The sequence below is a fragment of the Triturus cristatus genome, chromosome 12 (assembly GCF_964204655.1).
Source record: "Triturus cristatus chromosome 12, aTriCri1.1, whole genome shotgun sequence".
Classification (NCBI taxonomy): Eukaryota; Metazoa; Chordata; class Amphibia; order Caudata; family Salamandridae; genus Triturus; species Triturus cristatus.
In genome coordinates this window covers 535,606,842-535,877,705 of record NC_140595.1, presented here as the reverse complement: position 1 = coordinate 535,877,705, position 270,864 = coordinate 535,606,842, and the positions used below count along the sequence as shown (strand labels likewise).

The following is a 270,864-nucleotide window of genomic DNA, read 5'->3' as shown; positions in this document are numbered from 1 at the left end:
ATCTGTTGAGATGAACTTGGTTACATCATCCTATATATGATGGTCATTGTGAGATGTCACGGAGAGGTCATAGAACATAGCTAGCCAGGGCCCGCATTGGTGTACTAAATTAGAGTCTTCCGTTGATCAGTGGTTTGTGGCCGATCTCTTCAGATATTCTCTGGCTGTTCAGTTGGTGACGGGTGGTTTATTGCAGTGGATTGGTACAATACCGGGTGATGGACGTGGCCCACAGGGGTCCTGTCTTATGTCAATGTTATAGTATTAAAAAGTATAAGGAAGTCATTATGCAGCCTGTTTAAAGTACAATTGGCTGCCCAACGTCTGATTGTTATGATAGTATTAGTGAGCGCCAGAAGGATTACCTATGAATTGACACTACTATCTACCCAGGCTAGACATGGACATAGAAAGCTTTGTGCTGGTTGTGGCACTTGTGTGTGGGTAATGCGCATGGCATCGAAGGGTGGAGAAAAGGTCGCATTCTTTAGCTATAAACCTTGTTATGCCAAATCTCAGCGTGCCAGAGGGAGATCCCTCAAGATCACCGGCCATGATCCCTTGCTCTGGAGCACTTTGTTGCAAACGTGAGGCTGGTCTGGTATGGCACTGAGCTCATGTTCAGCAAGAGCAAAAAGCCGCAATTGTTTCCAATTTTCAAGTTAGGCAACTTAGTTTAGTCTTCATATGTAAAGAAAGGAGCTCCTGACACCCTGGTTATACAAATGATGCCAGAAGCCTGTCAAGAAATTTCAAAATTAAGTGTTCCAACACTGCCAAAGTCCTGTTTCATTTTTGAATTCCTAAATGTAGGGTCTCAAAGACAAGCACATGGTGAAAGCAAACTGTGAAAAGCACTGGAAATTGCAAGAGTAAAAGTGTGAATATGTCATGTAGGGGCAGAAGGTTGACTCAAGCTCGGATGTGGCAGTGTAACGAGGCCAGTAGAAAACGAGCGGGAAACATTGCAACTGAGCTATAAATGGATGAGGGCGCATGATGTTTACTGTAAAATGATGCCACGAGAGGGTTGTGTCTCCACTCTTGAGAGGAACTGGGGAGCAGCCACTAGTAAAAGGATCAGAATGGAAGGGAGAAGAGACATCATGAAGATGTTAAGTGTGTAATTTTAAAAAGAACAGTTGTTTGATTGATAAGAATTTAAATACATAACAATATCAAAACAGTCCAACACAGTGCCGGCTAGAAATTGACTAGAACTTATTAAGAACCAACCTCCTTTTCCTCTTAAATCAATCACCTTGTGGCAATGTTGTGAATCAAATGCTCCACGCAGTATACTGTATCCAGTACAGCAAAGTATGTGAAGCACCACACAACATCACCTTAATGCCTTTCCACCAAATTTTCTACTGGCGAACTTCTAATAATTCCTGGCTACTGGTTGGGGTCCCCATAATTAGCCGTCAGGTAATGATGGAGCAAGGACTCGTAGAAAAGAGACTTGCTCGGAAGCAAACCTCTCATTTAACTTCTAACCTTGTATTAACTATGTATTATGTAAATAAATACGCACCACATTTGACATAAAAGACAGAAAAGCTTGCCTACGTGTCTTACTAACAAATAACTCGAGCAAAATTCTAAAATGGCCTCTAACGGGAAATCTTTATTGCGCACGTGTCAACTGCATCTATGCAGTATGACGAACTGTCGCTTGGAGGAAATTTCTTGCGCCTGCGCAGACGCTATCAAAATGGCTGCGAGAAAGCTCACATGCTTGGCATCTGCTCAGCTAAAACAAAACCAAGCTGTTTTACTAATGCTAATGCGGGGAAAGCATTTATAAGTAAATGGGGTAGAGTAGAGATAGGTGGTATACAGTGAAACCATTTTATTTTTAAATTAATATTTGTCTTTTTGACTTTCCTAATAGTGTGTATTTGGGCCTTTCGTACGAATTCAGAGTCTATAACCCACCTGATCTCCGCACATGGGTGGTGTGAGTGAGCCGGAAGAAGTGATGTGACTCTTGAACACAGTCCAAGGAAGCAAAAGATACATACCCTGGGAACCAGCACCGAAGTCCCCTGAGATGAATGTGAACACATGAAAATTCTATTTTTGTGTCTAATAAGATGTGAATACGAGTGGGAATAAAGATTTATGAATACAAATTAATGGGTGGGATCTTTGAACAATGGACTGAAAGACTAAATTGAAAAATAAGCATGGTGTGATGATCATCCCCCCTTGCCTGTCCAATCAGAGTTAGTATTTTTGCAATATTGAAACATTAATGGGTGGTACATGAATGTCGAAGAGTATTATAGAGGTAGTCTTAGTTAGTCAGATAGAGATGAAGACGGAGATTTGCTGAATGCGGCAGAGCTCGAGATGCTGTCGGAGTGATGAAGAATTGTATGCAGAACCATTACTCCTATAATTAATTTAGAAGAAGAATCTCGTGGAGGAAGAGTGTGTCAGAGAGGGGTGCTACATAAGCGTCGGTGTTAGAGAGGTCATCTATCCTGTCCTGATTCCTGTCCTGAAGCCTTTGTTGCCTGATCTTTCCCGGAGGACACTTCCCAGCTCCTTGGCCAGGGGGTTGGTTTTCACACCATCCTAAGCAAAAGCCCAGGATTTAGTCCAGGAAGGAAAGCTCAATCCAATTCCTCAATAAGATGCTCTTTAGATGCAGCAGACACCACAGCTAGAGAGATTAACACTAGTGTGTTACTAAGAACAAAGTCATGGTTGAGGATTGCTGGTTTCAAACCATAGGTACAACAGTCTATTTTAAATACTCCTTTTGACAAGAAACATCTCTCCGGGCCTGAAGTAGATAAGTTATTAGAAAAAAAGAAAAAAAACACAGAGATAGCCAAGTCTATGGGAGCTTTGCAGTCTCCCTCTAATCGGTGCTCCTTTTGTTGCTCCTTCTACCGTGGAGGGTCGAAAACCATGTCCTTAGACAATACTGCCACCTCTTACAAAGGCAACAGTCAATCTACCTCTACAAGGGGTTTCTTAAGAGGAGGATATATAGGTAACAACAACAAAGGTCGAGGCAAGGGGTCCGCACCATGTAATTCCCCCTCCCCCAACAAGCAGTGACTTGACTACACTCCCCCGATCATTTAACACCTGTCGGGGACGTCTTCTATAATTCCTCCCCATTTGGCAATCTATCACCATAGACAAATGGTTGTTTGGAATTATCGAACATGGTTTTGCGGTGTGAATCCTTCTCTGGATTCACATGCTGTGCATTATTCTGCAACCTAGTGGTTGTAGTATGCGGAGAGATCCTGGAGGTAGAAGCTGAGTCCTGATCTGGTGCGAGCTCTCGAGAAAAAGTGCCTCCATCTGACGCCGGCCCTAGAAACAAGATGTCGGCCGTCCACCACTGGAGCCTGGTCCCGATCCGTGGAGCCCGCGACTGATCGTGATGCTCCCGCAGCACAATTTACGGGAAGAAAGACTCCCCCCTGAGGAGCGGTGAGGCAGCGGAGCAACCGTCGGCACCTACGGAGCAAGTCGCAATGCCTACCGGAAAGAGCGGAGCCGGACTGGCAGCCGCGAACGGCCTCTATAGCCCAAGGTTTCAGACCCGCACTGGCTGACAGCGCGGCAGCGAGGAGCCATCTTCCCTCCCGAGATCAGCGGGCAAGGGGCACTGGTGATATGGCCTCAACATGGATTCTGGCGCCATTGAGCCCTCACAGACGCCTGACTCCAAAATGGCGGCTGAGTCTAAGAGAGTGGAATGTTGCAGCCCACCACTGGAGCACTCTGATAACCATGAGGAGGTAGGCTGCCATACCCAGAGACGTCCGCTGCCCCCAGAGAGGGGCCGCCGCATCCCTACATGCGCCCAGACGCTGCATCAACTCTGACTATGCCAGGCCTTAAAATGGCGACCTGCGCTGGAAGTCACCCAGAAGCAATCGGTGTGGATAGCACCTGATACAGTGGGGATCGGAGGGGGGGGGAGGCATCGGCCGCCCCCTGTTCATATTTGCGGACTCTGACTCCTGGGGGTGCCCAGCACAACCTACATTGGGCGGGAGCCTACAATGATGAGCAAGCATTAGTAAGATAGGTCAGTGGGTTGAGCTCATGCAACAGAGACTTGGTGCAATCTCAATGTTTGTACTTATTTAATCAATAAGCCCCATGCCGGACTTTATACCGTGGAGGTTGATAAAATTCCCAGAAACAAGAACTTTTAAAGCATGTAAATAAAGCAAGAGCCCCCGAAAAAAAAAAAATTGTGTAAAGAGTTTAAGCCAAATAACAGGCCAAGCAGCAAATTGGATGCAATATAAGCAGTAAGAAGGCGGCTGGAGGCACATTAGTACAAAATGTAAATCATAGGAATGGGTTAAACACTGTTAGTTCTGAGCATCATCCTCTGCACCTGAGAACTTAATATGAAAGCATCTGAATTGTTGATGTGCAGCGTACTATAAACTTCAGTGAATTGTGAAAAATAATTAGAATTACAAACTGTGTGCTTCATGTCCTGGATGGCAAAGCTTCTGGAATGGCCAGTGCTAAGTTTTTACCTTAGAGATGGGGAAAACTCATGGCCACAGAGAGAAAACAGTCTGTCCCCCTAACTGATGCTGTCTGTGCCCATTTAGTACTCTTTCTTTCTTTGTCTACTTCCTTTGCTCCTATCCCCTCTCACCTGAATATCTCCCCTTGCCTGCTACACCGCCTAGCCCCCTGTCCTTTTGTGCCTTTTGACTAAACACTCCTTCTCCCCTTGTTGGGGAAAGATCCAATATTTATACTCTGGAGTCTCAGCGAACCCGCTGAGAGAGTCCACAGAGTCAAGGGAGCCACTCACAGTTGAGGTATGGTATGGCACCCCTTGCCAAAGCACTCCCTCTCCCCTTTATGGGGAAGGATCCAGTATGTAGGCCTTGGAGTCTCAGAGACCCCTCTGAGAGAGTCCACTGCGTATAGGGAGCCCCTCGCTGCAGAGATGGGGAAATGATACCATTTCCCCTGGGATCACAGCTTACTGGACTTTGGACGCAGCTTTGACTGGTCTACCGGTTTGTGTCCCTGTCACCCTCCAGCTCCTCTATCCCTGCTGTATCTCTCACCCTCCCCTCCTCTTTCCCTCTTTCCCTCCTCCACTCTGTCTTCTTCCCCTGCTCCTACCCCCTCCCCTGAATCTTTCCCCTTGCCTGCTTTTTCCCTTACGTATATGCTATTTTTGTTTGTCTCGACCTTACATGTAACTATGTTTGCCAAGCTCTAATACCTGTGTAACCTTTGTAACGATGTAACCTGCAACTATGGTCTGATACTCATGTAAAGCGCTCTGATACCCGCGGGTCTAGCCAGCGCTATATATAACATTTAAAATAAAATAAAATCCTAGGTAAATATATTTTCATGAATGTGCAGATGTGCTTTTCTCTCTGTCCTCTCCTTTCTGAACAACGTCATTGCAGAGTATGATATATTTGTTTAACTGATTGATAATCGAATCTTCCTTCCTGTGAGTGACGGAGACTGTACTGTACTCTGAAAGTGGTTCACATGAAATTAATTTAGATAAAGTCTTTAAAATTCTTCCAGAGTCTGTGGTCATTGCAAAGAGAAATAATTCATGTCATTTCACCATCAACTAGTTCAACTAATGGTCCATTGACCAGAGGAAAGAACTTTTTGATTAGTGAAAGATTAGTTAGGAATGATAGGTAACTAATCTTGAAGTAAGAAACAACACAAACTTTGATTCCAGCGGTTTTACTGGCCTGTGTGTGTGTGTGTTTATGGGCCCAGGTGAGTATATGGTATTGGAGTATCTGTTGCTGGTTCACCGCTGGATCAGTACCACCATCCCTTGTCATACACTTCTTCAGGTTATTTGCCAAACGTGCTCTCTGCCCTTCTTTGCAAATGGCCTTATGCTATCCACTCCATCTTAGTACTTACACCTACCCTTCAACCCACTCCGCTCTCCAACCCACCGACCTACCCTAGTGATGGTCCCTCCTCCTCCTTTTCATTGTTTGTCACCTACGGTCATAGCTAGTATTTCTGCTTTACACCACTCTGGTCTTCCTTCTTTATACCGTTTTCAAAAAGACAGCCAGCAGTGGTGTTTCTGGACGGCACCGGTCAAATATCCCAATCTTACAGTTCTCTTATGCCCACACCTGGGGCCGTATCACACATTATCACTGTTTGCGCCCGGCGCACTTTTCAAAAGGTGCCCCAGGCACAAACAGTTATAATGCGCCCCATTATGGAGTATGCGCTGCCCCCAGGGCAGCCGCAAACTTGCGCTGCCCCCAGGGCAGCGCATTCATGTGAATACAAGGAGCAGCCACTCCGTGTTTTTACTGTGCAGGCGGCACCCGCCTGCACTTTCAAATGGGATTAGAGATCCCTATGTAGGCGTGTGCAATCAGTGAGTGCACCCGCCTGCAAGGGGATGTGTGGGGGTCCATGGGACCCCCTTTACCTCCTGCAGAGGGCTGCTGTCAGGAGGCGCACTGACAGCGCACCACCTTTTAAATGGCGCACTGTCAGTGCGCCTCCTGAGAGCTTCTTTGACTCTGCGCCCACGTCTGTAATATGGCGCAGGTGCAGAGTCAAAGGAATTCCCTCATTTGCATAGGGCACACCCCTATGCAAATGAGGGAACACTCTCGGTTGATAGCGCAGGCGCTTTAAGTGAGCCAGCACTATCGGTATTATAGAAGGGGACGCACAAGCGTCTGCGTCCCCTTCTATAATACCAAAGTGCCCCGGGGGTGCGCAAAGCGGGCACAAACGCCCATTGCACCCCCGGGGCACCATCTGTAATACGGCCCCTGGAGTTCTGACTGCCTACAAAACTCAATCCTTGGTGAATGCTTTCAAAATATTAGGAGGGCAACCTAATTTCCTTGTTCACATTGAACTTTCCAATTCGAATTGCATGTATCTGTAGTCACTCTTTTGTTTTCAATTACTTTCCATATCTAATTTTTCTTTTTTTTTTTTTTTTTTTGAAACCGTTTATTGCAATCTCAAGAATATACAAGTATGGGCCTACAACCTTCCGGCCGGCCGCTAGGATGACAGGAGCATATGACATACATACAAAAACACTGGGCGGTGCAGAGAAGCAGAATCAGGAGGTATCAGCGTCGTGGGCCACATCACTCTGACCCCACAATACGGTTTCATTTTATACACACAACACAAAAACCGCACCCGCAAGGCAACCCGCAATCGAAAGTAACAGCACGTGCTCCCCGAATGGGGGACCCCAGCCATCCACAGGAGTCTAAAGAGGGGAAGGGGAACAGATCGAGGACTGGGGGAACTCCGTGCTCGGGGCTATGGAAAGGAGTCAACTAAGGGGACGGGGCTGGTGAGGCCGCAGGCAGCAATGGTGGCGCGCAGATACCCCCGCGGTAGGCGTTCCAGGGGCCCCATACTTTCACCCATGCCCCAGGCTTACCCCTCGCCACATACACCACCTTTTCTCGGAACATGCACCAATCCATGTGTTCTTTCCAGGCCGACACCGCCGGGGGCCTCTGGGATCCCCACAGTTGAGCGATGTCACGCTTAGCTATCATATATCCCAGAGTCACCCATCGCGTCTGCGGAACCGAGCAGTCAGTTGGTTCCCACACATTCAGCAGGCATCTCCTCGCTTCAGGCAGCAGCGCGACATGCGTAACCACTCGCAGGACCTCATGCACACCACGCCAGAATCGCTCCACCTTCGGGCATTCCCACAAAATATGCAAAAAAGTCGCCAAAGCACCACACCCACGCTTACACAACCCATCCTCAGCATAGCCCATACGCAGAAGCCTTGGCCCCGTCATGTAAACCCGATGGAGTATCTTAAGCTGGACGAAGCGAAGGCGAGCCGGTATGGCCACCTCCTTCGGAGAGGCCACCGCGGAAATCCAGTCTTCGTCGTCCAACTCCAGCCCGTCGGCAACCCAAGCCTCGCGGAGGCCAGTCAGCAAGCCCGAGCGATCATTAATCAATTTTTTGTAAATGAGGGAGATCGTGCTGTCCGGAACGTGGCCATCCAGCACTCTATCCTCCAGGGGGGAAGACTCCGGGATGGAGGCGACGTCTGGGAAGACTGAGCCCAGCGCGTGACGGACCTGCAAGTACCGAAAGTATTCACTGCCCTGCAGCTGAAACTCCGTCTGCAGCGTCTCGAATGTTTTAAATCCCCCCCTCGTCCAGAGGTCCCCCACTTTACTGATGCCGATCGTGTCCCACTTCTCGAAGCCCTTCGAGGTCCACAGGGAGCCCAACCTCTCAGATGCGTACAACGGTGATGCCCGGGTCAAACGGTCCTTCCACCCCATAGCTGCGTTAGCCGTGTGCCATACTCGTACCATGACACGCGTAGGTCCCGTCAGGCGGGGTCCGGGCGCGCCAGAGTAGAGCGCTCGATTATAGTCGCCACCAGGCAGGAGCATCTTGTCCATTTCAAATGCCGGGTTTAAGGCGGGCCCGTAAAGGCCATGATTAATTGCAGCTAGCTGGGAGGCCCAGTAATACCGTCTAATATCCGGGAGGGCAATCCCCCCGTCGTACCATGGGAGCGTCAACTTCGCCAGGGCAATACGCGGCCTCCCGTCCCAGAACAGGCGGCGCTGTAGACTCTCCACCTCACGGAAGTAGCGCGCCGGGACTAAATCCATAGTATTCTGGAGAGCGTACAGGAAGCGTGGCAACGACATCATCTTAAACAATGCCGCCCGGCCGAGCGGCGAAAGCGGCAGGCGCCGCCAGCGCGCGACGTCCTCCTTCAAGCGCTGGAGGGGGGGAAGCAAATTCCGCTCGTAGCGGGCCTCCGGGTCCAGAGTAATGTAAACCCCCAGGTACCGAAACCCCTGCGAGGCAATCTGGATCGGACAGCCCCGCGGGAGGACGGGAGCCTCCCCGGAAAGCACATACACACATGATTTAGCCCAGTTGATGACAAGGCCTGAGTTGCGGCCGAATGAGCGCAAAACATCAACCAGGACAATCAGTGATTTACGCGGGGAGGCTAGATACAAAAGGATATCGTCAGCGTATAGGGACACGCGGTCCTCATACTCGGGGGTCCAACGGAGACCACGGATGGAAGGGTGCCACCGCAGCCACTCCGCCAGGGGTTCCAAGGCCAGCGCGAACAGGAGCGGCGACAAGGGACAGCCCTGTCGCGTGCCCCGTCCCAGCTCGAATGGGACCGATACTCTTCCATTCACCACCACCTGCGCCAATGGGCCCGAATACAACAATTTGACCCAGCTGATGAACCCCGGGCCAAATCCAAACTTCGCCAGCATAGCCCAGATATATGGCCACTCGAGCGTGTCAAACGCCATGGTGGCGTCTAAGGACGCCAATATGGCCGGCTCCCGCACAAACGGGACACGCGCAAGCACCCCGTGCAAGCGCCGCAGATTAAGGGCCGTGTTGCGATGGGGAATAAAGCCGGACTGGTCTTGGTGGACCAAATCGCCCACCACGCCGACCAGCCGGTTGGCTAGCACCTTGGCGAGGATTTTGGGCTCCGCATTCAAGAGCGAGATAGGCCGGTAGGATGTAACCCGGTCTCGAGGTCTCCCTTCCTTGTGGATCACCACGATTGTAGCCAGACGTTGGTCCGGCGGGAGGGAGCCCAGCGAGTGGGCCGCCAGGAACATCGCACGGAGGTGGGGTGCCAGTACATCCGGTCGCAGCTTATACAACTCAATAGGGATGCCGTTCGGGCCCATGGCCTTGCCGGATGCGACCGAGCGTATGGCGAGGGCAATTTCGTCGGAGGTAGGAGCGGCATCTAACGACACCCTGTCCTCCACCGAAAGGGAAGGCAGCGCGATATCCCTAAGCAGGGCATGGGAATCCTCCTCCGAGCAGGGAGAAACCGGGGAATACACCTCGCGGAAATGATCCGCGAAACAAGAGACAATATCTTCTGGCTCGGTGACACGCACACCATCCATCCTCTCAATCAGCGGGACCACACGACTCGCTCTCTCCTTTTTATCCAACCATGCAAGCAGTTTACCAGCCTTATCACCCACATCATACAGTCGCCCCTGCTGCTCTCTATAGAGGCCCCTGGCTGCCTCCGTGACGAGGGCCCTGTAAGCCGCCTGCTTAAGTTGTAGGACATGTAGTGCAGCGTCCGTCACCCCACCCTCTAGATCACCCTCCAAGTCAGCGATTTCGGCCTCCACCCGGGTCACCTCCTCCTGCTCGCGCCTCCGGGCGTGGGAAATAAAGGAGAGGGCCTCCCCTCTAAGAACTGTTTTGAAGGCTTCCCACAGGGAGATAGCCGAAGGGACGGACCCCACATTCTCATCGAAATACCGCTGCAAGGATTTAATCAAATCAGCGCGAATAGTGGGGTCGCGCAGATACCAGGCATTGATTGGAGCTACCCTGCCCTCCCCCCTCGGGAAGACATCAACGTGCAACAGGAGCGGGGAGTGATCTGAAATACCCCGCGCCAAATGGCGCACCTCTCCTACCCTCCCAACATAGGCCGCAGGGACAAGGACATAATCAAGCCGTGAGAGGCTACCATGGGCACCCGAGTGGAAAGTGTACTGCAGCTGCGTGGGATGTTTTAAGCGCCAGCAGTCCACCAATCCCAGTGTATCTAAGAAGCCGGACAGCCACGCCTGCGCCCGGGGGAGGTCCCTAGGGGGGTGACGATCCACGGTCCCAGAAACCACCGCATTGAAGTCCCCCCCAACCACCAGAGGCCCCCCCGGAAGGTCAAGGAGGAGGCGCCCTGAGTCTGCAAAAGTCGTAGACTGTAACCCCGGTGGGACATACACTGATACAAAGACCACTACTTTACCCTCCATTCTCCCCACTAAGACAGTGTAGCGTCCCCTCTCATCATGGCGCACCTCGTCTATTTCCAACGGGAGCGAGTTCTTCACCATGATGCCCACCCCCCGTGAGCCCGACGTGAAGCCCGAGTGGGCCACCAAACGATAGCCACGTCGATTCATGGCACAAAAGGAATTACCAATAAGGTGTGTCTCCTGCAGAAAGACCACATCTGGCGAAAGTCGTTTCAAATACTGCAGGACCACACCTCGCTTAATCCTATCCCCCAGTCCGTTAACGTTCCAGGACAATAAAGTCAGGTCCCTACCCCCCATCACATACAGAAGCCATCATTCGTCCCCCGGAGAGCACCTTAAAAACACCAATACAATAAAGGGTTTGCCTTGCGGTAAAAACGAACAACACCCCACCCCAACCCACCCATCCCAACAGAACTCCCCCCTCCCTGCACCTCCGCATGAGCCCAAACAGCCCCCCCAAAGTGCAGTGTGCCTGTCGCCCCATGAATGATTAAACTAACTAGTCCCCCAGAGGAGGAGGGAGAGCCCCCAAGAGACCCCGTACCACCTCCACAGGAGGGAGACTTAACGAACAGTCAAAAAAGACGACAATGTTGTCCAGAGCGAGGCCTACTATTAATCCCTCAGTCCTGATCCGGCGAGCCCTCCCCTCCAACCGCGCCCCCCCCCCCCACCCCCCCGGCCCCGATCCCCGGGCAAGGAGTCCAACCAGTCCCCGGCCGCCCCGGGACGATCAAAAAAGTGCGTGCGGCCATCCACCTCCACCCGCAACTTGGCTGGAAAAAGCATCGCATACTTGAGGTTCAAGTCCCGTAGACGACGTTTGACTCCGAGAAAGCTCAGTCTCTGCTTCTGGACCGCTGGGGTGAAATCAGGATAGAAGTTTACGTCCATATTGTCAAGTCTGACCGGTCCTTGTTGCCTAGAAGCCTGAAGGATAGCGTCTCTGTCCCGAAAGTTGAAAATCCGGGCAATGAGAGGCCTCGGAGGGGCTCCGGCCTTAGGTCTTCCTCCGGGAACCCTGTGGGCACGTTCCACCGCAAAGAATTTACTCAGCCCCCGGGGCTGGAGATGGGTGAGAATCAGGTCCTCCACAAACAGGTCCGCCGCCGCCTCCTCACGTCCCTCCGGCACCCCGACAATGCGGACATTGTTCCTCCGGGCCCGACCCTCGGAATCCTCCAGTCGACGATCCATCAGGGCGCTCGCCTGGCCAAGCCGGCGCACCTCCTTTTGGAGGGCCGCCACGTCCGCTGTAAGGCCCGAGGTGGTGTGGGCCAAAGAATCGACCCGGTCATTGGTCTTGGATAAATCAGCCCTCACCAGGCCAACATCCACGTGGACCGAGTCAATCTTTTGCGCCTGTGTGTCAAAGCGCTGGTCCACCGAGGCCTTCATCTCGGCGATAGCGCCCATGACATCTCGCAGGGTCAGATCCGCGGGCAGCGCAGGAGCATCAGTCGGGTCCTCAGGGGACCTACGCGGCACCTCGGGAGATCCCTTCTGGAGGGTGTAACGGTCCATGCTGTTGGACTGATGGGCTGCGCCACGGCGGGTCGATTTCACCTTTGCCCGGTCGCCATCTTGCTTTGTGGACATGGTTTCAGTCCCCAAATCGTGCCAATCACCTCGGAAAAGGCCGACAAACCAGTTCACGGGCTCCGGGGGGGGCAACCACAGGTCCGCAGGACGGATCACAGCCGGCGGGCCAGCAGGGCACCCCAACGAGGCCACACCACCGCACACCGCCCCGCAACCCAACCTCGCCTACACAGCAAGGAGGGTGCAAAAGCGAAAGTGAAAGTGCGGGGTACGCGAGTCGCCCAGCCCTGCCCGCCGCTGTTGATCACTTTGTCTCCGGATCGCCCCGTAACTCCAATCCGGGGGGCCGGCGTGGAGAAGGCCGCAAACCTCGATCGGTGCTCCCGCCGGTGTCCGAGGTCCAATTTGGAAGCGGAAAACGGGTGACACCTCAGCTCGGGCTCACCAACACAGTCCCCTCATATAGGACAGGATATTTTCAGGATTTATGTAGGAGGTCACGGAGGTCCTCGGGAGCCTCGCACCTACGCGGCCATCTTGGTTGCGCGCTAGCCATATCTAATTTTTCAATTAATTTACAGACATTGGTGTCTTTTTCCATAAAGTTCTTTTGATTAACTATCCAATTTCATCACATTTAAAACAGACCCAGCCAACGCGTTTCATCCCTTATAGGACTTTATCAGGGCCTTTTGATCAGCCTTTCGGCGTGTGTCCTAGTCCTATCCAATCGATCCTAATATTCTGAAAGCTTCTCTATACCATGTTCTGCCCCTCTTCATGTTCATGACATGCAGCATAATAGATTACATGTTAGCTGTTAGACCTGGCAATCTTGGCATTGTTTCCCCTAACGTTTTGCCTTCGGAGCTCCTGTCTTTGCAGTCTTTATTTTTGCTGGCCTTAGGATTCTGCTCACTTTACCACTGCTACCCAGTGCTAAAATGCTTGTGCCCTTTCCCTAAAACATGGTAATATTGGCTCATATCCAACTGGCATATTAACTTACTTATTTGTCCCTAGTAAAGTGACCTACATGTGTCTAGGGCAAGTAAATTAAATGCTGCCTGTGGTTATTGAACTCTTGTTTCGTAAATAGGTAAGAGTCTTGCCTCGGTCCCCCTGATCGGCTGTCATTATAGCGTCTACTTGGATGAAGGCTAACCAGTAATCTTTGCCGTGTAGAATTCGGAATTGGGAAGAAGGCTGCCAGATCTCAGCAAGCCTTAATTGCATTGGCGATTCTGTGGCAAGTTGGGTGCAGCAAATTATCGTGACTGTGCGTACGTAGGCTGGATTGGCACATTACTGAAGCACGCCTTAAATTGAAATTCATTGATTATCGGGTGAGGTTAGTAAGCCCCTTATTACCTATACAATGATGGTGTATCCATGTAAGATATTCAATTAATTCACATTCTGTACTTAGGAAATCATACCTACTAAGTAAAAGACAGTCTGTTCCTCTGGAGGGTGAGTTCTATTCCCCTTCTCTTCCCCAGGCAATCCTTTGACTCTCACTTCAGCATGCCTTATAATCTTCACCTCGTCTCCATTATAGGTTCACCTTTCTTAGAACCCAAGTATAGAGGGTTGGACCATTGAGATTTACCGGTTAGGTGAATTGACGCCTTTGGCAAATACCGAAGTGCCCTTGGGTAAGCCTTGATCATAACATATAAATTTGTGTAGCCCATACATTCTGATTGTAGACTCACGAACACCTTATCATACTTATAGTCACCAGAATTCCTGTCCTGAAGAGACCGCGATATCCTTATTGGGGTTGAAACATCGGCGGCAATTAATAAAGGATAGTCCGAAGAACACAAGAACATACTCTAGGACCTAATGTTTATTCAGAATTACTTTTAGAAAGTTGGCATTTTCTTGCCTTAGCCTTTTGGTGCCTGCAGCCCATCTCTGGTCACATGACTGGGTGTAGTTGGCAGTTGTGCTTTGTGTATTCCTTCTAGACAGCCACACATAATGGGAGCTTAGATGTGACTGAATGGACCATCACTGACAGGACGGGAGGGAGGAGCTGGACCCAGCCTCACTTTCATCTGAATAGGTTGTGTCCAGTACCCACACAAAGGCCTGCACACTCCCTGTAGTTAGTCTGGAGCCAGGGCTGGCAGGTCATCTGTGCACTTCAGAGGCATGTCTCTAGAAGCCTCTTCCCACTTCTTTGACCCGCGCAATGCTCTGCAACCAGGATTTAAGGTACTTTTCAATAATTCTATGTTACCGTTTCATGAGGAATTACAATAATTACATGATTACACCTGCTTGTGGGATTAAGAGTAATTTAGGGGGAAACCAACCCAACTGCAAGAGCACAATTAGCGACTGCGAGTGGCCACTTGCCTTAGCTGATTGTGTTCTGCTGCCTTTAGCACTACTTCTTAACGCAAAATGCACCCTTGTGTCCATTTTGAATGCAAAGATGCATTTTGTGCTATGAAAATAGCACTAGATGCCAGGAGAAGGTGGCGGGGAAATTCTACTGCAACAGCACATTTCGCGCTATTTCTTAGCACAAAATGCTTTCTTGTGGCCATTTTGGACACAATGGGCATTTTGCGATAAGAAAATAGTGGTAAATGCTGGAGGTAAGTTGAATGATAATTCGACCCCAAGAGTACATTAGTGAGCTTGAGTTGCTGTTCGCACTTGCTATTCATGTTCAGTTGCATTTAGCACTATTTCTTTGGGCAAAATGCATTTGGCGCCAGTTTGGATGTGAGGGGGCATTTTTGCATTAATAGAGCTAAAAGCAGAATTACTCTTCTTGTGTCATTATGAGTAATCTTGTGCCACTTGTAGGTAATTCCGCATGATTACGCTTCACTAAAATACTCGAGTTACGCGTACCCCTACTTGTAACGTGCACAAGGCATAACATACTCCAGGGCAGCCCCGATGGTGCCCTGGACCCAAGCATTGATGGCAGAGCGGGATTCTAGTCCGTCCAAAGCTTGGTGTGTTCATGATGTGATAAGGCTGAATGACAGTGCTACCAGTTACAATGTGGGCCGCAGGATTCACATGTGTACTTCAGCACTTTGCATAGTCCACACCGTTTAATGTTACAACCTGCACATACGATATACCACCCGACATCTTGAAGACATCTGGCCTGCTCTTTCTTTTTTGTAATCCTCACACCCTCTAAAATGTGTGCATAGCATACCTTAGGAAGATAAAATGATAACTCCTCTACCCCTGATGTCTAAACATATTAAAGTACAAATGGAAATGTCGAAAACAAATTTCAGCACAGGGAAAATCACCTTGTTTGTCTTATTTTCACACTGTTTTTGCAAGCTTTCACAGCTCTGGCTTTCAAGCAGATGCAAATACTCGGGAGCTAACCATTGTCCTTTGCAATTCTCCAGCTCGCTGACCTAACAATACTGAGGGACGTGTGTCCGCTATTCCGCAAACACTACCCCTTTGTCTTCACGGGCATGGTATAAAGCTGCAGTGGCCAGCCCTTTGTGTGCTGAACAGAGGTAAATCCGCCCAGTTTGAAAAACAAACTAAACAAATTGTAAAAGCCCTTTCGCAAGGGTCAGAGGCAGGCTTCAGAAGTCAACAAATCTGTATGAGAGATGGACGGACAGTCCCCGGGCTACATAGTACGGTGGTCTCCACACTCTGAAGGGATTCAATATCTACCTTTGCTCATTTATAAACAAAACGGAGAAGGTTCATTTATCACTCCTGTCCACTTCAACCCAGCCTTCGTATACGACGTCCCATCACTTGCTTTGCCTATACCTTCTTTAAAAGTGATGCCCACAGGCGTAGCTTCTCTACAAAAAAAAATGGCCTCATTTCCCGGTCAATGCCTGTTCGGCAGATTCCATGCTCTATCACCCTGTAAGAGTTTACCTCATATTACAAGGGAGCCTGTAATGTGCATATGAGAACCAGACAGACTTTAATTTCCTTATTGCAGTCGAGTTGTGACGTCTCTAGTCATCTGTCATAAAGAAATGAAGTAGCTGCCCAACTGTAATAAGTGATTACAGCTGAGTTCTGCCGTCACAATGCCTGCTGCCAGAGGCAGCAACCAAGGTGAAAGGCAGGTCATGGAGCATCATCACAGCTGCAGTTTAAACAAGGAAAATCACTACTGGTTTTCCTGCTTCTAAGATATCTTTTTATAAAAAAGAAAAAGTGATCAGTAGAAACAAGATATGTATTGCTTTATGTTTATTTCATCCATTTTGTAGATCATTACCAGATAGATAGAATGCCTGCAAGTTTCTACACAATCTGAGTCATAGCATCTTTTCTTCTGATTACCATTCAACTAATTGTAATATCGTTTTATAAACAGTACTAATTGCTTTTTGGTGTGTGTGTGAGAAATTGGGTTGTTGGTTGAAGGGAGGGGACTTCTAAAGCAGGAGCCACAATCCTTGTCAGGGTGACCCATAAAAAGTCACTAACTTAACCTATGTTCAACCCTCTGGGTGCTTGGAACAAAAGCAGTCAGGCTTAATTTGGAGGCAATATGTGAAGTATTTATGCAGAAATTAAACAGTAATAAAGTGAAAACACAGCACAAGAAAAGATTCACACTAATTAAAAAAAATATAGTATGTTTTAATAAATTATTTAACACCAAAGTCCTGACAAATAACCAATCAGTAGGACAAAAGTTATGAATTTTTAAGGTTTGAAGTGAAAAATATTGCATAGGATCAAAGTGTCAACCGAACTAGTCGCGTGATACCGAGACAAAGTCGAAGGTTATGGCCGATTGCAACACAGCGCTGCTCGGACATATGAAGTGGATTGGGCCTGGTCTCATCTTAACTTTGGACTTAGAAGAAATTTTGATGAAAAATGTCTGAGAAAGTAAAGTTCAGTGTGGCAAGGCTGCTGGCGGTGTTCGAGGAGGAGGAGGCATCGTCGCCGGGGAGTCGATGGACGAAGCCACTGTGAAGATCTCGGACTTAAACTCTTTATGGAAGGCGAACATTTCCAGCAGGCCAACGCTGCAGGCTGTAGCCAACGAGAGCTCCAGAAGTCTGGATACCCCTTCTGCGAGGAGCCACTGAACAAGATTTGCTGCTGTGCAGAAGAACAGTAGCAGGAGTTACAGTTAAGTCAGGCCGACTGGCGTTGCACCTAGGGGAGATCGGTGAGCAGGTAGGTCTTGGTCTCCTCTTGGTTCTCAGAGAAGCCTAACGTTTTGGATTTGAGCTATCAGGGCACCATTAGCACCAGTTCCAAAGGTCCAGGACTGGAGGGGCACCACTTGCAGGGTCAGGACTCCTTCAGGCTAAGTTCAAGTGCAGTTCAAGATAGTTGTAGCCTTTATAGTCCATAATGCTCTGATCAGGGGGTCAGCCAACTAGCCCTTGGTGTCACTCTGGAAGTCCTCGGTTAAAGCAGAAAAGCAGGTCTTAAGCAGCAGGGCAGTCCTTTGAGGGCACAGGGCAGGTCACAGGCGGCAGGGCAGTCCTCTGAGGGTCCTTCCACAGGTTCAGAAGTGAACTTAAGAGTGGATCTGGGGGTTCAAATTTTATACCTGATGTCAGCTGTGAAGTGGAAGAAACCTCTGGAGCTTCCGCCAAACAGACGTGTCTGGAATTTCCTGCCTCCCTGCCCTGGTCCCAGGCTCTCTGCAGTCACAATAGGCTAGTTTGAAGTTCTTTGTGTGTGAGCTGAGGTAACTTCTTTAAAGTGCAAATGGGGCTGTGCACAGCTCCACCCCCTCATCCTGCTAGGATGACCAATCCTACCAACAACCACTCCCTCTATTGTGTGACTGTCTGGCAGGAATATACAAAGGTCAATGGCCAACTCACCTAGTAATGTGACACAGGAAACAGACTGCAGGCACCAAATGGTTAGGACAAGTAAATGCCAACTTTCTAAAACTATGCAAAAAGTGATGGATGGAATGCTCGAATTAATCTCAGACCCTGGTAATTATTGGACCGCACCCCAATCCATAGTTATTTTGTACACCATGTCACTTCAGTTTGGACCCAGCTTTATTCAAATCAGGCTTGACCCTGCTCCAATCGGAACAGTCCAGCCCAAGCTGCTAAGCCAGGTTCTCCTTGAACCGTAGCACAAGCAACCCAGGATGGGTTTCGCTGTAGTTATGGGCTAATCAGCAGCGTACAGCTTGGTTCCAGTGGTATAGTGTGCACAGGACCACATCTGGACATACCCGTCCTACTTAGGGTGACACATTAAAGTATACAAAAAAGTGACAGATGGAATGCTGTATTACCCTTCTATATGGTTCTGGAAATCCTCGATGACTTGCAATTTCCTTATAATGTGTTGCAGGGGGGACATAATCCCATATAGCACTGGTAATGCTTATTCCCGGCAATGGAGGCTCCTTAGTCAGACACATTTACAAATTCTGTCCACTATCTAGCAAAAGCATTCCCTATACTTGGCACTGGGGGTCAAGGTAAGGGTTTTTAATTTAGTTCTAGGTATTGTGGGTAACCACCAGAGCTGTTTAAGTATTATTAATGTCAGGACAAATTTTGGTGAGGTGTTTATCAAATGGTCCACCCAGATAAGCTCTGTTTGTAGTTTTGATGGTAATTTTGCTGGAAGGTCGCCAAAACCGTTTTTGCCTCTCTACTGAAAAAGGCTGTTCATCAAAAAAATCATTTATTGCAGCTTGATGCGTATTACATAAAATACCGGTAGACAGCTGCAGCCCGCACAAGTAAGAGCGGTAGGGCAGAGGGGCCGGGTTGGAGATTTCGACAGCTGATGACGAGGGAAAATTATTTTTTTATTTAATTTTCCCTCGTGGTCATCTGTCAAATACCCCCCTAACCTGGCCTCACCACTCTTACCTTCATGGGCCGCGTCTGCAGGTAGAGACAAGAGTTCCATAATATACAAAGCCATAATGAGCATGAATATTTTAATCAAGTGCATTCAATTTATTAAAAAGGTAACAACTGGAAATAAACTAGGGTAAATGCAGAAAAGGGCAGAGTACATCTCTTATTTTATTTATTTATTTTTGAAATGTAAAGCATTTGATGTAGGACACACTTCACCTCAAGGACAACATCAGAACTCTGAAAAGAGAGCAGTTTTTTTTATGTAGGAGGAGCTCCTCAAACATGGGGTACTGCACACAAAATATAATGGCAGGGAGAGTCCGAGAACGAATTACTGAGAGGAGGATGTGAGTGGTGGAAACTTGTAATTCGGACAATTCTATACAATAAACTGTTCGTTTCACAATCACAATTTTCATCAGAGTAAGATGAAAAACAGATTTGAAAAGCGCATGTGAGAAAAGCAGGAAATATACCTTAGTTCTTTTCTAGTATGTTTGGAAGAGATTTTCATTTTTTATTCATTTTATTAACAAAAACTCCAGGAAATACTCCTGAAAATCTACAGCTATCATACATTTCCAATATTACTTTTCCGTTACTTGTTACTGCAGCTTTTCAGCCAGGTGAAAAGTCCACATAAGTAACTGTAGCGAAAATTTGAATTTGCAAATAAAAGCTTTAATTTTCCTGTGGGGCAATCCTTACAGAGTTGACTTTGAAAAACTGCGAGTTTTTTAGGATTTTTTCCACCTGAAGTTAGTTTTAGGTGTGTAAATTGAGCGAAACGCTATATTTTATTATATATAAAAATCTGCAAAATTATGAGGCTGACGATGTTTAAAAGATTCCCTTCCCTTGGCAAGACAGAGTTTCCCACACTTATTCCTAAACATAGAATGGTGGAACATTTTGTCATTCTAAATTTAATTTACAATTGTTGAATCTGGATGACAATTATATTGTTTTGTTCTCATGTATGCTTCTTGTGGAAAATCATGTGGGAATCAGACCCTTTGTGATCTGCCCAGAATCACATGATTTTAACTGTAATGTGCCAAGACCGGGATTTGAACCATGTCTATGTGGTTTTAGAACAGCATTTTATCCACTGTAAGATATTTTCTCAAATGTTTTAGTGTACTAGTTTCTTTTGCTTATCCACGAAACATAAATAAATATATATATATATACACACACACACACACACACACACCGGGATCCCCTACCTTGGCTTCTCAGCAGGAACCGCCCATATGTAGGATGACTACCATTGATCCCTTAACCAGCAGGGAGGTTTCGACACTGCTAGGCTCTATAAAATCTGGTGCTGCCTCCGACCCATGTCCCCCTCATATCATCCATCTGGTGGCGGACAGGATAGTGCCAAGTCTCACGATCCTAATTAATCAGGTTCTAGCAGCAGGTACCTATCCAGTCACCTGGAAGTCCGCATGTGTCAAACCCCTTCTCAAAAAGGCCTCTCTGGACCCCTCTGAACCTAAAAACTATCGTCCTATTTCTGGCCTTCGTTTGATGGCTAAAGTCACTGAGAAGGCCATTAACCAAAGTTTGATGGGGTATCTGGATAAGAACGACCTGCTGGACAGGTCCCAGCACGGCTTCCGGCCCAGGCACTCCACAGAATCTGCCCTTATAACGGCAGCCGAGGGGATTCGGGCGACAGTAGATGAAGGGGGGCGAGCTATCCTCGTCCTCCTGGATCTGTCTGCTGCGTTCGACACCGTGAATCATGCGGTACTGATTCAACGTCTTAGGGAGGTTGGGATTGCGGGCCAAGCCTTGGCATTACTTTCTTCCTTTCTGGACAATAGAAGGCAATGCCTAAATTGGGCCGGGCTACTATCGACAAATTTTGCTTTGCCTTGCGGCGTCCCTCAAGGTTCGGCTCTTTCCCCGACCCTCTTTAACATTTATGTCCGACCTCTGGCTAGCTTGGTCAGGAAACATGGCTTCATGCTGGTTTCCTATGCGGACGACTCACAACTTGTGATATCCGCCGCTGAGCATCCTGATCAAATAGCGGCCAAATTCCACGCCTGTCTTTCCGATGTGATGAAGTGGATGCATTTGAGTTTCTTAAAAATCAATACCGAAAAGACAGAAGTGATGGAGTTTGGGAAAGGTCCCTCAGTCTGGAATTCCCTCTGGTGGCCACCGGCGGCTGGGCAATGTCCCTCCCCGGTCACTAAAGTGAGTAATTTGGGGGTGATCTTTGACCAAAAGCTGAACATGTCAGCTCAGGTCAACAGCCTAACGTCTTCCTGCTTCTTTCTGCTCAAAACTCTGCAGAAGATCTTTCCATACATATCTTCGGCGTTACAAAAGACGGTGATGGCCAGACTGGACTATTGTAACGCCATGTTTCTGGGCATTTACAAGATCCGGGTCAGAAAGCTCCAATCCTTGCAGAATGCCGCGGTTCGGGTAATTCTAAATTTACCTAGGGGTTGCTCCACCTCAGTGGGAAGGAACTCTCTTCACTGGCTACCGGTTCAACAAAGAATTGAGTTCAAAGCACTCTGTCTGGTGCATCGGGCCCGCTTCGGCGGGGGTGCGAATGATGGGACTGACAGGTTCCTACCTTACATCCCGCCTCGTGCCCTGCGGTCTGCCAATCAGGGCCTTATCTGCATCTCCAGATTCAAACTAGCTAGATGGGGCGGCCGCTCCTTTGCCATTTGTGCAGCCAGACTATGGAACCAACTGCCTGTGGAGATGCGACGCCAAGCCAGCTATCCCCTCTTCAGAAAAATGCTCAAACATCGCCTTTTTCAGGTCCAACTATAATTCACGCTCCTGCGAATCACACACACCATAGCGCCAAGACACCTTCTGGTATTCGAGCGCTCTATAAGCCTTTTTTATACTTATACTTATATGAAACCAAGTTTCTACATTTGTCAGCAATCACAATGAGCATAAAGTATGATGGGCATGTACCATTATCAACAAAGCATGGGCAGCATATTTTTACAAATTGTTTCTCACAATTGTGCTCTGTATGATCATCTTCACAGGTAGAGCACTACGGCCTCGATAATGAGTGGTCCAGTTAATTCTGATATGTGCAGTAACACGTCTCACTACACAACTTGGAACTACAAGTTTTGCAGCAAACATCCAATTGCTGCAATTTCCCTGTGGTTAATTTCAGAGGGTCTAACCTGCGGATATTTGTCAGTGGACACATGCTTAGTAAATACAGAACATGAGGTTTTAGTGAGGGAAGAATGAAAATCCATAGGTTATGTCCAATATTTGGGCAAAACTCAGAATAGGCGATAATTATCCCAGCCAATTAGTTCCAAACACCTTGTATTCAGATTCCAAAACTGGGGCACTCCTAATCGAGACCTAACATTCAGTTTAGTCTATATTACAATGAAAACTAATATCACTAGTGTCCACTAAAGAAAAATCAGAATATTTATGCATACATTTGAAAGTAATTAATCCATAATTTAGTGAACATCTCTTCTTTTCCCTCAAACCTGAAAGTGATTTGCTCCAAGGAGGATTAACAAGAGATGCTGTTGAGACAAATTTCTATCTTTAGCTTCTTTTTTGCTTTTCCAGTTTTTTAATTACTCTTTTGGCTATTATGAGACCTTTTGAAATCCACAGATTCTTTTCTGCACCAAACTAAAAGTCACTGCAACCTAAAATGGTGCTAATGTGCCATTCCTTGGCCATATTCTCATCTATAATCATTACCAAGTTCTTAATTTTCTTAACTGGTTCTATATATTATCCACAAATTAAAGGGGGTGTTTTATTTAAGAGTATAATTGAACTTTTTAGGATGTAGAGGGTGGCTTTCCTTTTACCAGCATGTAACTGAAATTTTCGCTCCATCATCCAACTTTTTGATCCATGTGAGCCATCCAGTCACTGAATCAGTATATTAGTTTCACAAACAATGCAAAAGCAAATTTGTGTCATTGGTGTACCACTGAAAGTGCCAGTCTGCTGTCTTGTCAGACATCTTTGTGGGGCCAAGGAAAAAAAACGGTGTGCGCTCCAACACTTCTTCCATTCATGTCATGAGCACTTCATTCAAATTATAAAATAATACCCACATGGGAAGAGACAATGTATTCCTACCAGGGCTTTACGTGGGCCGGGTCTCAACGGGTCTGAGAACCGGCAGTTTTTTTAAGCCTCGAAACGGGTCTCTATCGGGCTCTATTATGTGCCCTGGCACAGGCGGTCCATCTTTTTTCCGGACAGCAGGCACCTCGTTGTGCGCGTGGTGAGCATTGCAGAGGAAGGGAAATCCATTAGAGAGTCATTTTCTCTCTGGATTTCCCTTCTCTTTTTGAAACTAAGGAGCAGCAACATTGTTGTGGTGTCACCAGGGTTTTATGTGGAAGTTTTTCAATATTATAAACAAGCCATAGTTGCTACTTATTTATCTTATGCAACCAACAACTATTGACAAAGCCAATAGCCCTGCCTTGTCGTACGTATGATGTTAATTCTTGTATCATAAATCTGGACGCAATGACAGGAACAGCAAAATACAAGTCTGGCGGCGCACTATGCTAAACAGATTTTTAGCTTACGTGTTTTTAAGCCATGCCCTTAATTACCTTGACCATGCCCATTTGAGAGACCCCCCAGTTCTTTCATTCCCACTTAAAGCCCTGATTCCTACTATTTTACACATCATCCTACGCCATTTAGTGGCATTTCCATGTTAGCTGCCTCATTATTAACTTGGTTACTGTTTTTCTGTGTTTAGCTTCAGCGCCCTAGCTACTTACATTCAAATATAGCATTCTTCCTCCCACCTTCTCTTAATGCCACAGTTGTGTTACTGCTGCCTTTTGCACTGCTGCCTCCACCACCGTGGGTCCCGTCCCCTGCTTGTATTTGTTTATGCAAAAACAACAGTTGATGAACAGAATGCAGAACAATGTCATACATTCACCCCAGTACAGAGATTTGGGCCTAAATCCATCGTTTTTTTGCTCACCATGCCATTCCAGTTTGAACCCAGCCATATGCAAATCAGTCTCGACCCTATGCCTCATGGGAACAGTGCAGCCCGAACTGCCAAGCCAGGTCTTCCCTGGACTGGAAACAAGCATCCTAGGACCGGTTTCGGGGTTTCACCCCTCTTCAGCCAGGATAGCTTGATTCCAGTGGCATGGAGAGCACGGGACCCATGTCTGAGCATACCCGTCCCACTCGGGATGACAAATGCAAAAACAACAGTTGATGGACAGAATGCAGAACAATGTCATACATTCACCCGAGTACAGAGATCTGGGCCTAAATCCATCGTTTTTTTGCTCACCATGCCATTCCAGTTTGAACCCAGCCATATGCAAATCAGTCTTGACCCTGTGCCTCATGGGAACAGTCCAGCCCGAACTGCCAAGCCAGGTCCTCCCTGGACAGGAAACAAGCATCCTAGGACCGGTTTCGGGGTTTCACCCCTCTTCAGCCAGGATAGCTTGATTCCAGTGGCATGGAGAGCACGGGACCCACGTCTGCGCATACCCGTCCTACTCGGGGGGGACAAATGCAAAAACAACAGTTGATGGACAGAATGCAGAACAATGTCATACATTCACCCCAGTACAGAGATTTGGGCCTAAATCCATCGTTTTTTTGCTCACCCTGCCATTCCAGTTTGAACCCAGCCATATGCAAATTAGTCTTGCCCCTGTGCCTCATGGGAACAGTCCAGCCCGAACTGCCCAGCCAGGTCCTCCCTGGGCTGGAAACAAGCATCCTAGGACCTTCAGCCAGGATAGCTTGATTCCAGCGGCATGGAGAGCACGGGACCCACGCCTGGGCATACCCGTCCTGCGGTGGCATGGTGAGCAACAGAATGATGGATTTAACCCAGATCTCTTGACTGGGGGTGGATGTTTTTATTTTGTCTGCATTCTGTCCATCAATTGTGTGTCTTTTGTATTTGTTTATTAGGCATTTTGCACTTTTTGATCTCCACTGTCAGTTTGGACTTTTTCTAGTAGGATATTTGCTTGGTTTGGGCTTCCTTTTAAGGAGATTGCTTTTTAGGTATGGCCTGCAAAGGGTTTACATCCCGGTTCCTCTCTTTCCTGGCTTTTCATTTATTCCTGTGCGGGCCACTTACTTTTCCTCCAGTTTTATTGGCTGTAGCATATTTTCTTGAATTGACCAGTGCTTGTTTTTTTTTTTAATTTACTTTCGCTGTAGGCATCCTACAACGCTTCTGGTGGGGTAGACCACCATATTGGAAGAGGATCTGCTGTATTCACTGCCCCTAAGTCTACATCAGGTACCTGAACGTAAGATTGTTTTTTATCATTTTGTATGGCAATCTCATATGCTGTTTAACTTGACATTCTTACTAAGAAATTGAAAGTAGTCTACTACAATATTCTTGCTTGCATCACTAAAAAATAACACAAACATACTTTTTTTTTTTTTTGTTTTTTTTGTTTTTGAAACCGTTTATTACAAAACTCAAAAAATATACAAAGATGGGCCTACAACCTTCCGGCCGGCCGCTAGTAAACAAAAGGAGCATATGATACACATTGTAGAGCGCGCGTTGCGGCTAAGGAAGATGCACAGGAGTTAGCAGCGTTGATAGCCACACCATCCGGACCCCACTGTACGGTTTCATTTTAAACTGAAATAACAACCAGAAAAAACAAAAACCACAAGGCAATCTACAATCAGAAATAGCAGCATGTGCTCCCCTGAGAGGGGGACCCTACCAATCCATAGGAGTATCAAGAAGGGGAAGAGATCAGGATTAGGGCTGGGTAAAACTCAATGCCCGGAACAGGGAAGATGGGTCGGCTACGGGGATGGGGCAGGCGACGGATCGGGCAATAACGTACAAACATACTTTTTTAATTCATTTCTGCATGGGTCATAGGGTGAAATGTGATTTCTCATACATTTGACATAAAAGTGCTGCACTGCAGTGATTCTTAATTACTATGCTGAATGGTTGGGCGCTGAATAATTCCCAGTGTGAGTGCGTGCTAGTCCCACTTTCTGCCTCCTACGCAACCCAGAAGTACAGCTATCTCCAGGTCTGAGAACTGCTTTACTACTCCGGTAATAAATGAAGAGGCCTAACTATTTCCTCGTGCACTGCAGTCTGGAGCAAAGTGATTCATGGGAAGTGTTTCGGCACTCTCTGCCTCCCACCATGCAGTTGGAAATGGGATCCACCCTAACACAGGACAGTGCTGGACCTCTATCCTGACAGCTGTCCACACCTCCTCTAGCTCACCTAGACCTGCCTCTGTTTTTTAATTCCCATATTCAACTGTTTGTCATCGGATAGCTAGCAGTCTCCTCGTCCATTGCTTTGCAACCCTGGTAACGCTTTTGATGTCCATTGTGGATCCAGCTTTTTGTCAAGAATGTCCTGCACCGATGAATACAAAAATGAAATTCATTTAGTGAGTCCTGCCTTGCTTCCTAGAATGCCGAAGCACCACACAGCTAGTGACTGGAGAAACAAAGCACTCTGCATCTAATGTGCCACGAACATAGGGAGGCACTGCACTCAGATGTACGGATGCTGTTTATTATTTTAATTATCCATTCTTTGGTGATAAGAGTTTTAATCGCTTTCCTATAATATTGATTTAAGAAACAATTGCGAGTCCACTAGCAGATATTCAACAATGGACAACAAAACATTTTATATAGTGCTGGATGAAGTGTGGAAGATAATATCAAAACGTTTGTGTTAAAATGTTGTAGAGAGCTAAAACTAGAGGCTGGTGCATAGCTGCTAAGTCAACCCGGTCCATGCGGTAAAGGTTTCTTCTTAGCATGCTGGGATGTACAGTCCTGATTCTATAGTAGTGGGCTACACAAGAAAAGTCAGAGAATGCAAAAAAAATACCTGCTCTGGAGAAACTAGATACTCATGGACCTGAGAAACTTGGCTAGGCTGGTGGTGGGGAGATAAGGGCAATAGAAATATGATGCAGTGCATGGGTACATATTGTAAATTTCACAAACAAAAAAAACCCTCTACTCATTAGAAGCATCTCGATGTACCAGTTTGATATTCCATTCTTATAAAATTCTTATTTTAATAAACCATATTTCTGCATCTTGTGTACACAATTTAGCTTGTTCTTGTATACTATGAAGACTGTAGGTTTTTTACCTTACTGCATCTGTACATTCATAATTGCCGCCCAAAGCATGACACCTCAAAGATAACTGCTAAGTTTCTTATTATCTGTGTATTCATTTTTTCTTTGTTTAATTACTTTACTTTTTTCCACCAGTCATGTGAATAATGTAATTCTGTTCGCAAATAAGCAATACTCCTACTCCATTTTCTGCCCCTTCCTAGGACTATCAGCAATAATCTAAAAGCTGCGTTTTTATGGCTAAGTTCTCAGGTCTCCATCATACCAATGCTATTAGCTAATGCAACATTATATCCTATTGCCTACTCGATTGCTGTTTTAAATTCTTAAGTAGTAAGTCTTACCTATGACATATGTTTTCTTCCTTTGATTTACCTGTGTTGGAACTGCACTTCTTTTGGCATGTTCCAAATTACAGGACATTGCTCTGAAACCTGTAAGTTTGAGGACGGACTATGAATCAAAACTTGAAAAAAATTCTTTCAAAGCAAATTTGTAGTATTAGAGTATTATGGAGTCTTTGGGAGTGCAGAGAGTAATTTTGTTTAATTGGTATGGTTTGCCAGTTCCGATTAGTAAAACAGGTTTGGGAGTGGCCAGTGTTCTCGCTTTGTTAATGAGAACCACCTGGGGTGTTTGTTTATATTAAGCTAACTTCCTTATTGTTCAGAGTTTGGGCGTTCTGTGTAAACAGTCTTGGATTTCTCATTGACTCGTGGTTATCTGATTGTTTTTCTTCAGTGAAGATTGGTTTGCTCGACATATTGAGTAATAATGCTTTTATGTTGGGTAATGACAAGACTAGGTGTCTGATGCTGACAGAGGTCTTTACAGTATAACATGTTTGGGTGTGTATGAAAAAGTGTTATTGTTTACTTCATTCCACAGGAACAAATGAATGTCTGTTGCCAGTCCAAGGTTGACATTTCTGTTGAGGATCATCATTTGCCAGTTTTTGTCAGATTGGTTATGAATGGTGTGACCCTATGTTGGTCTTAGCCCAGCTCCTATTCTGAAATGCTGTTGTGTAGGGCCCCTGACATCTTCAAGTTTGAAGTTGGCAAGAGGTGCTAAATAAGTTGGTGTGGACTATAGTGGCAGTGGTAAAGGAAGTATTTGCTGATCTGACTCAGTTGAAACAGGACTACATTTATATGCCAACTATTTGGAGACACATGCATAGCAAGCGGCTGCTATTTTTGTTCTGTTACATTTAGCATTATTTCTTAGCACAAAATGCATCCAAAAGAGAGACGAGGGGGCATTTTTGCACCAACAAAATAGTGCTACATGTAGAATTAATCTTCTTTTGTAATTCCTTGTAATCTTGCTGAATTTGTTGGTAGTTATGCTCATCCCCACCTATTACATTAATCAGTCAGTGGATAGGGCATTGTGCATGCAGGTGTGCAAATGCCAATAATCTTTGAATGGAAAAATATGTACAAATTATGAGATATTTAGTGCATTAAGAGATTAATGCTGGCTCACTGAGAATATCAAACATTTCTCCAGACTATTCAGGCATGAACTGCACAAACATGTTTCTTCGAAGACTTGCCAGAGCTGGAGTTAAGCGAGCCTTTATAGAACAGAGTTCCTGCATCCATCAGGCACTAAATAGCTCATAATTTTTACATATTTGTCCATTCAAAGATTAAGGGCATTTGCACATCTGCATGCTCACTGCCCTATCCACTGACTGATTAATGTGATAGGTAGGGATGAGCATAACTACCGACAAATTAAGCAAGATTACATGGAATTACAAAAGAAGATCGATTCTGCATTTAGCGCCATTTGCTTAGTGCAAAAATGCCTCCTCTAGTCCATTTTGGATGCAAGGATGCATTTTCTCCTAATAAATAACACTAAATGAAACAGAAGAATAGTAGCCGCTTGCACTCACAGTAAGATTTCCCCCCAATTTACTCCCGGCATTTAGGGCTAGTTTCTTAGCGCAAAACGCACCCTCACATCCAAAATGAGAACACAAACAGCAGCACGAGCTGCCACTGGTGCTGATTAAATGTTCTCTTGCAGTAGGATGTTTCCTCCAAATTACTCTTATTTACACAAGCATAATCATATTATCAGTAAGTCCATGTCAAAGAATAATGCAGAATTATCAAAATTACTCTGATTACTCCAGCGTTATTAAAAGTACCACCAGGCCTAGTAATAGTCCTCTGTTGAGATTTTTAAAAGGAATCAAAGTTGATTGTGTTTTTGTTCGAGAATGGGTGGCTGAAGCAAATACTTTACTCCAATTTACCTCTGGAATTTTGTGTGGCATGTGGTCCGCCCATAGTAGCCTGTGCAAGGTTTTACTTAACTCATAATTTGCAATATAGAAAACTGCTTTAGTGCCTAGTTTGAATTCCCATCGATTAGCCATAATAAGATTGTGGGTATGTCAGAATGTTTGAATTGCAAAATATTTCTTTCTAATGTGTTATAGATAGTAAACTAAATTGAATGTGGTTGGGCTTTGACCTGTAGGTCAGCAAACGCATTTAGATCTTTATCTTCTGTAGTTAGCTGGCCATCTTCAAGTTGGTGTATGCCTGAACACTGGCAACCTAGCCACTGATTAAGGTTCCAGGTGATGAAATTGTTTTCCAGAACATGTTTTGCTAACATTACTAGATATGTTTATTGTTTGGGGAGCCCTCAACGCTCCCCTGTCCCATTTCTTTATATTTACATACATATGTAACTTATAATTACGTTTTAGCTATATTTTTAATTAAATACTAATGAACCTAACAGTAAGAAATTTGATCATTTTTTAGGGTGGATGAATATCCACCTCAAGGAATAATCGCAACCCTTGTCAGGGTGAACCCTCAATGTCATTAAATTAAGCTGAGCTCAACCCTCTGGTAGCACAGAGCAAACAAGCTTAACTTAGGGCAATGTGTAAAGTATTTATGCAGTACCAAAACAGTAATAAAGTCAACATGCAAAGCAATATGAATCCCAACATCAGTTGAAAAATAGAGTAAAATTTAATTAGCAAAATAACACAAGAATGACAAAAATCCAATAAGAGGAACCAATATGACTGTTTGAAGATATAAGAGAAAAATAGCACCAAAAAATACAAAGCACTGATGGTGAGCAATGATCACTTTAGACCAAGTCCTAGGCATCATTTGAGGCTGGCTGCAAAGGAGCAGGGGTCGGATACACCAACCAGGTTTGTCCTGTTGAAAGATTTTGGAATCTGACTTTAGTCCTTTAAGTCCTAATCCTCTTCAGGAGTACACTTCTAAAGCCCCCCAGGACCGCAGGTGCTGCACTTAGAGACTCACACGCTGTCAGGGAGAGCACAACAGCTGGGTCCAGCCCAGATACCGTTGCTACTGGTCAGCTAGGTATTTCTATGAAAAGTCTTGCAACTTGTTGTCTCCCTGTATCCACGTAGGAGGTTATCTAAATGACCCTTGTTGTCTACTTCTTTCTTCTGGTTACAAGAGATAACAGACCCAGTCCTTCAGGTCTCCCCTCAGGTCACAGACAGCAGGTCCAATCCTCTTCTGATCTTCCACAGGTCCAGAAAGTGTTTCTGAAGTGGGTGCCTGGAGGTGTCACATTTATATCTGCAACCAGCTGGGGATGTGGGGTCACTCCTGGGCATGTACTAATTAATAAGGTAAAGGTTCCTAGAGCAAACCCTACTCACGTTTTCAGTATTTGTTGTTTGGCTTAATGCAAACAGGTGAAAAAGTCATGTGTCAGGGCATTTTCAAAATGGCAAAAGTCTTCAGCTTGGGCTCTGATGTATGTGAGTGTGGTGGGCAGTGTACTATGGTTATCCTAGTTTCCTCCCACATCTAACACTAATCTAGTTGGAGGCAGACGCTGTACTCACAACAAACCCAGAGACAGAGGTCTGGTTGATCAAAAGCAGAATTCTCCAGAAATCCAGATACACAACAATTGTCTTGCCTCCTGTTCTCTCCCTTTCAAATGGGCCTCAGTTGCTACATGTAGCTCAACAGATCAGTCAAGCAGGATTTGACACTGTGCTGTCAGAGGAGGCCCACAGCACCCACCTACATATTCAGTCGAGTTCAGAGAAGCCATCTCTTCCCATTAATATCAGCCTCTTGTTTGCTCTGACCTGGGAGGCATTTCACATCTTTTTCACACCTGTTCAAGGCTGAGCACGGGTTTCAAGTTGGCAGGTGATTATGCTGATTAGCCTTCTGACAGTTGAGGCAGGTAAAAGGCTACTTTCTAAAAGTTACTGTTTCTAAATATTAAATAAAAACCCAACGTCACCATTAAATTAGATATTTAATAACTATTAAAAAGTATTTGATTATTTTCTAGCTGGTCCCTTTCCAGAGTTACACTATTAGAATTTTTTTTCTTTTGTTGAAACATTTTATTGGTAATTTAATACACATTGAGTAGATCAGTTCACAGACATGACCGTATTCAGTTAGTAACCAATATGATGTAACACTCAGTAAGTTTGTACACAATAAAAAGACATATAGATACAGGTGTGCCCACCCCACCTCCATATAATTATATAGCTTTTTTGTCTCACATTGGTATTTTCTCATGGCATATCCATTTTCTGAATATCAGTCACTCATGCCTGAATCGGAGTCCTCGCGAGGGGGTGTACATATGTTTCCCGGAAAGTCGTTCCATTTCCCCCACACTCGTGTCCATTTTCGGGGGCATCCCCTATTAATAAAAACTGCCTTTTTTGCCACCATGGCGCTATCAAGATCTCGACACCACTGCTGGTGGGAAGGTGCAATTTGGGTTCCCCAGTGTTTTGCAATGTTCCTTTTAGCCAAGGTGATGCTGAGTGTGGCCCAGTTCTGCGCCGCATGGTTTAGATCAGTGGGTTCCCACACATTAAGTAAGTACATCCGAGGTTCGAGAGGGACCTCGAATCCACACACCTGGGTGCTCTCCAGTATTGTGTGATGTGGGGGCAGTCCCATATCGTGTGGTGGAAAGAACCAGTGAAACCGCAACCCCTAAAAGGCAAAGTGGCGCGTCAGCCCTCCCTATTTTATGCAGTGCTGACCGCGTATATGTTCTGTGTAATATTTTGAGTAGCACAAGTTTTAATCTGGAAGGGGTCGCCACCTCCCGCGGGGACGCCAGCGCCTCCTGCCACTCCTGTTCGTCCAGTTCCCCCACCTCTGCCTGACATCTCTCTTTTAGTGTCTGTGTGGGATCTTTCTGATTATTTATTAGCTTTCGATATGTGAGAGAGATTGCCTTTTTGGATAGCGCGTCTGTGAGTAAACGGTCTTCAAGTGGGGAGGACTCAGGCAGATCTGTTCCTGGGGGTATGATCTTCGTAAGGGCATGTCTAATTTGAGTATACACTATTAGAATTTAATATTGCTTCCAAGTATTTCTCTGTGGGCCAGCCAGCCTTCCTACAGTGACAATAGATCCTGGGGGCTAGTTAATGTAAGGGTATGCTAACTTCAAATGTTTACATGTCCTACTTTTGAATACCATGCTCCAAGCCATGTGGACTAGAAAGCCTACATGGGGGGGGGGGGCATAATATTTCAGGGAAGCTTTAATCTTCAAAAATGTTTTTTGACAGGTCACACTGCATGTTTTGCACTATTACAGTTAGGATCATGTGGTAGAGCTGAAGCCATGCTTGCAATGCCACTATAATGCGTGGCACAATGGGTGCTGCTATTCACTGGTGATATTTAACTTTCAAGACCTTGAGTATGTTTCATACCATATACTAGGGACTTATAGGCAAGTTAAATATGCCAATTAGGAGTATGCCCATTCAACAATGTTTTAAAGGGGCACACAGACACTGTACTACTGGTTGACAGGTGCAAAGTGCATAGAAGTCTAAAGTCAGCAGCAATAAAGGGTCCATCAAAAGGCAAAAAATCAGGAGTATACCCATTCAACCATGTTTAAAAGGGGCACACAGACACTGTACTACTGGTTAACAGGTGCAAAGTGCATAGAAGTCTAAAGTCAGCAGCAATAAAGGGTCCATCAAAAGGCAAAAAATCAGGAGTATGCCCATTCAACCATGTTTAAAAGGGACACACAGACACTGTACTACTGGTTAACAGGTGCAAAGTGCATAAAAGTCTAAAGTCAGCAGCAATAACGGGTCCATCAAAAGGCAAAAAATCAGGAGTATGCCCATTCAACCATGTTTAAAAGGGGCACAGAGACACTGTACTACTGGTTAACAGGTGCAAAGTGCATAGAAGTCTAAAGTCAGCAGCAATAAAGGGGCCATCAAAAGGCAAAAAATCAGGAGTATGCCCATTCAACCATGTTTAAAGGGGGTGCAAAGGCACTTTACTACTGGTAAATATATATGGTGGTGGCCATTTTGTTTTTTTGATGTGATTCCATGCGAGTCCAGAGGATCGTGGCAAAAAATCCAGTTTTTTTAAAAATTTTGGCCCTAGTGGAGGGTCCCTCTGGGTCCCCCCATGGGGCCTAGGGGGGCAGGGTATACCTATCCTGCCACCATATCTTTTTCTTTTTTTTACTGCAGGACAGGAGACTAAGTCCCTGAGTCCTGTAATGGCTGCCAGCAATATTTTTCTCATGTTGCTTGCAGCCGATCAGAGGGCTCGCTCTCGCGGGATTAAGACTTCAGCTGGAGCGAGAGGGAACAATGGAAACAAAAGCTCCTTGGGCCAAACAGAACACTCTATTTTCAAAGTGGCGCTCCTGAAAGAGCCTTGATGAACTCTACACGGACCCAACCAGCCAAATATACAAATATTTGATCACCTACATTTCACAAAATATACTGAACGGATTTACACAAAATCACAAAAAGCACAATCTAAGAACTAAGATCTAGCTTCCTGACAAATGTGCTGTAATTATATTCTACAGTTTTTGCTGTAGCCCAGCCTATTAACTCTACAGAAAATGCATGGTGATTTTGTGTTTTGTGACCCCCCCTTTTTTCCTTGTCCCCACTTGATGGATCACCCCAAAACTTTCAATGCACAAACTAGACAAAAAAAAGCAAGTTTTTGGAAAGTTGCTTGAAGATTCCGTAAACAGTACTAAAGTTATTAGCAACACAAAAAATGCATTACCTATGGAAAGGCTGACTAACTATAACTACCCTGCGGCGACCGTCACTAGGTAATATGCAGCCTACCACCTACCAGGGCCTTCAAAGCTTTGACTCTTTTTTTATATAAAAATTGTGACTCAAAATGGAACAAATTTACTTACTTCATCAACCAATCTCAGTCCTCAAAAAATTCAAAAGTGATCATGAGTAATCGTGATTTTTTTCAAAATCTCAAATTTAACAATATGTACAAAAGTATTAACTCTTTCAAGCCCACTTGCCACCTTTTTCAAACTCTAATATCTTTAAAGAATACTGAATAGATTTACACCAAACCAGGAAAAGCACTTTCTGGATAAAGATGTACATTCATTGCTAAGTTTGGTCTAAATTAGTCCAATGTAAAATGTTGAAGCTGTGAGCCAAAATTCCTATATGAGCTAAAATTAGCAAACATATATTTTTTTACACCCTCGCCTACCCTTAAACCTTTTTTATCCTGCAAACACCTGTGCACAAATTGGCATGCAGGATTTAGCTGCGTATCCTAAGCTCATTTAAAACTGGTGTTGAGCCATCAATGGGAATCAAAGTTATAGGAAAATTCAAAAATGCCTTTTCTATTGAAAGTGCTGCCCACCATTGTGTAATATAATGTATCCATTCAAACACATATACACATGTTAATTGTAAAAGTGTGTTTCTTTATTTCATTTTATATGGTTTGTTTATTTTGGGGAAATCCCATACGTCTGTGGCCTAAAGACAGTTGGAAGGCATCTCAGCAGCCTCATGTAATCAAATATTTCATAAATAAAAAATATGAATATATACACATACATTAATGGGCTTTAGGTCATCCCTCTTCATTTATTGACCTGCTCAACTGCCACTCACATTTCGCTTCGGCCCACTGCAGCACATAGCATGAGGCCCTCGGCTCGCTTGCAATGTGGGTGATAGAATCTTGCACCTAAAAATGAAGTGCATCTCATTGGCAGGGCTGTTAGGCCAATATTTACTTTGGTAATACATTTGTCTCTTTCCATTCTTCATCACTATTTTTAAGAAATTCTTTGAATTTAAACTATGCCTTCATGCTACATTAATTCAAAGGCAATGGTACCATTTCTTTGTGCCAATAAAAGTCATATTTCCCTAGAATCAGAAATTAAAGATATAAATAAATGTCTTAAGTACAGCTTCCTACTAGAAAGCAGCCATAGTGTTCTATTAAAGAACGAGTTACTTACTTTCGACAACGCCTTAACTGGTAGACCGCATATTTCTTACTTTAGAATATTCTACAGGCATCAGAATGGATCCAGAAAATATTGAGCACTACCGCTGTGCACAGGTAGGTGGTGTGGATTGGCTCTGCGTCATAGCCATCATCCACGCCAGACATGACATGCGCAGTGCCTATATAGGAGCCACCCCAGTATGCTAATACCAGTTTCTTTACATGACTATTTCCGCACCAGGAGCAGGGAGCTATGTCAGAGGGCTATGAATCTAAGGGCCTACAAGAACCGTCTTAGGCAGAAAAAGTCCAGTTTGCAGAACGGGGAGGATGGGAGGGACAGTAAGGAATCTGCGGCTAGATAGAGTCTCTACTAGATAAGGTGTAACCAAGGGCAAGTACCTTGTTCATCTGATAGAGACTTAGAGCTGCAGATTCCTTATCTTAGAATAGATACCAAAGCAATATTTCCCTGAAGTTCAGTCTGCAAACTGGCTCAGACCAAAAAGCCCTTGAGGACTTAACAGGCAAAGTGCCCGTCACAACAGACTTGATTGTCAAGGCAGAAGTGTTTAGTTAAGGTGTGACCTTCTGCAGAAAAGAGGCATGAGTCTGTAGAACCAGTGTGTCAGGGAAGAAGCTGGTGTATGGAGGGTGAACAGAAAGAGCCTGTAGCTCGCCGACTCTCCTGGCCAATGTGATGGCCACCAAGAAGACTATTGTGATAGTCAGACATCTTAGAGGACAGTTATGCATGGGAGTCAAAGGGGGAACACATCAAAACACAACAAAATTAAGATCCTACTGGGGCATAACAAACGGTTTGGGTGGGTGGGGGGAACGTGCTGAAGTCCTTTCAGAAACAATGCCACAACAAGTGGCTTAAACAGGGAGGGATGGTCCGGCACCGGCAAAAAGCAGAGATAGCTGAAATATATCCCTTAACAATGCCCAGAGCAAGACCTTGCTGGGCTAAGGACAAAACAAACAGCAACTCTTCAGACAAGGTTGCAGAAAGAGGGCCAACATGTATTTCAGTGCACTAAGCAACAAACATATCCCAAATGCAGGCATATACAGTTTTAGTGGAGGAAAGCCTGGCTACCAAGATGATCTCACATACTTCAGGAGGAAGACTAAATACTCTCACCTGCTGTGGCACAATCTCCACGCATAAAGCGGAGCGTGCGCAGGTTTGGGTGTAGGACACTGCCATCTTGCTGGACAGGAAGTTCTCCCAAAGGAGCATCTTTATCAAAGGACTGGTGCTCATGCTCAGGAATTTGGAATAACATATTATCCATGCCAATCCAAAGCCACTAGGATGACTTGGGCCCGGTCTGTCCTGATCTTCTTCGGAACTCGGGGCAGAAGTGGTATCATTGGAAAGGAGTACAGGAGTCCCGAATCCCACTCAAGATTAAGTGCATCTCTCAATGAACATCATTGTTGCTGACATTGTGCATCCTCGGCGGTGACGAATAGATCTAACCAAGGTTCTCCCTACTTGTGGAAGAGACCTTGCACTATGCAGTCCCGTGCCCTTCGCGGGCGAGAAATCAAAGATGGCACCCGCGACTAGACCGCCTGAACGAGAAATAGGCGGTCTAGTCTTTCCGGAAGGGGATTCAACAGCGCGGCGGGAGGAGGAACAAATAGCACGAGAAGAGAACGCCTCGGGAGAATGAGGTTCGTTCTATGCCGCTTTTGCAGACTGCTGTGAAGGAGATCGGAACGGAACCTCATCCCAGGAGGAAAACCACGACGAGGAAATGTAGAGCCCCTCGCCCAAATACATGCCTAGTGGGAACACGCACGAGTCCAGCCGGCACCGAGAGGAGGAGGGCGGCAAGACACCGACAGCCTCGATCCAGGAGGGCTGTGGCCCTAGGCAAGTACCGTTTTTAAGCTATTTCACTGCGGGCTGGTGGAGGTCAGGACTGTAAGAAGCCCTCTGGTTAAAACCCCTTTCCTCATCCTCATCACGTGCACAGTCCCTCCCTTCCTAAGCTCAAGGCACATGCGTGATTGTGGGTGACAGTGGCAGTGAAGTAACCGACTCAAACCCTGTGTTGCTGACCTTATTGTTATTTTGTTCTCTTTGAGGATACGGGCCACAAAACCCCCCCTGGCATCCCGGCAGTAAGGAGAAGCCCGCCAGGAACCACAGAAGCCCCTCCCCGACGAGAAGACCACAGAAGCTATCCTCCCCATGACACTCTGACCGGACTGGCACCCAAGGAGCCCCCCCTTTGTTGTTTAAGCCTAACAGCGCTGTCCCCCTTCTTTTTTTGTTTTGGGACCCCTGAGGACCTGTACCCTGTTATACGCCAGCAGGTCAATAAAGTATTTGTCATCCCTCGACCCCGACTCTGCGCCCTCTATACCTGGGGGGAGATCACACACCACCTCTAAATGGAGATGCCATTCATGATCCGCAAGGTATTAACGGCTGAGTTCATCCACCCTGACATTCAGAGAGCCTACCAGGTGCTGTAAGACCAAAAAAGTGTCCTTCCTTTCCGGCCATGTCTGCGTTCCAGCCTTGCTCAGAGGCACAGGGACTCCTGGCCCAGGGTCCATGACCCCACTCCACTCTGTTTATTGCAGTAGCAGTGGTAGTGCGGTGTTGTCCGTGAACACGCGAACCAGCATTCCCTTGATGGATGGGTGGTAGGCTTTCAATGGCAAGCGAACTCCAGCAAATTGGCATGAAGCTGAGACTCCACCAGAGTCCAGAGTTCTCTGATCTCCACCTCTCCCAGATGGCCGCCTCAACCCAGGAGTGACACATCGGTCACCACTGTGAGCTCTGGGTGGAGATGGGGAAGTAGTCTGCCGCTTACCCAATTTCAGTTTGTCAGCCACAACCGCAGATCTTTTACAGTGCCCTCTGATATCTGGACCAGGTCGGAGAGATTTCCTTGGTGCTGCACCCACTGGGATTTCAGAACCCACTACAGAGCCGGCATATGCCATCAAGCATACTTCAACAACAGGCTGCCGGAGGCCAGCAGACTCAGATTTAGTCTCACCGAAATCCAGGATTGTGTTCAGAATGTCTCAGATGAAAGACAGCATCAGCGAGGGAGTGAGGTGTGACTTCAGCATGTTTATAGTGAACCCCAGGGAGTGCAGGAGGTCCATGGTCATCTGGAGATGGGTGACACCTGTTAAAGCAACTTCAACAGCCAGTCATCGAGGTAAGGGAAGAATCGAACCCCTGACCTCCGCAGATGGGCTGCAACCACTGTCATCACTTTCATTAACATCCAAGGGGCACTTTTAAGGCCAAAGGGGAGTATAGTGAACTGAAAGTGCGTGTGGCCCACCATGAACCTCAAGTAAGATTTGTGGGCCAGCAGGATGGGGATTTGTAAATATGCATCCTGCAAGTCCAACATTACCATCCAGTCTCCAGGACAGACAGGACCTGAACCAACGTAAGCATTTTGAATTTCTCTTTTTACAGGAAGCAGTTGAGGGGGTAAAAATCTAGTACAGGACAGAGGCCTCCATTCTTCTTTGGCACCAAGAAGTAGCAGGAATAGCAACCACGACCTACTTCTGATGTTGGTACCTTCTCAATGGCTCCTTTGTCCAAAAGAGTCTGCACTTCGTGACAAAGCAGGGAGCGATGGTCCTCCATCAGCCGATCCGTTGACGTTGCAGGGCTGGAGGACTTACTGTGAATGGTACGGTTTAACCCCACCTAACAATTTGGAGCACCCACTTGTCTGAAGTTATGGCTTACCAGTGGGGCAAGTGGTGCCTGATCTTGCCTCCCATAGGGTGTCCGTGTTGTTGTGACAGCATACTAAAGGGATTTGGAGGCTGCATCTAAAAAAGGATGGGGGGTGGCGGACTAGGCAGATTTCAGGCCTTGGATCCCACGACGCTTGCGGGAACTATGTCTGCTGCCACAAAAGGACAGACGGGCCTGCTGGCCTTGGTAGCTGAGTGGAAGAGGAGGTGGCTGGCATAGGGCCATGGAGCGTCCTAGTCACCAGGTGGTGGCCCTTCCATCCTTAAAGGGTTCACATGCCGAATCAGCCTTGTCAATAAACAGGTGAGTGCTGTCGAAGGGCATGTACATAAGGGATGCCTGGACATCCCTCAAGAAGTCAGTTGATCTCAGCCAGGCGTGGCGACTGAGTGCCACCAATGAAGCAATGGCTCTGCCCAGTGAGTCAGTCGTATCCAGTCCGCATCGTATTGTGAACATTGCTGCATCCCTGCCATCACAATAGTTTGGAACAGGATGGCTCAGGCCTCCTACGAGACCATAGGCATCACTTGCGCAACCGAGTCTCACACTGTATGTCTGTACAGACCCAAGAGGCACACGGTGTTCAATGACTGTAAGGTAAGGCTGATGGAAGACAAAATCTTCTCACCAAAAGTATCCAGCCTCTTCAATTTCCTATCTGGTGGAGTGGTAAGGAATCCTACAGGGTGGACTTTGGATGTTGAGGCCTGCACCGCCAGGCTCTCAGGGGTGGGGTGGGTGCTGGCTGAGGAAAACTGGATCCCCACGAGCTGGGCGGTGGCTACGGGCGATAGTTCTGTGCACCCGAAAGCCTGTGCAGAGTTTGGCTCAGTCCCCAAGCAGGACACCAGGGAGGGCTTCATTGAAGGGGAGGAGGGGTTCCGTGTGTGATACCTCGGGTTGTAGCACCTCCATCAGGACATTAATCTTGAATTCCACTGAGGGCAGCATAAGGTTCAGGACCTCAGCTGCCCTCCGCACCACTAAAACAAATGAAGGTCCTTCCTCCATAGTCACAGTAGGAGGAGCAACCTGGAAAGTGTCTGGTGAAGCGCCTGTTAAGAAAGGAAGGCACTGTCCCCGACTTGAAAGGTCTTGGTCTGGTTGGCACTTGGGTTGATTATGATCCTGCTCCGTATAGGAGTCAAGAATTATGCCAAAGGGCGACAGTGGTGCCTGGAAGGATTCCCCCGGACTGAACCCTGGCTAGGTTGTGGATTTGCGACCAGTGTCTGTCCGGATCCATCAATGGATCCAGATGGCCCAACTAGCGCCGAGGGCGAACCAGCCAGCAGAGGCCCAGTCACACCACTTCCCGAACCAGTGGGGCTCCAAGGCCCTCCAGAGTCATCCAGACGCCCAAATAGGAGTTGCAAAACAGGGGTCACTCCAGCTCTGAAGAGGTCAGGGAGGCATGGCGCAGGTCAATGCACAAGCTCTGTGGGGGAAGTGTGGGAGCAGTGCCAAGACTTGTTGCATTGTTCCACGCCTTGTCCAGAGACTTGGACAGGTGCGGTGAAGTTGAAGAGCGCTTCGGCTTCTTGGACCTTTTTTTGTGAGACTAACTCAATGATGATTTAGACCTTGACGATGACTAGCAGGATAGACTCCAAGATTAGCCCTGGGACCTTCTATATGACCTGGACCTGACAGGGTGCAGAGTCATCTGGTGTCAAGTGGGCAGGAGCTTCATGGCGTACTTCCATATCACCTTGGGGTTCATAGTACGACAGTCGGGGCTGGCCCTGAAGTCGTGATCTGGCTCCAAGCACCACAAACAAACCAGATGGGGGACGGTCACCGACATTTGCCTGTGACAGGCTATACAGGGTTTAAACCCCACAGGTTTTTAGGGAGATCCCTAAATCAGACTGGGAGAAGATAGGTCAAAAATAGCCGACAAAAACTCGTAAAATAGTCAAAAATGACTGATGTAGCGCTTCTGGATCTGCACTGATTGGGCGCAAAGAAAGGAACTGATGTTAGTGCACTGGTTTGGCACCTAGTAGGTAACGGGGATGACGCTAAGCCGATCGGCGCCACCTCCCAGTAAGCGGAGGTACTGCTCGAGATTTTCCAGATCTAGTGTGGCACCCGGGGAATATTATAAGTTAAGGAATCTGTGGCTAGAAGTCCCTATCAGATATAATAATATAATCATAATTAAAATTATAATTACATTTTATATGTGATGGTTATTTTTAAATTGCAAGTATATGGCCACCACACTTTTGCAGCAGCAGGATTTTTATTTTCTTTTTTTCATTTTTGTGGTACATGCTTGCAATAAAGAAATTAAAATTTGCACAAGACGCTCATTTTCTCATCATTAATGAATCTTCAAGCGATATCACTTGTCATAAAAGCCAAATGGTAGTTGTTTGAATCAATTAGGTTAAAAGTATTTATTTCATTACTGAAGCACAGTTTTTCAGCCTTAACATGGGCATTTTGTCATTACAAACACATGTTAAACTCTTGCTTTCAAGGCAGGTTAACAGTGTGTTTTGGAATGTCAATTGGACAGTATACTAAAAGAGCAAATCTTATTTCAAGTTTTTCCCTCTTCCGTCAATGTTAGCATTTGGGTGACCAGTTTTCAGTAACTGCTTTAATCTGGTCTCAATATGACATTTAAGCTTATTTCCCTGGTAATATCAAGGTCACCTTGGAACAGGATGAGCTAGCCTGTATGGGAAGAGAAAAGTGCCCAGACCAACGTGGGACCTGCAGCTGATCGATCTGTGTGCAGAGGCAACCAGCAGAGAGAGGGTTGCAGTGGCCCAGGTCCCTATCCAGATAGAAAGCATCAGCTGGGGTGAGGAAGGGAGACGACTGTAAGAGAAAAGCTGGTTGTGTCCTGAAACTAGGATGCGATGAGCGGATCCAGCCTACAGACGAGAAGTCTACACTGCTCATTTTGTTCCATGGAAGAGGTGGACTTAAGAGTCTGTTTGAACCCAATCGTGGCTGAGGCTGAATGAGCTTACTGTTTCAAACGTAAATTCATTCGACTTCCAGGTAAGTGGCCGCTGTTGTCTGGTGCTGTGACTGAGCCCATCAACGCGCGAATGCCATTAATCTATTGTGACTGGATGTCACAGCGGTTAAGTGCTTGGTAACAGTACCATTGTACACACATTATACAGCATACACCCCGGTAGTGGCACTTTTTTTAAGGCACATTTCTACTGTGATTGGCGCATGTTGTCACCATCAACCAGACAGCAGGAGCCTTACTTATTCTTGTCAGCAGGAGGGACGTTTCTTTAGACAACGATACACTTCATCCCAAGTATAATTGTGTGTTGGCAAACGCCTCATCTTTTGGTGAACCGGACATAGAGGGAGGACTGTTCCATGGACGTCGATTCACCAGAATATCAGGGGTAGCGGACGTGACATCATATACACTTTGACCTTAATCCTGTCACAGGGAATTACATCATATGATCTTTGATCCTGCATCATCCCGACAAGTGATGTCACATAACCTTAATCCTAAAGATATAACAATAATTAACACTGCTGAAGTTACATAATTAATATTATATATTCTTCTAGGGAAGAACAAAGGGTGGGGGGTTCTCTTCCCTGAGAAGTTTGAAAAAATGGGCTTTACTAGTGCATTTTAATGCAATTTTCACATAAATTTGCTAAAAAGTCATCGGCTCTAAAAAGAAACTCTCACTAAATACTCAAGTCACTTCATGGCGTGCCAAGCAACTAAAATCTGACAGTCTCCATGAGTTCACCTAATTACGTTTTTAAAATGTTCTACAAGCGCCCCCTTATGACAATAATTACTTCCATTGCTAGGACCAGCATTTTGCCATGGTGGCCCTTTTTGCCCAAACATTACAAATAATATGCCAGTCGCAGAATTTCCCTAATACTACTTCTCTTGCACTATTGAGGTCCCTTATGTCAAAGGTTATGTCTCATATGTCAAGGACCACATTTTGTCATGGATGGCCCCATGACCTTGCCACAATTGTCTTCTCATTTGCCAAGCATGTTCTCCAATATGCCATCACAAGCAATTTGCCACAGGTGCCAACTATGCCAAGAATTTCCTTCAAGCGGCCAGTGCTGGCATTTTCTCATGGGTGCTCCATGCCAAAATGTACCTACAGAGTGCAAGCAGTAGCATTGTGCTGAGGGCATACCATATGTAAGTATTGCCTCCAGTATTCCAATGCTAACAGTTTGGCAAGGGTGTTTCTATAAGCCAAGAAGCATGCCAGGTCCAACAGTGGATCTGCAAGCATAACACATGATCACTAACATTCACTTATTGACACTCATTCTATCATTAGCACTGACTTGCACTCATTCATTTTCACCTACTCTTGTGCACTCACTCTCACCCTGAATCACTCATTTGCAGTCTCTCACTCACTCTTACTTATGCTTACTCACTCATTTTGACACACACACACATTCACGATCCCATATACAAGCATACATGCTCACACATATACACGCTCTCACCCAAACTCACTCTCACCCACATGCATGCACGGAACATACATTAAAACTTACTATCTTATCTAAGATGTCAGTGAAGGTCCAGATTTTGCTGTTCTACTTTTTATTACAGTAGTAAACTATTATTAGACTACTAAAGTAATACAAATGAGCAGAAAACAAGATTAGAACCTGATTCCGATAATGCAAGACACCCCTGTGTTCTTGGGACTGATATTGCCACCTCAGAGGCCAGGGGTAGGGGTAGGAAGGGGCAAGCTAGGGGTCACATCCATGGACTGTTCTAATCTATACAGATAATTACAGTTAAAGACTCCTTCTGGCCTGGGAATTAATTGGAGGCCAGATTATGATGAGGCCATGTGAACCAAAAGACGCATGGCATAGCCGAAGAGCGAATCCTGAGGCAGTTTTGATCATGCTTTTGGAATTGATTAGCTGGAACAATAAAATGTACTGCAGCAGACACATAACATAAGAATTGGAAGTTCATGTGACTGATTACAGAGGAGTTTGGGTCTTCTGTGGGCACCCTGTCCCAATGATGTTCCTTTATTACCATGGTACAGTATGTATTATGCAACACAAGGTGTTTGTTCCCTAACACTGCTCGAATGCATTACATGATTTCATATTTCAAGCTGTTGTTACTGTATGAATGGGCGTTGCAGATTAGTCTCAATTGCAGAATCAATGTACATACGTGGGTGACTGTGTAAGACACTGTCTACATTCTTTAAACGCTTATTTGCAGTCTATTACACTATAAAAAATGTATTTCACTTAAGAGTACTCCAGCTAGATTTATGTGTAACTGGTATGTGTGTGGCTTGTGTAGTGCACACGCTTATTACAAATGTATAGGTTAGATATGCAATGGCCAAACACACAGCCTGAAGGTCCAAAAGGAGATGGCATGCTGGGCAAAAGAACAAAAGGTTGGAATGATACCCAGAGAGATTGCCAGTGGTTAGACCGATTGCAAGCATTCCTCACATCACCTTTTGTGTGTTTGATGTACCACTGTAAGCGGCAAGGGTATGCCCAAACATAGCTCCATGCTCACTGTGCCACTCGAACTGAGCTACACCTGACTGATTGACTGACCAATCAAGGAGAAACCAATCTTGGGGTTGCTTGTGTTCCGTTTCAGGGAGGACCTGGCCTATTGGAGCAGTGTCAAGACTGATTTGCATATGGCTGGGTCCAAACTTGGGTTACTTGTGTTCAAATTCAGGGATGCCCTGGCCTGGTGGTTCAGGCTGGGGTGTTCCTATTGGAGCAGGGTCAAGAAAGATTTGCATGTGGCTAGGTCCAAACCGATGTGGCACGTGAGTACAAGAACAATGGGTTGGATGGAATGCTACCCGAGCGAATGCCAGTTTTAAGACAAATTGAAGCAGTCCTCCTATCACCTTATGTGTTAGATATGCAATGGTGCCTGGTGTTGTAGGTGAAGAAGGTACTGTGTTGTTCTTACATATTTATTAGGGCCATGGTGGGCTTTGGGGCTACTACACTGCTTCTACAAATTGTGTTGTGGTGTCATGTTAACTGAGAGGTTACTGTGGTGCTCTTATGCCTAGTGTTTAAGACCATGTGAGATCCTGGGGAATACTGTAGTGCCCTACAGGTCAGATACAGTGAATGTGAACCTGGTTTTATTGCAGTGCCTTATATCTGATTTTACAGGTTAATGTTGGAGTCTGAGATTATTGCCCCACCATTATGTCTGGTGCTATGTGGTCATGGTGAACACCAGGAACTGCGTCCATCACAGATGGTGGTGGGATATTTAGCTATTATGCAACTGTTGAAGTTATATTTTATTGCTTTCTTCTCCTGGTTGGGAGTTGTTTTCTGTACATGCAGTCTCATGTTTTCAGTGCTGTGTCAGTGTGTGCTAGTTTGTGTCTTTGAATGGGGGAGATATGTATTGTCATAGGGGCTGTTTGCCTTGTAATGTCAGGCTGAGAAGCACTCGGTTTCCAAGTTTTACACCAATGACAGCTGCCATAGTCCCTGTCGGCATGGAAACTGACCATACTAAATACTAGCTCTTGGTTATCAGTATCCTGTAACCTAGAAGTAAGACATTTGAAGATATCTACAGTATATGTCTCCATCTAGCAACATATCCTTTGATCATTATAAGGCTGATCAAGTGGTGCACTCCTCTATACTTCCTATTATTCTGCAGACTTCCATTTAATATCAAAGCTTAATAAACTTTGACAGAGAAATACATTTGCAGATCTTGGCTAACCAAAGAGACTTTAAGGCCATATTTGGACACAACAGCCTGTTTCAGACTAGCAAAGAAATTGTGTCTGCATTGTACTTGCCTCAAACAGGCCCTTGAGTGAGGACCTGTGCTGGGTGCTACCATCGCTTATGAAAAACACATTTACTACTCTCTTCTTACAAGAACCAATGTGCAGACAGAACACATACGAGTTGACCACCATCTTTGTGGTCAATTTGGTTTACAGTGGCACCTTGGTTGATGGACAGAAACTTATTTGTTGTAATAGTATAGCACACTATAACGTTCTATTTATGACTAATTACAAATTATGAAAAATAAGGCTTCAGCAGGATGTGTAGTATGGGGTCGTACTGATTACTTTATTTGTGAACATGCATGCGATAGGTTAATAAGGGTACTAGGTCATCATGTTTTATAGATACTTCTAAGGGCTAGCTTTCTATCTTTTAATTCTGAGTTATTTAAGGATAGGTAAACATGGGTCAATATTATATGTAGCAGGGTGTTGATTGAAGGTTAATGTGGGGCGGATCTATGTCAGATTTTAATGAAGACTACTGTGCAAAACGAGTTTCATTTTGATTCATTATATGCACATAGATCGTATGTAGACATCCCGAATATCTGGCAAGGATCCAGCCATCGAGGGTCAACATTGGAAACCCCTGACATGGTGTACTTTACTGTACTTGTTTTTTTTTTTTTTTTAAATACACTTCTTTCTATAGCTGTCTATGTAAAAATATTATCTCTGTCACAAATTTTAATACAATTATTTTGGTGTGGTATTTGGATAGCTCTTTCCATTAGGAAGAAAGTCTTCAGCTAAACTTTTTTTACCATACAATTCAACATATACCACATCTTCCCTTCTGCAAGCTTTGCTGCATCGGTGCTTAGACAAAATAATGATTTTTAAATATCGAGAGACAGAAATATTGGAAAAAAATACTGTTATACAAACATATTATGATTAGGGCTCCCGGTTTTATGGTATTCATTTTTCGGACATTTCTGTCTGTATTTCTCCACATTTATTTTTTGCAAATTTTATCTGTATTTCTCCATATTTATTTTGGATTGTGTGGAAAAATAAAGCTGAAATTAGTATATTTCCACATTTATTTAACCAGTAAATATGCACTCATGCTTGAATTCCTATTAGGTTTCAATGATGTAAACACCCGCAGAAGATAAATTAAGGCACTTTTAAGAAAATATGCCAATTTCAGTATCAACCATGTGCATATTTACTGCTGTTAAATCCCCTTTACTAAAATTCCTTTCTTTTTTAGCCCCCTTACCTATCAATCCACACAGCTATTGGCCTGGCTGTCATGGCAGACAGTATTTAGAATTACTCAAAAAGTAACCCAATTTCCATTTTTATCCACATTTAAAAATAAATACAGACAAGAAAATAAATGTTTTCTGTCTGTATTTATCTGTAAAAATCAGTAAAAACAGGAAATAAGGAGCCTTAATTATGATGCAGTAGTATCGTTGTTAAAAATTTCGTTGTTGAGAGTATCATCTGAAGAACATCCTCTGCAAAAAATCTGTGGTGTCCCTGATGTAGGATGACAGGCTCTGAACAAAAGGGCGTAGGAAATGGTCCATATACCATGTCATGTTCTAAAAAAGCCCTTCTTGGGCTGCAATTATGGGTCTACCCGGAGGCTTGTTGGCCTCCTTGTGCCAGAGATTTTCTGCAGTGGTGGGGTGGGAGAAGGGCATTCTCATGATGATGGTAGATTTTACATATTATATACAAGCATACACCACACTGATGGATTGAGAGTGGTAGAGCACTTTCTGAGGGCAAGACATATAAGGTTTTATAAACATATGCAAATGATCCTGAGCTTGACTGAATGGTGTTTGAAGCACAACATATTCTTCATCAAACATGATATTTTCGAGCAACAACAGGGGTCTGCGATAGCCACCTGTTTCGCCCCCAGCTATGTGAACTTACACATGGGCTGGTGGGAGAAGCAGGTGCTCAGAGGTTTCCCTCTTGATAAATGGATACACAGCATTATTATGTGGGTACATTTCATTGATGACATCTTTGTAATCTGTATGGTTGATGTAAGGTCGAGACAGCTGTTTGTCTCAGAAATTAACAATAACAACTTCAACCGGAGATTTACAAGCAAAATCAGTAAAATGAAAGCTGAATTCCTGGATGTGAAATTGTCAGTATGTGAAAACAAACTGATTTCCACACTCTTTAGAAAACCCAGTGCTGGAAACAGCACCTTACATGCGAAAAGCTTCCATCCTGTACATCTGAAGGAAAGTTTACCCTATAGGGAACTTCGCAGAGCTAAAAGTATATGCATTACACCTGATTGGTTCAAAAAAGTTGAAGAGGATATGATAAATAGGTTTGAGAACAGAGGTTACAAGGAAAAAACTTTAGAGATTGCCAAAAATAAGGTGTCGAAAGTGAGAAGGTAAGACATTTTATTTATAAAATATGAAAAACAGTAGGGAGAGAAAAATGAAAGTAGGTTTATCACTACTTATATTAAACATCAAGCCGGCAGAGCAGCCCTCAACAAACATTAGCATTTTATCAGGAGTGACCCGGTAATTGGCATGGAACTTTCTAAGAGACCCCTCATTACTTGCAGAAGAGCCAGGTCTATGCGTGATACCTTAGTCAGGAGTGCTGTGAGGACAAAAAAGCAAACCTGGTTAAAACCGAAAGATGGTTTTGTGAAGTAAGTGCAATGTTTGTAGAAATGGTGAGAATATAACGTAAATTGAAACACAGGGCAGGAACAAGAAGAAAATACGTGGGCACTATACTTGCAAAAGTGATCATGTTGTGTGTATTTTGAAATGCACCTGCAAAAAAATTTGAAACATATTACCCTGTAGCAAGGCACATTAATCAAGTACATAAAGGTGAGCAGAGTGAGCTAAGGTATAGTATTCCTGTGTTTATATAATAATAAATATTATTGGAATTTAATTTACATTATTACATTTATATATTACAATATTTAAAATGTACTACTTTAAACTCTATTTATAATTTTTTATTTTTGCATATTTTTGGGCAATATTAGTGTAAACAATATTTTCGACACCATTTTTTTGTCAACCATATTGTTTACCATGATATTGTGTCAGTGATCCGCTGCCTTGAATCAGACCAGAAGCAGAATTGAATTGTACAGTATTCAGTTCTTTAGAAAATGTGATGCTCATAGCTTCCCTCAGTTCACTTGTCATTTGTACTAGTTCACAACTGTGAAACTGATTGGAAGTAGGAGAGCATACCAAAAAGTTTACAAGAATAAAGGTACTTTCAGATGATTCAAGTGTTTTTTCTGGGAGGAGATATACAGGCTGTTTAATCTTAAGGACTGTTCACCCTAGTACAGTTGTATTACCATGCACCAAAAGTTTTAAATTCCAATGTAAAGGTAGAAAGGATCCTCTTTCAAGCGTGAGGGTAATGCATTAACACGTGATGCTTGCTGGTCAAGTGGCACAGTCTGCTTTCCTGCTCAGTGCAATAGTGTAGATTTCCAGGGGTGAGGTTCCTTAACAACCTTTAAAGTATATCGTTTAAGCCTGGGACAATTCTCCATAAAAGCCTGCACCACCTCCTGAGGCACAACACAATAACAGTGGATCTCTTCCAGAAACTTACACTTTGTGGACAAATCTACCAATGCTGAGTTCAGATCAGCTGAAGGGGTGGTGTGCAACATCAGCTTAGTTAAAGTTCTACTATAATTGTTTGTGGCAAATCGCAAGTACTTCACCAGATAACTAAATGTGTTCAATTCCAAAGTGGAAACGGGGATATTGTTTTTCAGAATCATTGGAATCTTCCAAGCTGGTATTGTGTGGTCCAACTCAAGGTTAACAAAAAGGGTAGGGTGTCTTTTGCACAGGGCTTCCCAAAGTTTTCCCGAAATGACAGGAGTGTATTTGTCCAAGCGCTCACAGAAAAGGTCTAAACGAGTGAGGGGTGCTCTATTCGGGTTGAGGAACTCCTTGAAAACATCATCAGATAGGCTAGCATAGTAAAGGCCAAACACAGATAATTTGGGGCAGGAATTCAAAAGTGCTTTGATGGCATCTGGCGTTACATTGCAAACCAGCGTGCGGTTGTTGATGAACAAGCTACGCAGGTTTGGATTGCCTGCAGCAATCAGTCTCACAAGTCCATCATCCAGAGTGATTGGCATCTTTCGAAAATCAATATGCTGAAGGTTGATTTCATTGTCTCGTCTGCAGACATTTTTTATGCTGTCCAAGATATCTTGACCAGAGTAGAATATAGGATTCTCTCCCTGGCACATTATACAGAGATTCTCTAACCTTTGGCTCTCTCTGGCCAAGCTATCCAAGACCCGAATAACATTTCTTCGATTTGCCTCCTTTGCCTGATCAAATACAATCTTCAGATGCTTTATATAACCCAAAAATTGATGCACAGTCTGCAACGCTGCCTCTTCTTCATCCGAGTCGCAACTGAAAGAAAGAAATTACAATATTTAGATCAGAATGGATTTCTTAAGATCAAATGTATTCCAAAATGCACGTATTAACGCTCATAAGTGAATTATTTCTACAGTGCTAATGTAACCTGTTTGTAACCTGCTTCTATTTTGATTATTATGAACACTAGAACGTATAAAGATGCTTCTTGACTGTGAGGTAAACTGAGATGGAGGGCCAGCTCTGTTTAAGCATCATGGGTCTGATTCCTTGTAGCAATATGTCATTATGTAATAATTTACTAAATAATTTATAGCAAGGCCTTGGCAGAATACCAAAACATAATTAAGCATCAGTCACACACTGCACTGAAACAGCATAGACGACACAAGTCATATTCTTTACTCACGTTAGAGGGTTCTGATTGCACCATATATTTTAGACATTAAAATATGAAATAATTACCATACACTCGCTTGCATACTTTCCTGATTGCACGTGCAATGTGAACTATGTGCCAGATGTAAGAACATTAAGATTTCTAAACAGCAATTTTGTCCAAATTGCTATTTGGTATTCGCTATTCTTAATATACAAAACTTTTATTTTTATTTTTTAATTAGTGATTCCTAGTGGGTCTCAAATTGCTCTACCTCATGAATATTAATGAGGTAGGTGACAATTTGCGACCCATTAGGAAAGACAGCCATCACAGGTATAGTGGCCTGCTGAGGTCAGCAAACCCCCATCTTGGTGATTATTTTTTAATAAAGCAAGCTTTTTTTTAATGCACCACTTTTTTCGTTAAAATTACATTTTTTAAGAGTAGGTAGGTAGTCGTTCATAGGATCGCTACCTACTCTTAAAACATTTTTTTGTCAACATTGTCAAAGAGGAAGATGTCTCTTCCCCTTTGCAAATGGTTTACCATTTCCTTAAAGGAGGTGGTAAAATATAAATGTTTTGCCACTAGAATTTGGTCGCAAAACATTAATACATACAACCACGATTCGGTGTTTGGGAGGGATGCCATGAACACCCCCCTTCCATATACCAAACTGCAAAGCCAAAATTGCAATTCGAAAGGCTCGCAGTTTGGTGTTTGTACATAAAAAAAAGCATTTTTGCAGTCACAAATGGCCCGAATCGAGTAATCGGGCTGTGTGTAACCTCATACATGCTTTGTGCATCTGGCCCTAAATTTACAGAGTACATTATGGATATGCCTTTGTTATGAATAGTGCACGTCGATAATTTCATGTTAAGAAGGAAACTAAAACTAACCATCAAAGGAAAAGGGTTATTGAGCGAGGCAAGATACATGGGATCATATTTTTGGGCTAGCACATGCTAATTGGACGTTTCTGCATATTCTGTATATATAAAGAAATAGCGAAAATAATACTCAAGTTGATTTAGTGTGTGGTGTATTGCTTCCAACTGTGCAGCAGTGCCACCATTTAGCCACTTCTACCAACTCAGCTAAGTGGTTTGGAGAGGATATTGATCTGTGGGACTGATAATTTATTCCAGTCAGGTAGCCATCCATAGACTAACGTCTAAGGTTAACAGCTAAATGTTATATCATTTTATGGGTAATGAATGTTATTCCCACTGTTAGCACAACCCTGAGAAGATACCTTTTTCTGCAACTAACTCTCTGCAACAGCCATACAGTACATGACTCAATAAAATCAATAGAAATATTTAAAATAACAAATACTAAAACACTGACAAAAATAGATCCACAGATATATTATTATAACAATACCCATTGCTAATGCATCTTTTGCATGAGCAGTCATGCAGACCATGTACAGGCAGCCACTGCATAGAACCATTTTACTGCAATAAGTTGTTAGAAGCTAGAATACCAGTTTTCAATCAAAACATAATTGTTGAGGATATGCTTTACTCAAAAGATTCCCGATTTCAACAATTGTTTGTGGGTACATTATTCAGTAATCAAACAAACAGAACTTGTTATACCCAATGTTAATTATATGAATAGTGTTTCTTCTGTCTATGGCAAGATACATTTGAAGACTACATGTTCTCTCTTTGTCTATCACCTGTTTAGTGCCTATAGTTACTGGACAGTGGCCCTTGTTATTGGTGGCCAGTTAAATTCCATTATGGGCAGAAACTCCTGTTGGTACACATACCAGAAGGGGGGTTTGAGGGGAAGCTGACCACCAGGAAGTTCTCCCCTGGGCAGATTGGGGAGGGAAGATGCAGTCCTAGAACTGCCATTTCGTAACGGGCTACATTCATAGCCCAAAGTATATTTAAGGGATCATTTTGTGCTCCCTGCCACAATTTTAGGTTCGGGTGACCAGGTGGTTGGTGGCAGGGAGGAATTGGCGCTTCTAGGCTCAGTTTAGGCGGTATTGTACATATATTTGGTACGATTTCATTACATAAGTGGAGACATGTCGAGTGACACATGAGTGGCTGAATTGTTGCAGATTCTTCAGGAAGGCGGGAGGCTTGACCTCGTGGTCGGAGGTGAGGTTGCGGTGTCCGTGGCCCATTCAACATGGCAGGCTACAGCCAGGGTGGCTGCGGCGCTGCGTAAGTGGCGAGCACCGGTAGCCATACACGAAGAGGCCAGGTTGCCGCAGGAGAAAAAAGAAAAGATGCTATAGCTATTGATGGGCATGTTAGCTAGGGAAAAGGTGAAGGTGAGGGAGATTCAGGTCCTGATGGGTCGCCTTAACTTCGCAAGAAGGTGGTAAGGGCAGTGAGGACTTTCTGCAGGAGGCTGGGGCGGGCGCTATTTGTCTTTTCTCTGCCTCATCCCCATGTCAGGCTTACAGCAGGGGTCAAGAGACACCTTAGATTGTGGTGCTTTTTCTTGCAGTCCTTCAATGGCATTCCTTTGGTGAGGCGGGAGGACTTTGAATAGGATGTCCAGTTTTCTCAGATGCAGTCGGGGATCTAGGTTTCTGACTGTATTGGCAGGGCAGATGGTGTGCGGAGCCCGGGCCTGAGTAATGGAGCAACGGGGGCAGGAACATACCCTTCTTGGAATGGCTTACTTTAGTGGTAGCAGTGGCACTGTGGGGTGAAGAGCTAGCACACAGGAAGGTTCTCTTTTGAGTTGACAATATGTCAGTGGTGGAGGTAGTGAACCGACAGTTCGCCAGGGACACAAAGGTACTGAAGCTGCTGCGGGTGATTGTATTGCGCTGCTTGCGCTATGATATTTCTGTCAGGGCGCAGAACGTGCCTGGTGTGGACAATGAAATTGCAGATGCTTTGTCTCATTCACAGTGGGGGAGATTCCATGGGATAGCCAAGGATGCAGATGGAGGTAGCTCCGCCGCTGAGGTGGCGCAGCATCGCCCACTGTTTTAACTGCAAGCTCAATACAAAAAATAAATGATAATAACTTTCTGTTGTTATCATTTATTTTTTGTATTGTGCTTGCAGTTGAAGCCAGGTTGTTAGGGCGGGGCAGGGATCCCTGTGTCACAGGGAGGAGTGGTGGCTGCACCTTAAGTGCGCAGGACGGTTTAGCCTGCCGCCTCGAGCCTGCCAAACTGTCATGCACACTTTGAATGCTCTCCACAGGCTGTATTGTACAGCCTGGGTGGAGAACATGCCCAGCCTCTGAGTCTTTCTCTGGCGCCGAACCATGGTGCTCAGACCAATCACAACACTGCTGTAAGGCAGCATCGAGACTGGCCAGGGGATTCTGGGAGGCCGTGGGTTACAAGTACAGGAAAATTAACTAGGGTTACGGGTGGAGTTTGGTGGGAGGACCTGTCCAGGAGAGCTGGTAGATTGGAGATATGGCTTAGCTGCTCCAAAATCAACCTAAGAGTGCAAGGGAAGTGTGTCATAATGTAAGCAGTAGGTTCGCCAGGACCCTGTCTCGTGGTGTGCGGCGATCGCTGGATGGTTGTGCAACGGACTCTGGTTTTGGTTTTTGCCATGCGGCTGGGGCAAAGCAATAGCGTTCCAGCTACTAGTGTTGCTGCGGAAGCCCATCGTTCAGCTGGGAGTTCACGCTGCCAATTATTGCACACATTCTTTTCGCATTGGAGCAGCGCTTGATGCAGGAAACAGCGGCTAGGCATGGGAGGATATCATGCAGCTGGGCCGCTGGTCACCTGAGTGCTACAGGCGCTATGTATGGGCTATAGGGGATCAGATATATGTTGGGGGTTCACCTTTGTGAATATCTTACTGCTTGTTTGCTTCTTTCCAGGTTCGGTGGCAGGACCACCGGCTGAGGTGGTGGGCATCGGGGTGATGGTCCACTCTTTGATCAAGTGGACAGCTATTGAGGCTCAACACAGGGGTTTGGGAACCAATTTAGGCTTCAACAATTGTTTGTTTTCTATTGCTTGGAAGGGGAAAGAGGGCATGTCTTGGAGAGATTTATTGCAGGCATTGAATTGCATGATGGAGGATGGGAGGTGTCTGGACTAGTTTATTCTTCACCCAGGTAAGAATGATTTGGTTATAGAAAAAGGGGTGGTGTTCATGGGGAACATGAAAATTGACTTCTTGCTGATTAAGGAGAATTGAGCTGGTTATTTTGTGGACACAGTTTGTGCCATGCAGGACATGGAGAGGGGCACGTAAGCCTGCTGTGATAGATAGGGCATGGAGGAAACTGAAGACGGAGATGTCACACTTTTTTAGGGAGATCGGTTTTTCAGTGGATTTGCTACTTGGACATAAGATTCAAGGCCATAGCGTTTTTTAAAGGAGATGGAGTCCATCTGTCCAGGGTAGTCATGGACCTGTATTTGCTGGCGCTTAGAGAAGTGTTTTCTAGGACGCTGCATATTAGGGTTTAGAGGTTCAAGTTAGCAACCACACTGACAGGGGCAGAAAAGGGGGCAGGTTCCCACCGCCCTTTTCTGGGTGGCAGGGGCCTGGAAAGCTTGCCAGGAGTTGGAAGAAGTTTGGTTGGTTTTGCCAGTTGGTGAACCACATGCAAGGGGAGGGTAGGCAGGTAGTTCAAGGATCAGTTTAGGAAATTTGTTACTTACAGGTTCATACTCACAGTCATAGGGGGAATAGAAAGTTGGAAAAGTTGTAATGTACTACATTTAAATTATTTAGCTGCGGGGTGGGTATGTTGGGGGGGCTGTAGGGGTGGGGTTGTGGCTAGTGGTTATTTCACTTGATGTAAGGTGACATTTTAGTTTTTAAAGGCGGTTGGCCAGGAATGTTTTGTTATGTGCACCTGTTCAATAAAGCAGCCTTTATCACACAGTAAGTGGTCATTTTTCTGTGCAGCACCCCTCGCTCCCATTTCTCAGTTTTGTGGCAAACACTGTAGCCCCTCAAATTACCATGCAAAAAATGATCAGTAAATACTGGGACGTGTATTTTTTTGCAGTGACCACCAAAATATGCAGTCAGACTTGTGACTGGCAATGATTAGTGCCCAAGTAAAACCAACCTACTCATGTCAGATTTTATATGACCACATCTGATACCAGTCCACTCGTAGCTATGGCGAGAGTGAAGGAACTATCATATTACAGTGTTTCTCAGTAAGGAAGGATGTGTTTGTGTGACTCTACATCTCGTAGTCATGTATATTTAAAAACAAATTAGGTATAAGCTGCAACAAGGTCTCCAGTGGACAATGTCTCCAGAAACCGACGGAGTGAAAGATCTTCTGCTAATGTATGTTTTTACAGAGGAAATAAAAAATAAAAGCAAAATGCTGTTTTCAGAGTGATAGGTTTAGGGTGCAGCACAGTGCCTAGAATGTGGGTACATGAGGGCCTGATTCACAAAAGGTCTCTGTGACGGAGGCCCCACAGTCATGGGGGAAGCACACATCCAGAAGGTGCAAACCAAATTAAGGTTCCACTGAGGCATGATGAAAGGGGCAGGTGGAAACATATGTACAAGCCCCAAGAGAAATCAATTAACAATAGGGGATTTAAATAAAGAGGGTGGTCTGGCAGCCTCAGAAAGGCATACAGGACAGAAAGGTACCATTTGAGTGTGTCCAGAGCGGAGCCCTGCTAGTAAAGGGTCGGACTAAAGATTAAGACCTGAGAGAGGGAAGCTGAAAGAGGATTGATAGATCTTTCTGAACAATAGGTTACAAATTTGTTCCACCGGCAGGCGTACACGGTCTTGGTGGAGGGCTGCCTGACCACCATAATAAGATTGCAGACTTCTGGAGGAAGGTCGAATGCACTCAATCTTCAAGCAAGAAGGCGTAGAGTTGACAGATTCGGGTGGAGGACCCTCCTCTGTTGCTTCAACAAAGATCCTCCCTAAGGGGCAGCCTGATCGAAGGATCGATGCTCAATTGGAGAAGCTCGGGATACCAGACTCTTCGTGTGTAGTCCGAAGCCACAAGAACGACTTGGGTCTCGTCGCTCCTGATCTTCTCAAGGTATCTGGACAGGAGTGGTATTGGCAGAAAGACATACAGGAGGCCTGAGCTCCACTAGAGATGAAAAGTGGCGCTGAGCGAGTGCCACCTTGGAAACTCCAGCGTGCAAAACTGCCGACATTGCGCGTTCTCAGCGGAGGGGAACAAATCTAACGAAGGCTCTCCCCACTTCTGAAAGAGACCTTCCGCCTCCTCTGGATGGAGACGCCATTCATGATCCGCTAGGCATCGATGGCGGAGTTTGTCTGCCCTGGTGCTGACGGAACCTGCCAGGTGTTTAACCACCAGGGATATGCCCTTCTGTTCTAGCCATGTCCAGAGATGCAGGGTCCACAACCCCATCCCGCCTGGTTTGTTGCAGTACCACATGGCAGTGGTGTTGTCTGTGAACACCTGAACCAGCTTTCCCTTGATTGAAGGAAGAAAAGCTTTCAATGCCAAGCAAATCGCTTGGAGGTCCGGTAAGTTGATGTGGAGTTCGGATTCCGCTGGAGACCAGAGACCTCTGATCTCCACCTCCCCCAGATGACCGCCCCATCCCCAGCGTGACGCATCTGTCACTACTGTGTGATCTGGTAGGGGAAGGGAGAGGGGTCCGCCTCTGACCCAAACGCAGTTGGTCAGCCATCACTGCAGATCCTGTGCAGTTTTGTCCGAGATCTGGACCTTGTCGGAGAGATTCTCCTGATGCTGCGCCCACTGGAACTTCTGGTCCCACTGCAGAGCCCGCATATGCCATCTGGCATGCATCACTGGCAGGATGCAGGAGGCCATGAGGACCAGCAGCCTCAGAGCCAGTCTCACTAAAATCCACGAAAGGGTCAGAAACATCGGTATCATAGCCTGAATATCATGGACTCGCCGCTCATGAGGGTAGGCCCAAAACTACACTGGGTCCAGGACAGCTGAGATGAAAGGGAGCATCTGACAGAGAGTCAGGTGTGACTTCGGCACGTTGATAGTGTACCCCAGGGAAAGCAGGAGGGTCGCCGCCGTCTAGAGGTGGGAAACGAGAGCCTGGGACGAGCCTGCCTTCAACAGCCAGTTGTCGAGCTAGGGGGAAGACTTGCACCCCTGATCTGCACAGATGAGAGGCGACCACCGCCATCACCATGGTTAAAGGCCAAAGGGAAGCACTTTGAACTGAAAGTACTCGTGGCCTACCATGAACCGCAGGTAACGCCGATGAGCAGGCAGGACTGGAATGTGAAAATAGGCGTCCTGCAAGTTCAACGCTACCATCCATTCTCCGGGGTCTAAGGCAGATAAGACGTAAGCCAGAGTGAGCATCTTGAACTTTTCCATTTTGAGGAAGTAGTTGAGGGCTCGTATATCTACGATAGGATGAAGGCCCTTGTCCTTTTTTGAGACCAGGAAGTAGTGGGAATAGCAACCACAGCCTACTTCTGGTGCCGGAACCCTGGCTATGGCTCCCTTGGCCAAGAGAGCCCTGACTTCCTCCTGAAGCAAAATCAGGTGGTACACCATCAGCTGGTGTAAGTCAGAAGCATGGAGAGAGGGGTAGTCACGAAAAGTAGGGAGTAGCCCTTCTGGATTATCTGAAGAATCCACTTGTCAGATGCAATAGTGTGCCAGTTGTGGAGGTGATGGCTGATCCTGCCACCAGCCGGTTGCCTATGATCCTGAAGGGCCAGACTAGGAAGGTTTAGAAGCTGGGGGGGTAGGGTGGGGGGGAGGGGAGAGTGAGCGGACTGATTAGACTTCTGGCCGTCTGAACCACAGAACCATATGGAGCCCATCCTGAGCCTCTGGGGCCCGAAGGCGCGCCGGGAGGGTCAGGTTGCTCAAATATGAGGCACATGGCTTGACAGAATTCTTTAAGTTTAGCGGGTGTCACTCCGGCTCCTGAAAATGCAGAGAGGAGCGGAGCCAAGTCAGGTAGAGGTTCTTCAGAACTAGGCCTAGAGTGTCGATGCTATTCCGTCGTGTCAGACAACGGACGGGTAGAAGAGCAAGCATGCTTAGACTTCTTGTGTTTCTTATGCCTCTTACCTGACCGACTGAACGACTTTGAGGGTGGGGATGAGGCCTTATGACTCCCAGAGCGGTGCCCGGACCTTCCTCTCGAATGGGACCAGGAACGAGACCTCAAGGTTGAGCGACGTGGAGATGAGTGCCGGGCCCAAAGTAGTTTTTGTACCACCTTCGGACCCATGGCCCAGCAGTCAGAGCACGACTTCGATTCATGGTCGTGCTCCAGGCACCAGAGACAAATTAAGTACGGATCCATAACCATCATGGCACTGTGGTAGGCGCTGCACGGTTTGAATCCAGTAGTCTTCTTTGACATCAAGGGAAAACATACAGACCAAAAATCGTCGACAAAATGTCAAAAACAGCCTGTTAAAAAGTGATAGAGAATAGATCTCTTCACAAATCAACGGTAGCTGGCGCAGACAGACAAGAATTGACTTCAGCGTGCTGAGGTGACGCCTATATAGGTGACGCAGATGCCACTTCTGGCGTGGACAAATCCACAAGGAGTGACCAATGCCAACAACCGGCATGCAAGGGTATTGCTCGGGCAAACGTTTCCCGATCAAGCCTGACCCCTGGGATATTCATAATTCAGTATTTGTGAGACCTACATGATCTACGCCATGACACAATCAAGCTGCCTGCTAACCACCCTCCATATACTTGCAAGGAACATGAAACCTCACACAAGCACAACTGGGTGGGAGTGGAAGAGAGGATCAACATTTGATTCTGATCGCAAGACATACCAGCTGGCCCATAACATCTCATCCCTGCTAGAGCCATAAGAGTGGTATAGAGAAGGAAAAATCAGAATAACGGGCAACAACCTCGCAGGCGGAAGAGGTGAAGGAGAAGCGCCAAAGTCAGTATCAAAAGTATAGAGCAAAGCATATAAAACGCACAGCACAAACTCCCTACAGAGAATAGGGAACCTGTGTCCAAATGGGCTGTTAAAATAACAGGTCAAGCTGGAGGAGATTTAAGTGGAGGAAGAGGAAAGAGTTAAGAAGCATGGAAGAAAGACTGTACCCTAGGGTTTAGAAGAATGTATTTCTAAAATGGTGTTGAATGGGGCAATAGCAGTACGTGTATCACTGGTGAGTACTCATCTACATATGGTTCAGACTATGGTATTGAGGTTCTAAAGTCTAAATCTTATTTACAATTGATAGCTTCCATGTAAATGGGAAGGTATTTATCCAAAGTCCATTCAATTGTACATAATGGATTCATTCACACATTAGTAGTCTTGAGAATGACTCAAGATCATTCATACTGGTTGGCAATGAAAGAATCAGGCGTTTAAATATAATTACTGTGCTATCACAATAAGAAAGTCTATATTGTTGTTGTTTATTAATTTATATGAGGTTTAAGCACAGGATTCATAGTGCTTCCAGACATACCCCCAAAAAACGGTTTTTAAACATCTACCATTAGCATTATACAGGCACCTCATTTCAGGGTTTTTTCGAGCACTGAGGTTAGGTAGAAGATTATGATCGACTGAAAGCAAGGAGTTCAACGGCTGAGATACAGTTGGGGACATTTGAAAGCAGAATAGATTGAAGGAGGCTGGAGAGGGGATGGGTGAGTTTGGGCCTACAGAATGCAACAGCTCAAGGGAACACAGTTCTTAAGTTAAAGAGAAGATTGTGAACTGAATGCAGGCCAAAGCAGGGAGATAATGGAATCTTCTTAGAAAAGTCAATGTGATCCTGATTTTGCCAGATATGTGATAACTCTGGTGGTGTGTTTCTCTATCTGCAAAATAATCTGCGTTTCAATAGTCGCTGAAGATTTCCATTGCCATTTATTCCATTTGATCCCTTCTCGACTACCATGAGAAGGCATGCTTTCCATGGCCCAGTCCTACTTATCCAGAAGTTATCTCCAACAGCTATCCTTCTTCATGGTTACATCGCAGATGACTTCCATAGGTGCAGGAAGAGCAACAGCCACAAAAACAGTAGGAGGCCGACTCCGTTTTTGTCTCAGAATCCGGTTTCCCCATTGTCCCCAAGCCAGGTCTGTAGCAACCACTATTCCATTTCTTCTCTACGTTTAAAACACCCCATCACCAGGTGAATTACAAAGATGGTAGCTGGCTCACTGCCAAATCATGTGCTCACATCCAGAATGGTATTATCCAGCACAGCAACCAAGAAGGATATCACAAGGAGCACTAGTACCAATGGCCAAGATATAGGCATTTTAGCTGAGCTCTGTGAACCGTAAATGCAATCCAACAAGATCATCCTTCATCCTCCATTACCTGAATAGAAGTATCCACCTGCCCAGTCCCATTATTAATAAAGGACCAGAGGCAGAATCATTGAAAGCTACTGCTTGCCTCCTTGGTGTCTTGGCCCAGCAGCAATAGGGCAGTGTAGACAGAGTTGAATGTTCTGAAACAATGCTTTCTTGAGGTGCTCTTGCATCTGGTGGACTGTTGACATTGGTGGGTCCAGCTACAACTGACTGTTGTGGAGAAGACAAGCAAACATTTAAGGTACCCAAACCGAGGGACGAGAGGGCAACAAGACCCGCCTGCAGTGGGATGGGGCTTCTATGAGAATGAGAGCAGTTATTTGCGCCAGCTTACAGAGATTGCTCCTGGGTTTGCAGGGCTAGAAAAATCCACTTGCAATGTCGAGACAGATTTAATCAGGACTAGCTGTTTTTAGAGCCTACTTGGCCATTCTGGCGAGCTGACAACAGGTGTTCTGCTTGCTCAAGGAATGAATGAGCAATAAAGATGCCTTTAAATCTTGCTATCTTGTCACATTTGCTCAGCTTTCAAGGTCAGAGGTCAGGTCAGTTTGTCTTCCTACATTTACTTTTCTTTTTGTGACTGAAGTTAGAGGATTTTGTAAAGTAAACTGTGTGGCAATCACTTTTTTTCCTAATACAACACTGAAACAGCTAATACGTGAACTGTTAACGAACATTTCAAATGTATTTCAAAAGTCATGAAGAAACATTTTTGTAATTTTGTGATGGAAAAAAAAAGATTCTTAAAGCATCAAACCAAGTCAGAACACTTTACTTTGTGACCTGAAAAATTTAAATATATTTGCCGAAACCTAATTTACAAACATTGTTTTATCAGTTAAACTACATTTTTGTGGGAAAGTTTTGTGGCCATTTCAATGGAAAATATGCCATCTGTAAATGAAAGTGTACTACCACATTGTGCTTTAGTGATATATTTATTAAAAGTGAGATTTTAAACATGAACTGGGAAATATTCCTGCCTAGATGACAATATGTGGGCTCGAGTCTTAGTATACATGGGGCAAACGTTTAGTCTAGTAAATAAAGAGTTTTTTGTAAAGCACAAAGAGCGAACGTGCATATTTGAAGTTCCTCTCTTTTTTGATAATGAAGAAAAAGGCTTCTCCATAAGACAAAATATTTGCCTAGGATCACACAATTGGAGACCAGTTCACAGGTCAAGTACATTCATTTAGGTTGAGTAGATTATTCAAGTTACTAGACCTGCAAGTCTAGTAACATTTTTATGATTTATCGAGCCCTGGTCTGTGGGGAATTCAGGCCTTGTTCAACAGCAGAGGCACAGGCCTCTGTGGGCACATTATTTTCTCTTGCAAATTATCCCATGTTCTACATTGAAGGAAGAGCTGTTGGCGCACTCACATCATGTAATCTTACGTATTCTTAGTTCAAGCATTTAAAGAATAGAAATTGGAAACAAAGCTGCCAAGACACACTTTTCCAGAAGCAAGGAGACCCCAATTTGGGGGCTCCTCTAACAGAAAAACAGTTGTGCTACTGCTGTGAGCAAACAAGTCGTTTCTTTAAAGAGCACACAGAATACCTCCACACCTACAAAACTTAACTCATTTAGACTGGCAATTGACAAAACATGAAAGCTCTGTAGTCACCCAGATGCTGACTTTATACATTTGGCTTGGTTATTCCCCAGAACTGCAACATACTGGAAAGCCATCTTCTCCAATATATCAAACAGCAGGCACACTCCTACCTCCACTCATCACCCGAAGACATTTAGCCACTACTAGTGAAGAGGAGGGAGGCCTTACAATGGGTAAAAGGACTGCTCCAAAGGTCAGCAAATAGATAAAATATCTGTCCTATTCTAATAATTCTGCAGATATCTATGCATTGCTTATGCCCCCAAAGCCACACCCCGGAGATATTTGGTGTCCTTTACACAACTAGCTTTAGAATAAGGGATGATAAATGATTTACAAATCAGTGTCACCTGTGACGAGCTAACGGTTATGTGGAATAAGTCATAGAATCTTTATACATTTTAATGATCGATGTAATATTCACTTTTTACAGTGAAAAATTAATTTAAAAAAAGAATGAGGTCCCAGTAGCTGCGGATACAGTAGCCAATGGCAAAGAGAAATATAGAAGTCATCATACGGAATCATGTACTCGCCATGATATGATAAATCTGGTGCACCCAGTGGCTACTTTCTGATCCCAACCTATAACAAGCATTGGCAAAGTCAATAGCCAACAGGTCTTGCCTTGGGGACCTATTGAGTTTGTCAAAGGGTTTAGCCATGCTGTACAGTTACTCAATATTGTGCAGCAACGCTTTTGAGCAGCCTCTAACTGTGGGCAAGTCCTCCAAAAATTGAGATTTTTGGCTCCTTGCATTCTGATCCCATTTTCACTTTATCAGCACCCGTGAGTAGACACAAAGAAAAGACAAAGAGGAGAGTTAATGGAAAGAATTGAAGAAGACTTCAGCAACAAGTAAATATATAAAACAAGTCCTGTGTGTGCTAGTATTACCAAACTCATGTCGCACTGGTTCCTCACATGACTGGGGAGGCGCCCGTCCCCATTCAGCATGTGGAATGCTACAGCAATTAGCTGAAGTAAGATGGGTAGGCTCTGTACAGATGCTCAGAGTTATACAGAAAAAAATACCGGGCTTGCAAGCTTCACATCTTAGGCCACACTCTGATTTTTTTAAATCAACATTTTTTTTTGATAAGCAAATTTTTATTTCTTTATAGAAAGCAAAATCAAGGATGACATACAACAGTCTGCTTAACTTGGCATCAATAAAAACTGTCATGGAAGCTTTGACACTCAATTGCAAGACCCTCCCCTCTTCCCCAGCCCTCCGCCCCCGTCCCCTGAACTCCCCTCCCCTTAAAACAGTCCCCCAAGCCATTTTCCCCATACTTTGCGGAATTTTTTGGGGCAGCCCCGGGCAGCGTACAACGTCCGCTCCTGAGCGGCACACCAGTCCACCCCTCTTCTCCAGGTAGCACCTCTAGGTGGGTCGGGTTGTTTCCATGCGGCCGCGATATCCCTTTTGGCCACCACTAGGGCAGTAGTTAGAAAGTACTTTTCGTTACGGGACCCGTCTAGCCCATCCGTTATGCCCAGCAGAGCCATTCTAGTGTCATGGAGAACCTCCCATCCCAGGACCTCAGCTAATTCCGTTTCAATCTCGTCCCAATAGCTCTCCAGGCGGGAACAAGACCATACCATGTGGAAGAAGTCCGCCGGATCTGCCCCACATCGAGCGCAGGAAGCGTCCTGACGGAGGCCCGCACGATATAAGCGGTCCGGGGTCAGATATGCGGCGTGGAGATAGTAAAGTTGGATGAGCCGCAGTCTAGCTGAAGTGGTAAGCGTTCTGGGTGCCATAAGGGCGTCCCTCCAGTCTGCTTCGTCCAAGGGACCCACCCAGGTCTCCCACCGCTGCCGCAATCCGCTCCAATATACCGGGGTATTGTTGATCAGAGATTTATAAATACGGGATATTCCCCCCCTCCCAAGACATCCCAGCATCACCTGAGCCTCGGGCGGACTATGGGCGGTTAGTCTGGAATCTAGAGGGACATGGGATTGGATCGCATGGCGCAGCTGGAGGTATTTATAGAATTGCGAAGACTGTAAAGAGAATCGGGTCTGAAGCTCCTGGAAGGAACACATGTGGCTCCCCCGCCAGACATCACCTAAGCAGGAGATCCCTAGAAGAGCCCCCGCTCGAAATCCCTCAAGCCCGGCCACCGCCCGCAGCCGAGTCCCGTGCCAAAGTGGTGTGACCAAGGTCACTGTTCCCGACCAACGGGTATGGCGCAAGGTGGCGTGCCACGCCAGAAAAGGGGCCCGCACGACATCCGGAAGCGACCGGGAGACCATCGCCTCATAGAGCATATTCTGAATAGATGAGAACCCGGTGAGTTGCACTTCGAGTCTATAGGCCGGATCATCTCACCCGTTCGAGAACCAGTCATGAATCACCAGCAGCTGGGTGGCCAAATAGTACAAGTAAAGGTTAGTCTTGCTCAGGCCTCCATCGTATGAGGGGACCCGGCAGCGGTCCAGTGCCAAGCGGGGTCTGCCACCACCCCAAAAAAATTTAGTCGCCATCTTATCCATTTCCCGGAACCACAGGCGGGGGAAGGGGCACGGAGTGTTTTGTAGCATGTATAGGAACTTGGGAAGGATCATCATCTTATAGAGGGCGATCCTCCCCAATGGGTTCAATGGGAGCGACTGCCTCCTAACCATATCTGATCTGTTCTTATTGACCACAGGGGCCACATTGAGGGCCCAACAGAGTTTCGGAAAAAGGGTGACCCAGATCCCCAGATATTTAAAGGAGAGCCTCCGGAGGGGAATATCTGACTGCCAGTCGAAACACTCCCTCGACGGGTGCAGCGGGACCAGTACGGATTTCTTAGGGTTCAGATAAAGACCCGATGCCTGACCAAACCGGCAAAGAATCCGGCGGACCCGGGGCCCCGAAACCGCCGGATCAGAAAGATATAGAAGGACGTCGTCCGCGTATAGAGCAATTTTGTCAGGGGTCATACCCGGCCAGTCCCACCCACGGAGAATGGGATCCGAACGGATCACCACGGCCAGGGGCTCCATGGCCAGGGCGAAAAGGAGGGGCGAGAGCGGGAAGCCCTGTCGCGTCCCCGCGACCTATGGGAAACGGGCGGGATAGAGCCCCATTGACCAACACACGGGCTCGCGGGCTCGAGTACAGGACACAGACCATGGCACGGAACCGGGGACCAAAGCCCATTTGCTCCAAGATGTCACCCAGGTAGTCCCACCCCACTGAGTCGAAGGCTTTTTCGAAGTCAACCAGCAGAAGGGCCAGGTAGGGGGAAAGGCGTTCCCGGTGTGCCAGGGCGAGATGCAAGCGCCGCAGGCAGTGTCTGGTCCCCCGGTTTGGCATAAATCCACATTGGTCCGGATGGACCAATGAGATAAGGAACGGGCGCAACCGCTGCGCAAGGACCGTGGCGTATATCTTGAGCTCAGTATTAATGAGGGATATCGGCCGGTAGTGCGAGCAAGACTGAGATGGGGGTTGCGTCTTGGGAAGCACAACTATAGTGGCCGTGTCCGTTTCCTGCGGGAATGAGCCCTTCTCCACCACTTCTGCAAAAAGGTCCCGAAGCCTCGGGGCCAGGGTCTCACGGTAGTGAGCATAGTATTCCTGTGGGAAACCATCTGGTCCCGGGGTCTTCCCGGGTGCCAGGCGTCTAATCGCCTCCTCAATTTCTGGCAGCGTAATGGGCAAGTCGAGGGTCTCACAAACCTCCTGTCCCAAGACGGGACGAAGATGAGGTCGATCCGGGCATGAGAGTGGTGCGCCGCCGAAGTGTGGGTGTATTGGCAAGCCTGTGGGTGCCAAATCCTCCAGACATCACACAGGCCTTGAGATTCTGCCCAGTTCAACAGCTGCTTCGTGCGAGCGGCTCTAGCAAGGGAGACCGGACCTGTTGAGTCCAGATGGGGTGTATAGACAGCATTAAAGTCTCCTCCAAGAACGAGCGAGCCCGCCGGAAGCGTCGGGAGGAGCCCCGCGGTATAGGAAAGGGCCGTCGGTAAAAGGGACGGTGCCGCATAAAGGGACAGCAAGGTGAGGGAACGCCCCTCAAGAGTACCACAAACCGCAACCGCAATGCCCTGGGGGTCTAGATGCACCTGAGTCAATACAAAGGGAAAGGACCGTCGAAGTAAGATAGCCACCCCCCGGGATCCCCTCGCAAAACCTGAGTGCCACACCCTGTCGTAGCCGTAACGGGTGAGAAAGGGACATTTATTGCCAAGAAGATGGGTCTACTGAAGGAGGAGCACATCGATCTCCGCACGCTGAGCATATTTAAGGACTGCCATGTGTTTAAAACGATCTAGAAGACCATTGACATTCCAGGACAATATGCGCACGGCGGCCTTAGGAACGGGCGTGTCAGCCATGGTCGAGGACAAAAGGATGGGTCAAGGGAGGCGCGGCTGCGCGAGCTCCCAGAGAGGAGGGACAGCGGGACATCGAACAGGAGAGCAGGTCAAAGGAAACATGATACCGTGGAACAACAACAGAGAGGAGTTCTCCCTTTACCAACAAAACCCTTCCTAGGAGGAAGAAACAACCCCAAACCAACCCCAGCCCCCCCCCAACCCCCCACCCTATACTTCGAAAACAGAAGCATCTGTCACCCTAACAAAGTGTAACAACAACCAAGCTAAAACACTCGGGCCTGAGCACCAGTGGACCCCTTAATAGATCGGAAACAGCTTGATTCACCAGCCCTGGCCGAGAGCAACGAGCACGATGGAGCACCGCGGCCCGGCCCCCAGTACCCGTGGCCCGGTAGGCATCCTCCAATCCCCCCTCCCACAAGAACACAAACAAAAGAAGGAAGTCAAATGACAGGGCTGTGGGAAAGGTCCGAGGTGTCCATCTGCGCGACAGGCCGGGCTGCGGAGCCCGCCTGCTGGGGCGACACGGCCCGCCGCCCAGCAGCCGCGGGACTTGTAGGTGCCGCCGAGGAGGCAGAAGAAGCCCCAGACGCCCGGCGCGGCCGCCCCATGGAGCGCGTAACGACCACCTCTCCCTCTGCGCGTCTCCGAGGCAGCGTGCGTCGCCGTCGACGGGTTCTGGACGACCAGGGCATCTTCCGCCCACCCGCTGGTGAGCCCTGGTCAGATCGATGTAGGGGGCGTTCCTCCGTTAGCCAGGTCCAGGCTGCTCGCGGTGTGTCATAAATAGTGTCTTATGCTGAAAGATGACACGAAGGCGGGCCGGGAACTGAAGTTGATACTGGAGGCCCAGGGATCGCATCTTCTGCTTCACCTCCGTATAGGATCGTCGTAGCTCCTGGACCTCCCGGGTGTAGTCCGGGAAAATCATGATAGTATGGTTCTGGTACTTGAGAGTTTCTATACGCCGGGCCTCACGCAGAATCGCGTCTCTGTCCCTGAAATTAAGGATTTTGAGGATGAAGAAACGGGGAGGCGCCCCCGGTGGCCTGGGAGCCAGGGAACGATGGGCCCTCTCCAACACGAATGAAGCAGACAGACCGTCCGCCGGCATCCAGGATTTAAACCATCGCTCCAAAAAGTCATCCGCACGGCCCGACTCCGCCCCCTCCGGGAATCCCACCAGGCGGAGGTTACTACGCCGGGCTCGGTTTTCTGCGTCCTCCACCCGGCGGTGCAGCTCCTTAGAGTGGGTAGTCAGTTCTCGTACCTGGTCCTGGAGCTGGCGAATATCATCTTCAGCGGTCGATATTTGCGACTCGGCTTCAGAGATGCGGGTGGTGGCGTTACGCAAGTCCTGCCGAAGAAGGGCAACGTCGACCTTGACCTCCCCAACCATGCCCTCCAGGGAGGAGCGGGACGCATTGATGGCCTGCAGGATGACAGCAAGGTCCGTGCCAGGGGCCGGAGCCGCCTCCATGGCGGCGCCCGCCCCCCTCTCGGAGGTGGCGAACTGGTCAATCCTGGTTTGGGTGGCTGTGGGCGTCGGCCTGAGTGCCTTGTCCTTGCCCATGGTGGCGGCGCCTCGGGCGACGGGGACACCGAAACCAGCCGAAGAGCCACGTACGCACCCCCAAGGCTTCCACGAGGGCTGGCGAGGCAGAAGGCAGGATGGAGGAGACACGATTAGGGCATCCCGCTGGGCCAGAAGGCCATTCGCCACAAGCACCACAGGTCACCTCCCAGCGCGCCGCCCGATCTGGCAGCCGGTTATCACTCAATCCCAGACTCCGGATTCCAAGTCGGTGCGGGGCCCCCCCCCCCCGGGGCCCCGGATAGCGTCGTCCCCAACACCGTCAACTTCGCAGCTCGGAAAGGGGGGGGGGGGGGGGGGGGGGGGGAAAGACTGGGGAAGCCTCACACACCTTGACTGCCGGCCCACGGCCCGATCCTCAAAGGCGGCTCCGCACCATCAAAGGTCCCCAATAGGCCGTAAAAGACCAGAACTAAAGTCGGCGACGCAGGCGGGGGGAGGAAAGGAGGGGAGCCGGCCCCCGACCGTCGACACCCGGCCCGATGGGGGGGTGTCCCCACCAGTCCGGCCCCCACAACAACTCCGGTAGCCCCACTGATGCGTCTCCCCACCGCCGCACTCACCGCTTGGTCCGCAGCACAGATCGACCCCACGGGCCCGCTCCACACCTTCAAAGCCCCAGCAGGTGGACACCAGACAGGAGCCCCCACCGTCACTCCCGCGGGGGGGGGCTGCAGCGGCAGCAGGGATGCCTCCTTTCGGCCGCCGGCAAGTTCAGGCCCACACACCTCGTGGGCGCCGCGGGCTCAAGTAGTAGCCTGCCCGCGCCACGGCACCAGGACTGCTGCTTCCCCTCACCGGCCTGCCATCGGACCTCTGGATCGAGCTCTGATGGGGGGCAGAGGCATTCCAAACTCGGGCCAGGGACGGAGGGACAGCTCCGCACCCCAGCGCGCCCAGAGAGCACCAGCCAGGGCAGCTCAGAGCGGAACAGAAAGGATTTGTGGGGTCCGGCGCCCGGAGCTTTACCCCAAGGCGGCCATGCCGGTCCGGCGCCACCTAGCGCTCCTTAAATCAACATTTATTGTCAGCCAGAGCTGGTAAAAAGTAGAAAAGGAATATGTCACGCTACTATGATTTATTGTACAGGTCTCAGGGAAAGCTGCCTTGCCGAATTCACTAAAAATCAAAACAAGCATGGACCTCCTTTAAAAACAACAGCAACGGTGCTACAATGTAGTATGGTGACCGGGCAAGCAATGACAGGAGAGAGAGCTGGGATGGACGCAGAGGGAGGATGGGTGAAGCAGCCACAAGGGAGGGCATGGGATGCAGGAGGCTATCGTTTTAATGTGTATAACATGTAACCCAGAAAGGAGAGGGGATTTCAGTGACCTACCTGGGCTTTGAGTAATCGGGTGCAGCTCTATAACAGGATGCTAATAGCTGCAGCTTACTTTAATGAGATTTCTGCTCACGGTTTAAGATCTATGACCAATCACGGTGCATTCCGATCGATAATTAGAAAGCTCATATACTCTAGCATAGGAGGAGAGGCTGGGATGCAAGTACAGGTCCCGTCGTTCTCGCAGTCACGCATTTATGAACTGCGCGGAGGATAGAAAGCTCGATAAGCTACCGGCCCCGTACATAACTCAATTATTAATGGGCGCGTTCTGTTTCACACATGCTGCCGGATCTGCGTGCAGCACATTTTCACTCGAAAGGTCATTCTCAAGAAACACGTATCCCGGCGGAATGAGCCGGGGGTTTGATTGGCGCTGGAGAGACACTTTGATCTGCGATGTTGCTTTGAATATTAAATTAAATCACACACAAGGAACAAAAGGGCAAATTCCCAAAACATGGGCAGGGCTGAAAGAAACAAAAACACGAGTTGGGCTTGGGCTGGTATGAAAGCAACGAAAACAATAGTGTGCATACATAAAAAGAAATAGCAAAAGTCAAAGGATACACTTATTAGACAACTGATCCCTGGGAGGGAGCAATACACAAAAAGGAGGGTAAAAAAACACTGATTACGCACATACATGCAACCTTTTAGAAAGGGCATGCGAACAAACAAATTGAAAGCAATGGGAGGGCTGTAAGCCCATAGAGTAGATACAGCATGTCCAAAGAGACATAGCATGCGCTGTCTAGGCGAAACCTAAAAAAGGAAGCAATAAAAACCGACCTTCTTCAACTGAGTTATTACCTTGCCTACCAATGTTATTGAATAATATCTTTAACGTCCTTTGAAATCCTCACTTGCTGTTGCTTCACTCGTGCAGTCCTTTGCCAGTTTTTTTCATAACTTTATTTCACACAGATTAACTACACAGGACTCCTGCACAAGTGAGTTGTAGCAATCAAGCAGCATATTCTGAAGCTAATAACTCATTTTACTCTGACTGCTTCCATTCTAATAATACATGCTTGCAGTGGTCCAGCACTAAACTACAAGGATGGGAGTGACATCACTGGAAGACAAAAGACAGACTGACAGAACCTCCATCTCTCAGATATCACCATAAATGGGAGTACATCACCTCCTACATATGAACGTTCCTCGCGGAACCCAAAGTGTGTTAATGTTTTACGTTCTTGCTAAACAACTGTGGATTTTCTACGCCTGAGAACAAATATAATATGACATTACAGAGAGAAAGGCATAAATTGATCAACCGAAAACAAGAATGATTTACAACTCAGTGAGTCACATCATGGAAGTAGAATGGGTTTCAGAAAAGAGAGGCAGCAAAGCAAACAGAGGTAACACCGAATTACTTCCTGACCCAAGTAATAAAAGTTGTCTCTTAGTGATAGTATTGAGCTTTACAATCTGCAGTTATGCAATTATGTAGGTTGCAAAATGCCAAACTGCTCAATGCAAATAATCTGACGTATACTTCCAAATCTTCCAAAAAAGTAATCGATGGAAACAACCGTAACTAAGAGGGATGTTAGCAGGATTTGTGGGACTAGGATATGGCAGTGTTCTTCAGCAAGGTTCTCCAAAATGACTGATGTTCTCACTTCACACTGAATAGTCTAACTCTTTGATCTCTTTTTTTGCACCTGTAAATCAAATACAGCTCTGGGTGGACTGGAAGAAGTTGCTGTAAGATTTTGAGACGTGTGACTGTTGGGATGGAAACGTTCTCTGCATGGTTAAAGATGTGTACCCCTGCCCCAAGTGCCCAACTATATTGTTATTAGGATCACTAATGCTGGTCTATATATCACAGGTGAACATGGACCATGCTTGTTCACCATGACTTTGGGCTGTCTCTCGGATTGCGGCCTTGTTGGACCGGGAGTGGCGTCCAAAGCACTACACTCATAATGGTGGAAGGCTACCGCCTTCACCAAGAGCTAAGAAGCACAAACGCGGTTCTGACAGCATACAGTGCAGTGATCAGCAGTAAGGTGATAAGTAGTTGTGAAAAGGACATTTTTACTGTGTCACTGGAGTGATGCCTAGGGGCTCACTCGCCTTTTTAAAACTTCCACTGTTGTGTGCTTAACTCACCCTTGGCCTACATCAGGTAGATGAGAATTGCTGCACAGTGCAGAAGTACTGATTTTGCACTGGATGTATGTGTGCCTGGGAAGGGTAGGGTATAGGGGTAGAGCACATGTGGGATTAGTGCATGTGCTGAGTGTATGTATGCCTGCAATGCATACATGACATGAAAGATGTAGTGCTGTGCATTGCGTGCGCAATGAAAGCATGTGCTGGGTGTACGTATGCTTGCATGACGTGCAATACATGAAGGGTGAAGTGCTGTGCAGCGCACAGGGTGAGTGTGTGTGCTGGTAGAGTTTGTGTTTGCAGATAACTCACCCTGGTACAGTATAGAAAAGCCTCAGTGCTGAAGAGTACATGCAGACTTTTTGTGTGCACTGAATGTATGTGTACTTGTAACGGGACAATGCATGGAGGTAACAGTGCAGGACAGTAAGTGTGCTATGAATGTACACTAAGTGTACCTGCATTGGTACATTTCATGGAGAACCTTGGGTTCCATTTTGGGAAGTCCAGGTGTGCCTGGGGAAGACATGAGAAGAATACCCCCCTGACAGATTTGTGTATTGCAGCATTCCTGTGAGATTGGTGGGACACACTGGAGCAAGGGAGAAAGGGATTCTCCTTTTGCACTTCAAAAGGATGCTCTTTGATTCAGTGATAGATCACAAGGAAGTGGCCTGAACACATCTCAGGAAAGGAGATGGCACTGATAAGGGAATCATAAAGAGTAGGTCTGGGAGCCTGGGATTAACCTTTTGATGCACATATCACTGTGGTTGACATCCAGGTGTGAACTCTGGTCCCTCCCATGAATTGTGTTGTGAATCAATCAGCTTTGGAGTCTTGTCTGCTGTGACAGACATCCTTTTATAAGGAAAGAAGAAAAAGAGAAGTGAACACTTCAAAAGAAGCATAACCTCAACATAAAACTGCAAAGACTCTATAAGAAGGGGCGGTTTCATGAGAAGGGGAAGCACAGCAAGACTTCTGCCTGTGACCAGAACTGGGGGCCAAGGCCTGCTAGACTCCTTGATAGGTGAAGGGACATCACCCAGGGAAAACCAGGATCACCTGCTCAGGAGCCTAGAGCACCAACGCCTGCCTATTTGCCAAGGCCAGTGTGCCCTATGAGGGAGAGGAGAGCACTGGTGATAGCTGGTTCCAATGGGGAACCCTAACAAGAGGACTCCTAAATGAAATGTGAGGAGAACGTCTGTGCACCAATCGGGTCATTGTTTGTGTGCAGGAATGCTCTGCAACCCCTCTATGCCAGGAGATGGCTGCCTTGAATTGCACCATATGAAGAGAGCCATACAGGAAATGCAGGCCCGCACCGCAGCCCTGTGGTGACCCTATATGCCAGAGGGGGCTGCCATTTAACTTATTCAGGCCAGGAATGCAAGACTTGTGTCCGGTGAGATTGGTGACCCCATATGCCAGGAGGAGATGCCATAGTGATGGCGACCACACGGGAAGAGTCTGTGCCACAACCGTGAGAAGCGCAGCAACCCGTATGCCAGAAGGGGCTGCAGATACCAGTGTTGCCAAGTGTTGGACAAAAGGATTATTGCTGTAACCGACGGGTCAAGCCCGCAAAGTTTAGCTGACTGATTCCCCGAAGATCACAAGGACACCACTGAAAATATCGCACCCTTGCAGGACCACGCCAGTTAGGGGGACATGCTGCTAAAAGTAACGGTGCTGCGGCACCATAGACACTTTTGATTAATAACTAATAAGTCAAAGGGTAACTCTTGAGTACATCCTACTAGTAAGCAATCCCTGGATGCGGCTACTGGTGAAAGGGGGTATAACCACAATCACGTTACAAGGAAGAGGGTGGGGCAAGGGTATGCCTGACAACTACTGGAGCCCTGACCTCAATGGGAGTGTTTCTGCATATGTGTACTTTTTAAAATTATTTTTTATTTTTAATCCTCATTCTCCTCCGACCCCAGACGACTAAAAAAAGTAGGATGTCATTACAGTTACTCTTTTTCAAGAGACGTAGGCAATCGAGGTGAGCCCGAGAGATACCAACCGCCTACCGGTATATAACAAAATCTACAGAATGTCGCTGACCTCTCTTTTTAAAGGAGAGGGTGGTCGCACTCTCTTCTGATCGTAACCGAGACTGTGACATATTAGCCAGCAGAGTGTAGAAACTGGGAAGAAAGCAAGGCCAGCACAGTCCGAGAGCTTCCAAAGAGGCATAATCATAGGATCCAAGGCCTGATTTTCAACCAAAAACTAAGAAAGAGACCAATTAAGCAAACAATCCCATAATGCTTTCTTTCTACTGTTCTGCAATCTACCTAAATCCATTTTAAAGGTCTTGCATAAGGAGGACAGCCAATCTGAGTGAACGGGGTGTAACCTCTGCCCATCTCCTGCATATTTCTCATCTGGCCAGCAGGATTGCGTAAAATAAAAATCCCCTAGCAGGGCCAATAACTTCACTGGCTATGCCAAAGATAATCAAAAAAAGGGAAATTTGGACAGGGGTTCCCAAAATGTCAGCTAGGGTCGCCCTTACTTTCTCCCAAAATTCAGAAATGCCTGGACAATCTTTAAACATATGTATGTCTGAGGCATTCACCAGGTCGCACTTCTTACAACTGACAAGAGGGCCCTTTACTATTTTAGAAAGTCTAGAAGGAGATAAGTAAGCTCTGTGTACAGTGAAGTAGTGGTTCCTCCTAAACCAGGCTGGCTTTATAACTGTGAACAAGGTATTAAAGGAAGTTTGCCACATCTCTTCCCAGTCTTCATCTGGTATGGAAGCTCCCCACAATTCCTCAGCTAATTTAAAATCGCCGTCGATGACTACCTCTATTGCCCAGTAGAATAAGCATTAAAAATGCAACAGGTCCCGTCTTTGTCAAAGTTAGAGCATTTTTTTAGCAAATGGTGTTTCTTTTTAGAAGTGTTTTTATTATTGTGTTATCATTTTTCAATGTACATAATATGCATATTTATGCATGCATTTAGAGGTTTCGTTATTTAGATATGCAGATGTATTGTATGTGTATATATGTGCATATATATGTTGGTCTATATATGTATCTAGGTATATAATAGCATAGTGTGCATACATATAAAAAGATCAAATTGCCTCCTTGGCCAATCAACTTGTATTCACCCACGACTCACACCCTGCAGTGTGCATGCAGAAATATGAATGCCCACAAACCAATGGTATAATTGGCGTAAGCAGCTTTTGAAGTGATTAACAATGCAGTGACGATAGCAACTAAAATATATGTAAATGTGAACTTTTTAAATGACGCCTCGTGGTGTGCATTTCTTATATTCTACTTTATTTTAAATTTTCACAAAGCTTATAAAATACACCCGCACTCAATACATTTCACCGTGTGCAACCAGGAAGCAGCAAGGAGAGATCACTGGATATGCATGCTTACTCCAACATGCCACTGACAGCATTTCAACCCTACAAAATGCCTACTTTAGAACCAGCACCCCTCCATTTAATATTGCGTATTATCTTCAGGGAGTGACGGAAAGATTCCTGCTTGGTACCATAAACATCATAATACCCGCAAACTCACTTTTCAACCATGACAAAAACGATCCAGGTGACTAGTTCAAAGCAAGACATTTTGGGAGCAGGTTAAACGCTGAGAAGGGCATTCACACGTCCCCACAGGGACAGAGAGACCCAAACGTGAGCTCATTTTTTCCATTTTGTGTTATTCACCCTGTGTATCTATACACTGACCACATAACATTAAGGCAAGCTTGTGTCCAGCAATTCTGCATAAGGAGTCGCTGGCCTCGGTCCCCAAGAGAAAAAAAAGAAATCACACGCTCAGGGAGACCCAAACGTGAGCTAATTTTTTCCATCTTGTGTTATTCACCCTGTGTATGTATACTAAAAAGATAGAGCTTGTTTAATCCGAGGCAGCCCCCGTTCACCCCCACCCCCTTTTACCCCTGGCGCACACACACTAGCCATCTCTCTCATACTGAATACAGACACATGCGTACCCCAAATGTGAGCAGTACACGTCTGAAAAAAAGCTGAAATGCCCATAACGGCAGCCACAGACAGAAGATTTTTCAGCGTTCAGGAAGCGCGTCCAACATAAAACGCCAACAGCATGCACTCTGCTAATGCCCCGTCAAGAAAAGTCAAGAACCCCGCTAACCCCCTACAAAAATCACAGATCGTAGGGGAGGGGCCATACATTTGGTGGGGGCGGGGCTGCCAAACATGACTGGATATGCCCCAGCCCCACCAGCCTGTTGACGGTTCGCAGCAGTCAGTCTGGACATCTGATGGGGACTGGCTCTGTAGCGCCTCGCAGAATTACACACATGTGCCTGCCACGTGACCCCCCTCCCGCAGTCTGCTACTTGCATTTAGGGCTCCTCACTGAGCCGCAGACGCCCCCGCCTCACCCTTCTACAATGTGTGGAGAGCGACAAGTATAGCTCGAGCTATCTAGGCGCTATACAGCCAGGCATTACGTGTTTTTTGGGTTGTTTTTGCATTCCTGTGTGCTTCAGTGTGTCATCTTTCGATTTCATCATCAGGGCAAAGTGAAACTTCAGGGAAGAGAGACCCAGAGGGAGGGGCGTTGGGCAGGGGTTCAAGAAACACGGCAGGCGTCCTTTATCATGACAAGTGTTTACATACCTGCGGGCAGTATGGAAATGTTGAGTGAGACGCAGGTTTCTTCGGCCCCGTCCGATCCAAAGAGCGGAATGGCTGTCTCTCGGGCACAGACGAGGGTCACTTTAAAGTGCGATGCAAAAATAAACATGCAGCCTACTTTCCTTCTGTCGTAAGCGATCTCTTGTCTTTATGGGGCCACGTGTTGGAAACACATGGCCCCATAAAGATAAGAAACCTTTTGCGACGCACTGAAGGCAGACGAGCCAGTCCAAGTGGGACGGCTCAAAAAGCCAAAAGTGAACGTCACAAAGAGCTCTTTCACAATGGCTGGCCACCGTTTAGCATAAACGGTGACGCCGGCCAATGGGAAAGAGGGGCAGGGCTTAAAGCCCTTTATAGAAAATACCCAAAAACTTTAAATCTCGCCAGCGAGACTGCACATGTGCGCAGCCCACGCCAGCCGAGACTTGAAAAGCACACCTCTTTCTTCCCCACCTGCCTTGACACCAATTGCTCCTCTAGAGTATTCCCTTTACCTATAGATTTTTTAAGTGCCTGGGACCAACTCTGCAATTGCAAATATTTAAACCTGGACATGACCTCCTCTAACTTATTATCAAGTAACACCCAAGGCAAAAGTGAACCATCAGCGGCCAAGTCGCCCCACACCAAAATCCCAGCTGGTTTGAGTGGGACTGCCAGTTTATCTTTCAAGCAGTCCGGAGCCCCCAGGGAGTGTTACAGAGGAGCCAAACTTGAACAATAGTTTAAGCCAGTGCATTGCTTAATTCTGGCCCATGTGCAAGCCATGCACAGTAAGACTTTAAGCCGGATCTTCTTGAAAAAGTTTTGTCTCCGCACTTAAAAAGAAACCCCTCATGTGACAACCCCACTCCATTAGGCATAACCGAAAACGTAACACCCCTTTCTGACGAATCTGAGGATTTTAGCATCATCCTAGAGTGTGTTAGCTGAAAGGCCCAGGCGTAGTATTGGAGATCCAGGAGTGTAAGGCTGCCTTTCTCTCTCCTACGCCTTAGCTTCTTCCAAGCTATTCTTGTAGCTTTATAAGCCCACACAAATGAATTGATTGCTTGCTGAAGTTTTTCAATTGCCTGCTTTTCAAAATACAAAGGAATAGTATTAAAAAGAAAAGTAATTTTTGGTAATATAACCATTTTAATCAAATTAATTCTACGCAAAATGGTCAATGGGAGATGAGTCCATGAGTTCATGAGTTTCTGGCACTACTTGGAGACATTTGCAAGATTAGTCCCTGAAATATTATCTATATTTTGGACAATCCTAACCCCCAAGTATCGTATATCACTCTTGCTCTGTTATCGACACCCTGGCAGGTTCCAGGACATAATATCGGTTTTCTCTGCATTGACTTCATAGCCAGAAACCTGCCCAAAGTCTTGTGCCAACCTAATGAGATGAGGAAAGGACGACTCTAGATCAGATGTAAGAATCAAGATGTCATCCGCATACAGGGCTACCTTACTCTCCCATGCTCCGAACTTGAACGATTCAATACCCATCTCCTCCCTAAGACGCTGAGCAAACGGCTCAATGTATATGTCAAATAGGAGGGGGGAGAGGGGGCAGCCCTGTCTGGTTCCCCTGGTGATCTTGAAGGGGTTGGTCAATTTACTATTAACTAAGAGTCTTGCAGATGGATCACTATATATAAGCTGGATAACTCTACGGAATTTCTCCCCAAAGTTAAACTTCTCCAACACCGTCAACAGATCGGTCCAATTGACCCTATCAAAAGCCTTGGTTGCGTCGAGAATCATTGCAGCGAGGGGTAATGAAAAAGTGGAAGCAAGATCAATAGCTCCGATAAAATCATAAGTGAGATCGAAAAGATTCCTGCCTCTCAAAAAACCCTTTTGATCTAAGTGCAACAATCCACCCGCCACCGCTCCCAACCTATCTGCAAAGATCCTAGTGAAAACTTTATAGTCTGTAGATAAAAGAGAAATGGGTCTATTTGACCCACAATTTACCAGAGATTTCCCCACCTTCAAGACTAGTGTTATGGTGGCTTCTCCCCACGAAACAGGAGGCCTAAACCCTTCAACTAATATCTTGTTGAATAGAGCTGTCATAGTCGGAATTATAGCTTCTCCTGGGAATCTATATAATTCCACTGGAAGCCCATCAGGCCCTGCAGCCTTACCCCCCTTACAAGCTGAAATAGCTTTCCAGACCTCTTGCTGAGATATATCCAGCTTGAGGTTTTCACGCTGGGAGGAACTTAGAGAGGTAAGCTTAATCCCACTTAACCACTCTTGAGCATGATTACTCTCTACCACATTGTCTTCATTATATAGATTTTGGAAGAAAGCGAAAAAGGCTTCTCCAATCTCTTCATCAGCAACTACCGATGTGTTATGGTGTTCATTGTCAATCTGCTTTATGATATTACGAACCCTGTCAGTCTTGGCTTTCCAAATCAGGAATTTGCTAGCCCCCTCCCCGTATTCAAAATGGGCAAGCTTACTAGCGTCCCATTTTTTGGACATCCTTGTCTGGATAATACTCTCTAATTGATCTTTCGGGGTTCCCAGTTTCACCAGATACTCCTGTCGTTTTACAATGTCATTCTTTCTAGTCAGGCTCAACTCTACAGTCTTCATTTCACACTCAATGAGATACCTCCTCTCTCTATTGCCTGTTCTTATAACATGTCCTACTTGTAACTAGACCTCTTAGGTAAGCCTTCCAGGCATCCCATACTACTGAGATCTCAGCCGAACTGATGTAACGTCCAGACCCTTAATTGTTCTTTTTCCGCCAGAATTAAATCCATCCATACCGCAGCATGGTCTGATAAGTGGGGAGTCAGGTTGCCAATATCTTTAACTTTACCTCTCAGATCATGACTAACCAGAATTTAATCAATCCTTGATTTGTGTCTATATTTGTGGTTGTAAAAAGAAATGCCTAATTGGGAGCCCGACCTTTCTCTCCAAATATCACACAATCCATTCTGCCACATCATCATCTGAAGGTATACCCTAGACTTAGACAAAACGTTCGCCCTACTGCTTGGGGACTTATCCGTCTGAGGATTCAGAACTATATTAAAATCACCAGCCAAGATAATTGGTTCTGGGAAATCCAGCAAATTTGCGAAAAGTTTTCAAAGTGGAGGGGTCGTCTTGGTCAGGGCCATAATAGCCTACCACTGTTAAAAAAGAGCTCTGAACAGATAACTTGACAATGACCCACCTGCCACCTTGATCTATCATCGTGTTTAAAACCCGGGAGTTTGCTTTTTTTTTAAACCAAAACAGCCACCCCCCTAATGTTAGCACTCTGATTGGAACTGACACAGTGTTCTATCCATCTGACCTTCCTAAAGATTCCACATATTTTCTCTTTCAGGAGATGTGTCTCCTGTAGAATAATTATCTGAGCAGGGGAATCTTTGAGGTATTGTAACATTTTTGCCTTCCTATTCTTCACTCGGAGGCCACTGACATTCATTCCACTGCAGAGCTCTCATGGTGGTTTAATTAACGGAACCATAAAATATGCCGGGTCTCCCCGAATGCCAATCCCAAACCAAGCACGACATCCATACATAAACTGAACAAAAAGGTGAATGAGAATTTTTTTCTTTTTTAACCCCTATGCTCCCCACCCCATGCTCCCCTTCCTTCCTCCCCCTCCCTTTCAGCCCCTCTTTGGAGAACCCTACCCTCATTTACCTGGACTAAGTCCAGATTCTGCCTACCGGGGCCACCTACTCTGTCCCTAGTTACTCAAAGTATTTCAGAAAGATGAAAGGCTAAAAACTCCACAAGAAACCCTATCTCCGTCTTCCAAAGTTTACTTCTGATGCTGTGACCCATATGTTTCGATTTGGCCGACGTCTCAGAGATACAAATTCTTAAATCTTAAAGATGAATTCGACCTTTCCCCGATACCCAAAGAAACCTGTGATGAAGGTGTATGCATAACATCCTAACTGAGCTATTTAGGTGCTTTGGCTAAGTTCTCCAAAAGCTCATCAGCCTCCTGCACTGTTTTTAGATTGTACATCTTATTATTATACATAATTTTTAAGAGTGCAGGAAATTTTAGCTGGGCAGCCACACCAAGTTTTTTTAAATCATCCATTTTCCTGCCCAGCTCCAATTGTCTATCCAAAGTAGCACGTGCCAGGTCGGAGCGGATTTCAAAAGCAAAGTCTCTGGGTTTCAACGATTTTTGTTTTAAGGCCCAGTTCAACATTTTTTCTTTCAGAGAAAATGTAAGAAAGTTTATTAGAATTTTCCTTGGCTTAGGCCTGTTCGGGTGTATCCTAAAGGGGTCCCTGTGGATCCTTTGTATGTCCTTCATCGAGTCCTCCTCAGATTCTTCGATCTGTACCGATTCCTTTATAAGGGTCACAATAAAGGCCTTAAGATCTTCCCCCTCCTTTCCCTCAGGAACATTCAAAAGACAAAGATTATTGCGCCGAGAGTTGTTTTCCAAAAACTCAAGTCTATCCCGGAGCACAGCCTCTTCCCTCTTAAGCATCGATATATCTGCTTTAGCTGCTCCCAAGTCGTCGCTGAGCTCTCCCATTGAGCTTTCTAAAGCCACAGTTTTTGAATTTAGGAGATCAACTTTTTTCTCAAGTGACTCACAAAAGAGCCTGATCTCCCCTTGATTTGCCTCCGAAACAGAAAAGCCCTTTTTAATATCTGCTGAGAGAGTAGAAAAAAGTGCCTCCAGAGATGACACAGAGGACCCCACTGTGCCATAGTCCTTGGAGATTTTCCCCTCCCCTCCGTTGCCACTGGCCTCCATTTTTTCACAGGGATGACTTTCTCCTCCGGCATAACCATTACCCTCTTCCGAGGTCATAGTTAAAGCCAATCCTGAGATTCACAGTTTGTTCATAGATACATTTTGTATAGCAGAGAGGGGGATGCCTGCTGCCTCCATCACCTCCCTATCCACTAAGGGAGGCCCCAACTTCAACTGCCCAGAGCTCTTCCTGAGTGTCTCCCCCTGTACTGCCACGTCTAACACCTGTGGTTGAATTTTAAAATAAGACCTCAGAGAGGGGGTAATCCTTGTTTTTAGATCTGTGTTACCCTGAACTTTGCCTGCTTTGATGCTTCTGCCCTTAACTTCACAATACTGGAAGGGTGAACTATTCTCAAGTTCTGTAACAGAAGCAATACCTCCTTTTTTCTGAATTGCACTATTATAGGTGAGAGATTTGCCTTCGGAAGACGACTTGATATAGCCAATTTCACTTTTGTCAGCCCCTGCGCTGCTCCCCCACGCTTCCTACCCCTCTTCGTGTTCTTTTTTGTTATCAGGAATTTAATATTGACAGGAGCTGTGCTGGACATAGGGGACCCCCTCCTCTTGACTCCCCGATATCTGCTGTGCTCGGATCTGTGGCATTAAAAGAAAGGGCAGAACAAGCTTACCTCTCTTGCCGGCGGTTTCCTAGTAGAAATTACGCCAAGGGTGCCCCCCTCCTCCAGGCCCCCCTGTACTTCCCGTTGTTGCGGCTGTAGAAAAGAAAAAAAATCGAAGCAAACCCACTGCTCTCCGTGGGCAAACACTCGCCCGTTCTTTCCAAGAAAACAACCTTCTCCAACGTGGGCAGCGTCGATAACCTTTCTGTGCTGCCTCTGCCCCTTCCGGAGTCAGTTCAGAGGAGTCCGCGAGCCGCCGCTCTGCGGCCCCTCCTCAGCTCCAGGGCAGCAACGATCCAACACGGCAGGTCCACATGCACGCCAAAACACATTCCCCGCACACTTAAAGTAAGTCAGGCCTCTGAAAATAAAAAGCGGGGGTCACGGGAGCCAGGTTGTACAGGTTTACGGGTCACAGCTTCAGCACATTTAGAAGCGGCACGTAGGTGCCACCGGAGGCAAGCAACCGCTTAACCGACGACCGCCATGTTCTCCCGCACTATTGTGGTAATGCTTATTGTCGATATTCTGCATATGAGTATTGCTATTCCTTTGCATGTGTAGATATAGAAATAAAATATGTATTTTTCTTGAGAGCCACGCTTGTCACCCCATGCTGGATTGCCCTGGGTGTCTAGTTTTAAAAAATGTACAGGTTTGCTAGGTTTCCTTAGGTGCTGGCTGAGATAGGGCCCAAAATCCCAAAAAAGCACTTTGCAAAAAAAGGTTCAGTTTTATGTTTAAAAAAGCGATGTGTCCATGTTGCGTTTAGACCCATTTCATGTTGCAGGCATTGGGCTTATCCACACAAATGAGGTATCGTTTTTATCAGGAGACTTTGGGGAACACAGAATGATAGAACAAGTGTTATTGCCAGTTGTCTTTCTATGCATTTCTGCCTTTCAAATGTAAGACAGTGTGTAAATAAATAAGACATTTTGAACAATGCCCCCTATTTCACTTGCATGTATGGCTACCCCCAAATTCAGTGATGTGCTTATAACCCCTGCTTCTAAACTCCATACCTTGTTCCCATTTCAGAAATAAGTAGCTTTCCTTGATACTTATTTTTCACTGTTAATATTCTAATCTTAAACCTTGCAATGAAAAACCATTGCAAGCTGCAGCTCAGTTATTGGGTCTGGGTAGGGCGGGTTCTTGGTGAACCTACAAGCCCGATATATCTATGCAACCAGAAGGGTCCCGTGGACGTAACAGTATATTGCTTTCAAAAATCAGTTAGAATAAGTTACAGGAAAAATGTGGGTACAAATAACTGGGTTTTTCAACTCAATTTCATTTTTCTTTTATTTCAACTGCCACTTTCTATAAGAAGATTTTGAAGGATCTACACAAATGACCCCTTGCTGAATTCAGAATTGTATCTTCTTTTCAGAAATGTATAGCTTTCCGGGTTCCATCATTGGTTTCACACCCATTTCTACCAAGAACTGGAAGAAGGATGATAGCACAAAAATAGGAAAAAAGGCTATGTCCCAGTAAAATGCATGGTGATTTAGCACCACAAACCCTTCGTTCATACCATTTACAGGAAAAAAACAGATGCTGTCTTCTGCCGAACTTTGTTCCCATTTTATCCCAAAAACTACAATTTTGTTGTATTTTGCCCAATTTCTCTGTCCCCTCCAGGGGAAATCCACGAATACAGGTAACACTTAGAATACTCAGGATGTTGTAAGTAAAGGACGCAAATTTGGCGTGGATACCTTATGTGGACAAAAAGGTATGGAGGCCTAAGTGCAAAGTACCCCAAATAGCCCAAAAAAGGGCGTGGCACAGGGGGGGGAAAGGCCTGGCAGCGAAGGGGTTAAGGTTCATGAAACAGGCAATCAAAACATTTAACGGCCAGGCCCTAAACAGTCAATGAGTTGACATGAAATCCATCAGTAATCATGCACTGCAAGATGATTTTAATCCGTTGTTAAATGCATCAGTGACTCGCTTGAGTTCCTCGATTTCCAGTCGATGGCTCATTTGTTAGTTTGAACGGTTGCTCTTTTTTAAGTTAAGGCTTTTAAAGAGTTTAAACTCTGAAGAATAATTGATATATATTACAGGCCAAAGGCACTAAGGGTGGGGGCAGTGCTTAATTTGTAAAAATAAATTAAGGAGGTGGCCCAAGGCACTTCATAGGAGTCCACTCCAGCTGGCACCATCAACAGCTCTTTAAAAGACCATTTAATTGATAACGAGGCTTTGTTGGTTTTTCACCCCTTCCTAGAGCCCCTGCTCCTCCACTCTGCCTATTCCTTAAAGCTACAAATTACTTTTGCTGCCACAGTGTGAGACTGCATTTCCTGAAAAGTAACCTTAGGCTTTGTTTTTTTGCAGTTTTATACAGCTCAAACTCCACCCGAAGTTACATTATACAATTGCTGTAAGTATTAGCCCCCACCCCCGAAATTTGCAAAGTGTGGCTGTAGTTGTGCCCCTGATGATGGCCAAATGCAAATACTGAAAACTTTTAGAACTGAATAGTGGGCAAACGAGTAATGGTCATGAATTGGGGTTGGGGGTGCCCTCCATTAAGCTCTATTTGCTCAGTAATAGACCCTGATTTTAAAATAATATTTGTGATATTTTGGCTACGTTTTGGGGTTCTCTTGACAATCAGTAACAATTTTAACTAATCATACAATAAATTATTCATTCATTCCTTATAAAACTGCCTACGGTACAACCAGTCTCACCATCACCAAGCAGGACACACCTTCAGAAAGGAAGATACATTTCAGGTCTGCATGCAGAAGTCCAAACGAATGTGGTTAGGGGATTATGCTTTTTCAAACACTGCAGCAAAATTTTGGAGTGCAATCGTCCTGACACCAAGATAAATTGAGAACCATCCTAATACTTGCTAAAATTCAGTTATTCCATTAAATAGCTAGTACTACTTGCTCATTACGTTGGAACATTTTCTGGCTACATATAATACCACATACCATGTCTCAAGTTTTATATACTCTAAAAATCTAATGAAATCTGTCTGACATTAAAAAACAGCTAGCAACAGTTCAGTCCCTCCAGTTCTTACCAACAAGTGACCACTAGTTTGGTCTGTGTCAGAAATAATATAATATCAGAAAATGCCTAATGGGACTCTGTTTTTGGTCAACACATATTAAATCCAGACTCGAACCAGCAGCAAGACATTTGGGGCAAAACTGTGCAGAATCATCTCGTCCCTGTGCAAGGCTGTCTTTTTAAACGTTTCTATCATTCACAAGATCGCTATGTTTATTTGGATTACATTTCGACCTGGTTTCCTGGTAAAAGGAAAGCAAACACCCTTTATAACAAGCATTTGCAATTCAATAGGTCTCGCATTTATAGGAGTTTGAGCTATTGGCATTGTAAATGGCAATGCTTTTTATTTAAGTTTGGGTTTTTTAAAACATAAATAAAAGGCACTGTCATTTATAATGCCAATAGCTCAAACTCGTATAACTGCGAGACCTATTGCATTGCAAATGCTTGTTCGAAGCGCTGCGAGATTTAAATGATATAGCGCTACATACCCCCGAATAGCGCCGAGAAGCGTGTGTTTTTGACTCCCTCTGGGGGGGGCTACGAAAAAATTTCGGGGGGGGGGGCTGAAACTTTAAGCAATCGGTAGAGTGGAGCTGCAGGGGCTCTTAGAAGGGGTGAAACAACAGCGAGGCCTCATTAACATGCAAATGGTCTTTTAAAGACCTGTGAAGTGTTCGGGTGCGGCTGTGTGTGTGCCCGGAAGCTGTCTCAGCCCGGGCTGCCACACACGACGGGGGGGGGCTGAAGCCCTGTGAGTCCAATGGGTGTTGCGCGCCTGAGTCGCCACTTCGCACATCCTGAAGGAAGCCCCCTGCGACAGCCCGTCCGAGGTGGTCTCCCAGCCGTCTCATTTTTGCAAGAGCGTGGTCTCGCGGTCGTGGGGCGCTGGGGTCGTTCAGCAGCACACCCTTCATTTGTGCAAGAGCGGGGAGTTAGACTGGGGTAACTTGCAGCAGTCTGGACGCGTCCTGCCTGCCCCTGCCTGCGCGCTGGGCTTCCAGGCAGGCCTCCGGGTTGCTATGGTGCTGCATACAATGCCATGAGAGAGCAGTGTTTCCCTCTCCCTGCACTAAGCAAACACGGCTACTCCTCCAGTCTGCCCGTGGCCCGCTCGTGTGATAAGCAGAGGCTCCTCACGCATTGTGAATTATGTTCATGTCGTGATGCGTGTACGCATGCACACCTGACGTTCACACCGTGTTCCTCCTAGCGGCCGAGGGAATTGTATACAGGAAACTGTAATGCAGTCTCTAGAGAGCCTGGAAATCACAGGCCCTCAATCATTTAAGACCTCTTCTGTCGCAAAGGGAAACATGATATTTTCAGCAATGGTTCTCAATCTGCACACTACTTAAATCAACGTTCACCGCTGAAAAAACGGGGACAGGGCAAATAGCGTGTACACGCATGTTACATTGAAGCTGCCGTTCATTGGGATGAGGCGAGTTTAAATTCCATTTTAAACAAAAAGTTCGAATCGCTTAAACGCAATTTCTCATTCCACGTCCCCTCTGTTTGTGCCTCTCTGCGGTGTGGCAGGGTCGCAGGTCCGTGCAGCGCCGTGGCTTCACGCCTTCTCGTCTTTTGTGATGTCACAGCCATGCGTCATAAAACCATTCAGAGCTTCTGGACCGTAGCTCTAACAACAGCTCTTTCAAACCACCCTGCAGCCATCTGAGGGTGTCAAAGGAACATCTTTAGCGTAACAGTGCCACCCCCAGAGGTTCACCCAAGCTGTGAATAGAATTGTGGGCATGTATTTGTAGGGGGTCTGGTAACGGCCGCTTTGATGTCCTCAGTGGCCGCGCGGCTCACTGAGGACATCAAAGCGGCCGTGAAAGTGATCAGGCAGTGCTTTTCAGGCTGCCAAATGGTGCGCGCGCCCGGCGCACATGCACTGTATTTGGAGGCCTGAAAAGCACTCGTTTGCACTTCCAGATCCCCCTTTAACAAAAGCTCTCGCGAGAGCAGCGCTAAAGCGCTGTCTCAGGCGTGACCTAAAAACAAGCATTTACAATGCAATGGTCTCGGCAATATTATAGGTAGAGCTATTGGTATTGCTCATTATTTTTTTATCATTATTGTATCCCTAAATAAATGGCATTGTCATTTCTATTGGCATTAGCTTTTTGTTTTTGCATATGTGATACCTATTGCATTAGCAGAGAGAGAGTGAGGTAGTGAGATAGAGAGAGTGAGGTATTGAAATAGAGAGTGAGGTAGTGAGAGAGAGTGAGGTAGATAGAGAGTGAGGTAGTGAGATAGAGAGTGAGGTAGATAGAGAGTGAGGTAGTGAGATAGAGAGAGTGAGGTAGTGAAAGAGTGAGGTAGTGAGGGAGAGGGCTGTTGTGAGGTAGTGATATATAAGCATAGAGTGATGTTGTGATGTAGTGAGACAGAGAGAGAGGTAGTGAAAGAGAGAGTGAAAGTGAGTTAGTGAGATAGAAAGAGTGAGGTAGTGAGATAGAGAGTGATTGAGGTAGTGTGTGAGAGAGTGAAGTTGTGAGGTTGTGAGCTAGAGAGTGAGGTAGTGATGTTTTGAGAGAGAGAGAGAAGTTGTGAGGTAGTGAGGTAGAGTGGAGTAGTGAGGTAGAGAGAGTTATGTAGTGAGAGAGAGTGAGGTAGTGAACCAGTGATGTAGTGAGGGAGAGGGATGTTGTGAGGTAGTGAGAGGTAAGCAGAGTGGTGTTGTGATGTAGTGAGATGTGTGCCTGTCTGTGGGTCAAAAAGGTGTTCAGATTACATGACCATTCAGAATATGGCCTCTCTGCAGAGCAGAAAGAGCAATGGTCTTGCATTGCATTTGTGATTCTATGCAAGTGTGTGTGAAGGAACTACTTATTGGTCAAAACATCAAGGTGAAAGTAAAATCATTTATTGTAGTTATTAATTTTGCTTAAACTGCTAACAACCATTGACAAAACCAAGTCGCGGCCGGCATGAGTCGGCCGCGGGTGCGTTTTGTCCATGGTTGTTAGCTGTTAACTGTGGGGGCGAGGGGTAATTTTAATTTAAAGGAAAAAAAATAACTTTCTTAGCCGGCCCGATCCGATCCCGCGTCGTATCTGCTTAGGGGCCTCACATGTTCCTATTCTGCCCGGGGCCCCACATATTTTAGGACTGGCCCTGCTTTTACCATAAAGAATAACGTATTCCCTTAAAATGGATGATTTCGAGTTGACAAATTTCGGGCAGGATGTGGTTCCTGTCTGTACTTTAAAATCACTCCCAGCAGCGCTCTCCGCCTCGGTTTTTATTGCCTCGGACGGTGCCAGCCCAGTAACAATATGCTCTAATTGAATGAAAACAGAGAACTGTGAGCGCTCAGGGGGGTTGGGGGGCGGGGGGGCAGGAGGGATGGGCTGGGCACCCAATGTGTACTTTGCACCATCAGAACACTGAAACCACCTAAATTCGCACCAAATAGGAGTCAAAATTTACTACAACGTCTGCGCATTCGTGATATTTTTCAGAGAGTGCTGACAGTGTGCCAGGCAGAAATCAACATGCTCCTGCAAGACTCGGAAATCGAGGTCCTTTTTCTCACAGAAACCTAGATTACCTCAGACTCAGAGCCAGACATCATTCAATCACTCCCCTCTGGCTACCTTATAAAGCACCAGGACAGACCGTCCGGTATTGGAGGTGGGATAGCGATCATTTACCGAGACTACCTATCCTGCCAGTTTAAGGATAGCCCCATCCTGGACTGTGAAAATGTCCATTTCTCTATCCATCGGCCCCCATCTACAACCCTCTCAGGGATATTAGTTTATCGTCCCCCAGGACAGCAACGACGATTCTGCGATTCTCTTATGGACACCACTTCCTCCCTCGCCTGTCTATCTCCGAACTTCACGGTCTTGGGAGACCTGAATCTCCACTTCGATGACCTCACTAATAAAACAGCTGCCGATCTCAAAGCAGATCTAGCCTCCCTGAATCTCCACCTACAAAGTAACCAGCCCACCCACACCAAGGGCCACTTGCTGGACCCCATATTTACTAACCTCACGAGATTAGTCGTGAATACCCCCCTCCCTGTCCCATGGTCAGACCATTTCTTAGTCCCCTTCAAGCTGCAATTCTCGGCTGAGGCACCAGAGAGACCTCCCCCCCAAGCACCTTCCCGCCCGTGGCAAAATCTGGATACAATCTCATGGGCAAAAGTACTTACTTCCACCCTACCAGTACAGGACCCAGACCCCTCCAGAGCAGACGTCCAACTACACGATTGGATTAATCAATCCCTCTACGTTACCCTGCCAGTCAAACCCCTTCCCAGCAAAAAGAGAACAGCTAAATCCCCGTGGTTCACCCAAGAATTACGTAATCTTAGGAAGAAGTGCAAAAAACTCGAGCGCCTTTGGAGAAAGGATTGGGCGACGGAAAGCAAAAACGAGTATAGGGCCGCCATCAAGCATTATAAAAACTGTATAAAAAACACGCAGGCAACCTTCTTCGAGGAAAAAATATTAGCGGCAGCCAACTCTGCTAAAGAAACTTATCGCATCGTACGCCTACTCACGAAAACTCCAGACCCCTTACCCACACCCGACCCATCGGGCATTAGATGCAACCAGCTAGCCGAGTTCTTTTCATCAAAAATTGATAAAATTCTTATCTCACTTCCAGCCCCCAATTCCTTTCAAATCCCCGCCATCCCCCCCCTTTGCTCCGAGGCTCCACGCCTCCAAACTTTCCCACAGATTACCACAGAGCTATTTCTGTCCACTCTACAAACCGTGAAAAGTGGTGCCCCATCAGACCCAGCTCCTATGAGCAAATTAAAACTGGTCGCCGCCACTGTTGCCCCTCCTCTGACCCACCTCATTAACGCCTCTTTCGCACTAGGCTCTGTTCCAGCCAACTGGAAGAAAGCCACAGTCAGGGCTCTTCTTAAAAAACCCCATCTTGATCCCACGGACCTAACCAACTTCAGACCCATCTCTCTTCTTCCGGCTATCAGCAAAGTGGCCGAACGAATTGTCAACCACCAACTTTCCAATTTCCTAGAATCCAATAAACTCCTGCGCCAATCTCAGACAGGGTTTAGACCTGGACAGGGAACTGACACCGCTCTGCTAGCCGTGGTCGAAGAGGCAAGAACCATCATAGACGCAGGAGGATCAGTGGCAGTGATCCTCCTCGACCTGAGTGCCGCCTTCGACACGGTGGATCATGCCATCCTCATCCACCGGCTAAGTTTGGTAGGAGTCTCCGGCTCCGCCCTCTCCTGGATCAAATCCTTCCTGGAAGGAAGAACCTTCCAAGTGTCGGATGGCACAGCCGTGTCCAAAGCCCTGCCACTACAGTGTGGGGTCCCCCAGGGCTCCTCCCTGAGCCCCACACTTTTTAACGTCTACATGTCCCCTCTAGAGGACATTATTTCCCCATTCGGCATAAAAACAGTCATGTATGCCGATGACACCTAGCTGGTGGTCTCTATAAACCAGTTGAGCTAAAGCCTAGACAATCTGGCAAGGTGTCTCGAGAACGTCTTCCACTGGATGTGTGAATCTCGATTAAAATTAAACAGAGAAAAATCCGAGATACTTCTCCTGGAAAATCCACGCAAACTCCCTCCATCCCTTTCTTGGCCGCCATGCATGGGATCACCTCCTACCCCCAAACCCGAAGTCAAAAGCCTTGGCATCTGGCTGGATCAAGACCTCAACTTCAAAACTCAGGCCAGAAAAACCACGGGCACTTGCTTCGGCCTCATTCGAATGGCGCGAAAAATCCTCTATCTGATCCCCTTCCAATCGAGGAAACTGCTGTTGCGGGAATTGGTGAACTCCAGACTGGACTACGGCAACGTCCTATACCTGGGGGCACCGGCATCAGTCATTTACAGACTGCAAAGCGCTCAGAACGCTGCTGCCAGACTCTTAACCGGAACCAAACTGAGATGCTCTGCTAAACCAGCACTCAAAAGTCTGCATTGGCTTCCGGTTAAAGAAAGGATCACCTTTAAGACCTTATGCATTTCACACAAAATAATGCAGGGCAGAGGCCCTCCGATTCTGAGATCCATCGTCAAACCCCATCACTCTAACAAACAACTCAGATCAGACTCCCTTTCCCTGGCCAGCGTTCCTAGAATAAAAAAGGCCCGATCCGGGGGGCGCTTGTTTTCCTACAACGCCCCAAAACTGTGGAACGCTCTCCCACTTTCCATGCGGAGAGAATACAATCTTTTGGCCTTTCGTAGGTAACTAAAAACTTGGCTCTTCTCATAATCTTCCACTTCTTTTACCCCCCCTCTGGAACTATAGGTCAATTCAGCGCTGGGACGCCCTAGGGTAGCTACGCGCTTTACAAATCCCCATTCAAAATTCAAATTCAAATTCAAACAGTGTGCCACTGTGATCCTCTACAAGTTTATCAGCGGAAATGTCGGGCGGCGCTTAAAATTTGGGGTGCGGACGCAAAGGGTCTCAGAGCGTCTGAAGACACGGTCAGTGTATGGTGGGCCACGGAGGGCCCTCCGAAGAAACATTATTCACCACTAAAGGCGGAAGTCTTCAAATGGGGAGGGCCAAAGCACGGGAACTGCCCCCCCCCCCCCATTGTGGTCGCAAAGTGTAAGAATAATGTTGATGCTTTGCATCCCTCGACAGTCCAGAGCCCGGGTGCCACTTAACCTGCTGCACTACTAGAAGCTACGTCCCATCCCATTAAACAGCATATGGGAGAGACTCTGGAATAATGAGGCTAGAATCTTTAATGAGGTTTATTTAACAGTTTTCCGCACGTAGCTCGGTTTTCCAAACAGAATGGCTGGCTTTTGTCGTTTTCTGTAAACTCTCAGCCCTACCGGCCGGGGAGAGGGGGTGTTTCCGGGGGGACTTTAAGAAACCCAGAGTGGGGGATTGTGGGGCGAGAACGAGACCCGCTGCTGCTGGAGATTGTGGGACATCGATGTCACAAATCCGCACTGAATTCGGAGCAGAAACACCCCACGGGGCCCTCTTTACAGCGGTAACTGTCGTGGAACCAACGGTGCTCCCAAGACATAAACACACACCCTTACACAGGCACAGTGATATACAGCGCCCCGAGGCTGGAGGAATAACAGAAGGGGCCGTCCTACACATTGTGGAAACCAAACCAGAAAAAAATAAAGGCATGGCAAGGTGAAATCGTTTATCACACTTAAAAGGGGAATAACTGCACAGGGAATACATTGCATTCTGGAAGTGGCAGAGGGTCAGTATGTTTGTGCCAAAAAACGCGTTGGGAATTGTCAGAATTAGGTGTTAGTTTGTTTTATGTCAAGGGCTTTTCTTTTTGACCTCTCTGTAGCCACTTGTGTACTCTGAGAAATATATATGGAACGTAGGCATGTGTAAATATACACATAATACGAAAAGTGTGCACGGTTCTAACAGGCTGTAACAGCAAGAAGGTGTATCTGGGACGTGTTAGAGATTCTTGTGTTAAAATCCGTGAGAAGAAATTGTGGCCGAGTCGCCCAAGTGTCACCAGTAGAAACAGGCGGCCCACTCACCAGTCACTCGTGTTAAATTCCCTACCTGCATCGTGTGATCCTGTGCAGATCAGCATTCTCTCTCTGTCTTGACCCCTTCGCAGATCGATATTTGAAGCCACAGAAAAAGCTTCGCCCCCTGGCTCTGGGGGTGTTTAATTAATAATACTAGGCCCGGCAAAGACATGCATCGCCCTGGAGAGGGCAACCCGCAGTGTAGTTCCCTCGTCCTGTCCTTTGCACACAGCTGTGAGTGTCCCGAACCAGAGTCCAGCCACTGAATGCACATCCGGTTCCACCTGGAGGGGCTGTGGTTACTGGGAGTGTTCCTCCTGCCTGTAACGGAGAGAGCTACTAACAGCAACAACTTGATAACAGCGCTCGTCACTTCTAAGCGCTGTAAATAATCGGCGTTACTGTTACTCAATGTAAAGATAACGGACGACCGTATTTACCACTTTACCCGGTTCCTGGTCACACGGGGACTCTTCTGTATTTATCCATAAACACGACATCTTTTTCTGCTGTTTCACGGAGGTGCCTACTTTAAACTACACACGTTTGTTGTGCTTGTTTTGTTTATGCCAGTTGTAACCATTTGCCGGACTAAAAAAAAAAGACAAGAAAACAACACTGCGACAAAATATGTACTTACTACAAGACAGGTACAAACAAGCACACCACTGCCTTTCTCCGAGGCGAAGCAGAAATGCCTCGGAGAAACGCAGCGGTGGTTTCAGATTCGGGGGCGTGGCTAAAAAGTGGAAAGAAGAGCACGGAACACGCCCCCGAATCTGAAAAAGACGGAGCCTGTTTGGAGGGACTGCTCTCTCCTCCAATGGCTGGCCTCCGTTTAGGAAGCCAGCCAATGGAGAAGAAGCAAAAAGAGAGGCGGGCTAAATAGCCACTCTAGGAAACATTAAATCTCCGACTTCCGGTTCTGCCTTCGGCAGACCGGACGATCCTCGACCTAATGAAGCGTCCTGAAAATGCACGCTGTTTGCTTTTCATGATTCACTGAAACAGTGAACCAAATAAAAACCCCGCTCGGCCGCTCCCACTTTATGAGAACAAACATTTCAACCTGGACTTCAAACTGAGGTTGTGTATTGATCATTCTCCTCGTTAAGCTGCCAGCAGTTTCCAAGATGCCATGTGACCTTGGCCGAGTCAAATGAGAACAACTGACTTGTGCCACAAAACCAGGAGTGGCCAGGCTTCCGCTTACCTGATCTCTGTCTTGTGCCAGACTGAACTGGTGCAGACTGCCTCTGCCCACTGTTGGCACACTTGGAAGACGGTATACCTGTCCTTCAGTGACAGGTGTAAGAAGATCTGGGCGAGAACTTCCTGTGGAATATCAGTCCAATATTCTGCCATTGACGTTTCAGGCCCTTTTTGGTCGTTTCCAGAGGTCTCTTCCTCAAGCAGCCCTCGTCCTGTCAAGAAACAGTAAAGTGAGAGGCACATAAGTAACTGTCCCCGGTTCATTATGCAGTTCTCATACTCTTAGTATAATTCTGTTCTTCGAGATTATTTGCATCTTTTTAAAAATATTCAGGGGTGTTAAAATTGCAGTTATGTAAGACACTGCAAAGCTTAAATGGAGAAAGTGGAATTATTAAAAGAAAACCATCTTTTAAAAACAAATTCTAGGAATACAGAATGATTTTAATTATACCCTTGTTATTCCTGATTAAATATTTGGTCAGTGTGTTCATTTTAGTCATACGTGTAATCAAATCATATATTTTGGATCTGGAAATTGGCAGTATTGGCTCCACGAAGGAAAAAGAAAATAAGCATAATGCATCGGTTATATGCCTTGAAGTGTATTATGTCTCAGGAATGTAGCTTATTTTAGGTCTCATTAAACAGCTTTAACTCTCTTGCAAAGGTTTCCACTGACAAAATACATAGTAGTGTTTCTGTTGAAAGAGACCATGCAATGTTCTTAGTGTTCACTTCTCTTTGCCGAGAATGAATGACGTTAGTCTATGGAACGTTGCCCAGTTTTATATTGGTGGTTCCATGCATTTTGACTTGGCCACTTCTAGATACTTCAGTTACAATTCTTTTCAAGATATAGACAGACACTCCCCCCCTTCAATCTCAAGTACCTCACACCGAGTGTACCCTCAAATCTTTTGAGCTGTCCACACTCCTTCCTGTTGTCTTCAGACTAAAGCATTAGCCTTCGCTCTCCACTCACTTGCGTCACAGGTTATCATCACCCTCTCTTCTCTATCCGTTTAGCTGCATGTAAATGGGCAACCCCTGCTCTTTCCATCCCTAAGTGCTGTGGGTGGACCAAACTTTTTCAACCCTCCCTACTTTCAACAACATCAAGATACAACCATCACATGTTAATTCACCAATAAGATCAATGCTAAAACTGCTTCAGAGCATCTCCCAAACCTAATCCCATAGGAGAGAAGTGTGGGGTCTAACACTAAAACCAAGCATTGCAAAGCAATTAGGTCTGAAATTGGCCGCTATTCTTTTGGCTTTGTTAATTGTTGTATCCTTGTGGCATGATCCTTTCAAAACTGTATTGGAGGGGAACCCACCGGCCCCTCATCGATCTAAAATAAAAAATATTGGCTAAAAGCAAAAATATCTTTTGCCCCATAGAAGACTCTGGCACTTAAGGGCAACTACTTTGTGCATGGGTGTACTTGTAAAAGGACAGAATCACATCATTCACAGCGAAATTAGCCAACGGCTCTAGTGAGCTGAACCCCTGCCTCATCCTTTGTGCTGTAGTGGGCGGAAGAAAAATGTGAATGACGCAATAACAGATGAATGAAGAGGGCTGGCTCAGAGCCCTTAAAAGTATATTAGACATAATTTTAGTAAAATCAAAATGGTCTTGGATAATGCAGACCTAAAAAGTATGCAGAATGGGGCAAATCCCCAGCAGAAACCAATAGATGGACGTGTACTGAGGAGCATTTCACTCTAAAACAGAGTGTTGCCCAGAATATGTTATTCAAACCGGACTGGTTGATAGTTATGTGTTCGAATGCGACACTATCCAAAGACTCAGACTTGCCAGCGTAGACCTACTACAGGAACTGTACACATACTGTGCTGTAAGCACTAATAAACTCGCTCTGACTCTGCAGTAGCAGTATTTGAATCAAATACGTGTTGTCTCACAATAATCTTCTACCTTTGAGGCAAACAGAATCTAAAAAATAAGGGCTTCACGTCTGTGAATTAACACACCACTTTGTACAAAATTGTAACCAATATAACTATAATTGTCAAGCTAAAGAATTTATACACAATTGAATTACATTGTGGAAGACAACGAGCATTATATGTGAGGCATGAAGAGTTTAGAATATGCACTAAAAATCTGTGAATGATCGTAAATTCTATAAATCTGGATTTTGCTATAAACCAATAACATAATTACAGTGGAGAAGCTAAAACATGAGTCCAAAATGGATAGCGCAGTTCACCAATATAACGATAATAAAGAAACGGTACAATCTCTCATTCATTACGTTGTAAATGAAACTATCTTTCTATGGAGTTTATATTCTGCAACCGACCTTTAGCCATAGGGACAACTGTACCTCAAACATTTACTTTGCAAATTTCTCTAATATTTGCAGTAAAAGGCCATACCTAGCCCAAGTATTCCAGAAAGAATTTTTATTTTCTGGTTTACAAAGTATTAACAGGCATGGAGTAGTGTGTTGATATGTAAATAGATCAAGCACAAAAATTGCTTGACAAACTGTGTGCACTACAGTAGAATGTTTTTTACAGTTAGAACAATTTAAACATAAAAGTTCTCAATTGGAGTAATATCTACTCAAATGAACTTTCCAGACAACAATTATTTGACAAAATATTTTCTTTGTTATGTGATATATACAAAAATGCAATCAAAAAAAGAACAGCAATTACATTTGTATTACATCATACATAATACATGATTCTGTACATAATCCATGTTCATCAATTGAAATACAATGTTCTGAAGTCCCAGGTCAATTGTGTGCTGCCCTATGTATTGCGGGGCCCATCGTCCCTTCTTCAGGGGCCGCTGAAAAGTAAACAAAACAATAGCCTCAGATTACCACCGTTTAATAAAACACGATGAGTTCTTCGCTACCATATAATAGGACACCCCCAGTAGTGTGTTACCTGACCGCAGAATGATTCAGCAACACCATGAGTAACTACATAATTTGAGCTAAGCTACGTCTGTCTCCAAAAGGCCTTCATTTTATACACCAGGCACAAGCCATATTATCTATACCTTTTGGGAAGGTGCCTTAAGCCATGTTCCCTATAAAATCACTCTAGTCCCCCATAATTCAGATCCTACTTTCTTTTTCTCCATGATGTGCATTGTGGTATTTGTGGTGTGTTACATGTGTGCGTGAGGCAGCCGAAGGGCCATGTATTTCGGAGAACATTGAAAAAAGTGGTGGTTCCCTCACATTCTTACCTTGTGAATGTGACAATTTGCATTCTGCTGTCCATGAGGTCCAGCGCCTAACTCTATGTAGGTGTTTGGTGTGCGGGGAGTGGAGTTCGCACACCACTTAAGACTGACTTCCTTATTTTTTGAGACAACCACATAATGGGCAACAACAGACTGGTGGCCTGCCTCCCTAGGGCTCCTACCTTCATCTTCTGAACAGCGGAAACCTGGGAATCATGTTCAATTCTAAACTCAGATTTGAAAAATAAATAAATGCCCTCACTATTTCCGTCTTTTTTCAGATATCAGGAAGATCCTTTCTTTTCGCCCACCTACTTTCAGGAAAGATTTGGTTCAAGCTCTTATTTTTCGAGTTTTATATAGCAAGAACTCGACCCGAAGATATCTGTGCGCTTTACATGAGCACCAGTTGCCTTACAGATGAACACATTTATTCTGTTGAGCACGTAGAGATTACCTGGTTTGCCCAGAATCACTGGACGTTGAGCATCCCTGCCGAGACTCGAACCCGGTTCCACAGCTTCGAGCTCGACCGTTCTGGCAGTTAGGCCACATCCTCTTATCATATCAAGGCTGGACTATTGCAATTCTTTACCAGTGCGCCTCCCTCCTAACCCTGTACATAATGTTCTATGGCTTCTTGGGTTACCCCATTAGTTTATAATTGCACCTTGCACATAAGGAACAGCTAGTACAAAATGCCGCAGCCCGAGCCATCCTAGCATTAAAAAGAAGTGCGTCCATCTTGAATCACCTGCGACCACTGCACTGGGTATAGATTGCCCAGAGATGCCTCTTAAAAGCACTCTGTCTCTGCCAGAAAACTCTGTATTGCACAAGATCTGGGTCATACATGTCCATCATGTTCTGCTTGTACTCTCTTGCACATTGTCTATCATCAAAGTAACAACATTTGATAAATGTACGGAAAAACAAACGAACCAGACAGGAAGGTCGATCACTGTCGGTATGGAATGACATGCCTATTTCTCTTCTTGCCCAAACAAATTACGAACGCTTCAGGAAAGCACTGAAATTTCACCTGTTACTAAATACCATCTGTTCCTGGTGGCTCCCTATTTTGCTCTTTCTTGATAGAGTGGCTTTGGAAGCGCCTAAACACCTCTTGCTGAGGTTTTCTGCGCCAAATAAATACATGATTCATTAGTTCACTTACTTCCAAGCCTACTTCTTCCCATAAAGAGTACTGGAAGTGCATTCTCCCTCCTCCCTCCCCCAGTGGAAGGCCTAGACCAGTTGTTCTTAACCTGTGGTCCGGGGACCCCTTGGGGGTCCACAATGCCTACATAGGGGGTTAGTGACTGCTTAGAAAAATAAATTATATTAAAAAAATAACAAAGTGTATATAAATAAAGAAGCAAAATGTAAAATTAAAAATTTGAAACTGGAGGCTAAAAATCAAGAGGGTATCCTCGGATTCAATCGTGAAAGCAGTGCAAGGGCCTCAGACAGAGTATAGAATAGACAATGGGTGTCCACAATTTAATTTGAAAAAGCTCAAACCTTCCCATTAAAATTCACATTTTTTAAAATATTTGGTGAATTAAATTAAATAATTCAACATTTGTGTATTTGTTTCATGGATACTTGCTTCTGTATTATTGTATATTTTTGGGGGGTTCAAATAAACAAAATTGCTTAGTGTGGGTCCTCAGATTCCAATAATGACTCAGTGGTCGTCCCCAAATTTTAATAATGACACAGTGGGTATCCCTGGATTCCAATAATAATTCAGTAGTGGTCCCCGGATTCCAGTAATGATTACGTGGGGGTCCACAGTGTCCAAAGGTTAAGAACCACTGGCCTAGACAAAGGGAGTCTGAGCGCAATCCACTTTCCACTCACCACTTGATGTTAGCCGCTATCCTGCATTGCAAGAGCCTATAAACGCAGACAGTCCATGATGGTGCACTGTGTCCTGGTGGGAACATTGCACTAATCTTTTGAAAAGCCATTGTATTTAGTCAGTCCGTGCTTCCCACCAGTGTCCCTCAAAGAAATGGAAATACTGCTCCTCTAGCCAGTAGCTGTACATTGTAAGAAATTCAGAAGGAAAGTCTATGCACCAGACTAAAGAGATGTTTGCCAGGTGAAAGGCTCTACTGATGTGTCCCCTCATGCTCAATTCCAAGATGAGGTGGTTAAAACGGAACCAGAAACGCTCTGCCATACTGGAGCTCTACATCTTCTGCCCTCAGGTTACCCATGGTAAAAGAAACAAGTGGGATGTGGTTGGGGTGTGAGGGGCTGTATTAGCCAAATATGAAGGGAGGGAGGAGTTTCAGAAAGTTTAAGGGCCAGATGTACGATCACTGGAATTTGCGATTCGCAAACTGTGAATCGCAATTTGCAAGTCGCAAAATCCAATGTACAACAGTGTCTGAGAAACTGTTCGCGATTCCCAACGGGGTCGCAAATTGCATGCCTCGTAAATATTAATGAGGCTGTCGCAATTTGCGACCCCATTGGGAATGGCTAGCACTCCCAGGGATGGTGGCCTGCTGGGGTCAGCAGACCACCATGTCTAAGACTGCTTTTGAATAAAGCAGTTTTTTAAAAATGCAGCCCGTTTTCTTTAAAGGAAAACGGGATGCATCTAAAGAATAAAAATGAAACTTTTCAGTTTCATTTTTTAAGGGCAGGCAGTGGTCCCTGTCTGCCCTTAAAAAATACTTATGCAACCATTCCCAAAGGGGAAGGGGTCCCCTGGGGACCCCTTCCGGTGTGCAAGTGGTTTACCACCCTTCTGAGAAGGGTGTTAAACTGCGAGTGTTTTGCGACCGCAATTGCGATCGCAAAACATTCATTCATGGGTTTTTGATTCGCTATTAGGAAGGGACGCCCTTGGCACGCCCCTTCCTAATAGTGAGTCGCAAACCATATTTTGCGAGTCTCTAATTGGTTAGCGACTCGCAAAATAGGGTTAGTACATTGGCCTGGCCTATTTTGCGGTCGCCAAGGGGCTGAAATGCCCTTTGCAACCGCAAAAAGCGGTTGTACATCTGGCCCTAAATTCTATATTTATGCATGAATTATTTAGAGAAGGCGTTGACTGTCTGGCACCCATATGACTGACTCTCCCAACACTCTTTGCCTGGCATCAGTCCGACTGTCTCTCTCCCAGATCTACCAGTTTTTTAGATATACAAGACAGACATGTAACAGACTACTTTCAGAAACAACAGGACTTCCCTTGGTTGACCATTCCCAGTTCTACAAGCCCATTGGATAAACACACCTTTCACATGAATTACTCTTCTCATGCCTCCCTGGCTTATCAAAGACACATACATTACATGCCTGACTCTTTTCATAAGACAAGACCAAAATGTTCCTGACCAAATAGATGTTGGCGCAGTTACCAACAGAAAGGGGCTTTGCCCACCAACTGTGTAATGTCTTTGATAATATTTGATGTTTTTATTGTCTGTACTGGTAAGCCTCCTCTGAAAGTTGAATAGAAAATGCATTTACATAATTGCTCCATAGGTCTCTATTATCTCTTTCTCATTGTTTCAGTCGGCATTGCTCAAAATTAGTTGATCCATTACCAGGGCTGGCCTTAGTGTTTTTGCTGCATGGGCGAAATGCCCAAGTATGCCTCTTCACACATTCCCATGGCCAGAGAATTTACACACAAACAACTGACATGAGCAAACCCTATGCCATTTTCACTGATTGTAAATCAAATGTCTCACTATCAGTCTTAACAGAATAAACACACTTAGAATTCCATGAAAGAGGAAGCATTCTAAAACATCTACACTTTATCTTGGATGGTTAGATGGAATAAAATGTGAATTTACAAAGAAATGCTCTGCTTTATTTTTTTATGGTAATCGTTACGGTGTTGAGGAGTAAGGAATGCCACAAATAAATGACCTTACTACCATTTACTTATTAAATTGCAGCACACAAATGACTGTTACTGAGATGCCTACATGTGCCTTCAAAGAAGCCTTTACACATGTTCTTGAGAAACGGACACCCCCGCACTAAAACAATTAATGTAAATCATCTACTAAAATGAAATGTACCCTCACTGACATAAATGAGGGAGTTGGTAACCATCTGCGCCAATGTCAAGGAACAGTGACACTTGCTTGGGGTGTATTCACAAATGTAAATTTGGTCATGAATGGAAGTTTATCATCGAAATTCACACAGGGATTCCTGGTGGGAGCAAGTTCCTTTTTGTGTGTGCGAAGAACTCCAACACGTGTGGAGCTCTCAGCACAAGTAAATTGCGCTCAAGTAGTTGGGAAAGACCAACAGCCAGGTACACCTTGTCATGTGACCCAGGATACAGACAGGAGACAACAAATGGTTAGGACAAGAAAATGTCAACCTTCTAAAAGTGGCATTTTCAGAATTGTGACTTAAATTCTGACTTTACCATAAAAGAGGTCTTAAAATTACAAATCTTTAGGCACCAAACTTGACATTCCTACCTGTTCCCAATTGAAAGTTATCACTTATTAAATGCAATAAGTTAACCCAATGTTATCATATGGGAGAGGTAGGTCTCATGGTAGTGAAAAAACAAATGTATGAGTTTTTCACTACCAGGACATGTAAAAACTCAAAAGTGCATGTCCAACTTTTTGAATACACTGCACCCTACCCTCTGGGCCTACTGAGGGGTGACGGATATGAAAGAAAAAAGGAGGTGCAGGCCTGAGACATATTTAAAGGGTACTGGAGTGGGTGGCTCCTAGTAGCATTTAATTTACAGGCCCTAGGTACATGTAATACCATTTTATTAAGGACTTAGGACTAAATTAATATGCCAATTGGGTGTAAGCCAATGTTACCATGTTTAAAGGAAAGAGCACATTCAGTTTAGCACTGGTTAGCAGTGGTAAAGGGCACAGAGTGCTAAAAGCCACCAAAAACACGTTCAGAAAACAGGAGGGTGAAGGCAAACAGTTTGGGGGTGACCCTGCAGAGAGGACTAGGCTCAACATTATATATATATATATATTCACTTAAAAAACCATAGGTTTCACACGCGTTATAGTTAGGAATTAGCATTTAAAAACCTTGCAAATTCACTGAAAAAACCATAGGTTTCACACATGTTATAGTTAGCTGGACATTTCACTCGTAAAAAAACAATGAAATTCCCCCGTTATAGTTAGTTGAGCTAACTATAACTCGCGCGCCCGCAATCCACTGCTGATGACGTCACATATTACATCACTCATGACATGGTCAGTGACATCACTCATGACATCACTGATGACATCTCAAATGACATCACTGATGACATCACTGATGACATCATCCATTGAGTATGTGTTTCTTAACAATTTTAATATGTTTAATATATATAGGGAAAGGCCTGTTGAAGAATGAGTGGGTGTACAAGTGTGTAAATGGATGATTTTCTGTGGTGCGTAACTAACTATAAGTGAGTCATTAAATGTATCTTACTGCAGACTAGTGACTAAACTGTGTAAATGTCTGTATGTTGGTGTATAAGTGGCTGCATGGTTTTGTGAATACCTATGAGTGTCTATATGAGTTATTGATTGCTTGTCTGAGTATCTGTATGGGTTCCTGAGTGTTTGTGTGGGTAGGGTGTGTGTGACTCTATGCATAGATGTGTGAGTGGGTGATTCTATGGGTGCATGGTTTTAAGAGTGCATCTGTGATGGACTGTATGGTTGAGTGAGTGTATGTAGGGTGTGTTAGGGGTAAGTGGGTAGATGTGAGATTGTGAGAGTGACTGTATGGATGAGTGTGTGCTTGCATCAATGATTCTATAAGAGCGTAAGAATGTGATACTATTTTTATGAGTAAGTGAACTTGAGTGTGTATAACCACATAGGTGAATAAATGGGAGTGTGATTATTTGCATGACTGAGTAGGTGTGAGAGTACCTCTATGGATGATTGGTAGTGTGTGAGTGTCTATATAGGTGTATAAATGCATATGATAGTTTTGTATGTTGTAAGTATGAGTGACTGTACAGGTGAATGAGTGGAGGTGTATGTAGACCTAAGAGTTAATAAGTGGCTATGTAGTTATTGGTATTGCAGTATGTATGGTTTTGAGAATGGAACTCTTAAATTTTGAGTCGGTGTATCAAAGGTTATATTAGGGTGTGAGAAGATGTGGTAATTTATCACATGGATGACGTCATCAGTGATGTCATCAGTGATCTCATTTGAGATGTCATCAGTGACGTCATGAGTGATGCCACTGACCATGTCATGAGTGATGTAATATGTGACGTCATGAGCAGTGGATTGCGGGCGCGCGAGTTATAGTTATCTGAACTAACTATAACGGGGGAATTTCAATGGTTTTTTACGAGTGAAATGTCCAGCTAACTATAACATGTGTGAAACCTATGGTTTTTTAAGTGAATATATATATATATATATATATATATATATATATATATATATATATCCTTTTCTGTTATAAGAGCTAGTTAAAATCATACCAAGCTACTAATGTATTGATAGTGAGACGCCAGACAAGATTACATTAGTGGCCATACCATGCAAGATTACCATCAGCGATTACCTCAGTGCATTGGGCAAGGTTAAACAAAACTCACAAAATAGGTAGCCGGATGGTGTATCCACATAACACACATAATGTAGGTTGTGAGGGTGAGGGAATGGCGGTCGAGGATATACTCAGGTTTCACCCTATCCGGTTTAGCAAACTACACATTACCCATAAATCCCAGTACCCGGACTCTGCTACTTTCGGGTCCCCATCTCTGTTTTAACCGAGTGGCTGACAATATGCACTTCCCCTTTAGCCTTTAGAACTGTGGCAGGAGCCTGGAGACTCAGGTAAGACACCTTAGGTACTGACTCCATTTTACGTAAGGACGCTTTCCTTCAAAACCCGTATCGAGTTGCGGTATGCCGGAAGTGTCCTCACACGCCCAAACATGCAGTGTTTCATACCGATACACCAGCGCACAAGAGATAAGCTTGAGGCTTAGCCTCATATCCAGTTCTCGGAGCTTCACATACACGCTCCTGCTGGCCACATGTAGCGTGGTACATGGTACATGGCACTTATCACTTAAATACTCCAGACTCATTAAACTTTGTTTGCGTAATACCTCACATAATTATGGAGTCATAATAACTAGCCCTTTCTATATCATCCCGTGAACGGGAGTGCTATACCTATAGACCACCAAGGCCGTTCTATACTGTTGTTACTCCCTCCGTCATTTGTATTTCCTCCAGGAGCTTACTTTGCGGTTAACAATTTGCAGTACTATTAGCTGCTTCACACACACACACCTGCATCTTCTGTAGAGCATCTTCACGTGGGACAAACACTAGGATAACCTTACGTGAGTGCGGTGTCCTACATATTTTTAATGTCTGTTAGTGACCATCAATTGGCGCACCTTGCACTTAGTCACAGATGAGCATGATAAGTACATTTTGTACATACTCAAATGGCATACCTTGAAAGATAACCACCCGCCTATACACGGATACACATATTGCTGGTAATAGGATGTTCCCTGTCACTGAGATGCAGGGAGAGAGTTTAAGAGTATAATACAGTGGGGGGCGTGGCCAACCGCCGAGCGTATTGACCGCTTGCTAAGGCAGCTCTGACCAACAGCGCCCATCCCGGCATTAATCAGTTTACTTATCCGACCCGCATCTGGTATTGAGCTCAGCACGGAGCACCAGAACTCGCCCCGGACCGATAGAGCTGTGAGACCGCAGATTCTGCTGCGTGGCTCCAGCTCTCGGTCTGACGACGCATGCTGCGGCCTGGCTGCGCTGGGGCCAAGGCCATGCCCGAGGGCGCCTGATACCGTTGCTGGAAGTTCCCGCTGAGACCGGCTTAATACAACGGAGGGCCGTGATCTCGAGGCTCTTTGAGAGGGCCGGGAACTGCCTGCGTGCTGGGGAGCGGCCCCGTGAGGGACGCTGGCCTGTGTAGGGATCGGCTGAATCCCAAGAAAGACCGCTGCTTTCCTTGACGCCGGGAGGGCCTCCAGGCTCGCCCTGTGGGGAGTGATCAGCGCTGCGCCACCAGCACGCCAATATGTTGCGAGTGCCGAACAGGGAGAGCGCTCCTATATCCGGAGGAGGCACTGGGGCCATCGGCACAGTTCTTTCAGGAGGTATGGCCCCCGATGCCTGCGACGTGGCGGTCCACTGCCGTCACTGAAGCGGCCTGAACCAACCCTGCTTCCTGCATACAGTTTGGGACTGACCAGGTGAGGAGGAACGCACCCCAGTTGTCTCTCATTAACTGGACCTTCATCGGTGACCGGCCTGGTCAAATGCGGCCCCTGCCCACGGCGACCCAGGGGCGTGGGGTGGTCAATACCAGAGGTGGCGAGCACAAGAGCACCCCTGAGAAAATGCGACGCACTGCTGTGAGGCCACGTAGTCGGAGTGTGCTCTGAGGAATTGTAGTGAACCCACATTAGCGGGACTGTGAATCTTGGGCCCGCCGCTGCCGCACTCCATTGGGCTTGCGGTGCCCAGTCCACCACGCATAGCTGGGATACTCCTTTGCGGCTTGGCATGGGACTTACTGCCTGGTCATTGGGGGCCTCCGTGTGACGATCTGACACCTTTGCCTGCTCCCAGAAGGCCCTTGGCCCACATCGTCATCAATTGCCCGCGAGAGGAAGCTCTACTGACATCTGACGGTGATCGTGGGAGGCGCTGGCCCGGTCCAATCCCTGCTCCCCTGGTCACGTTTGGTTCACGAAAGCTGGGCCATGGCTGGAGGTCATGGCGCGAAGTCGGCGGTCCAGGCCAAGCTGAGTAAATTTGCATGGGATAAGGCCCTTGAGGCAGAGCTGGAGACAGATGTGGCCACAAGGGAGCGGATGCGACCCAGAGGAGAGGTGAAAGAACCCACGTTGCAGGATATTCTCGTTGCCATCACATCTGTATGTACCTCATTGGAGTCACGGATCGATTCTGTATCCTCTGAAGTCTCCCTCATATGTGCGGGCATGCGCTCCATGAACACCCGACTGAAGGATGTGGAAATTAAAGCGAGCGCCCTGGACGAGGACACGTCTGACCTACAGCGCAAGATGGATGACCTCCGGTCCCACACCGACAAGCTAGAGGCGCAACTGGACGACTATGAGGGTCGCTCCCGACGCAACAACATCTGCATCCTGGGAGTAACGGAGAAGGTGGAAGGGCCGGCACCGGACCTGTTTGTGGAGGAACTGATCACTACTTACCTCAAACCAAGCGGCCTATCCAATTTGTTTTCGGTGGAGAGAGCGCACAGGGTACCGGGCGGCAGGCCTAAACCAGGTGCCCCTCCACGCCCCCTGTTGGCTAGGATCTTTAACTTCAGGGATAGAGATATCATCCTTCAAGCGGCCAGATCGGCGACCCCATTAGACTTCCAAAACAGCAGGGTTGCCTTTTTTACGGACTTCACCCTTAAAGTACAGAGACAGCGCAGCAGCTTCCTCGACGTCAAGAAAGCACTTTGTGAAAAAGACCTGAAATATACCATGCTCTTTCTGACCAAGGTGGAATCGAATGGGAAAGCTTGGTTCTTCACCGCCCTGGAGGAGGCCTGGGACTGGTTGGATGGCTGGCGCACTGTGAGCCGTAAGGGCGGCCGTGCCCGAGGGACGAGGCCCGATAAGGGCACCGATGGATCAGATGGCGGCTCACAGCCTGGGGAACTGGAGGTGGCGTCTGGAGGGTCTCAGTGACTGGTCTGTATGGTTTAGTCTTTGAGGGCTGGGGAACTCTCCACTCCTCACAGGAACTGAGTAGCGGTCAGGACCCCCTCTGTGACTGAACTGCTTTTGATCCACGATTTCTAGATTTTATAGTGATGGGCATAAAGTGTTTCGATATTGATTGGTACCTACGAATGACTGGGGCTTAAGAGTGTGATTACCAGTTGCCCAAATCAAAGGGGCGGGTGCCCGGTTGGTTACACGCACCCACAAGTTTGAGGGGTGGGCGATAGATAGGCATTCTTCAAGTTTGGGTGGGCGGGAGGTTCTGACACCGCCATGCAGGGAGGCAGGGAGGGAGATCTTGGCTAGGGGGGATTGTTCTAAGTTGTGTTGCTGTTGTTTTTTTTCTGTTTAGGTATGGCATGTTCGACAGGCTCCAGGTATTGACGGGTGCGGGTTCCATGCTCTTGGTATACATATTTGTGATGGTCCGGTGGTCTACGGGAATGTCTCCTCCTGAGGGCCTCCCTGGTGGGTTTCCTCCACGACTGAGCGTACTCGTAAGAAGAGGTGATGGGAAGCTCATGTTGCTGTCGTGGAATGTTAACGGCCTGGGAGATAAGATCAAGCGAGGGTAGTTCTCCAATTTTTAAAACGTCACTCCCCGGATGTAGTTATCCTACAGGAAACCCACCTGCTTGGGAATGCCTGCAAGGCCCTGTCGCGCTGGGGCTTCCAGCTGGTGGCCCACTCGGCTTTCGGCTCTGATTCCCGGGGGGTGGGCATATTGGTCCAGAAGTCGTTCCCCAGGACTGTTGATTTGATCCGCACAGACGTTCTAGGTAGATTTGTGGCTGTCTCCGGGACTTGTGAGGGGCTCGCCTTCAATCTCCTCTCTGCCTACATACCACCGGGATTGTATACTCAGGCCTTCATAGATCTTGGGGACCTCCTCCTGAACTTATCCAATGGCAGATTGTTGATTGGGGGCGATTTTAACTCTATTGTCTCTGACTCCCTCGACCGCTGGCCCCAGCGGGCTCTACCGCCCTCCCGCAGGTGGATCCACAGCTTTTTGGGACCAATGGGCCTGGTGGATGTGAGGAGGAGTTTGTATCCGACCAAACTACAGTACACCCATCTCTCTGGCCCTCATGACAGTATGTCCCGTATCGACTACGTACGGACGCTAGCGGATCAACTCCATATCGTCAGGGACGCCAGCACCTTGCTAGGGGGATTTCTGATCATTCACCTATTCAATGTCGCCTAGAGGTGGGCGAGCCCACAGTCGGACATATTGCCCCGATCAACTCCTGGTACCTCACTGCCCCCCAGACCAGGGACAAGGTCCTAGGCGAGTCTGAACTTTACTTTCAGGAAAATGAGGGGTTGGTTAACTCGATGGTTATGCTCTGGGAGGACTACAAGCTTGTTATACAGCGGGTTGGTGCTGGACCAGATTGCCGTACAGCGCAGGGAGAAGGCAGCAGACGTGACGTACCTAAAGGGTGAAATCTTAGATCTAGAGGACGCCGTTCGGTCGCAAGACTCGGAGGAAGCCCACCAGAAATTGCGTATAAAAGTCAAGGAGTTCTCTGACCTAGCTACGGAAGCCGCTAAGACGCACTATACGGCCACACTCAGCAGAATCTATGACATGGGCGACAAGGCTGGTAAATTACTGGCTTGGCTGGATCGCAGAGATAGGGCCCAACGAGTCGTGGTTGAGATAGAAACAGACTCGCACTCTTGCCTCACCGCGCCGCAGGACATCGCGGATGCTTTCGGCCTCTACTATCAGTCGCTTTACACATCCCACACGTTGCATACAGAGGACGAGGCTTCCTCGCTCCTACGTGACATCTCGATGCCGTTGCTTATTGAGGAGGAGTGCTCCGACCTCGACATCGCTGTCGCAGAGGTAGAAAAAGCAATCCAAGACTTACGTGGGGGGAAGGCATCGGGCTCTAACGGTCTGCCCACTGAGTTTTTCAAGCTCGCGGCGAGTAAGACGGCTCCTTATCTCACCGAAATGTACTGCAAAAGTAAAAAAGAGGGTATCCTTCCTGGGGACCAGCGACTCGCCAACATTGTCGTAATCCATAAAGCAGGCAAACCAGCTAACAACTGTTCATCTTATCGGCCGATCTCGCCACTTATCTGCGAAGTCAAAATCCTAGCAAAGGTTCTTACCACTCGCCTGCTCGGGGTTCTCGCCCGCCTGGTCCATCCGGACCAATCGGGATTTATGCCCGCTAGAAATACCTCCCTTAACCTGTGTCGGCTCCACAGTGTATTGTGCCGGGTCGACACGATCAGGGAAGACGTGATCGTGGTATCACTTGACGCTGCCTCGACGTTCAACACCATCGAATGGCCCTACATGCTCACAGTTCTTCGTAAACTCGGCTTCGGGCTCGAATTTATTAACAGGGTGCGGCTCCTATACCATCAATCACTTGCCCAAGTAGTCGTTAATAATAGGAAATCTCCCATATTTGTTCTCGGCAGGGGCACCAGACAGGGTTGCCCCTTGTCTCCGCTTCTCTTCGCCTTAGCCTTAGAACCTTTGGCGACCTGAGTTCGCCAGGACCCAGCCATAAGGGGCCTTAAATGGTCACCAGGCTGGAAGGACCGCATTTCGCTGTATGCGGAAGATATCTTGCTTTATCTGGCCTCTCCGGCGGCATCCCTAAATGTGGTCCTAGACATATTCCACGTGTTTGGTAGGTTTGCGGGGTATACAATAAATTGGTCTAAATCAATATTATACGTCCTTTACGGCAAATGGCCTTCCCTCCCACAGGGTTGCCAATTGGCAGAGGCAGCTGATGGCTTTAAGTATTTGGAGATGTGGGTCTCTAAAGATCTATCTAGATTCTACACTTGTAACCTCCTGCCGCCTCTAGAGCGTCTTAAATCGGACGTCCACCACTGGAAATTGCTCCCGCTGACCCTTCTGGGAAGTGCGGCCCTAGTCAAAATGATGTCCCTTCCCAGACTCTTGTATGCATTGCAGAACACCCCACTTCCAGTCGCCACCTCGTACTTCAAAGACATCAACGCTATCGTTCGGGACTTGCTGTGGGAGGGTAAACCACCTCGTATCGCAACACACAAGCTCATGTAAGGATGGTATGATGGGGGCATTGGGCTTCCGGACATTAGGAGGTATTATTGGGCATCGCAACTCGCAGCAATCAACCAATGCATGTACAGACCACAGGGGGACCCTGCTTTTCAGATCGACAGGTGGCTCCTTCCAGTTGGTGGCTTTGAGGATGCTCTATATGTACAATCTTTGAAACCGGCTCTGACTGGGCCTACTGGTCACGCGGTGCATGTGTGGAGGGTGTCGACTAGGAGTCAGGGCTGGGAAGGAAAACTCACACAGGCCACGCCACTTTGGTACAGTGAACAATTAGAGAAACTGATCCGCTCGAAGGGCTTCGACAGGTGGGATCTTATAGGCATCTCCAAAGTGGATGATTTATGGAAGTCGGTGATGTGGTCCCCTTTCCCCAGTTACAGCAAGAATATAACCTGGCCCAGTCTGAATATTTCCAATATCTCCAAATTAGACATGCCCTACTAGCTGTGCTTCCCAGGGGTAGTGAGCTCCCTGGATCATCCACACTCGATGATATGATCTTAGATGGTGACCTACCGGAAAAGGCTATTTCACTCATCTACAAAAAACTCATTAACAATATGGCGGATCTCTTGACCCGCTTGAGGGCCAAGTGGGACCATGATGTGGCGGGTCTAGACGATGAAGAGTGGTAGGCAGTGGTGGCCTCTACCCGGGAGGTGGCCATCTCCTCTCGGCTGTGCTTGGTGCAGTTGAAGCTTCTCCACAGATCCTACTTGTCGGGGCCTCTGATGGTTAGCATGGGTTACTCGACGGATGATAGCTGCGTGCGGAAATGTGGTCAGGAGGGGGCCTTTATTCATGCACTCTGGGAATGCGCAGTGATACAGAGCTTCTGGGAGGGAGTGGTGCGTCAGATGGAGGAAACGTTGGGGCAACAGATCCACTGTAATATTAAGTTGGCATTGTTGAATATATGGGACCCTACTGACGTAAGCTCCAGGGAACGAACATGGGTCACTTTGGGGATGATGGTTGCGAAAAGGAATATTGCCCGATTGTGGAGGGCACAGAACCCGCCGAGTGTGGCTGACTGGGGCAAGCACATGGACTGGTGTATGGTGACGGAGAAGTCCATCTATGAAGCCAGGGGGTGCCCAAACAAATGGACGCAAATATGGTGGCACTGGAATGTCCATAGGGGAGAGATTTGTGAGCCCCCAAGATCCAGAGAAGAGGTTATCGGTTGAACCTAGTTTTGTCCATATGAGATTGTCATTGTCACTTTATGCTTTATGTTTTGAACTTCATTTCATGTACAACACTCACTGCCATCTCAAATACTACTGTGTAGCCTACATGTCATGCCTTTCTTCTAAAAAAAGAACTTTAAAAAATAAGAGTCTACTTCAGTGTGGCAGGCTACTTTCAACTTTACTTGAATTTTTTTATTTGGATTCTGTGTTCCCTAACTACTTGCTCTTGTACCTTTTATACCTTCAGAGTCCTGAGACCTGTTACTAAAGGACTTTTCGAAGGAGGTGAGACTACACATAATTGCTTTGTTGTGATTATGACTTTTTCACTGCAGGAGGGCGATTGACAGTGGTGGTTTGTAAATAATGGGATGTTAAATGCATACTGTATATTAAATATGTTCTTATATCCTCACAGAAGGTGGACCTGACTACCGCTGGTACCACTGATCAATGCCATATCAGTTAATGTATGGTATTTTCATAATTTCTTTATGATTTATTCACTTTTTAGCAGAGTGACGAAGCATTTGGTCCTGAGGAATGCCAAGAACCATCCAGTCTAACTGGGCAGAAACATGTTGATCAGAGCCCAATAGGGAACATCCATATCCCTATTCTCACTTAGCTGTTTTTAAACGTATCAACTGGGGACACCAATAAAGGATTGACTTTGTCTATCCAGGAGATAGTTTTAACCCACTTTTTGACTTTTCTTGTACTCTGCCCCTCACTCTAACCTACATTCGATGACTTGAAAACACCTCACGCTCCTCTCCTGCTGGGTAGTTGTAGCCCACACTGTGTACCTTGCGGTCACAGTGTGCAAGAGGGAACCCAATGATGAAGCCTGTCACCTTATGGTGAGTGGGGGTTCTCATCTTAACACATGTGTGTGTCCATTCCCCAACCCTCACAACCTTGTGAGTTATGTAGATACACCATCCGGCTACCTATTTTGTGAGTTTTGATTACATGGAGTGGTACCATGGATGGTTACAATTCCGCCATATAGAAACCATATAGTGTGATAATACATTAGGCAAGGTTGTCATCAGTAATGTGACAATTTGGAATGCAAATACAAGGTAAATACATAACACCATAGATTCAAAGCCTCTTGCAACCAAGGAAATAATTTTAGTTACATCTCCCCAATGCCTCATGATTTATCACGCAAATATCTGTTTTAAGTATAATTTTGGAAATCCAGACATTTGTCTCCAAACATCAGTTAAGCTTACGAGTTCTGAAAATACACATTTTTGGCTCAAATGGACACTTTTCAATTTTGGAATACACATATTAATTCAAACAAGCATTACTTTCTACTTTAGTACGCTGGGCTGCACACTGGTGAGCTACTTCCAGGTAGCTGGAGAGCTACCAGTAACCCACAAGCTATTGGTTGGAGAAGCCTGATATAAACATATATATATGTTGAATGTTCTTTTTAATGGGTCCCTTGCTGTGTGTTACATGTTCTCAAGTTACAGTCGTAAAAAGGTACATGTTCTCAGGTACATTCAGCAAGTTACAAGTTATTAGGTTACAGCCAACATATATTTCACCCTATGCTGGTGTGCAAGCTGAGGGCTTTCTCAAACATTATTAGGATTTTAGGCAATTCTAGTCCTTGTGATATTTAGTCAATAAGCTTAGTCTCCTCAGGGTGTGTTGATCTAGTGTGAATAAATAGTCCTGATGCAGTCTGTAGTACGTCTTGTTCTGCAGTCCAGATTATTCGTCCATTGCTCAAGGAGATGGTAGAAGTTAGAAACTCTTATACAGCATTATATAACCCATTTTATTTTATATTATTTGGGCAGTCTTGTAAAGCACTGCATAACACAAAGCAGTAGCATTAAAGTGCTTCAGGAAGGGCATATGTAGGAGGAAAATAAGAGTAAAATATGGTGAAGGATAGCAGAAGGATAGTCATGCAGCATGAAGCGAAAGTGGCTGCTTGTGGTATCCTTCATCCAATGCTGCAATGCAATCCAAAACATTCATCAATTCGGAGATGTCCAATACCTTCCCAGTGCTACATCTTTAATGAACTGGATTTTTGTTTGTAGTCAGTTTAAAGGACAGTTAAAATATATGATACTGTTTGAAAACTAGAAGGTGCTAGCACTATCTCTAGAGTCAATATATGACCCCAAATATTTTAATTACAATAGTTATCCTAATATTAAAAAAAAAAAATGATATATCAACTTCAAATCACACTTCTGCTATTTCTGAGCATAGTGAATAAAAGATGTTAAAAGATTACAGTTTATGGTAATGTATTTACTAACTTCAGAAAGATAAAAGGCTTAGAGTCCTTAACCACGGTTCGATGTTGTGACCGCAGATCACTGCATTTTTAAGCGATGAAATTTAAGAACAGTGGGTCATCCTCTCTGATTTGTTGCCATATCATTTACATGTTAGATCCTACATTTTCTATCACATTGGCCACATGGCCACAATTTATATTGACTCTGTCCCACAGTATGCCAGGAATTGCCATCATTAGGCCAAGGCCAGCGTTATAACAAAGATGGGAACCATCATGCCATGGATGTGGACAATATTATAAGAACGACGACCATCATGCCAGACAGACTAAGTGTTAGTCTACGGATAAGCATCGTGACATGACGGATGCCCGCATTATGCTAGGAATTAACCACCATTTTGCAAGGGGCAGAATTATAAAAAGAGTTGGCAACATCATGCCCCAGGCAATGACAAACACTAGCCCTGCTCTGATAATCACAGCCTTAATGTGACAGAGGGCCTCCCAACAGATTTGAAGCACAGTTGTACAGCGCTCTGCTGGAGAGTTGTGCCCGTAGTATTAGATTCTACCTCTGAAATAGATCAATATACATCCATCAGTTGTAAGAACCTCATGGTTAACTTTCTCACCAAGGGTTTGGAAGTTTGAGGCAGAAGAAATATTGGGCACCTTCAGATTGATGGAAACCATAGGTGAAGCAGTGCCCGATCACCCACATGGATGAGCTGCCCCTGACCAGAATGCAATGCAAAGTAAACAAGTTCTAAACAAGAATTCAAAGTAAATGAGTACTATTCATCTCACCTTGCCATTGCTGTGATGGTGCCGCTTTTGTATTTGCCAATGCGGAATGCTTTTAAAATGTGCTAGCATCTGCAAAACCAATAGCAATACCCAGCGAACTTTAAAACTATAGTAAACATTGTTTTTCTATCCACAAAAAGTGTTTCCTATATCGTCAAGATGACCGTCATCTTGCGTGATGCAACTTGATGACCCAACACAGCAGCCACCATGAAAGCATGAAAATGTATTCTATACTTTACTTTCAATGTACTCACATCATCACGTTGAGTTCTGCAAGGTGTCACCCATCTTGAAGGTACAGAAAGCAATGTTTTCTACACTTTCAAGAATAGATACCTATATTGTATATAGTTTTAAGATGTCCACTAGCCACTATTGGCTTTTTCCCAAATAAAGCAGTCAGCATTAGCAAAACAATAGCAGTAGCCACCATGGAATGGGAGAGGAGCAGTAGGAAAGAAGAAAAAACAGGAAAGGGGCTCGACCAGACATAAGAAAATAGTGCAGGACAACATCCAGGGCATCACTAAGTTCACCATTGGCTTCTAGTGTGCCACAGAGAAGTAATGGGATGGAGGGGAGATATTTGGAGGTGTGGGGGCTTCAGGACTGCAGGACAACATCTAGGACATCACCCATATGGTGCCTTGCAGACCAAATATGATTACTTTGATAGCAGTTGTGAGGGGAAAGGGAGTTTTGCAGACAGGGAAAGAGTACAAGCTTGCTCTAATACATTAAAGCAGAAGGAGGAAGAGGACCTCCCTCGGCTGTGTAGTTTTCAGAAATGTCTGAGTTAGGTGGGTTTCACTAGATGGCCGCCGAGCCCAGGACCAAAAACAGGTTGGTTTGTGATAGATAAATTTGATGCCTCCACAATTGGACCCCACCCTACCACGGGCACTAGGCCTACCCACACAAGTGACATATTATGTTTATCAGGAGACTTTAGGGAATGCTGGGTGGGTGGAAGTTGGTGGAGCCACACAGATTTCAGAACTTTCCATCACAGAAATGTGAGGGAAATGTGTTTTTTTTATTTACAAAGTTTGAGGTTTGCAAGGGATTCTGGGTAACAAAACCTAGTGACAGCCACACAAGTCACCCCATCCTGGATTTCCCTGAGTGTCTAGCTTTCAAAAATATATAAGTTTGCTATGTTTCCCTAGGTGCCAGCTGAGCTAGGGTTCAAAATCCACAGCTAGGCCCATTGCAAAAAAAGGGTCAGTTTTCACAGGAAAAATGTGATGTGTCCACATTGTGTTTTGGGCCGTTTCCTTTCACGGGCACTAGGTCTACCAACACAAGTGAGGTACCATTTTTATCAGGAGACTTTGGGAAATGCAGGGTGGGTGGAAGTTTGTGCATTGATGCAGATTCCAGAACTTTCCATCACAGAAATGTTAGAAAATGTGTTTTTTTTTTCAAAGTTTGAGTTTTGCAAGGGATTCTGGGTAACAGAAGCTGATGAGAGCCACACAAGTCACCCCATCCTGGATTTCCCCGAGTGTCTAGTTTCCAAAAATATATACATTTGCTAGGTTTCCCTAAGTGCCAGCTGAGCTAGGGTTCAAAATCCACAGCTAGGCACACTGCAAAAAAAGGTTCCGTTTTCACTGGAAAACTGTGCCCACGTTGCGTTTTGAGCCATTTCCTGTCGCGGGCACTAGGCCTACCCACACAAGTGGATGAGTAAGAACTTCCTTCAGCTCAACTCCAATAAAACGGAGATCTTGCTGTTTGGGAAAGCTGAGGAGTTGTGGACCTCTGACTGGTGGCCTGTAGAACTCGGGGAAGCTCCTATACCAAAAAAGCAGGCAAAGAATCTGGGCATCATAATTGACGACAAACTTTCCATGGAGGAGCATGTGAAGACCATCTCAGGCACCTGCTTCGGCATGTTGCGAATGCTGAGAAAAATATTCCCTTGGATTCCTCTCGTGGCTAGAAAAGCCCTGATACAGGCGCTTCTAGTCAGAAGACTAGACTATGGAAATTCGCTACTAGTAGGAACGAGGGAAGATCTATTAACAAGGCTGCAAGTTGTCCAAAATACAGCAGCGCGTCTTGCTCTCAACAAAGCTGCATGTACCCCTTCACTACCTCTCTTGCCACAATTGCATTGGCTTCCTATTAGGAAGAGAGCAGTCTTTAAGCTCCTGTGTATAGTGTTAAAATCAATTCAGGGGACAGGCCCCGCCTACCTAATGAAGAAATTAAAACCTTACATCCCCGTGCGTCAACTGAGATTGAGTAACTGGAAACTGCTCTGCACGCTGAGAATCAGGAAAGCTAAAATGGGCGGTCGCGCCTTTTCCCCCCTAGCCTCGCCCACTGCCAGATGAGATCCGAGCCTGCTCCAATTTGGCACAGTTCAAGAAACTGCTCAAAACCTGGATGTTTTAATGACCGCTTACAATCTGCTGTCTGCCACCCAGGAGCCGAGAGATCCCCTTGGGGATGGTTTGTTGCGCCATACAAATCCTAATAATCAGAAATAATAATAACAACAAGTGAGGTAGCATTTTTATCGGGAGACTTAAGGAACACAGAATAGTTGAACAAGTGTTATTACTAACTGACTTTCTTTGCATTTCTGCTATCCAAATACAAGACAATTTGTAAAAAAATAAGTTTATTTGAAAAATTACCTCTAATTCACATGCTTCTATTGGTACCCACAATTTTGGAGTTGTGCAAATAACCACTGCTTCTAAACTTTATATTTTGTTCCCATTTTGGAAATATATATGTTTCCTTGCTACCTATTTTTCACTCTTTATATTTTACCAAATGGATTGTTATATACCGGGTACACAAAGAAAAACCATTGCAAGACGCAGCTCAGTTATTGGCTCTGGGTTCCTCGGGTTCTTGTTGAACCTACAAGTCCTATATATCGGTATATTGCTTTCAAAAAACCTGCCATACCTCGAAGAAGCTACAGGTGAAAACGTTGGCTCAAATGGCTGTTTTTTCCAACTCATTTTCATTTTTTATTATTTTCAACTATTAGTTTCTATACAAAACCTTGAAGGATCTACACAAATGACCCCTTGCTGAATTCAGAATGTTGTCTACTTTTCAGAAATGTATAGCTTTCTGGCATCCATTATTGCTTTCATATCCATTTCTACCACTAACTGGAAGGAGATTGAAAGCACAAATAATCGCAATGTGCCAGTAAAATACCAAAACTTCGTAGAAATATTTGGTTTTCTGACAAAAGTTTGCCTGTCCCTGAAAGGTGAGAAGATGGTGATTTCAGCACCACAAACCCTTTGTTGATACCTTTTCCATGGAAAAAAAACGATGCTTTCTTCTGCAGCATTTTTTCCCATTTTGTTTTTATTAAGACAACATTTAGCTGTATTTTGACTCATTTCTGGATCCCCTCCAAGGGAATCCACAAACCCTGCGTACCTTTAAAATCCTCAGGCTGTTGGAAAAAAAGAGGCGCAAATATGACATGGATACCTTATGTGGCCAAAACGTTACAGGGGCCTAAGCGCTAACTACCCCAAATAGCCAAAAAAAAGGTTTAGTACGGGAAGGCCTAGCAGCGTAGGGGTTAGAAGCAAGGGTAAACAACCTATGCTCTATGGACGGGAAAAACATAGAATCGAGAAGAAAGCTATCCAATAAAGAATATAGAACTGTGACAGATGGGAAAGCCATTATGTCACGAGCAGGGAACTAACTCAAAGCCCACTCACGGTGGTATTGTATACAATGCAAAATGCAGCAGACAACTGAAGCTGTCTGTAGCGAGGGCACACAAAGACAGTGCTGGATCATCTATGTATGCCTAACATGGCGCAACATTTATTTCCTCTGAAAACTGACTGTTCCTCTACATATAACCGATGACCAAGTACAGGGTCATCGATCAAAGACTAGACTAGAGATTGAACAGGATGGCACTGGAAGACCTGGAAAGCTGTGCCACATAGTAATTGTAAAATGTTACCTGAGCCTTGTGAAAAATGAACTGAACTTCCATACAGTGACCCAGATAGTAGGGCACGCAAAACTTCTTCTATGAGGTATTAACCACACGCATGATATTACGGTGTGACGTTTGTGCATGGTGGACAGTTTAAACCACATCAACACAGTTCATCATAAGCAAAGGTACAGTGTCAACTGGTAACTGACCAGTAGCTAATAGCAAAGAATGTTTTTCAGAACATAACAGGCTTTTACACACTTGTTGGTAATTCTCTTCCTACTCAGCCCCCGACAGGGTTCAATCTGCAGATAACCCAAATACTGTAGGATGACTCCAACAAATCTGTAGGCACTAGATAAGGCTCTAAATTTCATGAAAATGCAGTTGCCTACATTTGAAATCAGTAGGTATATGGCAAGCATGTTTAAAAGAGGGGCAGAGGCTGCATTCTCAGACCTGTCAAGTCGCCTGCAGTTCGCGGGTGTCACCTGCCAGGCTAAACACCTGCACACCAGCCAAATTAGGCTCAAAATTGTGAATGCAATGACAAAGGGGCCCACCATTCAGCGTAATTCTCACATTGCAAATGAGGACGGAAAAGATTAGGGCTCAGGTTAACAAACACTTTGTGTTGGATTTGCAATACTTTTTTAACGCAACCTTGACGCAGAGTGTTGTGGTGGGATTTACAATCCAAAGCAAATCGCAATTTGTGTTGGATGGTAACCCAAGTAACGGAAAGATGTGCAATGCGCTGCCTTGAGTTGCACTGTGTTCCATGAGTGGAGCATGGGCATTCCCATGCAGCTACCCATGGGTTTCGAAGCAAATCCCTATCTACAAGGACGTGTAGAAATAGATTTGCGCCAAAGCGCTTTGGCTCCTAGAGGCCGGCATAATGAGGATAAATGTTTCAATTTCTCGTCGTTTTTCCACTTTTCATATGTGCTGCATTGTACAGCACAACCAAAGTGGGAAATGCCTTAAAGCATAGTTCTTATACTGGAAACCCCTTTTAGCACAAAATCTATGATTTACAAACTGCAGACACCTGTGCACTATGGCTCAATGGTATCTGCGTTGGCGCATGGCAGCCAAAAGTGCGCCAGCGGAGGGAGAAAGCATATCTACTACCACATCTTAGTAGATATGATGCTGTTCTGGTTTCTCCCTTTCACACAACGCAGCGCAGTACAGCAACTTAACTTGCTGCCCAGCAATACATGACTTCTATGTAAACCTGGGCCTAGTTTTTATTTTTTTTAGTAACTTGACAAAACTGTTGACCAGAGGTCTCTTTTAGTAACTTTGCAAAACTGTGTAGACCAAACACCACCAGGCGAATGGGAAAGGACAGGGCTCACGCTGAAATGTGCTAGCGCTGAGAGAAAGGATTGCCTGCGAGGGATGTCTGTTGGTGCTTTCTGCAGATGCACGGAACCCCAGGGTCCCATATACTGCACCAGGGATTTAAGTGGGCCAGGTACTGCCGGTGCTCAACACCGGCAGTTCTAAAAACCAGGTGCTGAGATGGGTCCCTATCGGGCTCTCCATTTTTGCCCTCACCCCCAGGGTAAAAAAAAAACTCAACTCTGCAGCAGTGCCACCCTTCACTGGCTTTGATGGAACTTCAAAGTGACTCGTCATAGTTCTTTCACAGTCCCACCATTTCAGAACTGAAGCATTTTCAACATTATATACAACGAATACATGCGTGTTGCTTTTTTAACTTATGCAACTAACAAACATTGACAAAGCCAATAGTCCTGACTTGTTATAGGTGTAATGTATTATATATCTGGACACAAATGAAGAAACAGCAAAAATAACAGTCGGGCGGCAAACTATGCTGAGCACAGATTTTTAGTTTATGTGCTTTTAAGCCACGCCCTTAATTACATCGGACACGCCCCTTGGATTAACACATAATTATTGTTATCGTGTGTGTTGCCCGGATAAACAAAAGCAAAAAAAGGCCGCAGCTCTACTCAGTGAGAGAAATCGAGGCAGGAAGCCCTCGGGATTGCAACAATATTTATCCGATGTTCCAGGATTTGGCAATTTCTGACACATGACTTTCAGATTCTTGCAAAAATAGCTTCACTTCAATGGCCACATAATATTTTAAATTGTTATAGAATTGTGAGTCACAAATCAATTGTGTGTTGTAAAATTGTCAAAAAGTAGCAAGTAGTTGCCAATCTGGTGGCAAGTACCCCATTAAAATCATGGGCTCAAATGCATCCTTGAAACCAATACACGCTTCGTGCCACAAACACGAACTAATTTTTGACTCACTGCCATGTTGCATGTTAAAACAATGCTAACTCAGGCTTTAAACGTGACACGTATGTTTACACAAATATGCAAATCGCTCTAAACGCCCAACCTTTCATCCTTGTTTCTGAAACAAGCTTGAAAATAATTCAGTCAAATAAACATGCTAGAGTTGTGAAAACTGGACCTTAGTACGAAGAAAAACAATTGCAAACCAGCCAGTGATGTGATCTAATGAATTCTCTTTTGTAAATGGCCTTTGTCGTTCTGCTTGTTCCGTGACTCAAAAAAATCTGATTCTTAATTATTTTACTTGTGCAGTACACACAACAAATTAAACCCCTCTAGGCACTCATAAAATGGTAAGGAATCTCAGATGTATGCCCAAGATCACACGGGCCAATCAAAAAACAGACACCAAGAAAATCAATGTCTACTGATGCTGAAATATGCAACCTAGCCACTAAATTATTTCCCTGCTTCCCCAGCATTCCTTGCAATATTAAATATGTCACAAGAGATAAAAGACGAGAAATTGCAGTCTGTGTGGTAAAGTGTAAGAGGGTAAACTTTCATTTTCATTGTTTTTCTTTGTTGACAAATCCCAGGAGGAGAACCCCGACATCTTCCCCATCTACCCCACCCCCATCACCCCGTGAAGTGGTCATCAAAGTCTATCCGGTTCTGACCAAAGTTAATAATTCATTTAAAACGCATTATTACTGGAAAATAAATTACCCCAAAAAATCACCACCAAAAATATCACCACATCTTGATGTACCTCCGCTACCATCCGAAGTTGTGTTCAGGGTTTCACATAAAACACGCTCATTTCAGTCTTAAAAAATTAACAGGTATGAGAAAACCTTAGCACTGACAGAAAAGAAAGTGGAATACATCCGTTTACGACACTTTCAGTGACAAAAATATTCTATAAACCAGACAAACATTGTTACCATTATAAACTCACAACTCAGTGAAATAACGCCGTATTATATTGCAAAGTATCTTCTAAACATGTTGTTTGAGATTAGAATTTTAATTTAAGATTAAGAGAATAAATTATATATTCTCACAATAGCCAGACATGCTCAGATGAGTCAAGGGGACTGTTTTATTAAATAGTTAAATGCACTTTAGATTATTGATGGTAAGTACGTCCAATTACACTTACCGATGCGACAGATAATGTCTGCACGATAAAAATGTCCCTTTTTTTCTTACCTGGACAAAGTGTCTAATGATGATGATGCAGTTCTGAAAAAGTAAGTACTGTTCGCAAACAGTCGTAGTATAAAATACGGCAGACACCCTCTTCTCGACAGTCACAAATTAATCGTGTTAAAATATTGTTTCTCTTTTTCAGTGTGCGGGAGCCTCGAAGGGTGTTTCCTCTGACACGGTATGTCTGTCCTAACTAATTCTCTCTCCCTTTAGATCCATCCTCGATCTCCTAGATACATTTTCACTTCCTCGTATTATACATCTTTTGCACGCTCGTGACGCAACCGGTTAACGGGTAGGAGCGGAAGTACTCCGTCCAATGGGAACTCTTCCTTTTAAGAGCCAGCCTCTACTGGCTACGCCGTGAGTGGCGCAATTGTACTTCAATTATAATGACGCGTTCAAAGTCTTGGGAAGTCTCTGTCAATGTTCCAGAAAAAAGACACTCCTTTAAAAAAAGTTCGCTATTGCACAATGTGTTAATATATTTTGTTTGTGCAATAGGTCATCGGGTAAATGCCTGTGGAACGAGGGGTAGCCTAGAGAGCTTAATCCAACCAGGAATAAGCCATCCTTCATCAGTCGTCAGCCTTTTACAGCGGATAAAATAAACTACAATGAGGTGGATACAACTTAATAAGAAAGTTCATGATAGCATACAAGGCGATACCGAACTAGGTAGAAGGCTACTGCTTTTTCAGGGAAATTATATACAAAAGAATTTTCGATGCCTACTTCTGTGCTTTGGGACTCTGCAGATTGAACTGGTTAGCACGTTAAACCGTTTCTCTAAGGAAGAAGATAATTGCCAATAATTCACCGAAGGCTGTAGAGTATAGGCTCTTACCCTTTTGACCTTTGTGGACCCCCACTGAAACACTACTCAGAGTCAGGAATCCCCGCCCCCCCCCAGGGCATTCCTACTATAATACAGAAACAAGTATACCTCAAACAAATACACAAGTTATTAAATATTTTGTTTAATTCACGAAACAAAAACATGCAAAAGTCTAAATTATATTTTAGTAGGAATGCTGGAGAGTTTCAACATTTTATTTTACTTCTAAAAGATGACAAGATGTGTTAGACTGACTCCAACATATCACTTTGTCCTTTTTGCTCCAAATATGTGCTCTGTTTTTGTCGGTGCATACGAGTGCTGTATTTGTGTATCTCAATTTTTCAATTTTGCTTATTTATGCATTTGGGCTTGAATAATCTGCTAATATTATTTATTTTCTAAACAGTTGGGGACCTTCTGAGTAAACAAATCAGAACCCCAGTGGTCCGCAGACCCCAGGTTAAGAACAGTTGATGTAGACTGTTCCGAACTGTGCTAATTACTTACTGGTAGTCTTTATTACACCAGCTACCATTCTTCGTCCCGGTACTTACATCACTGAGGTGAGCCCGCCTTCCCATAGGCACCACATGACTTAGCTGCAACAAAAGAAGTATGTATCATCTCGTCTACCAAACCACCAGTACCTCACGAGCAGGAGAGACCATAAAAAAGAGCTACATCGCACTTAACACCACCAGGCCCTGGGAATCTCAGTCGGTGATGAAGACACAGCAGGGTGGGCCTTAAGTACTGGGATGAGGAAATGATAATAGGAGTAATGAAGATGATCAGAAATTGCAACATTCCATTAGTCCTTACGTTATTGAGGCTGTACCAGAGGCAGCATGCCCATTACCCAATCTCCAAACAGCCCATCAATGCCTGAAGTAATGTACGATGCCCAGAACGAAGAGCAGTATGGAAAAAAAAACTGATGGATGGAATGCTGGACAATGCAAACATTCACCGCCAGTCACATGGATTTGGGTTTAATCCATCATTCTTTTGCTCACCACACCATCCCAGTTTGGACCCAGTCATATGCAAATCAGTCTTGACCCTGTTTCTTGTGGGAACAGCCCAGCCTGAACTGCCAAGTCAGGTCCTCCCTGGACCGGAAACAAGCATCCTGGGACCGGTTTCAGGGCATCACCCTTCATCAGCCAGACTAGCTTGAATCCAGTGGTGTAGTGAACATGGGACCCACATCTGGGCATACCCTTCCCACTTAGCGCGACATATGCAAAAGAAACAATTGATGGACGGAATGCTGGACAATGCTCACATTCACCCCAGTCACAAGGATCTGGGTTTAATCTATCATTCTTTTGCTCACCACACCACCCCAGTTTGGACCCAGCCATATGTAAATCAGTCTTGACCCTGTACCTTGTTGGAACAGTCCAGCCCGAACTGCCAAGCCAGGTCCCCCTGGACCGGAAACAAGCATCCTGGGACCAGTTTCAGGGCTTCACCCTTCATCAGCCAGGCTAGCTTGAATCCAGTTGTGTAGTCAACACGGGACCCCAACTGGGCATACCCTTCCCACTTAGGACCTAAGATGAACCTAAGATGGCCGATCGAGAGGGAGCTGCCCTGTGAGCTCCAGAGGGCTGGGATCTCTTTTGATAAATATCCCTGATTGCCCGTTCCATCCCCCACCATCATCCCACCGCCTAGACCGGAACCGAAGGTGATGTTACCTGTGTAACGGAGACTTCACTCTTGTCGCCAGATTAGGATACGGGGTGGCCGGAAGTCCGCTGACCCGTCCCAGAGGTCATTGGGGCCAGACTCCCCCACGGCCGTGTGAAGTGTCCTGTGGGTACAGTGGCTTAGCTGAGAGGAACTTGAAGCTGTGACCGGTTCGTCCTGGTGGTGCCTAGCTTGTAGCATGGCCGAGTGGACTGAGCCAACCCCCAACGTGGAAGATGTATGGAGACATACTGCCGGAGATGTCCTGAATGGAGACATACTGTCTACGGCTACACGATCCAGTCTCTTAGTTGAGAGCAGAATCTGCATACCAGAGTTACTGGGACCGACTGCGGATCCAAACGGCCTCATTTCGGCTCCAATAAGGTACAATATCTGCAGCAACTCTGCATAATGGCTCTAATCCTCAGCGACCATTAGTTTAAATGGCCTGACCCTAAGATGGCGGCGATTTACGAAATACAGGGAGCACCCCAACCTCTCCTGCATAACTGCACGGTAAAACTGCTGATAAACTGAGCAACTAATACTGAGGCAGTGCCTGATAGGTCTAAGGAGCAAGTCACTGCAAAGCCGATCTCTTCAACAGAGCGTTTCTCATGGGTGCAGTGCCTGACCTTAAAATGGCGCCCTTGTACTAGATATTGTCGTATTTAACAAAGGACACGATCGCCTACAACTGGCTATTGACTTCCATGGATTATAGCGGACGTGGTGCCTGATATAGACAAAGAGTAAGTTACTGCAAAGCTGATCATTTCAACACGGCATCTTCATGGGTGCAATGCCTGACCTTAAAATGGTGCCCGTGTACCAGATCTTGGCGCATTGAACAAGGGATTTGATCGTTTACAACTGGCTATTGTCGTGCATGGTTTAGTACTGATGTGGTGCCTAATGATAAGAAGGAGCACTTCTTCGCAAGGCCAATTTCACCGTCACGACGATCTTCAAGAGAGCACTGCCTGTCCCTAAGATGGCGCCCATGATTCAGATCTCAGTATATTCAATCAGAGTCATGGCGTTTGACACTGCTGCAACAAGAGAGACGCAAGATGGCCGCCAAGAAGGAACACCCAAAAGGAGCTATGGGATGTGGGTTCACGAATCTGTGAAAATCCTATCATAATCCCAGGCACACACCCGTCCGTTTCCTAGCTTGCCAACAGAATTCAGGCTAGAGTGATACCTACTCACCAGGCCTGACGAGTTGTGCCCGCTGCGAAACACGACTTGCTACAATGCCGGATGGGATTGCTCTAATACTAGACGCCGTTGAGCAAAAATAATGGGGTGACCCGGTGTCCCTCAGAACCTGGGTGGGCGTATTATATAAATACAATGGTTCTGTCGGGAATTTCTAATTTCTTTTAGAATGTTCAAAAAATATTCATTACATGTAACAGATATCAGATAAATGAGGAAAAAAAAGGAAAAAAATGAGGAAAAAAGCACACACCAATAAAAAGTTAGCAATTTGGTAATTTAAGGGAATAAAGTATTATGGGCTGTCGTAATACATAAGTTTAAAAGAGCAAAATATTGGTGACTTGTGGTGATAAAGTGACATGTGATGATAAATAGTATATACAATATATTTCAAATGCGGTAAAAGTGAATAAGTAGAATAGAAAGGTACATTATTTCTTGATATGTCTTTATGGTTTTTCACATATGCTACAAGATCCTACGTGAATTAATCTGTGATCAGAAGCATTGTGTAGACATATAAGGGTGCGTTGACGTTTCGACCCCGTGTACTGCGCAAAATATAATAAGCGTCACGGCGGCTCTTCCTCAGGACAGTGCAGATGGGTATACAGCCCAAGCGCAGATTTTGGTTAATATCTGCAGTCCGGACTGAGAGCTGACAAGACGTGCTGAACCAGAGATCGCGTAAATGATGCGACTGGCTTAAAACCCCAAATTTATTGAAGACATCATCCTTTTACCTCAAAAATCTTCAAGGCCTCCTCCTGATTCACCAGGACTACAACTTTGACTGAGAAAACCTTCTCGCCCACAGATATTAACCAAAATCTGCGCTTGGGCTGTATACCCATCTGCACTGTCCTGAGGAAGACCCGCTGTGACACTTATTATATTTTGCGCAGTATACGGGGTCGAAACATCAACGCACCCTTATATGTCTACACAATGCTTCTGATCACAGATTAATTCACATAGGATCTTGTAGCATATGTGAAAAACCATAAAGACATATCCAGAAATAATGTACCTTTCTATTCTACTTATTCACTTTTACCACATTTGAAATATATTGTATATACTATTTATCATCACATGTCACTTTATCACCACAAGTCACCAATATTTTGCTTTTTTAAACTTATGTATTACGACAGCCCATAATACTTTATTCCCTTAAATTACCAAATTGCAAACTTTTTATTGGTGTGTGCTTTTTTCCTCATTTATCTGATATCTGTTACATGTAATGAATATTTTTTGAACTTTCTAAAAGAAATTAGAAATTCCCGACAGAACCATTGTATTTATATAATACTAATGCCAGACACCAGCAAGACGGGGATCCATCCCCCTGCGGCTGCTCTTCTCTCCCACCCTGGGGAGACCCCACTAGCAGAGATCTCCCAGTGGAAACCGGTGCAATTGTGCGCAAACTACATCAAGACACCCACTGAGGCAAGATGCCTCTCAACTCATCGACCTCCCACCGCCCCCCTACGAAATGCTTGAAAACCCACGGCCCTAACTCTTTCTCCATCATCTTCCCACCTAATCTCTCACTCAAAGCAAAAAGAAACTTCAAACATAGTTTGATTAGACAATTCCCGGAAACTCTCATCGCTGATATATACCACTGCACCTCCAAAGGACAAAAGAAAATGGATCTCATCTTCCACACCCAATGACCCGCAAAATGGAACACCATACTTAGATCCCACCTCCACATATCCAAAACAACTAGCACCCCTCTCAGCTGCAAACTGACGATCTCTAACGAGAAACACCCTTCGCGCAGCGGCAATACCTCTGCCACCATCTACAGTAACGGAATAGTCCTGATTCAAGCCAACAACACCAACCTAGACTCATTTGACTCCCTATTCCACATGCTACGGAATGTCATCACTCACTTACAATATAATCACTTACTCAACCCCTTACCACTGATCCCCCTTTCCCCTAACATACCATCCACCCACGCGAATTCACAAAGCTTACTCCAGATGCACTCCACCAAAACGAATCCCACTCCCTCCAACGCCTCCCTCTCAACCAGAGCATCTCCAAGATGGGTCTCTTCTAAAACTCACCGCCCCACCACAGACACCTTCCCCCTCCCTCCCCTTTCCCAGAAATTCATCCTTACAGACATCCAGGGGAACCAAGACACGATCAAAGTTTCCCAACTCTCACCAGGCAACAGTACGCAATAAACCGTTATTTAAAACGCAGCATGAGCACTCCCTCCATATGCCCTTTGCCAACCACAGGAGCAACACAGGTGCCAATGATATAATAACTCACCCTCTCACCAACAGGCTCACACCACCCAGACTATCCTTCACAAGGCATCTTGAATCTAAACCCGCCCGACTCACTGAATATGTCTCTAAGACTCTCTCGAGTGGAAAGCCAACTTGAGATTATAACACAGGGCCTAAACAAAATACTATCGAACATCACCACGCATCTGGAGCCTATCCAACGCTTACACTCCCCTCCTACTGTCCTGAACAAAAAACACCCAAGCCCTCACAATCCGTGGACACACAACTGGATCTCAATCGCCCTCATTAACCAGCCTCAGAGACCCAAAAGAACAAGTGCCGCAATGTCCATGGAAGAGGCGACTGTTCTTGCTAACTCCTATGACTCCTTCACAGCTAACAACCCCAACTACATGATCCAGGTAATCACTCACGGGTTATGAGAGACCAGACCACACCAAGAACAGAGGCCACTGGCCCTCCTCACGAACATACCCATGACCCCCCTCCAAAGAAACCGGTCAACAAGACAACAACCCACTGCATGCTTATAAACTGCAGATCTGCGACCAAACATGCAACAGAACTGGCGGAAAACTTTCTAACTCATGACATTGATATCACGTTCATCACAGAAACTTGTCTGAAAGAATCCTCTTTACCTATCCTTGACATGCTTGTGCCCCTCGGGTTCTCAATCATAAACAAAGACAGAGAGAACCACTGTGGCATGGGTATTGCAATCATCCAAAAGAGCAACATCTCCATAACCGAAATCAACTCTCTCTCCTACACCACATTTGAATATCTATCCTCCACCATTAAGACGAAGGACAACAAAACGATTCGCTACCATCTCCTCTACCACCAGCCGGGCAGCACTCCCTCTTTCGGAGAGCAACTCTCTGATCTGATATCACACTGCTCTCTCCTAGACTTCGACACCATAATATAAGGGGACCTTAACCTACATTGGACTGCTGCAAATAACACTCTGATCCAATCCCTAAACGATCTTCTTCTCAAAAATAACCTTACCCAACAACGCACAATAGAGGCTCAATCCTGGATGCCATTATAGCTCGGAAAGATACAGTTACTATCGACCACATCCTCCCTGTCGACTGGTCAGACACATCATTCTATTTCACTTAACCATCCGTCCCACTTCCCTACCCCTCCACAGGATACCCTTCATTGGGCAGGATATCTAAGACAGATTCCCCTTGCTCACCTGGAAGAAAGGGTAAGAACACTACCCCCCCCACTCAACTCGAACGACCTATCGGCAACTGAGCTTACTACTCACTACAACACAACAATGACAACCATACTAGACCAAATAGCCCCCCTGAAGCAAAAAAGAGTCAGGAACAACCCATCGAGAAACTGGTTCAATACAGACCTAAACTCTGAAAGAAGATATCTCAGTGTGGCGGAACGACTCTGGAGGAACAACCATCCTCAACCCTCCTTGACCAACGCAAATCAGAATGGAGGAAATACAATAAGCATATCAAGAATGAAAAATCCACCTTCTTCCGTAGTGCACTAGACAGCGCTAAAAATCATCCAAAAGAACTATTCAAACTCATCAAAAAACAAACAGCCAAACCTCCCACATCAACCATACAGGCTTCCAAAGAACTATGTGACACCTTTGCTAATTTCTTTCACGATAAAATCACCAAGATCGAATGCTCCCTTGACGAACACCTCCTGGCAACTAACGACAATCTGCCTCCCAGCATTGAATGAAATGCCCCCCTCGGCACCCTCTGTGCAGCTGGAAAACATTCAACCACATCGCCAAAGCACACATCACGGAAATGATTATCAGGTCCAAACCCTCCTCACACATAGCGGATCCAATTCCCATCCAACTGGCTCAAAAACTCAACTTTACCGTAGCCCCCTTCTGGACCCAGATCATAAATAGCTCCCTGAGTACTGGAATCATGCCAGACTGTCTAAAGATGGGCCAAGTCAAGCCATTATTAAAAGAAATGGGCTCGGACCCAAGCAACCCCAACAACTTCAGGCCGGTCTCCAATCTCCCTCTCCTATCAAAAAGGACTTAACCAACATATTGACAGCAACAATCTTCTGGATACTCACCAATCAGGCTTCAGAAAAGGCTGCAGCACAGAGACAGGGATCCTGAACATCTTAGATGATGTCTACAAATCAGTCGATGTAGATCGTGGCTGCTTACTCATACTCCTTGACCTATCGGCAGCCTTTGACATGGTTGACCACAATCTGCTCATAAATGCACTCCGAGAAAGAATTGGTGCAGATGAGGTGGTCCTACAATGGTTTACCTCCTTCCTTCAGACCCGCTCACAAAGAATAAAAATTAACAACTTCACGTCTGTCCTTCTCCCCATAACCAGGGGAGTCCCACAAGAATCGGTTCTCTCCCCATCATCTACATGGAACCCCCTCACCTCCATACTCAAAAAATCCAACATCCCCTTCCACATCAATGCAGATGATACCCAGATCTACCTAGAAACATCCTCACTAGGAGACATACAAAAACTAAACAACACCCTTCGAGAAGTCCAACACTGGTTATCCCACAACTACCTTAAACTCAACCAAGACAAAATGGAAATCCTTTTCATTTCCAACAAGGAGCAGACCCCACTAGCCATAGAATGGCTAAAATCCATTGATGCTCTTAATTGCAAGCTCACTGTAACGCCCTGAACGTCTCAGGATCGTTTAACAGACACGATAATGAGGACGCAACCACTTGTGAAGGGTTAGTTATTTTAATGAAGGCAAAAATAATACAAAGAATAAACAAAAGTTATAGTCACTGGAATCCTCCAGGCTAAGTACGTTACCAGCCCACAGCACGGATGGTCCTAACCGTCCTCTGCATATACGCCGATCCCGGCGTATGCCAACAGAGGGCAGAAATGAAATGGCCGACAATGCCAATCGGTAGGCTGTGAGGGGCACGAAGAGTGTTGGGGAGAATCGAGGAGTCAGGGAAACACCCAGCCGGGGTCTCTACCTGAAGGGAGCAGCCGCTCAACCTCTTCCTCAGACTGCACCGGGACGCGGAGTCACCTCCTGGTGGTGCGTCACCGATACCCCAATCAAAAAGCAAGAAGACTGAACCGAGAGCAGCCGCTCGATCGATCCTGTGGACTTCCGAGTCTGTAACGCGGCAAACACCTCCTGGTGTGCGTTACAGCTGGCAGTCCCTGTATCTCTGGTCAGGCTGGGAGTTACGACTCCAACCAGCAAAAGCGCCACTGCGCTTTGACTCAGCCGAGTCAAAAAGCGAAGCTCAATGGTTGACCGGTAGAGCTTCCGGGTCCTTCACAGGTGACGATGGGGCAAGACACGGCCCAGGGAGTAACGACTCGACCTACCTCCGTTCTTGCCTTACTGGAGCACCACTCCGGAACACTGCTCCTCACGAAGCAGGTACGTCGGTGTAAACACAATATCCGACAGCGTTGTACCTCCCGGTTCCTCCCTTTATAGGGCGTGTTTTCCTTGAGTTATGTAACAGCTCTCCTGTTTACATAAGGGCGTGTTTTCCTTGAGTTATGTAACAGCTCTCCTGTTTACATAAGGGCGTGTTTTCCTTGAGTTATGTAACAGCTCTCCTGTTTACATAACCTCTCAACCGCTAAGCATCCTGGGAGATGTAGTCCGTTTTCGCTGGTTACCGTTTTCCTCCCCTTGCATGACAGGAATACTTGACACTCACCCAGGCAGACTCTGTAAAATCTCTGGGTATCACACTGGATGCAAGCCTAAACATGGACAAACATATCAATAACTCAGCAAAGAGCGCATTCTAGAACATAAAATTACTCAACAAAATAAAACCCTTCATCCCCCCCAACGACCTTAAACGAGCCACTCAATCTCTGGTGCTGTCCAGATTGGACGACGGGAACACAACTCTCACGGGCATGCCAAATTCTCACCTAGCTCCCTTCCAAGTAACCCTAAATGCAGTTGCCAGGATGATTACAGGAGCAAAGAAATACGACCACATCTCTCCCTCCCTAAGAGAACTAAAATGGCTACCAATCGAAATGCGTGCCAACTTCAGAACTGCCTGTCTCACATACAAAGCTCTTCACACCGGACAACTGGCCTACCTGGCTTCCAAACTCAAAAAGGCAGGACAAACGAGGAACCTCAGGAGCACCAATACCCTTCTTCTCATTCCACCGAAAGCCCGCAAACAAAAAACCCTGTCTCGCTCCTTCTCGGGAAATGCACCCAAAATCAGGAACTCCATACCAGTTCACATGAGGACCAACCCCTCCTTCATAAACTTTAAAAGCCAGCTCAAAGACCTCTTCCTCAACAGATCACACCCGAAGTGAGAGATGTCGCACAATGTGACAGAACACTTTCACCAAAGGAATTCTGCTAAGCGCAGAACCTAGACTCCTCAACAAGAAGTCTTTCAATCGCCAGTTCCCCTTCCCTTTTAGCCTCATTCCAAAGACTGTGGAACAAGATTCGACACAAGACAATTTTGTCTATCGTAACACTGTATAACTATTTGCTTCACGATATATGATGTAAAGCGCTCTGATACAGGGGTGGGGGAATCATATCGCCCGACACCCGAACCATGTTGTTTTTATTGAAGGGTAAGAAGATTCAATGTCTATTTTGTCCGACGTACAAGTAGACATTAAATCACGTAAATAAAATAGGCTGTGGGCACTCTGGAGCTCACAGCCAATCATTAAAACTTGCCGACAGCCTTTGGAGGCCTCTGATTGGCTAGCAGCCCATGACTTCACTGGGCTCTAGCCAGTGATTGGCTGAGGAGTGAAACATCACTCAGTCTCAGCAAGCAGTTGAACTTCGAGACTGTCGCGAGCGAGGCAATTCTACATTTCAGGTAAAATTAAAGCACTGCCATAGCGCCCGCCATAGCACAGCTAGAGTGTTATTTTGCCCAGCTTGCATATAGATAGCACTGAAATATTGGAAGAGAACTTGTCTGCCTGCTGACGGACTGTGTCTAATACGGCGTCATTTTGGCTGCAGATAGCGCGGGCTATCATCGCTGCTATTGCCGGCTGCGCACATTTCCATTGGTGAGTTGAGTGGATTCAAACTCCCTTTTTCATACCAGACGTGTGATAGATTGGGCAATTCCTCTAAAAAATGGGCGATATCTTTCCCATTTGTGTGAGAAAATGCTCAATTGGCCAGTGCCTATTTTTCGGGTTTAATTTAGCCCGTTGTGTGCATTTTTTTTTAAGCTGCAACGGTGCCTCAGCGTCGTCGCTGCAGTTTATCTGTCATAGTTGTAAAAGGACACTTAACTGTTCCCTTCAAAGTTCATTGCGGGCGTCATGGGCACTGCACATATCAAGTTGCATCACATCAGTGCCAGGACTTCAGACTCATATGAATGTGGGGGTTAAAAATACATTTGTTTTTCGAAACGCGAAAGTAGCCGCCTCACTGTTTTAATGCTGAAGGTGCGATAAAGTGAGGCAGTGCTGCACTGGGGAGAAGGAAGAGGCGCTCACACAGTAGCAGTTTAAAAACCTCAGACGGAGAAAGTGAAGGTGGAGGTGCAAGGAAAGGAAAGCGCATGCAGTGACATCGAGCCTGATCTACATTGGCATAAAGTTAATTGCGGGCGTGTGCTTATGTGGTACGGAAGGGCGCTGCCTAACTGAGTGTAAGGAGCAACTGTAACAGTGAGCCACACATCGTTTTAATTAACTTTGCAACTTCAGCTGCGCCACGCTCCAAGCGTAGCAGAGAATGCCTAAAGCGGGTCACAGGGAAGCACCTGATATACCTCTAGCAGAAACCTTGATTTTCATTCTAAAGACTACAATGATCGCCTTAATATTGTATCGGCGTCTGCCAGAATAATGTCCCCTCTGCAGGTTCTGCAGCATAACACATATTATTTGATATGATTTCTCGTGAACTCTGCCAATAGTGCTACAGTTAGAAATAAATGAACGTGTCCTTGTAGTAATGCAACTGGCGCTCATCTAAAGTGCTCCAATATGTTCAGGTCGAGTTTGCGCTATTAAACTGCAAAAAAAATGTCACCACTGTGCCACTCCAACTGAAGGCACAAAGGCAACCCAGGTGTGTGCTGAAAGCCACAGGCAAGACTCCAAGAGAAGCGACAAACCAAAGGGAGGTTAATGATGCGACACCCTGTTAAAAATGGGTGTCTCTAGTTGGCAAGGGCTTGCACCTTTGTCCAAATAGGGACCCTTCTTCCTACTCAGGATAAGGGAGTTATACTCCTAAAATAATCCCTGCTCACCCCCTTGGTAGCTTGGCACGAGCAGTCAGGCTTATCTTAGAGGCAGTGTGTAAAGCATTTGCGCATAACCAACAGTAATATAGTGTAAGCACTACAAAAGGACACCACACCAGTTTAGAAAAATATCCAATATTTTTATATACTTGAAACAAGAACAAAACAAGAAAAATCCACAATACAGTACTTACAAATATTCAGATATCAAAATAACCTTGAACAACAGTTCCTTGATGTCGATAGCTCCGTCTGGGGCTATCACAGCCTTGTGAGCAAACAAATCCAAACAGTTCTGGCTGACCGTGGCGTTGCGGGCCAGCTAAAGTGTCGGGAAGACCCACAAACAGTACCTTTCAGAAATGCAGGGCGTCAATGACTTCTCGTTGAGCTTCCAAAAACACGGCGTCCGCAGGCGTCAGTTCCGAAGGTCGGTGTAGGAGTCGTCGGGTCCTCGAAGTCACACGCGTTGCAGATCGAAATCCTCTTTGTTGAAGTCAGGAGCGCTGGCGTCGGCAGGCGACAGGCGGTGCGAAGTGCAGCCGTGCAGCGTGCGGTGCCCTCAGGTTGCGGTGGGAGCAGCGGCTCGGCGGCGACGTCAGATGGCGTCGTCGGTGAGACCAGGGTCGCGGTGCGGTGTTGCGGCGGTCTCGTGCGGTGCCTTCAGGACACGGAGTCGGCAGCGGTGTCGTCGAGATTGAAGTCTTTGCTGTTCCTGAGACTTCTTGTACAGGGGGCAAGCTCTACCACAAGCCCTTGGAGAAACTCACAAAAGTTCAGTCCAGTCCTTTCACTGCCCAAGACAGATGCAGCCACTGCAGGCCAACACAGCAAAGCACACAGCAAAGTGGTAGTTCCTCCTCACAGCTTCTCCAGCTCTTCATCTTGGCAGTCTTCCTGATCCAAGAGCTCTAAAGTATTGGGGTCTGGGCCCCAATACTTATACTAGCAAATCCTTTGTCCTCTGAAAGCAGAAGGTCCTGTACCTAGTTCAAACCAGTTCTGGGCGCATTCTGCCAGTGTGCACCTTCTTCCTTTGTCAGTGTGGGTCAGGGTCATCAGACGCACCACAGGAGGTGGAGCCAGCATTGTGGAAGGCAGGCACAGCCCTATTCAGGCCCAGGTGCTACTCCTCCCACCACTCTACATGCAGACCCTGTCTCCTGGAGTCTCCCCAGCCTCTGTCACTCGCAAACCAGACGGACAATACACAAGCTAGCAGAGGCAGGCTGGATGGTTAGGTAAGAAAATACCTACTTTCTAAAAGTGGTATTTTCCAACACAGAATGTTAAAACCAACTTCACTAAAAGATGCATTTTAACATTCTGAGTTCATGCATACTAAACTCGAATTTCTACGATGTTTCCTGGGTCATTTAGGAGTATAAGATGTTATAATCAAACTGCCCATTCTGGCCTATGGGAACAGATAGCCTTGCAATAGTGAAAAACGAAATTGGCTGTAATTCACTATCAGGACATGCCACACACACACCAGGGCATGTCCTGCCTTTTACATACAATGCACTCTGCCCACAGGGGAACATTGGGCCTACCTTAAGACTGACTAACATGTAGAAAAGGGAAGGTTTAGGGACTGGCAAGTGGGTGCCCTTGCCAAGTCGGCATGGCAGTCCCAGACTGCACACAGGCTCTGCAATGGCAGGCCAGAGTTACACTTTACGGGCTGTTTGCGTGGGTGGCACAATCCAGTGCTGCAGCCCACCAACAGCATTTTGATTTAGGGGCCCTGGCACGCGCAGTGCACTTTACTAGGGACTGACACATAAATCAAATAGGCCAATCATGGAAACACCAATCCATAACACGTTTTACACAGAGAGCATATGCACTTTAGCACTGATTGGCAGTGGTAAAGTGCCCAGAGTCCTAAAACCATCAACAGCAGGTCAGGAAAAAATAGGAGGAAGAAGCAAAAAGTTTAGGGATAACCCTGCAAAAAGGGCCATCTCCAACACCCCCCCACAAGAGGCGGCCTCAAGGAACGCCGTTGCAGACAGGTTCCGCAAGGGCCAAAGCAGCTGCAAAAGGCACTCACTAAACTCCAAACATGATAGCAAGCAGCCTCAAATACACCAATTCGGGGAACCGTGATTTGTGACTGTACCAAGATGGCTGCATTCCACCTTTGCTCCGCCAGCTGGACCAAATATCCTGGAAATTACCCCAGCCTGGTTCATGTCATCGGCCGGCCATGGGACATCAAATGACTACCAGCAACCCAACTAAAAGCGGACACAGCCAGAATCTGCCATGATGCCTGGCGGGCGAGGGCTGGAGGAAGACCTAAACTATTATATCTATTTAGGTGCCTTTAAACAATGCTTTTTTCACTCAATTGCGGTCTCTCATGATAAAGTTGTCATGTACAGGCAGGCAGCCTAGGATTGGCTGGCACACCTTACAGCTTCCATACCATAAGGGTGGGTTTGGAGCCCTATACTCTGAAGCATAATATTTAGTGGTACAAGTACAATTTATTCCCCACTGGTTCCATAACAGCAGACAGGCTCCCATGTTGTTATTGAGTGACGTCTGGTGTCCCCTGCCCTTCTACTGGCGGCCTCTTTCACTCAGCTCCCCAGACCAACCCAAGAAATCCACACGGTGCATTGCACCATTTGGGCCTGAACAGGCTAGCTGCTCTGTAGAATGTATCCCTCCCATGCTCCCCGCAAATACCCATTAGGAACTACCACATGCTACAACTGGATAGCACCCCTGAAAATGTACAGTCAATGGGGAAGAGACATCACAACACTAGGTGATTTATTTCTAGGACACAAGTTCAAACCATAGCAAGAGTATGTGGGTGTCTCACCAGCCACTATTCTAGATGTTCTTACTTATGGCAACCTCTCACACGAAGCTCGATGCCTCTTTGAAATGTTCCCAGAGGAGCCCCTTGAATGGACGGTGTTGACCATTCTACTTACTAACCCACAACAGTATAGACTTATTTCAAGACTGTACACTGCAGTAATGGACTGCTTGATTCCAGAGTCTCCTAGGACTCACCGGGCGTGGGTAGTTTGCCTGCCAACAAACAAAGGAGATATCATCCAACGGCAGGTATTGAATGATTCATTATATGTTTCTACATAGAGTGTACTTTTCACCACTAGCTCTTGCACGTTATTATCCAGACATTGACACTAAATGCAAGTGCTGTGGTACTATGGAATGTATTGTTTTCCATTTAGCATGGACCTACCCAGCAGTGTCTATTTTTTGGACTCAAGTCATGACAGTGCTACTCAAAATGTCAGAACACGCCTATCGACTCACTCCCACTATAATGTTGTTGGGCTATGTCAAAGAGATTCCAATGTTGAATATTCACTGCCTGGTTTGCTTTTGGGGAAACTTAGAGTGGCCATGAGATTGGGTAGCAGCCTTACCCCGAAGTTTCAGGACTGGCTGAGGACATGTCCTTCTGTGAGGAATGGTCTGGCACATATGCAGAAACGTTATCACCGGCGGCCCGTTTACAAGATTTTTGGGATCCATTGAGATCGTATCTGGCAACATTGAATTTGGACTACCAGATGTGTCCCTCTTGCAGTGATGTCATGTGTCATATGCTAGCTCCTCTGATGCACCTAACTGTTCGATTGTTATGTACTAGATTGATGTTATATAACTGCTCTAGGTGGGGTTGAGATATTAATGTAAACACAAGGAGATGATGGACGGAGCGCTGAAAACTTTTCAGACACTCACCCCCAGTCACAGATCTAGGTTGAATCCATCTTCATTCCTTAGCTCACTTTGCCACCTCAGTTCAGACCAAGATATATGCAAATCAGCCTGGACCCTGGGCCTCATGGGAACAGTCCAGCCCGAACTGCCAAGCCAGGTCTTCCCAGAAACAAGCATTCTGGGACCGGTTTCTGCGTAACACCCTTCATAAACCAGGCTAGCTTGAATCCAGTGGCAAAGTGAGCAAGGGACCCACGTCTGGGTATACCCTGCCAACTTAGGGAAAACAAAGCAAACACAAGGAGATGATGGACGGAGCGCTAAAACTTTTCAGACACTCACCCACAGTCACAGATCTGGGTTGAACCCATCATCCTTCTTTAGCTCACTTCGCCACCTCAGTTCACACCCAGCTATATGCAAATCAGCCTAACCCTGTGCCTCATGGGAACAGTCCAGACTGAAAAACTATGGATTTAGGCCCAGATATCTGTACTGGGGTAAATGCATGGCATTCTTCTGCATTCTGTCCATCAATTGTTCTTTTTACATTTGTCACCCCGAGTGGGACTGGTATGCACAGACGGGGTCCCTTGCTCTCCATGCCACTGGAGTCAAGCTATCCTGGCTGATGAGGGGTGAAACCCGAACCGGTCCTAGGATGCTTGTTTCCAGTCCACGGAGGTCCTGGCCTGGCAGTTCGGGCTGGACTGTTCCCATTGGGCGCAGGGTCAAGACTGACTTGCATATGGCTGGGTTCAAACTGGAATGGCATGGTGAGCAAAAACACAATGGATTTAGGCTCAGATCTCTACAGTGGTGAATGCATTACATTGTTTTGCATTCTGTCCAACAATTGTTCATTTTGCATTTGTCACCCCGAGTGGGACGAGTATGCCCATACATGGGTCCCGTGCACTCCATGCCACTGGAGTCAAGCTATCCTAGCTGATGAGGCGTGAAACCCGAACCGGTCCTAGGATGCTTGTTTTCAGTCCAGAGAGGACCTAGCCTGGCAGTTCGGGCAGGACTGTTCCCACTGGGTGCAGGATCAAGACTGTCTTGCATATGGCTGGGTTCAAACTGGAATGGCAAGGTTAGCAAAACAACTTTGGATTTAGGCCCAGATCTCGGTACTGGGGTGAATGAATGCCATTGTTCTGCATTCTGTCCATCAATTGTTCTTTTTGCATTTGTCACCCTGAGTGGGACAGGTATGCCAAGACGCGAGTCCCGTGCTCTCCATGCCACTGGAGTCATGCTTTCCAGGCAGATGAGGGGTGAAACCCCGAAACCGGTCCTAGGACGCTTGTTTCCAGTCCAAAGAGGACCTGGCCTGGCAGTTCAGGCTGGACTGTTCCCATTTGGCGCAGGCTCAAGACTGACTTGCATATGGCTGGGTTCAAACAGGAATGGCATGGTGAGCAAAAAAACTTTGGATTTAGGTCCAGATCTCTGTACTGGGGTGAATGACTGCCATTGTTCTGCATTCTATCCATCAAATCTTCTTTTTGCATATGTCATCCGAGTGGGACGGGTATCACAAGACGGGGTTCCCGTGCTCTCCATGCCACTGGAGTCACGCTATCCTGGCTGATGAGGGGAGAAACCCCGAAAACGATCCTAGAATGCTTGTTTTCAGTCCATGGAGGACCTGGCCTGGCAGTTCGAGCTGGACTGTTTCCATTTGGCGCAGGGTCAAGACTGACTTGCATATGACTGGGTTCAAACTGGAATGGCATGGTGAGAAAAAAAAACTATGGATTTAGGCCCAGAACTCTGTACTGGGATGAATGCATGACATTGTTGTGCATTCTGTCCATCAATTGCTCTTTTTGCATTTGTCACCCGAAGTGGGACGAGTATGCCCAGACGTAGGTCCCGTGCTCTCCATACCACTGGAGTCAAGCTATCCTGGCTGATGAGGGGTGAAACCCGAACCGGTCCTAGGATGCTTGTTTCCAGTCCACGGAGGTCCTGGCCTGGCAGTTCGGGCAGGACAGTTCCTACTGGGTGCAGGATCAAGACTGACTTCCATATGGCTGGGTTCAAACTGGAATGGCATTGTGAGACAAAAAACTATGGATTTAGGCCCAGAACTCTGTACTGGGATGAATGCATGACATTGTGTGCATTCTGTCCATCAATTGCTCTTTTTGCATTTGTCACCCGAGTGGGACGGGTATGCCCTGACGTGGGTCTCGTGTTGTTCATGCCACTGAAGTCAAGCTAACCTGGCTGATGAGGGGTGAAACCCGGAAACCAGTCATAGGACGCTTGTTTCCAGTCCACGGAGGACCTGGCCTGGCAGTTTGGGCTGGACTGTTCCCATTGGGCACAGGGTCAAGACTGACTTGCATATGGCTGGGTTCAAACTGGAATGGTATGGTGAGCAAAAAAACGATGGATTTAGGCCCAGATCTCTGTACTGTGGTGAATGCATGACACTGTTCTGCATTCTGTCCATCAATTGTTTTTTTTGCATTTGTCACCCCAAGTGGGACGAGTATGCCCAGATGTAGTTTCCGTGCTCTCCATACCACTGGAGTCAAGCTATCCCTGGCTGATATGGGGTGAAACCTGAACCGGTCCTAGGATGCTTGTTTCCAGTCCACGGAGGTCCTGGCCTGGCAGTTCGGCAGGACTGTTCCTATTGGGTGCAGGATCAAGACTGACTTGCAAATGGCTGGGTTCAAACTGGAAAGGCATGGAGAGCAAAAAAACGATGGATTTAGGCCCAGATCTCTGTACTGGAGTGAATGCATGACACTGTTCTGCATTCTGTCCATCAATTGCTTTTTTTGCATTTGTCACCCGAAGTGGGACGAGTTTGCCCAGACGTAGGTCCCGTGCTCTCTATACCACTGGAGTCAAGCTATCCTGGCTGATGAGGGGTGAAACCCGAACGGTCCTAGGATGCTTGTTTCCAGTCCACAGAGGTCCTGGCCTGACAGTTCGGGCAGGGCTGTTCCTATTGGGTGCAGGATCAAGACTGACTTGCATATTGCTGGGTTCAAACTGGATTGGCATGGTGACCCAAAAAACAATGGATTTAGGCCCAGATCTCTGTACTGGGGTGAATGCATGCCTTTGTTCTGCATTCTGTCCATCAATTCTTCTTTTTGCATTTGTCATCCGAGTGGGACGTGTATCCCAAGACGGGGTTCCCGTGCTCTCCATGCCACTGGAGTCATGCTATCCAGGCTGATGAGAGGTGAAACCCCGAAACCGGACCTAGGATGCTTGTTTCGAGTCCAGGGAGGACCTGGCCTGGAAGTTCGGGCTGGACTGTTCCCATTGGGCGCTGGGTGAAGACTGACTTGCATATGGCTGGGGGTTCAAACTGGAATGGCATGTTGAGCAAAAAAACAATGGATTTAGGCCCAGATCTCTGTACTGTGGTGAATGCTGACACTGTTCTGCATTCTGTCCATCAATTCTTCTTTTTTCATTTGTCACCCGAGTGGGAAGGGTATCCCAAGACGGGGTTCCTGTGCTCTCCATACCACTGGAGTCAGGCTATCCTGGCTGAGGGGTGAAACCCCGAAACCGGTCCTAGAATGCTTGTTTTCAGTCCAGGGAGGACCTGGCCTGGCAGTTCGAGCTGGACTGTTCCCATTTGGCGCAGGGTCAAGACTGACTTGCATATGGCTGGGTTGAAACTGGAATGGCATGGTGAGCAAATAAACAATGGATTTAAGCCCAGATCTCTGCACTGGGGTGAATGCATGATATTGTTCTGCATGCTGTCCATCAATTGTTCTTTTTGAGATATTAATGTTGTTCTGCATTCTGTCCATCAATTGTTCTTTTGAGATATTAATGTACGCATGTAATTAATGGCAAACCTCTGTATCCTGGATATGTTTCTTGACAATTTTGTGGGATTGAGGTTGTCAGATTATGTAACCCAATCATCGTGCCATGCTTGCCATGTTGGCATGATAACTGTCCTGATTTTGTTGCTTAAGGCTAGTCAATAAAAAAAAATAAAAAAAATGCACCAAGTGCAAGAGGAACCAAACCAGGCACAGCATCTGGGACCCTACAAACACATAGCATAAAACCCAAGCAGCAAGCTACCCCCTCGGGTAACCATAAAGCTAAAAAATACATAGCCCTTAGCAAGAAAGAGGGAGAGGGGGAACTGAGACAAAGGACCCCAGTCAGAGCCAAGTCATGCCAACTGAAGAGCCAAAACAGTGAACCTCTCTCTCGAGTGGATCCAGGGAATCCACAGGATGATGGCCACATCACTGGAGGAGCTAAAGCCCAGAACAGCCGCCACATGAGAAATAGTGGTAGACAACAGGACGTTACAAAACAGATACAATAGTAAACAGCAACAGGATGACATAAGATGAAGGGACAGCACGGAAGCCTATACACTAAGCTGGGCCACGACAGAGAAAAGCTGCCCTGCCCTGAAAAAAAACTACTCAGCTGTCTATTCATCATCCAAAAATCCAGATGTTAGAGCCACACAAGTTTGGAAGATCCCTTCACAAAGGAAAAGGGGAACAAGATGCACCTTAAGGACCAGGCGTTCTGCAGAAGGGTGAATCAGAGGACAGCCAAGAGCACCTCAGCCAGCATCCTTCAGAGGAAGAAGCAAGGGAGCCCCTAAAAGTAACTAAACCGAACACAGCACTAAACACAGTTAACAAGCCAAATCCCAAGCAAAGACAGCAGCATAAGCCACAACAAGATATAGATCTGAAGACAGCCCAAGGCGCAGCACCAAGAGATCCCACAGCCCACAAGTAACAGTTGCCTCCCCTTTATAGTCCCCCTAGGTGGGAAAGGGAGATCTTTTTGTAGGAGACAGACGTTTCTATTTGTTATGAATTCTGCACCAGAGCAGAAAACAAACAGCAGACAGATAGCCAAAGGCACAGATGTCAATTAGAGGAAGAGCTGTTACTCCTAGCTTTCGCTTGAGTATCTTTGACTCTGCCCTTGCTACCCTGGATGTCAGAGATCGTGGAGGCAAAGCAAGGAACCAAATGTAAGCTGGGCTTTAGACTTGGGCCCCCTAAATGTGGAACAAACTACACCAGTGGTTCTTAACCTTAAGACGTCTGAAGAGCCCTACTGAAAGCCAGGGACCATGCCTAAGTATTTTCTATGACTTGAACCTCAAAACAATAGTGCTAGCGAAAAGCACCACTCCTGCTTTTGTTACAGGGGACGGACATTGCAGCACTGTTGCAAAACCAGCTCCCTGTAACAAAACCAGCCCCCTCAGTCACAATATGGGCCCCCATACCTCTGGCCCACAAGGGAAATTCCCAGTGCACGTTACGGCCAGCCTGGCGCTGCCTGGTAATACAGCTGGACCGTCCGCGGAGGGGGGGCAGTGGGTGGGGTACTAGTGAGAAGCACTGCTGTGACGCTTTTTTTTGGCCCTGCTGCCGGCAGCTTTAGCACTGCTGCTTTTGTTACAGGGGGGCGATATTGCAGCACTGCCTAGACATGTTGTTTCAACAGCTGATCTGAACTTGGGACTGGCAATGGGAAGGGGAAGTGTGGTTTTCAGGGAGAGGTGTGCGACTATGTCTGTATTTGTGTGTATGCTTTCATAAGGGTTGTTATAGATCCTTTTGATTCACAAAATTGCATGGTTTATAATGTGAAAGGCATTTTTACAACGTACAAAAGACTTCCTTTTATGAATCAGAAAAGTCTTTCTGTTTTAAAAAAGGGGTTTTCAGATCCTTCTAATTATGAGTCGCAAAGTTATGTGTCAATGGCTCGTGACTGCAATTATAGTCACAAACCATTGCTGAGACACCAGTTAATGATTTGTAGAGGGGATTCATGTGACGTTACTGTAGTAAACAGTGGTCTAGCGGACCACTGCCTGCTCCCCTGATGCCTTTAGAAACAAGAAACATTTATTTAAAGCAGCACCTGTGCTTTTAATGGCATGGGCTACTTAAATTTGTTTTTCCTGCTTGGGAATGCAAATAAGTGAGCAGACGTCTGCTATCCATTGCAGTCCATCATCACTGCATTCAAAGTCAATCAAAGGGTGTCGCAAATTACGTCCTGCCTACTTAAAATTCATTAGGCTGTTTTACAACCCCCGGTGGATGGACAATTCGCGACCTACTAGTACACAGGTTGCAAATCACTATGGATGGATACTAGTATATCACAAACATTTATGTCTAATAGCATATGAAATATTATGTTACGGCGACTAAATGCGATGCCTGTCATATAGGGCATATTGGCTCTTTAGCGAACAGTCAACTTGATGTGCCATGGCTTGTGTTGGAGAAACCAGTGAATACGTCAATTCCTTTATGCTGTGTTCAGAGTAAATCTAAAATGTTGTGTACTATGTGTTAGACAGGGCACAAAATGTTTCCACAATGTCTTGCCTTGTTTTTAAAGTAATGGGCATTGCATAATATAGCCCTATTGCCCGCTGTAGCGGGCTATACCGGCTATTAAAGGCCCGCTCCAGCGTTAAAGGCCTGAGCCGAAGGAGAGGGCCTTTAAGAAGGTAGCGGGACTTTAATAGCCGTATAGCCCAGCTACGAAGGGCTATAAGGCTATTAGAACATTCTGCCACTAGAGGGCAGAATGTTCAAACAAATAAAACAAAGGCATCTCGGAGCCCGAGGGTGGTTTAAATCCCCTTGAGCTCCGAGAGTCCTTTGTGCACAGCAAAAGCTGTGAACAAAAGAAACATTGGAATGTTGCTCTGCGGGCCTTTACCGGCCCGTAGAAGCACGGAGCACTCCATTGTCTGCAATGGAGCTCCCAAATTCCAATGTTCTAATATTTGGTAAAGGCTGTCAAATTCAAGAGAATAAAATGAGAAAGATTGAACACGCACTGCTGAGTTGTTTGCAATGTTGAGAACGTTGTAGCGTGCCAAAGAGGTCTAACTCTCTGACCATGGAGTGTTGTTAGGAATAACTGGGTGTAAGCGTTCTCTAAATTTAGAGAATGTTCCAGAGGGACATTCTCTAAATTTAGAGAACGCTTAAACCCAGAAATTCAAGAGAATGACAAAGAAGGCAGAGTGGCAATTTTAGCTAAGCTATATAGGCCACAGAGAGCTATTGAAGGAGGGAGACGCTTGAGATGATGCGGATATTAAATACAGCAAACCTTTGAGCAGTAAATCTTTTCAGGGTACTGGACTGGTAGTGGTAGCGTGACCAACTCACACCGGGTCATTATGGATACTGACTCCAATCCTGAACTTTTCATCTGCAAATCATTGACTTCAGGTGTGTAAGTCTAATTAGTTCAATAGAAGCAAAACAAGATTACAACACCCAGAATGCATGAGTTTATCACTCAAAAATCCAGGATGGAAACAGTGTCTGTAATGACCTGGAGGGAGTTGGTAACCCTAAAATGGAGACAGAAGTTTGCATATTCGTCTGAAAATACTTGTTTAACGGCCAAGCATGCAAGCATATAAACATGGGTAGAAGCTCCACCAAATACCACAGGACATATTCATACATCTTTTTTTTTTTTTTTAATTTTCAACAAACTTTATTGGTTTCCTCAAGATCACAACATACATCATCATCAGTACACTGCATAACAAAACCCTATCCACAAGTGCCTCGAAGGGACTCCAACCCAAGAAACCGTGGGACAGTTATCTACTAATTACCAAGGGACCAAGCCCACACGAGGCACCCAGCAGCGGTCTGGCCGTTGCGTCATCCAGAGACCTCTTAGTAAGTCTGCAGCAATCTTGCCCCCGTATGGGTGCAACTCCTTGTAGAGGCCTTTCTCTTCCATAATGTACAGTCGATGTCACTGCGAATTCGCTTTATCCAAACCAATCTTAAAAACAATACCCCCCTCCCACCTCCCATCCGTTTCCCCCAACCCAACCACCCCCCTACCCCTCCCTATCCCTCCCCCCCCCCCCCGCTGCCGGGTCTCCGTAACTCAAGGGTCGCGTATCGGAGTACTCACACGGGGCCACCTGCGATCTCCCTCCCTCGACCTGGGGTCTCCCCCGCCCCGATGGACAGTCCCGCTGTACTGGATATAGTGACCTGGGAGGCCTGTCCCGCTATGTCCTGCATCATTGCCCCCCACGCTAGTAGCACCTCAGGCAACTTGGGGTCTTTCCTAGTGCTTCGTATGTGTCCCTCCTCTGCCAGGGCCCATTCCCGTAAATCTGACCTCCACTTTGCCACTACAGGTCCTTGCTGCGTCAACCAGTGGATAGCTATACGCCGTTTGGCTATCACTAGCCCCAGGACCAGAAACCGCCTGCTTATCTTGCGTTTCGGGTCTCGCGGAATCAGCCCCAGCAGACATACACGGGGATCCAATGCGATCGTCCAACCGGTTATCCGGGTCAGCTCGTCAATAATTGCCCCCCAGTACGTCTGGATTGTTGGGCACGTCCATACCATATGCAGAAAATCTGCAGGCTCACCGCGACATCTGGGACAATGGGGGTCCCTGGAGCCATCAATGGCGTGCAACCGTCTAGGGGATAGGTATGTCATGTGTATTACATTGTACTGGATTTGCTTAAAGCGATTGCTCACCGCCACCTTCCGCACACTTTCGTGGATGACATATTCATACATCTTATATACATGCCCCATGTTTTCTCATAATTAATGTTATCCATCTCTTTAACAGAAATTCTGCATTACCTTGTATAATCAACTTGTCACATCTGTGATCAGTGTGAAAAGCCAGAGTACCTTTTCAGCTGAGCACGTCCAAACAGTCTTAGTGCAGTGTAAGATGTGGAAAGGATGTACTTCCTCCATTTAGTCACCCGTTACATGTCTATAAAGAAGGTCAAGGAGGAGGAGTGCTTTCTGCCTCTTCCTCATTGACTGCTACCAAAAGCATAACCATCAAAGCACTGACTTACAGAGGTGTTAGTCTGCTAACATGAAATATCTTGTGGGAGAGCTCAACGGGGTACGTCACTCACCTCGTTAAATATTGCACAGGGGCCCAAGCACCGGTCTTGACAGGCCTTGAACCATCTACTCACTGGCCCAATTGATATACTGGGGTGCCTTCGAATGACACCACTGATGAATTTCTAATTTGCTTCCAGATTTCAGGAGGTCGTTTTCATTTACTGAACCACCTTCGGCCTACACCTTAGTGCAGTCTGCAATGTCACTTTAGGGTTTTCTGAGACTCCCTTCACACCCTTCTTTCACAAGCTTAAAATAGGTACCATTTAGCATTAAATACACAAATGGAAGAAAATGTGGACTTGCGCAGCTAAAATCAAACTATCCCCCATCCTCTCACAATGCAAGTATTGGATCTTACACAAAGCCTATTGGACCACCGAAAAACTCTCTAAACTAGGTAACTCGGACAAATGTTGGAATTGTCATGACTCGCCAGGCACCCACAGCCATATGCTGTTTCACTTCAAGAGGCTAAACTCAGTGCTCCGGGTCATGGGTTTTGGGCTGGGCTTCCGTAAGTGGGTGCACCTGTTGTACACTGAGCCACGTGTCAAAGTTAGGGTGCGCAAAAACCATTCGGAGGCCTGGGCGATTGGTCGGAGGATGCAGCAATATTGCCCGCTGTCCCCTCTCCTCTTTGCACTTGTGATGGAAGCATTGGCAGTCTGGGTACGATGAGAGATGCAGGCAATTTGTTTTTATATTCCATTCTCTGGCACAATCGCACAAAGTCATTGTTGTTCCCCCTCGCTTGTTTGCCCAGAACCCAACCAAAGGATTGCCCACTCTGGGCATAAGCTGAGACACATCCCTCTTTAGATATTTAGAGATTACCATAGTAAACTCACAGGAACTTCAGCTTAGACATAATATGGGTAGGGTCCTAGAAGGACTTTGAGTTTCGGCGAAATTCTGGAACAATTTGCCCCTCTCATTAATGGGCAGGATGGCCATCGCTAAAATGGTGCCATTGCCTAGATGTCTGTACGTTTTGCAGAATTCCCTTTGTCAGCTTCCAGCTCATATATTAGACAGTTAGATACCATCCTTATCTCCCTTTTGTGGGCTGGAAAGCGAAGCAGAGTGGCGTTGTTGACTCTGACTAGGTGGTATACAGATGGGGGACTTTAGATTCTGCGTCTCAAATTATATTATTTTGATGCTCAATTGCAATATGCGGCTTGATGGTTGGACTCTTCTGATAATCATAAGAAAAGGTTTTTGCAAGGCAGGGTACAGTTGGAACGTCTTCTGGAACTCCTAATGGAAGGTGCGGAAGTTCCATTGGACAACCCTCACATTGTCAGGCATATTGCCACATTGTGGCACAGGTTTGTATGCAGGGGCAGCTCCTTCGTTGGAGCGGGGGAGCGTCACCCCATTCACATAACCCCAAAGCCCCAGAGATGAAAAATAAAATGGTAATTCATTACCATTTTATTTTTCATCCCCCATCCCGAACAGAGCGCCAGGACAGGTGGCGGAGCCGCTGCTGAGTGACAGCAGCAGGAAGGAGGGTTGGCTGCCTTTTGCACTCATTTAAAGTGTGAATGTTTTTTTTGGCCGGCCATCTTGCGACGGCCCGCTACACATGCTCACTTTAAACCTCTCAACCCAACAGTCTTAAGACAGCTGTGTTGAGAGTAAGTGCAAGCTGGCAGAGTGCTTTGGAGCGCCAAGTGAGGCTGCTCTCTCCAATCAGAGTGCTGCTCATATGGTGCATGCAAGGAAGATGTCTGCACCAGAGGATGTTGCGTTAGTCTCCAAGTACATTTAAAAATATATATGTTATTTTTGACCATGCCCCTTGCACCCTGTAGATGTCAGCCGCCACTGAATGGCAGGGGGTGACACCGCCCATGTCTGCAACAACCTCACAGCTGCTAGACAGAAAAGAAGGTGAGAATCCCGTAAAGGAACATGTTTTCTCTACAAGAAACACGCACCATAGTAGTGGGGCCACCCATTAGACTTGTTTCCATCTGTAACTCAGAGAAGCACTTAGCCAGAACCCAAAAGCATTCAAGGCTAAATTGATCCGGCGCCTCAGCAAGGAGCGTGTTCGCCGCCACCACATCCTTGATTTCATATGGGCATAAAAGCACTAGTGTTTATGCTGCAATTCAGATTGAACTTTGGAGCAAGTGTGAAGGCACTGCGACTGCAAGCAAGAGGTATGTGTTCTTGGCAATTGTACTATTGTTGGCAGTCTGCATGTTTATGGAAATCTGATTGGCAATCTAACCAATCAGTCAATTGTTTGCCGTCTCCTTAATTGGCACGTTTGCTAGTTTCACTGACTGACTGGCAGCATCATTATTTGAAACACATTTGACATTCTAATTGCCACACGTTCGACTTGCTCATTAATTAGCCTACGCATTACAGTCTCATGTATTTACTGGTTATCGTATATATCAGTAATTGCCCTCTGATAGCAGACTCACTAATTTGATCATTGCCACCATAAACCCCGCACTCTGCCCACTCCCAACTTTCCATCCCTGTACTCCTTGTCATGAATAAGCCAACGTACACTTCCTTCTGTGGTGGACCTTTGTTTGCCGCAGTTTTTATTAGGAAAACACGGAAATACATGTTGCCCATTTGCTGTGTCTCCTGTCATAAATCATTATTGGTGAACTGTCATTACGTCATACATTGCGTTTGCATAAATCATATATATATTGCACAATAGCTGATTAGACTGACAGTTCTTTGTACAGGTCACTTGTAGGCTTACATTGTCTCTTGTTCCTGCTGGGTTGTTGCTTAGTTCGGTTGGATTTGCCCTCGCAGGGAGTGTAGCTTCCGTCCCCAGAGTTAGGCCACAACTCGCTACTGTGACGATTCTTGTTGTGCCCTGCCATCCGGCGGGGGCTGGGCAGCGAGCGCCATCTCCATTAGCTACCCCCTTTTGTGGTAGGCCAACTCACCCAGCCGTAAGACATCCCAGAGTGAGTAGTCCTACACACCGCCCCTTAGGCCAACTCACCCAGCTGTAAGGCATCCCAAGGTGAGTGGTCCTATTACGGCGCACCGCACTCCAGTGTGCCTCGGTACCAACCATTATTCCTGCAGCTACTCGCCACGCCGCCAGGGAGGCTCCCATCTTCCTGCGGCTCCCCCCCATTCCTCCTTCTGCTGGCTTTTATCGGCAACCTGCTAACATCATTGCACCCCACAGGTTCCTCCAGAAGACGCCCATGCCTTCATCAGACAAATGCACCCCAAGTGGCGCAAGGAATTCCGGGCGACCAGTGTGGATGAGCCCGTGCCTAACTGACTCAAACCCATTGGTCCTGCAGAACTTGCTCACGGTTAGGTTGTGTTTCTTTCGTGAGTTCTCAACTGCGCTCTGCGTGTGGGCTCCTCGCCATTCGCTCCACCTAATCAGCTCTGACCAAATGATGGTGGTGTTGCCAAACGCCCTGCTTGCCTCTGTCAAATCCCTCTGTATGTCCTGAAGCAGATCACGCCTCCCTCGCTTCGCCAAGTCGTTCCCCCCCTAGGTGTATGACCAAGATGTCTGGATGCCAAACCGTCTCAGCTTTTAGTTCTGCGAGCTTTGCTGGCAGCTGCTCCCACTTCATTCCCGGCTGACCAAACCACCTTATGCAGGAGTCCGCTGGCCGACCATCTTGCTTGCCCCCCTTTTGGCGCCACCAGGATTGCATCCGGGTTATGAAGGAGTGGCCCACTACCCACACCAAACGCGGTCTTCGTCCTGCCGGGGGAATGAGAATATGTAATTTCAATTGTTTGGCTGGGCTGGCGCCGAGGTTCTGCTGCTGACTATGCTAGCTGTGGCCTTGCGTACGTCCGGTACGCCTTTGACCGCCATCTCCTCACGGCCTGCATCCGAGCTTCTGACATCCCGTGCTGTGCGGCTGTCGTGGCGGCCCCAATCCTGAAGGAATGGGACCCGAAAACTGACGGAGGGAGCCCTGCCTTGCTGAGTGTGAGGCGCATGATCGCGGTGAATTGTAATCTGCTAAGGTGTGTACCGTCGCTGTGCTTGAATAGAGGGCCCTCGCCGGCTGGACGTATTGTCATAAAGGCGAGCAAACAGCACACCGCGCAGCAACTCTTATCCTTAATGCACCGCAACCATACCACCGCCCCTCTAAAAGTCTGGTCCATCTTGGAACGCCTTAGTAAGAGCTCTATTTCCTCTGTTCCTGGTGTGACGTCAGCTGTCTGTAAGCAGTGGTCCGCTGGGCCCATCCTTGCGGGCGCTACTAATTCGCTAATGCGGAATGCCCCCAAAGAAAGCAGTAGCAAAAGCTGCCCTGAGTAGTAGGTGTTCAAACTCGTCCTTGGTTGTGCCCCACAGTGCCCCCAACAGGGCCCCCAGCTTTGCGTAGTCTATCGGGCGTCTGGTGTCGCATCTTGTGCCCTCAGTGCGCCTCCACCCCTTCATTGCTGCCTTGGTGTAGTGCGTGGTCACAGGGTCTTGCCCGGTCTCTAGCTTGGTGTAACATGCTACTGCATACAGGTGGGCTTGTGTCCATGACCTGGACTTCTGGGCGTCAAACGACCACTGTATGAACTGCTCTGCTGTCCTGCAGGTGGCTTTCGTGTTGTCCAGTGACTGGATCCCCCCCACCACATCACCGTCTTGATGTAGGTTTTGGATCTCCGGTCAGCTTTCAGGGTGAGGGCTTTGTTGATCAGCCCTGACAGATCTATCCTGCTAGGTCCCACAATTGGCCCGGGAAAGGGGTCATTACTTGCTCTGCGCTGGGAGCCAATTACCTGAACTTCTCCATCCGTGCTCGGGACAGGGCGTCTGCCACTTCGTTGTCCACCCCTGGTACATGGAGTGCCCGCAGGTCTATGTTGCCTTCCAGCTGTAACTTAACCAATCTGCGCATTAGTCGAAGTGTGTCTGGGCATCTAGCTGTTCCCTTATTAATTGCTTGCACTACCCCCTTATTGTTGGACCATAGTGTCAGCTTCATGTTTCGCAACTCACGCCTCCAGTCTGTGAGTGCCACTATGATGGGAAAGAGCTCCAGAAAGGTGATATTATTGGTCATGCCCGTGTTGTGCCAGGTGCCCGGCCACATCCCTGCGCACCACTTCTTGCCCAGCATTGCCCCAAAGCCTGTGCTACCTGAAGCGTCAGTGTAAAGGGCAATTTGTTTGCTAGTCACCCAGCCTTCCCTCCAGATCAGTACACCGTTAAAGTCTGCCAGGAATGTGTCCCACATTGCTAGTTCTTTCTTGACTTCTGCTCCTATCCTGACATGGTGGTGTTTATGGGTGAGCCTACATGTCAATCGGGTCAACCGCCTGGCGAATGCTCTGCCAGCTGGGATTACCCGAGCTGCGAAGTTCAGTTTTCCTATGACCCTTTGGAGGTCCCTCAGCGTTGTTTTCTCCCGCCCGCGGAGGAACCCGATTTCCTCCCTGAAATCCTCCACTTTTTCTGGGGGGAGCCTGGATGTCCCGGCGACGGAGTCCAGCTCTATTCCCAGGAATATGATCTTTGTAGCTGGGCCTACCGTTTTCTCTGCTGAGAGTGGAACCCCTAGTTCCCCCGCCAGTTTCACAAATGCTGCTAGGGTGTCGCCGCATTCGCCTGACTCTGGGGGACCAGTGAACCATCCCGACGGGTGTCTTGCGTGTAGCGCCCATTCCATAAAGGTGCTATGCACACGACACAGAGCACTCCATGGGCATAGCTTCGTCAAAGTAGAGTTTACCCTCCCATTGGAAACCTAGTAAATGAAAACTGGAGGGGTGGATAGGAAGTAGGCGGACTCTATGTCTGCTTTTGCCAAGAGGGTCCCTGGGCCGGATGCCCTAACCAGGTCGACGGCATCATCTATCGTAGAGTAGGTCACTGAACAGACTTCCGTGTCAATCCCATCGTGACAGAAGCGCCTTCGGGGAACGAAAGGTGATTATTGGTCGGTATTTCCCCTGCTCCTTCTTGGGGACTACCCCTAGAGGAGATATCACTAGCTCTCTGACCATGTGATCGGGCAGGAGGCCCACTACCCTTCCCAGTGCCCTCTCCTTTTCTATTTTTTGTGTTACTACCCCAGGGTGTTGCAATGCCGAGTTCAAGTTCCGGGCACTGCCCGGTAGGAGGTGGCCTGTAAATGGGATGGGGAAACCATTTTCAAAACTGTGGACTAGGGTGTCAGCGTCAGTCTGGTTATGGTAGCCGTTGGCTAGCGTGCGCAACAAGTGCGTGTTAATGGGGGACCGTGCCAGCCTGTAAGTGTGTGAACCCAATGTCCCCCCGGCGTCCCCTGCGCCCAGGTCATTGCTTCTTTTCTTTCCTGTCTCCCTTGTGGTCTTTTTTGCGCTTGCACCCGGCTGCCGGGTGACCCCCCATATGAGGAGCAAGTATGCTGGAACTTGCACGCTGCCCCATAGGAGCATTTGTTTGTTTCGAGCTTCCAGCAGATAGCTGGTGTTCCGGTGTTGTGAGGTGTTTTCCATGAGCTGAATTGCATGGGTGTGCCCTCGAAAGGACTGCTCGGTTCTACCTACCCATGCCTTGGCCTCCCTTGCCACCATCATTTTGTGAATGAATCCCAATACGTCCTCCTCTTTCCACTTCATTTCTGGGTGTGTCTGCATCTTTAGCCTAAACCCCTTATCATATTCCAGCCATGCCTCGCCCGGGAACTGTCTCTGAGCATTATGGATGTTGGACTCGTACAACCATAAGTCAGCTGCGCAGCGCAGGAATTTTTCCACTATAAAGGCCATTATACGGAACGCGTTCAACCAATTATCAAAATTTCTCTCCTTGTGCTCTTTTCTCCTTTCCCTTTTGTCCTCATCCTTATCACATGTGGTCAAGTCAAGCCCCTCCAACTGTATCTCAAGCAATGAATTCCTTCCTCCACATTCTTTCTTTGACCGCTAGTGGTATGAGACTAGCTAGCCCTGTTGCCCTGGTAGTTAAGGAAGCGGGACCCGGTGAGGGGCGTGAATATGTGGCTGCCGCTGTTGTGGGAGGTGGGATGGGTGCCGGTGGCGTACATCCCCAGGCTATTGTGGGGGGATGCATAGGTGAGACCCATTGGCTTTGCCAATGCTTGTACATACACCTGGCGTGGTCCTTCCCGCTAGGGAAGAGGTATTGGAGAGATTTCTAAGATAGTGTCTGACGTGATATGGACCCAGTTAGTTTCTGGTCCGATGTTGGCGCTTTTAAGCCAAACACCAAACTCCCTAAAAGCGCAAAAACATTTTAGTCTCTGATGATGGTGTTGGTGAACAGGCGAGTGGCAATGACACGGTTCAGGGCAAGTAGCCTCCAGTGACTGTTGGCTGAAGGATATTACGTTTCCAACACTATGGGCGAAATCATCGCAAAATGCTCTCAATAGCATGCACAAAATAAAATATGTGGAAGGAGTATGAACTGTATATACTTAGAGATGTGACTTAATCCCTTTATAATGTGAAGGGACCTGTAGTTGATGCCAGAGGGGGATAGGTCAAGTCGACGACAACTGGATCAATTACTGATCCACGTAATACCTGCTCTCTTCTCCGTCGCGTATTAATGTAAATGTCTCTTTGGAAAAAGGAGGAAAAACATGGTACCAGGCTGACATATGTCAACTATGTGAAAACTGGATGCGAATAATGTATTGATATTGAAAGTAAATAATAAAATTACATGATTTTCCTTTATTACCTCCAATAGGGAATATTTTGTAAATAGTATTTAGGACACAAAAAAATTTCGGAGATGGGAGGGGAAGCAGCAGCAATTAAAAATATCTAGTGTCACCAATAAATTTTAGGAAGGGTTAGGTGGCAGGGAAAATAATTTGAAAGATACGGAGAGAAACAGAATAAAATGGGTCCGAACAGTAATCAGCAGCAATTGAATAGAGACAACAGAGCTGACACTGGAAGTCGAAATGAAATCCACTGAACAGCAGACGTTCTGTGGTGGAGCCCTTCATCAAAAAAACAGGGAGAACACAGCTCATCGACACATTCGAAAGAGGGTGAACTCGTGGACTAATTGAGAAAGTATGATGATTTCCAACCAGTAACTGCTTCATCGATTATATCTCTAAAAACAAAGCCAAGTACCTGAAAAACAAAACTAAGAGATAATCAGAGATTCCTGCCAAACCTAGGCTCTCATTACACGTTGGCAGGATGTAGGTGTGGAAATAGCAGCGGCCACAAGTGTCTGAATCTGGCCAGTATCCCCAGCCTTAAATTTAGTCACCAGAATGGAGAATTATGCCCACTCTGAAGTAGCAGGTACAAATCAGCATATTCTTCCTGATTCCAATGTCTATTCTACGGACATATACCACCTGACCTAAGCGGAGTGGACTGGTGGTGTGGGATGAGGGGGAAAAGCGGTGTCTGGTGCAAGGGGTGGACGGGGTGGGGAGGAGTGTCACCTGCTCCACTTTTAGTGCAGGAGGTCACCAATGAGTACCAAGCTGATCCTCTGTATGCAGCCCTGCTGCTACCCATCCTGAGTTTAATATAGTGTGGATGCACTTCTGGTAAAACCAGGTCGTGTGTTTTCTAACTTGGTAATTTTCGGTCAGAAAATAGCGACCACCCATAAAATGGGTAAGCGGTAGGCTAATCTGGGCTACCGCTCTGGCATTTCATAATGAGGGCCAAGAGGTCACAGACTTCAAAACAGGAAGGGGTAAATTCTTATAGTACACATTTGCTTAGAAGGGATGAGGGCAACCTTTGTCTTGCAAAAGTCGTTCTCCTAAAAACTAATCCGAAAGGGTAAGGTACCACATTGGTAAGCCTGGTTGATTCAAGTGAGTCTGTAATGCCCAATAAGCCCTGTGCTCCAGGGCAGCCAGAATGACCTGAGAGATATCTTGCCCAAATGAAGATTGGCTGTCATAAGAGTTGACCCTAGAATAAACGAGAAGCTGAATATGCCTGACAACGGGTCAATAATATGCAGGCAACAACTTCAGTTACCACACACCCATCATTATTATCACATCAACAGGCCTCATAAATTGCCTCATTGATTCAAATGAGCAGGATTGTTGGTTGCTGTATATACCATTATCAGGGCCGGCCAGGCCTTTTACCCCACTGGGTGGGCTTGAGCCCTTGGAGGCCGGATTTGAAATCTCAGGACCACACATGATGCCCCGAGGAAACTGCAGCAGGCACAGGGAGGCTCCAAGAAAGAGAGGACATGTAGAGAGAAAGTGATCACAGATATAAAAGAGAGAAGGGGAGAGGGAGAATGGATGGGTGGAAAGAGAGCTTGCGCAAAGGAGACAAAGGGGGCAGGGCTGGTTTGAGCCATTTTGCCAGGGCTGCTTTTGGTTCGCCAGTACGACCAGGACTGTTATTTACAACATCTTTTTTATTCCCTACACTGTGCCTACATTCAATTCAGGTCGGTAAGAAGTGAATGCACTAAAGAAAGGAATGTCATGTTACTAAGCATTGTCTCGTATTCTGGATAGTTGAAGTATCCAAGAAATCCAGACTGAATAGATCAAGCTGAGGAGCCTTGGAGGCAATTAAGATATATATTTTTTCGCCACTCGACACTATAGTCGCGCACTATGCCCAAGCCTGGGAGCCATAAAATATATATTAAGAATGGAATCATAATCTGCACCGCACATACTATACCCGTACACTCCTATTCAAACTCCACCGGGTGGAGTCCCCGCTGTGTCTCAGGAACTGTGGCCTCGAAGGAACCTTCCTACATACCCTCTGGGAGTGCCCTATCATAGCGCTTTATTGGAAAGGGGTGTTGCGTATTCTTTCCCAGGTAACCAAAATCCCCACGCTGCTGGAACATCGGCTCTGTCTCCTCAATATCTGGGAGCAGACGGACCACAATAGAGTGGCCCAGCTTTGGGTGACATTGGGGCTCATGCTTGCAAAACGTAATATAGCCCAGCGATGGGGATCGGGGCAGGTGCCTACCCTGGCGCATTGGATCCGAGACATGGACCTTGTAATGGTGACTGAAAAAACTGTATATGTTCATAGAGGGTGCCCCAAGAAATGGTCCCAGGTGTGGGGTGGCTGGAATGTGTACAGGGGGAACATCTGTGAGCCCCCACCTGATGCATCAGAATCGGACCTCAGTGACCATGACTAGTGGCTCCACCGCTGGCGCTGGGCGGGGAGGGGAACGATGGTATGATACCTTTGGTCTGTTTATTTCTCTATGTGACACCTGTGCTGCCATTGCTGAGATACCTTCGGAGCTTTTGTATGCTAAGCCTTGCACTAAACGAGTGGTGTGTATTTTCTGTGTTGTTGATAAACTTAATAAAAATATTTTTTTTAAAAAAGAATGGAATCATAAAACAGTCCTCCACTAAGTACGTTGGGTACTAGCGCTCCGTGGACCTTTGATTTTAGACATACCACATTGTAATACTAGGACGAAAATCCCAGACACACTGTGCAACTCTGCATTTTTTTGTAAATATGAAAGCAATTTTTGTGCAATCATTTCAGTTTTACCCTTCATAAACACTAGTGTGAGTGAAAGCTTTTATAAACATTAGCCCTAGATAATGGAAACCATTTACTTTAATGTAAAAAGAAATAGCACTTGCAAGATGTGGCATAAGTGCTGGTCACAGAGAACAGCCAAATACCGCTCTTCTTAGTCCTGCTTTGATTTTAGTTTGTAGGTACCCAGGGAGGGAATCAACCTAGTTTGTCACGACAGAAGCCCAGAAGGTATCAACCGAGCCCTTGCACATCGGCAGAGACTCCTGTCTTCCGAGACGTCTCACTGAGGAGTGAAAGAAAGACCCAGCCTGGTTGGTGGACTTCTGAATTCGCATTGATGAACTGGAGGCTGACTGGCATTGAAAATCTGCTCCACTACTTCATCTTGTAGCTCACTGAACATCACTTAGACTGAGGACCTGTATGGTAGCTCCTGAAGGTGTATTCCAGTGTGAAGCTGGCATGTTGCCCAATTCCTCACTTTTAGGACTAAGCTTACTAGACCTGCTGAACACCTGCTTGTCTGCCTGCTGCTGATCTTGCCCGTCGTGGAATCGCCCATCCGGCTCAAGGAGGTCAGAAGAGGAGACAAGCCCACTCTACCTCTCATTGTGAGATGCCAGAGGCTCCTGAAGTAATTACCTGGATGACCACAGGTGTTTCCAGACATCTTCTGAGCCCCTTAAACATAGTACCTGCAGTGGAGATAGGCTGCCCCAGAGACTGGCTGCTACAACTGCAGTTAAGACACCGGTGACAAGAACACCCTTCTCTCCATCAACATTTTTTGGGGGGTTTCCATTTTATCATCATTCCCAAGACCGGCTGTGTCGCAAACCAGCATCAAGAATCACTTGCCTGCAAGACCATTTCAGAGACTTAGTGGTATGCTTCAACACCCCCTCCCCCCCAGGAGTACTTCATGTCCCTTAGACCCAGATGTTTGTGTACCTCCCCGGTGACTGCCCTGTCAATGCACTCGAGCTCCAAGACATTGTACTTTCCCCTGCTAGTCCCAGCTTCACTGTAGTTACTATTTGTGATTTTGTTTCATTTGTGCTGTGTAGGCCCTCCTAGGGATCTGGGTTTTCCAACACTAGTCACACACTTAAGAATTACCAAGTGTCCCATTTGTGCAGGAAGATTCCAATAAACCGCTTAACTACAGTGTGTGTAATCCCGGATAGGCAATTGCAAGTACAAATGTTTGAAACACATGTCATGATATCAATTGCAATACATTGTCATGTGAGATGTTTATTATACGGATATGCTAATAAAAAATATATTTACATTTTTTTTAAAAACCAGTGTGTGTAAAGGTTTACGATCATTAGGGGCTTGCCAAACTTGTGTTTCCGTAGATTCACTGCACTGCACTGGTTGCCTAGTCTTTTCCATTTGAGTTGTGTTGTGTGCTTTGCTATCATCAGAGCTTTATACATATTAATTGATAACAAGCACTGTATCGTGTGTTTAGGTAGGGACCCTGGTTTTATTACTATGTAGGGCTAGTGTAATCTGCTCTGAGTGAATAACGGTTCCTACGAGAGAACGCCGCTCTCACTGTAGATTACTGAATTACTGCGTGAATATCAGATTACACCTGGTATCATGATTTACAGCTTGGCTTGATTATTTCTATTAATTTGATTACTGTTTATACTAGAAACATTTTATATAGACAACGCTGTGGCTGGATAGTCATCGTTTACTGCAACTGTGTACTCTTACCTAGATTCAACGCATACCTCTCTGGTGCTAAACTTTGGGTACTCATTCCAACAACACAGGGATTCACGGAGTCCTAGGTGAGGCCCACTTTCCGTTGTAAATTTGGTATCTTCAGCATTGGTTGCTAGCATGTCATGAAAGTATAGAACAGAACAGCTTTGTCGTCAACATGATAACACTGTGGAAGTCATTCCTACCTACAGTGCAGCATACCAATCTACCAGACATTATCAGTAATGCCAAAAAATTATCTCTTTCTGGTATGAGGGTTCATTGGGCCCGTTTCCCTTTACCCCTGTATATCCCGACCCTACCTTTGTCCTTAGGGGAGTTACCATACCGTGGTAGCCTGACACATTTCGATATTTGGGAGTTAAGAGTGTATTACCAGCCAGCTGACTTGTTGGATGGCAACTATGCGAGGGCTACAATAGCCACCTTTTGGCGCACAAACACGCTATATGTGATGGGCCATATAGCCTTCTCAAAGTGGTGGTCCTATCCCGGTTGCTCTATCATTTCACCAACTAGCCCATACACATCGCGCCTCCCTTATTTCGCTCTTTTGAGGGAACCATGAGAGTTTATTTGGAGTAACTCATATTGCAGGGTGTCACTGTTGAAACTTGATTTACCTACAGACCAAGGCAAGCTGGCTGTGTCGAACATGGTACAATAGTAAATTGCCTTCAACTCTAATGGGTGGCCAGGTGGGTGGCGGGTTTACATCCATCAGACACTGCCATGCTGTCTCCGGCCTGAGCTCTCCCAGCAATTCTTTGATTCTTTCACCCATGCAATTCGATAAACCGCAGAAGTCACTGCTTCTTGGAGTCGCGGTTCGATGTGACAATCGAAGTCTGTACCTCACCCGATCCACAATCTGGTATGCGCCAGCGTTACCACTACTCAGCACATCTAGAGGTTGCACCACCACTACGCCTGCAGAGCTCTCCGACTGGCTAAAGGCTGGTTTACACACTCTGGGGGGGACTTATACAGGGATTGTGCCATTGTGTCCTATGGCACACTAGTAGAAGAGCAGTGTCTACCTCCGGGCCAGTTTCTTCTGCGCAACTCATTTCTTGCGGCATTAGGCAGCAAATGGGGCAACATGATACTGGAACATCCAATGCACCTTACTATACAATACTTACATGTCATGGGGACCGGCAGACATCTCAAGCGTTTGTTTGCGGATTCGCTAGGCCACCACAAGGCGACATTGTTTTTGCCTTTGCGGCAACACTGGGAGGAAGTTCTGCCCTGTCCCTGCATGAACAAAGAGTAGGCCACGATATATGAAAAAGTCTGATCCGAGTTCCTCAAAATACTCGCTTCCGCCTCATTCAATTTTATTTTGTCCAAAGGGCTTACCTCCCTTCTGCGAAGATAAACCATAACTTTCACCGCACCAATGCGGATTGTCCTAGATGTCGCCTCCCTGACGCCGACGTCCTTCCCATGTTATGTGTTTGTTCACTACTTCCTGGCAAGGCATCATGAATCAGTTGTCCGCCTGCACAGTGGGCACAGTGATGCACAAATGCGAAGTATGTATCTTTTGTCTCTTTCACAGAGATAAGAAGCAGAAGGTCACCTGCCGTTTCCTTGATCTGGGCATGCGGACAGCTAAACGCCTTATCTCGTGACTGTAGGTCACCCGAGTCTCCGCTCCTGGTGGCCTGGAGTCAATCGCTCCAGGCTGAGAGCATTGCGTTGCACAGGGAGGATAATTTAAGGCTGCATAAACTTCCCATAGCTGACAACTGGCACACTATACTGCATGACCTTCTAAGACTTTCACCCTGAGTCATACCCCCTAGGGGCCCAGTGGGAGACGGTGAGGTAGATGCGGGGACCTGGCATGTTATTTTGCATCGGACACACGGAGCAACAATTGGTACTTTCATGCTCAACCTGCATCACACTCAAGATTCGTTGGGCCAAATGTTGGAAACATGTGTATTGCTGACAAATACGGGCGGGAGAGGGCTGCAACGTTTAGTCTGGGCCAGTTTCTTTAGTTCAATATCCCTTTTGTTCTATGAATCATTTGTAACTCTGCCAACGCCATATGCCGTGGACCCTACAGTTGGCCTAACATGAACATTCAGCAGAGACTCAATTGCACTGAGGCACACATACTCTCTGTTCTCTATGTAATACTAAATGACTGTTTAACTGATATATATATATATATATATATATATATATATAGCACTACTGTGTATTATGCACTCTATAGCATAATAACGCTGGCCAACGTTTTAGATGCTGTACTTATATATGAATGGCAATGTGACTTGTCTTGACATGGCAACTCCTTACCCCTGTTTTAAAATGTTATAAAACAGATTCAAACAAATCAGTAATGTAAAAAAATAACAACATTGTGTATTGGTTATATTTTGCAGAGGTTACAGTTTTCACGTCGTAGCTTTATATTGTTCTAATCCTTAAGCCAAGGATGCCTATTATATATTTTAGTCTATACCCTCTAACAGCACATCCTAGATACTGAGTCAATGTAAAAAATAAATATAAGTCAAAGTGTGCGTGCTTTTAAACATGCCACACTGGTTTCACGTACATACATTCTCACATGATAACGGACATGATGAAAAAGTGTTATTCTTAAATAACAGGATATATCATATATTGCAATAAAATTACTGAAACAAGTCCGACAACAATTTCTGAGATATTGTGCGCCTCACTCTGCAGTATGTTCCATAAATTGAAGTCTTGAAACTCCACACACATCTTTGTACATTGACCCTTCAGGTAGAATCAACATGTTAATGTCTGCATAAAGGTATCATGAAAGCATGTGTTTATTCTTTGGGTATTGTTGTGCTTGTTAGAAATCTTGGGCTCCTATAGATTCTGCCAGAAGTAACCCGACCATTATATATTTTCTTTTTTACTTTACATCTCCACAGGATAAATATGTAAACATGGTGTGGGCATATGGTTATGATTTGCTGTTAACAATTATCCCACTTTTAAAGAACCATTAAATTACACTGTGTGGCTTCAGGCCACCAACTATATTAGCTTTATCTTGGGTGCGATTGTAGTTGACACTAGATGGGGTTCTTCTGTAACCTCCAACGTACATCTTTTCAGTCCAGGACAATTTGCCATATAGGCCTCCCGAACGCCCCTCGTCACCATACAGTTGCAATGGATCTCCTCCAGGCTCGGACACTGCACAGACAGCTCTATCAATGAGGAGTTTAGCTCGGCTGTCGAGATGGTCTGCAAAACAAGCTTCCTTAAAGTCTGATTATAATGTCTTGCGGCAAACCTGACCTGGTTTGCCATACAGTTTAGTGAGTTTAATTCTAAAGTGGAAACAGGGATATGTTTTTTTAGAATGTCTGGATTTTTCCACGCGGGTCTAGTGAAGGACAAAACCAGATCCACTAACAAAAAAGGATGACGAAGACTTAAAGCCTCCCAACGAGCTTCCGAAATGACAGGGATATACTTGTCCCATCGCTCACAGAATATATCTAACCGTGTGAGAGGCACTCTCTCGGGCTTCAGCAGTTCAATAAGAACATCATCAGACAAGCTGGCATAAAACAGACCCAACACAGATATTTTAGGGCAAACCCTGAGCACCTCTTTGATGGTTTCTGGTCTCACATTACAAACCAGAGTGCGGTTGTTGATGAACAAGCTACGAAGGTTTGGGTTTCCGATGGCGATCAGCATAACAAGTTCATCATCAAGAGTGATGGGCATTTTCCGAAAATCAATGTGATGAAGGTCAATTTGATTGTCTTGTCCACACACATTTCTTATGCTTTCCAAGAGGTCTTGTCCAGAGTAGAAATAAGGGTTTTCCCCCTTGCATATAATGATGAGACTCTCCAACCTGTCACTCTCCAGGGCCAAGCTGTCCAGGACATGCGCCACATTGTTTCGATTAAGTTCCACAGATTGATCAAACAAGATCGTCAGGTGCCTAATATGACCCAAAACTTGATACAGCAGGACATTGTCATCAACTGAGTCACAGCTGAAAGAGAGAAAATAATAAACTAATGAAGTAAACTCACCCACATCACAAATCACTACTCGTCTGCTGGATCTCTCTTTGAAGGGCATTTAAAGAGAGCGCTGCAGGCCTGAAAAACATAAGCTATTTCAACAGGTTGAGATAATTGTCAATTCTTTTATTTGTAGGTAAAGACTACTTTAAACAATTATAGTCTGGAGAGCATGCTAAATATTGACTATTTGAAAGCTTTATCCAGCGCTTTATAAGTGCAACTCCAGTCACTGACAAGTAATGTATTCAAAGTACAGCAGCCATACACTAATACATACGGCTGCACTTGGAAACTGCAATGCAACAGCACTCACAGCTGCCTTTATATATAACTGACGACTTTGCTTGTCCTCCTTGAAACAGTTCACAATCATAAAGTTAATCTGTGACCTAAAGGAAGGCAACATATTGATCATTTATTTAAAGTAAAACATTTCAGTCACTCTTTTTTCGACTAAAATACTTCCCGTCCCCGCCCTATGAAACTGGTTGTTTGTTTCCGATACAACCCGACAGGCACACTGGTGATGGGAGATGCTATCAAAATGAATACCTTGTAGGTTTGGTTTTTGCTATTTTATCATAAAGATGGCTTGTGCTAACTCTAACATGTTTAATTTAATTTGTATTTATTAAGGATTTTAAAATGTAATGTTAACATATGCAATAGCAATTCACTGTTTTATAACAACCAAGAGTCAAGATACAATTTACAAATGTAGGTCATATGTTGACCATATCGGCCAGACAAACTTATTTTAGAAAGTGACAGAAATGATCAAAGGGATCTGAATGTGCTGTATAATCCCTATGTTCTTTTATTCAAAGCGGTTGAAAAATGTCTCACACACACCATTGAAAAAATCTATTCTATTTCTATGAAGAAAAGTTACTCTTTCCAAAGTACCTTGCTACAATACTTTGGTGATTACTTCTCTGGAAAGTATTCCTGTAGTAAATTTGAATGCTCACTACAGTGGTTCCTCAGTTTTGTTGTAGCATTGTTTGCTTTGATTAGAAGGTAGAGAGAATGCTATTGTTCCTGTCAGAACTGTACAGTGAGTATCCCCCTAAGCTGGAGTTCCTCCAATAACTGGTCTCACCACTTTTTGCAGACCCCATGACTTGGAAACACTAATCATGACAGAACCTAATAACACCCATTCAGCAGAAGTGGAAAAGGCATCAGAACATGATTTAAGTGGCTGGTAGACCCACATGAGCACCTACTTCAGGTTGGTCAATAATGGAGGGCGAAGCTGAAGTCAGTACCTATCTCAACTTCAAAATGCCAGCTCCATAGGCTTGCAAAGGATGAGAGAACTTGCTCAGTCTTGGTTGGCTGAACTGATGCAAGCAGCATCCAGAGCCTCAGATTAGAAGTACATTTACAGAGATTTAAAGGAGCAGTTAATTCAACTTTAGTAGCAGAGTGTTAGATGGTGGTGAAGAATAAACAAGCAGATAAGAGAAGTCTTACGTTATATTATGTTGATAAAGTGTCTGACATAACAGACAATATAGAGACAAATCAGGAGGAGTAGTAGACCTTCTTTTCAAGAGCTTCCAAGCGGGCTCTCTCGAAATCAGAAAGAACCCTTGGAACTAAACCAGAAAAAAAACTTGGTTACAAGCTTGCAAACAAAGATGAACCATCAGCTAAAATCTACAGGAAGGATTCACAGACAACACTTGACTGACAGTCAGCCAATTCTGTAATAATCAGACATTCATTCGACCATTACTGAGGAGTCCATCCTGAGTTTGTTTGAGAAGAATAACACCCCTGATAGCCCAAGAGTTCTTAGGCATCTGGACAACAGTATTCCTTGGGTGAATTAGCTATATATAGTTCATCAGGAGTGATTCTGCACTCGATAGTCATGAACCTAGCAAGTCATCCCTGTCTGGAGGCAAAATTAATTTTTCCATCAGAGCCAGTGCCTTATGTGGCTATGAAAGTCAGTATGCAAGCTAACGTTTTTTCAGTTTATGCTGTTTAACCGTTTCTTATAAAATTTCAGGTCTCTTTCTTTAGGAAAGGAACTGCCAGCTCTTCCAGGATTAAGGGGAAGCCAAGTGTGTTTCTTATTGGTCACAGTGGTTGCTAGTCTAAGAAGTTGAGCAGTTGTTTTTCAGGCTCTCTTCTGTTTCAGCTAGATGGAATTTCCTGCTCCCAGAACGTGCATGAAAAATACAAGAATGCATTGGTCCATCAGCTGTTTGTGGTATGCAAATAATTCTGTCCTAAGCTGGTTGTGGTGGTTAAAACTTCTTTGAGTACAGGATGTGTTGTCTGCTTCTCCAGCTGGGGCAGATGGCTCCAACCTTGCTCTGACCACAACTGCCATTCCATAGACTAAGCTCCAACTCTGTCCTTTTAAGGTAGTGGTCGACTACATAACAAAGCCAAAGTTCATTCTCGGACCTGTCTAACTAACTTCACTGAATTACTGCGCCAAGTCGGAAGCAGACCTTTCAGACCATCCTCTGGAAAGTCATCCTGGACACATTCATTAATGACATCTGGGTACTGGAGATAGTCTGAACAGGCAGCAACACCATTCTTACAATCTCCAGGACAATCCAGAAATAATTTACAGTGGAAGAGCCAAATACCAAGCATTGTTGAATGAAGTACAGAAGTGCTACGAAAAAATGACATCATGAAAATCTATTTGACAGACAGTGGACATGGGAATTTGTAATTTCATTTTTGTTCTCAGTTGAGATCATTAGATTTGTAGTCCCTCAATCTTTCAAAATAGAACTAGCATAGAGAATACGGTGTCTACTATATCCATGCAACCTCAAGACAGCTGTCAATCTTAAAGTTGTGCACTCACATATCCAAATGTATCTGTATCTTGGGTTCAGAGGTTCTCAATCACAGAGAGTCAATATCAGTTTATGGTTCTGCTATTCGGGCAAGTATCTTGTCCGAGGAGCTTTCCGTCACTGGTTCATTACGTGGGCCGGTGGCAGAGTGGAGGGGCTGCGTACATCCACATTTGAACCACTTCATGTTTCAGCAGATTTATCTGGAAACACGGAGAATATGGCAGACTCCAAAGCAGTCTTGGTTTTAAATAGACAGAAAACACCGAGCACTCAGCCACACCAACAATTATAATGTACATGCGCTTGGATCTACTTGGACCGGAGACATTTATGTCTCTCTCTAGATTGCCATTTGAAGCTTCAGAGTCAGTTTTGTCCGTGTTGGAGATGAAACCAGTAATGGCGCAGCAATAGTTGACAGTTCAAGGAGAACTGTCCACATTTACTGATGTTGTTCTTAGGGCATGATTGCTTTTAAAGATTCTGGTTCAAAATCTACAGTCCAGTTGGAGGCCCGCATACCTCATATAGAAGACCCTCATTTCAGTTCTGGCGTTAATGAAAATCAATTTGGCCTGAAGGCTGAACTCCTCCTGAATGACAGAAGAAGCATCGTCGACGACCCTGTGTGCCCTTGATTTTGAAGACCAATCTAGGATGAAGGGCGGATGTGTTAACTTGGAATCCTGATCTACCTAGTGATTGTGGTTTCCAGTGCAAAAAGCCTGGTCATCGAATTGAACAGAGCTTGGAGCTATTTTTCAAAGTCTATGGATCTGTTCAGCAGTTTGATATAGGTAATTCCTTTGGTCTCATAGAATAAAGCCCTTTTATCAATTGTTTATCCTCTTCTTTCATGTCATGTGGAAGGATTTTGTTTCTTATGATCCCTCTGGATCCCTTGACTACCAAAGGTCCAAGGAAGTTGAAGCACGCAATTTTAGTGCTCCTGGAATAGCAGAGAATGACATGGTGCCCTTTACCAGTCATGAGCCACTGTGTCTTTCACCCTCGACTTCTCCAATTCGTCTCCCTCAATTGCATCTTCAGACGATGTGTCAGTTTTGACTAATGACCGAGAGGTTGAATGGGCAGCATCTTAGAACTGTATGTTGTAAAGGGAGATGTGTGGATATCCAGTACACATGGTGACAGTGGGCAGTGTTTTTTTCTTAGTGCACTTTCAAAAATGTGCTTCTCCATTTGCATCCCCTAAAATAGATTAGTAGTTTTAAGGAATGGGTTTCTGTTGCATCTTGCTGTGTCTTTTCTTCAGACCCTGTTAGCTGAAACTGATTTGATATTTGCAGCATTGGCACTCTCTCTACATTAACTGCTGGGTTGTCTGATGCGCGTGGATTTTTGGGATTCACTTTTGTTTTTACAGGCAGCACCATTTTGAGCATGTGGTAGGCATATCTTACAGCTAATATTGTGTTTCTTTGGCTGGTAAGCTAGGATCATTGTTTAATTTAAAGACATATATGTGCTTTTCTCTGATAAGGAAGTTCTGAGAGCAGGATTTTAGCCCTAAACTGATGCATCATCTCTTTATACAAATCAGTAAGTGGTGCTTTCAGTGTTTTTGTGTGAGCCAAAATGTACAGAAGATTTATTACTATATGATCTGGGGGGTTCTAAAGATATATATGTGTCGAACAAATGGCTGTTGTAAGTATACAGAAGGTTGATGTGTGATATTAGTACCTAAATATGAGGGGGTTAATAAAAAACACGCTTTAAGGGATAGCATGTTGCCTTCCTCCAGTCACAAGCTCACCTCATTGGTGAGGACTTTGCTAATGACGATAAGGACTCCTTGTATCAAAAATACCTAGTAAGAAGTCGATCATCATCTGTAATGCTCTGAACTTTATCACCAGGAAACCTCTCAGATGCTTATTAAAGATAGGCCAAAACACATTTAAAGAACAAAACGATTTGCCATCAATGTTTCTCCAATTTGTCTCATATTTGTGGGCTAAAGTGAACTAAGAGATACACAATAGCACTATCTACCCACCATTGAACCCACAAAACCTTATCTACAAAGTCTCATTTTCACCTGATCTCTGTAGAGTACCAAACGGAGTAATCAAACACAGCTGTTGCCCAGTCTACGCACACCTGGGTTACCGCATGTCGGTCTTTCAAAGACAAATGACTAAAGATCTGGCAGAGTATTTCCTGTGGGACACGCTTCCAAAGTCCGGCCATCAGAGTCCTTGCAGAACAATGGTAAATATGTTCTTTTAGAAGCCTTTACCCCCTGTTCAGAAACACAAATAGTTCAGTAAGGTGACCAGAAGACATCTTCATGATAATCTTAATTGTTTCTATATTTCAAATATTTCTGTGGTAGAGCTCATAGTGCCAGCACTAATTGGTTACCTTTGACGTGATAAGTATAGTCCTGCCCTATGTATTTTAAGGTAGGTTGTATGCAGTTGCCCTTAAGTCGCAAACATAGTGCTTGTAACAAAAAGTACACAAATTCCAACTTCGTTCTTGAAAATACTGTGAATGCCATTCCAATCTCAAAAGAAATACTCAATCTATGTTAATTCCTAGACAATTCCAATATGCACTTTAAAATTAAAAATACAATACTTAGGGCCCAATATAGCATTTAACGGTTATGTGCGGCCCACCAACATACATCTGTTTACCCTGTCCCCTTCCATGGAGGTCTGCTCGTCCGATTTAGAGTATGGTAGTTTGATAAAAAAACTCCATCAAAAATCTGGCGTTGCAGTCATTTTTTTTATTCCTCCATTGACAGAGCTATATTCCAAGCATGATAGACAAGGCAATCCAAGCCGTAACTCTGCCCACCGTGTTTAGAGATAGTTTTCAGTCGATGTAATCATGGCAGATGAACCGCCACACCTGAGGTGGGGGAAAAAGGTATAAATAGCCAAACAATGGCCAAAACTACCATTAGACCGACTCGAACAAGATGACCCTGCTTCTTCAAGCGCTGATCTCTATGTGGCACTGCCCAATGAATAGCAACGGAATCCCATACAAAATCGAAGGTACATTTTTCTACATTATTTTATGAAATATCCACAATTTTTAATGGAAATGATTGTAAATGCAACAGTTTAAAAAAAAAGTAAACAAATTGCAAGGCAGCCAATAATCCTGACTGGCCACATGTTTCATATTACACACCCATATAAAATAACCATCTACTTTATTTTTCAAACCCCTCACAACTGAATTAAGGTTATACAGTTACTTTTTTTTTTTATAAACTCAATTTTCACAATAAGAGATTCATTTATAAATACAATAAAATGTTTTCTAAAATTGTTAACAAAAAAAACCATTATTTAAAAAGTTCCTTCTAATTAGGAAAAACAGCACACACCCTTCAGACAATCTTATATAAAATTGTGTAATGAAAATAATAAAAACAAAATTAAAATCCTACAAGGGCAACCATATATATTTTCAAACAATGAATTATCTTTACTAGCTCCAAAAATCAGTGTCAATGATAGTCTATGGAAGCGTTAGACTGGGACATAAGCGTGACTTGAGGCCGATCGCGATGGAGCCCTTGTCGGATACACAAAGTAGACTGGTCCTGCTGAAGCTCTAGAACTTTTTCTGATTCTGAATAAAATGTTTAAGTGCCAACATAGAAAGGGACTTTGTAGTTTTTTCAAAGTTCCGGAGAGCTATGAGCGGAAGAAGCCTGAAAATCAATCCAATGCCATTCTCATTGGAGTGGTTGCATGAGTGTCGTTTGAGGTATTTCGAGAGGGCGGGAGCACACTGGGGGCTGCGGTGAGGGGCTCCCGGCCGGGTACCTCGACTGGGGTTGGCGATGCCAGTGTGGTTGGGCTTCCTCCATCCTTTGTCTGTGGGAATGCGACGCCGGTGCACTCCTCGCCCCTCTTCGTACCTGATCGCGTCCTCCTCTGCTGTACCCAATTTGCTGACCGCTTCCGTCCAGGCCGCCAGCCCTGCAGGAGCTCGCCAGTGCATTGTGATTCCTAGTTTCGCCAGAAGGAGGGCCGAGGACTCAAAGCACGTCTGGACTTTACATTGTTTCCGGCACCGGAATACTCCTAGCACGCAGGCCTCCCATGTGGCAATGAAATGTTGCGTTAGGGGCCTGAAAAACTGTGACTCTGGGTAGAAGAGCTGGAGTTGTGCCAGTGTTAGGTATGCTTGGTGCGGACTGTAGATTTGTATATTTTAAACCGCGAGTTTCGAGATCCTTTCTTTGGGTACTCTAGGGTGTGTTCCCATTGCTTGTTGTGTAGTGGCAGCTAAGCAGGGAATTGAGTTCCCGAAAAAACATGAGCGGGAGGAATGATCGGTAGATTTGCAAAGTGACAGGAGACAGGGTACTATGACCATCTTGGCTAGGGCTAGTCTCCAGAAGGGGGTCAAACGTACGGTCTTTCAGAAACCAACTATGGCTTGTATGCCTGCCAGTACCTTGCAGTGGTTGCCCTTGTAAAAGTCATTAGGAGAGTGATAGAGTAACTCCTATATAACGAGGGGCCCGCTCGCTCCAGGTGAGCCTGGCGTGTCCGACGTTTATCTCTCATGGGGGAAGGTCGGGGCTCGGGGGATGAATAGTGGATTCTGCCCAGTTGACTCTTAAACCCGGCTGCGGCCGCAAAATCTGCGAGCGTGGCTCAAAGAAGTTCAATGTTCATTGTGATGTCCCGTACGTATAGCAACAGGTCATCTGCATACAGGGAGACACTGTGGGTAATGCCCACTAATGGGATACCTCAGTCTTTGCCCACCCCTCGGAGAGAAACCGCCAGTGTTCCATTGCCAAGACAAAAAGTATGGGGGGGGGGGGCATCCCTGATGCGTGTCACTAGGAAGGAGGCTGAGATATAGCGGCCGAGGCGTATCAGGGATGTGAGCTTCGTATACAGCAGCCTTGTGTATGCCAGAAGTGTGGGACCCACTCCCATGAGCCGGAGCACGGCAAAGAGAAACGGCCATGTCAGGGTATCAAAGGCCTTCTCCACGTCCATGAGCAGGCAAACAGAGTGGGGAAATCAACCCTGTGCCTGATCCTGGACGAGGAACAGTTGACGGACGTTTTGGGAGGTATTCCTGCCCGGAACAAACCCATAATGTGGGGAGGACCTGGCCATATCGGTCTGCTAGGATCTTGCAGAGGACCTTGCAATCTGCTGACATTAATGCAATCAGTCGATAAGAGGTCAATAGTGTAGGGTCTGAAGCCGGCTTTAAGAACGATACCAGAAGAGATCAGGCAGTGAGCCCGGGAGTTCCCCACCTTTTAGCACCGCCCTGTCCATGTCCTCCAACTAAGGCGCCAGCAGAGTGGAGAACGTGCTGTAGTATTCTAATGGTAGGCCATCTAGACCCGGGGCTTTGTTACATGCGAGGGCTTGGAGCCCGTGTTTCACATCCGTTGATGTGATCTTCGCATCAAGGGAGGTCCAGTCAGACGGAGTGATTTGGGGTACGGCTAAGGTGGCACGAAATCGATCTGCGAGTCCCGAACAGTCATGCCCTAGAGCCCTGTATACTCCGGTGCAATAATCATAGAAGATCTGCAGGATGTCCGCCTGCGTGCCGGTCGAGATACCCGAAGGGGCGACTATTTCTGTGATTGGTCGCACGTCCATGTCCTGGTGGACAAGCCAGGCTTGCAGTGCTCCAGTCCGGTCTCCTTCCTGATGTGTCCTGGCCGCGTACGCAGTAAAGTTTAATCTTCGCAGATCTGCTCAAGGCTTCTGCATACGCGGTCTTTGCCTCTGCGACCTGAGTCGTGGATGCCGTGCAGGCATCCGCCGCCTCGGTCAGGGCTGCTAGTTTGCTCTCTGTCGCTTCTATCTGTTCTAGTGTCACGCGGATCCCTGCTATCTGTCGGATGTATGCCCCCTAAAGACGACTTTTGAAGGCGTCCCATTCTAGCATCCTGGAGGATGCCGTATGGGCATTCTCTGAGAAGTAGCCCAGAATGCTATTTTCTTGTTCATGGTGAAACACTGGGTCTTCGAGGCAATCATGCGGTAGCCGCCAAGTGGGGACCGGGGGCAGGGGAGGCCACCATCCGAGGGTTATGAGATGCATGTCATGATCATATATGACCCGGCCCGGGTCGTTTGCAGGCTGAATCAGGGTGATAACTGTTGGCAAGAACAGGAATCGGTTGAGACGCACCCGTAGATTTTGGGGGATGGAGTGGGAGGGATAAATTTGGTCGCCGGATATCGACTTCTCCAGGCTTCTAGGAGTGACCAGTGATTTACCCAGGTACGGTATCGTTCCGTCTGCATGCTAGCCAAGGATTTGGGGAAGGGGGTGAGATCTATCCATGGATAGATCCAGCACACCTTTGCAACCCCCCCTAGAATCCATGGTGATGTTGTGAACTGGGCTAGGACGCACAACAGGGAGTCCCAAAATTTCCCCTGCTCAGTGTTAGGTGTGTAGAAGCGCCTATTAGTATCGGTTGGCCATCTAGGAGCCCCTCTAGGAGTGCATTCCGTCCCTCTATGTCTACCACCCTATGGGTTTCCTGAAACGGGACCCCGAGCCTGAGGCAGATCATTGCCCCTCATGCATATGCGGAGTATGTGGTCGCCCAGAAGGTGCCTCGCCAGCGCCTACGCAGTCGGTGTAGTTCTCCGGAGGTGAGGTTAAATGCGTTTCTTGTAGAGTGCTACCTGCGCTTCTTGACGTTTGATGTAAGAGTGAGCGGCATAGCCTTTGCACACTGTGTGCATTCCTCTGACATTCAGAGTGATGAAACAAGTATCTGCTGTGGGGATCATGATGAGGTATTGGTGGTGATGGAGGGGGGGCAGTGAAGGAGGTGCCGTGTAGATGTCGCCCATGCCCCGGTAATAGGCGGTGATTATAGTCAATGGCACCCACCCACAGTGTGCATCTGATCAGGGTGTAGGGCAGGAACCAGGGAAGGGACAAAAACTGTGATTGGACATGATCTCAATACTGGGGACCTACTGCAACAGGCAGTACGTCCAAACCAAACATGGTGCAAGCACTCTAGTGTACTATGGGGGCTACACGTATGTGTGTGGCCCATGGGGAACCAGGATGTCCGCTGGGACCTAAAGCCGCAGGGGGCTGTGTTACTAGGTGTCTCATTGTGGAATGGGTCTTGTATAGCCGACTAGGAATGAGAATAAAGATAGAGGAAGAAAGCCAATGTCATTGCCAGTGTACCTCAGATGAGTGTGCCTGCTGTTTGAGGGGTCACCAGTGGTGGGGTCACTGATTCTGCTTGTGTCACTGGGGTCCTCTTCGGACGTGAAGATATGGAGGCCTCTTTCACCATCTGAGATCACTGAGGAGGGACCCAGGTCCGCTGCTGCCTGTAAGACCCTCCTGCGTTCTGTGATGATTTGTTCTAGATTTTTGGATCCTGTGATGGAGCCATGGGGCTGAGACTTGGAGCGCTGCTGGATTTTCTTTCCACAGTGACGTCTGTTAGGAAGTTCTCATGCTCGCGCATTTCTTATTGGCTTCGGGTTTGTTGTCCTGAATATGAAGTTCAATCCAGTTGTACGCCTCGTTGGGTCTGTGAAGAAGGTGGTGATCCCCCCTCTTGTATTATCTTGAGGCGTGCTGGGAAGAGCATTGGAGTACTGTATCCAGCTTTATCTCCAGGAAGGATGTTCGTCGGCATTGCACTGTTCGGGAATAGTCGGAAAGAGCATGACATGTCTATCCTCTACACAAATGGGCCCATTTTGCCAGCAGCACACAGTACAGCATCTCTATCCCTGGAAATGGAGGAGCTTCACCAGCAGTGGCCAGGGAAGGAACCGCGGGGGCAGACCTGCGCCGGGACACAATGCACTCTCTCCACGGAGAAGGTTGTTTGTTCTGAAGCCGGTGTGAATGCTTTGGGCCAGTTCTCCACGTAGCTGACGGGGTCCGACCCTTCTGCCTCCTCCGGCAGGCTCAGCACCTGGATATTGCTCCTCCAGGATCGCCCCTCCAAATCAGCCGCTTGCCCCTCCAACAATAAGATCCGTGTCTGGAGTTCTCGCAGGGTCTCTTGCTGTGTTTTAGCTAGTGGTTACAGAGTAGAAAGGGCTTTCTCTCCGTCCGCGACCTTGTCTGCCAGCTTGCGGTGGTCATCTCTTAGAAGATTGAGGTCTGTGGTTAGGGCTCCGAAACTGTCTTCCATGGTGACCCTGGAGTGTTCAATTATGGCTAACACCCTATCCAATTGAGAGGGTGGTCAAGGCCTCTGAGTCCGCGTGTTATTCATTGGTAACGGGCAGTGGCGGCTGGTGAGGCGTAAACGTTGTGGAAGAGAGTTACGTCACGATTGAGCGAAGCAAGGCTTCAACCGACATAAGTGGGGGTTGGCTAGTTTCCCTCAAGGAAATTTGTTAAAAAAAGGAGTAGGCAAATAGTGCATTTGAAACCAAATTTCAGAAAGCATTAAGGTAAATATCATGTACAGCTATTTTGTATGGAATACAGGCTCCTTCACTTGGACACTTTGTGTGATCCTGTACCTCAGTATACTTATCTGTACATATAGGTAGCACCTAGAAAACTGAGTATTTGCATTTGCTCACTTTGTTCACATTGCCATATGTGACTCAATGGCTGCTTACCCAATGTCGTTATGATTTCAACTTAGCTAGCAGCACAAGATGGGGAACAAGTACAGTTCTAAGAAAAGCTAAAACCCACTCTACATATATATTTTAAAGAATTTGTAACAATAAGTAATGTTCCAGACAAATCTAAAAGTGTTAAATCGTCCTCAAACTGTGGGTTCAAGAGAAGAGCCCTAAATTGTGTCCACACACCAAAAGAAAATCCTTAAAATGTACACACCACCAATGTTTTGCAGCCATTTTACAGGTACTCAAATCAGTCAGGGCACTCAGAGTGGTTCAAGCCACTCTTACGTGACCCACCCACCCTCTCTCCCCCAACCAGGCATATCCTCCCGCCCGCCCCCAACCAGTCATAGCACTACATTCTGCTTTCTCGCAGCAGAAAATAAAATGGTATTTAAAATACCATTTTATTTTCTGCTTCTTGTGCTGCGAGAAAGCAGTGGGGCGGCGCTCTAATGCCCTAATGGAGTAGCTGCCCCTGGTAACGGGGGGAAGAGTTTCGCATTGAGGTCGAAGCCTTTGACTCACATTTCAGCACAGTCTACCCATGGTTTGTGGGGAACAAAGGGGAAAATTTTAACCTGTGCTCTACTGCGTTAGCTGGTGCGCTCACTGGTGTGGGCTAGCACACGTCTGTCGGCCTCTTGGTTCCTGGGGAACCAGCATGCATGCTAATTACTGTCAAAGGGACGATGGGATGGGCGAGTTTCCCCTCTGGTGCGTCTCTGGGCAAGGTTGGGAGTAACCATCTCTTGTGGGTCCGTGTGATCTGGTTGAGTGCGCCTAGTCATGAACGGCGGTGTTTCGCCATCTGGCGCGCAATGGCTGCAGTGTCCTCACACAATATTGAGGTTCTGATTCTGACTGTTGCTGTGGAAGGTATCTTAGAGATCGTTTTGCCTTGATGATGGGTTGGGCCTCGGGGGAGCCGGATAGTCCAGGGAGATAGCAGGGTCCCAGTTATTGCACAGAGGTCTTCTGAGAGCCCGAAACCAGGTGAGGGGTCACATTTGCGTCCAAGCTCACCTGCGTGACACAGTGCCGGAGGGGGGAAACCAGTGTCTTATGCTACATTCTTTACTGGGTCGCCTCTCCCACGGCAGCCCCACCCGGCCAGAGGGAACTCCTCTGTTATTTTGTTTGAGGGGGGGCCAGACCTCCAGGCTCCTCGTCAGTATCAGTTGTTTATTTGGCTCGTGCCACTCTGTGAGGGGGGAGAGGGTCGTACCCTCCCAGCACACCCCGCCTGCTTTGCGCCTCGGTGGTGGTGCCGACCTAGAGCCTAGGGTGTTTGCACGTGTGCATTCGGGCTACTCGTCCTAACGTTGCTGATGTTTCGGAGTGCAAAGGGGGGGATGTAAGAAAGTCTCAGGTCTTGGCCCCCCCCCCCTTCACGGCCCCGCACCTTCACACTATACTCTGGGGGCCTCAATCCCCCTCCCTGTACATCGAGTCCTGATGTGGAGTTGCAGGCCAGGTCTATTGGGCTCACCTCTCACCATTGCTGCATGTGCTCAATTTGTGTCATGGGCCCGAGCACCACTTCCTCCGGGAAGAAAGGTGCGCTGTCACCAGGGGCAGAGATCCGGCCTCCAGGAAGATGGCCCGGGTCTCTTCAGCTGCAGTGTCCTCTCACGGTGGTGGCTTTCAGGTAGGCAGGGTTGGGTGTGATGAGGGAAGCGGGGTCAGCCACCGGGAACATCTGGCCGTGCCGCCTCCTATGATGTGCCGCCTCCCTCTTCCGCAGGTATCGGGCTGCTCCTGGTTCCAGCTGCTGGGCTGCAGTCGCTGGTTCTTCTCTGCTGCTGGCGTCATTGGTCTTGTCCCAGAGGCCCTGCCCCCGGCGTTGGCCTTCTCGAACCCGGCCAGATCCTCCCGCAGGCTCGGTGCGGTTTGTACTCCTCCGCTGGGACTCCTCCCCGATTCCAGGGTCACGTCATGCGGGCCGGAGTGCCTCGACTTGCTACTTCTCTCAAGGGGTAACCACCTGCCACCGCCATGTTGGATGCAGCCACACACCCGGCGGCAGCCGCCTCGCCCCATGGTGCCTCTCCCATCCCTCAGCGCCGGCAATTTCGGGGTCTGCTAGCGTTCTGCTAGTGTTCCGCCACCATGGTGCACTTCTGTGAGGTCCCACTGGTGCGGATGGATGGTGATGGTCGGGCCAACACAGAGCCTCAGGCAGGCACGTTCGCCATCTTGGCAGACAATGCCAAGCCCCCATCAACCATATCTGTTAACTGATTCTCTGAAAATCTAGGGGCTCTTCTCCCAGACATTTCAGTAAAACACAAAGAAAAATTACTAAAATGTGTGTGCTGCTGCTGCTAGTGTGAGGTGAAAGTGGTAAATTGTGTGGTTACAGCAGTTGATTTTATAGTGTGAGCTACAGTGGTAATTGATAAGCCAATATAGAGCAGCTGTGTGTGTGTGTGTGTTGACAGACCCGTCTATCAATATGATGGACGCGTCTACTGTATAAAAACCAGTCCGTCAATGCTGTTGTGATGTTCCCTTCATCCAACTCTCATGGGGGACAAATCTAAATATGTCAGACGGATGTACCCCATACCAATGTTGACTGAGTGTTATCCATCGATGGTAAACTGGGAAACTGACGTCGCAATACTGAGGATTGGCTGATAGACTAATCTATCATGGCGGATGGCGGTCCTTTACTACAAACTTTATATACGTTGGACTGTATTTTGTCAGACTGACAGATGGATCAGTTCTTCTGTGATGGAGGAAGAACAGTCATTACTGGAAACTTTAAATCAGGCCCTTACTATCTCGATTTTTTTGCACCTCAGAAGGACGAATCCTACTACAAACACCTTCATAACTATACCCTTCTATTTAGGGAATTTGCATACAATGGATGTCAGAAAAATATCTCTTACCTTGGTCAGTAAAAGCTCAATCAGTGTTCTATACTGGAGGCACAAGAAACTCAGTTTCTTTTTAACCTTCATGAGTCTACAGCATGGTTTCCAAATGCCAGTCTGTTTTGACCTTAGGCTTGTTTCTCTGATTGCTTTCACGTGATCATCAAATAGTGAAAACCAAAGCACAGATGTTTTCGTTTTTTTAGGTCTGGAATTCGAGACAGCTTTAGATGTCTCTCCAGACTATGGTTTTTCCCTAAAAGCATGCACAAAGTATATGCATGGTAGGGCTTTTGATCAGAAGGCATCATCCATTGGCCTGTTAAATTGTCATTCACATTTTGCCCACCACAGCATAGGGCAAGGGTTCAGCCAACTTTAACCACTGGCTCCTTCACTGTACATGACTGCACAAACCCTGTGCACATTGTTCACATCCACTTAAAAACAGTTCCTTTTTTGTTCGAAAGTTGGTGCAAAGTGTGTGTGTGTTTTTTTTATTGTTTTTATATTTTTAAACACTGGCTGTTTATTTTGGCTGCATTCCTTTTTAAAGTTTCCGTTATAACTTGTTTAATTGATATTGTAACATTGTAGCTAATTTGAGTAAATTATTAGGCAGCAATCTATTTTTGTCGCTTTGTCTCCAACAATAAAATTCATGGCATGTTGTTTAACAACAAAAATTACTAGTCAAGCAGCTGAGCTGGTGAATGTTTTTTAAATACATAATTTTTTTATAAGCATTGAGCAGGAACACTTCACTGATGCTATATTTTCACTTTATTTTTGTAGTATGTGCTTGGAAAAAATAACCATCTTACAGCTTTCCAAGGCCAGAACAATTGGCTGCGCCAAAGCTCATTTACAATTTTGGGACAATGGCAATCACCTTATAATTATCCTTGAGGCAAGGTTGTTGGTAAGCACCTCTATATACTGCATGACTTGTGCGAGTTTTGTTTACGATCTTTTATGAGTCCTACCCTGTGTAGGTTGTGAGATCGTACTTTAAAAGTGCAAACAATATTCTTCATCTTCCTCAATCTGACCGCATCTTTGACTTAGAATTATTTTGGTTCTTTGTCACTGATAGAATAAGAGATACAGGCTTACTTTCTCCACTCAATCAATCAATCAATAAGGATTTATAAAGCGCGGCTAATCACCAGATAGGTTATCCAGGCGCTTGCAGGTCCTGGAGGCTGCGTGGGAAGGCTGTTACAGGTCTTTGCTGTAATGTCAGATAAGGACCATCCTCCACTTTTGCTTCAGTAGATGACGGAGTATGGGCAAGTGAAAGGGAGATGGAGCGTAGTCTTCTCGCCGGTTGGTGAAAGTTCAGATGGTGGCTGACGTAGGCAGGTCCTTGGTTGTGTAGAGCCTTGTGTGCGTGGGTCAGCAGCTTGAATTGGCAACTCCTCTGTACGTGGAGCCAGTGGAGTTTACTGAGGTGAGGTGCGAGTGGATTTGTTGGGGAAGGCCGAGAGAGATTCTAGCTGCGGCACGCTGAATGGTCTGAAGTCTCTGTAGGAGTTGTGCGGTAATTCCTATGTAGAGGGCATTGCCGTAGTCCAGTCAGCTGGTGATGAGGGCTTGTGTCACGGTGTGTCTCTTTTGTAGGTGTAGCCACCCCTATCTTTGTCCATCACTGGCAACAGTACAACAAGTACAGACTCATAGGTAAAGAACAGTCTTGTGTACTATCCAGGGTCACACTGCGAACCAAAACTGGTCATGGAAATGTAACACAAGCTCTGTACTGCAGCTATGTTTTGAGTGAAATGCTCAAAGGCCCACCACAACAAGCACTGGCAAAGCCAATAGGTTTCCCTTTTTGGCTGTGCCAATACTTTTTTTCTGATGCAGTTCCACATCCACAAAAATGGAAAAGAAATGCTTGTTGGCTGAAAAAAAGGAAATAAAGTTTGATGACATGTACATGTGCATTGGTTATCATCTCACATGTTTGCTCACGTATGTGTCATGGTGCTACACTGGCAAGGCATTATGATGCATAAATGAACATGAGCCACCATGCATTCATGCATGTATGGCATGACACGGCCAGCATTTTATTTTTAATTTACTGTTTAAAGATGACGGCTGCACATATCGGAGCAGTAAATAAAAAGTGAACAAAATGTGCCCTCAAGTGCCTTTTAAGAAGTAAGTAAGTAATTAAAATATATTTATAAAGCGCTCGAATGTCGTGGCGTCTTGGTGCTGAGGAAGTGAGAGGGGAGCTGCTCAGTTCGGTCATGAACTTAGTTAGAAGGGAACAACCAGGTTTTGAGCATTTTCCTAAAATGCCGCATATTTGGCTGTAGCCTCATGGCGGCCGGCAACTTGATCCACAATTTAGCTGCACAGTGGGATAGACTCCTGCCTCCCCATCTATCTCTGTGAATTTTAGAAATCTGAACCAAACCCATGTTAGTAGATCTAAGATTTCTAGTGGGTGAATACCAGAGAAACATTTTCTGCATATCCAGGGCACTCCCTCCATACAATGCCTTGTGAACCAGACAGAGGGCCTTGAATTCCACCCGTTGTTGAGTTGGCAGCCAATGTAGTAGCCTAATGCTAGCGGAAGTGGGATGATCTTTAGGAATATTCAGTTGTAGTCGCGCAGCAGCATTTTGTAGAGATTGCAGTTTGGCCATCTACGCCTTGTCAATGCCCAGAAATAGTGCATTGCAATAGTCTATTTTGGAAAGGATGAGAGCTACAACAACAGCTTTCCTGAGTTCCTGTGGAACGAAAGGCAGGATCTTACGTAAGGTCTTCAGTAAGAAGAAACAAGAGGACGTCAGGTGATTGATCGGGTCTGCGAAGTTTAGCTGATTGTCAAAAATCACTCCTAGGTTCCTTGCCTTAGTTGTCGGGCACGGACACTCACCCGCCTCTCTTGGCCACCATGTTCGATTCCACAGGGTTAGGCCCTTACCAAACTCCATAACCTCTGTTTTATCAGTGTTAATTTAAAGAAAGTTTTGATTCATTCAACTCATAATGTCAGTCAGGCAGTTATGGAAGCTGATGGCTGTAACCTCCGGTTTTTGTTATACAGATATGACAATCTGAGAGTCATCAGCGTATGATACCAGAGTGAAGCGATGCTCTCTGAAGAGTCTGGCCAGTGGGGTGACATAGATGTTGAATAGGGTCTGTGATAAAGCCGATCCCTGTGGCACCCCGCAAGGAAGATGGAAGATGTCAGATTTAAGATTATCCCAGTGTATCCTCTGCTCTCTAAATACTAGAAAGAAGGAGAGGAGGGTCAGAGCCGTCTCTTTAATCCCAACGGCCTCCAGCCGCCGCACTACTACCGCATGATTCACGGTGCCAAATGCTGCTGATAGGTCTAGTAGGATAAGGACGGCTCTGCCCTAGCAAATCTCCTCTCTGGCCATTTTCAGGGCAGACTCAGTAGAATGACGTGGTCTGAAGCCACGCTGGCTGGGGTCTAAATGATTGTTAGAATCAAGATGTTGAATTAACTCACTGTTTAGTGATTTTTCAATAATTTTTGCTGCTATTGGCAAGCACGATATCGGTTGGTAGTTTTTTTACCTCAGTTGGATCCAGGGTGGGCTTTTTCAAAATCGGTCTGATACAAGCCTTCTTCCAGGGCAGACGGAAAGTCCCGAACTTAATTACTTCGTAGATGGGAACTAATCTTTCCTGAGACCAGATGTAGAGTGGCAGGGGGGCAGGGATGGTTGGGAGATCCTAACTTAGTTAGTAGAAGGAGGTTATTCACTTTCTCTGGGGTAAAGGCCAAAAAGCTGGTTAATTGACCCTGAGTTGAATTCTCCTCTACTGTCATACCATTGGCTTTAGCAGCATCGGGGGCTGTTTTGAGGAGGTCATCGTAGGTTGATTGCACCTTCGTTTGAAAAAAAGTTAGCCATCTTATTGCAGACGGTTTGGTCAGGTCTAAACTGATTAGCCTGCTGACACTTGGATAAGGCTTGGACTGATTTAGCAGCCCCAATTCTGGTTGTGTAATAATCAATCTTAGCTTTTTTGATAGCCTCCTTATATTCTTCTAAGGCTAGGTTATATGCCAATTTATATTCCTTTCTATAGTCGGCCCTCCATAGTCATTCGAATCTTCTGCATTTTGACTTTATGTTTTTAAGGTCTGGGCCGTACCAGGGTGATGTCACCTGGCATCTTCTTATTCTAAATTTTTTTCTGGGGCTACCTGATTGACCGCTAATCTAATCCATTCTTCAAATTGATGCACTGCCTCATTGCTATCTGTGGCCTGTGAGGGCGGGCATTTGTCAAGAGACTCTTCTAGGTCGTTCTTCTGTATTTTATGCCAGGGTTGGGTGTTTACAAGAAGTGGTCTGTTTTAATTGTGGCGGTTGGACTGCGTTATTTTGATTTTAAAATGTACAGCTTTGAAAGGAGGAGGCAGCCAGCAAATTGCAACTGCTGGGCTCTCAACAAAAATGAAATAAACATTAGGGGGAAAAAACAAGATAGAACAGCTAGAGAGCAAATGAGGAGCAGGTAGGGAGAAAAAGTCAACAAGCATTTGCATTGCAATAGGTCTCGCATTTACGCAAGTTTAAGCTATTGGCATTGTAAATGAAAATGCCTTTTTTTTTTTAAACATAAATAAAAGGCATTGTCATTTACAATGCCGATAGCTTAAACTCACGTAAATGCGAGACCTATTGCATTGCAAATGCTTGTTTTAAAAAGCCTCAATATTTGAAAATTACATCCTCCCACTTGCAAACAGGAACTTAGTTTCCACATATTTAGCCCCCCCCTTCAAAGAACTTGTTCGCTCGCCCAAGGCAAAATGCCAAATCGGTGGTGGAATGTAACAAACACGTAAAACATATGTAACATACATGCATCTTCTGTTCATGTGAGTTAGGGCCTACATCATCTTCATTGGCTTTTGGCTAGATGTGCACTATAGAAATACTACATACATACACACATACATACATACACACATACAGACGTACATACAAACATACCTACAGACATACCTACATACAGACATACATACAGACATACCTGCATACACACGCAAAAACCAGTAGATAGGGTTGTCCAGTAGAGGTAGAGCTGGTTTTGGTAGCTGGGTGGTCAGGGTTCCTATTGTAAACATGGGTCTGAAGTTTGAAGGCTTGAATTTTGTAACTCAGTCAGCCTATCATTCTTTTAGGGCATCAAAATGAGCACCGCTGAGGGCTGCGAGTAGCGCAGTAATCCCGATGTTATTGTTCATGAGAGATACCGTCTGCATTGAGATTGCCACTCATGGGGAGATATCACGACTTGAAGTTGAGAGGTTTATCTGCGCAAAGAATCGAAAACGTCCGTGTGATAAAACAACTGAGAAACATACGGGAATCGGGTGGGCTAGTTTCGTAATATTCTGAGTTCCCACAACAAAGTAATAATTATACCGAGGGTTTTGGTCCTTCCAGGCGCTAGAATGTATACTAAACTCTCATATCACCGGTAAGCAATCCCGAGTTGGAAAACGCCTTTTAATATTGCTATTAAACTGCAAGAGTCTGCTAACAAGAGGTAGTAATGACTAATAAAGCAAAGCCGGCACGATACGCACATCCGTGCCTTACTGCCCAGCGAAGACACGGACAATGTCCTCTTCTTTTCTGTGCTGGCAGCTGCCTCCCCCCCACACTCTTTCTATTATTCCCTCTCTTTCTGTCTTGCTCCTCACTTACTGAAAACCGTGACTTGAAGAAACGGTTCACAACCTCTCTTTCCTTCTTTCATTTAGTTGCTTCCCTGTGAAATGGATCCAAAAAAGAACAAGCTGTCTCCATGGAGCCGATGGGGGATGGAAAGTGAAAGCATGCGATGCGCTTGTGAGCGCGCGGTGGGAGCCAGAGAAGAGACGCCATGCGGGCGCGCCGGTGTGAGCGTGTGAAGCAGAGGAGACACCATGCGCATGCACATCGGATGTCCGTGCGCGCACATGGTTTGTCTCCCTTCGCTAGGAAAAGCCACAACAATAGAGTCTCGCCAAGCGAAGCAGCTGCGCTGCATTCGCTAGGTGAGACCTAAAAATGGAGCAGGGGGCAAACAATAAGGAGTTAGGGATATGTCGAGAACAACATTGGATCTGGGCGCGGTAGACGATCAAACAAGTAATTAAAAAAAAAAAATTAGAACAGAAAGGGCGGGGGAAGCAACCGGCCAACTCGGGGGATGAGAAACAATGAGACTGTGGGAATGTGAGGGGGTAAGCAGCAGACAGAGTAATAAAACACATGCAGTCCCATGGAGTATTAAAAGCAAAAAGAAACAAGCGGTCTACCTATTGCTTTTTTAGAGGTGCTGTCTATAGCATCCATTTATATACTAACATAGAGCAATCCTATCTTCCCCAAGGAACTGGGTAAACTAGTTAGTAGTATTTTAACTGGTCACAAAAAGTGATCCTATTACTTATCTTCAAATAAATGACTCATATATACCAACATAGATGTATTGAAGTAACAACAAATATATTTTGTTTTAACAAGTTGTACACCTCATAAGTACATGCCACATTGTATATATCAAAATTCTAAGCAGTACATAAGCAAATGTATATGTAAACACTGGTGCCACCATACAATCCCATAGTCTTTTACATTATCTATACAATATAAGGACCTATGGCACCGTAATCAATCTTCTTAACAAAATCGGTTTCACAGAAACACATGTCCCATCAAAACAATTTACAAGAGAGTTTTTTTTAGAAAATCCAAATTGAACTAGACATAACAAAAGCTGTAACTCTTAGAGCTAAGGAGGATAAGTTGTTGACGTTTCGGTCTCCAGTGACCAACTAGGTCCGCGAGACCATCCTCAGGACTCAGCGTTGAATAGATAATCAATCCTGTATGTTGCTGCTTCCAAAACAATTTGGCTCCACAACGGATGCCATCTCTAATGCACGGTTCATGCTATATCCATTTTATGTATGGCTCTATTTCTTTGATACTCCATATCGTGCCATCCGGGTGAATTCTCTGGTCCGTTCAACCGGTTTTCCAACCATAGTGTTGGTATAGCGTCCAGACACTGTGCACCATCATCAAATAGTCATTCCACTGACATGGTTGTGTCAGAATGCATGCACACAGCAGTGGAATGACGATGGTACAATTTATAATACAAATTATTCACTGATCCAAGATGGCAGGATCTCACTTAGATCTTGGTTAATAAAAAACTCTGATTTATCAGTGCAACCCCCCCCCCCCCAAGAAAAGGCCATGGGTGTTGGGAGTAACAGAGGAGCAGGTGGGGAAAAACAGCACATGGAGTGCGGGGAAGAAGCATAAGATAGAGAGAACACCACAAAACCACAAGTGTGAGAGAAAGCAACAGAGAGGTGAGAAAGAAGCACACAGATATGGGAGCACCGCGGAGGGGGAGCAGCACACAGAAAAAAAAGAGAGCAAAACAGAGAGGGAGGGGGAGTGAAGCACACAAAGTAAAAAGCTAGAAAAAACATGCACTTGTGGAATGCTTATGCAAAAAGAAATAAGAGAAAGCACAGTAGGGTAGAAATGCAGACAGACAAGAGAGAGAGAGAACAATAGGAGTGGGAGCACATGAGGGAGACAAGTGGAAAACAAATGCACTCTTGTGGAGTGCATAAGCAAAAAGAAAATTAAGCAAATTAGAGTGTCTATAAAGCCAGCCAATGGTAAGCAATAGGTGGGCTTTAATCCCACTGTAAGATCTTGGAAAGTTAACAATGGGTCTTTTGCAACCAGACAGCCTGCTCTGTCTGGTCGACTCAATATAACAAGCATTGGCATAGCCAATAGGTCTCACTTTTGGGACCTTATAAGTATTTAGTTATGCAGCACAATATCCTGGGTGCAACAACATCAACTGTTGCATGGTTAAACACTTAAAAGGTCCCCAAGACGAGACCTATTGGCTATGCCAATGCTTGTTATTTTTTTGTTCTTGGGGGAAACCGGGCCTAAATGCAAGCTATTCTATTTTACTTAATTCGAAGTTGGAATTCATGGTTCTGGCATTTTTATCACTTTGTTATTTTTTGTCAGCCTGGGGTGCCCATTGTCTGGTTCAGGGGTTTCACATTGGCAGCAGTTATTGTGGTAAGGTATTAATATCCAGGCAGGGCCTTTGAAGTGTGTGCTTGTGTTAGGGTGATCGAGACATAATATTTGGACGCTTCATCAAGCTGTAAGCCAATGTAGTCCTTTAACATCACAAGGTCAGCTTTCTTTTTCCTTTTATGTCTTTTAATTTGTTGTGTGCGTTTATAACGTGTAAAAAATATAGGAACTAATGTTGGACAAAGCATGCAACTTTCCTGGGAAATGTCTATGCATCCATAGAAATTCTAAGAATTAAAAATAGATATATATATAAAACCGTCAAAGGCACGTGGGGCTTTGAAAGAATCTCCTAATTACAGTGAAGCTGGCGGCAGGTACGCTGTCTTTAGGACCAGGCTTCAAAGTGAATTCAAACAGTATCTCCAGGGTGTAATTACATGAGAGCCAGGCACGATCAAGGGAGCAGACGACAATTATACAGTAGCTATCTTTAATGCCGAATTAAGGTTATTTTGCAAATAAAATGATGTTGAAATATTGTTAATGGGCTGAGATCAGTGTTCAAAAGGCAGACAAGGAAAAGTTAATGCTCATCTACTGTAACAAAGGCTGAGAAGATGGCTGGTGCTCCCGCGTGCCACGTGCAGTGAGTGGGGTTCCATCAAAGGTGAATTAGGCTAACTTTGGAATTTGTGCTGTCAGCCATCAAACACTTGACAATGTTAAAATAATACTAGCAGCTCTCGATTTTACATGGAGGCCACTGCAGTTAATACCACAATACAGCAATAAGCTAATGAAAGAGGGAAATGTCCTTTTTCACTACGGCTTTATCACGCAAATCTTTTACCACGTAAGTTCTCGCGCGAAGACAGGTAGAGGTGCAGAGAGCAGACTTTAGGAAGGCGAGGGCTGCGCCAGGTGTGGGTCTTAAGGGTCAGAGCTGGGGAAGGGGCGGGAGCTATTTTTGCATTGGGAAATGTGGGAGATTGTTAGTAAACAGTGAGGTAGGACTACATGTCCATTATCTTACTGCATATGCGCGTTGGGCATGAAACGAGCCAGTAGAACTTCAACACCAATCAATACACTTCCCAAAGCGGTTATGTTTCTTGGCTCATTTGAAAAGCTCTCCAAATTGATAAAGTAAGGACATTGGTTGTTTGTCTGCACATTATTTTTTTAACAGTTTCTGGCGCATATATCTATTTTGTGATGTAAAGGTAAACTTTATTATTGAACACGTTATGAGGGCGTTCGTTGTTCTGGTACTAGCATTCTATTTGACAGCGTGTTTTGGGACTTCGTTGTAGAAGCTGGTGTTGTAATGCCAGTTTTGTAGTAATACCTTTGTTGGAAAAGCTGTTGTGATTCTGGCAATACAAGACGCGCTCTGTGGTGGGGGAGAGGGGAAGGGCAAAGTGCAGGCGCCGAGTGTGAGAGGGAGGAAGGACGGACACGATCTGTGGTGGGGCAGGGGGAGGCAATTGAAGCGCAAGCAAGGCGGAGAGAGGCAAGGAAGGCTTAATGAAGATCCAGAGTAAACACACATTGCAGCCATAACCGACCGTGTCCAATTGCAGCCGTGGTCACTACTATCAGCAAGGCAACCTTACAGTTGACACGCAAAGGATCCGCTAGGCGAACACGACACAGTAGCAGCTATATACGGTTACCAATAAATACAATACACTCGGGCTCCACACGCTGTGCCAGATTTTTCAGGCCCTGTATGGCATTTGCCTGCAGTGCCCGCATTGTCCATTCCAAAGCATGAAACCATGTGTGTCACCCTGATCACTGGGAGCACGGGGTGCTGGGAATGAGGGACATTGTTCTACCGAAGGCACCGCAACACACCATCTGGTAATGAAAAGACTGCACTAGCAGCTCGCTCAAAACCTGTATTTACCTCCCAGGACGGCATCGGAAAGCATGAGGCGGGAGCAACCCTGGCACACATAAATAAGAAGGCAGGCAGAGTACACGGGCGTGAAAGAGCAATAAAAGGTGAGGCGGGGAGGTATATAAGCACTCATGAAATAAAGGAATAGGGGTGGAGAGCAGCGGTGCAAAGTAGCACAGTGTAAGAGTGACTGTGCTGGGTGGAGATGGGGAAGAGAAGCATAAAAGAGAGTTAGCTGGAAGTATGCACTCATGGATCCGTTTACGCTTAACAAAGCAAAAACAAAAATGCAATTCAGACAATCGGGTCTTGCCAGCGGTATATAAATGCCTTAATGTCACTTTCGGCCGCGTGGTGCGAAATTGAAAGAAAAAATAAAATTAAGAGCCGACGAGGAGGGAGTGGGGGAAGGGAATCACGTGGGGGAAGGGAATCACGTGGGGGAAGGGAATCACGCGCGTGGCGTGAAAATGAAAGAAAACAAGCTGACGAAAGCCAGATGGCAGCTGCGCTTGTGCGCGTAACAGCAAGCTGGTGGCCGGCAGCCTCTGGATAGCACTTTCAAAACCCGCTTACTAAATGTCTCGCTTGTACAGCGCACGCGCTGGCTCAGGCGAGACCTAAAAATACGTTTTTTGAATGTGACATGTGAGTAGTGGAAGAACATAAGTCAACCAATCAAAAATATGGTAAGAAGCTATGCTCAAGGGAAGGGAAAATACAAGAGGATGAAACACCATTGAATAGGAAGCAAGCAAATGAGAGTGAGAATAAAACCAAGCAATGGCAACAAATGAACTGTAAGTATTGCTACTGTCCACAATAGACGGGCAACAGCATGTTGCTAAAAGCTGTCTTTAGGTGAGACTTAAAAAGGAATGTGTTATTGGATCCCCTCAACCCCCCACCCACCCCCAGGAATGTTTGAAAAACAGAATTCAACATTTTGCATTTTTCAAACATAGCACATAGTAATTTGACGAATTTAAAGACAAATCAAATGACATATCAGAATTAATTGGTTAGGAAATTCAAAACCATATGTATTAAAAAAGTCACTGCGCTGCAGAAACCATGTGGGGACAGCAGATCCATGTGTGTTTCACAGAACAGCTTGATACAATGTACACTGGTGGAATAAATGTTCCTCAGAAATCCTGTGTTACAAGAAATAAGTGACTTCAAATACTGTGATAGGGGACCTACTTCTCACCGCTATTGCTGTGCCAGTAACTTTCCATTCACAATTAATGTGCCATTATATGCCCAGGTTCTGCAAATGTATATGTGAATCCAATGCTAATCCAGAGAAGCATTGGCAAAGCCAATAGGTCTCGCCTATGCAAGAGCTATTGGCTTTACCAATGTTTTTAGTCATGTTATAAACCAGTGTGGCTGCTATTCAGCATGGCTAAAAATGTGTGGCATAGTGGAGTCTGGCATGGAGTGTAGAATAGTGGAATGGCGAAGAGTGGAGTGGAGTGGCATAGAGTGTCAAGTATAGGAGTGGCATATAGTGAAGTCGGGGGCATGGCATACAGTGGTGTGGCATAGAGGAGAGTGGACTGGTGTAGAGTGCGTTGATGTACAGTGTTGAAGAGTAAAGTGGTGTGGTGTAGCGTGAAGCAGCATAGAATTCATCGGTGTGCAATGCAGCATTGTAGAATACAATGCCGTAGATTAGAGTGCTGTACAGTAGAGTGCAGTGTCGTAGAGTGCAGTGGTGCAAAGCATAGTGGTGTAGAGTACAGTGGCAAAGAGTGCAGTGTTGCAGAGTAGAGTGGTATAGAGTGATGCAGAGTAGAGTGCATAGAGAGGTGCAAAGTAGAGCACAGTGGCATACAGTGCAGTGGCGTAGAGTGAAGTGATGCAGAGTAAACGTGCATAGAGAGCAGTGGCACAGACTACAGTGGCTTAGAGTAGAGTACAGTGGTGTAGAGTGCAGTGGTGTGGAGTAGAGCGACAGAGTAATGGCATAAAGTGGTTTAGAGTGTAGTTGTGCAGAGTAGATTAGAGTGGGGTACAGTGGATTGGCATAAACTGAAAGGGCATTAAGTGGCGTAGTACAGAATACAGTACAGTGGCGTAGAGTGAAGTGCTTCAGAGTATTGTAGAGTGAAGTGCTTCAGAGTATTGTAGAGTGGAATGACGTAGAGTGGAGTTGTGATGAGTAGAGTGGAGTGGCCTAGACTGGAGTGGTATTGAATGCAGTAGCGAAGAGTGCAGTCGTGTAGAGTAGTAGGGTGAGCGTAGAGAAGTTTTAGTAGCATAGAATGGAGCAGTGCAGAGTAGAGTGCAATGGCCTAGAGCGCAGTGGCGTGTTGTAAAGTGGAGTGGTGCAGGGTTGGGTGGAGTGGCGTAGAGTGGAATATGCATTGGGTGGTAGCATGCTTCTATTACAGACAACACATCTTGAATTGAAATCACTATTACATTTGCACAGACATTCAGTTTCACTGAAAAAAGCACACAGAGCACAAACGATAATGTATGAACATGTCATCAACTAGTGTATTGATTTGTTTTAATCGTTTTTAAAATATTAGTTTCCACCACACTACAGAATTAGCAAATAAATTGCTTTTTTGGGGCTTTTCTAGTTCAGGAATATCTGCACAGTTCATTTGCAGATATTTAAATTTTATTGTGTGCTACAAAAAAAACAAGATCATACCGCTCCCTGGAGCTAGCTTGATTCTCGCATAGATCCTCTCATTTTGCAGTCAGACAAAGAAAATAAACATCAAGCTCCCTGTAAGAGAGAACCTGACATTGACCTCTGTCTTTGAATGCACAGCAAATATGACAAGATAAGAATAAGATTTAAAGGCCTGTTCACAGAAATCGAGCACTGGTGGAAGAATGCAATAAATAGGCTTTGGGCAAGGGAAGAAACGAATTCGAGCTGGACAGCCTAATACAATTAGAGCCAGTAAACAGAAAACAAGCAAATGTGAGCCACAAATTAGAAAGCATAGAATGGTAAACAACTGGCGGAATGCATTCCCAGGGAAGCTTTCCGAATGTCCCCAAAATGTCGTTAGCAAACAAGACAGCTGTGCTGTCTGGCACGCTTCGGCCTAAAAATGGGCACACAAAGAAGTCAATGAATACTGTATTATCAAAAAGACTAATATTTACAAGTGCGCATAAAATGATATTGCATACTGGTTTTCTTACTTTTAATACACAAAATCTATGCCTAATTTTGGCATGATTAGCTCAATTAATTGTTTGCACTCTGGTAGTCTTTTTTTCTGAGATAATATGAAAAATAATATTACACCTTTAATAAGGGCAAGATGCATGCTTAATTTCTCTGACTTAATTTGCACAGCTTCTGATATTTATGATGCAGATTGAACTCCAACGCCATAAGGATTTGAGCCCCAGAAGCGGCAAAAGTCTGCAGACTCAGAGTACCACGAAAGCAATCGGTTGTGCCAACACTGTTTAGCTGCCGTAGGCAGGAAGGTACAACAAATGTGCTTGATGTCATTATATTGGTCTCTGTAGCATGGCACGAAGCCAAACGGCCATACAACTTAAATTCAGCCTGATCATGTCTAACCATTACAAATGCATAGTGAATTGTTGAACGACCAAAATCCATTACAGGGTTCCATGTCCAGCAAACCAGCAGCCCTGTCCATTGAACAGATCATTGCTGCTACGAATGCTGATTAGAACATGCTTATCCTCAAAAGCATCATTTCAACCCAATCGTGGAAGAAACATGCTGGAACTTTTGCTGATGAGGTTTAATTTCAAAAATGTAAAGGATGAACTGTCCATTACCAAAGAAGGTGTTATATTGAGAGGCTCAAGAATCGTCATACCTGAGAGACTAAGACAACAGGTCATTGTACTAGCCAATGAACGACATTGTGGTATTGCAGTTAGCAAAAGAGGCCCAAGAGACCAAGCATGGTTCTGGTGTCTAGATGAGCTGGTTTAGAGGGAACTAAAAGAGTGCCATCTTTGCAACTGCCTTTCCTGCAACGTGACGCAGTACCTATTGACAATGCTTGACCATCCTGTACATGTGTGGGAAAATGTTGCAGTTGGTTTCTTTGAGGCCTTTGAAAACTGACATCATCTCATGGTAGTCATCGATGAGTATTCATGTTTTCCTTTGGTAGAGGAGTTCTCATTAACAACTCATGTGAAGGTCATCAAGCGACTGGATAACATCTTTGCAGCATGGGGTTTTCCCTGCCATTATCAAATCTGGCAATGTTCCACTGTTCAACAGCAAAGAATTCAAGGACTTTCTGATCAGACTAAATGTCAAGCATCAAATGAGCACACCTCTGTGTCCCCAAGCGACTGCTGTTGTGGAACGATTCATTGGTACTCTCAAAACGGTAATTCAACAAGCACCGATAGAGGGTACTGAGTTAAACCAAGCCTGGTGTCAAGCCCTCTGTGCTTATAATTCAACTCCTCACTCCACAACTGGTGAGAGCCCCACCACCTTGCTATTTCGGAGAGCCCTCTGAACCAAACTGCCACAATAGACAGTAGACCGATTCTTAAATGCCACTGACACTTCTCGGAAGTGCCAGATGAAAACATATGCTGATCGCCATCACCAAGCTCAGGAAACAGCCTCCGATGAAGGTGACTGGGTCCTGGTCAAGCAGAAACTAAAGCGAAAAACAGACACTCTGTTAGCTGTTGATCCTTTGAGGGTTGTGACGTGCAAAGGACATATGGTGGCAGCGCATCGTCCCTGAAAGTCCATCACACAGGATTGTCACACTTTTAAGCACCTACCTCGACGTCTGCAAATTCATTAAATCACCCTGGCCGACCAGTGCGAGCACCTCAACGCTTTATTGAAAAAATATGATGTGACTATTCTTTGTACTTTTTATTTAACAAGGGAGAAGATGTAGTGTTGTGAGACTATGTGTGCTAGGACACTTGCGTATTTTCTGGGAGGTGTTAAGGTGTGGTTATTAACAGTTAAAAGGGGTGATTATTACCAGGAACGAGAGTGCAGTGTGTAATTGTATGCCGAGTAATAAAGACGTACAATCCACAGCTCCGTGTGTGGCATATTCATTTGAATGCTCCCAGGCTGGGGAGGACGCTGCAGTAATTATACTGATCGTGTACACATCCCCTTAATGAATAGTGTGGTTAAGTTCCAGAGCTAGTGTGCCAAATGCAGTGATTGTTCCTTTTTTTAGTTTAAGCATATGCTCGCCATTTTTGGCTGGAGACATTTTAACTTTAAAACAATAAAACATTTACAATATTTTAATTTCTACCGTATATGCTTCCAAAAACAAATATATGACTTGTGGTCCTAATTTTATAATAGAGACAAACAGACTAAAAATCCCAAATTGCAAATAAAACACAGAATGAACTGCGAAGCTTGACAGTTCGGTTCACCACTTCTTTTTAGCCACCTCGCTTGCATTCTAGCTGTAGTGTTATTATATTACCCTTAAAAGACGGTTTCCAGATTATACATTTTTTTCATTTCCAGCGCTGGGTCACGTGGAACTAAGTATAACAGTGCTTAAAATGGAAGCACCCTGTTAAGCACCCTTTCCTTCCGAGCAGTAACGTCAGGGCAGATATGAAAAGCTGGTGCATGTCAAATGCCAAGAGATTGTGCACTGCAGTCCTGTTTTTTATTTAGTTATGAATGATTTTACTCTCTTTGGTTTGTAACCTGAAACGTCACAGTACCAAAAGCAACAAACCTGGGTGCGCTAGGCACCTCCTGAAAGCGGGCACTTTGACATCACTAGTATGTTCAGTGCCTGAACCAATTGTTTGACAGTTCCAACCTGTGTAATATCACGATTTACTCACACTTCATGGAGGCTTACAATGACGCACTCAAGCCGGGGGCGATAAGATTCGAACGGAAACAGTAAACTTAAAGAAAATGGATGCCCGCTTGCACAGATGGATAGAAATAAATGACGTCCACGCACACGTCTTACCTTCTCAGCCGTAGCTGCGCTGTTTTTCACGCAAACACCCAATGACTTAGTCTCAGACAGTGCCGTCCCTTGTAGGACACAACCTGTGGGTCTTTTCCTGTTCGATGACGCCATTTCGTTCTTCCAGCTGTATTGGCTATTCAATTCAACGACGACTTTTGGGGCAGCCAATCAGTGCGCTCCCTGCCTTCTGAATCTTCCAGGCCATCAAGCTTGGATCACTGGAGTCTGGAGCACGAAATATCTACATTAGCGGTTGTTAAACCTTTTGACGTCTGTAAACCCCAACGGAATCGCTACTGGAAGCCGGGATCCTGACCAAATACATTTCTACGATTCTAATTTCAAAACAATAAACACAAACAGTTATACATCAAGTAAATACAAAACTTATTAAATATTGAATTGAATTCACAAATATAAAAAATAAAAATGTTAATTTGAATGGAAAGGCTGAAGCTTTTCAAAATGTGGTTTTATTTGCTATAGATAAGCGACATGCTAGACTTTAGCATTTTTACTCCTAATACACGCTTTCTTTTCTTTTGTTAGATCATCAAGTCTTTCAATTGAGGCTACTTGTGGAGCAAACTAGATTCTGTTTGCTCTACATACCCTGCTCCTACAAACTATTTAGCCTTCAAATTCCAACACATTATCATTACATAGACGGTGGATTTAACCCAGATCTCTTGACTGGGGGAGAATGTCTGCATTGTCAGCATTCCGTCCATCAATTGTTTGTTGTAACGCTTTTCGCCCTAAGTGGGATGGGTATTCCCAGACGTGGGACCCATGCTCACTACGCCACTGGAGTCAAGCTATCCTGGCTGATGACGGCTGATAGCCAGAAACCGGTCCTAGGATGCTTGATTCCGGTCCAGGGAAGACATGGCTTGGCAGTTCGGGCTGGACTGTTCCCATGAGGCACAGGGTCAAGACTGATTTGCATATGGCCATGTCTAAACTGGGGTGGTGTAGTGGGCAAAAGAACGATGGATTTAACCCAGATCTCTTGACTGGGGGAGAATGTCTGCATTGTCAGCATTCCGTCCATCAATTGTTTGTTGTAACACTTTTCGCCCTAAGTGGGATGGGTATTCCCAGACGTGGGACCCATGCTCACTACGCCACTGGAGTCAAGCTATCCTGGCTGATGACGGCTGATAGCCAGAAACCGGTCCTAGGATGCTTGATTCCGGTCCAGGGAAGACATGGCTTGGCAGTTCGGGCTGGACTGTTCCCATGAGGCACAGGGTCAAGACTGATTTGCATATGGCCATGTCTAAACTGGGGTGGTGTAGTGGGCAAAAGAACGATGGATTTAACCCAGATCTCTTGACTGGGGGAGAATGTCTGCATTGTCAGCATTCCGTCCATCAATTGTTTGTTGTAACGCTTTTCGCCCTAAGTGGGATGGGTATTCCCAGACGTGGGACCCATGCTCACTACGCCACTGGAGTCAAGCTATCCTGGCTGATGACGGCTGATAGCCAGAAACCGGTCCTAGGATGCTTGATTCCGGTCCAGGGAAGACATGGCTTGGCAGTTCGGGCTGGACTGTTCCCATGAGGCACAGGGTCAAGACTGATTTGCATATGGCCATGTCTAAACTGGGGTGGTGTAGTGGGCAAAAGAACGATGGATTTAACCCAGATCTCTTGACTGGGGGAGAATGTCTGCATTGTCAGCATTCCGTCCATCAATTGTTTGTTGTAACGCTTTTCGCCCTAAGTGGGATGGGTATTCCCAGACGTGGGACCCATGCTCACTACGCCACTGGAGTCAAGCTATCCTGGCTGATGACGGCTGATAGCCAGAAACCGGTCCTAGGATGCTTGATTCCGGTCCAGGGAAGACATGGCTTGGCAGTTCGGGCTGGACTGTTCCCATGAGGCACAGGGTCAAGACTGATTTGCATATGGCCATGTCTAAACTGGGGTGGTGTAGTGGGCAAAAGAACGATGGATTTAACCCAGATCTCTTGACTGGGGGAGAATGTCTGCATTGTCAGCATTCCGTCCATCAATTGTTTGTTGTAACGCTGTTTTTTATTTAGTTATGAATGATTTTACTCTCTTTGGTTTGTAACCTGAAACGTCACAGTACCAAAAGCAACAAACCTGGGTGCGCTAGGCACCTCCTGAAAGCGGGCACTTTGACATCACTAGTATGTTCAGTGCCTGAACCAATTGTTTGACAGTTCCAACCTGTGTAATATCACGATTTACTCACACTTCATGGAGGCTTACAATGACGCACTCAAGCCGGGGGCGATAAGATTCGAACGGAAACAGTAAACTTAAAGAAAATGGATGCCCGCTTGCACAGATGGATAGAAATAAATGACGTCCACGCACACGTCTTACCTTCTCAGCCGTAGCTGCGCTGTTTTTCACGCAAACACCCAATGACTTAGTCTCAGACAGTGCCGTCCCTTGTAGGACACAACCTGTGGGACTTTTCCTGTTCGATGACGCCATTTCGTTCTTCCAGCTGTATTGGCTATTCAATTCAACGACGACTTTTGGGGCAGCCAATCAGTGCGCTCCCTGCCTTCTGAATCTTCCAGGCCATCAAGCTTGGATCACTGGAGTCTGGAGCACGAAATATCTACATTAGCGGTTGTTAAACCTTTTGACGTCTGTAAACCCCAACGGAATCGCTACTGGAAGCCGGGATCCTGACCAAATACATTTCTACGATTCTAATTTCAAAACAATAAACACAAACAGTTATACATCAAGTAAATACAAAACTTATTAAATATTGAATTGAATTCACAAATATAAAAAATAAAAATGTTAATTTGAATGGAAAGGCTGAAGCTTTTCAAAATGTGGTTTTATTTGCTATAGATAAGCGACATGCTAGACTTTAGCATTTTTACTCCTAATACACGCTTTCTTTTCTTTTGTTAGAGCATCAAGTCTTTCAATTGAGGCTACTTGTGGAGCAAACTAGATTCTGTTTGCTTTACATACCCTGCTCCTACAAACTATTTAGCCTTCAAATTCCAACACATTATCATTACATAGACGGTTTAAGGCCAAAGGAGGCAATTGCTCAGGGCCCCCGCATTCTAAGGCCCCCCCAGGCAAATTGATCTTCCTCAGTTTCTCTCACCCTATTCAACTTGCATTGATTTCTTAATTACAACCTTTTGTTGCAGGAATTCTGCTCAGGAACAGAACTATGCTTGGGACCATAGAACACCCACATGTAGGGAATGAGTCACCATACCAGCTGAGTACATATGAGCCAGAGTCTGACTAGTTATAGTGCCTCACTTGCCTTCCTAACCTTACCAGAGAAGCAAGTGATTTGGCACCGCAGAACACAACACTCTCGACCCTCTCAGGGATTGGGGTACCAAAGCACACCCTTTCACTCTCTCACTCGTACACAATAAGATAAACAAAAGACAAGAAGGAAGTTTAGAATATTTATTTAAACCATCGTGTCCTAAAATGCAGTATTTGTGCCACAATTAGAAAACAAATGCATTCCAAAAATACTGTTAGCAGGGTCAATAAATTATATATCATAAAAAGCCCTGTCATGTTATAAAACAGAATATCCCCCCCACCACTCCCTTTTTACTGAGGCTGAATAATTATATATCAAAGACCTCTGGGATTAGCGGCAGACACCGGACCTTAGCAAACACAAATGGACATTCTACATCTCAGCGGACGTAGCAATCTTATCTCGGAACCCTTGCTCTGTGTCCGTGCTTAAACTCTTGTGCTCAGTTATATGAAAAGGCACGTGTGCTCACAAACAGCAGCTGTGTTCTCGTGTTATTTCTAGGTGCTAGTTCCTGACCAGAGAGGGATTGTTGTTTTACCTTGTCTGTGGTGTTCAGACTAAATCCCAGATCGAGGGCCTTGTGCCCAAGTGGCAGCATGGGTTTATACCCGCTAAAGGCACCACCGAGCATATTCGGAGGGTCATTACTCTGCTTGACGCCGCACAGGTTTCAGGTGATCCGATGGCTGTAATACTCCTTGATGCCGAAAAAGCATTCGATCGGGTCTCCTGGAACTTCCTGTGGGGCGTCATGCAGAGTATGAACTTTCGGCCTAAAGTCATCCATGCAATTAAGGCCTTATATCTCACACCTATGGCTAGGGTGTCTATTAACGGGGCTTTGACGGAGCATTTTAAAATCTCGCGGGGGACCAGACAAGGTGGTCCCTGCTCCCCACTACTTGTTGCCATGTAGATTGACCCCCTTATTAAAAAACTTGAAGGTAATCAGGCTATACCGGCAATAAGCAGATTTGGCCTAGTAACTAAAATCATGGCATTTGCCGATGAGCTGGCTTTGGTCACACTGGATCCGGAGAAAGCCATTTTAGAAATTGAAGCAGGGGCCCATTTATTTGGTTCCTTATCAGGATATAAACTGAACAAAGGGAAAACTCAAATTATAATTAATAAGAATGTCACCTGGAACGATGGAAGAGTTGTGGCTAAAGCTAAATACCTAGGTATTAATATTTCAGCTGATACTGACCTGATAGTTGGTCAAAATATCGACCCTCTTGTCCCAGAGACAAGAAAAGCCCTGAGCCGTCTTAATAATCTCCACCTCTCCATTGTTTGCCGCTGCAACATATTAAAAAAGATTTTTTTTCTCCAAAAAATGTGTATTTGTTTAAAGCTATAGTTTCTCAGTTTGTTTGGGCATTTTCTCAACCCAGGAGGGCTTATACATTTTTGTCCCTTCCCCGGGAAGGAGGGGGATGGGCATTACCCAACTTAAAATAATTTTACTGGGCTACTGTCTTGCAATCGTGTCCTATACTGCTGCAAGACTCTCCTCCAATTCCCGATGTAGGTTTACCCTCACCTTTTGAACATCTGCTCGGTCCCGAGGCTTGGGGTTGCTTGTGGCAACAATTGGAATGTGGTTATTATAAAAGGGTCAAATTTAAGACCCTTTTAGGTGTATAAAAGGTTTTTTCTGCCGTACGCAAGAATTTAGGAATCGGCAGACTGAACTTTTATACCCCTATCAAGAATAATCCCAATCTACCGGATATCTTTGGACCCTCGTACTTTCAATCATGGATAGACAAGGGGGTAGAGAAATTAGGTGATCTTAGGTCACCTGAAAAGGTTTTGTCCTTTGAAAAACTCCAATCGCTCTATAATTTAAATAATAGGGACTCCTTTAAATATCTTGCTATCAAGTAGTTCTTTTTAAGGACGACAGGGGGGCCCTCAGGTTTTGCTAACTGCGAATTAATTGGGAAACTTTGCAGTATCACACCTCCACGTATCGGCATTATTTACAACTTTTTAAATAATTTAATGCCTGACGATTTAACAATAGTCTCAACTAAGTGGCAGCAAAAACTGAACATTTCTAATAATGCTTTTTTCTTGGCGCTTAAATCTGCCCAAGATGATTTGCTGTCTGCTAGTCTTTTATTTATTTATGGGTTTTTATAGCGCTGGAATCTACTCCAACTGGAGTATCTCTGCGCTTTTGGGCCGGTTTGTCCTTCATTCATTGCGGAAAGAGAGAGGGCTGAGACTAGATCTCATTTTTAAACAGCAGGGTTTTGAGTTGTTTTCTGAATTTCAGGTATTCAGAACATAATCGAAGGGTTAAAGGGAGACTATTCCACAATGTGGGTCCCACCACTGATAGAGCTTTGCCTCCGTGCCTCGCTTCTTGGCGCGTGGCACTACCAGCAGATGCCCATTACTAGATCTGAGCGACCTGGAAGGAATGTAAGGAGTGAATTTATTTTCCAGGTAAGAGGGACCTTGTCCATTTATGCTCTTGTGGATCAAACAGCATATTTTAAATTTTGTCCTTTGACGGATTAAGAGCCAATGTAGTTTTTCTAGGAGTGGCTTTGATGCTGTTCTTGGAGGGGCATTAAGGACCAGGCGAGCCGCCGTGTTTTGTATTACCTGGGGTCTGGCCAACACTCCCTCATTGGCAGAGAGAAGCAGGCCATTGCAATAGTCAATCCGACTCAAGACAAGGGCCTGCACTAGGGTTTTTCTGAAGGGGTCCGGCAGCAAGGGGAAGACCTTGCGTAGCAGGCTGATGGTATGGAAACATATGCCTGCAACGTAGTTTGTGTGTTGTTTTAGCGACAGATCCTGGTCAAGGCGAATCCCCAGGTTTTTAACGACCTGTTTTGGCTCTGGGACTGTGCCAAGATTAGGTGGACACCAATCAGGTGTCCACAGTATTTTAGCTTCTCCGAACAGCATAACCTCGGTTTTGCTGACGTTGCACTGTAAGTAGTTGGTGGACATCCATTGTGCTACAGCCTTCATGCCTGCAGAGAAGGAACTCCTTAATTCCATGGTGAGGGTTTTAAAGGGGAAGAGGAGCTGCGTGTCATCAGCACATGACACGGGGATGAAACCAAATTTGCGCATCACTCTTGCCAGGGGTGCCACATAGATGTTAAAGAGTGTTGGGCTCAAACAGGAGCCCTGTGGCACCCCTTTCGTGATTTCTACCTCCGCCGAGCTGTATGTGCCCATGGTGACAGTCTGGGTACGATCGGAAAGGAAGCTCATCAGCCAGGCAAGGGCTTTGTTCTTAATTCCTACGTTCGACAACCGGTTAATAAGGATGTTGTGTGACACGGTGTCGAACGCTGCCGACAGATCTAGTAACACTAGGATCACAGAGTAGCCTTTGTCTTGGAACATATGCAAGTCGTCCGTGACAGACAAAAGGGTGGACTCAGTGCTGTGTTTCGGCCTGAACCCAGATTGGGAGTAGTCTAGGCTGCCAGCAGTTTCGATATAGCTGGATAGGAGTCTGTTGACATATTTTTTCCGTCAGTTTTCCCAGAAATGGTAGCAGTGAGATGGGCCTAAGGTTAGCTAGTTCAGTCCATGGAGTAGCAGTGTTTTTCCTAATAGGCCTTACTAAGTTTTTCAATCATAGAGCATAGTATTTCAAGTAAAGTGGGCATTAGTCTGGCTGGGATAGTAGTCTTCAAGCAAAGTTTTACAAAACCTGCTTCTTCTTATATTTTACTCCCTCTAGGATAGCAAAATGGAGAACTGGGAAAAGTACACACTGTCCACGCTGTGATGAATTCAGCGCTGACTCAATCCATATGTTTGCCACATGTTTAAAACTGGAGCCGCTAATAAATACAATTAAATCTTTCCTAGGCCATGTTCTAGGTCAAAATGTACCCTTAACTCCTCCCACCATCTTACATGGTGTACAAGACCTGATTGATAGAAAGAATGGGAGGGCCCTAATATTCGTCGCCATGGCTACCAATAGGCTGAGCATTGCCTCTGCCTGGTTGGACCCTAATCCACCATAGTTCACGCATTGGCTAACTCAGTTTTATTCAATCTTCTCCCTTGAAAAAGCAATCTATTCCAAAAAGGGTCATCGAGCGAGAAAAAAAGTATTAGTCATCTGGGAGCCTCTTTCTCGCAGGATTAATCTATCAAATCCTGAAGTAAGCGAGGATAATGCTCAATGACTGCATTTTAGCTAAATCAGACAACCTTATCCACTTAAATGTGAGCTATCTACTCTGCTAAGGTACTGTTTTTCCTTAACCATGTATTGTTGCGCTGGTCACTTTACCTAATGCTTCTCAGTTATACAAATCAACTTATGCTCAGTCATAGTGTTTTTTCTATATCTCAAGTGTTCAGTTATAATGGTTATTAATTTTTTTTATATGTATAGGCTTTTAAAGATTTCGCACTTGTTAGATACTCTCAGCCCTGGGGGGGAGGGGAAGGGAGGGTCGCTACACACTGTACTCGTGTTTTCTATGGTATGTATTCTGTGTTCACTGCAAAATAAAAAAAAAATTAAAAAAGAAGTTTTTCTCAGGCACCTTGGAAACCCAAAGGAACATGCCCACCACGTTTCGTTTTGGCAGCCATGATGGGTAGCTTTATTTATATTGGGTGGCACCAGCCTATATGGAGGTAAAACAACATGGCTGTGTTCTCCGGCTCTACCCCTGATGACTGTGCTCCAAATAACTCATCGTCTGTGACTTCTGCTTCCACAGTCCACCTACTTAATGCCACCATCCCAAAGTGGAAGTACCTTGCTAGTACTCATGTTTGAAATGTCTCTGACATGCTGGGAATTTTATGACAGAACGTCAAGGACATTTGAAAGGCTTTTTAAGAAAGAGTACCATGATTTACATGGCAATCTTCAACAGATATGCCACTGCTGAAAATGGAGCTGGACCGTCAGCCTAAATGAGGTAGCCATAGTGCTGCTGAACATAGGGGTGGGCTTGTCATTTCAAATCAGGTGGCTGGCCTGCCCTCACAAGGTCTTGCTTACAGAAAGACATATTATGTACAATACAAATACATGGAGTGAGCGTGGGGTCAGCCAACTGCTTATTATGAGTTGACTTTCAAACTCATTAGCTTCTTTCATATCCCATGTCTTTTCTCCCTCCTTTTTTAGCTCCTCCCCTGGAGCATAGCACCCCTACCATCCTTTTGATGAGATTACTTCTATCTTCCCATGGCAACAGGGAAGCACTTTTTTCTTATTCTCTCAGTAGAGGTAGGTGAGCTCGGCTCTGGGTCAGCTTGGGGTCCTCTTGTACCCTTAAGCCCAACACAAGCCGAGCCCACTACTCCCTCTTAGAAGGGTCAGCTGTCAGAGCCTGTGAAAATCAACATTCGCATTGTCTTTTGGCATCTCAGACCAATAGACAATTCGTCCGTGTCGGGGTTTCACAGAGTTTTTTCACAAAATTGGTTTCCCCAGGCTGTGTGATCCAGCATTGTGCCGGAACTCTATAACCCACCAACACAAATGCATTGCCTTTTGGCACCTCTGACAAATGGACAATGCGTCTGTGTTGGTGTATCATAGAGTTTTAACACAATGTTGTTTTTCACAGGCTGTGAAAACCAGCTTTGTGTTAAAACACAAAAAAAAGTCAACACAAAGCCCAAAGGTTCTCACAGACTGGAAAGCACACAGGGGACCAGGGGCAGTAAGGACTGCAGCCTTACGAATGCGCCACATGGAGATGAGGAGGAAGCTTTCAATGGGGTCCTAGAGTGGTGCTTTTCTTTTTAGGCAGTTGCGACTAATTTAGTGGTGAGAGGCCGTGAAGGGGAAATGACAAGAGATAGAAGGAAAGGAGAGGGAAGGATATTTGGGAAGGGATGAAAAAGCAATTAGGCCGGCTGTCTTCTACCGACATGACTGGTATTTTTAGCACAAGTACCGCGAGTCACACGAAAAACATTTTCATGGTTTATTATTTTTGTGGACTCGGCTCATATTTGGGTTCTTAGAGTCAAGCTGGAACCCTGGTTCACCTCTTCCCATGAATTGCCTGGCTTGCCCACCTCTATCTTTCAGCACTTCATGAGAGTGCATGGCTTTTTGTTCACTTACCCCTTGTGGTGCTTCCATCCTCACATTCCCACCCCCACGGTGTCCGTGCTTCTCCTTCCAACTCGCCTGTTTCTTCACCAACCCCTCCTTGCTCAGCTTTTTCTTCCATTTTTCTTAAATTCTTTTTTTTTTTTATAAAGGCTGCCCCACTCATCCCTGCGGACCATTTGTTTCACAATCCTAGAGAGGGTTGTATGCTCAATTCCACCTCTCACTCCTCCATTGCTCCCTGCCACATTTATTTGAGTGGTCCAGAAGCTGCAGTTTGCTATGGGCCACTCCCCTCTCTTTGACGCATATTTTTGCACTCGTTTATATTTTTTAATTTATCGCTTCAAAATGGGCGCCCACCATCTTGGAATGGTAAATTAAAAGTTCAATAAAAGCTGCCCTTTCCAGCATCATTCTTCTGCAGGTTGGGATGATCAATATTCTAGATTTGTTCTAGAAGGTTAATACGAAGAGGTTTGGAGAAAGAAAAATGGCAAGAAAATAAGCTGGGACATGAACAGATAGCTACAGTCACCAAGAGTGAGGAAGCAGCTGGAAACTCAGGAGAAGTTGAGAAACTCCAAATGTTCAGAGTCTGCTCCTTTTAGACATCCTTGTAAAGAAGGCCTGGTCATTGGAAAGCAACAAGTAAATCCACCATCTTGAACCAGGACAGAAAAAAAGGAAAGAAGTATATTAATATCTCCCTACCCAACTACAAAAATAAATAATAGAAAATGGAATCATACACACACGTACATTTTAGTAGAAGAATCTTTCGAAGAAAAAGGTCATGTCAAAAGGCAACAATAAGGTTCAAATAGAAAACGGAGATTATGCTTAGCTAAAGGAACAATAGTCAGCACTTCTCCATGGAGAAATATCGAGGAAGGTCAAGTCACACCCCTTTGAGAGATGGCCAAAAGGAATGATGCCAGCCTCACAGTTATGTCTGAGCTGAAAACTGCTCCCCCCAAACCTCCACTAGCACCCTCCGCATCATGTATTCCCCCTCTAGAAACAAGCAAAGAATAAACAACTACAGCAGCGAGCGCCCTCCCTAGAGATACGTTTTCTATACTGCACGGCATTCGCTTTGAGTAAGTACCTCTGAGCAGCCTGATTTTTCTGACAGTAATGGACCCATTTGATACATTTTGTCAGTCAAACAGCAGTGGTATGGAAACTGGAACACTCAAGGAAGCAATCACAAATGAAAAATAGCTCTGAAAGCACAAACATAATGATCAATTGTAGCGAATCTCAAGTAGAATAGGAACCATGCCTCTCCAGCAGCCCCAAAAAAGACAGGATTTGTTCCATAAAGCTTGGTTCCATACCTTAAAGTGGCACCCCAAGTCAGAAAAACTGATCCATAGAATTCAGGCCTCCAGAGCAAGAGGTGTTTAGAGTCATTGGACAACCTTCTTGAATTGGCCAGAGAATAATAAGACCCCAGAAGAAGAAAGGGGGACCCACTTCCCAGAAAATGGGTCAATGTAACCACACTCTGTAAATAAGAACACAAATGCACTTGAGAAAGGAAACATAAAGGGAAGAGAACCAAGAGGCAGTAGAAATCTTAAAAGGGAGGGTCAGAGACAAAATCCAAATGATTCACACAGAAGAGCTAAAGCAAGAAATTTCAACAAGGGTGTCAAACCCAGACATGAAACTGGCATGAGAAAGAACACCAGTCTGTCAGATCTCAGTGAACTTCCCTAGCTCCAAGGAATCGTCTACCCGATAAACATCTCAGAACAGCTGAGGGATGAAGATTAGACAACCACCCAAGGGCTCAAGCTGCATCTCATCAAAATCAGTTAAATCAATGTGATCACCAATTGCCTGACAATCAAGAGAATGATCAACTGGGAAACCACTTGAAGACATGTAGGTTAATATTATGCATATATCCTCTTTATTGCCCTCACAGGGGCAACAAAGATAGAACGTTGAAAAAAGAATCCGAACCTTAAAAAATTCCAAATATGCATTAATACACAGAACATGCAACTATCTTCCTTCTTTTTCACTGCAGGACTTTCTGTTGGTTTACAAGATGTTTTTAAAACCCCAACTCAGTTTCCTAACCCAGTGAAGCAAGAATGACACTCAAACTTCCTCCCACCAAAAATGCTTTAGAAGTCATAGCACCTCTGGCAGAATGCCCCCAAAACCTAATTTCCTGCTCTTTTCATGACTTCCTTAATCCATCTTGCTAAAATAGGTCTGGAAAATGGTTTGTGTGATGTCTAAATGAAACCAATAACTGAGAATCTCCCTGACTTCTCAAATATCGTGGCCTTACTGTGTACTCCCTCAAACACTTAACCACACACAAATCCTCCCTTTCCACAATGCCGGGATAAAAATAAATAGTCCAAGACATAGTCTTAGTCATTTTTCTGACACAAAAACATACCCTTCTGTTTGATAACTTCCTGAAGAAACCTCCAATGCCCTTATATCAGAAACCTTCCATAAAGAAACTAAACAAATTAACGTAGCCAACTTAAATGACAGATCCTTCAAGAACAAAAACTCATTGTCACCCCAACATGCCAAACTCTTCAACACTAAATCACCATGTCAAAGAGATTAATATCTTGAACCTGGGGTGATCTTCAATCGTACCCTTCAAACTAACCTCTAGCCCATATCATGCTGTCCTACCAGTACCCCTACACCCAACACATGGCTTGCACCTATTCCTGACCCACTTAAATTCACCATACTATAAGAACTAACCTCCTTACACACTTCCTCCGAGTAATTAACCACATTCGCTATAGGTGCCGAAATGGGATTCAAGTGCATTTCAGACAGCGGCGGCTCCTCCGCATCGCCCCACTGGCTTAGAGCCCGCAGCTGAAAAATAAAACAATATTTTATTATCATTTTATTTTCCAGCTGCTGGCTGAGCCAGCTTGTGGATGGGGATGGACAGGCTATAGCAATGGGGCGGAGTGATGTGCACTGCTAACTGTGCATGTCTGTTTGGCCAGTCGTCTTAGGCCGGCCAAACAGACATGTGCAGTTAGGTTTCTCCAACTGTATTGCATAGCCCGGTTTGAAAAACAGCACAGACTCCCTTTGCCTAAGTAAGTGCTGAGCCAGCTCGCTCAGGCAAATCCCTGTGCTGCTCTCATGCTACATGAGAGCAGCACAGGGATTACACAGGGAGTCTCTGATGCTGTCCCAGAGGCTGATGGGACCTGGAAGCAGAGTAGCACCGAGGCGCGAGGCAGCAGAAGCAGCATTAGGTAAGTCTTATTTTCAGTATTATTTCTACTCCCGCGCTCTCCCCAATACCCCATTCAACCACCCCACCACTGTTATATGCATCAACCCATCTTTTCCATGCCATCCCATAAGCCTTTGTTGTACCTGGCACCCACAATCCCTAGATGAGTTTTTTCCTGAATTCATCCATCCCATCAACAACCGATTCCCCTGTGACACCAAATTGCTAAATGTCCCCCACTGCATTCACCAACAACTCTTTTAAACAACTGGATCATCTATTAACAAACTCATCAGATCTGGAAACCACACCTGGGAGGCCGAAAAAGAAGCCACCAAAAACACTTCCACACGGTCTGTCCTCAGTTTCACCAACAAACTCTGAATTATTGACAACTGCGAACCACACTTTAACTCTGTAGAAATGCATCCACCACCTCAGCATATGGATCTGGCTTTCAACTGTAGGAAACCGGAATCTGTGCATTCAATCTGCTTACAAAATATCCACCATGAACGGACCCCATATCCTCTCCGGCTTGCTGAAGATTTCTTTGTCTATTGTCCAATGACTTAAATTCCTAAAATTCCTTAAATTCCAATCCACCACTGAATTACTGAACCCTGAGCCTGGACCATTCTGACTCAGAAAATAATGCTAAAAATCTCTTGTCAAATCCGCTAAAGCTTTTGACCGTGGACCCCTAACCTGCTGACATATTGCCCATCTTCAGTAAAACGCAACACTTTACTTGGTCCTTTAGAGAGCTCTTCATAGGAAAAGAATCTGCCAACAACTCCAGATAATTGATATGCATCTACTTCTCCTCCAATGACCATTTCTCTACTGTTGCCAACATACCACATCTTGCTCCTCAATCTTGAAGACACCGATCCGACTATCATTATATCACCAACTCTGGAAACTCTCCAAAAATGGACCTTCCATTCCACACTTCCAAATTGGTCATCCACCAGTTCAACTCCTTCCTCACATTGTAGTCTAATCTTACTCCCTTCAAATACCTCATCTCTAAAGCAAACCCGGCTAACTGTCTGAGGGACACTGCATCTCTTATCGTCGTCCTCCTTAACTCCCTGTGGATCTTCTTCACCTTCTTCATTGGAAACCTCAACACACAATCCAATGCCTGTATCTGACACCCTAAAAATACTATCTCATGACACGGAACCAAATACAATTACGATTTGTTCACCATAAATCCTAGGTCCTTGAAAACCCAAAGTGCTAAATCTGTTTGCCCCTGCGCTAGTTCCTTCTTCTCCACCTTGATCAGATTATCGTCCAATTACACAATCAACCAAACACCTCTCAACCAAGCCATCACTGGACTCATTACCTTTGTAAAACACCATGGTGCTGAAGTCAAGCTGAATGGGAGGTATGTGTACCTTCATATTACCCTCGGCCACTGAAACCTCAGATATCCCTGTGCTCCAAACATATTGGTACCGTCAGATATGCATTCTTCAAATGCAGACACGTGAAGAAATCTCCTTTCCTCAACAAATCTCTCAACGTGTGGATCCCTTCCATCTTGTACTGTACACAATCATTGAGATCCCTTAGATAGATCGCTGGTCTCATCAGGGACATTTTAAGGAATTTGGGGGCCCTGGGCCAAACATATTTTGGGGGCCCCTGTTCAGAACAGCTTTGAATTTATGATCCAATTTGAGCCCCTGTTTCCCACGCAGTTTCTGCTTCCTCAGCTGCGTTAGCGATCCAGTTTGCATCATAGGCATTAGCCTATATATTCCTGATGCAAATGGACGCATCCAGCTGACAGTGGTAGGATTTAGTGGTTCCTGCCCTGCTACCAGGTTTTTAATACTTTTTAAATTGTATATGTGTGGCTTTTTAACAATTTCTCCTACCTACACGCACTTGCACTTTACTTGATTCTGCATGCCTAGATCTCCTTAGCTGCTCCGATTTGCTTCTCGCTTTTCCTCCAGTCCTGGTCCGCCGCGTCTGATACGCCGATTGTGCGGAGGGCTGGGGCTACTATCTGGCTCCTCGCTTCCGCCCACGCAGTTTCCACTTCCTCAGTTGCGTTAGCGATCCAATTTGCATCATTGGCATTAGCCTATATATTCCAGATGCAAACGGACGTGCGCAGCAGACATGCGCAACGGGCGTGCCGCTGGCGTGCCAAAGGCAAACCCGTCTGTGCCTTGAGCCGTCCGGCGCCGGCCATGCTGCCCAGTTCCCCACCGGTGAGTTTCTTCCACTATATTACAATAGGGTAAAACTGCTTAGCCTTAGGCGGCTACCATTATGTCAGTGCCCAGTGGCTGATCCGAACTTGACGGTAGACTTTCAATGCAATAAGTGCAACTGGTCTCTCCTCCAGCCCAGGAAACTCACACCTAAGATCCTCCCACGCAACAATAAGTATAAAAACAATAAGAAAATATAGGACTTAAAGCCCACCCTTTTAAATTGTCGCACTATGCAAAAGCATTAACCACACATTTATGGCCTACTTTCAGACGAACAGCCTGATCTTTTATTTCTCACTGAGACTTGGCTGTCTGAAGCCTCCACTCTACTATCACCTCGGCCATCCCTACGGGTTGTAAAATCCTTAGGAGGGACCAACCGAGCATAGCTGTTTTTCTGATTTACAGACCTCCCAGTGCATTTGGAAATTTTATTACTACGCATAATACAGCCACCACCCCCCTGGCCTTAAAATACAACAACTGCCTAATTCTGGGAGATTTCAATGTACATATGGACAATGGAAAAGACCCTCAAACAATTTCCTTGTTGGAGACGCTGCAGGCCTGCAACATGTTTCCATCTATATATTTGGCCACCCCTGAGAAGGGCCATACCCTAGATCAAATCTTTCACAACTTTGACATATCAGTAAGCCTACCTCTTACCATTAACTGGTCTGGCCATCTCCTATTAAAATTTTACATTCCAAACTCTGCCACAGCACCTTGGGCTAATGCAGGGCAGAGGGTCCCTAATTACAGGAGGTTCCATAAAATATCCATCACGATGTTAGGAGACGCCCTTGGTCATTCCTCACCGGAGCTGTCTGGCTGCCCCGACTCGGACGCCCTCTCAATAGATTCATCGCTCTGAACCAACATTGATGCAGCGGTACTGGTTGTTTCTCGCTCCTCAAAGAGGTCGGCCCCACTAGCTCCATGGTTTAACGATTCCCTCAGATTTAGCAAAAGAAATTGTAGAAAAATGGGATGGAAATGGCGTAAATCCTATCTACCTGAGGACAGGAAGGTGTATAAAGACACCTCAAAACCTCATTACATTCTCATGAAGGCAGCCCAAAAAAGCTTCTTTCAAACCAAGATAGAAAATGCCCAAAATAAGGGTAAGGAAATCTTTAGCATAGTTAAATCCTTTACCGCCCGAAAGCCGGCACAAAGGAAGGGCCATGCACGGAATAATGGTCTAAGCAGATAGCGCAATTCTTCCACAATAAGATCTTTGTGATCCAACATGCCTTCACTAACATCTCAGAGGAAGAACTGACCTTCTACCTTAGTTCTAATAGCAAATTTCACCTCTTGGATCCTCCATCTCACTAGCTTTCCCTGAGTTTTAGCTTGAAGAGTCACTGACCCTTCTCCAAAGCATTAACTCTGGCTCTCATACCGACCCATGTCCAGCGAATATCCAGAACCATTTGGCTCCCACCATAAACCCCAGAGTAAACCAGCTCTTTAATGCTTCCCTCTCCTCAGGAAGCATGCTGAAATTATGGAAGAATGCTAAGATTCTTACACTGATAAAAAGGCTAACGCCAAACCGGCGGACCCTGCCAACTACAAGCCAATCTCTCTTCTTCCAGCTCTCTCCAAAGTATTAGAGAAGCATGCAAACAAGGCCATCCAAAAACACATTGAAGATGAGAAGCTCCTTCATGAGTCCCAATCCGGTTTAGGGCTAATTACAGTACGGAGTCCGCTCGTATGGAAGAGACTGAATTTCTCAAGAGTAAGCTGGACCAGGGAGGCAAGGCAGTTCTGATGCTGCTCGATCTGTCGGCGGCCTTCGATACGGACCCACATGAGAGGCTCCTGGAGAGACTTGCTAACATCGGCCTGGGGGGGACCGTCTTAACATGGATGTCATCTTTCTTGGCAAATAGATCTCAGGACATTTGGCTCCCCCCTTTCTCATTCCCGGTTCCGGCCATGAATGTAGGTGTCCCTCAGGGCTCCATTCTCAGTCCTACCCTTTTTAAAATATATCTATCCCCCCTTGAATTTCTGGTAGAGGAAGAGGGCGTCAAAATTGTTTCCTATGCAGATGACACTCAGCTGATTTTTATGTGTGAGAAAGGAACCAGCTTTGACAGGGCATTGATTAGGTCTTGCCTAACAAAGGTTTTTAACTGGCTTAAGATCAATCTGCTGAGGTACAATCCTGACAAAACTGAAGTTGTTTTCTTTGATAATCCAGAAACGCCTGACTGGAGCTTTTGGTGGCCAAAAGATCTGCCGCCCCTGCCCGCGGAAAAGATGAAAGTCAAAAACTTAGGAATTGTCATAGACAAGACACTCTTCATGAGCTTTCAAATCCAAAATCTAACTGGCGTTTGCTTTGGCATACTCCGGCTGCTAAAAAAAAGTCCTGCCACTGTTACCGCTTGAGAGCAGAAAGATCGTGGTACAGGCTCTGGTGACATCAAAGCTTGACTGTACCTCGGTCTTCCCAAATCCCTTATCCAGCACCTACAAGTGGTACAAAACGTGGTGGGCAGAGCCATCCTGAGACCTAAACCCAGATCCAGTATGACCCCTATTCTTAAGTCTCTATACTAGCTCAGGATAAAATATTGGATCGATTTTAAAGCGATGACCATCTTCTTTAAAGCTTTTCAGGGCTTAGGAGCCGGCTACCTAAATAAGCGCGTTAATCTCTACACAACATCTAGACCCCTAAGATCTTCCAATTCAGCCTGGCCATCGTGCCTGAAATATGCTGTGCCCGCACTGGAGGCAGATTCCTTGGCTTTCTAGGCACAACTTTGTGGAATAGCCTCCCTGAGTCTCTGAGACTAACCACAGACGTATTCACTTTCAGGAAGAACTTAAAAACCTGTCTTTTTAATAACTGATGGGTCTTTTACGCATGTTTTCCTCGCGCTGTCACGCGCCAGGAAACTCTAGTCTGAGTAGCTGCGTGCTTTATTAAATACACTATTTAATTTTATTAGGCTCCTGACAGTGCAAAGGAACACTCGTCCAAATTCTAAGGGCCTTATTTATGAGGCCTTGCTTCACTTTTATGCCGCGGGTGCATCACTTTTTGTGACGCACTGGAAGCGTAAAAAATGTGCCATATTGCACCCTATTTTCAAAGTGACGCATTTAGGCAGATGCGTCACTTTGTAAACCCATACCTACCCAAACCCATTATACCTGCGCCAGGTATAATGTATGCAGGGTGGGTGTTGCCCCGCAAAAAGCCTCGTAGAAGTGGCGCATTGAAATCTATGAGAACTCAGTGCGCCACTTCTAGGAAGCCATTGCGTCAATATCTTACACCTGCCACACAGCAGGCATAAGACTGATGCTGGCCCTTTCACATGGGGCATGTGAAAGGACACATTGCTGGAGTTGCGTCGATTTTCAGATTTGCATCACTTTTGCACCTACAGATACATCAGAAATACTGATGTATCTGTAACTCCTTGCGAGATGATGCGTCATACAGTCAATATGACGCATCCATCATGTCGCAAGGAGGGCGCACTAATAAGTGATGCATCCCTGTTTTCACACAGGCCCTAAATGTGTTTACATCTAATATTCAAGGATAGTTATTGTGTTTTCAATATTGTAACACAGCAGCAGCTCACCAATATTACTGTAAATAATCTCTGTGACGTCCTCCCATTTCTTATATGTTAGGCCTCGTTTTGATCTAAAAGAAACTTTTTTTATGTATATTGCATGAAACATAAACACAACATATCTCAGCAAAATGGTTGTACTAGACTCTCACACATCAGGTACATAAAAAATAAATTAAAGGAAAACAGTATTTAAAACAGTCTGTTTAGGAAATATTCAAGGTCATTAGGGCAAAGCTCTGGGGAATGGAGCTGACTCTGTCAGGGGGCCCCCTCAAAGGCTGGGGCCCTGGGCCAGAGCCCACTTTGCCCATGCATTAAAACGTCTCTGGGTCTCATCCCTTTGCCTTTTTGTCTACCAAAAAGATATTGCTTATAGACCCTTTTGAGTCTCTCTGTGATCATTCTATATCACTCTTCTACACAAGTGCCTTCACTTTCTAAGTAACCAAAATCTTTTGCTGCTTTGAAAACTTTAATGCCCTTGGATTCTTTAACTGCTTTAGCAACCCTACTAAATCTACATGATAAACCTGTACCATATACAAAACCCCTGGATCTGCTGTAATCTCCTTCCAAAGTGACCTAAACTGGCCCAGTATACCATCCAGTTTTATAAGAGTACACAAAGGGCCTTTTGCCAAACATACCTGCTGATCCTCTGACCCTTCCTTCACCTCTCACTCTTCTTCTTTGCTATAGAACCATGAAGATTGCTATCCACCAGAGGGTCACAACCCTGCGAGAACGCGTGACCCTTTACCTGCAGCCAGGAAAAAGACCCTGCATTCTGCCGGCCCCCCAAAAATCTTTCTCATATCCTTCTGCTCCTTTTCAATCGATTTCAATGTCCCCCACATACCTGGACATATACTTCACAAACTCTTCTCTAAATAATAACGCATTGATTCCCAAACCCAGCTTCTTTTTTTGCTAGCTCCACCAGCTTTTAGTCAATTTCCAAGAGGATATTCTTCCTCTTTTCAATGCACAGAGCAACATTTGTGTTACCCAACAGACAAATAGCCCTTTGCACCCATTGGTGCTTCTCTTCCACATTAATTTCAGACTTTTTAAAATATGCGTTCTCACATATATTAAATACCTTAGACAAAGGTCCCCACACATAAAACAATCTATACTGACATCCTTTAAGGCCCTTGTCCAAACCTTTCCTCGGATCTCGACCAAATTTATATAAAAAAAAAAACATTTTAGGATTTAGCTCAGGAGTATAAGCCACCTTATGATCCAGAGTTGATTTAGGGCACAGAGACCTTAACTGCGTTCTCACCTCCTGGGGCATTCCTCGTCTAACCCAATATTCCACATATTGAATAACAAAATCAGCCGGAGACCACTGAGGAGACAAAGGGCGCTGAATAAGATGCGGATCAAACATATCCTCTGCTAAAGAATTCAAATATTCCTTACTCTACACCACTTCCCTCCTGAGGCACAGCCGGGAGAGGAAAAACGCTGCTAAATTGCCGATTTTGCACACTTGGAAACTGTTTTAAATTGCTTTTAAAAATACTTGTATTTTACCTGCCTTCCTTAGAGCGGAGCTAGCGCTCAGAGGGAGTGTCTGACAGAGCCCTCCTCAGCCGCCATCGGCCACGAGGAAACGAGGGACACGCCCACATTGTAGCCACGCCCACTTTGCCTTATATAGCGCGCTGAATCTCTAGCTCGCTGTACACCACTTCCCTCCTGAGGCACAGCCGGGAGAGGAAAAACGCTGCTAAATTGCCGATTTTGCACACTTGGAAACTGTTTTAAATTGTTTTTAAAAATACTTGTATTTTACCTGCCTTCCTTAGAGCGGAGCTAGCGCTCAGAGGTAGTGTCTGACAGAGCCCTCCTCAGCCGCCATCGGCCACGAGGAAACGAGGGACACGCCCACATTGTAGTCACGCCCACTTTGCCTTATATAGCGCGCTGAATCTCTAGCTCGCTGTACACCACTTCCCTCCTGAGGCACAGCCGGGAGAGGAAAAACGCTGCTAAATTGCCGATTTTGCACACTTGGAAACTGTTTTAAATTGCTTTTAAAAATACTTGTATTTTACCTGCCTTCCTTAGAGCGGAGCTAGCGCTCAGAGGGAGTGTCTGACAGAGCCCTCCTCAGCCGCCATCGGCCACGAGGAAACGAGGGACACGCCCCCCTACCCTTCCTATAATTATGTGCATGCACAGGAAGCGCAGCGGACGAGCGCAGCGGGCGCGACGAATGCGCGCCGAAGGCGCGCATAAGGCAAGCTCGTCTGCGCTCGTCCGCGCCGAGTCCGGGCCAAGGGCCAGTTCCCCTGCCCTCCGAACAACCGACCACTTATGTTACAGTGCGGACCTCCTTTACAGCCTGAGGGCCTCCACGGTCAATTATAGTTGTCACAAATACTCTGCAGATACTCTACCCCAACTCTGTCCAGAGTGTTACAAGCTCCTTAAGCCTACCACCACTCCCAAACTGCTCCACCACTTTCGGATGTTCTTGCTGAACTGCCGCTCCCTACCTAAACACACAGCTGAAATAATGCTGTTAATAGAAGAACTCTCCCCCGACATTCTGTTTTTGACAGAAACCTGGCTCTCCCCGGCAGCCGATCCAGCCATAATAGCTGCGCTCCCCGCAGGCTTTCAAATCCTGCGCCAGGACCGGTTAAAAGGGAGGGGAGGAGGCCTAGCTATAATACATAAAGAGCAGTTCAACTGCAGAGTGGTCACCGAAACCATTCTAGACTGTGAAAGCCTCACCTTCAAAATTGAACTGTCCCCCAATCAGTGCCTTTCAGGCACTTTGATCTACCGACCTCCAGGGCCCCCGAGGCAGTTCCACGTTAGCCTACCCACTTATGTATCCGAACGTATTAATACTTCATCCAACTTTATCCTGCTGGGTGATTTTAACTTTCACTTTGACTCGCCCTCTGACCTTACCGCCTCGACTCTAACAGGCGACCTAGCAGCCTTGCTGCTCTCACAACGAGTCACCCTGCCCACACACGAAAAAGGCCATCTGCTCGACCCAGTTTTTAGCAACTGCCCAACCTCCTAACTTGTCCTCCCATACCCCTTCCCTGGACAGACCATTTTCTGATCCCCATCAATTGGACCATTCTCAAACCCCCCGAACCTATCCCTACTACAAGACTCAAGAGAGCCTGGACCCATCTTATGATTGATAATTGGACCAATGCACTCACAGAGACCCAACCCTTGGTCACGGATAACCCTGAGCCAGCTTATCAGGCCTACGTCAATTGGATTTCCCAATCTCTTGACATTGCCCTTCCGAAAAAGGTAATCACTCTTAACCCCTTGCATGCCCGCCCCTTTCCCCGCCCAGTGCCGCGCTTAACATTAGCGGGCGGAGTTCATGACGAGCTGGACTCGTCATGGGCACAGCGCCACCGCAGCCCATGACGAGTCCAGCTCGTCATGGGCACTGAAGGGCTTAAACGCCTCCACAAAACTGCCCCGTGGTACACGGAGAATCTGAGAAACCAAAAACGATGCTGTAGGAAACTCGAAAGACGCTGGCGAACCGATTATTCATCGGTACATAAAACTCTCTACCGAGAAGCTATCAGCAACTACAAAAGCCAGATAAAGGAAGCCCAGGCCTCCTACTTCTCGGAAAAAATTGTCCTTGCAAAATCCAAACCGAAGGAAATTTTCAAAATCATTAAACAACTAACCAAACCCCCGCCCAGCCTACCAGTGGACAAACCCACTTCTCACTGCAACAAAGTTGCCGAATTTTTCCATCAGAAAATTAGTTCAATCTACTCGGCTTTCCCCCCGATCAACCCACCTCCGTTCATTACACTTTCACACCCCGTTGAACCCGTTCTCAATCCTCAATCACCCACGCTGTCCCATTTTCCCCCACTGGAACTTGTCTTGCTGGAGTCTCTAGCACGCAAAGTCAAATCCGGTTCTCCGAATGACCCTGCCCCCCCAGAGATAATTATGGCCGCTGCACAAACCACTCTACCTATACTAAGGGACGTCCTAAACACCTCCATCTTCACGGGCATAGTTCCCACAGTCTGGAAGCAGGCCATGGTGAAGGCCCTGCTGAAAAAGCCCAGCCTGGACCCCACAGATATGAGCAACTACCGCCCAATATCCCTGCTCCCCTGGGCGAGCAAGGTCCTGGAGAAATACATAAACCTCCAGCTTACCAACTTTTTAGAAACCCATCTGCTCCTGGATCCCACCCAAACCGGATTTAGACCTAAACATGGGACCGAGACCGCCCTCCTCATGGTCACCGAGGAGGCCAGGAAAATCTTAGATCAGGGAGGATCAGTGGCAGTGATCCTCCTTGATCTTAGTGCGGCCTTCGATACGGTCAGCCATTTCACCCTGCTGGACCGTATGGCCCAGGTCGGGATTAAGGGCAAAGCGTGGACCTGGTTCCGGTCCTTCTTGGAAGATAGATCTTTCCAAGTGTTTGATGGCGATTCAGTCTCCACCAGCATCTCCCTGAATTGCGGCGTCCCCCAAGGTTCCTCTCTGAGCCCGGCACTTTTTAACCTGTACATGAGACCACTAGCTGATGTCGTCCGTCCGTTTGGGATTAAGATCATCTCCTACGCGGACGACACGCAGCTGGTGGTCTCCCTGACACAGGAGACCAATCTCCCTGTACAGAGCGGCCTCAGAGAGTGCCTAGAGGAGGTAAAATCCTGGATGTCCCAATCATCTTTAAAATTAAATGGAGATAAGACCGAGCTCATGGTTCTCGGCAACTCGGTCCCCAGCCTCCCGCCCACCCTGTGGCCACCCAGTATGGGCCCCATACCTATTCCCAAAAACAGCATAAAAAGTCTGGGAATATGGATGGACAACTCTCTCTCCTTTGGCGTACAAGCCACCAAACTCTCGGCTACCTGCTTTGGCATCATGAAGATGCTTAGGAAAATTCTCCCCCTCCTTCCCATGGAAGCCAAGCAAGCAGCGGTACAAGGCCTGATTCAATCTCGCCTCGATTTTAATAATGTCCTTTACCTCGGAGCCCTGGAATCCACATTGAGGAGGCTACAGATTGTGCAGAACTGCGCCGCACGTCTGCTACTTGACATCCCTCGCAGACAGTCAGTAAGGTCTGGGTTGGTCTCTCTTCACTGGCTACCAGTACGCCAAAGGGTTTTGTTCAAAGCCATGTGCATATCCCACCAGTCCTTCTGGAACTCTGGCCCCATGATCACACAGGACCTAATCCTTCACTATAGGCCCAATAAGAACCTAAGATCCAACCAGTCCTTCTTGGCAGTCACTCCGAGAGTAAGGAGATCCAGATCTGGAGGTAGGTCTTTCGCCTATAACGCGGCGAGGGCCTGGAACTCCCTCCCATTGCACTTAAGATCCAACTCTAATCACACGACTTTCCGCAAACAACTAAAAACCTTCCTATTTCATCCAGTTTAATTTCCCCTCCCTCTGTTGTGTTTTTTGTTTTTTTTTCTCTCTGGTCGGTTTTGGTGTTTTCAGCGCTTGGACGCCCTCGGGCAACAATTCGCGCTTTACAAATCGACATCCAATCCAATCCAATCCAACTCTGCTCCGCTTTATTAATATCTTTTATGTTTTTTCCCACTTTTTGTGCCTCCTGATCTGAATCCTCTAGGTCAGAAGAGCAAATTATTTATAGCCGTAACATCTGCTTCAACTGAGTCACCCTTCCCGTCTTGCCATCTGGACCATCATGTCCCTGCAAATTAGAGTTCTCCTCTCTTTTCCCTGGTAATTTGTTTCTTTTCCATGTCACCTTGTGACCCGCTCATGAAACACCAGCCTTGGCCTCTTTCCTCAACTGACCAAAAATGTTCCTTCTCCACTCTTTCTGAAGAACTGCCAAATTAGACATTAATCTCTACTACACAATCATCAAATCTTTTGCCTAACTGTGTGGCTAAGGCTGTGAAAGCCATATCCACACATGCTTGAACCTTGTCATCTAAACTCAAAATCCCCTCAGAATCTGTCTTCCTTAACACCTACCAAATGCCCTAAAATCTTCTAAAACAACATTTGTTTGTGCTACTGATTTCAAATCGTGAATCCTTTATGATTGTTTTGTCCTAAAAAAAAACTATCTTGGGGGAAAAAACATGTGTAATACCCTACTAATAATATTACAGTTTCAAAGTTCATTGTATTGTTTCTGCTAAAACTTGGCAGCATCCTTACTTCACTGCATTTAACAAACATAACATCCACATTAGCAGGCCCTTTACGGATCATTTCAATTCTGAGCTATATTTTTGTTTGATAGACCAGTCTCAATAGTCATCAATGATACAACGTTCCTGAAAGGCAACTGATAGACAGTTAACTGCTTTCAGGTAGTGCCTCCCCTCCCCTCCCGCCATCTAATGTTTGATAGTTTATCAAAGTTCATGTGCCAAATCCAGTTTGAAGTCATTCCAGATTTTTCCAAGAGCGGAGGATAAGCTCCTCTCAAAGTAAAGAGAGCAGGAGACGTTCCAACACAATGTGATGGACTGAATCCTCCATTTCCATGCACAGCCTACAGTGCCTTCTACCTCTGTCACTGCCAACCTAGGCACCGGTAATCTTACAGAAGGTCATCCAAAAGACACAGTAACGTACAGTTGTGGTTACGAATTAAAACTGGAAAACCACAGATATTCACAAGTTATTGTTTGGAACACAATCCATAACTCATACAAAAGTCATGAAACCATAACTCACACACTAAACGTTATGCTCATAACCTCTTCTGAATGAAACAGATCCAACTATATGTTACTTTACCCTTTATACTTTGACCAAGAAGACTATAAATGTAGTATCAATAATTGGTTTGATTATGTGCTGTTCTTGAATTACATTTCACTTTTAGGTACTGCTATTTATTGGTATGAATATTGTGAGGTCATAAGCATTGCATTTGGCATGCGAGTTATGGTTTGCATGGATGTTGTGTTAGCTATGGATTGAACCTCCCATTACTTGTGAATTTTAGTTGTTTTTCGGTTTTAATTTGTAACAATAACTGCATTTTAACAATGTTTTTAGGTGAATCTGTGAGGTTCTTTTTTGATCATGTTAAGGTGTTAAAACCAAAGTTCACCATAACTTTATTTTAATCTTAGTTTTTTTCAAGTGTATTTCCTTTTATCATATACCACATCCAAAAGTTGCCTGCACCCAAATTTCTATGCGTAGCCAACACTTAGGCAGCGTGTAATTGGGTTGGGCGAAGAGCCTGGCTTCTAACCAGGACCCTCTCCCAACCCAGTACGAGCAGCCTACTCCAACTGTGCAGTTTACAGCCGTGCACAGCTGGGGTCTAGATGTCAAACCCACAGGGCCTAGACTCGGGCCAGGTCCTGCACCCAACCCTCCAATGCTCATAGCCAAAGGGGGATTGGTCACAGGGCCTGGACTATGGCCAGGTCTGACTCCCACCCTGCCATGAACAGCCACCACCCACCTGTTGCCGTTGGCCAAGTGCAGTAGTAGTGAATTGAATACTGTTTTTGTTTTTTTACAGGATCTGTGGATCTTATGCTGAATTTGAGAATCCTGGGACCCAGGGGGTCTCCACGGTTCAGGAATCTAATGAACAATCGATCAATTCTGCAATAATAATAATCTACATTTTTTCATAATCATTCTATTCACAGGGCCTTCCCTTTGGGGTCCTTGACATGGGCCTGGGAGTCAGGGTGGGTTCACACGATCACATCATGCCATTTTTTTGGTCTTGCAACCTGATGATCGATGCAGGGTGTTGGGTAATGGCGACTGCAACTGGCATTTGTCAGTGATGGCCAGCAAGAGTGTGCTGGATTCATAAACTTGCATCTGGATAAGAAGACCCCAAATGAACAACAGAGAAAAAAGTTCCCTCCATCCAATGGAGTGCCTTTGTCATTTGTTTTGATTGGATTTGAGACTCCTTGAATCCGTGGAAGAGATCTGGATACTGCCAAATTACAACATTAATCACAATTGCTTAAAAGGATCAATTGCTTTATTAAGAAGTACAAAAATGTATTTACAGACAATGTAGCACGGTTATAAGCATCAGCAGAATCAGTCTTCACAATGCATGGACTTCAAATAGAGATCATTATAGGCTGAACACATACCAGCCTTCTCAAGGCACACACTATTGTAACCTTAATGCACTGAAGTGAAATAGTACCCTGGCTCGGAGAGGTACGCCGATCTTAAAACTCAAAGACCAGAATAGAGTGGCTAGCTACACTCAACAGGGTATTAATGAGTCATTCCGTGTGTATTATGCAGACTTGTACAAAAGTAAATCAACCCTGATACAAGACGACATGGATAGCTTCTTGAGCATAATCAGCCTGCCACATCTAACTAGGGAACAGGACGAAGGACTGGGTCGCGATATTGAGCATGGGGAAGTGAGAGGTGCTATCGTACACATGGCTAGGAACAAGACACCTGGAACGGATGGGTTACCGATTGAATTTTACCTTACGTACACTGAACAGTTGGCCCCTAGATTAGTTGCGTTATATAAAGAAGCAAAACTGTTGGGACAGCTCCCTGCAACGACTCGGGAGGCTGTTATTATCCCGTTGCTGAAGCCTGGGTAGCCGGCTTGGGACAGAACCGCCTATCGCCCGCTTTCTATGCTTAACACAGATTATAAGATCCTGAGCCGTATTTTGGCCACTCGACTTCTTCCCTATATAACATAACAGGTGTATTTGTAAAGCGCACGATTACCCGTAGGTGTCCTGGCGCTGAATAACGGATGTTTATTGTTACCCAACTCAATGGTACTCATTTTATCGACCTCAGATGGATGAAAGGCTGAGTGGACCCGCCGGGATTTGAACCTGTAACCATGTGGTCTGCTTTAGTCCACTGAGCCGGCTTAGTTAGTACATAAAGATCAGTCTGGGTTCATTCCGACCAGGTATACGGCTATTAATGTACAACGTTTATTGCGGATTCTGGAGGCCGATTCCTATTAGAAGGATAGGGCCACTGTCTTTGCTGTGGACATTGAAAAAGCATTTGACAGTCTTGAATAGCCCTACCTGTTCCAGGTGATGAATAAATTTGGTATTGGGAGTAAATTCATAACATGGACAGCCCTGCTCTACAAACACTCCACGGAGAGGGTTAGAATGGGTGCGTTGATATCTGACGTCTGTGAGGTACACCGTGGAACGCGGCAGGGGTGCCCACTGTCCCCCCTTCTATTTGCGTTGGCAGTGGAGCCATTGGCGGTTAAGGCCATGAAAGGTCAATATTATCAAGGCCTACAGGGATACGGACAGATTCACAATATTGCCCTTTATGCGGACGACGTGTTACTGTTCCTGGCGGACTCAGATGAAGCGCTCAGTGGAGCGAAGACTTTGCTACGCGCCATTGGCAGGGTGGCGGGGCTTCAAGTAAATTGGAGGAAGTCCTGTCTTTTCCCGACTATTAGTGATAAAGATGGCCCACAAGAGACTGAAGGGGTGAAATGGGAGTACAGATGTCTGACATATTTAGGGACGCAAATATATCATACGGAGGGAGACTTGTTGGAGGGCATTATAGGTAGGGCAATAAGGGGAATGAAGGGCAGTTTCGATTTTTTGGGGTGCTCCCTCTGTCAGTAGCTGAACGAGTCGCTTTACTTAAAATGGTGACTTTCCCACGTCTACTGTATTACTTTGGGACCTTACCGGTTTGGATACTGGCTCGATTCTTTGATCAGCTCAAGACTATGATCACAGGCTTTCTATGGGTACCGGTAGAAGGAGGGTGGCGTTGAGACTCCTAATGAGATCGCGCTCGGAGGGGGGGCCTAGCGGTGCCCGATTTTGAGGCCTATTACCTGGCAGCTCAACTTCAGTGGCTCACGCAAATGGTTGCAGCTCGTCTCTGTGGAGAGGGAGACATGGGAGAAACTGTCCCGGCACTCAGGGTTCTTTCCCAGATTGTCCTGAAATTGCCAGTTCGAGCCCAAGATCTCCCAGGGGATCTCAAAGTAGCGAGGCAGCGTTGGACTAGGAGCCTGAAACGAGCGCAGATTGAGATTCCGTACGCGCCGGATATCCCTCTCGCCATGTGTGAGACTCTACCTCATGGAAGTATCGGGGGGGGACTGGCGAGTTGGAAAGAGAAGGGTCTGGCCACTGTAGGGGATCTATATGAAGATGGCACTATGCTCCCCTTTAGCGAACTGCAGGACCAATATGATTTACTCAGGGGGGACTTCCTACTGCACTTTGCAATCATTGCGGCCCTTCCTAAACATTGGAAAGAAGGCCTCACGGAACCACAGACATCGATGGGATGTCAATACATAGTGACGGTGGCAGGTACTTTTAAAGCTGTCACATGCCTATATAGGAGTATGAAATTTTGAAGCCTCTACATGAGCTACTATTTCAGTGAGAAGAGAATTTGGGGGTGAAAATCCTGGAAAAGACTTGGGCCGATCTTGTGGAGAGGGCGTGGAAGAGCTCCAGGAATGCCCGATTTCAATTAGTGCATTTTTACATATTGCATATTGCATAGAGCCTACCTCACCCCAGCACCTCAGCAGCATGTCCACGCTGTAATCAAGAGGGAGCGGATTTTCGCCTTATGCTTTGGGATTGCTCACATTTAGATAGTTATTGGCTTGACGTAGTGGCTTCACTGACTGAAGTCATGGATAGGGTGTTGGAACCGGCCATAGGGCCCTGTCTGCTGCATTGGTTCCCCCACACGAATAAAAATAAGATTACTAGCAAAATCGTAGATATGGACCTCTTACTTGGTAAGCGAGAAATCACTAGACATTGGAAGGCACAGAGGGGCCCTACCATAACCAGATGGAAGACGGAATTTATTAAATGGGCGAAGTGTGATGGAATAGTTAGGCTGCAATTGGCGAAAAGAGCGGGAAGTGAAAAAGCGCTAGAAGCGGCAGAGGCATGGGAAACCTTGGTGGTGCTCCTAAAGATTCCGGACAGCGACGATGATGGTGCTCCCATGGTTGCCGCTGCTGAGGTGGCAGAGTAGATAGTCTGCATCCGTCCTTTGAACCTCGTGGGGGTACTATGAATAGTATGAGGGGTGATCCCGCCTCCATGGCAGAACAGAGCTCGAAGTATGGTTCTTGACGCATTCATGGAACTATTGCACAATGGATTCAGCCCAGTCTCTAATGCTGACTGTAAGTGACATGCCTGGGGGGAGTGTTAGGTGGGGGCTAGTTTTAAGGGGATAGAATTGATTTACGGTCCATGCACCTACTACACTGGCCACCAACGACTTTAGCACACAGTGGGATCACTGGGTGGCGATAGGTGGGAGTCAACTATATGTATGGTTTAGTTGATATATTTATGTCATCCTAGATGGCAAAATTGCACATCTTATTGTATGTATTTTATTATGAACCTATTGCAGAATATATGTATACAGGCCTGTAAACTTTAATAAAGTTTGTTAAAAAAAAAAAAAATCAGAAGTGAAATAATAGACCCATTAAGAATTAGGAAATGCAATCCTAAAACATATGGTTATGCTATGTATGGCGTTTATATAGCGCACTAACACCGAAAGGACTTTTGGTGCTGGAGCAGTAAGGAGACAGAGAGGACCGACAGTAATTAAAGTGTGAAAAGATAGGTCTTAAATTTTTTCCTAAAACGGAACTGGAAAGAGCTGGCCTTTGGGTTGGCCTTGAAAGAGCATAGGGAGCAAGAGGACATGTATTTACTTTATTTAGATTCAGGGAAGCAGAGTGAGGGAAGAAAAAGGTATTTATGTTCCAGGCAGATTGTTTTGAAAAGAATCCTCTTTTAGACGGAAATCCAGTGGTATCTGGACAAAATAGATTTACTTGATGGAACATGAGGAGCTTACCTTACAAATTTAGCAGCTTGATCTTGGCTGACTTGGGGCCTGTGAATCTGAAATACCCAAGTATGGAGAACTATGATAATCAAGCCTAGAATTAATGATGGCTGCTACTGCAGTGCACTTAAAATATCCCTATCTAACCCCTAAACTGGGTACTACTTGTTCTGAGTGTAGGATAGTCTTCATTCTACTGGCCAGTGACCCTAATGCAGACTATGTCGTTGGAAGCAGAGCAACCTAATTGCCTACAACTGTTATCTAAGAAAGAAAGAGAACACAGTCCTGCATAATAAGGATATAACAATGGTGGTAAAATCTCGTATTTACGAATATCTTTGGTCGACACCAGTGTGTTATTCAAATGTATTTAATGACGCAATAACGAAAAACAACCAGCCAACACGTGTTTCGTCAGATGCGGGAAGTATCCTGTGACTTCTTCAGGGCTGTGTGGCGATGCAGAAATACAATACGGTGTCGTGAGGCCGGTGATAGTTCCAACCCGGCCAGGGGGTGAATAAGGACTAAAGGTCCATGTCACAGTTCCTGGTAAGAGGGGAAGGGGGTCCAATGCGGCAGCCCTCTGTATTAGCGTGTAGGTGGAGCAGATTGGCCACTCATTACAAGTGGACCCCAAATGAGAGTGTGGTACGTCCTGATGCGACGTATGAAAGCGACAGTGAGTAAAAACAGGGATATGTAAAAAGCCGTGAGAAATGGTGTTCGGAACTGTCCAGTGTCTGAATGGGGTGAGGGGGCGGGTACGTCGTATTGAGAGTAGATCTAGGGTAGATCTGGTGACCTGGGAGGAGACACTGGCTCGGTCTCGATTTCCGGATGCGGCTTATCCCTATCTAACCCCTAAACTGGGTACTACTTGTTCTGAGTGTAGGATAGTCTTCATTCTACTGGCCAGTGACCTAATGCAGACTATGTTGTTAGAAGCAGAGAAGCCTAATTGCCTACAACGGTTATCTAAGAAACCTTCACAAGAGGCGTAGCCTGTTTAACTAAGGGCAGAGCTTTATACTTGTGAAACAGAATCCAGTGCTTGAAAATTCATGAATTGAGTCTTAATGGATAAAGAAAGAACAAAAGCATCCTGCAAAAAGATACTCAACAATGTAGAAATCACCATTTTGATGAGACATAATTAGGCTTATCTGTTTTAGGTTTAAACCTATAATAACTGATAAAACCCCACAGAAAGGGAAACAGCCCTCACCAGTCTAAACATATACACACTGAAAAAACACCTGCACAACCACAAACTAAATTCCATTCAAAGAAAGGAAAAGAAAAGAGTGACAGTCATTTTTATTTTTTTCTGAAGGGGCCAATACAATGTAACTTTGTTAAACCGGGTAGCAGCAAGAAAGACAGGGTTAACAATTTTTTGCTTGAGTTTTGTTGTTTAGGGATGTCACTAAACTATGGTTTCTTCTTCCTTTTGATTTGTTGTCAGTTTTGCGATCTTTGATCTAAAGATGCAGGGTTTAGAAGCATGTTTCATGTCTTGTTTAATTCTTTTATAAATTGTATAGAATCAGGAAATATCAAAATCATATTTGATATTTGGTAAAATGTCTGGTTATATAAGAAACGTTCCCAGTATGTACCATCACATTTACCCACAGAGAATGGGTAAAACCCCTTGAAACATCAGCCCTCTTTTCTATTGTGTCAGTATTGATAATAGGTGAATTGCCAAACACCCAAGTCTTTAAACATCCAACGCAAGGTGTAATGACAGGCATATGTGAAAAGAGTGCTGTCGCCAAGCATCTGTGATATGGGGGTGAAAACATGACACCATACTCTTAGAAAACATGGAACGCAGTGACACTTGGAATGCTGCTGCTAAAAGTTCTTACCAAGTTCAACAAAGATTGGAGAGATATTATTTGTATTTGCAGTGATTCCGCTATGAATATGAAAAAGTTGTGGGGTTACCTGTCAAAATCGATACCTGAGCTGAAGTACTTCCCTCTAAGAGATCTTGCCACTTACTAGATGGTATGCCGAAAGGATCTTTACAATCCTCAGAGTTAATGAAGAATGCTTTTGATTTTTTAAGTCCATTCTGGTGCACTGTTTTGTTATGCGTAGGAACTAAAACGCAAATATTACTAATTTTGTGCCTTGTGTGGCATCAAAGAAAATGTCATCCCAACTGTGCCATTTAGCTGGTGGGTCTCAGTCCTAAAGGCAGTGAATGCTATATTATTCATGTGGCAAATGTTTACAGAATGTTTGCTGAGTGATGATGCCAAAGACAAGAAAGGTGAGGATCTTCGATCACATATTGATAATGATGTGAAAAAAAGTGCACTCTACTGCATTCTTTCATTTTTACAGGAAAACATGACTGCTGTAGTGGACATAATAAAAAAAACTAGAGTCTGAAGACACCCTTTCTACCAAGTGTTCAGCATAATTGGTTTAGATGTGAAATATCTCCTTTAGAGTAGGCTAGGCGATACTTTTGTTGACTTTGGCACTGGAAAATGTTCCAAGTGCTTGACACTTGGTAAGCAAAGAAATGTTGAAAAGCAATTCAGGAAATGTTATTTTATGATGTATGTGAAATGGCATGCAATGATGCATAGAAATATCCCTTCATCAACCATGACATTTGAAGTCAATGAAGCCTCACTGTGGTACTCTGCACAAGTTCTAGATTCCTTTCGTAAAGGGAATTTTCTCCGGACTTTCAAAAGTGCTGCTTCATTTTTGACAGCTTCAATAACTCTGAGGGCATATGTGCCCAGTTCAATGCATTTGTTGCAGAACCTGTCCCAGATAATTGCAATCTTCAGGTGCACCAGTATTGGCATGGAAAGCTATGCCAGTGGCCAGAGCTAGAAAATTGTGAACTGGCTGTTTTGACATTGTCTGTCTCAAGTGTTAATTTTGAGATGGCCTTTTCACAGATAAATGTTTACATGGGAAGAAAAGAGCGAGCGCACATAACCAAAGACTCACTGAAGAAGTATTGTCTGGTGTACTAGATACAGTTTAATTTGTAAAAACCTATTTGGACCTCATATGTACATGTGTATGTACATTGTCTATATACCATGCACTATCAGTGTAGAAAGCAGTAATAAAAGCAAAGCATTTCATAAACACTGGAAAACACTGTTTCTGTTGTTTTTAAGGGCACGAAAATGTGTAACCACTAATAACCACAGTTTTTTTTAAAGGTATTAAAATCACTTGAAAACACTGAAAAAACCACCAGAATTTACCAAAAATAGAAACTGAAAACAGGAAAGCCTAGACATAATTAAACCCTTGACAAGGTAAATGTAAAAGTAAGCATCTATAACTTGGATAGTTAATTGAAATTACATGGTATCTTAGATCATTGAGCAACAATATCCACGGTTTCGATTTATCCCCTTGTCACAAACAGGACTTCCCATAAGGTTGCCGTGCAGTTCCAACATGTAACAGGCAACACTAGTTTGTCTTTTATTAGCCAGTAAAGGACAGAAAGGGAAGGCCCTGCATGGCCTAGTACAATAACAATTTTTTTTGCCTTATCGGTGCTGTTCTCCCTGGTCAACTTAACCTCCTTGCCCCAATCCAAATTATGTAGATGCAAAATGCGAGCCAAATGCCCCTTCTTAATTTTGCCCCATAGAGGCTCTATGTTCCCACAATGCTAAAAGGAATTCCAAAGGCAAACCTGAACCACGTGGGTTTGTTCAACAATGACCCAGATTCAGGTTTCGACACCTCTTGGCACCTGGTTAACTCACAGTCAAGGGGTGGCAGAAAAAGTCACTACTCTTGTCACAAAATGGAGTCCTTTCTTATTGACCATATCTTCTGGAGACTACCGCCCTCTCTACCTTACATTCTCTCTAGTTTTTATTGCGCTGCAATCCAGCTGCAGATTTGCTAAGACACAACAACAGTACACATGATCAATCTAGCATCCTTCTTTTTACCGGTATCCTCTGGCTCCTTGAAGTATGACCACCTCACTTTAGGTGAGACACGGTCTCCAGTCCTGAATGTTTCAGCTACAAAACATTGATTTCAGGTGTTAGTCTAATTAACTGAATGAATGCTACAACACCCATAATATGTTAAGTGATCACACGAAGGTTCAGGACTGGAAACACTGTTCATAATGACCTGAAAGGAGGTGTTCACACTTGTTCCTTGAGTGGGTAGTTACATTCAAATAGTGTGTGATAAGGCTAAACATGTAGCATGCATGTGCGCTGAACACAGTGGCACATCTAACAATGCAGACAGCTACAAGCTTGAATGGGTGCACATTTCATTCTTATTTACATCTCATCAGGGAGGAATTCTGGACCCAGGAAGGACTTTCAAAGATCCTGTAGCGTTACTGCTGATGAGCTCCTACTTTAAAGGCTAGTTTTTATCTGTGCTCCTATAGAAGATACGTTTCTGTGTCTATAGCACCTGTGCCAGGCCTGCCCAAGTTTCACAACATCCTTCTTGAAGTTCCAATTGCCTTCGTATAAGTTTTCAAGGATGTTTGTGAGCTATCTTGGGAAGGGCAGTGGTTTGTTTATTGAAAAGACAAATATGTGATATAGTCTTCCTATTTAGGCACTCCATAGTTGCTTTTATATACTCATGTATTCATATGCATATTCTTTCCATTATAAATGTACTATAGTAAATATGGTTTACTGATTGTTTCATTGCAGTGTGATAATTCCACTTGCTCCTATATACTGTTTAATGTTTTCTTTTAGTATAATCTGATATCTTGATTTTCCAATTTATTTTCTTCTTAAAAGTAATGAAAATGTTACATACACTGTAAGTCCCTCTTCGTAGCCTGTAGTGCTGTAGACTCACATGCTCTGTGTGTACTCATACCATCTAGTGTTGAGATTGAGCATTTACAAATTGTTTTTCTTTGAAGAAGTATTTTGAGTAACGAGGTATAAGGTGAGTCCTCCTTAGGCTGGCACTGAGCATGGGTACCAACTCCATGTTAGACTGTTTTTCATCTGTTGGGTGGAAGCAGTATGGAGTGGTTGAAAGAGTGTGGTGCATGTTTGCATTGTTAAAGGTTTTGAGTAAACATCCTTTACAACGACTGCATTACAACACAGTCTATTACCCCGCACTTTTTACTCCGCAAAATCTTTTACAATGCGGGGCTTTACACCGGAAACCATTACAACACATTCCCCATTACAACGCCCCAGTGGAGTTAGAATAGTAAATTGGTTGTAATGGATAATGTGTTGTAATGGAATGGGTTGTAAAGCCCTGCGTTGTAACACATTTTGCAGAGTGAAAAATACGGGGTAATGGCAAGCGTTGTAAACGCGTGCAGGGTAAAGTGACTTATGAAGAAGAGATCTGCTTTCAAAGCCACACATTCCAGGGAGGAGGAAGGGCACATGTGAATCTACAGTACAACAAGCTACAAACAGATGCGTACAGGGTAGCATTTTCTGTTCGCAGCATGTGCAGCTGTACATACACATTCACTTCATAGCAGTCCCTTTGAATAAAAGGTGGGTCGCGTATGGATGGGGCTGATATCCCAAAAATGGTCCTTAGGACTGTCTGGCCAACTTGAGCGTACTGCTTAGCAAGAATATTCACACAGTAGTGTTTAGTAAACGTGTGTGGTTTTGACCAGGTAGCTGGTTTTAATGTAGTGGAATTCTAGTGGAATGTTTCAAAGGAAGACCATGGTGGTTTCCTTCTTAAATCTAGAGTGTACTCAGGAGGGTACGAAGTGAACTTGTTTGACTTTTTGAAAGCAAGTCTGAATACACTTGACTATCCATCTAGCAATTCCTACTTTTGAAATGTGCTTACTTTTCTGGGGGTTGCTAAAGGCTATGAACAGCTGGTCTGCCTTGGGAAAAGGCTTAGTTCTGTCAATGTAGTACACAAGAGCCAGCTTGATATCTTAAGAGTGGGTGGCTTTCTCTGCCACTGTTTCTGGATGTGGGAAAAAGACTGGGAGATCTATAGTCTGTTTAATGTGAAAAGGAAAAATCACTTTAGGCAGAAACTTAGGATTAGTCCTAAGTACCCAGTTGTTGAAAACCTAAACATAAGAGCCCTATAACATGAGTGTTTGCAATTTGCTAATGTGAGTAGGTGAAGGTATCATGACTAGAAATGCTACTTTCCAGAAACAAATACTGAAGAAGGCTGGAATATAGGTGCTTGAAAGGGGGGCCCATGAGTCTAGTAAGGACTACATTTAAGTTCCACTCGGGCTGGAGGCACCCATGGGGGTGACTCTTGTAAGACCTTCCATAAAAGCTTTAATGACTGGTATGCAGAAAAGGAAAAAGTGCTCTCTGTGCTGCATAGGAGCTGCTATGCTTGCTAGGTCAAGTTGAATAAAGTACATATTTAACCTAGAATGTTGTAGATGAAAAAGGCAGCAACAAACATCCTGGACTGCTGGTTTTCAGCAGTCCAGGTGTTTCAAGATAAAGTAGTTAACAAATGTTTACCATTTGGACGCATAACAGGCATGAATAGTTGACCTGCAGGCTTCTTTCACGAGGTCTATGCATTCCCGTGGGAGGTGAAGGTACCTAAATTTAAATTTAAGGACCTCAGTTGCCAAATCATTAGCTTCAGCTGTTTGGTGTCCAGGTGTCTGATCTGGTCTTGGTATGTGGTGGGAAGATCTGGCCTGTTGGGGAGCTTCCTATGAGAGTTGATTGACATTTCGAGTAGAGCGAAGTACCAGGACTGTCTGGTACAGGTTGGGGCTACGAGGAAGAGGGTTTGTGATGTTTGCCACATCTTGCGCGCCACTAGTGGAAACAGCGGGAGAGGCGGAAAAGCATAGACCAACGTCCCTGACCAATTCATCCAGAGAGCATTGCCTATGGACTATGGGTGTTGGTGCCTGGATGCGAAGCATGGGGATTTTAGCATTTTCAGGAAAGGCAAACAGGTCTATCGGAGAAGTTCCTCAGTGACTAAACTAACTCTGGATATCTACAGGACTGAGTTCCCATCCCTGGGATTGTTGATGGGACCTGTTCGCTAGGTCATTGTCTGCCTGGCGTAGATATGCTGCCATAAGGTGGATGCAGTGGCAGAGGGGTGAAAGTCAAATTGTCTGGGATAATAAGGAAAGGCAGAGTGAGTGGATTTTGCCTTGCTTTTGTAAGTAGTACAAGGCGGTCACATTGACTGACTGGATTTAGTATACCTTGCCCTGAATCTGTGGGAGCAAGGCAATGAGAGTGAGTTAGCCTGCTAGGATCTCAAGATAGTTGATGTGGTGTCCCTGCCGTTATGGGGTCCAGAACGCCTGCACTGATGTGTGAAGTGATGCGTCTGTGGCAATGGTCACCTGAGATATGGGGTCTTGAAAAAGTTGGACCTGCAACAGATGGTTGCTGTTGCACCACTGCCGATAGTGATGAACACTGGCCTTCAACAACACTAGATCCTCCATACGACCCTCTAATTGGGACCACTGTTCTGCAAGGCACTGTTGAAGTAGGCCCATGTGTAGTCTTGCAAAGGGCACTAAGGGGATGCAAGAGGCCATCATGCCCAGGTGGCGCATTACTATTCTGACTCAGAGAGGATGATTCGGTTGAGAAGGATGAGCTGCTGGAAAGCGATGACCCTTTGTTGGCAGGAGTAGGCTTTGTCTGTAACTGAGTTTATGGTTGACCCTACTAACGGCTGTACTTGGAGAGGAACCAAATATGATGGGATTATGTTAACGGTAAAACCTAGGCTGTTAAGGAGAGATATACAAGTCTGGATATGAGCCAGGCACTGAAGCTTGTTTCAGCTCTTAATCGGCCACTCGTCTAGCCAGGGGAAGACATGGATGCCTCCACGTCCTGTTTGTAGCAACCACCGCTAGGCACTTGGTGAAGACACTTGGAGCAGTGGCGATGCTGAAAGGCAGGACTTGCAAATGGTAATAATGGCTACTTACAATGAAGCGCTGGTAGTGTCATTGGGCTGGATGCATGGGGATATAGAAATATGCGTGTTTTAGATCCAGTGATGTTATGAAGTCACCTTGTAGCAGCAGAAGGATGATGCCCTGAAGAGTAGTCATGTGAAAACATTCCAAAAGGATGTTTCGGTTGAGGGACCCGTGGTCAAGGATGGTGAAGGAGCTGTATTTCTTGGGAATGAGGAAGTAGAGGGAGTAGACCCCTTTTCCCTTCGGTTGCAAGGGAACAGATTTGAAAGCTTCTTTGAGAAGAGGGCTTGCACCTCTTTCCTGAGGTGTGAGGCACAGGGTGGTATGTTGAAAGGTTATGTGAGAAGTTCTAGGCAGTAACCGTGTTGCACCACTGTTAGGACCCATTAGCCTGATAGTCTGAAGTGATTATTATTTTTTTTCCAGAGTTTTATATAGCGCAAACTTGACCCGAAGGTGTCAGGTATCAGAGCGCTTTACATGAGCACCAGTTGCGTTACACAAGGACACATTCATTTTTGTTAGGCACATGGAGATTAAGCGATTTGCCCAAAATCACAGGATTTTGAGCGTCATTGCCGAGACTCAAACCCGGTTCCCCAGATTGGAGGTCAACTGCTCCAGCCATTAGACCACATCCTCTCCCCAATTATCTGCCTCTGTGGCAGGAAATCCCAGAATCTTGCCCCCCATGATACGTGTTGTGTGATCTAGTGGGGAGGATATAAAGTCTTTGTTTGTTGGAGTTTGAGTCTTTTTTGCTGGACCCTCCTTTGCTTCTACCTTTGTTTTTGTTTCCTCTATACCCGTCTCTAGTATATCCTCTGGGAGTGTAGGCGTGGTAGGCTTATTGTTGTTGCCTCTGGTAGAAGCCTACATCTTTGGAGGTAGCCTTAGAGGTACATGGATACTGTTGTCTCTGCAAGAAGCCACTGGGGGCAAGGGTGTGCAGGGTACCCATGGCCTTTGCAGTATCTGTATCTTATTTAGGTCAAGGTCTTCCAGGCAGCGCAGCTGTCTGGTTTGCTAAAGACATCTTGGATACATTCGGAAAGCTGACCTAGGAATGCATTTCACCCATTGCTTACCATTGGCTTTGTAACTCACATTTGGTGGCTTTCTGTTTGCTGGCTTTATTTATTTTAGGCTGTCCAGCTTGAGTTAGTCCATCCTTTAGTATAACCTATTTAATGTATTCTTCCACATTGCTCGCTTTCTGTAAACAGGTCTTTACATTTTGTTCTTATCTTGTCACAATTGCAGTGGATTCTAAGACAGAGGTCAATACCTCCACACTTATCTGCAGTTACACCCCACTGACCCAGCCCTAATGGCATGACTTTCCCTCAGCACAAACCTTCATCATTCTGTACTGCAGTCTGTCTATGGGCGTAATCAATCTTGATGTAGCTGGAGTTTCTAAACTCGTTAAAGTCCTGGACATGTGCTGCTGTGTCTTGATTATTCCCTTTTGTGCCCGTCCTTCTGCTTTGTACTGTGAAGGTTGTAGGAGAATAAGGATTTGTATGTGATGTTTCAATGTACATGGGGTTGGGAAGCACTATTACAGTACTGCCACCACTGTCGGTTTTGACGTCATAATTAAAGCTCATTTAAAAAACTAAAAAACAAAGACAGAGGTCAAAGGCCAGGCTCCGTCTTCCGAGGGAGCTTGGTGTTTGCTTTTCTTTCTCTGACTTCAAAGTGAGAGGCTCTATCTGACAATCTGGCGGAGTGGAAGAGGGAGGCTTTTTCCCCTTTGATTCTGCATAGGATTTTCTCGTCTATTTCATTTGCTCTCCCTGCCTTTGTCGCAGTTGCTGGGTTTTGCTAGGGCAGTCATATCTTTGGGTACTGTACGCTATACAAATTCATTTAACGTACTAAAGGCTATTTTCTAACACGCAACACATATTTTAATGTATGTAAATGAACTGTGCAAATATTTCAGACAATATCAGAATTAGGAAAGCTCAAATGAAGCACAATTGTTTTGTATTTCTGAAGTGTGCTGGAAAAAAATATTTTTGAATAAGATCAAACCAAATCAATACACTAGGTCAGGGTTCTCCAAAGTCGGTCCTGGAGGGTCAGATTCAAACCAGATTTTTTAAAATAACTACATTTATATAAATGGGGATAAGCTAAAGATCTGGCATTGATCCGGCCCTCCAGGATCGACTTTGGAGAACCCTGCACTAGGTGATACTATTTCCACACTGAATTAATCATCTTCTTTATTGGGTCAAAATATATTAGACCATAAAAGCACAATACAACAAATATATCAAAATAAAATAGGACGCTGTCAAAAACACAATGCCAGATACACATAAATCAATCCTCAATTGTAAAGATAATCCTTTCCATACCTAATTAACAATACTCGAAGGGAAGAATTAACTTACATTCATGAAAAAGCTCTTGGTACCTCTCGTGGGACAGCATACAGGTAGGTAAGAACCTTAAAAACTAGGCCCGCCATATGATCCTGATAGGCTCACCCATACCAATACCTTTTTGCTAAAATTGATATAGATCATCCATAAATAACATATCATAAAATTGATAAAACAGACTTCCTGGCAAAAAAAATCGCTCCACAGAAAGGATGACATTCTTACACAGATGTCAATTGTCGGTAAGGACTGCAGGAAAAGATAAGCCGGGCGGCATTGGTAAAACTAAAATGCCTTAGACAACTTAATATATAATGCTTCCTCCATTTTTTATAAAATTTACAAAAACGAACAACGTGCATTGTTGTCTGTGGTGAAGCATGATCGCATGGGCAGTTAGGTAAGTTGGGGGACCAATCATTTACCTCAGGAAACTTAACCATGCGGTGAAAAACGTCCATACTGAAACGTGTTAAAACATATTTATGCTTTTGATGCCTGAGATATAGTTGGATGTCATAACTGGTTAAAATTAGTTGATTTCTTTGAACAGAAGGTTTTAAAAGTTCTTCCGACATCCTATTATTCTCCAAATGTGCTAAGCAGACAGCTTTTAGATATTTTCTGTTCAGTTTCCCTAAACGTTCAGGGTTATTAAAATATTCCTGATGACCTAGGTACTTGCAAAAGCTCTCCACATACCTTAACCAGGGAATTTGTGCATAGTGACTAAAGTTTAAGCAGTCCTTATTGACAAGTTGATTTAAAACAGTATACTCAGATGTCCATACTTTATGCCACAACAGCATTGGTTGAGTCTTAATTAAATTTGTAAGAAACGGTAATCCCAATTCTGCGTGACAGACAAAGGTTGATGCAGATTTGGAAGTAGCGAGTATTTATCTTAAAACTTAATTTCCACTACTTGTATCGGCGTGCAGTTCACATGTCCCCATATACCTGCCCCGTATATTGCTCTGCTAACACACCTTGCCTTGTAGATCATGAGCATTTCCTTAGGGGGGCTAGAACCCAATCTCAAGGCAAATTTGTTTAAGGACACGCAGGCACTTCTAAAAAGTAGCGACCTTGTTTTGATTGCTTGATTGCAGGAACCTCCTTTGTCAAATAACGCACCAAGATATGAGAAGGTATTCATGTGTTCAATAATAGTGTCCTTAATTCTCATAGCTCGGGAGCTGCCTGCTTTCCTCCCTCACTTCCTTATAAAAGTCTTGACCTGATTTACAAGTAGGTCAAGAACCTGCATGTATTTGACAAAGTCGTTAAGTAACAGCTGCATTGAGATTGGGGTGCGCACCATCAGTACGGCGTCGTCAGCATAGAGGAGGGCAGGCACATGGCGGTGTCCCACCTGTGCCAGATCTTTTGATTGCAGTACCAAGGCAGTGTCCACGTTGTTGACATAAAGTAAAAACAGAAAAGTTGCCAGGACACAGCCCTGCCTTAACCCCCTTCCTATGCTGAACGACTGAGTGCATTCGCCGTAGATTCCGTATCTAATCCTAGCCTTGGCTCCTGAGTATAGGTCCCTTAAAAAGGAAATTATCTGCAAATCCACACCCATCTTGCCCATAATCGCCCAGAGTTTGGAATGGTTGACAAAGTCAAAGGCGGAAGAAAGATCGATAAATCCCCAATACAGATTACTGCCTTTGATTTTCGGTATTTCCCTATGAGGATGGACAAGTTGAGGCTCTGTTCAATTGTCCCCATCACAGTACAAAACCCATATTGTAGCTCGGTCAACACACCCTTGCTATCAGCCCACTCTTGCAGCCTATTTAAAATTATTCTACCGACTATTTTGACTAGGGAGTCGAGCAGCGAAATCGGTCTGTAGGAGGCAGGGTTGTGTCGATCCCCTTTTTGATGAATGGGAACTATTATAGATTCCCCCCATGTTGGGAGAAATGCTGTCATACAGCAGGCTTTTAAAACGATTGTTAAGATGGGCGCCCACAGTGGAATGTTAGCTTTATACATATCCACCGGGATAGCATCAGGGCCAGGTGCTTTGCCCCCCTTTACTAGAAGTTATCATCTCAATCACCTCGTCTAGGGAAAATGGGGCGATAATTGGTGGCTGCTTGGTGTCCCTATTGCCATCATTTGTGGTAATGGGATCAGGTGGGTACTGTGCAGCATAAATAGCAGAAAAATGTTTGATCTAATCATCCTAATGTATTGCAACCACAATACCAGGCCCAGTATCGTTGCTCAATGGGGCAGAATTTACTAACCTTCAGAATGTATTATTGCCATTTAACCTACTTGCTTCGCACAGAGCATCCCAGGCCTCATCTCTTAGCCTTATCTTTTGGTTTTTCAAAGCCTGTCTGTAGGCGTATCTACACTACTTAACTTCATTTGTATTCCTTGGGTTTCTGTGAAGTGCTTCTTTAAGTTTTTTGTTTGCCTTTGTACAATGTGTGTCGAACCAACCATTTCTAATCTTTCTCATCTTTGTTGCCGACTGCAGGTTCTCTTTCACTGTTTTGCTTATGGCTAGAAAGGAGTTGATGATGTCTATTGGCTGTGCACTATCGTCCAGGCATATCTCGAAGTCTTCCCTCGCTTCTTTAAATAGTTTTCTGAGGAAGTCCTCTGGAATGATCTTGTGCCATCGCAATGAAAAACCATTAATAGTGGCTAGCTCGAAGTCGCCACCGGGAGCTATTGCTGGGGCTTTATTATCTTTGATTAATAGTGACTTTATTATTTGGGCAGATTGAGGATAATGATCGCTTAGTGGAATGGAGTGGGTTTTAAAATGGAAAATTTCCACACATTATCATTTGTGTGCTGTATAGTTTTGTCAGTAAAACTGTATGTCTGTGCAAAAGTAATGGTCATTTCAATTGAAAACGTGTTGTCTGTAATGGTAGTGCACTAGCACACCAATGTACGTCACTCCATTTTAGTCTACTCCATGACACTCCACTCTGCTCTATTCCACTCCATGACACTCTATGACACCCTATGCCACTCCACCCTACTAGACTCCATGCCACTTTATTCCACTCTACGACACTCCACTCTACGCCACTCTATGACATTTTACTTCAATCTACTCCAATCCATTCTACACCACTCTACAACAATTTACTCCCCGCCATGTGACTCCATTCTACGAAACACTACTCTAATGTATGCCCCTCAACTAGGCCACTCTACTCGACTCTACTCCTCGTCACTCTACAACATTTTACTCCAATCTGTGCCCCTCACCGATATTCTACACACCCTCACTCTACAACACTTTACTTCACAATATACACTCTACGCCCCTCAACTCCACGCCACTCTACAACATTCCACAACAGTCTACTACACTCTGCGTGACTATACGCCACTCTACTTACTCCACTCTAAGGCACTCTATACCAATCCACAACACTCTACACCACTTTACGCTACGTCACTCTATGCCACTCCACTTTAATTCACACTATGGCACTTGATTCCACTCCAATGGAACTCTAGTCCACTCCATGCCAGGACATTCTACAACACTCTACGAAACTCCACTCTAAACCACCCGACCCTACTCCACTCTACGACACTCTATGCCACTTTACTCCATAGTACAACACTCCACTCTATGACATACTACTCTATGCCACCCTAGTCTACAACACTCCATGTGACGCCACTCTACTCCATGCCACTCTCCTCTATGCAACTTTTAGCCATGGTTAACATCAGCCACGCAGGTATATAATATGGATAAAACGCATTGGATTGGCAAAAGCAATAGATCTTGCATAGGTGAGACGTATTGGCTTTGCCAATGCGTGTTTATCTTTTTTTAACATCTAGTCAACCTATGGCCAAAACAGTTGTTCTGCATCAAAGGGGAGGATGAGCAGATGTTGCTGCACTTCGGATTTAGGCCCTGAAATGTGGAGTCATGTGTGGCATCGGATAAGGATACCGGTGTTGACTCAGAGGGCAGCGGTATCCACTGTAACTAGGGTGCAACACAGAGTTACAATGGAAATAGTTGTATCCTCTGTGACCAGTTCATCCTCTCTCTGGGGATATTTAAGCTGGAGGTGTTGTAGCAAGTCTGGCAGTTGGTACCAATGGTCCATGTCACACCTTGCCAGGAGTCCCACCGAGTTGACAATGTGCCATTGTAGTTTAGATGAGTAGGGATCTGGATCCGGTTACCCGCGGGGAGCTATGCTATAATCTTCCCACTGATCCTTCCCTCCGACTGGTTCCCTGGAGGGGGCATATGTGTTCACTGGGTGGTAGGGACTGTGGAATTCAGCGGTGATAGCTGAGGAATGAGGTGAACCCCCAGTAGTGTAAGGCTTAAATTGTGTATAAGGAAGTGGAGGAGAAGGAAGAGGAGGAGCGATAGGAGGGGGTGGTAGAGGAGGGATAGAGGGCGCAAAATGAATAGGGCTGGTCCCCTTGTCTTTGCGCTTCCTTTTCGGGACCAGTTCTGGCGCCCAAACGAAGGTCTCCTCAAAATCTTTCTTTTGCATCAAAAAGTGTCACCCGGATTTGGTTGCATCTTTGTTGTGGGTCTGTCAGTTTGAGGATGGATGTAGAGGATATTTTGCCTGTAAGCGTTTAACAATGTGCTGTTCGGATCTGCCAATGGCCTGCGTGCCAGGGCACCCGGGACATTCTTAAATGCTTTCGGAGTGGATGGTTTCGACGCCAAACCATTTTTGCGCTCCTGGTGCTTTGGCACCGATGGTGCTTGGTATTCAACTGTCTAGGCTGAGTGTGACCTCTCCCTCATGTGCTTTCTCCCATGCAACCCCGCCCCCACCCAGACAGCGTTGGTAAAGCCAATAGGTGAAACATGCTGGTTTTGCCAATGCTTGTTTTAAAGTTACAATCTTGCAAATAGTGAGTAGTGACAAACAGACATCACTTTTATTTTATTTAAAAATAAATAATGGGCGAAGGACATCATCGGAAGTACTGCTCATCAGGATCTTCTTGTATGAAGGGGAACTCCTCCAAAGGGGTGCTCTGACCGCTCGGCCAGCAGCTCTTCTCACAAGTGTACACTAGCACCGTTCCAAACTCCAACGAAAGGCCTGGAAAATAAAACATTGGACATGATATGACATATCGCTGAATCCAGTGGCATGGCTCTTTAAATGCAGATGGCCAGGTTATGCTAAACAAAGAAAAGTTGATTTTGACAGATAACCTTGTTCTGGAATACAAATCAGCGAAGGCAGCGGGAGTGAGTTAACATGACCAAACAAGTGTGCAGTAATGAAAAACTCATCTCTTGGGAAGTTCCTTTCGACTAAAACACAATGAAGAGAAAACAGTAACAAGTAAAATGGAAGACATATTTCGAAATAACAAAAGGAAGCTGGTTGTTAGGTAAGAGCTGGGCAGGAGCCTAACCTCTTGCAAAACCCAGCTTCCTCTCACCAAGAGCAGCAGACTTCTAAGAAGGTACCAAAAAAGCAATTTCCACTATTTCTACACTTTAGAGGAGTAACTTGCTATTTCCAGTGCTCTGAAGCAGACACCGAGTTGCGAGTTTCACACTGTGAAGAAGAAAACAATCCACAGCCATGGGGGGCAAATCCCAAAGGTGACCGTCACGAGTGCAGTGCGGAAAATACTAGGTAGTCCTTAGAAAAAAGCGCTGTTTCGGCATGTGACTCGGGACTCTGAGCCACCTTACAAGCTCACCAATGGCCCTTTTTATTAAGTGCTGGATTTGGCCTACCTTTGTCCCTTACTCTTCAGTCGGAGTCGACTCACAAGTTTCATGCAGTGTAAAAACAAAGAAACGCACTAGCAAAGCCAAACACTAAAATGAGTGTCTGATTTGCGTGGAAAGCAAGAGGTAGGACCCAGGACAAACCTACATTGCACAGCACCTCTGCTGTTTCAGCACAGGGTTTGGTCATAGGCTAGTCCCTACGCCTAACTTCCACAGGGCAAGACCAAAGGCTGTGTACAGCGGGGGCTGGGTAACCAAGTGGCAGTGGTGGATGGGCCTGTCCTGTTGGCCATAAGCAGGGGAGGTCTAAAATTAGGCACATAATTAAAAAAAACTATGAAATTCACTGGAAAAAACTGTTAAAAACGTAGTGATGTTTGTACCTCTGAAGCGTAAAGTCAGTGAAATATATATGCAAGTCTAATTGGTATTCACTAAAATGTTCTCATTGGGATAGATTCATTTGACCACAAGTAGGATTGTATTTTTGGCATCTTGTGATAGGGTTGTGAGATTAAATAGTGCAGGTATTTTAATATCAACACTGAAGGAGATAAGACCATCAGTTAACTTTTAAGGAGAGGAAGTCATAACATTTTATGCCACAAATTGGTATGGCATTCAAATCTGTATATATCGAATTATTTCTAGGGCAAACATTTTGGGGTAAATAACCTCTTAACAAAAATTGAAGTCATTTCTTAGGTCACAGGCCAGACATCAAACTCCTGATCGAAGTTTATCAAATTTGACCAAAATAGAAGGTAGATAAGTTTCAATCTGGGCAGAGAGCAAGGACGCAGAGATTCAGGGAAACACTGAAAAGTAAACAAATGAACTTTTTCCACTCTCAGAATGTTTCCTATACTGGCAATCTGAAAGTCATAACTCAAATACTGTGTAATCTATGCAAGTCTTTGTCTCCCTGGTTCTTATTTTTGGAGTTGCCGGACTTTTTCAGGACCTAGAAACACCCAAGTAAGGTGTAAGTTAAGTACAATATCTGACACACTGACATCTTACAGAGACATTTAGCATTACATTAAAAAAGAGATTTCAAACATACTTTTATCTAGGTGTGTAAGGATGCTAATCAGGGCTGGCATTAGTTGAAACTCGAAGACTCTGCCACTTCCACATACACCGCATCGGGGTACCACGTCTGGAAAACTGGTAGGAGGACTGGTTATAAATAAAGGCTGCCCCTTCCACGAGTACCTAACAGCAACATCAAACGGTCACCTCAGGAAGAATTAAAGACTTCAAAAAGGGAAACAACACTCGAAGGATGAGTTAAGATACAGATGTCTAAAAATGCAAGTACAGGTTGCGTTTTGAAGATGTTTAAATCAATTGGCCATTAGATCTGTTTCATTTACTTTACTTTGAACATGGCAAATGTTTTGTGCAGTAGGACCTGGCGTGTGTAACCTGCTTGTCGATACCAGCAGTGCAGAATTGAAGTGATAGTAAGCGAAAAGCACAGATTAATCAATGGCCATCCTCAAATCACAACCTGCCTTCCTGTCCAGGTTTTAAAATGAAAACCAGTCATGCATTTGCGATTTTCCAAACATGCAATTAATAAATACATGCACAATGACAGTGATGGTTTATTTCCTCCATTTCTTCTTCGTTAGGGGCATAAAGAAAGCTACTGGAGTGAATTCTTGAATGACAGTGTGCGTGGTTCACTGGTAATGGTTTACACATATTTTGTCTCCTGCATATATTCAAAACAACCAGGATGTTTAACGCACTCGAGGAGTACTTTTCCAACAACAATAGTGATAAAAACACGCACAATGGCAAACAATGTTTTTTAGCAAGCCCAAATAAGTGTTTTGAGGCAACCAATTCAGTTTCATACCTAATCTAAAATGGCAATGTTTGCAAAAATCAAGGAGGTACCTGAGAATTTGCTCCTGGCAGACAGAAATTCGTTTCTTGAATTGATGAAAAACGAGATCTCTAGTTTTAATTTGACTCTTTTCATATTTTTCCTGTTCTCCTTTGGCAGAAAAACTAGAAGAAGAAACCAACAATAATCGTTATCAAAATCAGAGATTATTATTATTATTATTATTATTATTATTATTAGGAGCTTATAAAGCGCACTTATACCCGAGGGTGTCCTGGCGCTGAGAGATGTTAGTAAATACAGAATATATGTGAATTATAAAACAGTAACAATACTCACCCTTAGCACAACTTTATCATACCACTCCGAGGAGACAACTGGTCCCCCACAAGTTACACTTTGTTCTGTTAATATGGGGCAGGTGGGGCATAGACATTAATTACTTGTGGATCCTAAAACCTTGTGGTGCATGTTTTTAACATGTATTTTTATAAGGTATACCTTTCTGGGAAACCTTAATGCAAAATGTGCATGTCCATCAGTAAGTAAGTACAGTACACAGACGCACTATAGAATGTAGAAGTTACAAACATGCTTATGCTCATAGCATTATAATCTTTCATTGGGCTTTACAGTGGATTTCCCCCCAAATTATACATCAGAACTAAAGTAGATACTCAAGATATGTCCACGCTGGTAGCCATACTCGTAAGGTAGTATGGGTAAAGAGATAGGACAAATTCAGCACAAGATGAAGAGAAACATGGCTACAGAAAAAAAAACCTGTTCATTCTCTTCACTTAATTGCCCCTGCTCTTTTGAATCTATCCCCAATAGAGTACCCATGGTGGCCAGCTTAATGGATACATAGGGACAGGAATGCTGATGGCACCAGCTCGGGCATTAACACATCAGCAATTCATTTGTTCATAATGGTTTTAATTAACATCAAGATAAGTTCGTAGTGGACCATTGTTCCAATATGTTCACTGGCGCCAATGACGACAAATGGCGCTCTTTCAACTTAAGGGAAGATGCTCAACGCCAGTCTTGCACATCGAAGATATATACCTAAGAAGCAAGAGTACTTGCTTGGGCTTTGCTGGAGTGTGGCTCGATGCCACTGAGGTGAGGGCCTGAACCCCTGTGCCTGTTCATAACAAACCGTAACAGTGACCAATCCAGTTAGACCTGCGCTCCTTCTTAACAGTCTGGCAAAAATAATCTCACTGAAAAGTGCCGGCGGGTAGTCTAGGTACTCTAGAGGAGACTGCTCTCTCTAGAGCACATTCTAGCTCCTATCACATGAATGTTCTATGGAGTACCTCTTTCCCCAAACGGATCTGAGTCCAGGACAATGAAACTGGATAAACCAGGGACTATTTCTAATGGACATCTGCAACCCCATGAAATAAACTTGGGGTTTGTCCTAAGCACTGCTTCGACTTCCTGGAGCATGTTGTTGTAATAAGGATCAGCATAGAAAACAGAATAGACACTAAAGATCCCTTTGAAGCTAAGCAGCTTCCCAGCAGACCTTTCCCATGGATGAAAAACCTTAAATGTCAGAATGGAAAACAACAAAATTCATCAGTGAAGCTGGAATTCTCACCAGTGCTTTTCATAAAAAATGTTATTACATCATGCAAGCATATTGAATGTCCTCGAAACACCTTCTCTGAGAAGACACAGCAAAGTCAAAAGTATATTAGAAAGATTCATTATACAACAAAGAGTCCACAAATCTTTCTTGACATCAGATAGGCACTCTCACCCACTTGCAGGCAAAGGATCACTATATAAAGATCTTGTGACTCAAAGGTGAGATATTCAATCTGTTATTCATGCAGCAGAATATGTTAGAAAGCAGTCAGGAAATACTTGTTTTCTCTTGTAGAAAAAGAGTAGTGGAACTCCAGAGTTACGCAATACTTTCCAATAGGCACCCTTGTGAGAGTCCAATGGGAATCTTGGTGTCTGCTTCAATAGCCTGTAACCTGCCACATGCCTTCACTTGATTGTAAAGAGCACACTTCCATAGGGCATAACCCTCCCACAAAGAACGTTCTTGTTAACTAGAAATATGGTTCATTTCACTATATCATCCATCTTACACTCCTTCACCTCCTAGGACAAGGATAGTCAGAATGCGGGTCAGCCTGGACAAAAAAAATGAAAACTAGAATTGTACCGTAACAAAGCAAATACAGCCAAGAATGTAGAAAGGGGAAAACTAGACAGACTATAAATAATTAGTTAATATTAAGTTGTCAGGAGGTTACACATATGGGTCAGCCGTGGCATATGGATGACATCAATGGCAAACTTCTGGCATTGGCATACTGTAAGTAATTATTTGCATAAGATAATTATAGGCATTTTGAGGGGGAGGAGCCAATTTCTGGGGACTGACAGGCAGCATTCGCTTGGCACATCAATGGCTTTTGAGTCAATTTGTGCTTTAAAATGCATTATTTGACCCCATGTTTCTCAAAGTCTTCTTGGGGAATAACATACTCAAAACGTCATACCCTTACTGAAATTTGTGCTAGTATTGCCACACCACTCTCAAAGATCACCAGCCGCCACTGCTGGGGGACTTTTTACTCAGCGGACATCCTAGTCCTATTTACCATGGCTTATCCCTCACAACCCCTTCTACGTTAGCAGATACAATCCTGATTTCCTCTCCACATACATAATTTCTCCTGCTATTGAATTACATGCTCTAATGATTTTTGACTAATCATATCACTATTAACACTTACCCCTTTTTTCATTTGAGAACTTTTAGTGACTTCCTCAGAACACCAACATGGCTAAAGGCACTCCACTGCCTAATCCTAAATAGATCCAACTTCTTAATCCAGTCTTTTAGTTCCACAGTCCCTACCATCCCAACATGTTTATCTTCAATAAGGTGCAGAAACCCGCTGTTCTTCCTTGTGCAACCTCTGTCAATTGGTAACCATACAGTATTAAATATACCCCTTCCAAGCTCAACCGTTGCTCAGTGCTGGCATACTGCTCTTTCCAAAACGGGAATATCACCCTTGTGCATGCATGCATAAGACTTGTTAGTACACATTACAAGGCTTGTTCTGCAGCTCAGAACCATGGGGCAAGTACATAATCAATTAATTTGGTCCTTATAATCGTTATGTGTTACATTTAACAGATACAACACTGGTATAGCAGGCATAACGCAGTCATTTGTCTCACATAGGCAGCACACAGAGCCAGTACACACACACACACGCAGTCTCTCTCTCTCTCTCTCTCTCTCTCTCTCTCACATTCCTTGGTGACCACCTCTACCTCAACTTTACTGAAATGTTGTATTAGTTGCCTCCAACAAAAATCCCTGAACATCACTATGCCACATCAGACCTGGTTTACACGGTGTAATATGAAATAATACAGTTTCCCACCTTTCTGACACCAGCTGTTCCACATCCACTCCCTCCCTTTGTTGATATTCCTTCAGAAGTTTCTGTGCATGATTGACATCTACGCAGCCAGTGTAATCCTCCTCATCCATAACGCTGATGTGATGAGCTGGGAGCACAATACATGAGAGGGGAAGTACCAGTCCCTTTCCTGGCTCGCCCAGGGACAGATTTTGGAAATTGTCTGTGCACTCTGCCTCTGCGGTTGTAGTGGAGACTCTTGATGTATCTGTGGTCAGCATGTGCAGAGTCGTGTCGCCTTGGGCTTCCGCTTCATCATTTATCCCCCAATCGTCTGCTTCCTCACACCATTCCTTGGCTGAAGGAACCTCCTTCTATTTATTGGGAAAAGACCAATTGAGAAATGAAGTACACACAGCTTGAAAACCTAATTTTGACCTCGCAAAATCTGTCTACAGTACAACTGAGTCTGGTACTCTGCTTATGAGGGAGGAAAACAGTTTTATTACCAGATTGCCACAATAGCAGCATCTAACAAGATCTTAAAAGCCTAACAAAAGAAGCATTAGCAAAGCCAGTAGCTTTCCCCTTCTGTGAGATCTATTGGCTTTGTCAAAGTTTCTTTTGACGCGTTGCACAGCAGCACAGGCTGCTGTGCAACACAGCTTAAAGTAAAGCAAAAAAAAAGCGATATGAAGTGGCCAACGTTTACTGCATGATAACAATTTGCACCACTGTGGGGGCGGAACCTTATTTGGATATGATAGTCAACACTCAGGACCAGATCCTACTCACTAAGTTTAGATTTGGTTTTATTCATTGTTATTTATGCTTCCCGCTGGGGCAGTTTGATCGGTCTTCCATTGTGATTTGCCAATGCGATGAGTATTCCACCCAAACCTTACTGTATTTAACTTTCTTTTGAATATTTTGCATATGCAAAAAGATTCTTATTTCCAATACTGAGAAGATAGGGCTTTGTCACATTTAAGTCCGCACTACAATTTCTTCAGCATCTTGGCTCGCCCCTTGTGTGCTCCAGCATCTCCTCTTTTTTCAAATCTGGAACTTTGCCATATGAAAAACATGTTTTAACCTTTTTAATGTTAATTAGGTCTTGCGCCTAGTGTTGCACTGCGCAGCAGTGCAAGCGCAGCGCGAGACATTTAGTAGGTGAAAAACGGGGTTTTAGCATTGACCTAGGAATCGCACACGCTCGTGCGTGTGCTTTTCCTTTTGTGCTACCCCATTGGCCTTTGTGTGCGTCTTTTTATAAAAGACTGCACGCAATTGGCCACAGGTGGGCGCATTGCTCCGCCCATGGCCTATTGGTGTCTATTACACGCTTGGTGCACGTAATAGACACCAATAGGCCATGTGGTTTCAATTATCGTGCCCAGACACGGGCGCGATAATTGAAAGCACATGACTCGTTCCTGCTTCCTGTGTTTTTTTGCCAGAATGCATATGGCAAGATGAACTTGGTTTCTTTCCAATAAAAAGGACAGGAGGCAGCTGTGGGCCCCGGGCCTCTGTGAGGGCAGTGTGCTGAACAGCCTGTGCAGGGGGGGTGGGGTGGGGGGGTGGGGGGGCTCTGCCCAGTTGTGTAGCAAAAGCTTGCTGACTCCATTGTAAGAGATGCATTTCAGTTTTAACTCTTACATTGTTTTGTATTTCCGATAAACGTGCTTCATTTTCTTAATAGAGAGCATTTGCGGGGGGTGTGTTGGGAGGAATGGGGGGGGGGGTTAGGCTCTACTGCTCTGCTGGGGAAGTGGCAACTGTGCTTGACAGCGCAGATTTCTGCAAGAATTATTGTCGCCATTTCTTTAAAATCTACTTAGAGTAGAATTCGGCTCTGCCTAGAGCAGTGTAATCCTGTCACCTCATGCTGGTGGCTGCTTGGTGTGTCATTCCGCCTCCTTTTGAGTGCTTGCACTATAATGCATGTGGGACTATTTGCAGTCTCAGTACATGCTCCAAGTGGTGCACTTTTGTTGTGGATACTGTCTTGTCCGTGAATTAGCTGCTGCATTCACTACTGTGGACCATACTCAGGCCACTGGAATTATGCAACTTTGCCCTACGGCGTTTTCTGCATAATTATGGATTTGCCGAAGCTGCGAGATAATCCATTATATGCGCCATAATTTACAGATGTTAACAAAAAAATTGTTTTTATCTCAGTCAAACAAAAGTTGCTGAAAACACAGAAACATGTGTTGCTGCACATTGGAAGGCCATGTGCAAAGGTTGATGGAGGTTTCTTTTGTTTATTGCTGTATTTATGTGGAACACTCGTATTAATGAGGTACAGCATTTGCCCAGATAGCTTTAACGTGTAAAAATGTCAATATATTGAGGTAATACTATCACAAAATGTGCCTTAGAGTGCCACATAATTTGCCTTTTGTTACTGCACATTTTAAGTAAACCTTGCAGCATTATTCCAGTATCCATGACCATACTACGCTTATCAGGATCCTTCAAGAACTCACACAGGGTTTTTTGATGCTGTAGTTTTAAGAATCAACAACTTATGCAGCTTTATGAGCCACATGCTGTTCCAGCGTTATCTCTCTATTTTAACATCTTAACTCACGGTGATGCAAAAGGAATCCCAAAGATATGAGGTGAAGCAAAGTTTCTTAAGAAATAAAAGTATACTTCTTTAACAACATATCATGTTGAAAATGTTATTCGCCAATTGCTAATGATTTTGTCTTGCTGGAATACAGGGGCACCGTTTTATGACCACTGTTACTGTGTATCATAGGTTCACACAAACAATGAAGCAAAAGTTAGGTATTTGAACCCAGTTTAAATTACTTTTAAATTTGACAGGGTTCCTTGCCGGCTGTCAACAAGAACCAATCGCTAGTCCATCAGTTGGGGAAATTAATGCTGTCTGGGCAAAAGGTTCACTTCATTAGTACCAGTTTAACAACTGGATATAGACATCAACTGCTGAAATGTGAGCAGTTAAACTTTGTAAAGTGTTTGCCTCTGCATCTCACCAAGTGTGGTGTTCTTTTTTTGAAGTAACTTTTGATCAGCTTGAGCTAGAAACAAATTTTTGTTCACATCTGTAAATTATCTAGAAGATTGTGCAATATGGGACACGTGTGGGATATCTAGGCTAATGCTGAAAACCCTCAATTATGTTTTGCCGCCGTCCGGTTTATGGCGTGCTCTCAGCTTTGATGTTACCTCCTTTATTTTTCAATATCTATTGCAGCTGCTGGAAGCAGAGGTGGAAAAGCTGGGTGATTTGGGGTGTCCACCAGTGACTGGGTCTCTACTTTCCAGATAATCACTTCTCTTAATTTTGCTGAACTGATATCCTCGCGCCATAATATGGACATGGATTGCTTTGTGTTTTCATAAACAGAACTCCAATTTGTTTCCCCTACATATATCAGTTTATCTTTTATGTTTCTCACGGGTAAATAAAAAAGCATTGGCATAGCCAATAGGTCCCGCCTTTGGAACCTTATAAGTATTTAGTTATGCAGTACAATATCCTTGGTGCAACAACATCAACTGTTGCATGGCTAAACACTTATAAGGTCCCAAAGGCGAGACCTATTGGCTATGCCAATGCTTGTTTTTCTTTTGCTTATGCTAGTATGACTTAATGGCCACACTCCTGTTTGGATGTTTTTATATATTATATCTATTTATTATTTGTATGTTTTTAGTGCTTTCATGATTTTTTTTTAAATAATCGAATAAAGAACTGCGTTATAGCGTTTTTTTCTTTAAGCCAATTTGCACTGCAGCCCCCACTGCTGTGCAATATGTCTAAAAACATTAAACTAATACCACTCCCATCAGTGGAAGCTATTTGCCCTTTTTGAATGTTTTTGGAGCAGTGGATTGGAGGGGTGCTGGGGGCATGGGGAACCATGGAAGGGGGAGCAGCACTACAACAGACATAGGGAGGCGGGCGGGGGGGCCACACAAGGGAAGTGTGGGGGAGGAGGGAGGAAGCAGCAACACAATGGAGGGTGAGGGAATGTGGGGGCAAGCAAAACAAGGAAATTTGAGGGAGGAGAGAGTACGCAACAACACTATGGAGAGCAGACGGTGGGAGGAGGGAGGGTCTGGAGACACATGCACTCTGAGGACATATTATATGGATGTATTTCTTACATTCCTTAAACTTGTATTTTTAGTTGCATTGAACTTTTATAGCAATAAATGTCACAGCAGGGGCACTTCAAAGCTGCAGTAAGCTCGTCTTCATGTCGAGATCAATTTCACTTTAGTAGAACAATATATATGAAACATAAATGCAGATAAAAATCACTTAAGATCAACAATTTCCTTGGTCAATAAAAAGAGTACTGCCATTACACCTGTTATTTGCAGTGCTGTGAAAGATAAAACTGGCAGTCTTTATTAGGAAAGGCAATGGGTATTTGTTTGACTTCATGTTAGTCCCAAGTAGCAAAGTGGCATTTTCTCCTGAAGAAACCAGCACTTTCTCTGCACCTCAAATTTGAGAATGACAACCTCTGTCTGTTACATACTAAAAAGAAGGCAGCTCTTTCTCGAATGAACACCCCCATGTCCACGCACGTGATCTTACAACATATGTTGTCTATCTTAATTAAGAGTGACAGGGTAGCCCAGCCCTGCATCAGCTCTCTCTTTTATTCATTGCCTTAAAAATGAAAACAAAGGGAATGCATAGAGCAGGACGGCAGCACCCACCCAAGACACAAAACACAAACACAACAGAACAAGAAATAACAGAATGTGGGGGAAGAAGAAGAACTGCTGCTTCTTAATTGCAGTAGGCTGAGCAGGGTTTAGGAAGCAGCATTGCTGCAGAAAAGTAAATCTATTAGGGTGGGTGTACAACCATCATGTATATTTTGATTAGCAACCATATCCCAGGACCCATAAGTCTCACACTGATAACTTCAATCTATGTATAATGCTGAGATTGTATTGATATATTATGACAGCTATGAGAGAAAACATTTACGTATGTACACCTGAATGCCAAAAAATATCTCTATCAGCCTATGCATGTACCTTGAGATCAGAACCATTTTCCACGATTCACTGTATCTAAAGTGTTAAAAATCAATTTAAAAAAAATGAACAACAAAAATAAAGGGTAGATACTGTGCCAGCTCCCTGGGAGTAAGGAGAGAGCAGCAACACAATGGAAGGTGAAGGGGTGCAGGCAACAAGAAAGAGGTATGGGGGAGAAGGGAGCAGAGCGGAGAGTGGGAGAGATGAACTGAAGATACATGCACTCTTATCCAGTGCATGTAAAAAAGTACCCACTGGAGTCTGCGACCAGTGAAAGGACACTGGCCACAGACAGGAAGCTGTACTAGGTCCATGCTCCACAGCAAAAGCCAACACTGAAGCACTGTGAGGAAGCAGAAAGGAGCAAGACGTGCTGGCCAATCAGAATCAAGGAATTGAGAAGAGTGGATGCCAACCAGTGCTAAGTAATGGTAAGTGATGGCTGGGCTCTAAGCCTGTGTGAAGTTTTTTTTTTTTTAACAATAGACTTCACTGACAGCGCATGAGTGCTGTTCAGGCGAAACCTGATAAAGAACAATTGTGCAAAAACAGTTTAATGCCAACTTATTTTCTTCAAAGCAAGTAACTGACACCACCGTTTAATCTTAGGAAATTTCCAATCTTGATCCAAACCTCGATTGTACATTTGTTTTGAGTAAATAACTTCTGGAGATCATAACTCTTAAGTCATAATGCCCAATACACTTAAATTCTTGTAGTCAAACCGCTTTTGAATACTTAGACAGACCACTCTAAGAAAGAAATCGCAAAATCCGGACCATACTGTAGACATCGCACCCCTAATCTTCAATCCTCAGCCTCCATACTTGTGCCAAACCCTAGTTCTCAATTTTCTGGTGGTATTTTGTTTAAAACATACTCCTGCCCTCCCTTAATATTTCAGTAGTAAATAGCGATCCATTTAGCACCACATGCTAAATGAGCCTTTGGTGCAAGAACTGCATGCAATATCTTAGAAACGTTATGTACCCATGAAGTATTGTTTATGGGCTTACTCTCTGTGCGTGAAATGTCTTTATAGCAATATCTCAGGTTCAACAAAAAAAGGAGCAGTAGATTCTGATCTATTCACTAACTAAACACCTGTGGTGTAATATGCATTTAAGGAAACTTGATTCATTGGAAGGTACAGAATATATACACGTCTAAAAATGGGGAAATGCTGGAAGGATTTGTATTATTCCCAGGAGTAACTTATATGCAGTAAAGTGCCGTTAATGGTTGCTTAGAAGAGGCTAATGCCAACTGTACTGGTTGAAAGCTATAACCAAATAGGGTTCTTGACCATTAATATTACCTATCTCACAGGAGCAACAGCTCCTCTGTTATTTGGGTTGAAAAAGTAATCACATAAAAATTATTTTTTACGAACAGTTCTTCAACCTTTCACTAAGGTGCCGATTCCGATCCTGTAAAACCCGGGTACAAATGGTCGTAAGGAGCGTTTTCTGCGTCCGACTCGTACCCGGGAAATACACCTTATAAACTCGCAAGTACGATTCGCACAGAAATACCATTTCCGTACGAGTCGTACAAAAGACCGACCGGCAAAAAAATACATACAAATCTGAATCTGGACGGCGCATACGCGACGTCCGGACGGAGTCAGGCAGCGTTTTACAGACTAGCAAGTACGATTCGTGCCTACGTCACTCCGCACGTAGCATTTTTTACGGCAGCCAAAAACTCCCAGGAAATTGAGGACGACGCAAAGTAGGAGCACCGGTACGCGACGGACAGCGATGGACCCCAACCTACACGTCATCCCGGCCCTCATAGCCTACGACCTCGTGTTCAGAAACCGACGCAGATGCCGCAGAAGGTCAGAACAACACCCAGGGGCAAAGGGGGGTGGGGGGGCTGGGGCAGGAAACATTACCCCCACCCAATTACAAATATACATATGTCCTGCACAGAAATGACCTCCAGGCTCTGGTCACTGGGGGGAGGGGGGGGGGCGGTCCACCAATCCCTACCTACCTCCACAACGGAAGTGGACGTCGACTTGTACCAGTCACCACTACAATGGTGGTACGGCCCGTACCCACGCCCCCAGAGCATGGGTACGGGCCGTACCACGCGTACCCCTACGTCACAGCAACAATGGTGGTACGGCCCGTACCCACGCCCCCCAGAGCGTGGGTACGGACCGTACCACCATTGTGGCGGTGACGTAGGGGTACGCGTGGTACGGCCCGTACCCACGCCCCCCAGAGCGTGGGTACAGGCCATACGACGCATACCCCTACGTCACCGCCACTATGGTGGTACTGCCCGTACCCACGCCCCCAGAGCATGGGGACGGGCTGTACCACGCGTACCCCTACTTCACCGCCACAATGGTAGTACGACCCGTACCCACGCCCCCAGAGCGTGGGTACAGGCCGTACCACCATTGCGGCGGTGACGTAGTGGCACGCCCCCCAGAGCGTGGGTACGGGCCGTACCACCCGTACCCCTACAGCCCCATTACATGATGGATACAAGGCGTAAACACGCCACGGATGTAGGTGTACGGCTTGGTGCAGCACATCAGCTTGGGGGTGGTGTATGCCCAGGACAGCAGTGTACCACAGCAAGGGCGCAAGTGGGTGGGTGGGTGGGTGCAGAGGAATACCAGCAGTGGACAGGGACATGTGTGTGGGTGCAGAGCACTCCCAGCAGTGGACAGAGACATGGGGGTGGGTGCAGAGGAATACCAGCAGTGGACACAGACATGGGGGTGGGTGCAGAGGACTCCCAGCAGTGGACAGAGACATGGGGGTGGGTGCATATCAACTCCAGCAGTGGACAGAGATATGGGGGTGGGTGCAGAGGACTCCCAGCAGTGGACAGAGACATGGGGGTGGGTGCAGAGGAATACCAGCAGTGGACACAGACATGGGGGTGGGTGCAGAGGACTCCCAGCAGTGGACAGAGACATGGGGGTGGGTGCAGAGGAATCCCAGCAGTGGACAGAGACATGGGGGTGGGTGCAGAGGAATCCCAGCAGTGGACAGAGACATGGGGGTGGGTGCAGAGAAATACCAGCAGTGGACACAGACATGGGGGTGGGTGCAGAGAAATACCAGCAGTGGACACAGACATGGGGGTGGGTGCATATCAACTCCAGCAGTGGACAGAGACATGGAGGTGGGTGCAGAGGACTCCCAGCAGTGGACAGAGACATGGGGGTGGGTGCATATCAACTCCAGCAGTGGACAGAGACATGGAGGTGGGTGCAGAGGACTCCCAGCAGTGGACAGAGACATGGGGGTGGGTGCATATCAACTCCAGCAGTGGACAGAGTCATGGGGGTGGGTGCAGAGGACTCCCAGCAGTGGACAGAGACATGGGGGTGGGTGCAGAGGACTCCCAGCAGTGGACAGAGACATGGGGGTGGGTGCAGAGGAATCCCAGCAGTGGACAGAGACATGGGGGTGGGTGCAGAGGAATCCCAGCAGTGGACAGAGACATGGGGGTGGGTGCAGAGGAATCCCAGCAGTGGACAGAGACATGGGGGTGGGTGCAGAGGACTCCCAGCAGTGGACAGAGGCATGGGGGTGGGTGCATAACTCCAGCAGTGGACAGAGACATGGGGGTGGGTGCAGAGGACTCCCAGCAGTGGACAGAGACATGGGGGTGGGTGCAGAGGACTCCCAGCAGTGGACAGACATATATGAGTGGGTGGAGAGGACTCCCAGCAGTGGACAGGGACATGGGGGGGGTGTACATCATTATCAGATGACCACAACTCCATGGGTGTATGTACGCATCCCTAACTTTGGACAATGATGATAGTGCCATAACAAAACATCACTGACAGTAGTGTCCCACTCCCAGGAGGATGGATGTCTTTCTCCCACTGCATGACACACCACATGTGGGTGTGAGGACAAATAACACAGGCATACCCACCCCTGGCAGATGCAGCACAATACACACACTGAGATCATGCCACAAGACTGTATAGTCATGTCACTGCCTACTAAACTAAGAGAGCCAAAGAGAACACACACTGTCACGCACATCCCAGGACTGATAGGAATGTTCAGGTGCTGGGCCAGCCACCAAGATGTTGTCTGTCATGGAAGGAATAGGGTGGAGTTCCCACAGATACAATGCCCACAATTGTGAGTCAGGTGTTCAAATTCCCAACAGAACAAGTACCATATGTGTGCTAGGCTGGGATTACACACATGCATTGTGCGGAAAAGGGACAATTTCTCCATGAAGGCATGGCAAAATACTCTATACACAAGTACAGTGAGTACCAAGGATGGCACAGACGATGCAGCCGGAGACATTGCTGAGCAGGCATGGCCAGAGTTGAAGGGATCCATCACCAACAAAGGAAATGTAGACACAGGTCAACACAACAATTGTGCAACTCTCTGCAGGGAAGATGTCAGGTGCCACAGAGGAAGGAACACTCCTTGGGACAATGTCTCCAAACACAAAGAGCATACACGACAAAGAATCTTTGCAGAGACCTTGTGATGGCACGCAGATACCAGGTTCCACCCCATGAGCAGCAGACTACAACATTTCCCTGAAACATAACACATGCCCACAACCCCAACTCCTGTAGCATCAGCATCAACATCAATACCTGAAATGCAAGACTTTTCTAACGAAAATAGAAAACGCTTTATTCAGCATGAAAATAATAATGTGTAAACGAGACTATTCACAAAGGCCAATGGCCAGTCCATATCATCAGTCCTTGTGTGTGTGTGTGTGTGGGGGGGGGGGGGGGGGGACACATGGCCATGCGTCTCCCCTAGCTTGCCTGCACATCAGAAGACTCTGTGTCGTCGACTGGGGGGGGGGGGCATCATGTGGGGAAGAACCAGGCACCGCAGGGACAGGAGGGGGAAGGGTAGGTGTGGTGGGTGCAGGGACGGACGACTCCACCACAGGGGGTGGGGCAGCGCCAAAGGTGGAGGTGAGCTCGGCGCTGCACACTTCTGCCAGTTCTTCAAGCGTCTCCCCTGCACCCGGAGAAACAACAGGCCCCAAGGAGGGGGGGGGGGGGTCGGAGGGATGGGTTGCAGCGCTACTGGGGGAGGTGGTGGACAGGCAGGGGGACTTAACTCCCCTACCCGTGGAGTGCCTTGACTGTTTCCGGCCAGGTGATTTAGTGGGGCTGAGGCCCAGCCCAGCAAAGTAGGCCTCCTTCTCCGAATCTGGGGCAGGGGAGCCAAGGGGAGTGACATCAGAGGGACTGGGGAGTGAGTCATGTGGACGAGGACTGTGGCTGCGTGCCTGCCTGTGTGCCCCAGACCCAGTGGGTGTGCCTGCTTCCCCCTGAGTGTGCGTGTCAGGAGGTGTGCGCTTGCCCATACGTGGTGGTGTGCTGCTTGTGTCTGGTGGGGTGCGTGTGTGTGGATGTCTTGGTGTGCTTGGGACAGGCATGGGTGTGGGACTTGTGGATGGGGCAGGGGTAGGGGGGGGGAGGCAGCGCTGCAGGTGACTCACTACTGCCGTCAGTGACGAGTCCAGGGACCTCAACAACATCCGTTGGTCAGACATCGCTGATGACAAGCCCTCCATGTACGACACCATCTGGGTCAGCAGTCTTGTGTGGCCATGGAGGACAGTCAGGATCGATGTCTGCCCAACTTGCAACTGCCGCTGAATGTCCACAGACTCGGCAGTGAGGGCAGCAGGGGGGACAGGGGCAGGGGGTGCGGTGCCTGGCACGAAGGAGACACGGTGTGGCCTAGCACGGACAGAAGGGACCCGAGCAAGTGGGAGGGCGGTGATGGGAATGGAGGGGGCGGCGAGAGATGTACTGCTGCTTTCAGTTGTGGGAGCAGCCTCCGCCCCCTCTGGGAGCTCAGCCTCGGACCCGTCTGCCTCGTAGTCAGTGTTGGTACTGGGCAGGTCCTCCGCCTCACTCCCCTCGCCCTCCGTGCCATTAGATTCCACCGACTCCTCAGCAGTGGTGGCACCACTGCTCGATCCCTCCTCCACGTCCGTGCCGGTGTCTCCCTCGGTGTCCTCCGATGATGCTGTGGGCAAGGTGAAGAGACAGGAAAAAAATCAGTCACCTGTATACATCTGACACATGAGTCCAAACAAAATAGGCAACAGTGCATATCAGGAAAGGCATCATGAGTAACATCTAGAATACTCACCACATATGTAAGCCCTGCACTCCCCAGTTGGTTGACCCACCATGCCACTTGGAAACAATGAAAATTAGGACACAACAGCAAATAACTTGAAATCACAAGATCATGAGAAGCTAGTGTCTGGGAGTTGAGCACAGCAAGACTATGAAGGCATGCCACCTCTTGTTCACTGTGAACCAAACAGTATTGTCGCACCCAAGGCCAAATACCACATGCCAATGCAGAAGGTGTCCCCACACTCAGAGACCTGTGAGTACTTTTGACACCCCAAAGAAATACATTGTGACTCCTGGAGAATCACAACCCTTTACACAATGGACATGTCTAGAATGTGTGAATGTGGCAATCTGTGAACACAACACACATGAGTCTGTATAGCAGAAGTCACACAAGGAGGTGCACACCAAACTACATGTACACAGTCATTGTCTGAGCTGCCAGGCTCATTCAAATCAGCCACTGTTAGGCAGAAATGGCGTATCAGTAAGTACATATACATGGCACCACGGTGGTCTGGATGACTTGACACTCATAAGTTGTATCAGCAACAACCAAGGACTATCCCAAATGCTACCACACTGTGGGAACATGTATATGTATGAACTCCAAACAAGTTTTGTTCAAACTGTGCCTTACTTTAAAATGTGCCAGCGTGTCCCTGGAAAGTGTAAAGGTGGTGTCTTGTGCACTTCCTTGGGAGACATCTGTCATGCAGGCACATCATTGTCCTTCACAACAAAACAACAAGGTCAAGCATATGAAACATTGAGACATGTTGACAGGTGTAGTGAGTGCCAATGGACATTTTCTCTGAGTAACAACTTGAATAATGTCATTTGTCACATGGCTATCCGTCACCTGATCATACAGTTGGCTACACATATGACCTACTGACTGTCATCTGGAGTGGCACACATGTCCACACCCAGGACAATGCATAAGCTAATGGGCCTGCAATTGTTTAGCAAAAAAGCCTAGCTGTACTGTGGGTTCCCCCTCATGGCAAGCCAGAATGTACCCACAGATGTAAGCACACAAAGTCACAACTGTGTAGCATCTGAACCACACACAGGTACAAAAAATGTACAAGCAGGATACATGATTGTCAAAAACTGACACAGGCTACGAAGCACAAACATTAAGCACTGGCCAACATCACGGGGGCACTGCACGATGACTTTCTGTACTGCGAATCATCACACACAAGTCAGAACTGGCAATGAAACATCAGGGTTGAACATGTACGCCCCTCCCGCACACTCCCACCCATACCGGAGTCAATATGACTGATACCGATCAAGAAGTGACACCTCTTATTCAGGGTTACAATAACTGTGCTTGAAAACTAGCTTCATTAACACAACATCACCTTGTAGGGCTGCCAAAACATATTGGTCACAAACAAACAAGAACAGATTGTTGTGAATAGCCACACAGGCACTGCCCAGTGTGAGTATGCACAAGCAAACTGGTGTATCCCTGTCCAGTGGACAAATGTATCACACATGTAAAAAATACTACCTAGGCCAGGGAACAATGCCACAGAGGCAGAGCCATGCTGAACCCACAGTGAATGTGCACAGTTTTGGATGACACACATGAGTAGGAGGGCAGGCTGTGTCAGGGGACTGTAGTGGGCACACTGCTCCATGGTCCTGGAATGAGCTGACTGTTACAGGAGCAACCGTCCCGGCACTATGCATATATCCCACTCATGCACATCATGTCTGAGGCCACAACATTGGTAATGCATGCTGCAAGTCTGTTCATTTGAACCCTCACACTCCTATGTTGAGACTCAGCATCAGTGCCAACAATTATGCACCCCCAAATGAGGACAGGGCACAGGCAGACCACCCCCACACATGATGCTGAAAGCCGTGTGCACCTTGATAAACTGGCAGCCTAGATGACCATGTGCAATAGTGATAACACACAGACCAGGTAACACATGTCAAGGAGGGGAAGGGAGGAAGAACAGCACAGGTTGACTTGGGGGAACACGATATGCACTGCACATATATAGCCTGGCAGTGTATCCAGGCGACTGAGCAGCTACAAAAGCTGGCGACACACAACAAACACACATGTGCCTACCCCCTTCCTGCTGCTGTAACTCCTGTATCCGCCTTTCCAGGTCAGGGAAGACCACCGCCAGGACACGCTTCATCTGGTGGGTCAGGCGCCGGCGCCCGCCATGCTTGCGAGGAGCCTCCTCCTTCAGCATGACCCGGGCGATCCTCCGGGTCCAACACCGGATGTCCTGCCATCTCTTCCTCACTTGTGGCAGGCGCCGACTGCGACCCTCCACCGACTGCACGGCCTTGACGGCATCCTTCCAGATCTTCCCCTTGTGGTAGGCGGTTACCTGTGTGGATGACAAAGTGGGACAACATCACTACACCTGCACCATGTCACAGAGACACACATTTGAACATCTTTGATTTGTTGAACAGGGCATAGTATGCTTGCAAGTAATAGCACCTTAGTCATGGGGACTTTTTCCACTGGGGACGCACCAATGCACTACATGGCATAGTAAGTACACAGGTGGCATGAGGGGTGCAAAACAATCCCTGATCATGGCACACACTGTGCATCCCAAACAACACAAGGCTGATGGACAGCACCGCAAAGCAGTCACATGCCCTAGGCCACTGACTAAACCTCAGCAGAGTACACAGACACACACAGGCACACATCAATCACCTGCCATTGGCAACAGCGGATGCAAACCTCACTCTGCACATGTGCCACTTGCCAGGGGGGGCGTCACAGGTGTGGGGATAGCTCAGCAAGTCTGACACACAGCACTGCTTACTTCTCACATCAGATGGATTGAGCAGTTGCCTCCTCCATGCAGCTGTGGTGCAACACTCCACATAGACACTCACCCACATGACAAGAAACATTCACACACATCAATGTCCAAAGGGCGTACACATCATTTGGACACTCTCACCACTCTCACCACAGCTCCACTCAACTCTCACACACATCTGTGGGTGCAGTCACCTGTCACACCGGGGTGACCACTGAATCACCGCAGGACAATAGAACAAGAATGCCCAAGAGGATTAGGCTGGCTGAATGTGCCATGCACTATGCAGTGAATGTCACAGTAAGCACAATGCAAGTGAGGAGTGCACACATGAACTACATCAAGCCCATCAAGCCCTGCATGAGAGACATAAGCCATCCGCCCCCCCCCCCCCCCCCCCGGGACCCACTCCAACCAACATTGCATGTCTGTCACACCTGGACACAATGCCAGAAGTGACAGACACAAAAAAGGTGCACAGGCAAAGGTAGTGGAGTCAGCACTCACCTGCTCCCCTGTTCGACCATACAGCATGGGGTACCGTGGGAGGATCACATCCAGCAGGGCCTCGTTCTCCTCCTGGGTGAAAGGCTGGGCCCTCTCCACAGTCCTGGACATGGTGCCAGAGGGAGACAATACAGCAGCAGTGGTATCGACTGACATGTTGTGCAGGCAAGTGCCCTCCCATGGGTTCTGCCTGCCTTATATCTGCCTTGCTGGCCTATTTCATTTACAGGAGTACAGAGTGATTGGTCAGACTCATTTGCATCCTACGTTTCCTCCAATCCCTTTAAACATACACCAGTGACAGCCTTAGCATCTTTCGAATTTGCAGCATCATGTCAAGTCAACAACCACTTTGCAACAATGTATAATGTGGCCAACTGCTTTTTCCAGACCACATGATGTTAAATTTTGAACTTCAAACTGGGTATCCATGACAACCAGCATGCATTTTGGCCCTAATACTTGTCCCTCATGTGTCCCCATTGTAATTCTTAAATCCCCACACAGGTACGGCGCGTTTCACACGTACCCCTAGGGCACCATCACTACAGTGATACGGGCCGTACTCACGCGTGTACGGCCCGTACACGCGTGAGTACGTGCCGTATCACTAGGGCCTACGGTACCCCCAACTATAGTGATAGGCACGTACTCACACGTGTACGGGCCGTACACGCGCGAGTACGTGCCGTATCACTAGGGCCTACGCTACCCCCAACTATAGGGATAGGCACGTACTCACGCGTGTACGGGTCGTACACGCGTGAGTACGTGCCGTATCACTAGGGCCTACGGTACCCTAACTATAGTGATAGGCACGTACTCACGCATGTACGGGCCGAACACGCGTGAGTACGTGTCTATCACTAGGGCCTACGGTACCCCCAACTATAGTGATAGGCACGTACTCACGCGTGTACTGGCCGTACACGCGTGAGTACGTGCAGTATCACTAGGGCCTACGGTACCCCCAACTATAGTGATAGGCACGTACTCACGCGTGTACGGGCCGTACATGCGTGAGTACGTGCCGTATCACTAGGGCCTACGGTACCCCAACTATAGTGATAGGCACGTACTCGCGCGTGTAAGGGCCATACACGCGTGAGTACGTGCCGTATCACTAGGGCCTACGGTACCCCAACTATAGTGATAGGCACGTACTCACGCGTGTATGGCACGTACTCACGCGTGAGTACGGCACGTACACACGCCCTCAGAGCGTGTGTAATTGCGTTTCACAGCTTACACTGGTGATAGGAGGTGCACACAAAAGGAATGGAGGTGTGAGACTCGCACAAGGCTGGACATCAAGTCATTGTCAGTGCAGTCCTTCATGTGCAGGGCCTAGGTGTGTCAGGCAGTGATGTGGCACATGTCTCATCATGTTGTGGCACAATAGATGTGTGATGAGCTGTTTACACATGTATGATGGGGCACTACGTGGCACACTTCCCCTTCACACTTTGCACATGTGTGCATGTAGGACACACGTGTGAAGCACTGCATCACTGGTATGGCACAGTCACCAACACCCGCAACTGTCCCCTGATGCCAGGTACACAGATAATTACACCTGACATGTGACTACCAGCGTGCCACGATGTGACTATGTCATGTGTGTGTCATGTGTTCCCATGAGCTTGCCATTGGTGTTCCGTCAACTCCATCTGCTGTTGCAGCATCCAACATGTGTCTGTGTGCATATGTGCATGACACATATACGCACACCATGCCACATGTGGACTCACATGTTACATGCGTCATGATGGTTCGAAGATGACTTCCTGACATGAGGCAATATCTGCGTTGTCTCAATGTCTGTGTCATCCGTTTTTGACATGTACCCTTTCATGGAAATGTGTGTTATCTGTCCTTTTTCAGATGACATGTGACCTGTGCGTCTAGACTCCCGCCAGCTGTCTGTATGAGATAACATCCTTCAAATGCTGATATGTGGATGTCTGTCACTCATGTAATGTGTCTGGCTGGTCACTTACACTGGCCCACAGCTATTTTAATGGCATGTCACGTCAACATTGCCATGCAACTATTGTGGCTGGCTCTTCGTAGGAGTATCACCTGGCTGGCCTACGTGTCCTGGATGTATTGCACAGACCAGACTCTGTATTAAGCAGATGTGTATTAGCTGTTGAACATGTGCTCACCTCAGTGACATTGGTGTGGTAATGTACTCACTCTTCGTTATTCCTTCCAAATCTCTGCAGGGCACCGCCTCTCCCCAGACGAATGCCAGACCTGGATGCCATGCGTGAACATGACTGCATACGCAGATACCGCTTCTCGCAAGAGTTGATAGAGGACTTGACCCGCCGGCTTGAACCACACCTCCAACCACAACACAGGTATCCTACAGCTCTGAACCCCAAGATGAAGGTGATGGCAGCCCTACATTTTTTTGCCACCGGTACGTTTCAATTGACCATAGCTGATGTCGGTGGCATGTCCCAAACAATGTTCAGCCGTGTCCTGCATGATGTTTTAGAAGCCATGTTGGTGCACCTGGATGAATTCATCCATTTTCCCACTCGTGAGCAGTTGACAGGTGTCAAGGGTGAGTTCTATGCCCTGGGAGGGATGCCTCACTTAATTGGGGCCATTGATGGGACACATGTGGCTTTGGTACCACCACAGGCACAGGAGGTAGCCTTTCGGAACTGCAAACATTATCACTCTATCAATGCCCTTGTGGTGTGTCTTGCTAACATGCTGATTTCCCATGTCTGTGCCCGTTTTCCAGGGTCCGCACACGATGCCTACATCATGAGGCGTAGCAGGGTGCCAGAAATGATGCTGCAGCTGCACGCGGAACGAGCATGTCTTGTTGGTGGGTATACTCTGTTAGTTCTGTGTGTCGCGCTATCTTTGTATCTTACGCCATCTCCTGACCCACTTCTTCACATGATGTTTCCATGTAGGGGACTCTGGCTATCCCAACATGCCATGGCTGATGACGCCTCTCCGCAACCCCAGAACAGCCGCAGAACACCGGTACAACGACACCCATGGGCAGACGAGGCGCGTGATTGAGAGGACGTTTGGACTCCTGAAGAGCAGATTCCGGTGCCTCCACAAGACCGGCGGCGTCCTCCCATATGCCCCGGTGAAGGTCTGCAAAATCTTCATTGTGTGCTGCATGCTGCACAACATGGCAGTGGAGAAGGCCGTGCCACTCATCCTTGATCCGGATAAGCAGGATCATCCACCCGTGGAGGATGAAGGGCTTGGGCACGGGGCAAGTGAGGATGAGGACATCCGGAGTCAGCTTATCCGCAACTTCTTCTCATAATGGTGAGTCCCTGTGTCTGAGTGTGCACGCTTTGAGCCTTGTGTGGCATGTGTTGCAATGTTTGTGTCCAGCTGACTGTGTGCTAAGTGACTTGGAGGTGTGTTCTGATGTTTCATTCAAGTGATGATGTCATTCCACACATTTTAGCTGGGACACTACATTTTTTAAGAGCATTGTGACAACATCATTCCTGTAGAGTACATGTACATGTCTGCGGATTACTAGCTCTTCGCTGACTTGTTGTGTGTCTGTCCTCCCCAGGTTCTTGCGGCTGTCGTCTGCTCATGTCATCATTGCCCTCGTGCTATTCCTCATGAGTATTGCAACGTGTGCTGGATCAGAGTTACATGCACAGACATGGTGACAAGTCATTTTGGGTAAGGAGTGCAGCAAGGCATTTTGTGGGTGGTACGTGTTTGTGATATGTGGGGACTGCTCCTGTGCATGTTGTGTTACCATGCATACATGTCGACTCACCATGGGGCACATGACGTGTTGCATGGCTCCCATGAATTGATAGTCACCCTTCCTGACAGTCATCTGTTTTGGTTTGTGGATTCTGATGAAGGCATCAATGTGTGTATAACGTTCCTCAGGAACATACGGGATGCTAATGGTGGACATAGTGTGGGACATCCCCATATGAGGCTCAATGGGGAATTGCAGACTCTCCGTGTGCAGCAAGGGGTGTTAGGCTCAACCCCTTCACTTGTGTGCCAGCTCAGTAGGATTTACCACATCTGTGTGTTGAAGGGGGTGTCCAGTGTAGGTCACACATGGTCAGCCAAATGACCTGTGAGTCTGTTCCAATTGATGCATTTCCCTTAGTGTGAGGCTGAGTAATAAAGGTGTCCGTCACACTCCAAGGTGCCTCATCTCTGTTAATGCAGGTCTCTTGCCACTTTGCATGCGGCATATCTGGCATAGTTGTGGAAGATTATGCATAGGAGTCCATGTGTAGTTTACCAACATACATGCAGTTGCTCATGGATTAGGCTCCCTATTGGGCATGAAGTACATGGTCGTGTATGTTTTTTGGCATGTTGGTCCACACAATGGGCCATCAACACCTGCTGAGGGTGTGTCTCCTGTACGCAGGTCGGCCTTCAGTTTCCTGATCCGGTGTCATGCTTCTTTGGTGATTGTGCATGCATTGTCTCTGGGTGTGCCATGTGACACTGGACACTCCTCACTTTACACACGCGCCTGTTGCAGTTGTCCTTCTGACGTCCTACTCTTTGTGTGCAAATTCTGGCATTTGGCAAGGAGATGCCGCCTGCTGCTGCGGCCCCTGCAGCAAGGGCCCACAGAGTATCCAGATTTGGCAACACACACGCCTCCAAGATGCTCCTCACTGCCTCCCTCCACCCATTCATTTGGCTGTCCTCAGCTTGTCTATGCCACTGTTGCCGCCACGCGGTGCCAAAGGCTGGACCATCAGCACATGCACGGTGCACATTGCACCACCATCCTGTGCTTGCATAACCCACATCACACTACAGTCTGATGTGGCAGCCACACTCCGAGCTATGTCCATCCGCACATCTAACGCCTGCTGTCAGACATACCCTGGGCACACACACGACACCTTTGCATGCTGAGTGTGCAACTCCAACTGCCTACACTGCGCTGCCCCGCCTTCCAGGCCCCGTCACACCAACCAGGTCACGTCCATAATACTCCCCACCGGATCGGTAGCCCAGCAAGGGCATGGGAGTGGGACTCAAGGCTTCAGCATGTAGTATGGTGAAATCGTCTGGGACATGGCACAGGTATCATCTCTCAGCATGTCAATCTACAGAGTGTCCAGGACCCCCCTCTCCACCATCACATGCGCACAGCACCTCATCATCAGCTCGTATGCCATTGACAGCCAGGTGCTCCTCACCCTCAACAAAGACACAGACATTGGCAGTTCCATCATTCAAGTATGCATGAGATCCATTGATGAATGGCTGAACACAAGCCACCTGAGGCTGGACTTGTACAGGACTGAGGTGATCATCTGAGGATTGTCCCCTTCCAGCTGGGTCAAGTGCTTGTGTCCCACCCGCAAGAGCCCTGCACAAGCACCCAGTGGCCACACACACACAAGATGGTGTGCCTCATGTTTGGCTCGCTCACATTTGCCATGCTAGTCCACAGCACCTGTACCTCATGCTGCAACGCCCTCTGCATTATGCACATAATCCACAGATAGATCCACTCCAAGGAAACACAGACCATCCCCCAGGTCCATGACAACATCCGTGTCAAATACTGCCCTGCCCTCTACGGAGCAAGTACATCCAAACTCCCAGGAAACTTGTCCACATCCAGGGTGCATCTGCACACCTCAGCTTCAACACCCTGCGCCCCAGCCACCTCACTGTCCACCATAGATAGCTGCAATGGATCACTGTCTGCTGCAGGATGACCTCCACACTCCCCACCCACACTCAGGAGGCAGTCCACAACCCCGACCCCAAACCAACCTTGTACGTCTGTCATCCTAGATCCCGTTGGGCCATCTCCGTGCATACAACCTTGCCCTGGCCACCGTTCTTCACATCCACCGTACTCCAGCATACAGGACATTGTTCTCCCACCTGGCCACACATACCTGGGACTCCCTCCCCGGGAACCTCCACATGAGCCATGACCTCTACGCCTTGATGATAATCTCCCAAATAGGTCTGTCCGCACAGTTTAGCAAGCCCCCCCTCAGCAGCCAGAGGCCATCACAGGTGAGTGTTGTGCTCCATGCCTACATTGAATGATACCTTGTGACCCATGTGTGTCCTGTACCAGACTCTGATCCCAGGGTATGGATGGCTGGAGTTAGTTCAACACTCCGGCATAGTTTGACATTTCCACACACATATGTTGTTGAATAATGCAAAATGACAGGAACGTCTCATGACCAAAGTAATATATTTATTTGCGGTGGGGTACATGTTTTGGTAGATGGAATTAGGTGCTCTACCGGGGGAATAGAATCCAAAGTTCACAGGGGGAGATGGTATCCTTGGCATTGCAAGTCATCAGAGTCCAGGGCACAGTGTTGGTCATCATTGGTCAGACTGTGACCAGCAAGTCCATGTGGCAGAGAATGTCATTGGATGAGGTGCTGCTGTTGCGCCAGAGGGCCAGGTGCCAGGCCAGGTGACCTGGGAGATGTGGATGGTCCGCTGACTCTCACGGTCTTTTCCGTGGACGACCCACCTTCCTCCGGGGACCCTCAGATGCAGGTCCTTGACGATGTTTGGGACGCTCTGTCAGACGAATCCTCCTCCTCCTCCTCCCTCCCTGTGTCTGGTGCTGGTCTACGCCTGGTGGCACAGGGAGGGTTGCCCATGCTTTGGGCGATCTGACGGTGTGATTGGCTCATGTCCCTGTGCACCGCCAGGAGCTCAGCCAGTCTTGCCTCCATCCGTCCTTGGTGTTGTTGATGACTGGCATGATGCTCGACCTGCAGGTTCTTAATCTCATCGAGGGTCCCCTGCATCTCTGAGAGTCTCGACACGACCTGGTTGATGCCTCTGGTGTCACGCCGGTATGTGTCCATGATGTTGTGTATGTGTGACATACCGGTGTCCTGAGCTGGCTGGTCAGGTTCGCGCCGCCTGCCTCCACTCCCACAACCCCTGCCCACTTGAGCCTGGCCTGCCCTTGTGGGCACATCGGGTCTACGGGACCCTGAGGGATGGCATTTGCAGGGTTGCCTGCCTCCTCCTGGGTGCTCGGAGAACCTTGCCCCTCCTGATCAGACTGGCTGTGTTGTTCAGTGCGAGCAGGGCTCCTGAGATGTGGCAGGAATGGGGGTGGTGGTTGGCACAGATGTACCTGACGCAGGTGCTGCAGGGGCTTGGGCACCAGAGGGTCCAGGTTGGTCGGGGTCATCCACGGAGTGGTGAGAGTCGTCGCTGCCGGTGGGATCATCTTCACGTGGAGCCTGGGACTGTGATTCTTCCCCCCCAGTGTTGGGGGGAGATCGACGACGTTGCCCTGTGGGTGAGAGAGAGACAATGTTAATGGTGTTTCATGCGACATCTATGTTTCATACATATTCAAGTTGACACAGTTCCTCCAGGTAGTTGGATGTGCCTAGCATTCCTCTCAATGTCCACTTGGGGATGGGTATGTTGCGGGGGACAGATTGGGGTGTTCTCCTGAGTGTTTGACCTGTAGATTGTTGGCTATGATGCTTAGTTGGCTATGGATTGGTCTTGTTGTGTCACATGTCCATTGTGGGAGTGTGTAAATCCGTTGCCTGCCCCGGGGGTGTGTGCTTGTGTTGGGGGGGGGGGGGGGGGGGGGTGACCGGGCTTGCTGTTGTGTGTGGTGTGAGTTGTCATTGAGTCTCCCAGGTGATGTGTCTGTCCCCTCATGGTGCATGCTGGCATGACAGTGAGTGTGAGTTCCTGTGCTAGATACCTGTGCTTGTGGAGTTGGTGTTTGAGTGTACAGTGGTCCCAGGAGGGCCTTGTGCTGCATACAGCAGGGCCAGGTGTCAGCTACCTTGTCAGTAATTTGCCAGTCCCTGTGCATTGTGCATGGGTATGTACCTATGCCATATGGGCGGAGGGCATTGGTGTCTGCGTCTCATTTTCACAGTGTGTTGTGTGGGGCCCACCCTCCCAGCCTCCTGGACATCCAGTCTTGTGTTTCTGGTTGTTGTAGCCTTGGACATGGCCTTGCCTTGATTTGTGAAGGGTGCATGGAGACGTTAGTGGCATGAGCGTGGTTTTTGAGTGTGGTTGTGTGCGGCGAGTGCTTGGGGGAAGTTGCGTGCATTTGGTGTATATGTGGGGTGGACCCCATTGCCCCCATGTTACGCAAGTTGTTTGTGTACTCACCAGGCTCTGCGACTCCTTCGATTCCGTGTACTCCCACCGGCGGTAGCAGGGCCATCACCTTCTCCTCCCAGGGATGGTAGTGTACGGGTCTGCGGGGCGGCCCACCTCCAGTGATGTTACTCTGGGCATATTCTTCGTTCATTTTCCTCTTGACCGCCCTGCGCAGATCGTACCACCTGGCTTGGCATTCATGCCTGGTCCTTCAGATGGGCGCAACAGCATTCACCTCATCGACAATCCTCTGCCACATGGCAGATTTTTCACCTATGCTGGTCTGTCTGACCAATGTTCCAAACATCTGTGGCTCGACTCTGATGACTTCGTTGACAAGGAGGTCCAGCTCCGCCGTTGTGAACTTTGGATTCTTGTCTGTGGGCATGGTGTGGGGTGTGGATGTGGGTGTGGATGGTTGTGGGTGTGAATGTGACGGTGTGTGTGTGAATGTGAAGAGGGGGATGTTTGTGAAGGAGGTTGTTTGAAGGTGTGTGAGTGAAGGTGTAGTGAAGGTATGAGCAATGTAGAGTTGTTTCTCTGTGGGGTCTGGCAGCAGTGGTTGTGTGTGTGGGCCCTTTTTATTGGTCCATTTTTGGGTGTGGCTGTGTTTGAATTTTGGTGGGTGTGTTATAAGAGGTGGTTGTGATTTGGTCCTCTGTTTGCCTGTTTGGATGTGCCAGGTCAGTCATTGAGATGTATTTTGTCATGTAGACGTGTTTTGTGGTGTTGTGCGAGTCGAATTGACCCTCCTTGTGCTGTTTTACAGTGTCCTGGTTCTGTAAGATTCTTTTTCGCGTAGGTACGGTCCGTACATACGCGATGGTGGGTGAGGGTGCTGGGGTACGGTGTTGGAGTGCGGCGCGTACATGCAGTGGGGGTACGGTGCGTACACGTGCGGGCCTGGGGTACGGCGCGTACATGCGGGGGTACGGCGCGTACATGCGGGGGGGGGGGGTAAGGCGCGTACATGGGGGGGTATGGCGCGTACAGGTGCGGGCCCGGGGTACGGCGCGTACATGCGGAGGTACGGCGCGTACATGGGGGAGGCGCGTACATGGGGGGTACGGCGTGTACATGGGGGGTACGGCGTGTACATGGGGGGTATGGCACGTACAGTTGCGGGGCTGGGGTACAGTGCAGACAGGGGGGGTAAGGCACGTACATGCGGGGTACGGCGCGTACATGCGGAGGTATGGCGCGTACATGGGGAGGTACGGTGCGTACATGGGGGGTACGGCGCGTACAGTTGCGGGGCTGGGGTACAGTGCGGACAGGGGGGGGGTAAGGCACGTACATGGGGGGTACGGCACATACATGCGGGGGTACGGAGCATACATGCGGAGGTACGGCGCGTACATGGGGGGGTACGGCGCATACATGGGGGGTACGGCACGTACAGTTGCGGGGCTGGGGTACAGTGCGGACAGGGTGGTGTACGGTGCTGACATATTTGGGGTGGGGGGCTGTACGGTTCGTACACGGGCATAAGTTTACCCGTGTACATGTGTGCTACTGCGTTGGCTCCGTACGGGCCATTTTACGTGCGATTGTGTATTCGGACGGACGGTCGGGATCGTACTTGTGCACTCGGACTTGTGTTTTACGATTTGCACGTAAAAATGTCCGGCTCACTCTCGTACACTTTTCCCGACGATATTCGGACGTAAAAACTTTCCGACGCACTCTCGTACACTTTTCCCGATGCTATTCGTAGTTATTTTTCACGTACGAATCGTACTTGGCCGTTTGTGCGGTACTTGTACGACTCGTACGTAAAAAATACGGATACGGGTCGTACGTAAATTATTTTTAATGGATCGGAATTGGCACCTAAATGTGTGTAGTGTTTGAGCTATTAAGAAAATAAAAAAGCCCTGGTAAAGCAAATTGGTCTTGCGTTTAGAACCGACTGGCTTTGCCAATGCCTTTTGGTGGTGCTGCACAACATTGGCAAAAGATTCTATGCAGCGTGTCCAAAAGACAAAAAAAACAAAACGAAAAGGTGGAATGACGTGACAGCATGATTTTGTAAATGATGCCGGTACCATTTTTTAAATGTACTGGATCAGCAAATAAAAAAAATGACGCACAGCAGCTACTTGCTTCCTGGCCTTTCCATAAAACATAAAATATTTAATAAAGACTGCAGGGGTGGCGGAAGGGTAGCAAAAGGGGAGGGTTATTAAACAAAAATAAAGCTGGGAGGAGATGAAAGCAGCACACAAGGAAGAGAGCGCCACAGGGAGCTACGGGGGTTGTATGACATTACCACGCCTTCCTTCACCACGCATGTCTTTACATCGCACATTTCATACCACTACCACGCATTTACATTCATTAGCATTACAAAATACCTTCACCACGAATACCACTAATACTTTTACCCCGCTGAATCCCTCTGAAAAAATCAATCACAGTGTAACACTACCACCTACTGTTGAAAATGTTTACCTTAACTCTTAATACATTTTTTAATTCCATTTGTCGTTTACACATTTGTTAGTAATTGAACATGTTATAGTTTTGGGGGGAGACCTCTTCAAGCTCCCTTTTTTAATTATCCTCAAATGTGTGGTGTTCTCTTGCGATGTAAAGACTTGTGTGCCAGCAGGCTTTACGATCTAAAAAAAAAATGGGTGGAAAATGTACTACGAAGTATAAACTTTGGAGTAAAGGCGGTTTCCAAGCTACGGGAGAATGCTAGAAAGGGGAGAAAAACATGGACCGCAGGGGGAGAGAGGGAGAGGGAGAGGGAGAGGGAGAGGGAGAGGGAGAGGGAGAGGGAGAGGGA

General features: G+C 45.9%; 3 protein-coding genes across 10 annotated transcripts in view; all 3 read right to left on the bottom strand.

Annotated features, from left to right (window-relative positions):
• Positions 1-44,474: 44,474 nt before the first annotated feature.
• Positions 44,475-193,785, bottom strand: FBXL8 (F-box and leucine rich repeat protein 8). Of its 4 annotated transcripts, none has more exons than XM_085638640.1 (3): positions 193,688-193,785; positions 94,246-94,456; positions 44,475-50,728 (listed from the first exon to the last, which is right to left on the bottom strand). In XM_085638640.1, the coding sequence occupies exons 2-3, from the start codon at positions 94,395-94,397 to the stop codon at positions 49,753-49,755; spliced, it is 1,128 nt and encodes a 375-aa protein (XP_085494766.1). In that variant the 5' UTR covers positions 94,398-94,456; positions 193,688-193,785; the 3' UTR covers positions 44,475-49,752. The 4 variants fall into 4 exon arrangements, with proteins under 4 accessions (XP_085494766.1, XP_085494767.1, XP_085494764.1 ...); XM_085638641.1 differs by lacking the exon at positions 193,688-193,785 and adding an exon at positions 168,264-168,394; XM_085638638.1 differs by lacking the exon at positions 193,688-193,785 and adding an exon at positions 163,365-163,409.
• LOC146776230 (F-box/LRR-repeat protein 8-like) lies at positions 161,671-193,793 on the bottom strand. 2 transcript variants are annotated; one of them, XM_085638642.1, is made up of 3 exons: positions 193,688-193,793; positions 168,264-168,467; positions 161,671-163,324 (listed from the first exon to the last, which is right to left on the bottom strand). In XM_085638642.1, exons 2-3 carry the CDS (start codon positions 168,413-168,415, stop codon positions 162,343-162,345), a joined length of 1,134 nt encoding a protein of 377 aa, XP_085494768.1. In that variant the 5' UTR covers positions 168,416-168,467; positions 193,688-193,793; the 3' UTR covers positions 161,671-162,342. The 2 variants fall into 2 exon arrangements, with proteins under 2 accessions (XP_085494768.1, XP_085494769.1); XM_085638643.1 differs by lacking the exon at positions 193,688-193,793 and adding an exon at positions 193,554-193,642.
• A 45,504-nt stretch (positions 193,794-239,297) lies between these two features.
• The window catches only part of PDCD2L (programmed cell death 2 like), a 142,347-nt gene continuing 110,780 nt past the window's right edge, over positions 239,298-270,864 (bottom strand). For 2 of the 4 annotated variants that reach the window (XM_085638246.1, XM_085638245.1), the window contains exons 5-8: positions 245,436-245,788; positions 242,055-242,168; positions 241,210-241,361; positions 239,298-239,493 (exon numbers count right to left, since the gene is read on the bottom strand). In XM_085638246.1, coding sequence (XP_085494372.1) covers positions 239,363-239,493; positions 241,210-241,361; positions 242,055-242,168; positions 245,436-245,788 — 750 coding nt within the window. In that variant the 3' untranslated portion in view covers positions 239,298-239,362. The remainder of the gene's footprint in view (positions 239,494-241,209; positions 241,362-242,054; positions 242,169-245,435; positions 245,789-270,864) is intronic. The other 2 variants (XM_085638248.1, XM_085638247.1) reach the window with 1 other exon arrangement.

What these genes read in the sequence shown, in the direction of transcription:
- FBXL8 (XM_085638640.1), bottom strand. Translation starts at nt 94,397, where the DNA reads ATGGCAGAATATTGGACTGATATTCCACAGGAAGTTCTCGCCCAGATC. An exon ending in TGGCACAAGACAGAGATCAG is followed by an intron (nt 50,729 to 94,245) that starts GTAAGCGGAAGC and finishes TCTTTCTTTCAG; the next exon opens with TTGCGACTCGGATGAAGAAG.
- LOC146776230 (XM_085638642.1), bottom strand. Translation starts at nt 168,415, where the DNA reads ATGGCCGGACTTTGGAAGCGTGTCCCACAGGAAATACTCTGCCAGATC. An exon ending in TGGTACTCTACAGAGATCAG is followed by an intron (nt 163,325 to 168,263) that starts GTGAAAATGAGA and finishes TCTCTCTTTCAG; the next exon opens with CTGTGACTCAGTTGATGACA.